Genomic DNA, 288,358 nt, shown 5'->3' on the forward strand with positions numbered 1-288,358 from the left:
CGGCCATCGTTTTCCCAACAGAATTAGCAGGTATGTAGGAGAAATCCACTAACTTATCCCACCTAGCCCTTGAGGCGACAGAAGCTCTCAACAAAACACCTGCGAAGGATAACAGTGATTTAAACCAGTCTGATAGTGACAAGCAAGCAGAGACGGCTGTCCCCGGGGAACTCTCACTCCTAGGCAATGGATCCCAAGCAAATGTAAGATGCTCCCCAGGATCAGTCATGGAGAAAGATCGGGCAATGTCTAGCTCTATGTTGACTTTGAGACTATCGCACGATATTGCTCTTATTCAAACCTCCTTAAACAACTAAGCCCATTGGAAACTAAATAACCACACCATGCAGGTCTCGAACTTATTGACAGAGCTTGCCTCCCGCACTGACCAAAAGAGACAATCTGCAGTCGTCGGGGGGGTGAGGAGGTGGGAGATTTTGGCGGGCGAAAGAAAACCGTATGTGAGACCCTGCAAGGCGGTGGCCACGGCGGAGGCAGAGCATTCCTTGGCTGCTATTTCATCCCCAGTTGTGCCATTAAGGGGTACTAACAACTTGACAGATGCCCAGAGACGGCCTCCTTTGCCCTCGGCAATTCCACCGAACACAACACTGACTTCACCTGCGTCGAGTCTCAACGACACATTCTTTTCCCCACACATGCCTGTTCGTGATTCTCAGGGAGGTGGCGCATTGTCATCTCAAATCTGAAGCATGATTAGGTTGGCGCTGACAATCCGACTATCTCCTTTTATGAAATTGTACGCAGCAATCAATGAGGACTTTAAAGATCAAGCTACCCTTCTGGCAATGGTGCACTCTGAATTGATTTACCTGGAGGCATTTACATCAACACTCCAGACGAGACTGACCTATGAAGCTGAGCAATGAAGCAAATAGCAAAATCGGCTATACGATATAGCAAGAGCAGACCAAACCGGCAAAACGGCAATGATGGAAGCTATACTTGAATCACAGAAATGGATCAGAGTAAGGACTGACTGGGGAAAGCAACAGGGGCAAACAAGAAGTCAGTAAAAGAGGAAGTAGGAAGTAAACTGAATCCATAGCCTGCAAAGGATCTAAGGCAGAGACCCCAAAAAATTTCAAGACGAACGCTGTCCGGGACCCTGATCTTTTTATTATTAACATGGAGGAGACCAGACAGAGAGGCATAATCCAGCAGAAACCTGAAGGGGTTAACCATGAGTCTTCTATGGCTACCTCTGATGGAGAGATTAACGATTCAACTTACACACTGCCAACACAGAAGCCGGCCCTCGAAGGACGGAAGGACTCCAGCATGGAGCAGCTAAGGTAGCCCCACCTGCGGGCACCGGATTAAAAAATGGAAACTCCAAATGTCCGGACACAATTTTTACTATCTTTTAGAAAAAGGCAAACTTAACTCGCTTGGAACCACCCATCCAGCAAATAAAATCTAAAAACGTGCTCCTTAGTAGAAGGCCTAAATCCAATGCCTCTAGAACCTTCATACGGAATTTGAAGACTCCCCCACCACCGGGTGGATCGTTGAACAAGCCAGGGCAGCCTGGCAGTACAATGAGGATCGATCCATGACCGGTGTAAACAGGGGCAATAAACTGACCTGAAATCCTCCTGCCGAGGGAGGAAAGGACGTCAAGTCCCGAAAGAGTGTAATGAAACGGTGTCCTCCTTGAATTCTCAGTTTATTCAATCGAATCGTCCAATGAGGAGCTAGAAAGGAACCTGGAGCAGGTGGATGGAGGTACGCAAAGGAACAAAGAGGAGCCGCCTCTGGCTAAAAGTCGGATTGGATTGGCTCTATACTGAACCCGCGTGAGGAGAGGTTTCAAAGTTTGATGCAATAAATAATGGTGGCAGAAAACAAAATGCACCATAAGGACCCCCCGATTTTTCAGCCAGTGCTGGCTAACAAAGCAATATGCAAAAAAGAAGTCAGCAAAGTAAAAAGAAATAAAACAGAGTGAATAACCATATCTTTGGAGCGCCGATCCTGGGCGAATGATGGCCTGATACTGAACAGGAGGAATGTAATGATCTTATTAGCTCACATACCCCCACTGCGCTCAATGACCTCGGATGATATCTCAGTAGTGGAGTTTGTCAAGGAAACGAGAACGGATTCGGTATTGTTACATGTAAGATCAGACATAATTAAAAAAACCTGTGGGAGGATGCCTCAATGTTTTGATCATTGGGGTTTGAATTAACACAGGAACTAAATGGTCTAGGGACCCTTTGGAAGCCTGCCCCCAAGCTAAGAGACGTGCAGAGGGAGGAGCAATCAATATATTCCAAAGGTTTAAAGCGTGCGGAATCACAGTAGGCCTGACCAACCAAGTTAATGTGACCGAAGCGAGTGCTCGAAATTATCTGGCCAAAAACGCTACCCCTTGAAAATCCTCTTCTCCAGGCTGAGAAGAGATGACAGAATGGTGGAATATGCCAACTCCCACAGCTCGGATAAACCAAGTGGTGAAGATTGGGCATGGATCCAGAAAGCCTTAGCACCTCCAAAAGATCATTCTCGTAAGGCTACAATGTGAAGACCGTGCTTCAAATAGGTTCCTACAACACAAGGGGATTTACCCACCTCCTCAATAAGGAGGATTTGGATTGGTCAATATTTGATATTAGATGTCTTCAAAAAATTTGGTTGAGAGAGATACCAGTGTGTAATGGATATACCCCATTCCTAAACCCAGTGGAAAAGGGCCACAGTGGTAGACCTTTTTCGGGCCTGCTGACGCTTATAGAAATGAGTCTGGGAATGAAAATCCTGATAAATTGCACTCGTATGCCTTGGACTCAAATGCAGATGATGGAAAGCGTTTAATGAAGAAACATTGTTGGCCAAAACTATTGTGCTCCTTAATTTGTATTGGAATCCGGCAAAAGTAGTCCAGGATGAATTTATGGGTTGCGTGCTGGATGGGATAGATCAGGCCAGAGTTCACTCCGTAGACCCCTACATTATACTCTGTGGGTACCTGAATATCAGGTGCATTGGCTTAGAAGAGTCCCTGATAAAAATCTAGGCGAGTCGCACACTACTAAGGGGTTGAGAGCCAATGTATGGTTGCAAGAGATGGGAGCTAGGGAATTATATGTGCTTAACAACAACACCAAAGGGGATATCCCAGCAAAGGTTACGTGGAAAGGTGGTCAATCTAAGGCCACACTAGATTATTTTTTAGTTTCAGGTAATATTCAGCGGGAGTCAAGGCACTGGTGGGTGTGGATACGGAACCCAGTGATCACTCGCTCCTGAAGTTCTGCTGGGTCTGTCTGTTAAGGGAAAAGCGGGAGGGGAAACCGCTTGAAAGTTCAGGTCTCACCAGGCAGAACTAGGCTGCGTATGAATGCCCAGGATGTCCAAGAGGAATTTAAAAGCTTGACGGGAGATTAATGACACAAATCTAAACTATACACCCTTGCTTATAAAATACCAACAAGTAGAACATAGAGGGGGTAATCAAGAGTGTATACAGAAACACAGGTTTAGCACAAAGCTAGTGGAAGAGAGCAAGAGGTACAGAGCAGACATGAAAGCCTTAAATTATACTCCTCATGTCAACCAAGCTCAAATAAGAAAAAGCACAGGCAGCAATACAAAAACTGGCTGCGGGGCTTTAGAGCGGAGCGCATGCAAGAAAAAGGAGAGGGTATGCTCAAAGTGCTCTGTAAGAAGAACTCGAATCTAACGTTCAAATAGCTTAATAAGGTGCGTACCCCACAGGAAGCCCTACACATCTCAGTGGTTGATGAGCAGCAATGGGTTGACCATTTTGGATCTCTCATTTTTGTTCAGGGGTGTCATGAATCTGAACAACTACCAACCGATCCCAGCCGCTGGGCCCGGGACCTGGATAAACAGGATATCCTCGATCTAATCTTGAGCCTGAGTACTTCTAGAGCCGAGGCTCAGGCACCCTTTCTAATAGTATTTTAAAACAAGCTTAGAGAGGTTGGACAGAATTAGCATACACACTATTCTGGAAAATCATAAAAGAAAAATAAGTTCCCCCCCTCCTGGAAAAAGGCTATAATCATACCTATTTTTAAAAAGGGCGTAAGAAACGGACCCCAAAGCTTTCGTGAGATAGCCTTACTGGATACCCTTTGAAAAATGTTGGCCTATATTATACTAAAACATCTGTCATATTGAGCAATCGAATCAGGCCACTAAGACCCCCGCCAAATGGGATTCATTAAGGGTATTGGTATCTCTTTGATTATTTTCCTGTTGAACCTGGTCAAACTCCAGACCACCAAGGAAAAGAGAAAATTGTATATAGCGTTTGTGGATCTGGAGCAAGCGTTTGACAGTGTGAACAGGGAAAAACTATGGAGCAAATTGAGGGAATGGAAAGATCCATTCCAGCTTATTAAGGCGATGAGAGAACTTTACACAGGGACTACGATGCAAGTCGATTGCATCAACAGGGGCTTTTGTCTGAATCAATTCAGATCAATCGGGGTCTAAAGCAAGGCTACTCTTTGGCCCCCATCATCTTTAATTTGTATATCTCGGATTTGACATTGAGCCAAAATCTGGCAAGGGTGTTCCCTCCTAAGATCAATGGGAGCCTGATACCATGGATCATATACGCAGACAACCTGATCTTGATAGATGAAACCCCTATAGGCTTGCAACAGCGATTAGAGACCCTCCAAAACGTACATGAACCAGAACGATATGCGAGTTAATGTTAACAAATCTAAAATCATGGTTTTGAATAATAATAGGTGAAAGCAAAATCCAAAATTTAAGTGGATTTTGACAAAAGAACCCTTGGAATGCATTAGCTCTATTGTATATCTGGGAGTGCGTGTCAACCAGAGCTTGGCTGAAGCCCCTTGGGGTAACCTATTAAGATCAAAGGTTAAAAATCAGTCTGCGCAAGGAACGATCCTGTATCAGAGGTTTGGAAAATTCTCCATGATCCCCCTGCTACCTTTTTACAATCAGAAAGGCAGTCCTATTCTCTCTTATGGGGCGGAGGCCGGTTTAAATTTGCTGCGGCAAATATGGGACATTTTGGAGGGCGCTTTCTGGAAGCAAGGCCTGTATTAGATTTGATTTAGGACAACAATCCCTTTATTCTGTATCGTTATGGAAGTCTCTGACCTTGTTTAGGAAATGCCTTATGGCCCATAATTCCCCCCAACTGAACATCTTGGGAGATTAATTTGATAGTGGCAACAGCGGGTCCCTTTAGCTATAGGCTGTTTGACAGAAACAGACACCTCTGCAGAACTTTTGATATCCAATCCCATGGCTGTGAAAAAAAAGCTGCAGCAACAGGATTGGATACTGACCCAAGAGAAAGGGATCAAGCTATGCTTGATGAAAGACTATTCGGCTGAATGTTATGCGTCAAAAGTGATCCCTAAGTATTTGAGGAAGTTTCCGTGCCCTTTATTTAGAGGACGTTTTATGAGAATGCGCCTGAATCTCTATCATACCAAAGAGGTGCTGGCAGCACGGAAACAAATTGCAAAGTGTGCACATATATGCGGGTTTTGTCTAAAACCAGAGGAATCAGAAACGCTGAAACATCTGATAACATCGTGTGTAGGTCTCTCAGCACGCAGAGCCTACTATTTGGGTCCTCCATAACAAAAGGCCGGGCATTATGGACCGGTCACTTCTAGTCTAGTAGCCCTCTCAATGAACTCTTCAATAATGAGGACTTCTCCAGTTATTTCAATGCTAGGGAGTCACCAGTTAAGTCACAGGGACAGCAGCACCTCTGGGAGGGGATCATTCTACTAGAATTCTAAGAATCTCTTCCCAGCCTCCCTCTCTGCAGCAGCCCCTCCTCTGGAGAGAGGGACATCACCTCATGAGTCTTCCACAATGAGGGACGCTTGCGTAGGCTACTTGCTAACCAATGCAAAGGGAGTGCACTTGAGATGAGCATGCTTTCTTGCACTGTGCACTGAACTGACCCTAGGCCATTGGGTGAGACCAATTTAAGAAACCCAAATCTGCAGGGAACAAGGTTCACACGTGAACAGAGAGGTCAACTCAATGCAGGTTTCTTCACTGTGATTTATTTGCACATTTACATTAGAAACCAATGGATAACAAGTATGTGTAGACACACAGCAGGGCATCAGGATGGGGTGCATTTAAAAGCGTGAGTTTTTGATCTTTTTGAAGCCCCGCGGGCATTACCCAACCGGTAATGCCCCTGTTCTGAGGATTATATTGCCATTAGTACCCCGGCACGTTATACCGGGGTACTAAGAGCAATTTTTCTCAAGCCGAGAAACAGCACTGCAACCGTTTCTCTACCTGAGAAAAGAAAAAAAATGGCTGCCAGGAATCACAGAGAAGGGACTACATGTAGTCCCTTTTCCCATGTAGTCCCTTTTCCCTTTCCATGGAGGCAAATTTTCAGAAAGAACTCCGGCGACGCTCGGCCCCTTCTCAGGCAGGTCAGGCCCAGGCGAGGGCCAACGAGCTTGCTTGCTACACGCTCATTGACCCTTGCCGGGTGCTTATTGTAGATGTGTTTTTGTATTTGTCATTCCTATGGTGCCTAAATGATGACTTTAAGTCACATCTTTATATTTTTTTTTCATTTTGCTAAGTCATCCCCAGAGAGGAATCTTACATTTTGAATGCACCATGTAATGTCTAGTGATAAATATGGTACAAACACATACACACAAATACACTCAAGCAATGAAATAAAACAGACATTTGCATATTACTCCTGCCCCCACCCAAGTCTCCCTGATAAGAAATGTTGAGTAAAAACAGGCTTTTATGTTGCACTGTCGTCCTGCAACAGTGCCGGGAATTTGCTTTCTGGGTAACAAGTGAGTGGACTCAAGGGACGTGAGAGTGACATGGCATGCGTCCACTGGTTGAAGTGTACAAAAAGAAGGAGTGGAACTATGTTCCCTGCTCGTCTACCCACGCTCTCCACAAACCCCATCACCACGCCCCCCCCACACGCATTCCAAACCCCCAAACACACCTGCTGTTTAAGGGAATGTTGAACGGCAAGTTTCAACTTCTTCCTACACTTTTATTTTAAAATAAAACCATTGTGGAACAGTTTCTTTTTCAAATAAAAGTATGGGAACAGTCAAAGGTAAAAAATAAAAGTAGACGAGCACCGCTCTCAACCGCTCCCGCCCACTTCGATCACTGCAAGCGTCGTCTATATACCTCTGGTTTCAAACATCTCTCGCTTCCATGAAGGAAGGCAGCCACGCCAGGCAATGACCTTAATGTGACACAGAAGTTAAAACCCATCGTGGTAAACGCTAGGGAAAGGATCTAAGACCTTAATATGAAAGGTTATTCTAGGTGACACAAATTGTGTACTGCAAATATGGGGAGTAGGTGGTGTCACAAGAGGAGAGGATCTGGAGAACAGGAATAGGGGTTTTAAGTTGTGGCTAAAAGATTTTGGAATCCAAAGGGGGCCGGAGTTGGACATTAGCGCCCAGCACTATGCCATGGCAAGCATTCACAGGGCCCAAAAACACAGTAGTGACATAGTTCAGCATCATAATAATAAACAAATATATAATATTAGACATAAAAAAAAGACTTCACTGCTCCCCTTCAGCTCTTCTGTACGTGACCTTGCTTGGCCGTAAGGGCCCTGCCACCACGTAATTTTCTGTTGAATGTAAATGGGTGGAATCCTCCCCCAGCCACACATGCACAAATTCTGTTCACCACCCTTAATGTTTGAGAGGGTGGGGATTTGGGGATGGGGGGCGGGGGTGGATTTATTATACTTCACAACTGGTAACAGTCAGTTTCTCCAGCTTACATGGCATCGTGTAGAATCCAGCAACAAAAAATATTTTTTTTAGAGTCTCTGAACGCATCAGTCCTTTAAAGCAAAAAGTGATGGTGGCCCTCCAATGGGTCATGGGTGCTTGGGTTGCCCTTAGTGGGGAACAGGGATGTTGTAGCAAAGTACCATGTGGGAGAAATGGCATACATCCTCAGTACCAACATGATGGCTATGGTGCAGGCTTGCATTCGCGTGCTAAGCAACTTCAAGTAAATAGTTCTGTTCCACAAGCTCTATGTAGTTTATGCCTCTGATGCATGCACCACCCTGCGCTACAATCCTTCGATGCTCAACATGCCTCAGTTTATACAATTCTTTAAAAGCGCAGTTTGCATAGCTGGGTATGCATCCAAGGGCTGTGTCACTCTTCCCAGGGGTAGTAAGCACATACCACCGCTTTTGGGTAGTATATTAAAAAGCTGAAGTCACATCAGGGCACATGCATTGCTCTTTCAACAAGAGTGGTTCTCTTAATTGATGTTTCACCAAGAGTGGCTCCCTTAATTAATGTTTCACCAAGAGTGGCTCTCTTAATTGCCCTTTCAACAAGAGTGGCTCTCTTAATTGATGTTTCACCAAGAGTGGCTCTCTTAATTAATGTTTCACCAAGAGTGGCTCTCTTAATTGCCCTTTCAACAAGAGTGGCTCTCTTAATTGATGTTTCACCAAGAGTGGCTCTCTTAATTGATCTTTCAACAAGAGTGGTTCTCTTAGCTGATGTTTCACCAAGAGTGGCTCTCTTAATTGATCTTTCAACAAGAGTGGTTCTCTTAATTGATGTTTCACCAAGAGTGGCTTCCTTAATTAATGTTTCACCAAGAGTGGCTCTCTTAATTGCCCTTTCAACAAGAGTGGCTCTCTTAATTGATGTTTCACCACGAGTGGCTCTCTTAATTGATCTTTCAACAAGAGTGGTTCTCTTAACTGATGTTTCACCAAGAGTGGCTCTCTTAATTGATGTTTCACCAAGAGTAGCTCTCTTAATTGCTGTTTCAAGAGTGGCTCTCTTAATTTATGTTTCACCAAGAGTGGCTCTCTTAATTGCTGTTTCGACAGGAGTGGCTCTCTTAATTGTTAGCATGGACTTAAAGGGCATTATTTCATGGATCATCGCTATGTTCAATTTAAACACCAAACGTCACCCCAACCCACAATCGCGACATTACAAGCCAGAGCAAAGTATGAAATTAAGGACTCGCCAGAACATTGCATGGTGAAAGTCAAGCCAATGGACTTGGGTTGTAAATGATGGATGGCTTCTCTTGGTGGCGGCAGGTATTAAGGTGTCATTAAGGGGATGTAACCCCTGAAAAGGATTGGATTACATTTGTGTAATGTATATTTGATTTTTTTGTTTTTTATAAAGTCATTCTACACTGTCGATGACACACCAGTGCAGGTATTACCCTTCCATCTGGACACATCTGCATTTCTGGATATCTGTTTAAGGAAACTAGAACACATTATGGAACTGTGGACAATACCTATTAGACAACTGGCAGTGGTTGGGACCAGCTAGGTCGATGCGACTGGGGTTCAATCTCTTAGTAAAACCTGCATCGAGGAATGTCCGCAGTGAAGGACAAAAGGAAGAGGCCCCCACCACTCCGAGGTGAGGACTTTCTCCCAGTGGTAGCACCTTGTTCACAAAGCAGGGAGCGGCCCGATCAAAAGCGCATAGGGCTTATTTTGAAGATCAGAGGTAAACCCATTGAGAAACTGACCAGCTACTCCCAACACAAGATGAACCTTGCCCTTGAACAGGCAAGTTCTTGTTTCGGAGAGTCAGGCCTCCTTCCAAGAACTGGGCATCTACTCCCAAAATTAGATGCATCTTGTTTGTGGGCCTGAGTGGTCAATGTTTCCAAAATGTTGAAGCACGTCGACTCGGAGAAGCATCCAGTCCGCAGAGTGCATTTCAATTTTAGCTGATGGAGAACCCTTCGAGGCGATGAAGGGATTACCCTCAGAGGACAAAAAGCTTTTCTGCCTGATGGACAACTCCCTAACTCATAAAGACCCTTTCAGTGAATATTAAATTACCCAATGGTGTGATGGGTATACAGTTCACTTAAAACAAAGTCACCATGCGCCCACGTGGCCGTTAACATACTAAAACTTGTGAAGTGTCTTTTCAAAGCTTGGGAGTGCCTGTTCCAGCAGGTCAAAGGTTATACAAATACGGCGGTCAACACCTTTGGTTTGGCGGACTACCAAAGCTAGTCTCTGTCTCCAAGGAGGTGCGGCTGTACCAGGACGTCGTCCTCCAGGTCAGACAGGCTGTGCCGCCCGGTGTCCAGGCGGTGGGGCGTGGTGCTGGACGAGACCCGCCGCTTGAATTCATTGTGCATGCGCACCTCGGCTTCTTCGTCGCTGGTCTCCAGCGACTGGCAATGCTCGGGGTCCTCATCCTCTGTCGAGGTGCCGTCTGCAGAAAGACACAAGTAAGAATATATAATTATCCATTCACATAGCATATATTGTATCTAAAAATGTTCTTTAAAAATCTCATCACACAAATTAAAGTACACATTTTTACCTAAGCTGAAAAGAGTACAAATGAAGCCACTTCCACAAGAATTCTAACCTATGGTTTTTGCATTAGCATCAAAATCTATGTTGTGTCCACATTATCCCACTGAGGTTTTACGTCATTTGGTTTCAAAACTGTAATCTGCAGCAAACACATTAATATCTCCACACCAGCGTTCATCCTGCTAGATTTACTAGCAGCTTATGCAAAGATGTCTGCTGCACAGTCAACCTACTGAGCCGTTTCCATAGCCTATGATTGCGAGAGTGGTTCGGTCATTTCGGGCCACATCGCACCAAGGCGCAATTCATCGAGCCCAACGGTCTTCCAACCGTAGCCCTTATTTTGCACAACATAGAGAGTCTGTTGCAGGACTCAACTTCCCGTATCATTTGAGCAACCGCTTAATACCCCTGCTTAAATCTAATACAAAAATGATTATTTTAGGTGATTTTAACCTCTTGTTAGGCAGTGACCAGGATGCCACAGCAGGTTCCCTGGAGTCCACATTGCACACTCTAGGATTTCAACAGCAGTCAGTCAGAACACCCACGCCCTGACACCCTCGGGTCTGGCGCGCGCTACAAATAAACCAACAAACGAAACATAAAAGGGCATACCTTGGATCGGGTAGCTTCTCAGAACGTGACTATATCCAACGTCACAATCCTGCCCTGCCCCTGGTCTGACCATTCTTGTATCTATTGTCAGACCAGCACTGAATGCTTCTCTAAAAAAAACAGAGCGTTATAAAGTCCCAATGCTAATAGGAAATTGTAAGAAACTAACTATACAGAACCTGAAACCATGGCCCACCACACTCTCCGCGGAGATTCTTAAATCAGAAACGTTACAAGCGACGTCCAGCTCGCTTCTTGGATCCCTTGAGGAAATCACTGAAACAATGGCTCCGCTAAAAGAAAAACGTGGCCAGGTGGGACAAAAACGTACCAATTGGTTTAACGCAACCCTCTTAGAGCTTAAAGCAAAAGAAAATGGAATACTTCTACGCCTGGAGGAAAAATCGGGATCCCGTCAGTTTAGAAAAATACAAAAAAGCAGCAAGGCACTATAAAACTGCCATCTTGTCAGCCAAGAAAGAATCCTTCAATGACAGAATCAAAAGCTCAGGCTCAGGCAGCAGGGAACATTTTCAAATAATAAAAGAACAATTACCTCCTAAAGGGCAAAATACTGAACCCTTGCTGAAAGATGGGGGATGGAGCGCGGCTCTCCAGGCAGCCATGATGGGAACGCTAGTGAAAATCAATGAAAGCATTGAGGCCAAGAAACTCATTCTAAACACAGATCGAAAGCCAGAGCATCCTGCGACCGCAGTTAACGCTGGCACTCAGCTGTCCTTTCACTTCTCGCCCATCTCCGAACTGGAACTGACCAGGGTCATCACGCAAACTTAAAGCAACTAGTTTCAAGGGTGATCTCTGCTCCTCTGTCATTATCAAAGACTGTTCCTCCGGGTTAATCCCGGCACTTAGCAAATTTGCTAACCAGTCATTTGCACAATACTATGGGCATAACACAGACAGCCACAAACAGACTGCAGGTCATTCAAAAATGGAGTAGTCTTGGGCATAACACAGACAGCAACAAACAGACTGCAGGTCATTCAAAATGGAGTAGTCATGGGCATAACACAGACAGCAACAAACAGAATGCAGGTTATTAAAAATGGAGTAGTCAGGGTGGTGAAGGGTCTAAAATGGAGGGATCCTGTGTCAGAGGCCAGGCGGAGCTTACATTGGCTCCCTATTAAATCAAAAATCACTTTTAGAGTGTTGCATATCACGCAAAAATGTATTCTAGGCCGTATGCCCGTTTACTGCTGGAGGCTCTAACTGAGAGACAGTGCAGGAGATCGCTCAGATCCAACAACATGAGCCTCTTGAAAATACCACGATGTAAATCTAATAAAGCCCTTATGGGAGCTTTTAACAAAGCGGCTCCTATCGCCTGGATTAACCTCCCACTGGATTTCAGGGACTATAAATCGACTGAAATGTTTTATTAAAAACGAAAAACCCTGCTATTCTGTTAGGCTTTATGGCTTTATGGCTCCCCTTGCGATTCCTGGGCGTCTCTTTTGAGCACAGATTCAATCTTCCACTAATATATTAGTTTGTTCATGTCTGTTACTTTTATGTTGGCGCCCTTAAGCCCACGGGTACCTGGTGCGCGGTAGAAATATTAAAGTAAAGTAACAGCATCCCTCCAATAGACTTCCTTATAGCGTCCTATATACTTCATTAGAGCATCCCTTCTTTCGGCAAAATAAACTGCCACAGAGACTGCATCAGGCTGGAGCTCACCCCGTCACTGGCCACCTTGTTTCAAAGACCTCCCTAGACCCTGTTTTAGAACCTCGGCCTCAGGAACGTAAATGTAGATACGCTGCCGATCGCCGGCTCAGGGGGGATGTGCCACCTTTAGCGAAGATCGCTAGGTGGCCATCGATACCGTGGACCACACAAATACCAGGAAAGGGAGCCTGGTCATAAGAGGCAGTGCTTCAGCTGGAGCCCTTTCTGGAGAACCAATGCCAATGCCTTCTGGGGTACCACAAAGGCATAGCGACTCTATCACTTACACAGTACTACGCAGTGGCCTGACCCGCCACACAAATGTAACCATACACCAATATGAAGATGGTACTCCACTGTCTCGCAAGGTGTCAATTGAACGAAATATTGCTCATCATTGACCCTCCGTTACACATTTCGACAGCTGCATCCTGGTAGATTCTAGTCCTGGGTGTAACCACCCTGTATCAATCCGGTGTTAGCAAGGGTACATCTTTGGGGATTTAATTAATGGTGTGTTATTTTCTCCGCCCATGATATGATATGGCATTTATAACACGCCTATACACAAGTGTTTCAAGGCACGACAAGGCAAGGGGGCGGGGGAGGGGACAAAGGGACGACAGACAATGATCCTACTAGGCCAGGTGTCATGCAGATTGCGCAAGTGCATGGGTTGGGGGAAGGGACAGTGCAGTACATGGGAGTAGATAATAACAAGTAAAGTAACGGCCAGCAAGTGCAAGGGTAAGTGCAGACATCAGGTTTCAAGTGCTGGTATGGGAACTGTAGGGATACAGAAAACAGTCCCCAAGTGTGGAGGTTGCCAGGCAGGCAGTGCAGGTGTGTGTGAGACTGGTGGGGGAGGGACCTGAACCCGCACTCAGAGGGTGTCCAGGTACCAGTACATCATCCTACTCCTTAGCATTACAGCTCCCCATCTCACCCAAGACCCCAGAAAGCACGCTATTTTATTAATCATGGCCTCATAGGTACACAGCCTCCTTTTCTTCCCTGTCTCCCTCCTCTTCTCCTCTAAACTGCCTCCTCTTCTGCTCTACATTTGCTCCTCTTCCTCTCCATTTCCCTCCACTTCTCCTCTAAAATGTCTCTTCTGCGCTACACTCACTGCTCTTCCTCTCCATCTCCCTCCTCATATAAAGTGCTTCCTCTTCTGCTCCACACGTGCTCCTCTTCCTCTCCATCCCTCTCTTCTTCTCCATCCTCTTCCTCTTGATCTCCCTCCTCTTCTGCTCTAAACCGCTTCCTCTTCTGCTCTACACTTGCTCCTCTTCCTCTCCACTTCCTCTTCTTCTCCCTCCTCTTCTCCTCTACACTTGCCCCTCTTCCTCTTGATCTCCCTCCTCTTCTGCTCTACACTGCTACCTCGTGTGCTCTACACATGCTCCTCTTCCTCTCCATCCCTCTCCTCTTCTCCTCCCTCCTCTTCTGCTCTACAAGTGCTCCTCTTCCTCTCCACCTCTCTCCTCTTCTCCACTGAACTGCCTCCTCTTCTGTTCTACACTTGTTCCTTTTCTGCTCCATCTCCCTCACTTCTCTTCTAAACGTCCTCCTCTTCTGCTCTACACTTGCCCCCCCGTCCCACCAGGTCTCATTGTCTCGGGTAAAAACCTTTTTTTTAAATCTGAGACAGTCTGGGGGCCTGAGAGGGTTGCAATGTCTGGAGCAGTAATCACATGGATGTGTCAGTTACAACATATATTCTGCTCCAACAAAACGGGTTTCCGTCCCCCACGCACCAGTGCATATGTATTCCCGCTAATGCTGCCTCCTCTGTCCTAACCTGTCCCGCACCCACATAAACGTGTAGAGCAGGATGCGACATCTTCCCTCGACTTAAAAGGAAGCCTTTGGTTTCTCCAATCGCCCGTGCTGGACGTCTAATCACCTTCCAAGAGTAACCAGGTCTCAAATCTGCGATATCCTCGCTAGGAGCAGAGAGCGTCTCCGGGCTGCACTCATGCCCCAAAACATTGCCGTGCTTCGAGGACACCCGGTCATCTGTGAATCCTAGATAGTATGAGGGCTCTAGCGAATGTGATGCAGCCGTCGGTGGATAGGAATGGCCTGCGTGCATTGATCAATTTCACAATGTATGCTGCTGCTGATGCAATGGCGTTTACTTGTCTGGCCGGGTGGAATGTCATTGAGTTCATCTAGTTTTCTGAAATGCCCTTGAGCGACACATTCCCTTTCCTATCTCTTTGTGCCGTGACCCTGGAGCCGTTTACTTCAGCGACAGCTAATGGACGGGGGTCAAATGCCGACATGGCCTCCGCCCAGATAAGGGGTGTATCAGCCACGTTTACTACCTAATAATAGGCGAATACTCCCAAAAATAAAAATAGGGAGTAAAAATACCCCCAACAATAAATAGGAAACCGGCCCATATGGTGCCATTCCTCCTGCTTGCACGCACACAGCTGCGTGGATATGTGTGCGTCAATAGTACTCGTAGTGCCACAGGAAGAAACTAGCATTATTACTGCCTGGTCACAAGAGATAAAAATGTATCTTTTAATGTGCATGAATAACGAAGTGCAAAGAAATATTCAGCACAAAACATTTCTGTTTTTACAGTTAAAACATTTTTACTCGCTTATCAAATACTCCAATTAGGAATGGAACTTACTTCTTTACTCCCTGAAAAAATCATTGTAATCCCAACTTTAAAACATTGGGAGTAAAATACTCCCAGGTCAAAATCTTATCTGCAGCACTGCATGGTTGCCTTGGGCTCCGCGTTTTCTTTGCGTGACACTATATCGCTACTTTGGAAGCGGGGCTCTTTGGCGACGATCAGAATACTTCTTCATGTCGCTCTTCTGCCCGGGATCTTTCTTCATGAGACTTGCATCGCTTTTGAAATTCTAGAGCCCGGGCAGATTCTCCCGTACATTAAGTCTGACGGGCACCCCTCTGCTGTAGTATGGGGGATGTTTTTTGGTAATCTGAGTCGCTGGCGCTGCTATCCCCTATTAGTGCGACATATTTGGGGGTTCTCTTAACACGTTCCACAGATCCATTTTTCTGAGGCCAACTGGAAGTCTTGTCCGTTGAACGGTGGCCCATTGTTTTAATGGTACAAGGAATTCCTTGGGGTGAAAAATATCGTCTAGCACAGGAATAATAGAAGCTGTCGCCGTCGATGGAATAACTTTTAATTGTGGATATCTGGAAAACATGTTCAAAAGTACCAAGATATAATGGCTTTATGGTATAATATCCCAGGAATAAAAAAAGAAGTGGTTACAATGTAGAGGACAAAATAATGTTTACATTAAAAGTAATGCAAACAGTCAAAATAAAAACATTTTAAATGTAAAATAACGAATGGCAGTGTATGATTGCAGAGGATCTGGGCAGCAACGTTTACCATTTTACTAATAGGAGTAGTGGGTGAGGGACCCAAGAAATCCAGCTTTTTAAATTAAGAGTTTTGGTGGCGTGAAACTGACGCGGGCTGCGGATACTGCAGACGTTGCCTGGCAACAGCGGCCCTTCAAGTGAAAAACACACGGAATTTGAGGTCACTGTTGCAGTCGACACAGGCTGCGGGCCACTTGGGGTCTTAATGCATATGGCATTTTGATTGCCGCCAGGCCGCTCTAGACTAGTATAGGGGATGTGGCGGGGAGATTGGAGAGCACGTATTTATAGGTGAGGGCGAGCGGGGTTGAGTGGGGGAGATGGAAGGCAAGGAGTCAGCAGGGGAATGCGAGAGAATCGTTCTGGGAGGGAAGGAGGACACACCGAGCCTCGTTGGCATTAAGAGGACAGGGAAACGGAAGGAGGAACGGGGTCTGACAAGAGAGGAGATGTCAGAGCCGAGAGAAAGGAACCAGTCCTTAGGGGGACGCCTGCCAGGGGACGTGACAGCGGCCGAAGGTGTACTGGGGGTCCAGAAAATGGCCAAGTTGCGGTCTGCCAGGAAGGAGGATGTGGCAAAATGGTTAAGCTGGTAATCCAGCGTCCCCCACTGACCCGGGTGACGGGATCCTGGGAAGAGGACAGTTCCTTTTAACACCTCATTTCCCCCCTCTGCAAACACTGGAAAGGGTTTGAAGTAGGTTAAAACGCCACACAGCAATCGGACATGAAATGCATCGGATGTGTGGCAGAGGAGGGAATGCAATGGGGTTTATGGAGAAATCAAATATCGATCTAGAAAAACATTAAACATGTATCCATCTGCCTCAATGCTGTGTCAACACTCCTAACATTTCCACCATGGTCATTTGCTGAAAAGTGACCATTCGGTGTGTTATCTTGCTAAAAAATAAAAGTTGTAAAGAAAAGCAAAACCTAACGCATCCACACATAGATAGCCGTGCTTCTGAGAAAGACCACACGATGGCAGTATTGGACAAGAAAAGGAACTAAACGAGAAGCAAGATCTGTACACCCTCTTTTGGCGCCGCGGGCCGATTCGGCGCGCCAATTTTGGCGCAGGAGCCTTTCTGGCGCGGGCGATTTGTCACGAGGGACGTTTGGATAAAAAGCGTAATTCTTTGCAAATGCAGCACGTTGATAGGCACTGTCCCTGTTAACGTGTTGCATTTTCAAAGAATTATCCTCTGCTCCAGGGACGTGTATAGCAATGGGCGGCATGGCTAGCTGCTAAATGCTGCCATTTAGCAGATGGCCGTAAATACAAAAGGCGCAATTCTTTGCACATGCAGCACGTTGATAGGTACTGTCCCTGTTAACGTGTTGCATTTGCAAAGAATGATCCGGTGGATGGATACCCCCATAAAGTGGCAGGGAGGGTAGTGGGTTAAAGGTCACCCAGGCCTGGGACCAATCTGCGGACTCTGGTGGGGTGTTGGAGGAGGGGAGAGCGGGGGTTTATGGAAGGGCACACAAAGATAGTCCCGAAGTGACCCTGGAGACTGATCCTGCCTGTATATTTATTTTTTTGAGGTTTTCATATAGCACGAACAAGACACGAGTGTGTCTGAGTAGGGACATACATAGAATGCAATAAATCATTTAAAGGACGTGTTTAAAGGGTATAGTGATGTTGTATGGATGCTTCTAAGCGCTCCACGTAGGAGAATAATTCAAACGCGTTTTATATTTTCTTACTGTCATTCATGGGACATCAAGGCGCTGTTGCAACAACGTTAATGATTGGCCGCATCAATCAACCAAACTAATACTATAAATCCCGCAAGGAAGGTAGGCTAAGAAAGCCTTAATGAGTTTGAACCTGTGCTAAACAACCGGTTATACACCAATCTCAGCAGCAGGTGTCATAACCCACTGCGCTACCTACTTAGGTCCCATAATAGAATACTGACTTTATAGAAGAAGGTCAGGTGGCGGGAGGATAGCTCAGCGGCAAGGTGCTCACCTTGGAAACAAGAGGACACGAAGTAACACAGGTTCGATTCCAGCGTGCGCGCTTAGAAACCTCCGGGTATTAAGCGAGTTATAAATACGCAACTAAGAGACATATTCCTATAACAGTGCCTCGAAGCCCCCGGGCTGTGGGAGCGCATTAAAAAAAAATGGTAGCAAAACAGAAAAAGCTACAAAAATACTCACAGCCCACCGACGCCCCATGCAGACATTGCGATAATCCCTGATGCAACACTGAGGGCCGCTGAGGCTGTGGCAGAGTCAGCCCGCCTGTCAGCTGAGTTGGACGGAGGCGGCACATTGGCTCAGACACCAAAGAAAAAGTGGCCCACGGTCCAAAATTCCCTGTGCGACCGTTTGAGTGGTACCCAAAGGGGAGGTTCAGTAGCACTGTTGAAATAGACCACGTGAACAGGGAACTACCTCACCAAACAGGCCCATTTTGGCCCAAAAACTGTCCATTGTGTCCCAAAAAAAGGGACCTCACTAGCATGTTATAGTTGCCTTACTGTCTTATGGGCCAGTACGTGCCCGCCTGTCCATTTTCGGCATTCCTCGCGCAAAAACATACCGGTGGTGAAACGTTCCTGTGCCAAAATGTCTGCTGCGCCAAAGCGGTCGCGCCAATACATCCTGCTCCGTAGCAAGAATACTTGATCTCAAAGATACTGGGAATACGTGGACTGAGGTTTTGGCTCGAACGTGTAGCTTCACCGACATGTAGTAGAGTAAACCTTATCGATATAGAAAGTGGTAGATGGCCAATGTGGAGTAATATACATCTGCCTCACGATGTGTCACGATGTGTCACTACTACCCGTGTTTTCACATTTCCACCATGGTTATTTTATGAAAGGTAACCAAATCATTTGGGCGCGTGCCTCCTTTGCAATTGGTTGTTTCTACTGTCAATGTGTCTGAGGTGTGACAGAACAGCAGTTTCTGATCTACTTCTTGCAATGGTGTGAACTCTGTTATGGGGTCTCTATACCGTGCACTGCTGCTATTTGGATCTGAAAGACAGGGGATGGGTTAGGTTAGTGGAGATAGAGGGGACATGAAAGATATCTTTGCTATTGTGTTGATAGGTGTAGACCGGAAGGACCCTGAACTCCACGTGTGGGTCTGTCACTAGGTATTCTGTGCCGAGTGCTTGGCGGCATGCGTGCCCAGAGGGAAGCAGTGCGTGCCCATTGGCGCCAGGACGTAACTGTGGTGTGCAAGATGGTTGTATGGGTGTTGAACTTTGTAGTTTAATGTCTGCTGGGGGGATAATGAATTGCAGTGTATGAATGGCTTGGATGCTCTGCGTATAGTGTGTCTGAGCGTAGAAGCGGATGTCATTGCGTGGGGGTGATTGGAGGGCCCAGTGGACAACATAAAAAGTCTATCCGATGCGTCAGTGGCAACATATAGGTAGTGTTGCCACTCGGGTAAGGTACTAATGAGGAAAAGTATGAGGCATCCTGTTGTGGATTGGTACCTCTGGCAGTGGGCAGCCTTGCAGCGCACAGGTGTTGCTAGGTCTGGAAAAGATCCGGGGCTATGCCTTTAGCTTGTAGCCCCTGAGCTTCTATCGGGGGCTAAAACCAAAAGAGCAGGGCTATAGACCCCCCCTCCCCCAACCACGCCTCTGCAGCGGCTGGCCTGCATGCAGTATTACTGCAGTCGTTTACCCATGACAAAGAGTATTGAGTGCATTTCAGGCTGCGCGTCACATGCAGCAGCCAAAAGCGAATCCTTGCTCGCGAGAGACAAGGCACAGCTGCGTATCGGTCTTAGAAGTGAAATAGCCACAAGGCTGCAGGCCAGGGCTGAAGTGCACTGGCAGAGCTGTGGGTTGGTGCAGGTCAGTATTCAATGTATTAGCCCCGTGATTGCCATTGTCAGCCAATCAGCAAGCTCGGAAGGCGGGCAGTATCCGTCTATAGTACACCCTTGTTCAAGCTGACTGGCGGCCCCTTTCTATGCCCCATCCACCTCTGCCACCCCTCGTTGGTGTCCACCGTCACCTCTCATGGTCCTCTCAGGACCCCCTGACAACTAATACGGAATGTTAACTTGCAGGAGTCCCTCCATGCTCCCCGAAGCCTGGCTGCGCCCCTTATCATTCGCGTTGCCGCCACTGATCCAGAATTGAGACTTTTCCCATTCCGAACGAGATCCCTTTTCAGTTTACACATCAGCCATCTGTATTGCATTTCTTTCTTTTTTGGGAAATAAGTTAGCTCACCTTTGTGCAAATAAAACACGTAGCACACGTTGCTACAGGCAATATTGCGTGCCTTGATGGCATGTGCCAGGGAGTAAAGATTCGCCCACCTTCGTTAAAGGTCCTTGCTTCGGTCTGGCCTGTTTATTCAGGTGGTGGGCTGTACCACTGCCAGTATTACTGCAAATTACCACCTGGAGTGGAACATTGTAATCCTGATAGCCAATCAGGATCCAAGGTTTCCGGGCAATTAACAGTAAAGTCACGGACCTTGGTAGCGGTCAGGATTCAAGTGCTCCGCCGTGTGTCCTGCACTTCTTCCCCCCACCGCTGCACTCTCCTTTTTCGTGTGAGGCGGCCCCCTATCTTGGCTCGTGTTCCTCACCGACTATTGTCACCCAGCTCTTTATCACACTTGCTGGGTGACAAGACTGAAGAGACTTTGAAATGGTGGCCATAGAGTGTCAGTTGCGTGGCAGCCATATTTGAATGTCTGCTTTCTGTTTTTGCTGATTTTACCCTCATTTTTCCCCTTTATTTATTTTGACATTTCTAAAGCGCACTGAACCCAGGGGCATCTGGGGGCTGGTTGACATGAAGGCAGTAGTTGCACGGGTTGCAGACATAGGTAGTAGATTAGTTACAGGTAATGGTTAAGAGGTTATAGTCATAATTGATACGTGCAAGCTATCTAGGGCTACATTTCTGAACAGTGTTGGTGTCACGAGTTGGGGAGGTTCCGTTTAAACTTGGGGGTCTTTTGAGGCCTTTGCGGAAGGACCGGGAGGAGTCATTAGATCTAAGGGCTGGAGGGAGGGCGTTCCAGAGTTCCAGATCACCGGGAAGCTGCCCCCCCTGCTTTCTGGCACCTGTATCCAGGAATATCAAGTAAGAGCGAGTAGGCAGCCCGGGTAGGTCTGGGGGAGTAGGCCTTGGAGATTTTTCTGGACAGGTACGTAGGGGCAGTGTTTGAGATACTTGTGTGGGTCAGTGCTAGCGTTATGAGCATGGTGCGTTCTAGGACTGGGAGCCAGTGGATGTTTCGTCTGGCTGTGGAGATGTGTTCTTTTTTTTAGAGATGTTCAGCACTGCTCTTACAGTGTTCTTCTGAATGAACTGAAGTTGTTTTCTATATTGCAGGCATTGGTGCCTGCAAATAGGGAGTTTCAGTACTCGATCCTACATACCATGAGGGCTCTAGCGAATGGGATGCAGCTGCCAGTGGTTGCAGGCATCGATCAATTTTACAATGTGTGCTGCTGGTGCTACAGCGTTTACTTGTCTGGTTAGTGATAGCGTGGAGTCTAGGTGTACAACGAGGGTCTTTACCTCTTTGGCAACAGTGATGATGTTCCCATCGATGGAAAGGGATTCGTACAAGTCATTGAGTGTGTTTAGCTGATATTGTGTGCCAATAAGTAGTAGTTTGGTTTCCTCATCGTGTAGGCATTGTCCGTGTTGTGCCACCCAGGTCTGGATGGTTTGGTATAGTTTGCCTAGTGCGTTGGAATCAGTGTCGTAGTTGCCAGAGATGGGTAGGAGGATTTGAGTGTCATCTGCGTAGTTAGTGTAGGTGACACCCAGGACATCAAAGAGGGGTTTTGTGAAGATTTTATACAGGGTAGGTGAGACGCATGAGCCTTGAGGCACTCCACAGGTGACTGGGCGGGGGGGGGGGGTGCCAATGTGTGGAAAACACTCTCATTGTGCGGTTAGATAGGAAGGACTGTATCCAGGTCTATCCAGGCTATGGCTTTGGCTGAGAAATGAGCAGCTGAGGAGAGCTGTTGGCAGAGGATTTGGTGATTGACCAAGTCAAAGGCTGCAAAGAGGTTGAGGAGGAGGAGGATGGCTATGTTGCCATTGTCTTTGATTTCGTCCATTTGAATTTTTAAGTCCAGGAGGACAGATTCCTTCCGTGACTGGGGCGGAAGCCTGTTTGGGGGAGGCCAAGGAGATTGTGGGTTTCCAGATAGTTTTGGATTCGCAAGCAGGCTGCTCTATCGAGTATTTTGAGAAGGAAGGGTACGGCTGTGATGGGGCGGTAGTTGGTGGGAATGTTGGCGTCTAAGGTGTGCTTCTTGAGGAGGGGGGAGAACCCAGGCTTCTTTTAGATTCTCTGGGACATTACTAGTTGAGAAGGAGTTGTTGATCAGCACCGTGATGAAAGGGGCAAGCTCTTCAGCGCAAACCTTTATGAAGGTTGCCGGGCAAATGTCTCCTTGGTATTTTGATGGTTTCAGCCCTTTAATAATCTTGGTAGTTTCAGCGATGGTGACTGTGGTGAATTCGAACCTAGGAATGGAGAGAGGGGTGGGGGTCACTGGACTGGGGGCTGGTCTGTTGTTGGGAGTTTGGTTTCTTGCAGCGATTTTAGTTTGGACTAGAGAGATTTTGTCAAGGAGAGCATTTTAGATGATCTCGCACCAGCTGAGGTGTTTGGTGGAGTTGTCAGGTGGAGGAGTAGTTTTTTTCAAGCTCGCGTAGGATAGCGAAGAGCTCTCTTGTGCCGGGACTTGCTTCTTCAATTCTCCTGTTGTATGTGGTGCTTTTAGTTAGCAGAATGTCTTGTTTGTATTTGGAAAGGGCAGTGAAATGCTGTTTGTTCTCGTCTGAAGGTGTTTTTATCCAGGCAGACTCCGCTGCTCTTTATGAGGAGCGTAGGGTTTTTAGACTTGGGGTGTACCACGAATTGAGGCGGGCACTTGGTTTGGGTTTGCGGATGCTCAGAGGGGCTACTATATTGATGGCTTTGAGGAAGGTTTGGTTATATAGCTCGACCATGGCGGTGGGGTCAGTGTTTGTGTGTGGATGAGCAGTTAGCAGTAGCAACAGGGGGAGTAGATTGGCTGGTGATATGTTCCACAAGTTTCTCGAGTAGGAAGCCCGTGCTGGTTGGGATGAGTGTGAGCGGTCTTGGTAATGTTGAAGGTGATGATATTGTGGTCTGACCATGGGCCAGGATTGCTGGTTAGACTGTTGTTGTTACAATTGAGGTCTGCTATCCAATCTAGTGTACAGCCTTTATCATGGGTGAGGCTTGAGATCAGGTGGGAGGAGCCAAAGCATTCAATGGTGTTGGCTAGGGGGTGTGCATGTTGATCAGCTGGTCATTGAGGCCTAAGTTGACATCTCCCATGAAAATGATTTTGTAAGAGGGCTATGTGCTGGTAGAGAGGAGTTGCGCAATGACTTCCACAAAGGTAAGCAGTGACCCTGGGGGTCTGTGAACGCAATGTGCACTTAAAAGAAAAAAAGGTTACAATCTCAGTACCCAAAAGGATGCCAATGGATTTAAATCCCACTGCAGGGCAATACCAGTTATTAAGTATCATTAGAAGCCCTTATAGGACCCTGTCTTTAGGCACCATACCAACGTTGCTTTTTACCTACCTGTACTTGCATACCTGATGTAGCCCCCTGCACCATGAGGTGAGGCTTTACCAGACTGTGCACTCATACCAACGTTGCGTTTTACCTACCTTTACTTGCATCCCTGATGTAGCCCCCTGCACCATGAGGTGAGGCTTTGCCAGACTGTGCACTCATACCAACATTGTGTTTTACCTACCTTTACTTGCATCCCTGATGTAGCCCCCTGCACCATGAGGTGAGGCTTTGCCAGACTGTGCACTCATACCAACATTGCGTTTTACCTACTTGTACTTACATACCTGATGTAGCCTCCTTCACCATGAGGTGAGGCTTTGCCAGACTGTGCACTCATACCAACGTTGCGTTTTACCTACCTTTACTTGCATCCCTGATGTAGCCCCCTGCACCATGAGGTGAGGCTTTGCCAGACTGTGCACCCATACTAACGTTGCTTTTTACCTACCTGTATCTGCATATCTGATGTAGCCCCCTGCACCACGAGGTGAGGCTTTGCCAGACTGTGCACCCATACCAACGTTGCGTTTTACCTACCTTTACTTGCATCCCTGATGTAGCCCCCTGCACCATGAGGTGAGGCTTTGCCAGACTGTGCACTCATACCAACATTGTGTTTTACCTACCTTTACTTGCATCCCTGATGTAGCCCCCTGCACCATGAGGTGAGGCTTTGCCAGACTGTGCACTCATACCAACATTGCGTTTTACCTACCTGTATCTGCATATCTGATGTAGCCCCCTGCACCACGAGGTGAGGCTTTGCCAGACTGTGCACCCATACCAACGTTGCGTTTTACCTACCTTTACTTGCATCCCTGATGTAGCCCCCTGCACCATGAGGTGAGGCTTTGCCAGACTGTGCACCATTACCAACGTTGCGTTTTACCTACCTTTACTTGCATCCCTGATGTAGTGCCCTGCACCATGAGGTGAGGCTTTGCCAGACTGTGCACCCATACCAACGTTGCGTTTTACCTACCTTTACTTGCATCCCTGATGTAGTGCCCTGCACCATGAGGTGAGGCTTTGCCAGACTGTGCACTCATACCAACGTTGCGTTTTACCTACCTTTACTTGCATCCCTGATGTAGCCCCCTGCACCATGAGGTGAGGCTTTGCCAGACTGTGCACTCATACCAACATTGCGTTTTACCTACTTGTACTTACATACCTGATGTAGCCTCCTTCACCATGAGGTGAGGCTTTGCCAGACTGTGCACTCATACCAACGTTGCGTTTTACCTACCTTTACTTGCATCCCTGATGTAGCCCCCTGCACCATGAGGTGAGGCTTTGCCAGACTGTGCACCCATACTAACGTTGCTTTTTACCTACCTGTATCTGCATATCTGATGTAGCCCCCTGCACCACGAGGTGAGGCTTTGCCAGACTGTGCACCCATACCAACGTTGCGTTTTACCTACCTTTACTTGCATCCCTGATGTAGCCCCCTGCACCATGAGGTGAGGCTTTGCCAGACTGTGCAGTCATACCAACGTTGCGTTTTACCTACCTTTACTTGCATCCTTGATGTAGCCCCCTGCACCATGAGGTGAGGCTTTGCCAGACTGTGCACTCATACCAACATTGCGTTTTACCTACCTTTACTTGCATCCCTGATGTAGCCCCCTGCACCATGAGGTGAGGCTTTGCCAGACTGTGCACTCATACCAACATTGCGTTTTACCTACCTTTACTTGCATCCCTGATGTAGCCCCCTGCACCATGAGGTGAGGCTTTGCCAGACTGTGCACTCATACCAACATTGCGTTTTACCTACTTGTACTTACATACCTGATGTAGCCTCCTGCACCATGAGGTGAGGCTTTGCCAGACTGTGCACTCATACCAACGTTGCGTTTTACCTACCTTTACTTGCATCCCTGATGTAGCCCCCTGCACCATGAGGTGAGGCTTTGCCAGACTGTGCACCCAAACCAACGTTGCTTTTTACCTACCTGTATCTGCATATCTGATGTAGCCCCCTGCACCACGAGGTGAGGCTTTGCCAGACTGTGCACCCATACCAACGTTGCGTTTTACCTACCTTTACTTGCATCCCTGATGTAGCCCCCTGCACCATGAGGTGAGGCTTTGCCAGACTGTGCACTCATACCAACGTTGCGTTTTACCTACCTTTACTTGCATCCCTGATGTAGCCCCCTGCACCATGAGGTGAGGCTTTGTCAGACTGTGCACCCATACCAACGTTGCGTTTTACCTACCTTTACTTGCATCCCTGATGTAGTGCCCTGCACCATGAGGTGAGGCTTTGCCAGACTGTGCACTCATACCAACGTTGCGTTTTACCTACCTTTACTTGCATCCCTGATGTAGCCCCCTGCACCATGAGGTGAGGCTTTGCCAGACTGTGCACTCATACCAACGTTGCGTTTTACCTACCTTTACTTGCATCCCTGATGTAGCCCCCTGCACTATGAGGTGAGGCTTTGCCAGACTGTGCACTCATACCAACATTGCGTTTTACCTACTTGTACTTACATACCTGATGTAGCCTCCTGCACCATGAGGTGAGGCTTTGCCAGACTGTGCACTCATACCAACGTTGCATTTTACCTACCTTTACTTGCATCCCTGATGTAGTGCCCTGCACCATGAGGTGAGGCTTTGCCAGACTGTGCACCCATACCAACGTTGCTTTTTACCTACCTGTATCTGCATATCTGATGTAGCCCCCTGCACCACGAGGTGAGGCTTTGCCAGACTGTGCACTCATACCAACGTTGCGTTTTACCTACCTTTACTTGCATCCCTGATGTAGCCCCCTGCACCATGAGGTGAGGCTTTGCCAGACTGTGCACCCATACCAACGTTGCGTTTTACCTACCTTTACTTGCATCCCTGATGTAGCCCCCTGCACCATGAGGTGAGGCTTTGCCAGACTGTGCACTCATACCAACATTGCGTTTTACCTACTTGTACTTACATACCTGATGTAGCCTCCTGCACCATGAGGTGAGGCTTTGCCAGACTGTGCACTCATACCAACGTTGCGTTTTACCTACCTTTACTTGCATCCCTGATGTAGTGCCCTGCACCATGAGGTGAGGCTTTGCCAGACTGTGCACTCATACCAACGTTGCGTTTTACCTACCTTTACTTGCATCCCTGATGTAGCCCCCTGCACCATGAGGTTAGGCTTTGCCAGACTGTGCAGTCATACCAACGTTGCGTTTTACCTACCTTTACTTGCATCCTTGATGTAGCCCCCTGCACCATGAGGTGAGGCTTTGCCAGACTGTGCACCCATACCAATGTTGTTTTTTACCTACCCTGCACCACGAGGTGAGGCTTTGCCAGACTGTGCACCCATACCAACGTTGCTTTTTACCTACCTGTATCTGCATATCTGATGTAGCCCCCTGCACCACGAGGTGAGGCTTTGCCAGACTGTGCACCCATACCAATGTTGTTTTTTACCTACCTGTACTTGCATACATGATTGCCTACATGATGTAGCCCCTGCACCATGAGGTGAGGCTTTGCCAGACTGTGCACTCATACCAACGTTGCGTTTTACCTACCTTTACTTGCATCCCTGATGTAGTGCCCTGCACCATGAGGTGAGGCTTTGCCAGACTGTGCACTCATACCAACGTTGCGTTTTACCTACATTTACTTGCATCCCTGATGTAGCACCCTGCACCATGAGGTGAGGATTTGCCAGACTGTGCACCCATACCAATGTTACTTTTTACCTACCTGTATCTGCATATCTGATGTAGCCCCCTGCACCATGAGGTGAGGCTTTGCCAGACTGTGCACCCATACCAACGTTGCTTTTTACCTAATTGTATCTGCATATCTGATGTAGCCCCCTGCACCACGAGGTGAGGCTTTGCCAGACTGTGCACCCATACCAACGTTGCGTTTTACCTACCTTTACTTGCATCCTTGATGTAGCCGCCTGCACCATGAGGTGAGGCTTTGCCAGACTGTGCACCCATACCAACGTTGCTTTTTACCTACCTGTATCTGCATATCTGATGTAGCCCCCTGCACCACGAGGTGAGGATTTGCCAGACTGTGCACCCATACCAACGTTGCGTTTTACCTACCTTTACTTGCATCCCTGATGTAGTGCCCTGCACCATGAGGTGAGGCTTTGCCAGACTGTGCACTCATACCAACGTTGCGTTTTACCTACATTTACTTGCATCCCTGATGTAGCACCCTGCACCATGAGGTGAGGATTTGCCAGACTGTGCACCCATACCAATGTTACTTTTTACCTACCTGTATCTGCATATCTGATGTAGCCCCCTGCACCATGAGGTGAGGCTTTGCCAGACTGTGCACCCATACCAACGTTGCTTTTTACCTACCTTTACTTGCATCCCTGATGTAGCCCCCTGCACCATGAGGTGAGGCTTTGCCAGACTGTGCACCCATACCAACGTTGCGTTTTACCTACCTTTACTTGCATCCCTGATGTAGCCCCCTGCACCATGAGGTGAGGCTTTGCCAGACTGTGCACCCATACCAACGTTGCTTTTTACCTACCTGTATCTGCATCCCTGATGTAGCACCCTGCACCACGAGGTGAGGCTTTGCCAGACTGTGCACCCATACCAATGTTGCGTTTTACCTACCTTTACTTGCATCCCTGATGTAGCCCCCTGCACCATGAGGTGAGGCTTTGCCAGACTGTGCACCCATACCAATGTTGCGTTTTACCTACCTGTACTTGCATACATGATTGCCTACATGATGTAGCCCCTGCACCATGAGGTGAGGCTTTGCCAGACTGTGCACCCATACCAACGTTGCTTTTTACCTACCTGTATCTGCATCCCTGATGTAGCCCCCTGCACCACGAGGTGAGGCTTTGCCAGACTGTGCACCCATACCAATGTTGCGTTTTACCTACCTGTATCTGCATCCCTGATGTAGCCCCCTGCACCACGAGGTGAGGCTTTGCCAGACTGTGCACCCATACCAATGTTGCGTTTTACCTACCTTTACTTGCATCCCTGATGTAGCCCCCTGCACCATGAGGTGAGGCTTTGCCAGACTGTGCACCCATACCAACGTTGTTTTTTACATACCTGTACTTGCCTACATGATGTAGCCCCTGCACCACGAGGTGAGGCTTTGCCAGACTGCGCACTCATGTTGTAGCTTTCATGCTCGGCCCTACACACTGTGCCTCTATTAGTGCACTCATATTGTAACTAGCGTCTAGATGCCTCAGGGTTTTGTGCGCTGCTATAAATAAATAAAAATAATATCAGTGGGGTTCCAGACCTAACTCCCAGTATTGTTCATGCCGGTCGATTTGTATAGCTTAATTAGCACCCGCGGACTGGCACACAGCCAATCATGATGCTTAGATTACATTGCGTCATGAGCTACCTTCTCACTGCTTTTGCGCTCACCCTCTGCCCTGGACCACTCACCTTCCACTGTCTGCCATCCCTAACCCTCCCTCGTCAAAGTGTACGCCCCCTAGACCCTGCTCCCGCTCATCAGCTGCCGTCATCTCCTCGGCCGACATCCATGGCAGCCACTGTAGCTTTTTGGGGGTGAGAAAAAACAAGACGCACATCCTACGAAGACTGTTTTTTCTTCCCCAACAGGGCCCATGGCACCCATAGCTGTAATGGTTTCATGGGGTTCTAAATGCTGTATATGGTGGGCCGTGACTATTCATAGCAGCCTACCTAACAAGGCATTATGTTCTAATGAAGAGCTCCAAGATTGGCAACAGCCAATTGGGATGCTAGGAACACAGTTCCCCAGTTAAAGCCCACTTTGCATTCTGATTGTTGTCACTTCCGCACATGGTCCTCCATATTTTCTGGCAATGTCCGCCTAGCCCCCAAGCCACCGGACCCCAAACAACCTCCACGAGACTCCATTCACCTCCTGCCCCCCCTCACCATACCCCAGTCACTTGTGTGAGGCCTGCACCGCGGCCTCAACCTCGCCCTCACCTTCAGCCATGGAAATAGTGGAGGGGCGTGCTACTGATCGGGCATGTTAGCTGGGGCAGTGGACTGTTACCTTCCACTACAGCCAGCTCGCCGAACTTGGAACTATTGCTTAATTATAACAATGGAATGTTGGCAGGTGCTTGTAAACAATGGGGCAGGTGATTGCCCTTAACCACTGTTCCAAGGACTCCACATGCTTCCCTGCCAACATTCTGAACGAATGCCCAGGGCCTCCCCAAGCCAATGGTCAACCTTCAGAATGCTTGCTTTCAATACACCTTTTCCAACTGCTATCATTTAAGCAATAACCCCCAAGGTGAGGGTCTTTACCACCTAGCAATGGCCAGGTCCCAAGTTGCAAGGGCCTTAACGCAGGCCATGGCATCATTAGTGGGTGGTTAAGCCCACCACCTCGGGGGTTATATGTATTGTACTGCACCAGCATGTTTTCTAGAATGCCAATAGCTTTTTTTTTTAAAGTTGTTAAACAGTGTGACAGACGTTTCACATGATTTTTAAAAAACTACAAATTAAAATGGCTGCCATGGAAAGGTAGAAGGCACTATTCCTAGTCCCTTCTCCATTTCCATGGCGGCCATCTGTCACAAACAAAATGAGTGGTGGCATCAGCGATTGCTGTGGCAGCAAGAAGTGAGCCACCCAGCCAAAGTGAAGGGTGAATGAGGGAGTAGGTGCGGGGAAGTGCAGTGGGGGCCGGGGCAAAGAAAGGAGAAAACCAGAAGAGAAAATGACATCATCGCTCTCATCAGATGGCTCAGATCGCGGGACAATAACGCGAGGTAGAGTCTGTCCTCCAAATATCCTGATTGTATGGAAGGCCGGTGCATATCACTCCCCGGATGCTAATTTACAATTCTGCTATATTGTGATGGAGTTATAGCTGGGGGTGACGGGCTTTGAGAAGAGCTTGCCCTCATTATGAATCCTCGGTTTTGCCTCCGGACCATAACTCAGTAGCGAGTCAGCAACAGGTATTACAGCCAGGGCTTTAAGTAGGCTGGGGCCAGCCAGGGCCGAGCCCCAGCAGGCTCTGAAATCTCGTTTTGAGGTGGGGCCCTGCCGGGGCTCACTAATATCCCGTGGCAGCCCAGGCCACTACATGACAAGGATTTTTTTCTAAAGCCTGAAGCTCTCGCTTGTTTGCGAACACTTCATGCTTCAGTAAAAATGCCTTTCATCCATAATGGTGGCGCATAATGACCTGCGAGCCATCCCTTCAAGCAAGAGATGGCCGTGGACCGGCGCCACCATTATGGAGAGAAACGTGAGGCCGCTGGAAGCAGAGGCCTTGTTTTCTAAATTCCCAGTGAGAGAGAGAGAGAGAGAGAACACACTCCATTTCAAAGGCGCAGACCATACATGAAACACTGCCACAGAGCAGAGAACAAACAAATGAATAAACAAACAAACATGGGTGGAAAGGAGAATATGCTGCCTGGTTGCGCTACAGATATAGCTTACCTCGAGTCCCTCTGCCCTGGAGCGTTCGGCCCTCTCTCCGCTGCTGCGACTGCATCTTGCTCTCCTCGCCCTCTTCAGGGATGGCATCGTGGTCCCCATATGCGCCCTGCCAGTCACTGAAGGCCCTCTCGAAGGACTTGGCTAGGCAGGCCGTGATGGCTTTGGCTTTCTCCGCCTTGTTGCAGAGGAAGACGCGGCACTGCAGCTGGCCCCGGTGCTTGCAGATGTACAGGAAGATGTTGGGTATGGCCGGGTCGGCTGTGCAACACGCAATGTCATGCAGGTAGGTCTTGGTGATCTGACGCCCACTGGCGATCTCCTTCACCTCAAGGTAGCGGGGTCGCACTACCAGCGCGTGGTCCTTCTCCTGCGGCTTGCCCTGGCAGGCGCTTAGAAGCTGCGCCACCACCTCGTGTGTCTGCTCCACCTGCAGAGAGTAGATTTTCTCCATGCCGAGATAGTGCACCTTAAAGAGCGGGTCCCCGTGCGACAGCCGCTTCACCTTGTCCTTGCTGAATTTTTGACGCAGAACCGCAGGCGACTTCCTGATGGTCTTCACCAAATGGGAGTTACTGAAAGACATTTTCAGCTCACACCGGTTTTCTGTAAACCAAGAGATATTCAGGTTTGCTTCATGTGTTTCTTGGAAACCAGTGGTATTTCTGTTCTGCTTCCTGTGTTACTTTGGGCACCAATTGGTATTTCAGTTCAGCGTCCTGTGTTTCTTTGGGCACCAATCAGTTCAGCTTCCTGTGTTTCTTTGGGCACCAATGGTATTTCAGTTCAGGTTCCTGTGTTTCTTTGGGCACCAATTGTATTTCAGTTCAGCTTCCTGTGTTTCTTTGGGCACCAATGATATTTCAGTTCAGCTTCCTGTGTTTCTTTGGGCACCAATGATATTTTAGTTCAGCTTCCTGTGTTTCTTTGGGCACCAATGATATTTCAGTTCTACTTTCTGTGTTACTTTGGCACCAATAGTATTACAGTTTAGCTTCCTGTATTTCTTTGGGCACCAGTAGTATTTCAGTTCAGCTTCCTCAGTTTCTTTGGGAACCAATGGTAGGTCAGTCCTGCTTCCTTGATTACTTTGGCAGCAATAGTATTACAGTTCAGCTTACTGTGTTTCTTTGGGCACCAATGATATTTCAGTTAAGCTTTCTGTGTTTCTTTGGGCACCTATAGTATTTTAGTTCAGCTTCCGGTGTTTCTTTGCTCGCCAATGGTATTTCATTTGAGCTTCCTGTGTTTCTTTGCTCACCAATGGTATTTCAGTTCTGCTTATTGTTTTTCTTTGGGCACCAATAGTATCTCAATTCTGCTTCCTGCGTTTCTTTGGGCACCAATAGCATTTCAGTTCGGCTTCCTGTGTTTCATTGGACACAGTCAGTAGTAGCAGCGTCAACTCTGCTTCCTATCTCCCGTAATGAGTGTGCCTCTTGTGTTTTGGGGCCTCTCTCCTGTCTTCACGTATCCATGCGGCAGCTTTTCTCGGGTCCGAGAAGTCTCCAGATTTCTATAGGGGAGAGAAGGATACATTTAGGTCAGGGTTCGGACAGTACATTGACAAGCATACAGCACACTTCCCAGTCTGCCGGGCTTCAAGACTCCTTGAAATGGCCACCTCACGAGAAGGTTGGCACCTGGCCCCTTCCTCCCACTCCACACCACCCTTCCAAGGCGAGCAGACGAACCAGCAGGGGCAAACACCTCCACTTCCCCCCTCCCCCATCCAAGTGCTACCGGGTGGAGGAAAAGCGCCTGGAAGTCTGCATAACAAACTATACAAAGAACTATACACACACTAGCGGGAGGGAGGGTAGGCTTCAATTTTAAGAATTTAGCTCATAGCTACTGGTGTAATTGCAATTGGTTATTTATAACACGCTTAATGCCCAGAGGTTTCTAAGCGTGGACCCGGGGATCGAACCTGTGTTGTTCTGTGTCGTCTTTTTTCCAAGGCGAGCGCGTTGCCCCTGAGCTATCCTCCCGAGACCACTGGTTAATGGCAGAGGACAAACATGTCCGAGTACACATCCGCCTTGGTGATGGGTCTTTATTCTCAGCTGTTTGCTTCTGGCATTGTGGTTTGCTGAAAGGTGAACGCTCTGTGTGTGCCTTGGTTGCAACTGATGGACTTGGTTGGAAGAGTTCCAGATGCTTGAGGCTTGCAAACTGTTTGTTTGGCTCTAGACGCCTTGTTTGAAGCATATGGAGGTTGTGTGTGAAATACTTCAATGTTCGCTATCACTTCAACTTTAGTGCTGTCCGTTAGGCGCTGCGTGGAGTTTATAGGGGGCCTCTGAAGGGGCACTTGACGCGTGGCATTGATAACTTACTTTCATCGTCCCCTCCCTTCAAACCTGAAACCGCCCCAACCCTGCAGAGTGCCTTGTGACGAGCAGGCCCGCCTGCTATTTGGGTCTAGTCTTGGGCCTGTAAAGATCTCAGTGCAGAGAGGGGGCAAGTGCACCCCCTGAATATGTCGTGAGGGAGGCAGGAACCACACGTTACCCCCCGTAGAGATGTTTACACTTTTCAGCTGTCGACTGTGCGCATGGGCAATGCTGCAGGCGCTGAAACACCATTGGCTTTTAAGCGATGCACACGAACTGCACTGCTGCTAATGCAGCGACGTTGAGCAGTATCAAGGACCCACCTGCAATGGTGCAGTCATTAAACTGGTGTGTCAGCCCCAAAGCAGAAAGCTGCAAGGTAGCACAGCAGGTTACGGTGACTGTTGCTGAGAAAGTATGCGTTGAGATCAGCGTGTAAAACCTTTAGGATATTTCGAACTACTCCTGTGAAATTGCTCTAGAAGTGCATCGGTTCCACCTGGGAAGAGGGTAGAGCGTGGTTACTTTCTCATATTACAGGGGGCGAGGGGAATGTTGCCCCTGTAGTGAAAATCAAAGTAAGCACCCACGCTTGCCTGTGTTAAACCTGCTGCCCCCTTCCAGTTCAATGAGCCAAATGGATGTCATGCAGATCATTCTGAGAAAAGCCAGCGAACCCCAAAAAAAGACTGCCAGTGTGGGAGTGAGGTGGGCGCTGAAGGGAAGGAGCAAAGCACTGAACTCAGTTGGGAACTTGCTGCAAATGAAAGTCCACCCTTCCTTGACTGTGCTCTTGAGTGGGTAGTCAGTGGCGTAGCCCAACGCATCCTCTGTGGGCAGGAGTAAGGAGGGAGGAGTGGCATCGCAGAGATAGATGGAAGGGGTGTCTTTGGAGAGGTCTCATCATGGGTGCTACAGGGGGTGCAGGAAGGGCCTGGCACGTGAAGGCGTGCACAGGTCAACAGAACTCACGTGCCACGTGGCATTAGTGGCTGCTGCCCTGAGCGTAGTGGCACCTTTCGAATTGCAAAACCTGAGCTGTTGGGGGGAGGAGCTGCTTTGTGAAGTGCCTTATTTTAATTTCAGGAGAAACCTTAATATTTGGCAAGTGTGTGGTTGGGAACATGACGTTCTGGCTTCTGGAACTCTCGCTTATGGCAGTGCCGCAAGATTTCTGGGACGGTTGCGCGTGCGCATGCATCACGCAGACTCTCGAAAGGAACGATTGGGCAGGTAGCCAGGGATTGCCTGGTCCCAAATCCAGAACTCTTTTGGGTTCCAGAACCGAATGATTCCAGAAAAACTCGTAGGTTTCAGTAAGATCACTTGTGGGGAAAGCCAGACAGTTTTTGTAGGGGGGGTAGGGGGGTCAATTGCCGGTGTACCTGGTTCTGGAATCCCGATTGCTGGGCATGCCTGGGATGGGAGAAGAACCAGTATTGTTGGGGGTAACAATCGCAGAAGATCCACATTCTGGTTCAGGGACCCTTACTTTCTGGGACCGTCTACTGGGGGAGTGCCGGGTCTTGATTCTGGAACCCTTAATGTTACGCATGTCTGGGCTGGAATCCCCCCACTTTGATCCCAGAGAAATGTCTTCTTGTGACAGTCCTTCTCGGCAGAGGGATGTGTTTTGTTGGCAGCCCTTCACACAACAGGGAAAGCGAGAAATGTTACTTTGCTGGTAGTCGTTCGTAGAGCTGGATTTTTTTTTCAAAGACTCACTTTCCATGCCCTCAAACTCCTACGGTGGGGACTTGGCGCCGTGTAGGAGTAGTAAAATAGCACTTGAAAGTGCATTAAGCTCTGCGAGCTAAGACCGAGCTGGAGACTAAGGTGTCCTCTATGCGACCTCTGCAGGAATGGGTGAAGGAGACATCAATCGACTTGAGTTCAGTAGAGACTTGGAGATAGGTTTGACTGAATTGTATGTAGCTGTCAAGCAGGGGTCGTCAGCCAGCTTTTCCCCAGGAACCCATGCGGGCTACTTTTCTTTGTGCCCCGCACAGGAAACGGATGGGTCGTTACCCGCCTTTACTAAATGACACCATCACGCCTGCAAAGCTGAACGCCCAATCCCACAGCAAGACGCCTCTTGGGCTGGAGAGCAGGACGCGTGTCCTTGGACTCTGTGCATTGCCGCTGGTCCTCGGCAGCGGGCAGGACAGACCTCCGAGGGTTGAATTTCTTACCCTCATCCGATTCTCTGTCTTTATTCCTATGGAAAGAGGCTTTGAGTTATCCCTAGCAGTGAAATAAGTGGGCGGATGCCATCCACCCGCGTGGACCCCTGAGTTGTGCCCCAGCAGAGGCGTGGCTAGGATTGTCTAGCTGGGGCCTGAAGCTAATGTAGTTGGGTCCACCGCAGTGACATTAACATCTGTAAATGCCCACACAGCGCTGGGTGAGCCTTGCCCGGTCAGGCCCTACCCGGTCTACGCCTCTGGCACTGCTGGAGAGACGCTGGCTCGGGTCCATGCTGGACTTGTGGGATGCAGTGGGATTTCTATGTACAGGTCCGTTTGAGGCTCAAAGGGTATCAAGGGGTATAAGAGTTCAGAGGTCATCGGAAGCAGCGATGGCCCATAGACAGGTGTCATTTCCCTGCCCTCACCTGTGCCCCTCCCTAGCCATGTCACTGCAGGCTACTCATGTGACCCCCCTGTTGTGCATCGCTCTGCACCATATACAACCCAACACGTTCATACATGCCATAGACATCTCCCCTACAGTGGAAGCAAACCCCTCCATGTATAACCCCCCCCCTGCACCTTCCAATCGAGGTACCTACTACTGACCTGTCAACCACCACCACCAGTAGAAGCACCTACTGACCCCCCACCCTTGAAATCAAGGCTCCTACTATTGCACAAGCCGCCCTCCAATCAAAGCACCACCTAATGGCCCAGGCCTGACCCCCCACCCTTGAAATCAAGGCTCCTACTATTGCACAAGCCGCCCTCCAATCAAAGCACCACCTAATGACCCAGGCCTGACCCCCCACACTTGAAATCAAGGCACCTACTATTGCACAAGCCGCCCTCCAATCAAATCACCTCCTAATGACCCAGGACTGACCCCCCACCCTTGAAATCAAGGCGCCTACTACCAACCCGTCACCCACCTCCAATAGTAGTAGCTAATGACCAACATTAGCTTCCAGTGGCAGCATCTACTATTGCACAAGCCCCTCCCCTCCCCCACCAATCAAAACACATCCCAATGCCTCACTACAACCCTCCTTACAATCAAAGCGCCTACTACCAACCCGTCACCAACCACCGTTAGAAGCAGCAAATTAACAACCTTTGCTTATAGTGGCAGCATGTCCTATTGCAACCCCCTCCAATCAAAGAACCTCCCAATGCCCCATTAGCGACCCCCTTCCATTTCAAGTACAGGCTACAACCAACTCTTATAATCAAGTCACCGATTAATGATGCCCATTGCCAACCTCCTACCATTTAAAGCATCCACTACCACCCTACCAGCAACCACCCCTTCCAATCAAAGCACTAATCCATACCCCATTACCTCTTCCATTTAAAGCATCCAGTGCCACCCTACCAGCAACCACCCCTTCAAATCATAGCACCAATCAATATACCATTACCTCTTCCATTTAAAGCATCCAGTACCACCCTACCAGCAACCACCCCTTCCAATCAAAGCACCAATCAATACCCCATTACCTCTTCCATTTAAAGCATCCAGTACCACCCTACCGGCAACCACCCCTTCCAATCATAGCACCAATCAATATACCATTACCTCTTCCATTTAAAGCATCCAGTACCACCCTACCAGCAACCACCCCTTCCAATCAAAGCACCAATCAATATGCCATTACCTCTTCCATTTAAAGCATCCAGTGCCACCCTACCAGCAACCACCCCTTCCAATCAAAGCACCAATCAATACCCCATTACCTCTTCCATTTAAAGCATCCAGTACCACCCTACCAGCAACCACCCCTTCCAATCAAAGCACAGATCAATGCCCCATTACCTCTTCCATTTAAAGCATCCAGTGCCACCCTACCAGCAACCACCCCTTCCAATCAAAGCACCAATCAATACCCCATTACCTCTTCCATTTAAAGCATCCAGTACCACCCTACCGGCAACCACCCCTTCCAATCATAGCACCAATCAATATACCATTACCTCTTCCATTTAAAGCATCCAGTACCACCCTACCAGCAACCACCCCTTCCAATCATAGCACCAATCAATATGCCATTACCTATACCATTTAAAGCATCCAGTGCCACCCTACCAGCAACCACCCCTTCCAATCATAGCACCAATCAATATACCATTACCTCTTCCATTTAAAGCATCCAGTACCACCCTACCAGCAACCACCCCTTCCAATAAAAGCACCAATCAATACCCCATTACCTCTTCCATTTAAAGCATCCAGGGCCACCAAACCAGCAACCACCCCTTCCAATCAAAGCACCAATCAATACCCCATTACCTCTTCCAATTAAAGTATCCACTACCACCCTACCAGCAACCACCCCTTCCAATCAAAGCACCAATCAATACCCCATTACCTCTTCCAATTAAAGTATCCACTACCACCCTACCAGCAACCACCCCTTCCAATCATAGCAACTGCAGCGGTTCCATTATGAAACCCTGTTCAATGCACGCACATTGCGCCGTCCCAGCCGCAGCATGCAGATGGGCACGAGCTCATGATCGTCACTGCTCCCAGAAAACACGTGTGGCAAGGTTGCACACTAGTATTAACAATTTCCCTGAAAGATCGTGCCCAATGGGTAAGCATAGAGGACTTCAAGTCTCCATTGTGCCCATGCCCATAGAGGGCCATGGGGCTGGCATAAGGCAGATGTGAGCCCTCCCTGATGCCATCGTAAAACTGTTCGCCGACTACAGCTTCAGCACCACTCCGCGTCATCCTACCATGGCAGTGCCAACATACAGCAGCATGGAGAGCTTCAGCTGCCTTTGCATCACTCTATCTGCATACCATGCAAAAGCATGGAGAGCTATCTCTGCAGCACCCCACAGCAGCATGGAGAGCTTCAGTTGCCTCTGCATCACTCTATCTGCATACCATGCAACAGCATGGAGAGCTACCTCTGCAGCACCCCACAGCAGCATGGAGAGCTTCAGCTACCTCTGCATCACTCTATCTGCATACCATGCAACAGCATGGAGAGCTGCCTTTGCAGCACCCCACGGCAGCATGGAGAGCTTCAGCTGCCTCTGCATCACTCTGTGCCTGCGTACCATGCAACAGCATGGAGAGCTGCCTCTGCAGCACCCCACAGCAGCATGGAGAGCTTCAGCTGCTTCTGCATCACTCTATCTGCATACCATGCAACAGAATGGAGAGCTACCTCTGCAGCACCCTACAGCAGCACGGAGAGCTTCAGCTGCCTCTGCATCACTTTGTGCCTGCATACCATGCAACAGCATGGAGAGCTGCCTCTGCAGCACCCTACAGCAGCATGGAGACCTTCAGCTGCCGCTACATCACTCTATCTGCATACCATGCAACAGCATGGAGGGCTGCCTCTGCAGCACCCTACAGCAGCATGGAGAGCTTCAGCTGCCTCTGCATCACTCTGTGTCTGCGTACCATGCAACAGCATGCACAGCTGCCTCTGCAGCACCCTACAGCAGCATGAAGAGCTTCAGCTGCCGCTGCATCACTCTATCTGCATACCATGCAACAGCATGGAGGCCTGCCTCTGCACCACCCTAGAGCAGCATGGAGAGCTTCAGCTGCCTCTACATACCATGCAACAGCATGGAGAGCTGCCTCTGCAGCACCCTACAGCAGCATGGAGAGCTTCCTTTGCCTCTTCATCACTCTGTGCCTGCACGGAGAGCTGCTGCTGCACCACTATGCCAGCACACCACGGAATCACCTTCAGCAGAATGGAGAGCTTCCATTGCCTCTGCATCACTCTGTCTGCATACCATGCAACAGCATGGAGAGCTGCCTCTGCAGCACCCTAAAGCAGCATGAAGAGCTGCAGTTTCCTCTGCGTCACTCTGTGACAGCACGCCAGAGCGTAGACATCGAGCAGCAGGGAGAGCTTCAGTTGCCACTGCATTACTCCACGCCAGCAACGCTTCAGCATAGCCATGCAGCAGCATGGAGAGCTGCAGCGGCCTCTGCATCACTCCACGCCGGCATAGCCATGCAGCAGCATGGAGAGCAGCAGCGGTCTCTCCCTCACTCCACACCTGCATCACTCCATGCCAGCATACCACAGCAAAGCCATGCAGCAGCATGGAGAGCTGTAGTGGTCTCTGCATCACTCCATGCCTGCATGCCACAGCATAGCCATGCAGTAGCATGGAGAGCTGTAGCAGTCTCTGCATCACTCCGTGCTAGCATGCCACAGCATAGCCACGCAGCAGCATGGAGAGCTGCAGTTGTCTTTGCATCACTCCACGCCAGCCTAGCCATGCAGCAGCATGGAGAGCTGCAGCGGTCTCTGCATCACTCCACACCAGCATGCCATAGCATAGCCATGCAGCAGCATGGAGAGCTGCATCGGTCTCTGCATCACTATATGCCAGCATGTTTCAGTATCGCCATACAGCAGCAAGGAGACCTGCAGCGGTCTCTGCATCACTCCACACCAGCATGCCACAGCATAGCCATGCAGTAGCATGGAGCTGCAGGTGTCTTTGCATCACTCCACGCCAGCTTAGCCCAGTAGCAGTCTCTGCGTCACTCCAGGCCAGCATGCCACAGCATAGCCACGCAGCGGCATGGAGAGCTGCAGTTGTCTCTGCATAACTCCACACCAGCATGCCACAGCATAGCCATGCAGCACCATGGAGAGCTGCAGTTGTCTTTGCATCACTCCACACCAGCATAGCCATGCAGCAGCATGGGGAGCTGCATCGGTCTCTGCATTACTATATGCCAGCATGTTGCCGTATTGCCATACAGCAGCATGGAGACATGCAGCGGTCTCTGCATCACTCCACACCAGCATGCCACAGCATAGCCATGCAGTAGCATGGAGAGCTGCAGGTGTCTTTGCATCACTCCGCACCAGCATAGCCATGCAGCAGCATGGAGAGCTGCAGCGGTCTCTGCATCTCTCCAGACCAGCATGCCACAGCATAGCCACGCAGCGTCATGGAGAGCTGCAGCAGTCTCTGCACCACTCCATGCCAGCATGCCATAGCATAGCCATGCAGCAGCATGGAGAGCTGCAGTTGTCTTTGCATCACTCCACACCAGCATAGCCATGCAGCAGCATGGGGAGCTGCATCGGTCTCTGCATTACTATATGCCGGCATGTTGCCGTATCGCCATACAGCAGCATGGAGACATGCAGCGGTCTCTGCATCACTCCACACCAGCATGCCACAGCATAGCCATGCAGTAGCATGGAGAGCTGCAGGTGTCTTTGCATCACTCCGCACCAGCATAGCCATGCAGCAGCATAGAGAGCTGCAGCGGTCTCTGCATCTCTCCAGGCCAGCATGCCACAGCATAGCCACGCAGCGGCATGGAGAGCTGCAGCAGTCTCTGCATCACTCCACGCCAGCATGCCATAGCATAGCCATGCAGCAGCATGGAGAGCTGCAGTTATCTTTGCATCACTCCACACCAGCATAGCCATGCAGCAACATGGGGAGCTGCATCGGTCTCTGCATTACTATATGCCAGCGTGTTGCCGTATCGCCATACAGCAGCATGGAGACATGCAGAAGTCTCTGCATCACTCCACACCAGCATGCCACAGCATAGCCATGCAGTAGCATGGAGAGCTGCAGGTGTCTTTGCATCACTCCACACCAGCATAGCCATGCAGCAGCATGGAGAGCTGCAGCGGTCTCTGCATCACTCCAGGCCAGCATGCCACAGCATAGCCACGCAGCGGCATGGAGAGCTGCAGCAGTCTCTGCATCACTCCACGCCAGCATGCCATAGCATAGCCATGCAGCAGCATGGAGAGCTGCAGTTGTCTTTGCATCTCTCCACACCAGCATAGCCATGCAGCAGCATGGGGAGCTGCATCGGTCTCTGCATTACTATATGCCAGCATGTTGCTGTATCGCCATACAGCAGCATGGAGACATGCAGCGGTCTCTGCATCACTCCACACCAGCATGCCACAGCATAGCCATGCAGTAGCATGGAGAGCTGCAGGTGTCTTTGCATCACTTCACACCAGCATAGCCATGCAGCAGCATGGAGAGCTGCAGCGGTCTCTGCATCACTCCAGGCCAGCATGCCACAGCATAGCCACGCAGCGGCATGGAGAGCTGCAGCAGTCTCTGCCTCACTCCACGCCAGCATGCCATAGCATAGCCATGCAGCAGCATGGAAAGCTGCAGGTGTCTTTGCATCACTCCACACCAGCATAGCCATGCAGCAGCATGGAGAGCTGCAGCGGTCTCTGCATCACTCCAGGCCAGCATGCCACAGCATAGCCATGCAGCAGCATGGAGAGCTGCAGGTGTCTTTGCATCACTCCACACCAGCATAGCCATGCAGCAGCATGGAGAGCTGCAGCGGTCTCTGCATCACTCCAGGCCAGCATGCCATGCAGCAGCATGGGGAGCTGCATTGGTCTCTGCATTACTATATGCCAGCATGTTGCCGTATTGCCATACAGCAGCATGGAGACATGCAGCGGTCTCGTCATCACTCCACACCAGCATGCCACAGCATAGCCATGCAGTAGCATGGAGAGCTGTAGGTGTCTTTGCATCACTCCACGCCAGCCTAGCCCAGTAGCGGTCTCTGCATCACTCCAGGCCAGCATGCCACAGCATAGCCACGCAGCGGCATGGAGAGCTGCAGCAGTCTCTGCATCACTCCACGCCAGCATGCCAAGGCATGCCCATTTAGCACGCTGGAGATCTTCAGTCGCCTCTGCATTCCTCTATGACAGCACACCCTGGCATAGCCCTACAGCAGCAGTTATCTCTTTCTAAGAGTAAGTCCTAATTGAATGCTTATAAACAGTGGTTGAGTTAAGAAGCCCTTTTAGAAGTTCTTAAGTACAGAAAACCCCAGAGAAAAGTCGAAGAAATCGTCGCCAGAAAGTCAAAGACTTCTGTAGTCTGCGCTGTGTTTAAAATAGGACTTCCAGTTGTGGAGTGTCAAAAGTATCCTTACACCAGTCGTGGGGCTTTCATGTTTCTTGAAAGTGTGGCCCCTTCCATTCCTTGTAGCCAGATTTGAAGACTACTTAATGTGTCGTCCTCAGGCTGGAACTGATGACCTGTCTTCTTACTCAAACATGGTCCCCCGTCTTAGTCCCTGTACCCCTTTCCTCCAAGCACGTTAAGCTTGTTAGGAGTGTTAAGCAGAACAGTAAACAGAAAGTTAAGGTTCACTTCCGACACAATGGACTGACCCTCGAAAATGTGGGCGTGGCATGGCACGGCTACCTCCTCTTTCAGAGATGTAACTGAAGCTGTTCCTAAAAGGCGGAAGCAGCTCCATCCGTATGGAAGACTGGAACATCCATGCTGGAAAAGCCTGGACTAGATCACTTCTGTGAGAGAGAAATGGCAGCCAGCGATTGGTAGGAAGGAGGCCCGATTCTCTATGCCTGAGAAAAGAAAGGAAAGAAGAGGTCAATGGGCTGCAAAATCCCAATACGGCCTCACTGAGGAAAGAGCGAGGCCCGGGGCGGACCAAGAGAAATAGCATGTCAGAATATCCTACATGCTTTATACATTCCATTCGGAGCCAACAGAAGTCCAGCCCTGCATTCTGGGATTTGTAATCCTGAGTTTATGAACGCAGGATAGCACAGGGGCAACGCACTGGTCTTTGAAGCAAGAACACGCAAAGCAAAAGAGGTTTGAATGCCGGATCTGCGCGGTACCGTATTAGTCACATTATAAAAAAAACAATTAAATAAATGTATGGGGTCAATCCAGGACTACATGTCCCAGAATGCTTAGTTAAAATCATGACTGGACTACAGTCTTCCCAATGGAATGGATAATGCTGACATGTATGGAAGAGGCTTCGAATCGCAACTGAAAGTCCTATTTTCAGCTCTGTGCACGTGGGCCACATCCTCGCTCCTATTTTGGGAACTTTTCAGAAAGGGCTTATGTGGAGCCCCGCCCCCATGTACCTACCTGAAGCTGTGTGTGTGTAAAAAATCCACGCATACCTTGCGGCCTTCGAGCCGCACCCAGCACACATCCATCCCTACCTGGCAACCAGCTCCATCTTAACCCCCACTGGAGTTACAAAGCCATCAAGCCAGAGGTGGCGCTGCGCGTACACCGCCAGCCTCGGGCTGTGCACACAAATGTGTGACTGTCCTTCCCAAGCCCCCCCCCCCCCCCCCGTCGCTTCACCTTGGCGAAACATCTGGAAACACACCCAACACAATGGTTTCCGTCACGTTCGGCTCCAAGCGTCCCTCCCCCGACACGGCGACACCTCCCCTTGACCTGTGAGCCGGAGGTTAAATACGGACTCCTGAAACCGGCGCGTTCCCCTTTTCTCTGCGCTCTCCCCTATACCCGTTCCTCCCCGTTCAGTCAACTTTAGCTCTCCCTGCGTCTCCAAGCCCATTTCCCTCCCTGTCTTTTCTCTCTACAGTTCTCCCCCCTCTATCCTTCCATTTCTCCGTCTTTCTTCTCCTCTCACCCTTGCGCCCCCCTTGGGCGTGTATCTGTTCCTGGCTGTCTCCTTGCTCCCTACACATCTCGCATATCTTTGTCCCTCTGTGCTCATCCCTCCTCTCTCTACCTCGCTCTGTTTCTTTCTTTCTGCCGAGCCCTCCCTCCGTGCCTTCTTCCCGCCCCGCCCGATCTCTTTCTGCCTTGATCCCCTCTCTCTCTCCTTCTGTCTGCTCTCCTTTCCCACTCTCTTTGCCTTGTTCCCCCTCTTTCTGTCTGGCCTTCTATCTCGCTCTCTCTATGCCTTGTTCCCTTCTCTCTCCCTTTCTATCTGGCCTCTCTTTCTGTCTGGCCTCCTTTCTCACTCTCTCTCCATGCCTTGTTTCCTTCTCTCTCCCTTTCTGTCTGGCCTCTCTTTCTGTCTGGCCTCCTTTCTCGCTCTCTCCCCATGCCTTGTTCCCTTCTCTCTCCCTTTCTGTCTGGCCTCCTTTCTCGCTCTCTCTCCATCCCTTGTTCCCTTCTATCTCCCTTTCTGTCTGGCCTCTCTTTCTGTCTGGTCTCCTTTCTCGCTGTCACTATGCCTTCTTCCCCTCTCTCTCTTTCTGTCTGACCCTCTTTTCTCTCTCTATCTCTCACTCCATGCCTTGTCCCCCGGCTCTCTTTCGTTCTGGCCTCCTTTCTCGCTCGCTCTCTCCATGCATTGTCCCCCCGCCCTCTTTCTGTCTGGGCTCCTTTCTCAACTCTACATGCCTTGTTTCCCTTTCCCACTCTCTATGCCTTGTTCCCCTCTCTCTTTCTGTCTGGCCTCTCTTTCTGTCTGGCACCCTTTCTCACTCAATCTCTCCATGCGTTGTCCCCCTGCTCTCTTTGTGTCTTGACTCCTGTCTCGATCTATCCATGCCTTGTTCCCCCTCTCTCTCTTTCTGTCTGACCTCTCTTTCTGTCTGGCCCCCATTTCTCTCTCTCTCTCTCCATGCCTTGTCCACCCACTCTCTTTCTGTCTGGACTCCTTTCTCGCGCTCTCTATGCCTTATTCCCCCCTCTCTCTCTTTCCGTCCGGCCTCCTTTCTCGCAGTCTCTATGCCTTGTTCCCCCCCTCTCTCTCTCTCTTTCTATCTGACCCCCTTTCTCACTCTCTCTCTCCATGTGTTGTCCCCTGCTCTCTTTGTGTCTGGACTCCTGTCTCGATCTATCCATGCCTTGTCCCACTCTCTCTCACTTCCTCTCTGGCCTTCTTTCTCGCTCTCTCTATGCCTTGTTCCCCTCTCCCTCTCTCTGCTTGGCCTCCTTTCTCACTCTCCATGCGGAACGTCTCTCTGTTACGTTTTCTTCTCCTGGCCCGCATCTTTCCGCCCCTTTCCATCGCTCCACGATCTCTCTTGGTGTCTGTCTGGCCCTACATGTTTCCCGGGACTCTTTCTCAGGTGCCCTTGCTCTGTCTGTCTCTCTCTCCCACTCTCCCGCGGACTGGTTCTCCCTGTTTCTCACTACAGTAGCATTCAATGCTTCTCTGTTGGCATACCAGCGTTGCCACAGCTGTGTTACACACACATATTTCTCATCAGATATCTGCATAGGTGTGTTGCATATGGCCTATGTAATTTGGTTGTCTCTTTCCCTCCACCTCCCTGCCCTGACTCATTCACTCTCTCTCTCTCTTACACACAGGTAGATATGTTGGACAGGTGCTGTTAATGTGTGCGGGGGAGGATCTTCGAGGGGGTGGCTCGCTTTCTTCTTCTTCTTGCTGACAGATGTTATCTAACAGCAGTGAATACTGGATACCGAGGCTTTAGCCTCAATACTCCATCCTCTACGGTTGAGTGTGAATTTGTGGGTTGGATTCTTCTTGGTCTGTGTGGACCAGTCACAGTAGGGCTTCTTTCACAGGGTCTTCACCGTGACGGGCCGCGGGTAGCAGTCAAAGGTGTTTGCAGTGGTGGCAGTGAGTCTCCTGATAAAAGAGTTCACGTTCTGATCCAGTGCTTGGCAGAGGTTCTTACTCAGCTTCGCTAGATGTTCGTCCAACATCTCGATGTCCAGGTCTCTGTGAAGGTCAGCTATCCTTGTGAAGAGTGGAGCTCCAGACGCTATTCGCAGGACTTTCTGAAGACTCATCCGGTGTCGCTCCTGGATGATCATCCATGCTGGTGAGGCATTCGTCAGGGTAGGTCTGCTGATCGCCTTGTAGACGTTGATCTTTGTTCGGAGGGGCATGGACAGAACGAGGTAGCGGCTGCTGCTCTCCCACCTGATGGTCTCCCCGTTGAGGCTGATGTGCACCATGGTCTTCTGTCTCATGAACAGTGTGGCAGTTGTCTTGCTGCTGTTGAGTTCCCTCCACCATTCGCTGTGCCATGTTGAGATGGCGTCCAACGCAGCTTGCAGGTTCTTAGCCACTTCCTTTTCGCAGAACGACTGGGAGATGACTGCAACATCATCCGCATACAGTGCCAGGTTGGTCTTGTGGCGATGTCGGGATGGCATTTGTGGAGATGTTGCATAGGAAGGGTCAGAGGTTCGATCCCTGTAGCACGCCTGCTCGGATGAGACGTGATGAGGACATCTCAGATCGCATGACGACATGTAAAGAGCGATCACCCAGGTAGCTTGCAATCGTCTTCACCGGGTAGTTCGGAATTCGCAGGCCGATCATCCTGCGCAGCAGGCCATTGTGCCAGACTCTGCCGAATCCTTTGGTGACATCAAAGAAGGCGATTCCCGCTGACTTGATGTTGAATCTGTGGGTGATGGTGTCCACATCTCTCAGCAGCTGATGGGTCGTTGCATGCTCCTTTCGAAATCCAAATGGTTCGTTTGCTAGTAGATTTCTCTCGGAAGCGAAGTCGCTGAGGCGCTCGAGGAGAACCTTCTATAACCCAGAGAGCAGGTTGATGGGAGACGGGCGCAACATCCTTCAGTGGTTTGCCGGCCTTTGGGAATACAATGACCCTTGCTTCTTTCCAGGATCTCGGGAAGTGCCAAGGGGGTGGAAAGAGTAGTGCCCCTATTAAAGGGGCTTGGGGAAGGGGTGTCTATTCACCACACACATAAAATATGTTGGGTGATGGATGGGGGGGGCTGCAATTCAGGACACATGTCTACTAGGGATCTGTAGGTTAAATAGCGCAGTGCGAGACTGCACCTACTGCAATCCCAAATGAGGACCACTGAGCCTGGAGGCGAAAGGTCCTATTGAGGATGCGGTGTGTGATTATTACCTGGTAAAATAGCTCAGCGGATTGAGCGCTCGCTGCTGCGATCTGCAGGTCGCAGGTTCGAATCCTGGCAAGACCAACTCAGCCTTTCATCCTTCCGAGGTCGATAAATGAGTACCAATTTTGGTTGGGTGATGAGCGCTTTGTATAAAGGCGCTATATAAATTACACATCATTATTATGCTATTAGGACTTGCTCCAATGTTTGTGTGGCTCCTCCATCCTTCCTTCCTTCCCCCGCCCCCTACAGCACACTTTCCATCAGTCGGGAGCTGCCACCTGCCTCTTTACGACCCAAAACGACCTTCGAACTAATGTAAGAGCCACGTTTGGGGACCAGCCCTTGTCCCATTGGTGGTCGGTGGACTCGTCTTCCTCGCAATGCCTACCTCCGCCTCAGCTTTCAGTGCGGGGCCGCGCCCTGCCTACAGACCGCCTCTACTCCTGTTCTCTCTGCTGAACACCCCTCCCCAAGTTGTCCCCCGTCCCCCTCGTTAGAGACCCCAGGCTGGGGGTGGAAGAGAGCGCAGTTACAGGTATTGTAGGGCGAGAAGTAGTGTTGCGGTGGTAAGAATGTGAAACGGCAACGTGTGCGCCTCTTACCTTGGCCGTGGGCTCCTGTGGGCAGCTGCATGTGAACTTGACACGGGGACCCTCGCGGAAGGCAGCCGCGCCATCAGCCCGGCGCCGGGCCTTATCCCCTCACAGATGCCCGACTCTTTCCCTCACCTCCGCGGCCGGGCAGGGAGCGGCTGGTAAGCCGCAGAGGCAGCCCACCCTGACCCACCCGAAGGGCGCTCCGAAGCCACTCCAGAATGTGTGCCCAGGCGCTCTAGGTGTGATGTGAGTGGCGCGAGAGAGGGGAGGGCGCTACAGTGGGGGAGGTGCAGGGGGGCTCTCACTAAACCAGACCTACTGGTCTGGGCTGCACTCTATGGCCAGGTCAAAGGAGCACGCCCCCCTTCTCCCGCGGGTTGGTTGCTCTGTTCTAATGCAATCCCCAGGCCGGGAGCACAGGAGTTTAGGCCACGGGGAGGAGTCCTTGTTTATCACACCTCATTATGTACTAGGATAATTACCCCCACTGCGGAAAAAGAACACCCCCGCCCCACCCCAAAATGCCAATATGCACGAGTTAATCCTTGGTGGAGGGCGGGGTCCTCCTTCTCTACTGTAGATGCCCCCCCCATGCGCCCAGAACCGCCCAATCACCACCCGGGGCACGTGAACAGCGGGGAAGCATTCATCGCTTACACAATGGGCTAGTGCCCAGAAGCTCCTCCGCACGACCCCCCCCTCCCCCCTCAGCTGCTCCAGGAATCCCGGCCCCAGAGCAGTGAACGCAGGAATATGGGAGTTTGGGCCTAACTATTTAATTACGAACCCGTATGTCCAACTTCAGCCGACTTCCGGTCCCGGTGCTGTGTCTCATCTGCCCTTGTCACGTGTCCTCCAGCACATGAGGGGTCACTCCGTGGGAGGCCTGTAGGAAGAACTCCAGGCGAGGCCTCCAGTGCAGGATGCAGACCTCCAGGTGCGGCCTCAAGAACTGGGCACCCCTCCAGATGAGGCCCCCGAGAACTGGGCACACTGATCCAGGTGAGGCCCCCAGAACTGGGCACACTGATCCAGGTGAGGCCTCCAGAACTGGGCACACTGATCCAGGTGAGGCCTCCAGAACTAGGCACACTGATCCAGTTGAGGCCTCCAGAACTGGGCACACTGATCCAGGTGAGGCCTCCAGAACTGGGCACAATGCGCCAGGTGAGGCCTCCAGAACTGGGCACACTGATCCAGGCGAGGCCTCCAGAACTAGGCACACTGATCCAGGTGAGGCCTCCAGAACTGGGCACACTGATCCAGGTGAGGCCTCCAGAACTGGGCACACTGATCCAGGTGAGGCCTCCAGAACTGGGCACACTGATCCAGGTGAGGCCTCCAGAACTGGGCACACTGATCCAGGCGAGGCCTCGAGAACTGGGCACACTGTCCCAGGTGAGGCCTCCAGAACTGGGCACACCAAACCAAGGCGAGTCCTCGAGAACCGGGCACACTGATCCAGTTGAGGCCTCCAGAACTGGGCACACTGATCCAGATGAGGCCCCCAGAACTAGGCACACTGATCCAGGCGAGGCCTCGAGAACTGGGCACACTGATCCAGGCAAGGCCTCGAGAACTGGGCACACTGTCCCAGGTGAAGCCTCTAGAACTGGGCACACTGCTCCAGGTGAGGCCTCCAGAACTGCAAACAAAACTTAAGGTGAGGCCTTTCTGGGCACAATTCTCCAGGTGAGGTGTCCAGAATAAGGCGCCAGACGTCATATGCTGATGAGGCCTCCCGAACCCCAAGAGAGGCCTCCAGAGATGTTAATGTTAATGTTAAAGGACATTTGTACCGCGCACTATCACCACCGGAGTGGTCCCCTGGCGCTCGGGCGGCTCTGAAAGAGGAGGGGAGGTTGAGTTAGTGGGAGGAAGCAGAAAAAGTGCAAGAGAGCAGTGATGTGCTGTTGGCGGCCTCAGCCCGGTGGGTCCGTTGGCTGGGCCTGGGGTGTTTGCGGCCCTTAGTCGTTGTGTACTGTTGTGCAAGGCTATGTGTGTTTTTTGTTTTGTTGTTGTAATGTAGTGAAGTTTGTGCGGTTTGTTGTGCTGTAGGTTTCGGTTCTGTTTTGGTTTGGAATTTGAGAGGTGTATGCAGAAAGTGAAATTGTTAGTAGGGTTGGTTAGTTTGCGTCTCTATCCTGAATTGATGCGCTCGGCTTGCGTAGTCTCGCCTGATGCGGTTCTGTCCTGATCTGGGTCCGATTGGCATACAAGGTTCCTTACTCCTCTAGCCCCCGCCTCTAACATGCTCTCTCATAGCTCCCCTTATCCTCCCTTCATACTCCTGTGGCCAGTGCACCTGCCAGTGACAACCTCTCAGGTAGTGGGGTGATTGCCAATATCTTGATAATTCCACACCTGTGTGGTACCTGGCGGTGAGTAAGGGCGTTCGAGAGTGTTGGTGGGATTGTCTGGGGTAGTTGACTCAGTCTCCGTGCGTGTCGCCTGTGTTCCAGTCTATCCGGTGTCACCCGTCCAGGTGCTGTGGGCGTTACTCTCTCGGGTCAGGGATGTCCGTGTCTTTTCGGTTTAATCATCCTTTTTTTTCCAGTTTCGGTTTCTTGGTTTAGTCTGTGGTGTTGTAGAGCCAGGTTTTTAGTGATTTCCTGAAATGTAGGTGATCTTCAGTGCTTCTTATTTCTTTTGGGATGTTGTTCCAGGTTTTTGCTGCTAAGTGGTAGAAGGAGGTGCCTCCAAGTTTTTTCTTATGGTATGGTTTGAGTTCCAGGCAGATTTTGTTGCTTGATCGGAGGGGTCTCGCTGGTTTGTAGACTGTTATTTTCTTTTGAAGGAATTCTGCTCCTTGACCGCTGATTGCTCTGTGAGTTATGCACATTGTTTTGAAGGTGATGCAATGTTTTACTGGGAGCCAGTGTAGTGTTTTTAGGGCTGGAGTCATGTGGTCTCTTCTGGATAGTTTGAGGATGGCCACAAACTTGCAGGCGAGGTTTCTAGAATTGGACACAAAACTTTAGATGAGGCCTTCAGAACTCGACACAGGGCTCCAGACAAGGCCTCCAGAACTGGACACTGGACTGCAAGCGAGGCACCAAGGCTAGACGTAGCACTCCAGATGAGGCCCACAGAATTAGACCCAGCACTCCAGGCACAGCCTCTACAGTGGGGTCCTGACAATGGATACTGCACCGCAAGTGGGATCTCTAGAACTATACAAAGCACTCCAGGCATAGCCACCAGAACTGGACACAACAATCCAAGTAGGCACCTGACAACTGTATGCAGCACCCCAAGTGGGATCTCGAGAATTATATACAGCGCTCTAGCCAGTGAGTCCAGAAGTGGACCCGGCCTCTGCATGATGTCCCCAGAACTGGACTCAGCACTCCAGACGGTGCTTCCAGCAGTGGACCCAGCCTCTGCATGATGTCCCCAGAACTGGACTCAGCGCTACAGGCGGGGCTTCCAGAAGTGGACCCAGTCTTTGCATGATGTCCCCAGAACTGGAATCAGCACTCCAGGCGCTGCTTCCAGAAGTGGACACGGTCTCTGCATGATGTGCCCAGGACTGGAATCAGCACTCCAGGCGCTGCTTCCAGAAGTGGCCCCAGTCTCTGCATGATGTCCCCAGAACTGGACTCTGCACTCCATGCGGGGCTTCCAGAAGTGGAACCTGTCTCTGCATGATGTCCCCAGAACTGTGCTCAGCAATCTAGGCGCTGCTTCCAGAAGTGGAACCTGTCTCTGCATGATGTCCCCAGAACTGGACTCAGCAATCCAGACGCTGCTTCCAGAAGTGGAACCTGTCTCTGCATGATGTCCCCAGAACTGGACTCAGCACCCCAGGCGCTGCTTCCAGAAGTGGAACCTGTCTCTGCATGATGTCCCCAGAACTGGACTCAGCACCCCAGGTGCTGCTTCCAGAACTGGAACGTGTCTCTGCATGATGTCCCCAGAACTGGACTCAGCACCCAGGGCGCTGCTTCCAGAAGTGGAACCTGTCTCTGCATGATGTCCCCAGAACTGGACTCAGCACCCCAGGCGCTGATTCCAGAAGTGGAACCTGTCTCTGCATGATGTCCCCAGAACTGGACTCAGCAATCCAGACGCTGCTTCCAGAAGTGGAACCTGTCTCTGCATGATGTCCCCAGAACTGGACTCAGCACCCCAGGCGCTGCTTCCAGAAGTGGAACCTGTCTCTGCATGATGTCCCCAGAACTGGACTCAGCAATCCAGACGCTGCTTCCAGAAGTGGAACCTGTCTCTGCATGATGTCCCCAGAACTGGACTCAGCACCCCAGGTGCTGCTTCCAGAAGTGGAACGTGTCTCTGCATGATGTCCCCAGAACTGGACTCAGCACCCCAGGCGTTGCTTCCAGAAGTGCAACCGGTCTCTGCATAATGTCCCCAGGACTGGACAAAGTACTCCAGGCGCTGCTTCCAGAAGTGGATCCTGTCTCTGCATGATGTCCCCAGAACTGCACTCAGCACTCCAGCCGGTGCTTCCAGAAGTGGACCCAGTCTCTGCATGCTGTCCCCGGAACTGGACTCAGCACTCCATTAAGTGATAAGATATGGCATTTATAACGTGCCTATACACAAGTATTTCAAGGTGCGACAAGGCAAGGGAGAGGAAATAGAGGGAGGATAGAGACACCGATCCTACTAGGCCAGGTGGCATTGAGATCGCGCAAGTGCAGGGGAGGGGGAAGGGGAAATGCGCAGGGGTAAAAAGGACGGACAGTGCAGTACAAAGGATAACAGTAAGATAAATAAGGACAATAAATACGAGTTAGGCCAACTGGTGGCAAGTGCAAGGGTAAGTGCAGACATCAGGTGTCAAGTGATAGTAGGGGCTGTAGGGATAAGGAACAGTCCCTGAGTGCAAGGGTAGCCAGGGGGGCAGTGCAGGTGTGCAACTGGCGGGGAGGGGACCTGGGCCCGAGATCAGAGGGTAGCCAGGTGACCAGTGCAGTTTCAGATTCAGACAGGAGATCCGCAGGGGAGAGGAGGAGAGAAGGCAGAAGCAAAAAGGAAGGTCTTGAGATGCTTTCGGAACCGGAGATGGTCCTCATCAAGTTGAAGGGAGGCAGGGAGGCTGTTCCAGAGGGAGGCCCCAGCCGAAGAAAGCGATCTACCACCAACTCGCTGTTTGGAGAAGCGACTGACCCTGAGGGAGTTGTAGGTGGATAAGTGAAGAGCTCGAGAGGGGAAATATTTAGGAAGAGGGAGTTTGAGTTATTGAGGTCCCAGGCCCCAGAAGGCCTCTTGGACAATGCAGAGGGTTTTGAACTTAATCCTCGCCGCCACTGGGAGCCAGTGCAGAGATTTCAGTCCTGGAGAGATCCGATCCCTGGGCTTGAGGCCAAGGACAAGTCTTGCTGTCCTGTTCTGGATGAGTAGCAGAGGGCGGAGAGTAGAGGCAGGTAGATTTAGAAAGAGGCTATTGCAGTAGTCCAGCCTAGAGAGAACCAGAGCTCTGGAGACAGTGAGCTTCTGGGGGAAGGAGAGGAAAGGGAGAATACCTCTGAGGAGGTGCAGCTGGTAGTGTGACTTCTTAGAGACGTCAGAGATGTGAGGAGAGAAATAAAGTGTGGAGTCGAAGATGACTCCAAGGTTTTTTGCCTCCCAGGTGGGAGTAGGAAGAGGGCCAAGAGAGGCCGGCCAGAGAGTAACAGGAAAGGAGGGTGCAGGTGTGCCGATAAGGAGAATCTCGGTCTTACTGGCATTAAGGCAGAGATCATTGGCAATGCACCACTCCTGGATGGTGGACAGAGAGTCAGAGATGAGAGGAGAAGAGGTGGCGGAAGGGAGCCTGAAGATGAGTTGAGTGTCATCTGCATAGCACTGAAAGTTGGGGCAGAGAGCGGCAATGCAGTGGGCAAGAAGTGGCAAGTATTGGTTGAACAGTTAGGGAGAGAGGTTAGACCCCTGGGGAACACCACAGGTAGAGAAAGAGATGGAGGAGAGGAAGGACCCAAGGTGGACTCTAGTGACGAAGGAGTGGTTGTAGAAATCAGCCAGTGCGGGAGCTAGGGTGTCAATGTGGTCTTTGATGGTTTTGGAGGAACAGGCATAAACCTGTTTTGACAAAACTTTCATAGATCGGACGTGTCTAGAAACCTCGCCTGAGGAGAACAGGGGAAACAGGGGAAAGGCAGAGAAGGAGGGAGGAGAGGTGGCCGCAGAAGGACTAGGTGAAGAGCAGGAAGTAGAGGGAGGAGGGGGGAGGAAGAGAGAGACGACAGGATGTCCTGAGTTTTAGAGATGAAGTGAGAAGCCTGTGCCATGCGGAGGGCCTGGGAGGGGACAGGAGAGGTAAAGACTACAGCAGGATTGGCCAGTTCCTTGCAGATTTTAAAGAGTTCGACCGAGTTGTTGGATGCCGCAGAGATGCAGGCTTGGATATGAGCTCTCTTCTTGGTAAGTACAGAGAGCCGGTATTGCCTTTAGAGCAGGCAGCAGGCCAGTTTGTCAGAGGATGTCTCAGAAGCACGTCATTTCCACTCAGCCACCCTGCACATGCATTTAAGGTTGACAAGGTCTGAGTCGTACCACTTGGCTTTGGTCTTCAGGCGGATCCTCATGACAGGGGGAGAACATTGAGAGTATCAGATATAGCAGAGTGAAGCATGGACAGGGCTGTGTCAGGGTGTGAGTCAGCCAAGGGGGAGGGGGGAGGAGAGAAAGTGGCAGCGAAAGCCTCAACTGACACACGCTTCATGGGTCTGATAACCAAGAAGGTAGGTGCTTCCAGAAGTGGACCCGGTCTCTGCATGATGTCCCCATTACTGGACTCAGTGCTCCCAGCCTCTGCATGATGTCCCCCGAACTGGACTCAGCACCTCGGGTGCTGCTTCCAGAAGTGGAACCTGTCTCGGCATGATGCCCCCAGAACTGGACACTGGACTCTAGAAGAAGTTTCCAGAACTGGACACTGGACTCCAGAAAAGACCTACAGAACTGGACCCAGAATTACATCTGAGGCCTTCATATACAAATGGGGTCCGGCCGAGTACTCCCGTCACCTGGGAACTTATTACAGTCAAAACACAGCACCTAACTGGAAGTAGTGGCAACACTTGGTAACTCCTACCCTACCCTTCTTATTGGTGAATATGCATACACCCCGCCCTGACGCATACACATCATGTTCCAAAAATATACCATTTTATTTATTTTGCTATAGAAAAATATGTTCAATTTGGCAACCTCCACATCAGTGAAAAACCTCAGATGCACACTGGACATGTATGTATCCCTCTCGCAACACATCAACTCTGTATCCAGAACATGTCTCTTCCATTTATGCATCCTCAGGCGTATCTTCCCGTACCTCACTTATCCTCACCGTTTCTCCGCCATCATCTCCATCGCCCGCTCCTGCTTAGACTATGTAAACTGCCCCCAGGTGCACCAGCGTTTCAGCTAAGGAAACTGCAAAGAATCGAATACGCTGCAGCCTGCCTGCTCATTGATGTACAGCCCAGAGAACACATCAGCCCTACACAAAGAGTCCTCCATTGGCCCCCTATTGGTCGACACACTACCTTTAAAACCATGTGCATCACCCACCGGCCCGTCCACAACCCCGGCCCGAAATTCCTTCAAGACAAAGTCACTCGCTACCAGCCCTCAAGGACTCTCAGATCGCGCACAGCATCTCTCCAACTTGTTCCACATTACAACTCCTCCAGACTGGGCGGGTCCTCTTTCTCAGTCCAAGCATTGATCATCTGGAACTCCCTACCCCTGCACCTTCACAATATTGACAATCACCATTCAGAGAGGCACTTAAAACTTGGGTTTTCCCTCACTCCTCTTAAAACCCTCTTTCTAACTCAACTCTCGATGGGCGCACAGAAACACTGACCAAACACACCAACCCTCCTGTCCACCAATACCCCACAGATGCTGGCAGCATATGCAGCGGCACACTGACACACTATTGACCTCCCCTCAACCCCCGGCCCCGTATCCCTCCAGGCCTCTCTCCCACTACTCACACTTTCATTCCAGGGAGGCCACGAATAGAGAAACCAGCCAATCACAATGGACCAAGAAAAAGAACACTGCAGTCGAACACCAGACAAGCCTACGGTACGTATACCTTACATCACGTCTGTGGACACAGGCCGCAGGCACGGCCCCCCATCCAGGCATCCTAGAATGCAGCTATGGCTATGCCATTCCAGTCTAGCAGCTCACATAGCCGTCCACACTGAAACCCCTGGCGTACATCGACACCTCTGCCATTAGTATACAGCGATAACAAGCGAAAATATAATGTGGTCTAGCTGGGCACACATAGAGTCTTCAGCACTAGCACCCTACACTTGCACCAACAGCACCCACCCACGTGCCTGACCTCCGGGCTGCTTACTGGAGCCTAACCAGTCCACCTAGGTCCTAACCCGGAACGAAAGTACACATGCATCTTTTAATTTAAACTCCTAGAACCGAACTGCGGTCACCAAGGGTGTTCCAACCACAAAGCGAATTGAGGCCGCACAAATGGGGATAAAGGGCGCTAGATAAATGTCCAATACAATACAACTCTCATTAAAAAACATACGACTGACAATAGTGCAGGGGTTAGTGCGCGAGTCAATTTAATGCTCTTGCTCAGTACAAAAACATTTCCGGAGCAACCTGTCATAAGAATGGACTGGTTTAGGTCAACCGTAGACAATTTACAGAGAGAGGTCATGAATGGACCATAGGTTTCAGAGGTTCACAAGAGCACCCCACGAGGCTAAGTGGTGCTTCAGCCTTTCCGTAGAAGTCAAACTCTGGAGCATTTTGGATTGCACAGGCTGTCCTTGGGAACAACAGTTTTTGATCCATGTAAATTGTCTGCGGTTGATCTAAACCACTACAATGTTAAACTAGAATGCTCAGGAAAGGTTTTGCACCGAGCAAGAGCATTACATTGACTCACATACTAACCCCTACACTATTGCCACTCGTTGTATGTTTTTTAAAGAGTGTTGCCAAATTGAACATATTTTCCGATTGTGAAATAAATAAAATTGTATATTTTTGAACATGGCATCTATGCATAGTCACCAATAATAAGGATAGAGCAGGAGCTACGGGCGATATCAATACTTCCAATTCAGTGCTGAATTTTGAGGCCTCCATAACTGTACCTAGCACACCAGGTTGGGATTCCCAAAGTGGGCACAGCACTCCAGGCACACCAGGCACACGTCCAGAACTGGCCACAGCACTTCAGGAGAGGCCTACAGAACTGGACACAGGACTCCAGGAGATGCCCCCAGGACTGGACCCATCACCCAAGGCAGGGACACCATAACTGGAGGAACCAGCACTCCAGGCAGGCCCTCCAGAACTGGAACCAGCACTCTGGGCAGGGCTTCCGGAACTGGGCACAGCACACCAGACACATCCCCAGGACTGGGCACAGCACTCCAGGCACACCCCAAGAACTAGACACAGCACTCCAGGAGAAGCCTCCAGGACCGAACCCATCAAAGGCGTTCAGGACTGGGCCCAGCACTCAAGGCAGGGATTCCAGAACTGGAACTAGCACCCCAGGCCGGACCTCCAGAACTGGGACCAGAGCTGCAGGCAGGGCCTCCTGAACTGGGACCAGCACTCCAGGCAGGGTCTCCTGAACTGGGGCCAGCACTCCAGGCAGGGCCTCCAGAACTGGGACCAGCAATCCAGAGGAAGCCTTCAGAAATGAACACTGGCCACTTGACTCCAACCAAGGTCTCCAGCACTCCAGGCGAGAACTCCAGAACTGGGAACATCACTCCAGATGGGCCTTGAGAACTGGACACTGGACTTCAGAAGAGGTCTACACTGGAGTCCAGGAGATGCCTACATAAATGGACACTGGGCTCCAACCGAGGACTCCTGGATTGGACCCAGCACTCCTGTAGATTACTTCAGAACTGGATCCAGCACTCCAGGAAGAGCCTAGAGAACTGGAACCAGCACTCCAGCAGGGCTTCTAGAACTGGGGGGACAAGCACCCCAGGCAGGGCCTCCAGTACTGGGAACAGCACCCCAGGCAGGGCCTTCAGAACTGGGACCAGCACTCCAGACACAGCCTCCAGAACTGGGACCAGCACTCCAGGCACGGCCTCCAAAACGAGGACCAGCACTTCAGGCAGGGCCACCAAAACTGGGACCAGCACTCCAGGCAGGGCCCCCACAACTGGGACCAGCACTCCAGGCAGGGCCTCCACAACTGAGAACTGGGACCAGCACTCCAGGCAGGGCCTCCAAAACGAGGAAAAGCACTTCAGGCAGGTCTGCCAAAACTGGGACCAGCCCTCCAGGCAGGGCCTCCATAACTGGGACCAGCACTCCAGGCAGGGCCTCCACAACTGGGACCAGCACTCCAGGCAGGGCCTCCAGAAATGGGGCCAGCACTCCAGGCAGGGCCTCCAGAAATGGGACCAGCACTCCAGGCAGGGCCTCCACAACTGGGACCAGCACTCCAGGCAGGGCCTCCACAACTGGGACCAGCACTCCAGGCAGGGCCCCAACAACTGGGACCAGCACTCCAGGCAGGGCCCCCACAACTGGGACCAGCACTCCAGGCAGGGCCTCCAGAACACATCTCAGCACTCCAGGAGAAGCCTACAGAAATGTTCATTATACTCCAGTAGAGGCCTACAGGGCTGGGCAATGGACTCCAGAAGAGGACTAAACAACTGGCACAGGCCTCCAAGACTGGACTTAGCACTCCAGGCAGCGCCCCCAGAACAGGGTCCAACACTCCAGACAGGGCTGCCAGAACTGCACAACACACTCCAGGTAAGGCCTCAAGAACTAGACATAGGACTCAAAGAGAGGCCTCCAGAACAGGACACAGGGTTCTAGGTGAAGCCTCCAGAACTGGGCACAGCACTCCAGGAGAGGCATCCAGAACTGGACTCCCTGCTCCAGGTCAACCATCCAGAACGAACACAGCACTACAGGTGAATTATACAGAACTGGATACGGATATCCAGGTGAAGCACAACCTAGGTGAAACCTCCAGAACTGTACACTCCAGAAGATGTAGCGACAAGAACTGCAGCCCTCCAAGGGACCCCCCCTCCCCCGCAGAAGAAGATAATACTCCAAGTGACGCCTCTCTCCAGAACTGGACAATAATACCCCAGAGGAAGCATCCAGAACTGGACAATAATACCCAGGAGAAAGCATCCAGAACTGGACAATAATACCCCAGAGGAAGCATCCAGAACTGGACAATAATACCCCAGAGGAAGCATCCAGAACTGGACAATAATACCCAGGAGAAAGCATCCAGAACTGGACAATAATACCCCAGAGGAAGCATCCAGAACTGGACAATAATACCCAGGAGAAAGCATCCAGAACTGGACAATAATACCCCAGAGGAAGCATCCAGAACTGGACAATAATACCCCAGAGGAAGCATCCAGAACTGGACAATAATACCCCAGAGGAAGCATCCAGAACTGTACAATAATACCCAGGAGAAAGCATCCAGAACTGGACAATAATACCCCAGAGGAAGCATCCAGAACTGGACAATAATACCCAGGAGAAAGCATCCAGAACTGGACAATAATACCCCAGAGGAAGCATCCAGAACTGGACAATAATACCCCAGAGGAAGCATCCAGAACTGGACGCACCGCTCCATATTAAGCCTCTTCACTCGAGAATGAAAGAATAACATGGTTGGGGGTCTATCGGGGTTAGACAACACTGCAGATGTGGCCTCCGGATCTGAACACAACACTCCAGATAAACCCAGGCCCACCCAACGGACCTTCAGATGCGGGGCAGGGAGCAGACGTCCCACAGAAGGTTGAGTGAGTTCTGGGTGGTTTTAGGTGTGGGGCCTTAACAGATGGCAAGGTATAAAGCCGGTGACCATGCCCAAGCTGTCGTTAAAGAGCATGCAAAGGGGCGGGACTGGGGCAGTCCCCCCGTGGGCTACTGTACAGCATCGTTGAGTCTTATTTGGGGAGCGCAGGGTGGGGTGGTTGATCACTCATTGAACGCCGTGTAAAAGACATCCTCTCGGTTTTGAATTTCACAAACAACAAATGGGGTCCTTGGAAGCCCCTCCCTTTACGCGCCCTTATGAACTGTACCCAGGCCCACAAACGGGCACGCGAGGCCTGCACATGGCTGATAAGCGCATCAAAACAAGGGCAGGGCGTCCTGGCACCAGCCGTTGGCTACCCATCTCTGCCTGCGTGCGTGCATGCGTGTGGCGCGTGGGGCTCCTGTGTGGGGTGTAAACACGGGACAGTATGTACTGTAAACGCGAGGACTAGGGAGGGAGGACTAACGAGACCCCCAGAACAGGCAAGCATCGGGTCCCTGGGGGCGAACAGTCTATGCTCAAGCCTGGCCTGCTGGAATGTTTAGGACCTTCCCCCCCACCCCCCAGGATAAACTTTACCCTGCTCCCACAATCCGGCAGAGTACCCACCCACCCATAAAAGGAAAACAAGTGGGATTTTGGGGACAATACTCAGAAATTTATAAGAAAGTATATGACACTCTAATGAGTTCTTATAAAGTCTAATAAGACACAAAATAGGATTTTTGTAGGATCTCACACGTTTCTTAAGGAACTCGGTATGAAATGTTTGGGTTCTGATCCTCGGGGCAGAATCAAAGAGCTGCAGCACGTCAGTGAGCAGAGGAAGCAGTAAGGGGCAGACAGGCAGGGGCCCCAAACATGGCAGGCAGCTGTCAACATAGGAGTGCAGTCACATCCGGAGGTGGGGAGGCCCCCGGGGTATCAGGCCGAGCGATATATCAGAGAGGCAGTGGCAAGGATATATCACAGTGCACAACAGGAACAGGCTGGGCGGGCAGGCACGTACCTGGGAGCAGTGAGGAGGGTAGCACCTGACAGGAGAAGGCATATACACGAGAGCAGGCAGGGGGAGCTATGCAACAGAGCAGGCAAGGGCAGCTGTGCAACTGAGAAAGCAGGAGGGACCAATGCAGCAGAGCAGGAAGGAGGAGAAATGCAACACAGCAGGCCGGAGGAGCGATGCAACAGTCTGCACAATAAGCTATACAACAGAGAAAGTGTGGGGACCAATGCAGCAGGGAAGGAAGGGGGAGCAATGCAACAGAGCATGCAGAGTGAGCGAAACAGCTCAGCAGGCCGGAGGAGGGATGCAACAGTTTGCACAATAAGCTATACAACAGAGAAAGCAGGGGGAGAAATGCAACAGAACTGGCAGAGGGAGCAATGCAACAGAGCAGGCAGAGGCAGCAATGCGACAGACCAGGTAGGTGAAGTATTGCAACAGAGAAGGCGGGGAGAAATGCTACAGAGCAGGCAGGTGGTGCGATACAATAGGGCAGGCAGGGGGAGCAATGCAGCATAGAAAGCACGGGGAGCAATTCAGCAGAGAAGGCAGGGGAGCAATGCAACAGAGCATGCAGTGTGAGCAACACAACACAGCAGGCTGGAGGAGCGATGCAACAGTCTGCACAATAAGCTATACAACAGAGAAAGTGTGGGGAGCAATGCAACAGAGAAGGCAGGGGGAGAAATGCAACCGAGAAAGCAGGAGGAGAAATGCAACAGAGCAGGAAGGAGGAGAAATGCAACACAGCAGGCCGGAAGAACGATGCAACCATCTGGACAATAAACTATACAACAGAAAAATAACGAAAATCTAAAGAAATGAAGAAATGGGAACTCTAAAAAATAAACAAATGCACTATACATCAATAAAAGAAATGATGTATATATATAGACTGTTAAAAGGAATATGAAGAAATGTTAGACAAACGTCACGAGGGCAGAAAAAAAATATCTCCCTCCCAAAACAAACGATTCTCAAATCACCTCCTTGAAATGAGAAGAAAAGGCAGGGACTGAAGCTCTCAGATAAAAACGACTGCCACACTCACCGAAGAGGCCTTACACCTGGCACTGCCGGAGTAGAAAAGGCCTTCTAACATGAACACAACAGCCTAATTCCAAGTCTACCGTAACCTCGTCCAACCCAGTTCTGCCAACCACAGCCCCCTCCACCCCAAATGCAAGACTTCTTCACCCCATGATCCAGATCCCCAAACTAAGGACCCCCTCTTCTAAACTCTCCAGTTTCCCCATATTACCTCCCCCCACTCAATCCAAACCAATGACATTTCAAAGGCTACCAGGATCTCTGGCCACTCTAGCTCTCACAAGGACACCTGCCCAGCTTCCGTTCTCGCCCACCATGCTGAACGCATGCCCTCTCTCTCATCGCCAATGAGTCCAAGAGAGCTCCTTTCCACTAAAATGCGCCATTGTGGTCCCCCCCACCTTCTCAGACACCTCCACTGGACCTCTCTTCATCAGTCAAATGCAGCACTATTCCCAAACTAGCAAAAGTGGAAAACATCATGGACAAACTAGTCATTCAATCAAGCTTCCTCCCCCCCCAGTGAACAGAGATGAATCAAGCAGTCATCCTCCTCCTCCTCCACTAGTCGAAGCTTTCCACACCGTAGATCCTGCTACCCTCCTCCTGTGCCCACAAGACTGGTTCAAGATCAGGGACACAGCATTTGCATGGCTACAACCTTTCCTCTCTGCAGATCTCCGCAAGTCAAACTTGAACCCTACTTATCCCATCACTCCAACTTCCATTGAAGAGTCCCCCAAGGGTCCTCACTCGCTCCCTTCCTCTTCAATGCTCATAAGAAGCCACTGACAGAGATCATCTGATCCTATATCCTCGATTTTCAGATGTATGCAGATGACACCCAAATCGTACTAAGAGCAAGTCGATAGCATGACCACAACCTCACACCCAAACACCATCTTTTTAGATCCCTTTGAGGCCGTCGCAAAGCGATTCATGGATGGATGAACTTCAGCAAACTTACCGTCATTGAAGACAAATATGAAATCCTAATCACCTGCCCCTCACATCCCTCAGCACTGTCGCTCACGTGGTGTTCTCAGTTCCACTCTATGTCCTCTCCCTCCAAGTGAGTTTGATACTTAGAATTTCACTTTAATGTCAAGTCAGAAGTTACTAACCAGGCATAAAAAGTCACTTGCGCCCTCAGTTCTGCCCATACACACAGCACAGCACTTCAAACCAAGAGTCAATCACCACTGGCCAATGGCGAGGGCACGTTTTGAGACCTGATCATACTACGCATGCTCTCGCCCAACTCTATTGACTTCTCGACGCCTCTAGATGGGAGTGCCTATAGATGGCCTCGACTACCGCCTACACTGCTAAACTTATTACACCTAGCTGCCAATTTTTCACCCCTCAAAACTGCCTCACCCTAGTTTGAGCACTAATTCTATCGAAACTGGACTATTATAACATCCTTTTACTAGGAACCACAAAGACTAACCTCAACAAAATGCAATTGTTACAAAACAATGCCCTAAGGGCTGCCTTTGGTCTAAAAAGAAATTAGCATATTTCCCACATCAGGAGAGATGTGCACTGGCTTCCCATTAAAGCCAGAAACCTATTTAAGACTCTCATTACCACTCATAAATGCATCATCAATCTAGCCCCATTATAACTGAACAACACAGCTTCTAAAAAAAAAAGAAAAGACCACTAGAGCCCTCAGATCAGGCTCTAGTGCCCACCTCTACATCCCGAGATTCAAGCGCATCAGAGCAGGGGGGATTAGCTTTCCAGTAGCTGCACCCAAAGTGTGGAACTCCCTCCCCATGCAGATCAGAGGCGAGCCCTGCCATCAGCGCTTCAAGAGCCTCATCAAAACATGGCTCTTCAACAAGTTCTAACCATGAGTCTGCCCTGGCCACCGCGCTCCTCACTCCCCTGTCTCATCCTGATTCCCGCTTTGTCTGAGCTGCGCTTCCTATTATTCTTTTTTTTGTACAATAACCATGTTATGCCTCGAGCTGAAACATCTCAGCTCTCGTACCGTAATCACATACTGTAATGATGTACTTCTCTTTGTAACCAGCTAAGCATGTCTTGTGTAACTTACACCCAGGATACCTCCGGGTTTGGGCGTGTAACAAATGCAATAAATAAATCAATATGAATAAATAGAAGGAAATTCAAGCTGTTCCATCCGACACACCGAGCCATCCACAGCCAAGCACCGGAATACCTCAAGGAACTCATCAAGGCCCATTGGCCAACAAGATCCCTGCCATCGTCCTACGCTGCCCCACTGCACATAGCTAGATTCGCCAAACACTATATTGCTATCAAAGGCCCATCCGAATCAAACTCACTACCCTCGCACCTCCGTCACAATAATAACTACGTTCCCTTCACTCCGTCCTTCAAGACTCCTCTTCTCAGAGGCATTTTAAGCAATGGTGCCTCTTGGATCTCACGCTTTGATGCAATCAGATTGTATGGGCGTGCTACAAGAATCCTAAACAAATTAGCAAAGGTGTCCTTTTCCCCTCTCCAGAGAGCGACCAACCACAGGAGACTCCTACTCCCCTTCCCACCACACCACACCACTGGCAACAGTCAACTGCCAGAGTCACTGGGCCGGTGCAAACCTAGACAAAGATGCCATTTTGCCACTCAAGCTCCCAGTGCCGCTTGTAGTGTGTATAGGGCACCCCCTGCTGGTGGAGCCCGAAACAGGACGTTCGGATTAACCCCATGTAGATCTTGCCCCAACGCTCAATTGGAACTTTTGTGCCCCACCGCAAGTGACTGCCAATGGCCGAAAACCACTTGCCCCACATCCTGGGCCGTGTGGAACTTACTGGACATACTGGACAAGGGGAATCGACACTGCATGGCTGCGGCTTGGTGGCTCGCCCTGGGTTTACTCAAAAAAGTGACTTTGCCACATCTTTCCTAACACACTTCAACTCAAAGTTCATGTGTTGCGGCTTCAGCGACCCACATTGCACCACTTAGAGACTGGGGCCTCTGCAGCTTCACTCATTGTTACATTCCAAATGTTTGATGAAAGCAACTTATATGCAGCCAATGACAGAGAGCAACACATCAGAAAACAAACAGGTGAAGCGTTTCTCCAGAATGCAGTGCGAGCGAGGTGAGAGCGCAACACAACAGCATGAAGGAGGGGAGCACTGAGTAGTTAGGGGGCAGCAATCATTTGTGCTCTTATGTAGCACGGCCTGCCAGACTCCTCACACTTCCAAGCACTGTAATAACAGGTGTTGTAATTATTTCCCCATTTGAATGATACTCGATTAATTGACCTCTGTGTTCTTATGTAGCACTTCATGCCAGGCTCCTCCCGCTTCTAAGCGCTGTAATAACAGGTGTTATTATCACCCCGCACGATTAATTGACTTCAAAAGGATGAAAATGCCAACAAAGAAAAGTTGTCCCCTTTCCCATTGAAAAGATTTAAAGTAAAGCCCCTCCTCGCATGCGTGGGGGTGCAAACCTGTCCCTGCCTTGTCCTTGCTTGATTAGTCGCAAAATGTTAGACAAGGGGACTAATGAGGAACTCATCACATTTCTTTGTGTTGGTCAAAATCTGTATCTGCATCTTGGCGCAGCTTTGGCCAAACCTCTAGTAATATGAGCTCTATGTGTGCCAAACAGAAAGGTTAAAGGAATGACAAAAATCCATACGTAACAAAAGGATGAAAGGCTAAGTCAGCGGTGGCGTGAGGTTTCGATCTTGGGCAGTGCAGGCTGCCCTGGTGTCAGAGAGCAGCTCCGCACTCGTGAACTATCCATCCTGAAATACCCCAGAGCACAGGCAGGGGGCAGTAAAAGATCCAGGGATTCATCACCCAAGTGTGTCTAGGCTTACCCTCAAGTAAATTTGGGGATCACGTTTGAGTGAGTCTGAGATTATATCTGGGTAAATCTGAAATTAGGGCTGGTGTAGGATAGTCTATTTTTATTTGTACGTTAGAAGGTTTTTCTATATCTAGAGAACACAATGGTGCATGCAATCCCTTCACAGCGCTTTGTGTTCAAGGGAGAAAATGGGAGATGGGGTCCACATGAGCGGCGAAGATGAGATGCCTTGACAGGGAGTTAAAGGGTTACAGTTGGATTCCATGGCTTCTAATGCTGCATTAACCATTATGCAGCAAGGCAGAAACATTCGTTAGAGGAGAATGACCTGGCATGTCGGTGCTGCCTATCTTTGGTGGTGGGGCTAGACCGAAGTGCAAATGGTTATTTCTCCTCTAGCAAGCCACAGAGAGCTAAAGATGGTTCCCTGTCTAATGGACCTCACCGCAACAGGTCACTTGGCCTCGTTCATTCTGTGAGGGGCTCTAAAACCTGCATATCTGATAGCAGCAGAAATATTAAACAAAACCAAAAATTACCAATAGCCCCATTGGAAAGACAGAACCAATCACAGTCCACAGTTTGTGGCACATCGATGCTTCCCTGTAACGCCACTTACCATTTCCTTCCCACCATCTCATAGGCAAATCTCTGTTAACCTTATGTCCTATGATTTTAGCTGGTTTGTACAGTTATTTTTTGTTTTGTGCAAAATTAAAATTTTGGCAAAATTGTGCAAAATTCACATTTTATACTTCAACAAATGGAAAAAGTAATAATTTATGTTCCATTTATCCCTGTGCTGAAATTGCTGAACATTTCTTTGCAAAAAACGAATTTGCTGGATTTTTCTTCAGCAAAATAAGTGTGCACCCCATTTAAAGAGCATTAACTTAGTTTGATGAGAAACTCTCCAGCAAAGTTATTTTGCAGATTTTGTTTCTTCAGCAATTTTTCTGGTTTCGAAACACGTAAAACCGGTTTGTGCCAGTTTTCTTTCAAGTTTACACAGGAGTGTAGTGCTGGAGGGCACAGTTTGGGGAGCACTGCCAGAGAGTGTGCAAGTAGGAGAGGAGGGCTGAAGAGCAAATGAGAGAAGTGATGGAGAGGGTAGGTGGGGAGGATTGCCAGATAGCACAGTTAGGAAAGCAGTGCCAGAGTATGCAGGTATGACAGCAGTGCCAGACAACACATTAGGGGATAAGAGTAGAGCAGTGACAGAAAGCACAGGTAGGAAAGCAGTGCCAGAGTGTGCAAGTAAGAGAGGGTGGCTGAAGACCACACAGGAGAAGTCCTTGAGAGCATAGAAGAGCCGGGGTGCCAGGGAGCAAAGGTATGAGAGCAGTGCCAGACAGCACACGAGAGGCTCAAACAGAGTAGAGCATTGCTATGAAGCTCAGGCTGGGGTGCAGTGCCAGAGAGTGTAAAAGAAGGGGCAGAGTACTGGGGTAAGGTGCTGTGGCGGTTAGATGGGCTGGGGTGCCAGGGAGCGCAGGTATAACATCAGTGCCAGACAGCACATGAGGGGATACAACATAGGAACGCAGACAGTCGAGGGTTCAAACAAAAGAGCAGGAGAGCAGTGCCAGAGAGGTCAGCGGGGCACTACCCAGGCGGTCAGTGCTAGAGAGAACTGTAAAGGGAACTGTGATGCCAGAGAGCATATACACGTGAGTAGCGATCACAGGACAGAGGGGCCAGACTGCACAGGACGCGAATCGAGCTACAGGACACAGAATGCAGAAAGATGATGTTGTACAGTGAGGCAGCCTGACAACACAGGGACACAGCACTAGAGAGCACAGGCACGGGAGAAGTGCTAGAGAGCACACGCACAGTGCAAAGCGGGCACAGTAGCAGTGCCAAAGAGCACAGGCACGGGAACAGTGCTAGAGAGCACAGGCACAGGAGCAGTGCTAGAAAGCACAGGCACAGGGGTGGTGATAGAGAGCACATGCACAGGAGCCGAGCTAGAAAGCAGTCTCAGGGGTGGTGCTAGAGAGCAGATGCACAGGAGCCGTGCTAGAGAGCACAGTCACAGTGCTAAACCCGGGCAAGGTTGCTAGTTATCACTCCACTGAAACAATTTCTGAGCAATGGGGTGCTCTCACGCAGGAGATAAATGATTAATCGAAATCGATAGCTCAGTGGGTTGATGTGCCTTCTGTAGAAGTATGTATGTAACCTATACATCACTAGTCCTGATATCAGCAACTGCAACTCAATAAGAGGACATGCCTCTTGCAGAAAGTTCAGCATAGCATTAAAATCACAGGTCACAATCCCAATAAGATGGCTAAATTGGCTAATGTGTCTGTTGCAGGGCCCTGGGGTACCTACTGTTAAAGTTACCAGGAGGAGTCGAACCTTAAGGTGTAACTGTTGACCCAACTGATGTCATTGGATGCGACATTGAATGGAATGACAACACAGGAAGTGACATCACAAGTGTATTCTTGCGGAAAACACGCTGGTGGCTAAACCTCTTTTTTATGCCACTCTCCTTTCCACCAAACGTAAAGTGGGTAAAAAGAGCTAATCCCATGTCATTGTTTTGGGGTCGATAAAAAGGGGTGCTCTGAGTTGGGGACCACTGGCTTCACCTGTTAAAGCGCTACGAGTACTGTTCTGCCTGTGGCATTGAACTCTGAATTACTATCATTGTGAATCGGATTTTGGGCCCAATTCCAAGACATATCGTGATGAACCCCAAAATACTTCTGACCAGACACCGATGAGGTCACGTACTCTTGTTCATGGCTCGCCTCCAAATCTTTCACAGTTTGCAGAACTTCATTTTGACCTCTGTGCCTCATGCACAGCCAACTTCCTTCTACTGTCCAGAGTAGGCCGGGACCAGGGTGAGGTCACCCTGTGGCCGTGGGGGATGGGGCGCGTGGGTGGCTGGGGGCGAGGGGAAGGAGTGCTGTGACTATAAGATCACGGTGGTGACCTGTAAAGTTATAGGCGTCTAACCACGTTGCCTAAACCGAAAACTTGACAGGTTTTCTATATCCTGAAAACCTCAGCAGATAGACTGAACAGAGACAACCATTAACTGACATAGAAGAAGGACCACACAAACATAGAAGAAGGACTTCACAACGTGCACAAACCGTTGGAAAGCCGAAACCGACAGTCAAAAGCAAAAGACTAGGAGGTCGGGGAACCCTGGAGTTTAGTGTAGTTGTCTTGTCTACCGATTTCACGTTGGCTTGGGCAGTATTAAAGTATTTTTTAGTTTATTGGCGTTTCCATTACAGCAGCGTTTTTATGTTTGAAAGGTTTTGGGGGTTATGGTATCTGCTTGCCTGGATTGTTGGCCTGGGCTACAGCGAGCTGCCCCCGGATTCTGTACTGGGCACTGGAGTTTTAATGGACCCCTATAGATTCATGACACGGTTTTCCTCCATTATGGACGTGCAAAAAATAAAAAATAAATATGTACTGCTGCTCTGTAGTGCTGGGCTCAAGTACTGTGGGTGAAGCGAAATGGGTGCGGGGGTTGAGACAGAGTTTCCCAGATCCAGGAACCAGCAGGCAAGTTCTCCTGGGACCCAGGAAAACCCCAAGCTCTTGTCCCAGTGAACACTGCACTCTTCTCTGAAGTCCAAACTTTGGAGCTCTTCAAATGTTTTGGACTTCAGCTCCCATCAGCCTTTCCAATCATACTCAATGTTGAGGAATCATGGGAGTCATTGTTCAAAACATCTCGAGAGACACAGGTTGCAGATCTGTGAGCCGGGGTGTGGGCAGGAAGCAGCTCCTCCTTGATAGCTTTGCGGGTCAGTTGAGGCAATTAGGAGGTGATGGGTTTGCTCAATGCACGTGGGAGGGTTCACATTTTTCTGAAAACGAAAGGCGACCTTGTTTCTCCCTCAATGTTATCACTGATTCTACATACCCTTCAATGATTGTGGACAACATAGTAACACCGCACTTCCAACAACAGCATACAGTGACACAGTATGGTGTGCGTATGCAGCATATTGTTCGTGTTAGCAAGTGAAATATTTTATTAAAATGGCTGCACATTAAGTTCATTTAGGCCAATGTAAGGCAGACATGAATGTATAACCACCATTGCCCAGTGTCCCCTTCAGCAAGGGGCCAAAATGGCCATTATGAGCTCACCACTTGCTGGGAAGTTTGAAGGTGCAGAAGAACCTGGCTGCAAGTCAGCAGGAGGTGAACACCCGGCACCTACACTGATAGTAATGGGTTGAGGTGCCACAACAGCACAGGGACCAAGGGAGACACTTTTCGGAAAACATGGGATGTAATGGCATTGCGTCCTAATATCTTAGGTTAGCACCCAGGGTGGGGGAGCCAACCAATCAGGTTGCTCGGATTGCCGGTTGAATCCTACGATCCAAGCTCGCGTTCCAAGCAACCTGATCGCTGCATCCCCTCACTTCCCCTCGTGCCTCAGGTCCACACCCACCCCCACTTACCTGAATGTCTTTCGGCAGTAGCTGCACTACCAGTATCTGAGGCCACCATGGAAATAGAAGAGGGGGTCTGTATGGAGCCCTGCCTTCCATATCCGTGGCGGCCATCTTAAGTAAATATTTTGTTTGAATGAATGGGACGCTGTGAGGCATCCCGTTCATTGAAACAGAAAAAAACATTGCTCTTAGCATCCCGGATTTCCGGATTTAATAGCAATAACACTGGAACTGGTGGGCCGGATTGGGTGGTAACGGCACCAGGGCCGATCCGGCTGTTATCGCTTAGTTACCCTGTTGAGTGCTAGGTTTCCTCACATTCTTTTTTCACCACTTTGCTTCTTTACAATTGTTCCCTCTCACATGCATGTCGTTCTTCACCACTCATAAGGTCTCACTTGATCCTCTCATACCTTCTGTCATTCTTCTCCCCTTAAACAGTCAACTTCGTTCTTCTCTTACCTTGTCATGCTTCACCCATTATACAGTCTTCTTTGTTCCTCGTACCCCTGTCCTTCTTCTCCCCTTGCATCCTCTTTTAATCCTTTCATACCTCCTGTCATTCTTCTCCCCTCGTACAGTCTCCTTCATTCCTTTTTTACCTCTGTCATTCTTCTGCCATCATACAGTCTCCTTCATTCCCTTTTTACCTGTCATTTTTCTCCCCTTATACACGTTCCTTCATTCCTCTTATCTTTGACATTCTTCACTCCTCATAAAGTCTCTTGAATTATTCATACCTCCTGTCATTCTTCTCCCTCAAACAGTCGACTTCATTCCTTTCTAACCTCTGTCATTCTTCACCCATCATAGCCTATTGCGTTCCTCTCTTACTCCTGCCATTCTCCACCCCTCATACAATCTCCTATGATCATCCTGCACCATGTCAGTCTTATTCCCTCACAGCCTCCTTCATTCCTCTCATACCTTCTGTCATTCTTCACTCGTACTGTCTCATTTGTTGCTGGCATACCTTTTGTCATTCTTTTACCCTCATGGTCTTTTTGGTTTCTTTTCTATCGTCTATGCCCACCCTCTCTCCATATTGTCAGCTTCGTTCCACATATACTCGGTCATTCTTCTCCCCGTGCTATCACCTGCATTTCTCTTGCCTTCTATGCCATTCTTCTCCCCTCCTGGAGTCTAATTTGTTCCTCTCGTATATGCCATCATTCCTGTCCCCTCATGCAGTCTCCTTCCTTTCCTTTATTTCTGACATGCTTCTCCCCTCAAACAGTCTCCTCCATTCCCCTCTTACCTTCTATGTCATTCTTCTCCCCTCATACAGACTCCCTCATTCCCTGCTTACCTTCTATGTCATTCCTCTCCCCTCATACAGTCTCCCTCATTCCCTGTTTACCTTCTATGTCATTCCTCTCCTCTCATACAGTCTCCCTCATTAACTGCTTACCTTCTATGTCATTCCTCTCCCCTCATACAGTCTCCCTCATTCCCTGCTTACCTTCTATGTCATTCTTCTCCTCTCATACAGTCTCCCTCATTCCCTGCTTACCTTCTATGTCATTCCTCTCCCCTCATACAGTCTCCCTCATTCCCTGCTTACCTTCTATGTCATTCCTCTCCTCTCATACAGTCTCCCTCATTCCCTGCTTACCTTCTGTCATTCCTCTCCCCTCATACAGTCTCCCTCATTCCCTGCTTACCTTCTATGTCATTCCTCTCCTCTCATACAGTCTCCCTCATCCCCTGCTTACCTTCTATGTCATTCCTCTCCCCTCATACAGTCTCCCTCATCCCCTGCTTACCTTCTATGTCATTCCTCTCCTCTCATACAGTCTCCCTCATTCCCTGCTTACCTTCTATGTCATTCCTCTCCCCTCATACAGTCTCCCTCATTCCCTGCTTACCTTCTATGTCATTCCTCTCCTCTCATACAGTCTCCCCCATTCCCTGCTTACCTTCTATGTCATTCCTCTCCCCTCATACAGTCTCCCTCATTCCCTGCTTACCTTCTATGTCATTCCTCTCCTCTCATACAGTCTCCCTCATTCCCTGCTTACCTTCTATGGCATTCCTCTCCCCTCATACAGTCTCCCTCATTCCTTGCTTACCTTCTATGTCATTCCTCTCCTCTCATACAGTCTCCCTCATTCCCTGCTTACCTTCTATGTCATTCCTCTCCCCTCATACAGTCTCCCTCATTCCCTGCTTACCTTCTATGTCATTCCTCTCCTCTCATACAGTCTCCCTCATTCCCTGCTTACCTTCTATGTCATTCCTCTCCCCTCATACAGTCTCCCTCATTCCCTGCTTACCTTTAATGTCATTCATTCCTCTCCTCTCATACAGTCTCCCTCATTCCCTGCTTACCTTCTATGTCATTCCTCTTCCCTCATACAGTCTCCCTCATTCCCTGCTTACCTTCTATGTCATTCTTCTCCTCTCATACAGTCTCCCTCATTCCCTGCTTACCTTCTATGTCATTCCTCTCCCCTCATACAGTCTCCCTCATTCCCTGCTTACCTTCAATGTCATTCATTCCTCTACTCTCATACAGTCTCCCTCATTCCCTGCTTACCTTCTATGTCATTCCTCTCCCCTCATACAGTCTCCCTCATTCCCTGCTTACCTTCTATGTCATTCCTCTCCTCTCATACAGTCTCCCTCATTCCCTGCTTACCTTCTATGTCATTCCTCTCCCCTCATACAGTCTCCCTCATTCCCTGCTTACCTTCTATGTCATTCCTCTCCCCTCATACAGTCTCCCTCATTCCCTGCTTACCTTCTATGTCATTCCTCTCCTCTCATACAGTCTCCCTCATTCCCTGCTTACCTTCTATGTCATTCCTCTCCCCTCATACAGTCTCCCTCATTCCCTGCTTACCTTCTATGTCATTCTTCTCCCCTCATACAGACTCCCTCATTCCCTGCTTACCTTCTATGTCATTCCTCTCCCCCCATACAGTCTCCCTCATTCCCTGCTTACCTTCTATGTCATTCCTCTCCCCTCATACAGTCTCCCTCATTCCCTGCTTACCTTCTATGTCATTTTTCTCCCCTCATACAGACTCCCTCATTCCCTGCTTACCTTCTATGTCATTCCTCTCCCCTCATACAGTCTCCCTCATTCCCTGCTTACCTTCTATGTCACTCCTCTCCCCTCATACAGTCTCCCTCATTCCCTGCTTACCTTCTATGTCATTCCTCTCCTTTCATACAGTCTCCCTCATTCCCTGCTTACCTTCTATGTCATTCCTCTCCTCTCATACAGTCTCCCTCATTCCCTGCTTACCTTCTATGTCATTCCTCTCCCCTCATACAGTCTCCCTCATTCCCTGCTTACCTTCTATGTCATTCTTCTCCCCTCATACAGAGTCCCTCATTCCCTGCTTACCTTCTATGTCATTCCTCTCCCCTCATACAGTCTCCCTCATTCCCTGCTTACCTTCTATGTCATTCCTCTCCCCTCATACAGTCTCCCTCATTCCCTGCTTACCTTCTATGTCATTCCTCTCCTCTCATAGTCTCCCCCATTCCCTGCTTACCTTCTATGTCATTCCTCTCCCCTCATACAGTCTCCTTCCTTTCGTTTGTATCAGCTATTCTTCTCCCCTCATGCTTACCCCTTCATTCCCCTCTGACCTTCTATGTCATTCCTCTCCCCTCATACAGTCTCCCTCATTCCCTGCTTACCTTCTATGTCATTCCTCTCTCCTCATACAGTCTCCTTCCTTTCGTTTGTATCAGCTATTCTTCTCCCCTCATGCTTAACCCTTCATTCCCCTCTGACCTTCTATGTCATTCTTCTCCCCTCATACAGTCTCCCTCATTCCCTGCTTACCTTCTATGTCATTCCTCTCCCCTCATACAGTCTCCCTCATTCCCTGCTTACCTTCTATGTCATTCCTCTCCCCTCATACAGTCTCCCTCATTCCCTGCTTACCTTCTATGTCATTCCTCTCCTCTCATACAGTCTCCCTCATTCCCTGCTTACCTTCTATGTCATTCCTCTCCCCTCCTACAGTCTCCCTCATTCCCTGCTTACCTTCTATGTCATTCTTCTCCTCTCATACAGTCTCCCTCATTCCCTGCTTACCTTCTATGTCATTCCTCTCACCTCATACAGTCTCCCTCATTCCCTGCTTACCTTCTATGTCATTCCTCTCCTCTCATACAGTCTCCTTCATTCCCTGCTTACCTTCTATGTCATTCCTCTCCCCTCATACAGTCTCCCTCATTCCCTGCTTACCTTCTGTCATTCCTCTCCTCTCATACAGTCTCCCTCATTCCCTGCTTACCTTCTATGTCATTCCTCTCCCCTCATACAGTCTCCCTCATTCCCTGCTTACCTTCTATGTCATTCCTCTCCTCTCATACAGTCTCCCTCATTCCCCTCTGACCTTCTATGTCATTCCTCTCCCCTCATACAGTCTCCCTCATTCCCTGCTTACCTTCTATGTCATTCCTCTCCTCTCATACAGTCTCCCTCATTCCCTGCTTACCTTCTATGTCATTCCTCTCCCCTCATACAGTCTCCCTCATTCCCTGCTTACCTTTAATGTCATTCATTCCTCTCCTCTCATACAGTCTCCCTCATTCCCTGCTTACCTTCTATGTCATTCCTCTTCCCTCATACAGTCTCCCTCATTCCCTGCTTACCTTCTATGTCATTCTTCTCCTCTCATACAGTCTCCCTCATTCCCTGCTTACCTTCTATGTCATTCCTCTCCCCTCATACAGTCTCCCTCATTCCCTGCTTACCTTCAATGTCATTCATTCCTCTACTCTCATACAGTCTCCCTCATTCCCTGCTTACCTTCTATGTCATTCCTCTCCCCTCATACAGTCTCCCTCATTCCCTGCTTACCTTCTATGTCATTCCTCTCCTCTCATACAGTCTCCCTCATTCCCTGCTTACCTTCTATGTCATTCCTCTCCCCTCATACAGTCTCCCTCATTCCCTGCTTACCTTCTATGTCATTCCTCTCCCCTCATACAGTCTCCCTCATTCCCTGCTTACCTTCTATGTCATTCCTCTCCTCTCATACAGTCTCCCTCATTCCCTGCTTACCTTCTATGTCATTCCTCTCCCCTCATACAGTCTCCCTCATTCCCTGCTTACCTTCTATGTCATTCTTCTCCCCTCATACAGACTCCCTCATTCCCTGCTTACCTTCTATGTCATTCCTCTCCCCCCATACAGTCTCCCTCATTCCCTGCTTACCTTCTATGTCATTCCTCTCCCCTCATACAGTCTCCCTCATTCCCTGCTTACCTTCTATGTCATTTTTCTCCCCTCATACAGACTCCCTCATTCCCTGCTTACCTTCTATGTCATTCCTCTCCCCTCATACAGTCTCCCTCATTCCCTGCTTACCTTCTATGTCACTCCTCTCCCCTCATACAGTCTCCCTCATTCCCTGCTTACCTTCTATGTCATTCCTCTCCTTTCATACAGTCTCCCTCATTCCCTGCTTACCTTCTATGTCATTCCTCTCCTCTCATACAGTCTCCCTCATTCCCTGCTTACCTTCTATGTCATTCCTCTCCCCTCATACAGTCTCCCTCATTCCCTGCTTACCTTCTATGTCATTCTTCTCCCCTCATACAGAGTCCCTCATTCCCTGCTTACCTTCTATGTCATTCCTCTCCCCTCATACAGTCTCCCTCATTCCCTGCTTACCTTCTATGTCATTCCTCTCCCCTCATACAGTCTCCCTCATTCCCTGCTTACCTTCTATGTCATTCCTCTCCTCTCATAGTCTCCCCCATTCCCTGCTTACCTTCTATGTCATTCCTCTCCCCTCATACAGTCTCCTTCCTTTCGTTTGTATCAGCTATTCTTCTCCCCTCATGCTTACCCCTTCATTCCCCTCTGACCTTCTATGTCATTCCTCTCCCCTCATACAGTCTCCCTCATTCCCTGCTTACCTTCTATGTCATTCCTCTCTCCTCATACAGTCTCCTTCCTTTCGTTTGTATCAGCTATTCTTCTCCCCTCATGCTTAACCCTTCATTCCCCTCTGACCTTCTATGTCATTCTTCTCCCCTCATACAGTCTCCCTCATTCCCTGCTTACCTTCTATGTCATTCCTCTCCCCTCATACAGTCTCCCTCATTCCCTGCTTACCTTCTATGTCATTCCTCTCCCCTCATACAGTCTCCCTCATTCCCTGCTTACCTTCTATGTCATTCCTCTCCTCTCATACAGTCTCCCTCATTCCCTGCTTACCTTCTATGTCATTCCTCTCCCCTCCTACAGTCTCCCTCATTCCCTGCTTACCTTCTATGTCATTCTTCTCCTCTCATACAGTCTCCCTCATTCCCTGCTTACCTTCTATGTCATTCCTCTCACCTCATACAGTCTCCCTCATTCCCTGCTTACCTTCTATGTCATTCCTCTCCTCTCATACAGTCTCCTTCATTCCCTGCTTACCTTCTATGTCATTCCTCTCCCCTCATACAGTCTCCCTCATTCCCTGCTTACCTTCTGTCATTCCTCTCCTCTCATACAGTCTCCCTCATTCCCTGCTTACCTTCTATGTCATTCCTCTCCCCTCATACAGTCTCCCTCATTCCCTGCTTACCTTCTATGTCATTCCTCTCCTCTCATACAGTCTCCCTCATTCCCCTCTGACCTTCTATGTCATTCCTCTCCCCTCATACAGTCTCCCTCATTCCCTGCTTACCTTCTATGTCATTCCTCTCCCCTCATACAGTCTCCTTCCTTTCGTTTGTATCAGCTATTCTTCTCCCCTCATGCTTACCCCTTCATTCCCCTCTGACCTTCTATGTCATTCTTTTCTTCTCCCCTCATACAGTCTCCCTCATTCCCTGCTTACCTTCTATGTCATTCCTCTCCCCTCATACAGTCTCCCTCATTCCCTGCTTACCTTCTATGTCATTCCTCTCCCCTCATACAGTCTCCCTCATTCCCTGCTTACCTTCTATGTCATTCCTCTCCTCTCATACAGTCTTCCTCATTGCCTGCTTACCATCTATGTCATTCCTCTCCCCTCATACAGTCTCCCTCATTCCCTGCTTACCTTCTATGTCATTCTTCTCCTCTCATACAGTCTCCCTCATTCCCTGCTTACCTTCTATGTCATTCCTCTCCTCTCATACAGTCTCCCTCATTCCCTGCTTACCTTCTATGTCATTCCTCTCCCCTCATACAGTCTCCCTCATTCCCTGCTTACCTTCTATGTCATTCCTCTCCTCTCATACAGTCTCCCTCATTCCCTGCTTACCTTCTATGTCATTCCTCTCCTCTCATACAGTCTCCCTCATTCCCTGCTTACCTTCTATGTCATTCCTCTCCCCCCATACAGTCTCCCTCATTCCCTGCTTACCTTCTATGTCATTCCTCTCCTCTCATACAGTCTCCCTCATTCCCCTCTGACCATCTATGTCATTCCTCTCCCCTCATACAGTCTCCCTCATTCCCTGCTTACCTTCTATGTCATTCCTCTCCCCTCATACAGTCTCCTTCCTTTCGTTTGTATCAGCTATTCTTCTCCCCTCATGCTTACCCCTTCATTCCCCTCTGACCTTCTATGTCATTCTTCTCCCCTCATACAGTCATACAGTCTCCCTCATTCCCCGCTTACCTTCTATGTCATTCTTCTCCCCTCATACAGACTCCCTCATTCCCTGCTTACCTTCTATGTCATTCCTCTCCCCTCATACAGTCTCCCTCATTCCCTGCTTACCTTCTATGTCATTCCTCTCCCCTCATACAGTCTCCCTCATTCCCTGCTTACCTTCTATGTCATTCCTCTCCTCTCATACAGTCTCCCTCATTCCCTGCTTACCTTCTATGTCATTCCTCTCCCCTCATACAGTCTCCCTCATTCCCTGCTTACCTTCTATGTCATTCCTCTCCCCTCATACAGTCTCCCTCATTCCCTGCTTACCTTCTATGTCATTCCTCTCCCCTCATACAGTCTCCTTCCTTTCGTTTGTATCAGCTATTCTTCGCCCCTCATGCTTACCCCTTCATTCCCCTCTGACCTTCTATGTCATTCTTCTCCCCTCATACAGACTCCCTCATTCCCTGCTTACCTTCTGTCATTCCTCTCCCCTCATACAGTCTCCCTCATTCCCTGCTTACCTTCTATGTCATTCCTCTCCCCTCATACAGTCTCCTTCCTTTCGTTTGTATCAGCTATTCTTCTCCCCTCATGCTTACCCCTTCATTCCCCTCTGACCTTCTATGTCATTCTTCTCCCCTCATACAGTCATACAGTCTCCCTCATTCCCCGCTTACCTTCTATGTCATTCTTCTCCCCTCATACAGACTCCCTCATTCCCTGCTTACCTTCTATGTCATTCCTCTCCCCTCATACAGTCTCCCTCATTCCCTGCCTACCTTCTATGTCATTCCTCTCCCCTCATACAGTCTCCCTCATTCCCTGCTTACCTTCTATGTCATTCCTCTCCTCTCATACAGTCTCCCTCATTCCCTGCTTACCTTCTATGTCATTCCTCTCCCCTCATACAGTCTCCTTCCTTTCGTTTGTATCAGCTATTCTTCACCCCTCATGCTTACCCCTTCATTCCCCTCTGACCTTCTATGTCATTCTTCTCCCCTCATACAGTCATACAGTCTCCCTCATTCCCTGCTTACCTTCTATGTCATTCCTCTCCTCTCATACAGTCTCCCTCATTCCCCTCTGACCTTCTATGTCATTCCTCTCCCCTCATACAGTCTCCCTCATTCCCTGCTTACCTTCTATGTCATTCCTCTCCCCTCATACAGTCTCCTTCCTTTCGTTTGTATCAGCTATTCTTCTCCCCTCATGCTTACCCCTTCATTCCCCTCTGACCTTCTATGTCATTCTTCTCCCCTCATACAGTCATACAGTCTCCCTCATTCCCTGCTTACCTTCTATGTCATTCCTCTCCTCTCATACAGTCTCCCTCATTCCCCTCTGACCTTCTATGTCATTCCTCTCCCCTCATACAGTCTCCCTCATTCCCTGCTTACCTTCTATGTCATTCCTCTCCCCTCATACAGTCTCCTTCCTTTCGTTTGTATCAGCTATTCTTCTCCCCTCATGCTTACCCCTTCATTCCCCTCTGACCTTCTATGTCATTCTTCTCCCCTCATACAGTCATACAGTCTCCCTCATTCCCTGCTTACCTTCTATGTCATTCCTCTCCTCTCATACAGTCTCCCTCATTCCCTGCTTACCTTCTATGTCATTCCTCTCCCCTCATACAGTCTCCTTCCTTTCGTTTGTATCAGCTATTCTTCTCCCCTCATGCTTACCCCTTCATTCCCCTCTGACCTTCTATGTCATTCTTCTCCCCTCATACAGTCATACAGTCTCCCTCATTCCCTGCTTACCTTCTATGTCATTCCTCTCCTCTCATACAGTCTCCCTCATTCCCCTCTGACCTTCTATGTCATTCCTCTCCCCTCATACAGTCTCCCTCATTCCCTGCTTACCTTCTATGTCATTCCTCTCCCCTCATACAGTCTCCTTCCTTTCGTTTGTATCAGCTATTCTTCTCCCCTCATGCTTACCCCTTCATTCCCCTCTGACCTTCTATGTCATTCTTCTCCCCTCATACAGTCATACAGTCTCCCTCATTCCCTGCTTACCTTCTATGTCATTCCTCTCCTCTCATACAGTCTCCCTCATTCCCTGCTTACCTTCTATGTCATTCCTCTCCCCTCATACAGTCTCCCTCATTCCCTGCTTACCTTCTATGTCATTTCTCTCCTCTCATACAGTCTCCCTCATTCCCTGCTTACCTTCTATGTCATTCCTCTCCCCTCATACAGTCTCCCTCATTCCCTGCTTACCTTCTATGTCATTCCTCTCCCCTCATACAGTCTCCCTCATTCCCTGCTTACCTTCTATGTCATTCCTCTCCCCTCATACAGTCTCCCTCATTCCCTGCTTACCTTCTATGTCATTCCTCTCCCCTCATACAGTCTCCCTCATTCCCTGCTTACCTTCTATGTCATTCCTCTCCCCTCATACAGTCTCCTTCCTTTCGTTTGTATCAGCTATTCTTCTCCCCTCATGCTTACCCCTTCATTCCCCTCTGACCTTCTATGTCATTCTTCTCCCCTCATACAGTCATACAGTCTCCCTCATTCCCTGCTTACCTTCTATGTCATTCCTCTCCTCTCATACAGTCTCCCTCATTCCCTGCTTACCTTCTATGTCATTCCTCTCCCCTCATACAGTCTCCCTCATTCCCTGCTTACCTTCTATGTCATTTCTCTCCTCTCATACAGTCTCCCTCATTCCCTGCTTACCTTCTATGTCATTCCTCTCCCCTCATACAGTCTCCCTCATTCCCTGCTTACCTTCTATGTCATTCCTCTCCCCTCATACAGTCTCCCTCATTCCCTGCTTACCTTCTATGTCATTCCTCTCCCCTCATACAGTCTCCCTCATTCCCTGCTTACCTTCTATGTCATTCCTCTCCCCTCATACAGTCTCCCTCATTCCCTGCTTACCTTCTATGTCATTCCTCTCCCCTCATACAGTCTCCCTCATTCCCTGCTTACCTTCTATGCCATTCTTCTCCCCTCCTGGAGTCTAATTTGTTCCTCTCGTATATGCCATCATTCCTGTCCCCTCATGCAGTCTCCTTCCTTTCCTTTATTTCTGCCATGCTTCTCCCCTCAAACAGTCTCCTCCATTCCCCTCTTACCTTCTATGTCATTCTTCGCCCCTCATACAGACTCCCTCATTCCCTGCTTACCTTCTATGTCATTCCTCTCCCCTCATACAGTCTCCCTCATTCCCTGCTTACCTTCTATGTCATTCCTCTCCTCTCATACAGTCTCCCTCATTCCCTGCTTACCTTCTATGTCATTCCTCTCCCCTCATACAGTCTCCTTCCTTTCGTTTGTATCAGCTATTCTTCTCCCCTCATGCTTACCCCTTCATTCCCCTCTTCCCTTCTATGTCATTCTTCTCCCCTCATACAGACTCCCTCATTCCCTGCTTACCTTCTATGTCATTCCTCTCCCCTCATACAGTCTCCCTCATTCCCTGCTTACCTTCTATGTCATTCCTCTCCCCTCATACAGTCTCCCTCATTCCCTGCTTACCTTCTATGTCATTCCTCTCCTCTCATACAGTCATACAGTCTCCCTCATTCCCTGCTTACCTTCTATGTCATTCCTCTCCCCTCATACAGTCTCCCTCATTCCCTGCTTACCTTCTATGTCATTCCTCTCCCCTCATACAGTCTCCCTCATTCCCTGCTTACCTTCTATGTCATTCTTCTCCCCTCATACAGTCATACAGTCTCCCTCATTCCCCGCTGACCTTCTATGTCATTCTTCTCCCCTCATACAGTCATACAGTCTCCCTCATTCCCCGCTGACCTTCTATGTCATTCTTCTCCCCTCATACAGTCATACAGTCTCCCTCATTCCCCGCTTACCTTCTATGTCATTCTTCTCCCCTCATACAGTCATACAGTCTCCCTCATTCCCTGCTTACCTTCTATGTCATTCTTCTCCCCTCATACAGTCATACAGTCTCCCTCATTCCCTGCTTACCTTCTATGTCATTCTTCTCCCCTCATACAGTCATACAGTCTCCCTCATTCCCTGCTTACCTTCTATGTCATTCTTCTCCCCTCATACAGTCATACAGTCTCCCTCATTCCCTGCTTACCTTCTATGTCATTCTTCTCCCCTCATACAGTCATACAGTCTCCCTCATTCCCTGCTTACCTTCTATGTCATTCCTCTCCCCTCATACAGTCTCCTTCCTCTCGTTTGTATCAGCTATTCTTCTCCCCTCATGCTTACCCCTTCATTCCCCTCTGACCTTCTATGTCATTCTTCTCCCCTCATACAGTCATACAGTCTCCCTCATTCCCCGCTTACCTTCTATGTCATTCTTCTCCCCTCATACAGTCATACAGTCTCCCTCATTCCCTGCTTACCTTCTATGTCATTCCTCTCCCCTCATACAGTCTCCCTCATTCCCCTCTGACCTTCTATGTCATTCTTCTCCCCTCATACAGTCTCCCTCATTCCCTGCTTACCTTCTATGTCATTCCTCTCCCCTCATACAGTCATACAGTCGACCTCCGATACCGTAGATTTAACCAAATGCAATTTTACCTAAGGTGACCAAATTTATTTGACCGAAAATGGTAGGTAATGTGGTAAATGTGTTGCGCATAATAGGTGGGGTGTGGGGTAAGGGTAAAAGTTAGCATAGGGAAGTGTAAAGGTCGTTTCGGGGGGTCTCCCCCCGCATTAAAAAAAAAGAAGTAAACAAAGTAAAAAGTTAATTTCGTTTTTCGGTAAAAATAGATTTGGTCACATTAGGTAAAATATTTTCGATCAAATCTACCCTATCCGCCCACTTTATCGTCTCTCATTACTACTATCCCTTCCCATGGCTGGCAGTGCTCTGATCATCCTATTCCTTCCCTCTTGGTCCCTTTTTCTCTCTGCTCGTTCCTGGCTGCCCTCTAGTCCACCCTCTCCCTTCTAGTGCCCCTGTGTGCTGTCTATCCCTTCCCATGGCTGGCAGTGTACCTCTCATCCTATTCCATCCCTCTTGGTCCCCCTTTCTCTCTGCTCGTTCCTGGCTGCCCTCTAGTCCACCCTCTCGCTTCTAGTGCCCCTGTGTGCTGTCTATCCCTTCCCATGGCTGGCAGTGCTCTGATCATCCTATTCCATCCCTCTTGGTCCCCTTTTCTCTCTACTCGTTCCTGGTTGCCCTCTAGTCCACCCTCTCGCTTCTAGTGCCCCTGTGTGCTGTCTATCCCTTCCCATGGCTGGCAGTGCTCTGATCATCCTATTCCATCCCTCTTGGTCCCCTTTTCTCTCTACTCGTTCCTGGCTGCCCTCTAGTCCACCCTCTCGCTTCTAGTGCCCCTGTGTGCTGTCTATCCCTTCCCATGGCTGGCAGTGTACCTCTCATCCTATTCCATCCCTCTTGGTCCCCTTTTCTCTCTGCTCGTTCCTGGTTGCCCTCTAGTCCACCCTCTCGCTTCTAGTGCCCCTGTTTGCTGTCTATCCCTTTCCATGGCTGGCAGTGCTCTGATCATCCTATTCCATCCCTCTTGGTCCCCTTTTCTCTCTACTCGTTCCTGGCTGCCCTCTAGTCCACCCTCTCGCTTCTAGTGCCCCTGTGTGCTGTCTATCCCTTCCCATGGCTGGCAGTGCTCTGATCATCCTATTCCATCCCTCTTGGTCCCCTTTTCTCTCTGCTCGTTCCTGGTTGCCCTCTAGTCCACCCTCTCGCTTCTAGTGCCCCTGTGTGCTGTCTATCCCTTCCCATGGCTGGCAGTGCTCTGATCATCCTATTCCATCCCTCTTGGTCCCCTTTTCTCTCTGCTCGTTCCTGGTTGCCCTCTAGTCCACCCTCTCGCTTCTAGTGCCCCTGCGTGCTGTCTATCCCTTCAATGGCTCGCAGTACTCTGATCATCCTATTCCTTCCCTCTTGGTCCCCTTTTCTCTCTGCTCGTTCCTGGTTGCCCTCTAGTCCACCCTCTCCCTTCTAGTGCCCGTGTTCTGTCGGTTCCTTCTTCTTTTATCTCTTATTTTCCTCTTTATTCTCTCTCGTGTCTTTTCTCCTTTAGTTTCTCCCTGTCTACTCTTCCTCTTCCTTTTCTTCTGTTCCCTCTTTTCTACCCCCCCCCCCAACCCCTTCCGCCTAATAATCTTTCTGATTTCATACCATCCCGGTCCTTTTATTCCACCCTCTTTCCTTTACTTCGTTGTGGGCCCCTTTCGAGCCTGCCTGTTTCCTTCAGCCCACCCGAGCCTTCTATTCATTTTCAATCCCATCATTCCTTCTCGGCTCCTGTGTCAGGCTGCAGGCATGTGGGGCGCCACCTTGTGGACCAGGGGATGCACATACACATTGGCTCAGAGATTGGTAGTCCGCTTTTGTAGATCCTTAGCGTGCAATTGGAGAGTGAATGGGCCTGTCTCTGAGGTAACTCGACGCCCCATTGGTCGGCGTGAACGTCCACTAAAAGGGCTGAACGAATGATAAACTGATGGGCAGTAGTCGACATGAGAGGCAAAGGGGGTTGTCCTTGACGACCCACCTTCATGACCAACTAGGAGACCCACCTTGAGTACTCCTGGCGAGGTCCTAGTTAGGTCTGCACTAGTGTAGGACATGGTGAAGGTGACGCTGGCTCCATGAGCTTGAAGGCTGGTATTTGCCTGGAGCAGTGCTTCAGGCCGAAGGAGAGGCACCAGTGCATTAAGTGGGCAGGGACGTGCCAGTACTCAGTACCTGCACTTCTTTTATTTGAAAGGCATAGGACCAGGGCTACTTATCAGAAAGCCAAAACGTTTAATGGGAGAGTACCAGCACTTCTCACAGTAACCAGGTACTCTAGGATAGTAAGTACCAGCACCTCTGATTTCCCTGTCAAGCACTCAGAGGCACTGCCCTTTACCTGGGGCAGGGGAATATGCAGACGTGTCTGGTGTGGACGCGGCACCCCACATGTTTCGAAACTGCAAGTGCGCTGTGGGGTTGGGCCACCAGTGTACCCAGTAGCTTTCATGATCTTTCATGATCTTGTGGGCTGCCATACCTTGGACAGTGCCCACTTCCTGGTCCCAAGGCTAACTGTAATGGGGGGCCAGTCGTTGCCCTCTAGTCTTGGTAGCACAGCTGAAACTCTGTTTAACTGCACATTGACCCGAGAGAGGAGCAAGTGGGTGGAGTAAAGAGACGTCCGGGCAGTTTTTCATGAAGGCCATTCAGGTAGAACCTTTGTTCGCCCTGCCCGTGATGGAGGGGCGGCTTGCTGGCATTCTCCAGGCTCACCTACCCCTGCACTAAAGCGTCACCCGCTGTGCCCTGCCCCTGCCATAGAGTGATTCATAATAACAGTGCTAGCAGTTAACAGCAGAATTAGAGAAAATGGGCTCCAATGTTATGTTAATATGCTTTTATATAGTGCTAAACATGCCACTAATCGGCTAGTGTGCCAGAAGCAGGCCCATCTTGGTAAAGGACTTGCACTATTTTCTGAGACATCTATGGCTCGTGCATTCAAGGCGGGGCATGTGGCCTGTGCCACCTTGGCAAAGGTTTTCTATTATTCTCTCATACACCCCTAGCCAGTGCAATTCTGGTAAAAGTTTTTGACTGTTCCCGAGAACATTTGAAGGCAGAACCATCTTGGTTAAGGACTGCCAGTATACCCTGGGATGCCCACGGCTAGTGCCATTTTGGTAAAGGGTCCCCAGTATTGTCTGGAATGTCTTCACCTAGTCCATTCTGGTAAAGGATTCTAAGGATTCTGATTGTTCCATAGTACATTTGGAGCCAGAGCCATCTTGGTAAAGGACTGCCAGTATTCTCCTGGACACCCGTGGCTAGTGCCATCTTGGGAAAGGGTCCCCAGTATTCTCTGTAATGACTTCAAGAAGTCCCATTCTGGTAAAGGATTCTGATTGTTCCATAGTACATTTGAAGCCAGAGCCATCTTGGTAAAGGACTGCCAGTATTCTCTTGGACACCCGCGGCGAGTGCCATCTTGGTAAAGGGTCCCCAGTATTCTCTGGAATGCCTTCACGCAGTCCCATTCTGGTAAAGGATTCTGATTGTTCCCTAGTACATTTGTCGCCAGAGCCATCTTGGTAAAGGACTGCCAGTATTCTCCTGGACACCCGTGGCTAGTGCCATCTTGGTAAAGGGTTCCCAGTATTCTCTGTAATGACTTCAAGAAGTCCCATTCTAGTAAAGGATTCTGATTGTTCCATAGTACATTTGAAGCCAGCGCCATCTTGGTAAAGGACTGCCAGTATTCTCATGTACACCCACAGCGAGTGCCATCTTGGTAAAGGGTCCCCAGTATTCTCTGGAATTCCTTCACGCAGTCCCATTCTGGTAAAGGATTTTGAGCACTGCTTAGTAAGCATTTGGCACCAGTGCCATCCTGGTAAAGAATGCCCAGTTTCCCCTGGCACAACTGATGCATGTGAATACACCACCTGCTCTTGCATATCAGCAGGCATGTAGCCTGTGCAGAATGTTGGCATCATGCTGGTGGACTCAGTCAGGGAGAGGTGTTGTTATGGTATTTACTGAGCAAGAGTTCTAGGATGAGGCAATACTTGGCATGCTCCTGGGTGCCAGCAGCAAACGGGTGGGCACCAGCTTGGCCGCAAAAGCAGCAACGGATGTTCTTACACAGACAAATATTGAACTTCACCTAGGGTGCCATACAGCTCTGTAGTGCCACGAGACGAAGGGTAGCATGGCAAGTGAATGCAAAGAGGGTAGGAGGCCACAGAGCGTGGCAGACGCAGGGTGGCACAACAATGGAGTGAAAAGAGGACGGCACCCCAGGAATACCCCAAACACAGCAAAACACTGAGAATTATAAGGTCAGGTAAAGTACTCTTGTATGGCACACATTCTGCCTTTTGGCAGCCCCTAGGCAATAGATTATTAGATGGGGGGGTCACTGGGGGAGAGGCAACATTCAGAACCAGAAGTGTTGATTAGTGCTAATCTTAAAAAGCCTGTTCTCTGTTATGCTATCGGGCGTTTGTATAGCACCTTTCGCCATTGGTATGATCTCAAGGCGCTGCTCTGTGCACTAGATAATTGTGGAGAGAGCACTGGGGATATGTGTTTTCAGAAGGAGGGCCCAGATATAGGTATCCCACTTCATTTGGTACCAGGGACTTTCCTGAGAGCCAGGATGGGTCAAAGGTTGCTGAGGGATATGTGTGGCAAGCTGCTTGAAGAGGGTTACAGTTCGTTTGGTGTTGGTGTGTGGACGGGAGAGGGCACTAACAGGCGTTCACCTGCAGTGCACAAGCGGCTAGTGAATGAGTGTAGCATAAGGTGGGAAGTAGAATTGTGAACAGATTCGTGAGGTAGTGAGGGGCGCAAACATTTAGAAACCCACATGAAGCAAGGCTGGCATGCATGGCACGTCATGAAAAGGCATGATGAGCAATAAAAGCCATAGACAGCGAGGCTTAACGAGGCAAAACAGAGCCTCCTCCCCACACACCTTCCACTGGCCTCGGCGACAGCTCCCATGCTAATTTAACGCCTTCTATAAGCCACAACTACTACCTTGGCGTACAGACAGGAGAAAGATGGCCAGTGCCAAACTGCCAGAATTCGCTCCATGGAATACATTGGTATATTCTAGGAAAAATGCATGATTGCCAATTTGAGCCATTTTCCTGAAAAGGTGTTTTCTTGCCTGGAATTTCTGATTGGTTGTAGAAAACGCCATTTGAACCAAGTCACATATGCATGACCCCACCCAGATGCCATCAATGATATGAGATTTATAACGCGCCTATACACAAGTGCTTCAAGGCGCGACGCGGCAAGGGAGGGAGAACAGAGGGAAGATAGAGACAACGATCTTACTAGGAAAGGTGTCATTCAGATCGCGCAAGTGCAATGGGAGTTCCCTTCAAGTTCGGAGCTGCACGAGCAAAGCATTATGGGTATGCAAATTAGCCCACGTGCCAGCTTTCAGCTCCAGAAAATTGAATTTGTCACACAGGGCAGGGCTACTTTATACATAGCTTCTTCAACCCAACACAGACAGTTCCCAAGGCTGCAGGCACCGACAACTGCATACTGGCCTCACACTTATTAGGGATCCTCTGTGCGAAATAGTCTCATAGGCTAATGGTTGAAGCATTAGGTATATGGTAGCAAACGCCAGCAAAAGTATGGTAGATTTAAAAGCGCCCAAAAGAGACCCTTCTGCCTGAAATATGAAAGTAGAAATAAGCCATTAGAGCCCAGTCACACATGACAAAGCACCATCCAGCAGCCATCACTGGAAGTTCATTTCCAGGTCGGAGCACAATGAGCATAGCATTGTGGGTATGCAAATTAGCCTGCCTCTCCCTGCCTACAACTCGGTCTCCTGGAATCCATGAGCCAGATCTGCTATGCAGTAACATCACACTGAGTGCTGTATAGGACCTACCATTGATATTTCTAAGTAGTCTCCGAGAGGTAATAGCTTAACTGCCACTGTAAATCAGCTGGTGGTGTAATACAAATATCTTAACCAAGTTTGCCTTCATCCAATCGATTTATACACAATATGTGTCTCCTCGTGTCTATTTCTTGCACTGAAGTCCTATTAAACCATGCATTGGCAAAGCTAACAGTTTTGGCTTCTATATAGGTATCAGATGGGCATTTGCCAGGTAGTGACATTAGATGCCGAGGTGCTCATACAATTTGTCCAGCTGTTGTCCTTGTATAGCCAATTAGTACCATTATAGCAGTGCCTGGCAAATGCCTATCCCATACTTAGACAAAATGTAATACTGTTGGCTTTGCCAATGCTTGTTACTATCTTACTTTACCACTGTCAATCCCTGCCACACCCTCTCTCTCTATCTCTGTCACTCTGATACATTGTACACCTTCTGCAACAATGATCAGGGAATTGGCAGATGAGTGGGAGAGGCACTCTGGGGACGCCACTCATGTTAAGTGTAGTGCAATGAGTTCTGGGAGGCATCAACCTATTGGTTCAGAAAATGGCCAGAGCAGCATGGGAAGTGAGAGAGCATGATAGTAGCATGTGAAGAGTGGGGAAAGATGGCGGCACCCAAGCAGCATGCTGGAACTATAGCAGCATGGGAAGTGAGAGAGCACAAAAGAAGCATGTGACGTGTGGGGAAAGATGGCAGCTCCCAAGGAAGATGCTGGAACCAGAGCAGCAAGGGAAGCGAGAGAGCATGATATTAGCATGTGAGTTGTGGGGAAAGGCAGAGGCACCCAAGGAAGATGCTGGAAACAGAGCAGCATGGGAAGTGAGAGAGCACGATAGAATCATGTGACGTGTGGGGAAAGATGGCAGCTCCCAAGGAAGATGCTGGACCCAGAGCAGTGTGGGAAGTGAGAGAGCAGGATAGAAGCATGTGACATGTGGGGAAAGACGGCGGCACCCAAGGAACATACTGGTACCAGAGCAGTGTGGGAAGTGAGAGAGCAGGATAGAAGCATGTGACATGTGGGGAAAGGTGGCGGCACCCAAGGAACATACTGGTACCAGAGCGGCATGGGAAGTGAGAGAGCACGATAGAAGCAAGTGACGTGTGGGGAAAGATGGCGGCACCCAAGGAACATACTGGAACCAGAGCGGCATGGGAAGTGAGAAAGCACGAAAGAAGCATGTCACGTGTGGGGAAAGATGGCGGCACCCAAGGAACATACTGGAACCAGAGCGGCATGGGAAGTGAGAGAGCATGAAAGAAGCATGTGATGTGTGGGGAAAAATGGCGGCACCCAAGGAACAATATGGAACCAGAGTAGCAGGGAAAGTGAGAGAACGATAGAATCATGTGACGTGTGGGGAAAGATGGCGGCACCCAAGGAACATACTGGAACCAGAGCGGCATGGGAAGTGAGAAAGCACGAAAGAAGCATGTAACGTGTGGGGAAAGATGGCGGCACCCAAGGAACATACTGGAACCAGAGCGGCATGGGAAGTGAGAGAGCATGAAAGAAGCATGTGATGTGTGGGGAAAAATGGCGGCACCCAAGGAACATACTGGAACCAGAGTAGCAGGGAAAGTGAGAGAACGATAGAATCATGTGACGTGTGGGGAAAGATGGCGGCACCCAAGGAACATACTGGAACCAGAGCGGCATGGGAAGTGAGAGAGCATGATAGAAGCATGTGATGTGTGGGGAAAAATGGCGGCACCCAAGCAACATACTGGAACCAGAGCAGCATGGGAAGTGAGAAAGCACAAAAGAAGCATGTGACGTGTGGGGAAAGATGGCAGCTCCCAAGGAAGATGCTGGACCCAGAGCAGTGTGGGAAGTGAGAGAGCAGGATAGAAGCATGTGACATGTGGGGAAAGACGGCGGCACCCAAGGAACATACTGGTACCAGAGCAGTGTGGGAAGTGAGAGAGCAGGATAGAAGCATGTGACATGTGGGAAAAGGTGGCGGCACCCAAGGAACATACTGGTACCAGAGCGGCATGGGAAGTGAGAGAGCACGATAGAAGCATGTGACGTGTGGGGAAAGATGGCGGCACCCAAGGAACATACTGGAACCAGAGCGGCATGGGAAGTGAGAGAGCACGATAGAAGCATGTGATGTGTGGGGAAAAATGGCGGCACCCAAGAAACATACTGGAACCAGAGTAGCAGGGAAAGTGAGAGAGCACGATAGAAGCATGTGATGTGTGGGGAAAGATGGCAGCACCCAAGGAACATACTGGAACCAGAGCGGTATCGGAAGTGAGAGAGCACGAAAGAAGCATGTGATGTGTGGGGAAAAATGGCGGCACCCAAGGAACATACTGGAACCAGAGCGGCATGGGAAGTGAGAGAGCACGATAGAAGCATGTGATGTGTGGGGAAAAATGGCGGCACCCGAGCAACATACTGGAACCAGAGCAGCAGGGAAAGTGAGAAAGCACAAAAGAAGCATGTGACGTGTGGGGAAAGATGGCAGCTCCCAAGGAAGATGCTGGACCCAGAGCAGTGTGGGAAGTGAGAGAGCAGGATAGAAGCATGTGATGTGGGGAAAGATGGCGGCCCCCAACAAGGAAGATGCTGGACCCAGAGCAGTGTGGGAAGTGAGAGAGCACGAAAGAAGCATGTGACGTGTGGGGAAAGATGGCAGCCCCCAAGCAAGATGCTCGACATATAGTAGCATGGGAAGTGTGGCGTAATATGGTATCTGCCAAGAAACATGCTTGTCCAGGGCAGCATGGGAAGTGAGAGAGCACCATAAAACCATGGCAGCCTGTGTGGTGTGTGGAAAGATTGTGGCACCCAAGGAACATGGTGGAACCAGGGGATCATTGGAACCGAGAGTGCACAAGATGGCGGCCCCCAAGGATAATGTGGGCCCAAGTAAACATGGGAAATGAAGAGAAAGACTGCAGAACCAATGCTAGCGTGAGGTATGGGGGAAAGATGGAGACACTCAAGGATCATGCTGGACCCAGGACAGCATGAGAAGTGAGAGGGCACTACAGACCCATGGTAGCATGAAAGGCCTGGGGAAAGGTGGCTGCGCCCAAGGAACATTATGGACAAATGGCATTATGAGAAGGGGGCTCAATAGACACATGGTAGCACGTGATACATGCTGGACACAGCCAAAGCCTCACATACCGTGTTGCAGCTGTCCAAACTGGGGCCAGTATTGTGACCAATGAAAACAGCAGATTTCAACTTCCGTGATTCACGTGCCGAATCACTATAAGACATGTTTCAAATGTAAAATTGTAGCCATTCTTATGTTTCCATAATTCTCTTTGTTTTTATGCAAAACGCCAGGATTGGGTTCTATGAAAAGATACTGTGTTGCGTGACCTGGTCTGGGACCACGGCCCTCTGCCCCACCCCTCCTTCCCACGGCCCCGCCCTTCCAAGCAGGAGAGGGTTCCCCCAGTAATTGTTTTCCATTTCCAGCACTGTCGCAGAGCCGTTGTGGCATGTGGAGTGTGGGGAAAGATGGCAGCACCCAGGAAACATATTGGACCGAAGGCAGTATGAGAATTGACGAGGAAGATGGTGGTGGTCCTTCCTATGTGTCTTTCATCAGCACAAAATGGCACAGCTGCCCCAGGCAGCATGGGAAGTGAGGGCAAATATGACCATCCATGGAGCAAAGCAGCCCCAGGTAGCATGGGATGCGAGAGGAAAGAATGCAATCCATGGAGCACCGGAGCCAGAGGTAGCATGGGAAGTGAGGGGAAAGTGGTCAATCCATGGAGCACAGCAGCCGCGGGCAGCATGGGAAGTGAGGGCAAATATGACCATCCATGGAGCAAAGCAGCCCCAGGTAGCATGGGATGCGAGAGGAAAGAATGCAATCCATGGAGCACCGGAGCCAGAGGTAGCATGGGAAGTGAGGGGAAAGTGGTCAATCCATGGAGCACAGCAGCTGCGGGCAGCATGGGAAGCAAGAGGAAAGAAGGTAATCCATGGAGCACAGCAGTCCCAGGCAGCATGGGAAGCAAGAGGAAAGAAGGTAATCCATGGAGCACAGCAGTCCCAGGCAGCATGGGAAGCGAGTGGGAAGAGGGCAATCCATGGAGCACAGCAGCCCCAAGCAGCATGGGAAGCAAGAGGAAAGAAGGTAATCCATGGAGCACAGCAGCTGTAGGCAGTAAGCAAAGGAGGGGAAAGATGGCAATCCATGGAGCACAGCAGCCCCAGGTAGCATGGGAAGCGAGAGGACAGAATGTAATCCATGGAGCACAGCAGCCGCAGGCAGCATGGGAAGCAAGAGGAAAGAAGGTAATCCATGGAGCACAGCAGTCCCAGGTAGCATGGGATGCGAGAGGAAAGAATGCAATCCATGGAGCACCGGAGCCAGAGGTAGCATGGGAAGTGAGGGGAAAGTGGTCAATCCATGGAGCACAGCAGCTGCGGGCACATGGGAAGTGAGGGGAAAGTGGTCAATCCATGGAGCACAGCAGCCGCAGGCAGAATGGGAAGCAAGAGGAAAGAAGGTAATCCATGGAGCACAGCAGTCCCAGGCAGCATGGGAAGCGAGTGGGAAGAGGGCATTCCATGGAGCACAGCAGCCCCAGGCAGCATGGGAAGCGAGTGGGAAGAGGGCATTCCATGGAGCACAGCAGCCCCAGGCAGCATGTGAAGCAAGTGGGAAGAGGGCAATCCATGGAGCACAGCAGGTGCTGAATGCTGCGAGAACCTGGTTATAGAATAGCAGTGCCTGGCAAATGCCTAATACGTATACACAAGCCAAAACTGTTGGCTTTGCCGATGCTTGTTTTTAACTGGACTTCAGTGAAGTACTCGCATAGCGCTTGTTTTGGGCAGGAAAGAGCTGGAAGTGAGTAAGAATGGCCATAGGGATTAGCATGGAAATAGGCAGTCAATGGGTGGGTAAATAACCAAACAACGCCTACAAGCTGTGTGTCCCTCTTCGTATGCCATTTCTCCCCATCTGTACTCTAATGCAATAGTTTTGTCCTATACGTGGCACCGCCTCCTAATAGCCCAAACTAAAAATGTCAATCCATGGAGCACAGCAGCCGCACGCAGCATGGGAAGGGAGGGCAAATATGGCACTCCGTGGAGCATAGAAGCCCCAGTCAGCCTGGGACGCAGGGGAAAAGTTGTCAATCCATGGAGCACAGAAGCTGTAGGCAGTAAGCAAAGGAGGGGAAAGATGGCAATCCATGGAGCACAGCAGCCCCAGGTAGCATGGGAAGCGAGAGGACAGAATGTAATCCATGGAGCACAGGAGCCAGAGGTAGCATGGGAAGTGAGGGGAAAGTTGTCAATCCATGGAGCACAGCAGCCGCAGGCGCATAGGAAGTGAAGGGAAAGTGGTCAATCCATGGAGCACAGCGGCCGCAGACAGCATGGGAAGCAAGAGGAAAGAAGGTCATCCATGCAGCACAGCTGCCCCAGGCAGCATGGGAAGTGAGGGCAAATATGGCACTCCATGGAGCACAGAAGCCCCAGTCAGCCTGGGACGGAGGGGAAAATGTGTCAATCCATGGAGCACAGCAGTTGTAGGCAGTAAGGAAGGGAGCAGGAAAGATGGCAATCCATGGAGCACAGCAGCCCCAGGTAGCATGGGAAGCGAGAGGAAAGAATGTAATCCATGGAGCACCGGAGCCAGAGGTAGCATGGTAAGTGAGGGGAAAGAAGTCAATCCATGGAGCACAGCAGCCGCGGGCAGCATGGGAAGTGAGGGCAAATATGGCACTCCATGGAGCACAGAAGCCCCAGTCAGCCTGGGATGGAGGGGAGGGGAAAATGTGTCAATCCATGGAGCACAGCAGTTGTAGGCAGTAAGGAAGGGAGCAGGAAAGATGGCCGTCCATGGAGCACAGCAGCCCCAGGTGGCATGGGAAACGAGAGGAAAGAATGTAATCCATGGAGCACCGGAGCCAGAGGTAGCATGGTAAGTGAGGGGAAAGAAGTCAATCCATGGAGCACAGCAGCCGCGGGCGCATAGGAGGTGAGGGGAAAGTGGTCAATCCATGGAGCACAGCAGTCCCAGGCAGCATGGGGAAGCGAGTGGGAAGAGGGCAATCCATGGAGCACAGCAGCCCCAAGCAGCATGGGAAGCGAGTGGGAAGAGGGCATTCCATGTAGCACAGCAGCCCCAGGCAGCATGTGAAGCAAGTGGAAAGAAGGTAATCCATGGAGCACAGCAGCTTCAGGCAGCATGGGAAGCAAGAGGAAAGGTAATTCATGCAACACAGCAGCCCCAGGCAGCATGGGAAGCAAGAGGAAAGAAGGAACCCATGGAGCACATCAGTCCCAGGCAGCATGGAAAGTGAGAGGAAAGAAGGCAATCCATGGAGCACAGGAACCACAGACAGCATGGAAAGCGAGTCGAAGATCGGACCCCATGGAGAACAGCCGCCCCGGGCAGCATGGAAAGCGAGGGGAAAGATGGGAACCCATGGAGCACAGCACCCTCAGGCTGCATTGGAAGTGAGTGGAAAGAAGGCAATCCATGGAGCACGGGAGCCACAGACAGTATGGGAAACGAGAGGAAGGAGGGCAATCCATGGAGCACAGGAGCCACAGACAGCATCGGTAGTAAGGGGAAAGAAGGTAACCCATGGAGCACAGCAACCTTAGGCTGCATAGGAAGTGAGTGGGAAGAAGACAATCCATGGAGCACAGGTTGCACATACAGCATGGGTAGTAAGGGGAAATAAGGTAACCCATGGAGCACAGGAGCCACAGACCGCATGGGAAGCGAGAGGAAAGAAGGTAATCCATGGAGCACTGCAGCTACAGGCAGCATGGAAAGCAAGAGGAAAGATGGGAACCCATGAAGCATAGGAAGTGAGTGGGAAGAAGGCAATCCATGGAGCACAGGTGCCACATACAGCATGAGTAGTAAGGGGAACGAAGGCAATCCATGGAGCATAACAGTCGGAGCTAGCATGGGAAGTGAGGGGAAAGTTGTCAATCCATGGAGCACAGAAGCAACAGACAGCATGGGAAGCTAGAGACTAGAGGAACAAAGGCAATCCATGGAGCACATCAGCCCCAGGCAGCATGGGAACCTAGGGGAACGGAGGCAATCCATGGAACACAGGAGCAACAGACAGCATTGGAAGAAAGTGGAACAAGGGCAATCCATGGAGCACAGGAGCAACAGACAGCATGGAAAGCTAGGGGAACGAAGGCAATCCATGGAACACAGCAGCCGGAGGTAGCATGGCAAATTGCACTTGAGGGTAAATATGGGGACCTGTCTGAGTGCAAAGATAGTGATGGACCAATGGTTGCATCCCTGATCCAGGCTTCATGGGAAGCGTGAGCAGGCATAGCAGCAGGTGTGTCACTGCAGTACGGGTCCTGCAAGGAAAGGAAGTTCACGTGGAGCACTGCAGAACCAGGGCAGCATGGAAATACGGACAATTATGGAGGCAGTCATGGAATATGGCAAGCCCTGGGCAGCCCGGAAGCGACAGCAAACATGATACCACCACCGTAGCAGAGAGAACCCGTGGGAAAAATGACTTACCGCCAGCTGCCTGTCCCTCAGCCCAGCACCATCTCTCGATCGGGTTCCCAAGCTCTGTGCTGGCCTCCCTGCTGAGCCCTCCCGCCCACCTGGGCCTGATTCCCCGCCCTCCTCCTCAGCTCCTCCCCTTCTAAAAGTAAACATGTAGTAATCAACCCCTCCCAAAGTCGGGTCTCTCCAGCGACTGCCTTGTAACCCCCCCCCCCCACCCTCCGGGAATTTATTGTAACCATGCCAGCAGCGGGGAGAGCTCTGCCAAGCCAACAGGGTCCTGTGCTGCCAGGCGTTCTTCCGGGAGCACACTGCATTTAGCCTCCCGAAAGCAACTCCCACCAGGTCAAACGGTGAAATATTCTTCATGAAAACGGCGAGTGTGTCCTGCCAGAGGGCGCACGCACAGAGAGGCGTCCTTCCTCGCCAGGGGGGAGTACACGCTTGCGGAAAAACACAACCTTGTATCAGTTATTCGGTACACATGGTGCTCTGATGTCAGGAGGCCTCCCTGCCCAGGGCGAGAAGTATAAAGCCACTAACATGCATATTTTATTTCTCAAAGAATCGACAGCCTCATTTTAAAGGTGGCGGAGCGGTAAAGGCGATGGGCAATGCTACTGCGCCTTCTTTGATCTCTTCGCAGCTCTTGAATCAGTGACAAGGTGGCGGAGTGGCGCTGAGGAGAGATAAGATGGCTGCCCTGTTTACAACAAATGGATTCTATGGAATCCGCCTCAGTTTTTCACCTGATCAAGACCAATGGATTTCATAGGAATCCATTAGCAAACTCTGTAAAGTGTTTGCAGGTGGTGTTTACACTTTTCATGAGACGGAGGGGAAAATGAAAGAGTAAATGTGAGTTTGCCAGGTTTAAAATTGCCTGCAAGGGATCCCACAGCAGGTAAGTGCTAATGTTGGTGGTCCCCTACAGAGCCGGCCTTGGGGGGGGCGCGCCGGACGACTGTCCAGGGCACCACGCCCCCCGGAGCGCCATTAGCCCCCACCACGCCAGTTCGGGGGTTTATTTCAAGGGCTCCCCCGAGCTGCTGTTGTGGGAGAAGGTGCGGCAGGCGGCCTTTTGCTGTTAAATGCGCCCGCCGCCACGGGTGCCTTTAATGACAAAAGGCGCCATTAGCCCCCCACCACGCCAGCTCGAGGGAGTCTTTCAAGGACTCCCCCCAGCTGGCACAGTGGCAGAAGGCGTGGCAGGCGCCTCATTGTCCATAAATAAATGCACCCGGGGCAGCAGGCTCATTTAATGACAATAGGGTGCTGACGCGCGTTATTCATATCATTACCTCCTCGCCAGAGCGAGGAGGTTAAAAAAAGAAAAAAAGAAAAGTGGCCCATCCTAGCCCCGCCCCCCTTCTACCACCCCTCCGTTAACCAGGGGCGTGCAAGGGGGCAAGTGGAGTGCCAATTCGCCCAGGGCGTTGCTGCCCTTAAGGCCGGCCCTGGTCCCCTACCTGCAATCTAGATTTTTTTTCAAAATAAAATGACACAGGAATCCCTGGTTACACCTGAGAGAAGAGCAAAATACTTGAATGGAGCAGGCTCATTTTAAATGGGGGCAGCGTGTTAAATGGAGGAGGAAAGGCAAGGGGCAATGCTTTTCTGTCTCCATTCAAAACGCTGCTTTATTTTGATGTGTTGAGGAGGTGGGGGAGGGGCAGGGAGCAGAGATAAGATCTCTGCTGTGTTCAGCTCCTCGTCTTCTCTCGTCATTGCGTTGCATTGTACGCCTACATGAGCTTTTCGTGCAAGTGTACAAATAATGGATTCCAATGAAATTAGTCTCTATTTTGCACCTGGTCGAAACCAAGATGAACTGGAAAAGTGAAAGAGTAAGGCCCTCATTATGAATGAGCTGGTCTGAAAATAAGGTACTGGTAACAACGTTACCGGCACCTTTTCCGGACCGGCTCACTCCTAGTCTGCCAGTAGTGGCTGTGAACTACCGGAAGGCCTGCCCTGCTGGTAGTTTGGGCCCCTACCAGCAGATAATTCACTGAAACACTGGCACTGTTAACAACGGTGCCGGTGCTTCAGCGTTCCCAATCCAATGGAGTGGAACTCCATGCGGGAAACTTACCGTTCTGCTGCCACCCATAATATCCTGGTATTACTGGGATATCGGTTGGTGGAAATGGTAAACTGAGGTTGCTTGTAGGGTACTACCGGCAGCCTACCGGCAACCTCATAATGAGAGTCGAAAAGTCAGTTTACCTTTCCTCTTTCCTTCTTTTAACTTCCTCCTCGTGAATGTGTAAAATTGCGTGCCGGACACCCCACAGCATGTACGTCCTCAGGGAAATCGATCATAGTTCCCTTACTTTAGCTACTTAAAAAAAATAATGATAAAGAGCAGTTCCCTGCTGGGGATTTGAACCTTTTCAGTGCGTAACACAAAATGTGGGGGCCCCCCTGCGAGCAATGCTGAGGGGGCCCCCCCAAATCATCAACAAATCACGGGTCGTGCCACACTCTGGGCCGGCCTAGGTTATCACGCTTGTGCAATATGCACACATGTGCTGTTGAAGGGGTATGCCACACACTGCACTAGGAGAAAGATATAAATATGTGTTTTTATGCAATATACAGCACACTTTCTGAGAAAAATTGGCTAAAAAGCCAGAGTGTTTGCAATGGTTCTGTAGGGTAACACCAATCCAATACATGCAAGTCACCAACAGTGCACAGGAACATTAATGCTTTGCTATTAAAAATGCCATGCCACAATGAAAACATGTCAAACTGGCTGCACAATGTAGACCAGTGTAACAACATTACAGTAAAGCATGCCAGGCCACATTTAGACATACCTAGACTGGTTGCACTGAAATGGCAGTCGAAGCAATAACTCTCATCAAGAAGAGAACACACATTCAAGCCTGCGTCTCTGTGTCCTCTAACAACACGGACAAACTCTTTCAAATCTGTAAGTAACTGGTCAATCCTGTTGTGGCCTTTACCTCTCCTGTTCCCTCTCAGGCCCTCTGCATGGCTCTGTTCTCTCACATCTGTGCTAAAACTCAGGACATCCAGTCCCCCATCTCCTCTTCCTCTCCCTCTTCCTCTCTTGGCCCCCCATTGGCCAGCTCTACTTCCCTTCTTTCTTTCTCCTCTTTCTCTCTGACAATACCTGATGAGGTTTATAGACAAGTCCGATCTTTGAAAGTGTTGTCCAGATAGGTGGTCCCTTGCTCCTCTAGAACCATCAAGGACCATATTGACACCCTCACTCGAGCCTTGACCGATTTCTGTAATCACTCTTTCACCACTGGAATGTTCCCCTCTCCCCTTAAGCACTCCCTTGTGCACCTACTCCTCAAGAAGCCGTCTGCCTTTCCTGCCTGCCTGGCAAACTATCGCCCAATATCTATCACACCTTACCTGGGCAATCTGTTGGAAAAAACTGGCCATCTTCCAGCTTATTCTCCACATTGAATCTGTTGGTTGTCTCCATGACTGCCAGTCTGGCTGTAGAGCTGCCAGAGGCATGGAAACTGGTCTACTGAACACCTGTGAAGATCCGCTCTCTAACCTTGATTACAGAATTCCTTCTGTCCTCATCCTCCTTGATATTTCCTCTGCTTTCGACACGGTCAACCACGCCATCCTGATTAATCGAGTCCATGAGAACCTGGGCATCACAGATCAGGCCATTGAGTGGCTGACCTCCTCCCTCTTGGACTTCCTTCCCAGGTGCAACTTGGTCCCTTTCTCTCCGCCACATCTCTCCATACCTGTGGCGTTCCCCAGGGCTCCATCCTCTCACCCTGGTTTTTCAACCTCTTGGCCCCTTTTGCCCATCTGATCTCTACCTTCCCCTCTTATGCAGATGACACTCAGCTTTCCTTCAGGCTCCCATCAGACTCCTCTCCTCTCTCTCTCATTCCTGACTGTCTATCCGCGATTCAGGTTTGGTGCGCATCCACTGATCTCTCCCTTAATGCCAGTAAGGTGGAGTTCCTTCTCATTGGGACCTCTGCCCCTGCTTTCCCTCTCTGCCCACCTTGGGCCCTCTTCCTTCGTCTTCCTGTGAGGCAAAAAACTTGGTTGTCATCTTTGACTCCACTCTCTCTTTCTCTCCTCACATCTCGGACATCGCCAAGAAGCCCCACTACCAGCTGCTCCTCCTCAAAGGGACTCTTCCCTTTCTCACTTTCCCCCAGAAGCTCACTGTCTCTAGAGCCCTGGTTCTCTTTAGGCTGGACTACTGCAACAGCCTCTTTCTCAACCTGCCTTCCTCTACTCTCTGCCCTCTGCAACTAATCCAGAACAGGACTGCAAGACTTATCCTTGGCCTCAAGCCCAGGCATCATATCTCCCCAGCACTGAAATCTCTCCACTGGCTCCTGGTTGCTGCAAGGATCAAGTTCAAGACCCTTTGCATTGTCCACAAAGCTTTCTGGGCCCGGGCCCACACTACATCTATCGCGCTCTTCCAAAATACCTTCCTTCTCAAGCCCTTCGCTCAGGGAGAGGGGAGGGAAAACAGGGCAGCAATTCTCTGAGTAAGTGCAGCCAGGGCAGTGCAGCTCTGGGTAGTGCAAGGAGAAAAAGGGACTTTAGGGTTACAGTTACAGCTTCTAAGTGTGTGGTAGGCCCGAAGGCAGTGCAAGGGTGACTGATCAAGAAAGAGTCTAGACATAGTGAGACTCTGAGCGTAGCCCAGCAACCAGTCGGTACAGCAGACAGGTAGGTCAGGTACACCAGGAGGGGAGGGAGATAGAGAAAGCAGAGGAGAAGAGGAAAGTTTTGAGCTGCTTCCCGATCTTCAGGTGGTCCGGCTCAAGGTTGAGAGGGGCAGGGAGGCCTTTCCAGAGGGAATCACCTGCATAGGAGAGAGATCTACCCCACTCCCCATCACTCTCTGCCAGGGGAATTGTCTAACCCTTAGAGAGGAAACAGGAGACCACTCAATTCTCGCAGCAGTCCATAAGTGGGAGCTTTAAACCTTAAAGGAGAGAGTTAACTGCTTGTAAAATTGAAGCTGCACTAGAATAGTCTCATTAAAATGCGTAAAGAAATTGGATTCCCCCACACAAATAAGTTTGCCCCCCCACCTCCCATGAAGTTAGCGCCTCTCCCAACATTTGAAGGGTTAGCCCCCCCTGGAATGTAGGTTTTGTTGCACCCCTGAACAAAAGCACACACCATTCACCATATATACACACATGCACACCCAGCCAACCATACATTTAAGTGTGCACTCTTTCACCATACAGGCACACCTAGGCAGCCACCCGTATATTTAGGTGTGCACCCTTTCACCATACACTCAAACAGGCAGCCACCTATACATTTAAGTGTGCACCCTTTCACCATGCAGGCACACCCAGGCAGTCACCCGTACATTTAAGTGTGCACCCTTTCACCATACACTCACACACGCACCTGTCATGGGGTTAAGGGGAGCCCTATTACTTCAAAAAGAAATCGGGCCTTATTACAAGTCAGCCGGTACGGAAACAATGGTGGCGGTTAATCCGCTGCCACCGTTGTTTCCGGACCGGCTGATTCCGAGTCCTGCAGGCGGGAGGTATCACTCCCTCCAGGTCTGACCTGGCGGAAGTAACACCACACACTTGCAGGGGGACATGGAAACACCGGCTCTCTCATAGACGGAACCAGTGTTTCCATGATCCCCATCCCCACGGAGTCCTATGGGACTCCATGGGAATGGGGCTTAACAGAATTCCGCCTCCATAATTACCAGGTCACCGGGGTTTTAATGCCCCAGTGATTCCAGCAATCACGGAGGCGGAATGGAATTACCGGTCCGGCGGCAGCCTGCCAGTTATTCCGGTACGGCTACCGCCGGACTCGTAATGAGGCCCAATGTTTCTTTTTAGAGTCACGTTGACTTCATAAAAAAATGATTTCCTTTAAGGACTGAACCATAATGGAAATAATTTCTTTATGAATGCATAGTGACTTCAAAAAGATACTTGGGGTTATTATGACCCTAGAACATGGGTGCACAACATACGGCCCGCGGGCCAGTTGCGGCCCGCCATGCTCTTTTGTCCGGCCCGCGAGGCACAAAGACTTTCCTAATGGAGGGCGGCCCGCCGCCATCCATTAGGAAAGTCTTTGTTGTCTTCCGGGCCGGACAAAACACTGGCCCTCATTGGCTCAGCACACACACGCACCACGTCGCTCCTACGAGCCGCGTAATGCGTGTGTGCTGCACTAATGGATGGCCAGCACTACGGCTGGCGTGGTCCATAAGGCTTGATGCCGGAAGGCATTTCAGCCTTGGACCACGCCAGTCGTAGTACGATTCCAGCGACTTTCAGTTTACCTGCCTTCCAGCACGTCTCCGGTAAATGCCCTGTTTGTGTTTGTGTGTCGGGTTTGTTTTGCTTTATGTTTGTGTGTGTATGTTGAGATGCGGGGGTGGGGGGGTGTGTCGGATGTGTATGAATGTTTGTATTTGAATGTATTTTGTGTGTATGTTGAGATGCGGGGGTGGGGGGCGTGTATCGGATATGTATGAATGTTTGTATTTGAATGTATTTTGTGTGTATGTTGAGATGCGGGGGAGGGGGGGTGTCAGATGTGTATGAATGTTTGTATTTGTATGTATTTTGTGTGTATGTTGAGATGCGGGGGTGGGGGGGTGTCGGATGTGTATGAATGTTTGTATTTGAATGGATTTTGTGTGTATGTTGAGATGCGGGGGTGAGGGGGTGTATCGGATGTGTATGAATGTTTGTATTTGAATGTATTTTGTGTGTATGTTGAGATGCGGGGGTGGGGGGTGTGTCGGATGTGTATGAATGTTTGGATTTGAATGTATTTTGTGTGTATGTTGAGATGCGGGGTGGGGGGTGTGTCGGATGTGTATGAATGTTTGGATTTGAATGTTTTTTGTGTGTATGTTGAGATGCGGGGGTGGAGGGGGTGTCGGATGTGTATGAATGTTTGTATTTGAATGTATTTTGTGTGTATGTTGAGATGCGGGGGTGGGAGGTGTGTCGGATGTGTATGAATGTTTGGATTTTAATGTTTTTTGTGTGCTGAGTTGGGGGGTTTGGAGTTGGGGGGGTTCGGGTCTTTATGGGTGCATGTTTGTGTGTGTGCTGAGTTGGGGGTGGGGTTTTGGGTCTGTATGGGTGCTTGTTTGAGAGTGCTGATTTGGGGGGGTGGGGGGTTCGGGTCTGTATGGGTGCATGTTTGTGTGTGTGCTGAGTTGGGGGTGGGGGGTTCGGGTCTGTATGGGTGCATGCTTGAGAGTGTGTGTGATGAGTTGGGGGGTGGGGGGTTCGGGTCTGTATGGGTGCATGTTTGTGTGTGTGCTGAGGTGGGGGGTTCGGGTCTGTATGGGTGCATGCTTGAGAGTGTGTGCTGAGTTGGGGGGTTTGGAGCTGGGGGGGGTTCGGGTCTTTATGGGTGCATGTTTGTGTGTGTGCTGAGTTGGGGGGTGGGGGTTTGGGTCTGTATGGGTGCTTGTTTGAGAGTGTGCTGATTTGGGGGGGTGGCGGGTTCGGGTCTGTATGGGTGCATGTTTGTGTGTGTGCTGAGTTGGGGGTGGGGGGTTTGGAGTTGGGGGGGATGGGGGGTTCGGGTCTTTATGGGTGCATGTTTGTGTGTGTGCTGAGTTGGGGGGTGGGGGTTCGGGTCTGTATTGGTGCTGTTTTGTGTGTGCTGATTTGGGGGGTGGGGGTTTGGTTGGGGGTGAGGGGGCCATGGGGTGGGGGGGTTTGGTTGGGGGTGAGGAGGCCATGGGGCATAGTGTTTGGTTGGGGGTGAGGGGGCCATGGGGTGGGGGGTTTGGTTGGGGGTGAGGAGGCCATGGGGCATAGTGTTTGGTTGGGGGTGAGGGACATGGGGCATTGTGTTTGGTTGGGTGTAAGGGGGCCATGGGGCATAGTGTTTGGTTGGGGGTGAGGGACATGGGGCATAGTGTTTGGTTGGGGGTGAGGGACATGGGGCATAGTGTTTGGTTGGGGGTGACGGGGACATGGGGCATAGTGTTTGGTTGGGGGTGAGGGGGACATGGGGCATAGTGTTTGGTTGGGGGTAAGGGGGACATGGGGCATAGTGTTTGGTTGGGGGTGAGTGACATGGGGCATAGTGTTTGGTTGGGGGTGAGTGACATGGGGCATAGTGTTTGGTTGAGGGTGAGGGGGACATGGGGCATATTGTTTGGTTGGGGGTGAGTGACATGGGGCATAGTGTTTGGTTGGGGGTAAGGAGGCTCTGGGGCATAGTGTTTGGTTGGGGGTGAGGGGGCCATGGGGCATAGTGTTGCACTCCAAGAGTGAACCCAATAATAAAGCTAAAACAGGCACAGTTAAGAGATGTTCATCTTTGGCTTTTTGAGGAAACCTGACTCAACGAAGGCCATACTCCTCTTGGGCAACCCAAATAGCAAACTGTAGCAGTCCAAAATAACGGCATGTCCAATCTAGGGTCAATAAAATATATATGTTAATTAAACAGGCGAGATACAATAACTAAATAGAAATAAATTATAACAATGGAAAATGTGTAGTACAAAATGTAAGTTTGAAATGCAAATAAAAATCGTTACCCCTCAAAAACATTCTTTTTCCATGTGTTTAGTATAACTTGGGGGTTTAAAAAGCCTCCTGCCACGCCCGGCCTACTGCCCCGCCCACATTTACTTTTCGGCCTACTATAGCCCTCATGTAAGGTACTTTCGGCCCTCTGTCAAAATCAGTTGTGCACCCCTGCCCTAGAAGTAGCCATGCCAGAAAATACTGGCACGCTGCCGGCGGAGTAATGAATTTTCTGGTGCCCGCAAATGGGCACTTACCGGTTCATTACAGCCCCGGCAGACCCAGTAATTGCCCATTCCCGGACGCCGGAAAATATTACTCCCCATTCCCATTTGAGTGGGAATGGGGAGGCTGGATGCAGCAGCACCATTCATGAATTGTGCCGGTGCACCCGTCGAGTTCTGTGCGCCGGGGACGTTCTGCCCACCAGGTCAGACCTGGTGGGCTGAAAGGCACCCCCTTGCAGAACTCGTAGGTCCGGAAAAAACGGTACTGGCAAGCTTACCGGTACCGTTGTTTCCGGACCAGCAAATTCATAATGAGGCCCACTGTTTCTTTTTGAAGTCATAGGGCTTCCCCATCCCATGACATGGAGGGCTCCAGCCTAGGGTCTTGCATTGCATGGGGTGGGAGGGATCCCTCGGAATTCAAAAAGAAAGTTTCTTTTTGTATCACTTTGCCTTCAGAAAGACATTATTTCTGTACAGAAATAATTTCTTTATGAATGTACAGTGAAACCAAAAAGAAAAGAAAATATAAAAAAAAAAAAAAAAAAAATCTTTTTTTTTCTCCAAGTGGGGCCCCCTCCTAGGACATGTGCTGGTGGGGCCCCCCGCACCGCAGGCGCTGTGGGGTCCCTGTTACGCCAGTGCCTTTGCTCTGCGTTAACAATCCTGTGTCTAACCACACTGTGCTATCTCGCAGTTCTGGCTAACCCTTGTTTATTTCAATGGACTGCTTGCGAATGTAGCCTATTCCCAGGCAGTCGCGCAGTAATCTGAGAATTGCGGTAGGCACAGGGTTGCTTGTGTGGGTACTGAGGTGTTTGGGGTAATGGGAGGGGCGTATCAGTGGCTATAGTCATGGGCATAGCCCTTCAGGGGTGCGAATGGTGGGTGAAGGAGAGGCTATGTCGGGGGGGGAAATTCTGCCGGGGTTGGCCGGGCCGTCCGCAGACCTCCGGGCAGGGAGGCCCCAACTCCTCCCGTATATCCCAGAAGAGATAGAGTATGAGACACACGCAAGAAGCAAGGTGACTCTGCTGTTTATTAGACAAAAACGGCAGGGATGGGTCAAGGATCGTACGCGTCCGTCCTGACACACACACAATCATGGGGCTCGCAGGCCCTTTTTACCTTAGTATGACGCGCTACTTGCGTCACCTTGGAAAGTTAGCAAAAAACCTATCGCCACTCTTAATTGGTTGCTCGAGTGGTAGGGTTAGTATAGCATACGTATAGAGAACAATATTAGTGGACAAGGGTTAGTCAGGTGATATATCTGGGTTGTCCCTACAATTAGATACATGACAATTGTTACATGAAGACCCCTGATGATTGGTTAATGTTAATGGCGTCAGTGATAGGAGCCCCATGATCTGAATGGTGCCCCCGAGCTTCCCAGTCTGGGACCATCGCTGTTCCCAGCTCTCGGTGTACCTGTCATTTGCAACAATGTTTCACTATGAGTACGTGCAGACAATGTGAGGACTTATTCATAAGCTGGAAGGCCGACTACTCCCACTGTCGCAGATGTCCATTGAGCCTTTTAATTGTATCTGCCTGTGTCTTGTAACGAGGGATCCAGACGCCTTCTTCCTCCTGGGCTTGGCATCCTGTCAGGTTCGGCTTGGTCACCTGAGGTGAGACCGTGTTTGAGGCAGAATTCTGCACAATTAATATTGTTTTTCCACTGTGTGCTTGGTTTAATTTGCAGGTGTGACTTTAACGTTGGTGTGCGGCGTGCGAGGTTGCAACATCGTGCCCTTGATGGTCTGCTTTCGGAATGTGGGTTTGCAACATTGCGACCTTGGCTGTTTGCTTTCGCCGGGCTCATTCTGCAGGATCAGCAACCTGACTCTTGTTCTTTTAACGTCCATGGAAGCTCTTGCTTGCGGCCTACTTAGGCCTGGTGTATAGGTGGAACCGTTTGGTGCACAGGCGCTTTAGGTTATAGTATCATATTGTCTTATGACCAGTATCGTGTCTTCATTATATTTCTCATTATGGCACCTGGTTTTAGGAGAAGCGTAAGCAAGCTCTTTAGATGGGTTCATGATGCGTCTTGCGTTTCTGCATTTTGAGAGCCTATGTGGAAAATAATAAAGATGCACGTCCGTGAGTATGTCTGTCGCCTACGTCATAGCACTGAGTATATTCTTCGTGTAGATTGGTGCGGGAGTGTCCAGTGTGTATATTTGTACAGGTGTGCTGACCGTTGGCTAGGTCGTCATGGCATCTCTAACGACGTGTAGGTTTTAGTCTAGTTGATCCGTGCCACAGGTGTCGGCATGGCCAGGGCGGGCTGCTGGGCAGGCAGATGGACACATCCGTATGTTCCTGTACCAGGGTATTTGGTCGTCTGGTAGATGGGCAAACTCTTCTCGTGGCGGGTGCCTGGGCCGTGATCCTTTAGGCCAGGCGCGAGAGGGGAAGGACGGGAGCCTGGTCTTCCATTCTCCCACTTCAGTCCCCCCTCTGGTCGACTTGTCGACCACAAACATATCTTTTTCGTTATCTCCTCTTACTCTCCATATCTTAGTTATTCCTCCTAAATGTCCATAGTGGTTCACATGATCTTCAAATGACCAATACATATATTCACAGGTTCCTCCAGGAGTACAGTATACCCATTTCCCTATGTAACTCCTGGGGTTTCTTGGGATCTCAATCTTCACAGATGGTGGGTCCAGCTGGTTGGTGATGATCTGGTTGCGCAACTTCTCTCTCTCTTGTATTATTATGCCTGTGTGTTGGCCGTCATCTGCTGGCATCAAGGGGTGCATACCGACCATTTCAAGCAACTCGTCAGTGGTGCGTGCCTTCCGGGCCTTCCAAAATCTTATTATGATCAGTGTAGCTCCAGCCAAAATAGTACAACCAACTATAATTTTCAGTTCATCTGACAGCCAAGATGGCATCCATGACCATAATAGTGAAAACCAGCTCTCATCCTTTTTCACACGTTTACTTTCATCCATCATTTTGGAGTGCATCTGGGCCAATTGTGAAACTGCTTCTGTCAGTGTACCGTTGTCAGCATCGTTGGCAGGAATGAACGTGCAGCATGATTGTCCTATCTTTGCGCAGACTCCTCCTTCCATGGCTGTGAGGAGGTCCAATACATATCTGTTCTGAAGTGCTACCATCCTTATAGCTCGCAGCTCCTCTTTTATTGCGTTGAATCCATTTACTGTAGAATTGATGGTCATCATTAGTTCCCATCTAGTTATCTGGAGCCATTTTGCGTTTGCGTAAGCCTGCAGTCCCGGATGGATTATTGAGGAGAAGAACATTGCAGCTCTGCTGAATAGTCTGTGTTCTGGCGGAATTGAAGTGAGTGCCGTTTCCGACCTTCCCCATAGGTAATTTCCTGTCAGAGGTTCTCCTTGTCTTTTCCTTCTATTTAGGACAGTATCATTGCTGTTGTTCCTGTTCCCTGGCCCCTCCTGAGGTGGTGCAGATCTCTTCTTCCTCTTGTCCCCTTCATCCATTTTGGGAAAGTTCGCCACATTCACATGCTTCTGGGGTACCACTAGTGATGGTACATTGACGTGCACCATCGTGCATACACCATTCCACAGAGGGGGCAGTGTGTGGTATGCCTTTTCTCCACAGGCCCAGTAATGGTCCATTATCACTGCTGTTCCTGCTCCTCCCTCAGGTAACTCCATCACGCTTGCACAGTTGGTGTTGTATCCTACGTCCACCTCTCCTTTATGTTGGTAGCATACCTTAGGCGCAGTCAGCGGCAGTATTGTTATTGGGTCTTCATCCGTCTCTATCCACGTGAGCATGGGTACGTACTTGATCCAAGTTGTCCAGCATCTGTGGTTGTGTGCATCGATAGTTGAAATAGTTTCTTTTGTTACCATGTTGCTGCCAATCACTCCTATCTCCCATTTGTTGTCCAGGTACACCTTCCCCGTTATCGTCACCAGTGGCCTCTCCCAACATCCTGGTTTACCAGGAACTTCAGTGGCGTACCAATCACATGGTAAACACTGCAGTGTTACTTTCTTTGTTTCCCCTTTTGCAGGACCACTTGTTATGTATCTGAATGCTTCAGCATGTAGACTGCTCTTGTGGTAACTCAAATAAGTCTTGAGGAAGTTGTTTTCGTATGGGTATGAGTCTCGTGTTTTCCACACCATATGCACCACTGTCCCTTGAAATCTTCCTTTCGTTTGGAACAGTGCCAAGTATGTTATGCATCGTGCTGTCTTTTCATCTATTTCTGTGGCAACGAATGTTCGAGAAGCGCTCATGGCGTATGGTATTAATGAGCAAACGTAGCAGCTGTCTTCTGTTGTCTGCTTACCAATGCGGGTCATGTGTTGGTACCATATGTTGTTTGAGACGTGTGCTGAATCTTGTATATAATTGTCAATACCTTTATTATCTGAGTATGTGCTGCGTTGAACTCTATTTTGCTTGTGTGCAATTTTACTAGTATCACCTGACGTAACACCTGTTGCAGCTGGGGATGGGGGTGGATTAGGTTTGGGTACAGCAATAATATTGATAGCATAGCTGTACTGCCATACAGAGGCAGCCAAGAACCCGGTGATCATCAAAATCCCTATTATTTTTATTACAAATGCTAATTTCACCGGCATTTTGCTCTTACCTTGCTGCAGTCCGGCAGCGTATTCTTGCGACGTTAAAGTTGCCCGCCTGAAAATTCTCAATATGCTGGTTATTAAATGTTAGTTGTTTTTTAAGCTCTCCCTATCAAATAGTCATTCAGTGCCCAGGCGAAGAGCTGTTCCCACGCTATTCTAAGCGATCTATCTCTTAGGACAGGCAAGTATGGGTGGAGGTGGGGCATTGAATATTCTATGGCCAAGAGGAATGCTGTGTAGTAGACACGTACCCTTCTCCTTTTCAGGTACGTTGGCCTTTTTATTTCATATACAAATTGGTGTGACAATTCTTCTGGGTAGTTATCGTCTGAGGGTACCATCTACTCCTGGGCAGTGAATTTGTTAGTTATCTATTTTCTTAGCAGTACAATAATACGCAGTTCCTGCATGTGCGAGAGAAAAGAAAAGAGAGCATTCACGTGTTTACATGTGTACCTGTGCGAGACAATGTCCTTCAGTTCAGTTATTACTGCAGTGGGGGTAGGGGTCAATGGGCAGGGGGTTTGGGGCTCAACTGGCGGAAGTATCTTTACTCTTTGAGCGTGTGACCATGGGGTGGGCAGTATGGGGTTCACCCCTTTCTTCTTCAGTTATTGTCTCTGGGGAATCTGGGGAGTGACAGGGTATGGGAACACTTGGGCCGTTGGCTGTGGTAGAACTTTCTTCCTCCGTTGGTGATGTTGTTGCTGTTCTCCCAATGGACCTGTCGGTGGCGCTGGGGCGGGTCTGGAGTTTGTAGATCTTTACATCGTGTAGGTGGTTCCAGGCACGCTTGTCCTGTAGCTTTACTGCTCTCGTTGATACCTCCTCTACCAGATGGGGGCCAGTGAATCGTGGACTATTCCATTTCCTGTTGAAATTGCGAAGTAGTACATGGTCACCTTTAGCAATTTTACACAGTCTTTCCTTTTCCAATTCTTTATCCGCGACTTCTTTTTGATTGCTGTTAGACCCGCCCCGTGTGCGCTCGAGCTGTTGAGACACAAACACTACACTAGTAATCAAAGAAGACACATATTGGTACATTTCATCACCAAGAACACTCGCTGTACTTTCGTGGTCGGTAAATGCTCTTGACGTTGGCGTTAGGGGAAGGCGCATTTGATGTCCGGTAACCACCTCGTGAGGGGTGAGGTGGTGGTCGGACCCTGGTCTATTCCTTAGCTCAAATAGGGCTAATGGAAGGCAATATAACCAACTCTTCTTTGTTGTTTGCTGTATCTTTGCAATTGCCTCCTTTAATAGGCCATTCAGGCGTTCACATACACCGTTGGCCTGTGGGTGGTATGCACATGCAAATTTTTGCTTGATGTTCAGCAAGGATGTGATGTGCTGGAACATTTTGTTTGCGAAATGTGGGCCATTGTCTGACCTTAACACCTCGCACACTCCCCACCTGGGGAAGACCTCCCTCACTAGGAATTTAGCTGCTCTAAATGCATCTGGGTGTGAACAGGGCCCTGCTTCAATCCACCTAGAGAATGGGCATACTACTACAATCATATACCTATTTCCTTGACATATGTTGATCATGTCAACATAGTCAATATGGAGATGCCGGAAAGGCCCCTCTGGCCGGGGTATAGTACCTCTTATCACCTTTAGAGTATGGCCGGCCGTAAACTGTTGACATGTGAGACAATTACTGATAAAATTTGACACATGAGAATTTAACTCGGGGCAGAACCAATCTTCCCTAATTCGTGCTGCAATTACTTCCTTGCCTGTGTGGGCTGGATGATGTAGTTGGCTCAGGGCGGTGTTCAAAAGTGCCAATGGTATTACAACCTTTCCAGTGCCACCCTGGCGCCATAGTGCGTCGGTTGGTGACATTGTGCATCCTCTTTTTACCCATATTTCTTTTTCGGCCATTGGTGCAGCCGCTTGTAGCTCCATAATCTGTGTGGCTGGGAGATGGGTGTACCCTTCTCTTATCAACATCTCCTTAGCCATTCCCCTCCCTCTCCCTCTCTGTGACTCTGGGGGGTTCCATATCTCACCAAAGTATGCAGCATACTTCGCATGTGCGTCTGCTGCTGCATTCCCCTTCGAGACGTGGTCTTCACCATTGGTGTGTGCGGTGCATTTTACTAAAGCTAATTCTTGGGGGTCATTTATTACTTCAATTAGTTCAGCCAATAAGAGGGCATGTTGCACTGGAGTGCCATCAGCTCTCCTAAACCCTCTTCTTCTCCATTTCGACAGCCCTGAGTGGACAGTGGATGTAACATATGCGCTGTCGGAGTATATGGTCACCCGTTTGTCAAAGCTTTCCTTCAACGCCAAGATCAGTGCAACTAATTCCGCTGCTTGAGCGGAGTAATGCTGTGGTAATTGTACACATTTCATTGCCACACACACCGGTACCTCCATCATTTTTACCACTGCTGCCCCAGTCCTCCTTATACCATCCCTTTGATCGATAGTTGATGACCCATCAATAAACAAGAGCTCACCTCCCTCTAGTGCGTTTTCTTCAACCTTTCTAGTACATGAGTACATTTCAGTTATTTGCGTACAGTCATGGGCATAATCTCCCTCCTCAATTACTTCTGCTAGGAATCTTGCAGGGTTGACCGTGCTACATCTAACAATTGATAGTTCAGCTCTGGATAAAATGATCTCATAACCTGATGCCCTCTGCGTGGTTAGGGTGGACTTAGGTTTATTCAATATCGCAAATAGTGCATGTTCCACAAACAGTGTAGTTGGGCACCCCATGGTTATTGCTGATGCTTTTTCCACCGCAAAAGCAGCTGCGGCGAGACCTTGTTCGCAAGGGAAGTGACCTAACATCACAGGATCTAAGTGGCCGCTGTAGAATGCTACTGGTTTGTAGCCCATGCTTGTTTTTTGAGCCAACACTGCTTTCATTACTGCTGAGTCGCAATGTGAAAATATAAAAAATTGTCGCTCATAGTCTGGGGATGCTAGTACCGGAGCAGTTGATATCGCATCTTTTAATTCATCAAAAGCCTCTTTCATTTCCATCATCCACCCCAACTTTTTCTCCCCTTTATTAGCTTCCCTTAACGCCTCAAGCAGGGGTCCTATGTACGAACTGTAATCAAATACCCATGCTCTACAGTAGTTGCACAGCCCCAGGAACTGCTGCAGTTCCCTCACAGTTTGTGGCATTGGAGTGTTTGAAATGGCCTGTGCTCTTTGTGGTGCAATCTTTCTTCCATGTTGGGATATAAGTTGACCAATGTAAAGTACCTGTTCTTGACAGTACTGTATCTTTTCCATGTCTACCTTGTAACCTTTTTCAGCCAATATTGTCAACATCTTTAAGGAGTCCTCTCTGCATGTTCTTTCGTTTGTACTGCAAATTATTATGTCATCCACATACTGCAACACTGTGCTTTCCACTTCAATGTTACCCAAATCCATCTGTATTACTCTGTTGAAAATTGAGGGTGATTCGCAATACCCTTGTGGCAATCTGGTGTGCTTCCACTTTGTGTTTCTGTAAGTGAAGCTCGTCAGATCTTGTGAGTCTGGGTGCAATGGTATTGAGAAAAAAGCATTTTTAAGGTCGATCACTGTAAATCGTGATGCTTCTGCTGGAATGCCACACAATATTGTGGCCGGGTTTGCTGCTATGGGATATTCTGCTTCTACTATGTTGTTCAAGGGCCTGAGATCCTGTATGAAGCGCCAAGACCCCCCTTTAGCCTTGCGCACTGGGTATACAGCCGTGTTACATGGTGATTCTGAGGGGACCAATATGCCATTATTTATAAGGGCCGTTATGGTTTCATATATGCCCTCGTCTGCCTCTTTTGATAGTGGGTACTGTTTCACTCTGGGGAGTATTTCACCTTTTTTCAATTTTATCCTTACTCCCCCTATACTTTTTATGCACCCCACGTCATAGGGGCTAGTAGTCCACAATGATTTGGGTACCTTTGACATATCCTCCTTAAAGAAGGGGACTGGGGTGCATGCGGGTGCCTCAAGTGCCATTGCAATTTTCTGTGCTACTTGTTTGTAAGCCACTCTTAGCCATATTTCCACACTCATCATAAACACCATTTCACCTTCCTCCTTTTCATCTGAGAACAGCTCCTCATCTGACACCTGGGTGAGCCTACATCCTTCTGCTAATGCTATCACGGCCCTCCATGCTCTTCCTTCTCTGTCTTGGGCATGTACAGCAATGTAATCAGCTGTTGCAATAATGCTCTCAATGTCCATTAGAACCACCTTTCCTTCTGGTTCATTAACAGGTGTTTCTGGTCTGAACAGATAGGCTGCTGGCCTCCTCCATATTTTCCCTTCTATCCCTGGCATCCATGCAAATGCCATATCTGTTCCATACTGGAATACTTTGCCATCTACTGGCTTCGCCCTAATCGCTGTCTGTCCGCAGTATGCTTGCATAATCTGTCGTGCTGTGAGCATGTTAATCCCTGGAGTAGAGCAAATTATGCCGTCCTCAGTAAAGGAGATCGTCATATTCAACCTGTTCATTATGTCTCTCCCCAGTATATTTACTGGTGAGGCACTATAATATAGAAGTGGAACTGACAGATCATAATCTCCAATAGATAAGGGAATGTTATCAGTAAAGGGAACCAACCCTCTAGCCCCAGAGAATCCTTGGGTGTTCATGGCTTCGCCTGACATCTTAAATTTACCTTCCCTTATGCAAGACCGGGTCGCCCCGGTGTCAACAAGGAATGATAATTTTTTGTCACCTATCGTTACCTCTATGCGTGGTTCCTCCGCACTATTAGGTGTTACTGACAGGATGGGACACACCAAGGCCGTCTGTGGGCTGTCCTATTGAGGGTACAACGACTGGCCATTTCCTGTGTAAGGGTTGTGTCCCAAAACCGTCACCCTACCCAGTTGTGTTTGTTGTGCTTGGGGTTGTTGTGTCATCGCTACCTGTTGTTGTGGCAGTGAATATGTCTGTGGCTGTTGTTGTGTTATTTGTTTTGTTGTTCATTTCCCTGTTGCAACGTCTGCTGTTGTTGTAGGCCCTGCTGTTCCTGTGAGGGCCTTGGTTGTCCCTGTTCACTCCATGATGGTGTTCCTGGTCTAACTCTACACGTGCGTGACATGTGCCCTAATAGTCCACAACTCCAACACACCGGTGGTTCCCTACTCTGCCATGGGAAGCTCCCTGTGTTGTCCTGGTATACTGGTTGCCCTGTGGGGTAGGAATTTCTAAGTCCTCCCACCTGCTGTTGGGTGTTATATCCGTATCCTCTCCCTCTCATAATTCCTCCTCTCCCCCTGTTATAATTATAATACCCAGCTCCTGCCATTGGATGTCCTCCTCCCATGTTGGTCGTGTATGGTTGGATTGGCGGCGCCTGTTGTGTTATAGTCTGTGAAGGTGGTATTTGGGAGGAATCTTGTGCAGCCACTACTTGTGTGGGGCTTTGGGTCATTGTTGTAGGCGTAGCTATAAGTGCCCCTTCCATTGTGTATTTAGTAAGCTTTTTCTGTACTAGTTTAGCCTCTTCCGTTTTCCTGTCCTCTTCCTTTTGTTTCATTTTTCCTTGCCATGTCCTGCAATGATGTACTATAGTCAGTTGTATTTCTGGCCATGGTTTTGCTTCCATTCCCACTACTTTCTTCAGTTGTTTCTGAACTCCTTCTGGGAGCCCTTGTACTAGTATATGGTAAAATATTGCTGGTGTTTTATCCCATTGTTCTCTAGTTTCCATGCGCCACTTCTCTTGGATTTCCTGGATATAATCAACAGGATCTTCGTTCTCACGCATCTTGCGGGAGGTAATTGCTCCTATGTCTGATGTGTCTGGGTACTGTACCCTCAGTGCCTGCCATAGTGCATGTCTGCAGTTTGCGAATGGTGCCCCATCATGCGATGTGTTTGTTATTGTTACCCCATGGAATCCCGCTCTCTTCCAAATGTCATCCGCTCTATCCCCTAATATTGATATTAAAAGGCCCTTTACATCTCCTACTGCCAGTTTCTGTCCTGCGGTGTGTTTTTCCATTTCATATATCCACTTACCCGCACCTCCACTTAATGATGGGAGCCTGCATTTTATATTTTCTTTATCGGTATGCTTCCAAGGGACATACTGTGGTCTAACCCCTCCTCTCTCCAAAAGTGGCATTAAGTTATGCCTCGTTTCACCCTTTGTGTTCCATAATATCGAGTCCTCACACCCTTCCTCCTCTTCCCTTTCTTCTACATCTTCAATTTCCTCCGTATTTCCCCTGCTCGTAACTCTTTCTTCTCCATCTGTTCCCCTTCTTCCATGATTTCCTGTATTTAATGTGGGCATGTGTATTCGTCTTTCCTGCCTGCGACTAGGGAGGTCTCTAAGCCGACATGCATAGGGTGTCAGTTCGTCTGTGAAGGGCGCGAGTTTTATTTTGCGTAACGAGCGTGAGGTGGTTGAGCATGTAGGGTGCGATGGGGGAGGGCGTGATGGGGATGGGGATGGGGATGGTGCGGCCTCATGTGTCTGTCTTTCCGCTATTCCTTGCTCTCCCTCCTCACTTCTCTCCAGCTCATCCTTTCTCCTACTGATCCATGGTGAGTCTGTGTTGGTCCGGGTGATGTATAGTTTATCTAAGCTTTCCCTTTCACTGTTTCTTCCTTCCTTCTCCACTCCTTCTTCTTCCTCACTACAAAAGTCAGTCATAAACGGCACCCCCCACTCAGTCTTTTTCCCCTTGATCGTTACTGTTTGTAAGTCTATTAGGTCCAGTTCTCCTTTTTCTCCTTTATCAACCGCTCCCCTTTGTGCTGATGTTGTTGCTACTTCTGTGTTTGTATATACATCCCCCCATGCTTCACTCTCCCTTCTCCTATCTTCTCTTTCTCCTTCATTTCTCTCCTCCATCTCCCTACTATTTTCCTCCCTTTTCCTTTTTAATTCCTCCATCACTTCACTGCTCATCTGTTCCAAAATTCTTTCATCCTCTTTCTTCCTTTCCCATTTCACCCTTTCTCTTTCTACTATACTCTCTATCACCCTCCCTTCTTCGTATTTCTTAGTTGTTTCTGATAGTAACCTCCTCTTCCACATTGCCATTTCTTTTTCTTTTTCTTCTTCTTCCCTTTTCTTTTCTCGCAGCACTACTCTTGATACCCTTTCTGCTGCTGCTTTTACCCTTTCAGCTTCTCTCCTTTGCTCCTCATTTCGTTCCCTTATTTTTTCCAATTCGTTCTTACCTTCTTTCCTTTTCCTCGCTCTCTCTCTCTCCTCCCTCTCGAGCTACTTGATCAATTCATTCTGCTCATCCCTTAATTTTGCTAGTCGTTCCTCCAAAATCTCTTCCTTTTGTCGTAACAGCTCTTCCCCCCTCATTTCACTCTCCCTGGCATTATCCTCGTCTGTTTTCTTTACTACCTCCTTCTCTTCTCCTGTTAATGAACCTCGTAATTTTAATAATATCTGTGCAGCTACCCACTCATCATTTCCTATTTCCACAGTTTGGTCTTCTCCAGTCCTCCCCTCCCCTGCTGGCATCTTCCTATGAGCCACATATGGTGGAGGGCTGTATGCCGGGTTCGAGTATCCCTCAGCCGCCCTTAACTGTCCTCTTTCTATTTCTCCTAATTCTCTTGAAGGGTACAACCCCCCTCCCTCCGTTTTCACTCCCTTTGCTATGGGTATATCGTTGCTCGGTTCCTTTTTTATGTCATCTGATGCATTATTCTTTTCTCCTCCCTCTCCTCCGTTCCCTGTGTTCTTTGGGTCTGCACTCCCCTTTTTCCCCTCCTCTCCTTCCCCCTTAATCTCTTTTTCTTCCGGTATTTCCCCCATAGTGAACATTCCATTTGGTCCTGGTCGGGACCCTTGGAACATCCTCCATAAGTTAAACACCTCCACGTGGTTTGCCAACTTCTTCCCTTTATATGTATTGTGCAGATGGTTTAATAGTGAATGTTGGGCATATGGATCGAAGCTACCATTAGGCGGCCACGGTGTTAGCATTTTGTTATCCGTCCCCTGGGTCCATTCTATGCTATACTTAATCAGTTTCTCCCTATGGGGTGGCAGTGTTGTGCATATGTGTTGTAGTGGGGTAGTGAGGGTGTTCCCCCACCCTCCCGATCCTGTCCCGTATGACATAGTAGCGCTCCACTTGTTACCCTTCCCCTATCTGGTAGCAGTTTATCTCACTAGTAGTTTACAATATACAACCTTATATCGTTACCTGACCCCGTAAGTTTGGGGACTTACGATAGTCCGCTAAGGAAAATTATAAAAAATATAGAGGCCGATTCATGGAATAATTAGCGCGGCGCAAGTGGGCAAAAACGTGCGAATCGCAGTGGAATAGCGAAAATCGCAGTGCAAGTGCGAAAATCGCACGAAAAGCAGCGCACGTCGATTCATGGAAGTCCGTGCGCGAGAAAACCAGCGGATGTGCGATAAAAAAGTGCGCGGCGCACGTTGGCGCACAGGCCATCTAACAGCGTGCGCCAGGTCACAGCGAAAATCGCACAGGCCACAGCGAAATTCGCACATAGCGCGGCGCACGCAACAAAAGTAGGCGGAACACGGGCGTAACACTCGGAATAGGGAACAACTTGCCAAAACGTGGGCGTCACGGGGGAAGTACAGGGCACAAGTGCGCGGAACGCCCACACGCTCGCCTACAACACGTATTCATGGAATAGAATAGGGCAAAAAAGCGCACGCTCAAACCAGCGCACAGGCACAAACACGACCGCCACAAGAAAGCTGGCGGTAGCATCTCTGCGGCTGTAAGAAATGTGCGCCAAAAGGTGCGCCAACAAATAGCACCTATATACTGCCATGATGAATGTCCTATACTGTGGCCCTCCAGGACAAATGACGTGCAAAGGGGTACCCACAAACACGGACACCCGCTGACAAAAAATACGTGTGCGTGTATACCGGGGTGCGCGGGAAGTCTCACACGCGATTTCAGCAGGGTACATGTATTTCAGGGGTGCGCTGGAAGTTCCACACGCGATTGGCCCAGTGCGAGCAGGGTACGTGTATTTCAGGGGTGCGCGGGAATTTCCACACGCGATTTCAGCAGGGTACGTGTATTTCAGGGGTGCGCGGGAAGTTCCACACGCAATTTCAGCAGGGTACGTGTATTTCAGGGGTGCGCGGGAAGTTCCACACGCGATTGGCCCAGTGCGAGCAGGGTACGTGTATTTCAGGGGTGCGCAGGAATTTCCACACGCGATTTCAGCAGGATACGTGTATTTCAGGGGTGCGCGGGAAGTTCCACACGCAATTTCATCAGGGTACGTGTATTTCAGGGGTGCGCGGGAAGTTCCACACGCGATTGGCCCAGTGCGAGCAGGGTACGTCTATTTCAGGGGTGCGCGGGAATTTCCACACGCGATTTCAGCAGGATACGTGTATTTCAGGGGTGCGCGGGAAGTTCCACACGCGATTTCAGCAGGGTACGTGTATTTCCGGGGTGCGCGGGAAGTTCCACACGCGATTTCAGCAGGGTACGTGTATTTCAGGGGTGCGCAGGAAGTTCCACACGCGATTGGCCCAGTGCGAGCAGGGTACGTGTATTTCAGGGGTGCGCGGGAATTTCCACACGCGATTTCAGCAGGGTACGTGTATTTCAGGGGTGCGCGGGAAGTTCCACACGCGATTTCATCAGGGTACGTGTATTTCAGGGGTGCGCGGGAAGTTCCACACGCGAATGGCCCAGTGCGAGCAGGGTACGTGTATTTCAGGGGTGCGCGGGAATTTCCACACGCGATTTCAGCAGGGTACATGTATTTCAGGGGTGCGCGGGAAGTTCCACACGTGATTTCAGCAGGGTACGTGTATTTCAGGGGTGCGCGGGAAGTTCCACACGTGATTTCAGCAGGGTACGTGTATTTCAGGGGTGCGCGGGAAGTTCAACACGCGATTGGCCCAGTGCGAGCAGGGTACGTGTATTTCAGGGGTGCGCGGGAATTTCCACACGCGATTTCAGCAGGGTACGTGTATTTCAGGGGTGCGCGGGAAGTTCCACACGCGATTTCATCAGGGTACGTGTATTTCAGGGGTGCGCGGGAAGTTCCACACGCGATTGGCCCAGTGCGAGCAGGGTACGTGTATTTCAGGGGTGCACGGGAATTTCCACACGCGATTTCAGCAGGGTACGTGTATATCAGGGGTGCGCGGGAAGTTCCACACGCGATTTCAGCAGGGTACGTGTATTTCAGGGGTGCGCGGGAAGTTCCACACGCGATTGGCCCAGTGCGAGCAGAGTACGTGTATTTCAGGGGTGCGCGGGAAGTTCCACACGCGATTTCAGCAGGGTACGTGTATTTCAGGGGTGCGCGGGAAGTTCCACACGCGATTTCAGCAGGGTACGTGTATTTCAGGGGTGCGCGGGAAGTTCCACACGCGATTTCATCAGGGTACGTGTATTTCAGGGGTTCTGGGGAGTACCACACGTGAATTGGCCGTGTGGGCCCTCCCAGGTGTACGCTCCACAACCTCCACGGACCCTGCAGGCAGCCCACACCACGGGGGACTACCCTGCACCCCTGCTCATGTCCCGCAGGCAGCCCATCCACCATGGGCATGCCCCCCAGCCAACCCACATGTCACCTTGCACTACTGATCAACAATGCATGTCTCCCACCACCCCCACCCCCCTGCCACCATGGGCAGCCTCCACCAGGCCCCCACTCATGTCTCCCACCACCCCCACCCCCCAGCCACCAGGGGCAGCCTCCACCAGGCCCCCACTCATGTCTCCCACCACCCCCACCACCCAGCATCCAGGGTCACCCTCCACCAGGCCCCCACTCATGTCTCCCACCACCCCCACCCCCCAGCAGTGCAGGGGCAGCCTCCACCAGGCCCCCACTCATGTCTACCACCCCCCCACCCCCCAGCATCCAGGGTCACCCTCCCCCAGGCCCCCACTCATGTCTACCATCACCCCCACCCCCCAGCAGTGCAGGGGCAGCCTCCACCAGGCCCCCACTCATGTCTCCCACCACCCCCACCCCCCAGCATCCAGGGTCACCCTCCACCAGGCCCCCACTCATGTCTACCACCACCCCCACCCCCCAGCAGTGCAGGGGCAGCCTCCACCAGGCCCCCACTCATGTCTCCCACCACCCCCACCCCCCAGCATCCAGGGTCACCCTCCACCAGGCCCCCAGTCATGTCTACCACCACCCCCACCCCCCAGCAGTGCAGGGGCAGCCTCCACCAGGCCCCCACTCATGTCTACCACCACCCCCACCCCCCAGCATCCAGGGTCACCCTCCCCCAGGCCCCCACTCATGTCTACCACCACCCCCACCCCCCTGCCACCATGGAAAGCCTCCACCAGGCCCCCACTCATGTCTCCCACCACCCCCACACCCCAGCAGTGCAGGGGCAGCCTCCACCAGGCCCCCACTCATGTCTACCACCACCACCACCCCCCTGCCACCATGGGCAGCCTCCACCAGGCCCCCACTCATGTCTCCCACCATGGGCAGCCTCCACCAGGCCCCCACTCATGTCTCCCACCACCCCCACACCCCAGCAGTGCAGGGGCAGCCTCCACCAGGCCCCCACTCATGTCTACCACCACCCCCACCCCCCAGCATCCAGGGTCACCCTCCACCAGGCCCCCACTCATGTCTACCACAACCCCCACCCCCTGCCACCATGGGCAGCCTCCACCAGGCCCCCACTCATGTCTCCCACCACCCCCACACCCCAGCAGTGCAGGGGCAGCCTCCACCAGGCCCCCACTCATGTCTCCCACCACCCCACCACCCAGCATCCAGGGTCACCCTCCACCAGGCCCCCACTCATGTCTACCACCACCCCCACCCCCCTGCCACCATGGGCAGCCTCCACCAGGCCCCCACTCATGTCTCCCACCACCCCCACACCCCAGCAGTGCAGGGGCAGCCTCCACCAGGCCCCCACTCATGTCTCCCACCACCCCCACCCCCCAGCATCCAGGGTCACCCTCCACCAGGCCCCCACTCATGTCTACCACCACCCCCACCCCCCAGCAGTGCAGGGGCAGCCTCCACCAGGCCCCCACTCATGTCTCCCACCACCCCCACCCCCCAGCATCCAGGGTCACCCTCCACCAGGCCCCCACTCATGTCTACCACCACCCCCACCCCCCAGCAGTGCAGGGGCAGCCTCCACCAGGCCCCCATTCATGTCTCCCACCACCCCCACACCCCAGCAGTGCAGGGGCAGCCTCCACCAGGCCCCCACTCATGTCTCCCACCACCCCCACCCCCCTGCCACCGTGGGCAGCCTCCACCAGGCCCCCACTCATGTCTCCCACCACCCCCACACCCCAGCAGTGCAGGGGCAGCCTCCACCAGGCCCCCACTCATGTCTACCACCACCCCCACCCCCCAGCATCCAGGGTCACCCTCCACCAGGCCCCCACTCATGTCTCCCACCACCCCCACCCCCCAGCAGTGCAGGGGCAGCCTCCACCAGGCCCCCACTCATGTCTACCACCACCCCCACCCCCCAGCCACCAGGGTCACCCTCCACCAGGCCCCCACTCATGTCTACCACCACCCCCACCCCCCAGCATCCAGGGTCACCCTCCCCCAGTCCCCCACTCATGTCTACCACCACCCCCACCCCCCTGCCACCATGGGAAGCCTCCACCAGGCCCCCACTCATGTCTCCCACCACCCCCACCCCCCAGCAGTGCAGGGGCAGCCTCCACCAGGCCCCCACTCATGTCTACCACCACCACCACCCCCCTGCCACCATGGGCAGCCTCCACCAGGCCCCCACTCATGTCTCCCACCACCCCCACCCCCCTGCCACCATGGGCAGCCTCCACCAGGCCCCCACTCATGTCTCCCACCACCCCCACACCCCAGCAGTGCAGGGGCAGCCTCCACCAGGCCCCCACTCATGTCTACCACCACCCCCACCCCCCTGCCACCATGGGCAGCCTCCACCAGGCCCCCACTCATGTCTCCCACCCCCCCACACCCCAGCAGAGCAGGGGCAGCCTCCACCAGGCCCCCACTCATGTCTCCCACCACCCCCACCCCCCAGCATCCAGGGTCACCCTCCACCAGGCCCCCACTCATGTCTCCCACCACCCCCACCCCCCTGCCACCATGGGCAGCCTCCACCAGGCCCCCACTCATGTCTCCCACCGCCCCCACACCCCAGCAGTGCAGGGGCAGCCTCCACCAGGCCCCCACTCATGTCTCCCACCCCCCCACACCCCAGCAGAGCAGGGGCAGCCTCCACCAGGCCCCCACTCATGTCTCCCACCACCCCCACCCCCCAGCATCCAGGGTCACCCTCCACCAGGCCCCCACTCATGTCTCCCACCACCCCCACCCCCCTGCCACCATGGGCAGCCTCCACCAGGCCCCCACTCATGTCTCCCACCGCCCCCACACCCCAGCAGTGCAGGGGCAGCCTCCACCAGGCCCCCACTCATGTCTACCACCACCCCCACCCCCCAGCATCCAGGGTCACCCTCCACCAGGCCCCCACTCATGTCTCCCACCACCCCCACCCCCCAGCAGTGCAGGGGCAGCCTCCACCAGGCCCCCACTCATGTCTACCACCACCCCCACCCCCCAGCCACCAGGGTCACCCTCCACCAGGCCCCCACTCATGTCTACCACCACCCCCACCCCCCAGCCACCATGGGCAGCCCCCACCAGGTCCTCACAATCCCCAATCATGTGCGTAATGGACAGCCTCCACAGCCAAAAAGCCCTACCAAGTAACCCATTTACCCACATGGAAATGGAAATCACATGTTACACCCCCAATGTTCATTAAGCTAATGAACCCATGTCCGTCACACACAATGGTTGCAATTGAATGGGAAAACACACAACATGACATGCATGAAACCAATGAGATGATACCACACAGTGAAGTATGGAAACAAAATTGTATTGAATAAAATAAAGAATGCTAAAGAAAGAAAACAAACTACAATGTGAATGAGAAAAAAAAAGCTGCATGTCCGTATAAAAACACAAAACTGCAAATCAGAATCCAAAAAATATTTGCCCAAAGTCAAAAGTTAAAAAATCTCCATGCAATAAAGAACTATGTAAAAAACTACCAAGGGTCCATGAGCCCAACTGAACAAAGGAAACCTACTAAAAAACCTACCTAAAAATCAACTATATACAAAAAGTGGAGCAGTGTCCGTCGACTCCAAATCATAATAAGAAAGAAAGGAAACCTAAAACTAAAGAACTATATACAAAGGCGGCAGGCAAGTCCAGCGGCTCACTCCGTGGTGTCCCGGGCCAGGGCATCATCGAACTCATGTTCGATTTCCCGGAGGCGGTCCAGTTCCATGGCCCCGAGGGTCCGCAGGGACGACGCTGTGTCCTCCTCCAAACCCCTGCGGATTGCCTCGAGGCACTCGGCCCGCCTAAGGGCCCTCCGCATGGAGTTCTCCGCCCTGACCATTGTGAGCCGCGCCTCTTCCGCCCGCCACCGCTCCGCACCTAAGGCGTGGCCCAACCGCTGCCACACGGAAGACACTCTCTGTCCTGGGTCCCCCTGCCCTCCGGCCGATGCCTGCCCCTCCGATGTCAAAAGCCCCGAGCCTTCCTGTCTCCCACCATGTTGCTGCTGCTGCTTCTCTGCCTCTGCCCGTGCACTGCCTCCTGCTGCCTGCACATCCTCCGCCGGCTGGGGTGCAGTTGTTGATGTGGCCACCCCTGCTGGACCTCCGACTCCCGACTGTGGCAGGGATGCCTCCTCCACCAGCCTGGCCGCACCGTCAGAGGCAGCTCCACAGGGCACCCAGGTGACTGATGGGTGGGAAGATGGCACAGAGGATGACTGGCGCGTAGGGGGTCCAGTTGAGGAGGGGGTCGGAGCAAGCCCCATCAGACGGAGGAATCCGGCCTGGGTGACCTGTCCCAGCAGGCTGACGTGGTCAACGAGCCATTCGAGATGACGTGCAGTCTCTCCATGAAAAGACTGCAGGTCACCTCGCATGGCCCGTTGACGCAACGCCACACCAGCCAGGACAGGCTCAACCCGGACCTGGATGGCCACGTCCGCAGGCAGAGGAAGGCCAGTTGACGTCAGCTCATCCCCTGCCTGAAAACGGGTCTGGACGTAGGCATCCCTGCTGGTGCAAGATGATGCAGGGACAGGATCGGGGACAGGATTGCACACAGGCACCTCCGCGGCCGCCTGTGCTGCCTCCTGTCCCTGGTCCTGCACTGCACCACTAGCACCAGTGGGATCCCCACCTCCAGACCCCGTCTCTGGTCCTTGCACGGCCCCCTCCTCCACCAAACCCCCCCACCAACCTGGATGACTCCGTGCCATCTTCCCCTGTTGGGCCCTGTGGGGTCCCAGCTGCCCCTTCTGCTGCCGAGGAGTCCAACTGCAACCTCCGCCTCTTGGACCTCCTCCCGGCAGCTGCGGCCTGGGACGCGGCACCGGACTCCTCACTCCCCGACGAGATGACAACACGGGAGGGGAGCCGGGCCTTGCGTCTCCGGCTGGCGGTCGGATCCCCGCCACTGTGCTCCACAGCACCTTCTCCGCCCTCTTCATCAGTTGACGCTGCAGACAGGGAGAAACAAAACACAGGCATCAGGGCACTGTACAATGGACACATACACGCATGACAGTTGCACATGAGTGGCATTGGCAAACCTCAGACATGTCATCACAATCCCCAACACACATGTCATTGCAACTCACACACATGAGCCATACCACAGCCATATCGCAACTGCCACCACCATCCCTACACATACAACAGCATCAGCAGCCAAAGGGGAGCCAGACATCACATGCAACACAGGAAGTGCACCACACATGTACACACAGCACCACACTTGCATGCATGTCTACACCTCTGCCAAGTGTTGCACTGCTCAGACGGGCATCCATGTCACATCTGCCAATCAGGCTTCCACATACCGCTGTCACATGCATCCATGTTGCATCACTGTTGCACCCTTGACAAATACACACACATGCACATGTACACAGTGCTCATACATGCAGCCGAAAACAACATACATGCCTGACATCACGGACATGTCTACTTACATACACATTCATCCAAACATGTGTGCACGCACAACTGCATTTGCCATGCAAGTCCACACACACAAGCACCATCCATGTCTCACACATTACAGCCCTCGCATGTGTCAGACCCACGGCCCTGTACACCCCCACCCATACTCGACCCCATACAAACAGATGTACAACCGGCACAATGCCGAATAATCACCACACGCACTGCTCACAATCAGGATGCATGTACACTCACCGCTCGACTCCAGACGGGTCTGCTTCTCTAGGACCTGGACGTGGAGCGCTGGGGATATGCGTTCCAGGACCCCCATCTGTTCTTCCGACAAGTGGCCCCGGCGCCCCTTGGCATCCGCTGCCTTCAAGAGGCGCCGGGCCTTGTTCAGGGTCCTGGACCTGAAGTCCTCCCAGCGCTTCCTGACATGTTGTAAGTCCCGGAATGCCACCCCCTCCGCGTTGATGGCAGTCACGATGTCAGTCCAGATCCGAGTCCGTCCTTCCTTGTCGGCGCGGGAACTTCCGAAGAGGGCATCATACTGCCCCAGGACTTGCTCCACCAGGACACCAACTTCGGTGGCACTGAAGCTGGTGCCCCTCTGCCTCTCTGGCCGGGGGTTGTCAGTGGTCACAGATGGTGTTTGCCCCGACATGACAACCCCAGAGGCAGGAGTGGGTGGGCAACTGGGTCCTGGGGCTGGGCTGTGGATCGATGTAATTCCAGTCGGGAGTCTTCGGTTCCAGCAGGGGTGGTCACAGCAACAGCACCCCTGGCTGATGTGCAGGCAGCAAATGGCAGTGCACGTGGGCAGCAGGCAGTCAGGCAGCAGCAGATGGCAGGTGGGAGCGTGCTCGGGGCTCTGGGGGGCAGTAGTTCGGCCTTCTGGGCAGGAGCGTGGTCTTCCGTGTGCTTACGCGTGGCCAGCTTGGTACGGAGTGATTTGGCACGTGAAAATCCTGCACGTCAGCGTGAAAACCGAGGAAAGGCCCTTAGCGCGTAAGCGCGTCAGCACGCATACGCGAATCTATTGGACCAAAGGCCCTCAGCGCGTAAGCGCGTCTGTGACGTGACCCGCACGGGTGTTTCCCACACAGCACGTGATGACAGAGCACACGTGGAAAGACTGCACGTCAGAGTGTCATCGCGTGTAATTGGACAGCACGTCAGAGTCTCATCGCGTGTAATTGGACAGCACGGCAGAGTCTCATTGCGTGTAATTGGACAGCACGTCAGGGTGTCATCGCGTGTAATTGGACAAAAGTGCGCGTGAAATCATCATGGATGAAGCCTGGTGCACAGGCATCCAGGCTGCCCTCCTCAATAAAGTTAAAACTCTCCAAGACAAAATAGCCTCACAACGCAAAGCCCTCAACACCCCCACCTGCTCACCCACACTCTCCACCAATAACTCTCTCTCACAAACACCCCTCTTTGCCTTTAGAGAAGTCTCAGAAACGGAAGTTAAAGACCTCCTCAAAAAAATTAAACCTTCCACCTGCAAAGGGGATATCTGCCCACCTTCATTAATCAAAGAGTGCTCAGAATCCCTCACCCCCATCATTACAGCCTTCATCAATGCCTCCTTCGCATCTGGAACTGTACCACAATGCCTAAAAGAAGCTTGGGTCCGCCCGCTCCTGAAAAAACCCTCTCTCGATCCTTCCTCCCCTAACAACTATCGCCCCATCACCACCGTCCCCTTTCTCCTCAAAATCCTAGACAAAGCCGCACACAATCAAATCCAACACTACCTGGAAACCAACTCCATCCTAGGCAAAAGACAATCAGGCTTCCGCAAAGGCCATGGGACGGAAACTGCCCTTCTAGATTTAAAAAATCAAATTACCAAAATAATGGACACAGGCAAACCTGCTCTCCTCCTTCTGCTCGACCTCTCTGCAGCATTTGACTAGGTCGACCACAGCATTCTCACATCTCACCTCCTCAATGCTGCACACTTCTCTCACAAGGCTACCACTTGGATCACATCCTTCCTTGAAGGTAGGGCCATGAAAGTGTACTCAGACCAGGACAGCGCCCCCCCCACCACTATAAACTGTGGTGTCCCACAAGGATCCTGTACTGCTCCGACCCTCTACAACCTATTCACCAAACCCCTCTTTGACTTACTGGACTCCCTCAATATAGCGTACACAAACTACGCAGATGACACGCAAGTTCTCGTCCCCCTCTCCGGAGACTACGACCTAGACTCAGAAGCCCTCCTCAAAATCTACTCGACCATCCAAAACTGGATGGCTATCAATGGTCTCTGCCTAAACGGAGACAAAACCGAAATCATCATCCTAGCCCCCAACGAAACACTAACCAAACTTAGCCCCAACTATTCTCACATGTTCATCGACAATATTAGCATACCTGTCTCCTCCGCCGTCAAGACCCTAGGAGTCTACATTGACGCCACACTCTCAATGACAAGACAAACCAGCACCATCGCCTCAGCTTCTGCTCTGACTACCAAACTCATCTACGCCATAAAACCCTACCTCACCACGCCTAACTGCCTCTCCATAGCCAGAGCTACTATAGGAGCCAGATTGGACTACTGCAACGCCCTCCTGGCAGGCACATCGTCAAAGAACCTAAGCAGACTCCAAATAGTGCAAAACAATGCCCTCCGCGCTGCACTACACATTCCCAAAACTGAACATATTTCACAGGCCAGAAGACTTGTCCACTGGCTCCCAGTTAAGGAAAGAATCAACTTTAAAATCCTCACTCTCACACACAAGTGCATCAATCATACAGCACCCCCCTACCTATCTGAAACTATAACTAAAAACTCTTCCACCCGTCCCAGAAGAAGCCACCATGCCAACCAACTCCGAGTACCCACTGTAAAAAGAGCCAAAGCCGGCGGCATTGGCTTCCCACACATAGCTCCTAAGCTCTGGAATGCCCTCCCTAACGCACTCAGAGCAGAACCCTCTCTGTACTCCTTTCGCAAATCTCTCAAAACCACTCTATTCAACTAACTCCATCCTTCCTTCACCCACACCAGCTCGCACACGTCTGTTTCGAAATATGTCTGATACGTAACGTGCCTTGTAATGAAAACTGCTTTGTTGTAACCACCTTCCTTCTACGGTAACCAGACTATGTATGCCCTCATGTAACAGCGCCACGATGCCCCCGGGCTGATGTGCGCTCTAAATAAATCCGAATAAATAAATAAATAAATAAGTACACGCGATTGGCCTATGTACGTGTATATCAGGTGTGTGCGGACACTTACACACGCAAGTACGTCAGCGCACCTGTATCCCGGTGTGCGCGGGAATTTCCACACGCTATTGGACTGGGTACTGGATTTCAGGGGTGCGCGGGTCACACGCTTGCCTACAACACGCGCAACGCATTAATTTGCGCGCTAAAAAAATAACAAGCTCAGACCCAGGATGAACATACCGTTCCTAGCAGCAGTGGGCGTGGCCTACCAAAGGAGGAGGAGGAGGAGGATAGTCAGGGCCAGAATATTCACACCCAGAACCAGCCTTTTCGGGATGCCTGATGACCAGGTGCATGGGAGGTACAGGTTTCCATCACACATCATACTGGACCTGGTGAGTGAGTGGGAGGATGACCTCACATCACCCACCTTGTGCTCCCAAGCACTCAGCCCCCTGGAGAAGGTCCTCAATGTACTGCACTTCTTAGCCACTGGATCATTTCAGTGGACAAGTGCCATTGTGGGTGGTGTATCACAGGCCACCCAGTCACGCTGCCTACACCAGGTCTTGAACATCATCACTGCACGCCCATCAGTCCGCAGGCACATATACCTGCCCAGAACCCCTGCAGAAAGGCATGCTGCCGCCCTGGATTTCTACGCTGTGGCACGATTCCCCAAAGTGCTAGGTGCCATCGACTGCACCCATGTGGCTCTACGTCCCCCCAGGGCATCTGAGCACATCTATAGGAACCGCAAGCACTGGCATTCCATCAACGTGCAGGTAGTATGTAATGCCAAGGGAATCATCACCTCAGTATATGCCAACTATCCCGGGTCCACCCACGACAGCTTCATTTACCGAATGTCCACCCTAAGCCGGGACCTAGAAGCTGGGCGGCATGGCGATACATGGCTGCTTGGTGAGTATGAATGCCACTGCACATGCATGCATGTCAGATACTGAGCAAGGTCACAACCCCACCAATGATACCAATCACCACCTCCACAGGGGACAGTGCCTACCCTCTCAGCCCCCACATGATGACGCCAATTCGGAACCCCACCACGCCACCCCAGGTAAGATATAACGCAGGCCACATTACAACCCGGGGCATAGTGGAGCGCACATTCGGAGTGCTGAAGTCACGCTTATGCTCCCTTGACCGTTCTGGCGGGCAGCTGTTGTACGCTCCCCCAGTAGTGTGCAGGATCATAGTGGCAGCATGTGTCCTGCACAACGTTGCAACACGCCGGGGCCTGGCCGTGGACATGGTGGTGCCCCCCCATCCCCAACCACATGCACAGCCGCTGCGCATGGGAGGGGAAAGGGCACGGGGGGAGGCAGCCCGTACACAGCTAGTGGCTAATTACTTCACATAGAAATCACACCCCTGTGGAGTGCACACTGCCCTGGCACATTCCATCTGACAATCAATGATGACTCAACCTGACACTGACCCTGAATGTCTGGAGAAAGAACCGTGAAAACCATATCAGCCTGAGATTGTTCACCTGGAAGTGTCACAATGTGTGCATCCCTACCCACACAGACACCACCAATGCAGTTTTGTGAAGTTACACATTCAAGCAGCTAAAATGAATACCCACTTGCAAAATGCAACAAGAGGACAGTGCCATGTCAGCCAACCCAACCCCAGCACCGCCACACCACACACCGTGCCATGTCATGCTATTTGCAGGTAAACAAAGTAATCCCCACAACATGACACTAGTGTCAGAATGTACAGTGTCCCTATTAGAAACTTGCAACACCTGAAATGCTCACAGTAATGCCGGACCAACAACAAACTTGAGCACGTACTACCATTAACATGACATCACTAATGTTAAATATTAGTAGTCTCACCACCTGGAAATGCCTGCACTCCCACCACTACCAACTGTGCAGTGTTGGCGCAATGTAGAGTTGTAGGTGCACTGCTGCCAACATGGACCACATCTCCAGACTAGAGGTCCTTGTGTAGACATGAGGAAGGGACCTGCAAATTGGGAGGTAGACACAGAAGATGAGTTACACATCAATGCAACATGCAGTGTACAACACAACAGCAATATGCACTAGGAATGTATACACAGTATTGACTACAGACTGCCCACACAGCTCATGGGAGTCCAACGTCACTGTGTAATTCACTGTCACTTGGGCACACCCTTTGCAAGCCCATGGAAACGGGAAGCAGGAGGGGTGTGTGTGACTCAAACCCAAGCATCTGAACCAAATACATTACAAGCCTGCATGTGCCCAGCCACAATGCAGCGTATGCCCACAGGAACCACGGAAGCCAACAAATCGTCCCAAAAAAATTGGGAATAAAATAAATAAAAATGAAAATAAAAATAAAAATAAAAAAAAATCAAAAATGGCCATCGAAGGGCCCGGGGGGGTTGGGGAGGCCACCCAGGAGGTCCGAGGACAGGATGCACACCAGAACCCACCTGCGTGGATCCTGGGAAAAAAAAACACCTCCATGGGCTCATGGCCCACACGGCTACCCTATTGTGGGAGTATCACTGCTGTCGCTATTATCACCCTGTGCAGCTGCATCGGAGGTGGTTGCACTATGGGAGGCAGCCCACGCAAGGCCCTAGTCTGCTCCTCCATGGCTGCAAGCATGCGGGTGTGGTAGGTCTGGTTCTGGAGGATGAGTGTGCGGAGGTCCCCATGCAACAACTCACGGGATGCCCGGACCTCCGCCCTCGTTGCCTGCATCTCAGCTGAGAGCGTACGGGTGAGACGCTCCAGCTGCTGTTCTGTCCTTTGGTGTGTTGAAGCCTCAAGCTCAACAAGAGTCGTCCTGAGGTGAAGGAGCTCCTGCCTCAGGGCTTCCCTGTGGCCCTGGGACTCAATGGAGATGGCCTCCTGCAGAGTCGCCAGTGCCGCCCGCCTGTCCCTGTTGGACCCCAACATGTCCTCCCTGTGTGACTGGCAGATGGAGTCGGTTGCCTGCTCTAGTCGCTCCATCAGCCTTTCAGGGGGGACAATGGAAGTGGCCACCCTATCCATGGCCTGAACCATCATCTCGGATGATGCTGCCTGTTGGGTTGCCATACCGTAAATGGATTGCTCCCATGCGGTATTGCCAGGTGGCGTACGGCCACCACGTCGGCGGGCACCACACCTGTCTGGGGCAAGGCGAACTGCGCCTTGCTGTGCCGGCACTGCCTGAGGCTGCAGGACTGCATTCCCCCTCTGATCTGCTGGCCCAGGTACAGGATCAGATGTCGCGGAGTGTGACCCTGCATCCGTAACCACCAAAGGCGTAGCTGCCAACACTGACATCCCCATTGAGGGTTCTGACCCTGGTGCAGGTGGGTGAGACAGAACAGAATCCCTCCCTGGAACACTCACCTGCGACGGCACGTAGGTCTCATCCGAATCAACACCTGAGTACAGCTCGGGGGAGGTGCAGCCAGAGACACCCCTTGAGAGCAGGACCTGCAGCACTTGTGGGTTCTCACCCACTACCACACCACGTCCCTCACTGGTGGTTGGTCGGCCCTCGGACCCCTCCTGGGTCTGCACCATCTCCACAACCCCAGCAGTATCAGGTGCGTCTTCCCCTGCAAAGACATAAAAACAAAGAAATGGAAACAGGCATTAGCACCATGGCACACAATGAGGGCTGAGAAGCAAGAGAACCAGTACTTGTTTGACACATGTCCCACATGACTAAAACCCTCCCATGCATGCACCCTCACTGCGTATGAAGGGCAGGCAAATGGCACACACTGATGACACCAAGATGGAAGATGAACACATTTTCTGCATGCTGCCTGGCAGTGGCATCACACATTGGCCTGTGATTGGCAGGTGAAACACACATGCCATCACACAGATGGCATGTACCATTGCTATTGAGTGAAGATGGAGAGGAGGGCAGCACCTATTCATTCAGTCCAGTTCCCGCATGTAATAGCTTTTCTAATTCAAACAGGTCAGATTCTTCACCTGGAGCTGCCTGTCCGAAATGGTGCAATTGCACAGGGACATGTTTGAACAAATGATATCCAGGTAACAAAGTCACTCCACTTTACCATAGCCATGTCAGACATGTGACTAGAGGACTGCGACATGCCTAGTAATAGTGGTGGAATGCAAACAATCTGACTAAATGAACAGAGAAAAATCAAGCAACAATGTTGTGGCAAGGTGACACTTCAAGGGCAACTGGCGTGCAGTTGGGCTAGATGTCTACTGTTGGCAGAAGGGATACTGCTATGGCCAAATGCAGCTGCGCAGGATGTATTGCATGAAGCACATGGCTGACCCATACGACTCAGGCGCACACACTCTCACCTGTCACACAAACAGAAGCCCTCACACACACCATGCACATGGATGACACAAACATGCATGTGCACTCACCGGACAATGCCTTGTAATCAGCCAAATCTCCCACGCCTTGGATCTGTTCCTCCGTGACGTAGGTCCCAGCGACTGACTCATGTGGAGTGAGTTCCATGTCTACTACTGGAGACCCACCTCCAGTCACTAGAGTTGCGGCATGACTTGAGGCCAGCTTACTCTTTGCCCTGCGCTTTAGGTCATTCCAGCGCTTATAGCAATCATTGGCTGTGCGCCCCACGATTCCAAGGGCACTTACGATGTCCGCAACGGTCTGCCAGTGTGCCTGGCGTTGTGCAGGTGTGGTCTTGGATCCTGCAACAATGACCATCTCGTTGTCATGTGCGGACACATACTCGACAAGTGCATTCAGTTCGTCATCCGTGAAGCTGGGCTTCCTGGATGGGCCGGACTGTGTAGCCGTGTCTGGGGCATCAGCCTGTGCCGGACGAGCACTCTTCCTCTTCCGCTTGGAAGGTGGTGGTGATCCTGAGTGTCCTGCGCCGCTCTGGACACTAGGGGCAGGAGCCCTGGTGGACTCTGTATCAGGAGTGTGGGATTGCACACTCAGCATGGGAGTTGGTGCAGGCATTGGCTCTAGTGTGATGGTGTCAGGGGGAATGTCAGCAGCATGGACTAGGACCGACACTGTCCGGGCTGGGTGTGTGAGGGCTGGGGTGGATGGAGCCGCAGCTGCCCCTGCAGCCTCTCCGCCCTGCCTACTTGGTGCAGCAGATGACCTTGCTGCCCCAGATGCACGTGGCATGGTGACATCAACGTGCACCAGCGCACGTGTCATAGGCCTGCTGACCTGGAAGTCAGCCATGGAGTCAGCCAGGTCTGGTGCCACAATGGGCTGGTCCAACAAGGGCTGAGCATGGATGGTGTCAGCCACATCAGCCTCAACGGGAGGGGCGGGGGGATTATGGGTGCCCTTGACTGGTCCTCCACACATGGGGGGACAGGCTCACCCTGCAAGTAACGACCACGTCCCCTACCGGATCCACCACGGCCACCACTTGTGGCTCTTCCACCTTTGCCACCCTTACGGAATCCTCGCCTCCCAGCCATGGCACTGATGTTAATGTGCGTATGGGAGTGGCTGTAAAATATTGTCCTGGGCAATTGGGGGTCAAAGGGGTTGGGTACCAGATGGTAATTGTACCCTAGTGCTCTTGCAAGGCTGATTGTAACCCCTGGGGAAAGATGACGGGTCACGCTACGCACAGGAGCCCCAAAAAAGGGAGATGACGTGCACGCAACCCCTCCTAGACCACGTGTGCAGAAAGAAAAACCTGCACTACGCTGTGGCACCCAGTAACACAAGAATGAACGTATGCGTGTCACACGCAGCCTAGAATGACCTCTGAAGGGGTAGGCTACACACGGGGCAAGCACAGATGTTAGATACGTGTGTGACTCACCGTCTGCCAGGTAAAAGAGCGTGAAAAAGGAGCGCGTTTGGTTGGCAACACCCCCGCCAAAAGAAGATTTGTACGCTGTCTGAGGAGACAGGACAACAGTAGAAGGGAACACTGTTTGAGGGAACAGGCCCAGGTAAACCAGTAAAAGAGAAAAAAGAGAAAAAGCTGTCAGAGGTAACAGGGAATACGAACTTGAAACGCTGTGAAGTAAATCGCGTGTGAAACGACAAGAAGTACAGAATTCACCCACTCGCTCTCCACGAAAAGCACGTACAAGGAAATGGTGTTCTACGCGTACCTTTTATACAGGCCCACACGTCCAGCGTCACTTACGCGGCGTGTACGCGCTAGGGCCATTTCCACCAATTACACGCTTTGTCACTTATGCGTGTAGGGCCATTTCCTCCAATTACACGCTTTGTCACTTCTGCGTGTAGGGCCATTTCCACCAATTACACGCTTTGTCACTTCTGCGTGTAGGGCCATTTCCACCAATCACACGCGATTACACTCTGACGTGCAGTCTTTCCACGTGTGCTCTCTCATCACGTGCTGTGTGGGAAACACCCGTGCGGGTCACGTCTCAGACGCGCTTACGCGCTGAGGGCCTTTGGTCCAATAGAATCGCGTATGCGTGCTGACGCGCTTACGCGCTAAGGGCCTTTCCTCGGTTTTCACGCTGACGTGCAGGATTTTCACGTGCCAAATCACTCCGTACCAAGCTGGCCACGCGTAAGCACACGGAAGACCACGCTCCTGCCCGGAAGGCCGAACTACTGCCCCCCAGAGCCCCGAGCACGCTCCCACCTGCCATCTGCTGCTGCCTGACTGCCTGCTGCCCCTGCACTGCTGGGGGGTGGGGGTGGTGGGAGACATGAGTGGGGGCCTGGTGGAGGCTGCCCCTGCACTGCTGGGGGGTGGGGGTGGTGGGAGACATGGGTGGGGGCCTGGTGGAGGCTGCCCCTGCACTGCTGGGGGGTGGGGGTGGTGGGAGACATGAGTGGGGGCCTGGTGGACGGTGACCCTGGATGCTGGGGGGTGGGGGTGGTGGGAGACATGAGTGGGGGCCTGGTGGAGGGTGACCCTGGATGCTGGGGGGTGGGGGTGGTGGGAGACATGAGTGGGTGCCTGGTGGAGGCTGCCCCTGCACTGCTGGGGGTGGTGGGAGACATGAGTGGGGGCCTGGTGGAGGCTGCCCCTGCACTGCTGGGGGGTGGGGGTGGTGGGAGACATGCATTGTTGATCAGTAGTGCAAGGTGACATGTGGGTTGGCTGGGGGGCATGCCCATGGTGGATGGGCTGCCTGCGGGACATGAGCAGGGGTGCAGGGTAGTCCCCCGTGGTGTGGGCTGCCTGCAGGGGCCGTGGAGGTTGTGGAGCGTACACCTGGGAGGACCCACACGGCCAATTCACGTGTAGTACTCCCCAGAACCCCTGAAATACACATTCCCTGCTGGTATCGCGTGTGCAACTTCCCGCGCACCCCTGATATTCACGTACCCTGCTCGCACTGGGCCAATCGCGTGTGGAACTTCCCGCGCACCCCTGAAATACACGTACCCTGATGAAATCGCGTGTGGAACTTCCCACGCACCCATGGAATACACGTACCCTGCTCGCACTGGCCCATTCGCGTGTGTGACTTCCCGCGCACCCCTGAAATACACGTACCCTGATGAAATCGTGTGTGGAACTTCCCGCGCACCCATGTAATACACGTACGATGCTCGCACTGGCCCATTCGCGTGTGGAACTTCCCGCGCACCCCTGAAATGCACCTACCCTGCAGAAATCGCGTGTGGAACTTGCCGCGCACCCCTGAAATACACGTACCCTGCTGAAATCACGTGTGCAACTTCCCGCGCACCCCTGAAATTCACGTACCCTGCTCGCACTGGGCCAATCGCGTGTGGAACTTCCCGCGCACCCCTGAAATACACGTACCCTGATGAAATCGCGTGTGGAACTTCCCGCGCACCCATGGAATACACGTACCCTGCTCGCACTGGCCCATTCGCGTGTGTGACTTCCCGCGCACCCCTGGAATACACGTACCCTGATGAAATCGCGTGTGGAACTTCCCGCGCACCCATGCGATACACGTACCATGCTCGCACTGGCCCATTCGCGTGTGGAACTTCCCGCGCACCCCTGAAATGCACGTACCCTGCAGAAATCGCGTGTGGAACTTGCCGCGCATCCCTGAAATACACGTACCCTGCTGAAATCGCGTGTGCAACTTCCCGCGCACCCCTGAAATTCACGTACCCTGCTCGCACTGGGCCAATCGCGTGTGGAACTTCCCGCGCACCCCTGAAATACACGTACCCTGATGAAATCACGTGTGGAACTTCCCGCGCACCCATGGAATACACGTACCCTGCTCGCACTGGCCCATTCGCGTGTGTGACTTCCCGCGCACCCCTGAAATACACGTACCCTGATGAAATCGCGTGTGGAACTTCCCGCGCACCCATGGAATACACGTACCCTGCTCGCACTGGCCCATTCGCGTGTGTGACTTCCCGCGCACCCCTGAAATACACGTACCCTGATGAAATCGCGTGTGGAACTTCCCGCGCACCCATGTAATACACGTACCATGCTCGCACTGGCCCATTCGCGTGCGGAACTTCCCGCGCACCCCTGAAATGCACGTACCCTGCAGAAATCGCGTGTGGAACTTGCCGCGCACCCCTGAAATACACATACCCTGCTGAAATCGCGTGTGCAACTTCCCGCGCACCCCTGAAATTCACGTACCCTGCTTGCACGGGGCCAGTCGCGTGTGGAACTTCCCGCGCACCCCTCCAATACACGTTCCCCGCTTGGCGTTTGCTGTTTGCCAGCCCGGTGAACGGTCCAGGGTTAGCGCAGCCCTTTGCGATGATTTAGCGATTTTGATGGCTTTTCCTTGCGCGAGGGCGTTCTTGGGGGCGTTACTGGCGCTGCTGCAGGGTCGCTGCGATTCTCTGCGCCACGGCTGGTTTGGAAGCCTGAAATCCATGAATACGCTGTGCGCGGAAATCGGTTTAAGCGCACGTGCCTGGCGCAGTCAATCGCACGCGGACACTCTGCGCCAGCCGCTTGCGACACTTTTCTGCGAAATTCTATGAATTACCCTGATAGTATTTTACATTTGTATATTTTCTTCTGTCTTTCTTTCTTTATACAACACCCTTACGGCCCCCTGCAGCCGAGGCGCACGTAGCCCCCTGCGGCTGCGTACCCCTTATGACGTTCTTATACAGTCGTCCTATTTTCACGTGCTCCTCCCCCTTCTACACTTGCTGTGGCCGGCGTTCTCCGTGCGCAGCCACGTTCCCCGTTTCGCCTTTCCCCGATCAACTCATTTACCGTTTATTTCCGTTTCCACTCCCTTACCACACTTCTCTTCCCCACCACTCTCAAAACGAAGATGCCTTGTGCTCGCGATATCCTATGAAAGCCCTACTGGTGACGTCACCGATCTCTTCGAGCTACTGGTAAGTTCTTCATATATTCTTTAAGTTTAAAATACACTTGCAATCTACCCCCGTTAACCTTACAGCTGTCTTCCTGTCACTCCTGGAACAAGGTAATCAAATCAATAATATAATCGGACTGCGCACACTGCGTCGCCTCGCGTGTGATACGCCCCTCGACAGGAGGGCTTAACCAGCCAATTATCTTCCGTATTGGGCAACTAACTAGCTACCGCCTACAGGGAAATGTCATCTACCTATCGAGTGTCTTGCTCGAACAATAGGGATCCTCATCTACTCATTGATCAATAAATGCCAAATCGTAGGAAACCACACACACCCACCCTTGCACGTAGTCGCGACCTAGGCCAATCAGTTTCTACGAGCGGCCGCAGGTGATGTTTTCGTGCTCCGCTCCCCTCTCTCGCATAATGTAGCCGACTGCTCTCGCACTTGTTCGGCTACCATTCATTCCATTGCCAACATTAAATCGTCAAACCTTCGCTGCGCACCTGTACAACACCTCCCACCTCCCGTATTTAATTCCTCCCCCCTCCCTCACAATTTCACATTGCTTGTTGTGCGTGGCATGCTCACCAAGTTCTCTTGATGCAGGGCCGCTCGACTGCGTGCACCCCTCCAAGCGGCTCGTCACCTCCCCTCGTCTGGACCACGTCTGGACACTCGCCAACCGCGGGCGGGATACTTCTCAACCGGCTCCCGAGGGCCAATATCCGGATTGCGCTGTCCGGTCTTCTCGCAGCTCCGCGATGGTCCTGTAGTCCTCAGAAGGGGGCAACGGCAGAGGGGGCCGCGCCGCCGGGCCTCCTCGCAACGGGAGTGCCTGGAAAAAGTAAAAATAAAAAGGCGGATCTTAAACAGATCTCAGGATCTCAGCAGTGCCTCCAACTTGTCGGGGGGAAATTCTGCCGGGGTCGGCCGGGCCGTCCGCAGACCTCCGGGCAGGGAGGCCCCAACTCCTCCCGTATATCCCAGAAGAGATAGAGTATGAGACACACGCAAGAAGCAAGGTGACTCTGCTGTTTATTAGACAAAAACGGCAGGGATGGGTCAAGGATCGTACGCGTCCGTCCTGACACACACACAATCGTGGGGCTCGCAGGCCCTTTTTACCTTAGTATGACGCGCTACTTGCGTCACCTTGGAAAGTTAGCAAAAAACCTATCGCCACTCTTAATTGGTTGCTCGAGTGGTAGGGTTAGTATAGCATACGTATAGAGAACAATATTAGTGGACAAGGGTTAGTCAGGTGATATATCTGGGTTGTCCCTACAATTAGATACATGAGAATTGTTACATGAAGACCCCTGATGATTGGTTAATGTTAATGGCGTCAGTGATAGGAGCCCCATGTTCTGATTGGTGCGCCCGCGAGCTTCCCAGTCTGGGACCATCGCTGTTCCCAGCTCTCGGTGTACCTGTCATTTGCAACAATGTTTCACTATGAGTACGTGCAGACAATGTGAGGACTTATTCATAAGCTGGAAGGCCGACTACTCCCACTGTCGCAGATGTCCATTGAGCCTTTTAATTGTATCTGCCTGTGTCTTGTAACGAGGGATCCAGACGCCTTCTTCCTCCTGGGCTTGGCATCCTGTCAGGTTCGGCTTGGTCACGTGAGGTGGGACCGTGTTTGAGGCAGAATTCTGCACAATTAATATTGTTTTTCCACTGTGTGCTTGGTTTAATTTGCAGGTGTGACTTTAACGTTGGTGTGCGGCGTGCGAGGTTGCAACATCGTGCCCTTGATGGTCTGCTTTCGGAATGTGGGTTTGCAACATTGCGACCTTGGCTGTTTGCTTTCGCCGGGCTCATTCTGCAGGATCAGCAACCTGACTCTTGTTCTTTTAACGTCCATGGAAGCTCTTGCTTGCGGCCTACTTAGGCCTGGTGTATAGGTGGAACCGTTTGGTGCACAGGCGCTTTAGGTTATAGTATCATATTGTCTTATGACCAGTATCGTGTCTTCATTATATTTCTCATTATGGCACCTGGTTTTAGGAGAAGCGTAAGCAAGCTCTTTAGATGGGTTCATGATGCGTCTTGCGTTTCTGCATTTTGAGAGCCTATGTGGAAAATAATAAAGATGCACGTCCGTGAGTATGTCTGTCGCCTACGTCATAGCACTGAGTATATTCTTCGTGTAGATTGGTGCGGGAGTGTCCAGTGTGTATATTTGTACAGGTGTGCTGACCGTTGGCTAGGTCGTCATGGCATCTCTAACGACGTGTAGGTTTTAGTCTAGTTGATCCGTGCCGCAGGTGTCGGCATGGCCAGGGCGGGCTGCTGGGCAGGCAGATGGACACATCCGTATGTTCCTGTACCAGGGTATTTGGTCGTCTGGTAGATGGGCAAACTCTTCTTGTGGCGGGTGCCTGGGCCGTGATCCTTTAGGCCAGGTGCGAGAGGGGAAGGAAGGGAGCCTGGTCTTCCATTCTCCCACTTCAGCTACATAAAGCTGCGTGCTGAGGGGGTAATGACACACTAATGGTGAAGGAGAGGCTACATAAAGCCGCGTGCTGAGGGGGCAATGACACACTAATGGTGAAGGAGAGGCTACATAAAGCCACGCGCTGAGGGGGCAATGACACACTAATGGTGAAGGAGAGGCTACATAAAGCTGCGTGCTGAGGGGGCAATGACACACTAATGGTGAAGGAGAGGCTACATAAAGCTGTACGCTGCGGGGGCAATGTCACACTAATGATGAAGGAGAGGCTACATAAAGCTGCATGCTGAGGGCCAATGGCACACTAATGGTGAAGGAGAGGCTACATAAAGCTGCATGGTGAGGGGGAAATGACACACTAATGGTGAAGGAGAGGCTACATAAAGCTGCACGCTGAGGGGGCAATAACAAACTAATTGTGAAGGAGAGGCTACATAAAGCTGCATGCTGAGGGGCAATGACACAATTATGGTTAAGGAGAGGCTGCAGAAAGCTGCATGCTTAAGGGGCAATGACACACTAATGGTGAAGGAGAGGCTACATAAAGCTGACTGCTGAGGGGCAATACAGAAGAAGAATGCCAAGAAGAATACAAACCCACGACTACATACTCAACCCGAAAAGATGGAGTAATGAGGCTCAAGCCTCGGTATCCAAAAATCACCGCTGATGGATAAAAATCTATCAGCAAGAAGAAGAACAAGCGGCAATGCCACACTAATGGTGAAGGAGATGCTACATAAAGCTGCATGCTGGGGGCAATGATACACTAATGGTGAAGGAGAGGCTACATAAAGCTGCATGCTGGAGGCAATGATACACTAATGGTGAAGGAGATGCTACATAAAGCTGCATGCTGGAGGCAATGCCACACTAATGGTGAAGGAGATGCTACATAAAGCTGCATGCTGAGGGGGCAATGATACACTAATGGTGGTCCTTTAAATGTATATTCTTTCACCACGTTTTCTTTAGATTTGCGAGAACTTTTGTGAATCACAACTTTTTGGGGTGAAAGGAAGGACCCAGGTAGAGGGGTTGAATTGGGGATTGGGATTGACTGAGTATGGGAGATGGAAGGGAGCAAGAAAAGGGGTGGCGCATAAAAGGGGGAGGGGTAGAGGAACATCGTCCTACTGTTTTTTTTGTGCTCTTCGACCACTGTGTAAAACCACACACACTGATAACACAGAGGAGGTCAGCATGGCAGGGACCTCATCTCCACTCCATACCCATCCTCTGCATGGCCACAGCAGGAAAATAAGGCAGAGTGAGAAAAGGAGGCGTAAAAGCATTGTGTCTATTTCCTGCCACGCCCCGTTCATCGCAATCTTTGTTTCTGAAAGAATGTGTAAGGTTACCTGTACAATGTCCTCTCAAAGAAACCAACCACAGAGATCATTTCTGGGGAGAATTAAGATCTCTCTAGAAGTCTGTAGCTGTTCCCTAAGGTTTAACTGGCGATTACTCCAACGTTTAACATGCATGTGCCTGTCCTTCTAACGTTTTAAAGGCCCTGAATGATGCACAGTGTATGTGGGGGGGGGAGGGGAGCAGGAAGTGCTCTGGGTGACACATGCCAGAGAAATGTCTGGTCAAACCAGTGCAGACAGCCCAGACCCCCTGATTCTCCAGCAGCCATGGTGTTGGCCCTGCACCTCACTTGCATGGATAGGATTACACCAGGTTCCCCTGGAAAACATGAACACCCACAATGCTATAGAAAGAGCTACACGGAAGTCTCGCGAGGACACACGAAGACATTTCCAGATGATCTGCGGAAACTGGCGAGGAGGAAATGGGATTTCAGATGGCGAGCCGGAACTGACGAACGGAGCGTCAGAGGTTCAGACGGATGGAAAAACACAGAGGGCCTCAAATGCCCAGGGGAGAGACCCGGTCAGAAATGGATCCAGAAAGAAGGCCAGAAATCAAGGCGAAAAAAGAAACATGTGAGGGAGGAGAAAGTGGCGAGAAAGGGTAGATACACTCGTGGCAAACAAAAGGACTTTCAGGGGAGAGCCAGATGCAGCATAAGTAGGGACGGGTAAGAAGGTGCGCAATGCAGGCCTGCGCGCAATGCAGGCCTGCGCGCAATGCAGGCCTGCGGAGAAACAGGGACAGAAGGTGTTGTTAATTGCCTGCCACCCGCGCGTTATGAGGACGGGGCACGCCATCACATTTTTCATGTTGAAGCGAAACACATTATCATGCCGCAATTAAAACAAAATTGCCTGACCCACATATGAACTAGTCACCTTCCATACTCGCAGAGCTCTTGGAAATGGTCATTCTGGCGCGTCTCAGCGAGTTGGCCTCTGAAAGAAATCTTCCGAATGAACCTTATGGATTTTGAAAAGAGCATGCAACGAACCTCCAGCTACTGAGAGCGCAGGACGCAATATGCCACGGATTCAACGTCCACACACATGAATTGTGTTCTTGGATGTGGCCAAAGCCTTCAATACAATATGGCATCCAGGACAGCTGCACAAGACGACGAACCTTGGTTTTTCAAGCGATCTGGGGAACTGGAACGCAAGTCACTTGAGCGATCGCACCTTCCACATTCTGTATCTATAATAAAAGTTGTGGCTCTTTGCAGCCTTGTTTCTTCCACAAACATGACTGGTCTAAGTTTGCGGGCATCAGGCGTGAAAAGCGAGCGCAATTATGATAAAATTGTACAGGTGGGACGTCCGGTGCCCGACTGCCTATGTTAATGTAAAACACAGCACCATGAACTGGGGAGACAGACAGGGGATACACAGAGAGAGCAGGAGCTGTTGAGGGGGAGGGAGCGAAAAGTGGGGGAGCAGAAACGTGGATTTATGTTGGCGAGAGACTGAGGCGGAAGACAGAAACATGACTGCTGAGGAGCCGGCTGAGAGGGGAAACGCCAAACACATGAAATATCGAAAGGGCAGACAGGTGCACAGGAACCAGAAACTGTGGAGGGGAGACATGGCTGGCAGAGAGAGTAAAACAGAGAGAATGAACGGCTTGGGGTGAGCGAGAGGGCAGCCGAGAACAGTAAACACGAACTGCTGTGGGGAGGAGGAAAGGCCCAAAACATGTACTGCTGAAAGGTCAGACAGGAGAAACGCAGAGAGGCCAGAAACTGCTCCTAGAGCAGAAACTGCGCAGGAGACAAGAGAGGGAGACGGCACGGGAACATTTGAACTTCCGGGGTGGGAGGAAATGCAGGCAGAGCGTAGAGCAGACACTGCGCAGGAGAGAAACAGGATGTATTAACTGGAACCTTCCACTGCTGCTCAGCTGAGGGGGACACGCGTGAAAGGCAACGATGTGAAACGCAGGCAGGGCAGGTGACACACTGGCAAGTGATAGGAACGGCGCTGAAGTGGGGTGGAGGTAAAGGGCCTGAGGCAGAGGGGCAGAAACGGGGGCCGCAAGGAGAGGAGGAAAAACAGCCAGGGAAGGGCTTGCCCAGGCCTCAGGCACAGCACATACCGATGAATGGGGGGAGGGAAAAAGCCAAACTGCCTGCAAATGAAACACATTCCTGCGTGTTTATGAGAGTGTGGGGGGAGCTGCTGCTGGGGGAGCCTGGCCCCTGCACTCGGATGCTTTCGCTATGGGCCCATTGCACACACCAGCTGTTAGCCAGTAGCCCTGACAGTAGTTCTGGGTCTCTGTGTACAAGAACAAGTCCGCGGGGGAGGGAACGCGGCAGCCAGATTTTAATTTAACGTGACCTTTCCCAGTAACCCACACTGCCATAACAGCTGTGAGCAGAGCTGGCCCGCAGAGGCCGCTTCCTGGCCCGCAACTGTGGCAATGGCTCCAGTTCAGGTACACGGGAAGGGGGGGTGGGGCTCAGCAGGTCTGAATGCGGAAACAGCAAGCCTCACATAGCAGCTGTCCACATTGGTATATAGCTTGCAATTAATAGGCATTTTCTGTTAGGGCGAGTATTGTGACCAATGAAAGCAGAAGAGTCCAACTTCTATTACTCACACAAAAGGGTTTCTTCCCGAATCACTACCACAGACACTTTTTTAAAATATGAAATTGGGGGCATTCTTATGTTCCCAAAATGCTCTTTGCTTTTATGCAAATCGCCAGGCTTGGGTTCCATGATGAGATACTGTGTTGCTTGACTATGGGACTCCATGGGAATGGGGATTTACAGAATTCCGCCTCCGGAATTACTGGGTCACCGAAGTTGTAATGCCCCGGTGATTCCAGCAATCACGGAGGCGGAATGGTATTATGGGCCGGCAGCAGCCTGACGTTTTTTTCGGCACGGCTACCGCCGGACTCGTAATGAGTCCCATTTTGTTTCTAAACTAAACATGTTCACCGGGAAGGGAAACAAAAATGTTTGCCGCATCAGGTGAAATTACTTTTCCAGAGTAATTTTGCGAGATGGTGCCTGCCGAGGAAGACGTAAACCATGTTCACCTGGAAGGGAAACAAAAAATGGTACTCGTTTCAAGGCCCTAGGATGCACAGTTTCCGAGATATTTGCATCGCAATGAAATGCACCACGCGAGGGTGAGGCAGAACAGCGGCCTACAGGATCATTTATTTTCAACAACTGATGAGAGTGTTATCATGTCTGTCTGCAGAACCCGCTCGGAGAACGGGTACTTCTGCTCGTGAATACACGAATAAGGAATTCCAGGGGTGAATGCTTAAGCGGTGTGGTTTTTCCAAGAGCCTCCTTCTTCCTGTTCCTGTTGAAGTGATCTGAAGATTATGAAAGCTGGCAAATAAATGTCTTTGTGTCAAGCTATTGGGCCTCATTACAACCCAGGCGTTAAGGGGTTAACAGCGCCGTAAAAGTGTCGGCGCCGTTAAACCCTTAACGTCTGATTACGAGGTCCCTTTGCGGGTTGCACTTTAACGCCTGCTTCTAGCAGGCGTTAAAAAACCAACCCGCAAAGGGACCTAGGAGCTAATTACGGCACCGAAATTTACGGTGCCGTAATTAGCGCCTTCCCCATTCCCATTGAGCCCTATGGGCCAAAAATGGGAATGGGGAAGGGGCCATGGTGAATGGGGAATTACTGCCCGCCAACCTTGGAATGGGGCGGTAATTCCGCCATTCACCGTGGCGGATTTCGGCATGGACCATGGTGCTAAAAGCACCATGGTCCACCGCCTGGGTTGTAATGAGGCCCCTTGTCTCTTTTGTTTCAGCATTTTTTATATACCTATTAGGGCACACTAATGAAACCTTTAGGCCTGCAGAGCACTTATGGGTGCGTCGAGGGGCTATCTTGAATAGTTTTAAGGCGTGTTACTATTTACTGGGTGCTGCACAATCTTGCGACTTCATCAGGGTCGGACTGGGACAAGAAATAGGCCGGTCACCCAAACAAAAGTAGCCCATCCCTCGCCTTAAAAAAGTGGGCCACCCCTCGCCTCACGACCCTTGACCTCTGATGACATCAGCGGAAGTGATGTCATGTGACCCCCACCCCAAAGTGACATCCCGAGAAGCGATGAAACATGACCTTTCACCCCTGGACAAAACAGGAAGTGGCATCAAATAGCATTGTTCGTAAGTACACTAAATTACTGTGAATCCAAGCAGACGTCCAAGGCCAAATGATGATATGTTATTGTATAGCACTTACGCTTAAGCTCTTTTTTTATAGAATAAATATGCATACAATATCACCCAACCTGTGTTGGTACTCATTTATTGACCTAAGAAGGATGAAATAGTTTTTGAAAGAAAAAAAAGAAGACTTTTTTTTCCATTTATTTTTTTTTCAAACCGGCCCAGGCATGGCCAGAAACCGGCCCCTACTCCCCAGGGACGATTTCGGCCCAGCCACGGGCTGAAAGGCCGAGGGCCCAATCCGATTCTGGTCTTCATATCCAACTAGATGAACCAGACACAGGAACTCAATAGTGTGGTTAGGATCGTCAGATTGTGTGAAAGGCACTGGAATATAGCATCAAAGATTCACCAGCAAATAAAGAAGGGGCTCCCCTCCCGCTCCCCTACTTGTATCCAACAGAAATCAGGGCAGGGCACTACCAAGGCACAAACCAATATTTGGGTGCAGGGCCTAAGAAGTGCCCGGGATGGCATAAGAATAGTAGGTATCTTGAGGAGCAGGCTTTCGGCAGAATCTCGCTTGTGGCGGGCACCTCACCACCTATGGCCAACCACAGGGATCTTTAAATACTCACCGATATTTCATGACTTTTTGAAGTTGTGGAAATCCATCATGAAGACAAGACTGGTGCTCTTGTCGACATATGAAGCAAGCTTTGGCAAAGCCAACAATTTTGGATTTTGTCTAGGCATGGGATTAGTATACTTTTTCCAGGCACTAACTTAAGGGTACCTCCTGTGCATAGGATGGCAACACCAGGAAAATGGTTAGACTACCTGGGCATATGACAGCAGTGCCTGGCAAATGGCTGTTTAATACTATACACTAGCCAAAAGGGCTAGCTTTCTCGACGCTTGTTTTTAACTGGACTTCAGTCGATCAAACAGATGTGAGGACACGCCTTCTGTTTATCAATGAATTTTATGAAGGCACATTTGTTAAGACATTTTAATAACACCAGTAGCACATTTAAAGCTGGAATTAGGCCATGTCTTCTCAGACGACTTAGCAGAAACAACACTGGCAGACCATGTACTGGTCAAACTTTGATATTACTGCTTGATGCAGCTAGCTCAAAGAGATCATATAGAAACATGTGTTTTAGGCCTGGATGAGCAAGTAGTAGGTGGGAAAGGCCAAGGGGACGAACATGGTCCATGCTAACAAAATAAAACACCACAAGTTGTATGCCCCTCTTCACATCACACCCCTCTTCTAGATGTACACCCATGCAATAGTTTTGGCGTATAGGTGGTGCTTCAGCGTCATAACTGAACATGGCGTATAGTAGGCGGGGTAGTCTCGATGACTACGAGGAGCTTTGGGTGCAGTATATGTTTAGATACTGAGGGCCCCTCTTGATATAGTGAGTGCCTGTTATGTGCTCTAAGGCAATGCTTGTTGTCTTGTTTTATCTTCCTCGGGTATCGACCTTTGTCTGTGCTCGTCTGGTTCGGGACGGAGGGTTCAGACGCATGTAGTAGGCAGTGGAAAGCCTTTTTATGAACTGCATATTGGGTAAGTTTCTACTAAAGGGTGTTGCTAGGTTTGTAAAAGATCTGGGGCTACGCTAATGTCAGGACTGTCGGGACTCGGTGCTAGCTATAGCCTTTCGGTTGTAGCCCCTGAGCTTCTGTCCAGGGTTACAACCAAAAAACCCGGGGTTATAGCCCTCCATGGTCCCCCTAGCAATGTCTCTGTTTCTACTGTAGGGCAACTGTTCATGCCCTGTGGCTATTTGCTTCGGGTCGTGTCCCCTATAAAACTATTCACGATAAATACCATTAAAAATAGATTTCCCAGTAGCTGTAAAAGACATCTGTCCTATGTCACCAGAAGGTGTGGCCTAGCAAATCTGGTCGAGCTGCTTGGCATGAAATCTGGTCGAAATCTATATAAAAAGGTGTGTTACCTATGATATAATCAGTCACATAATCAACAAAAATTAAAATATCCCAACATAAAAATGAAATGAAGTCAAAGTAGGTCAATGCTGGTTCCAGCCCCTCAATTCCTTTTAAAGAAATAAATTAATCTTATGTATTTGTTAGGAAAATTCACTCGTCGTCATGGCAAGACTTAAATATAATATCCTGCTGCTAAAATCAAAACATGTATTAGACATGTTACAGTTTCCTTTAAGAGTATTACACAACAAATAATGTAACTCCAAATCTATCAACTGATGATGTCGTCTTAAAGAAGGAGTGACAGTGACCTCTACTGGATAAGAGCAGCATTGTCACTCATCTTGTAATAACTTTTAGAAGCCATTTAGGGGGAACAGTTTTGGGGCCACTGATAGAGCCATGGCTTCAGAGCAGTTGTTAGACCCTTCTGGAGCAGTGTCCCAGAGAGCCCCGGCCAACTTCAGGGCCTTCTACTGCCTGTCAACCTCTGTATCCCCTTTCTCCATGTCCTTTAAAGTGCACCCTCTCTAGTTCACCCTACTAACTCCATCCAGATTACTGTAATCCCTTTTTGTACATTGCTGCTTCATAGCTAAGTATGCGCTATATAAAACCCAGCACATACTAACTGCACACACTGGATTTTAGAGTCTGCCAAATGTGGCTGATTCGGACCACAGAGCTGTAGAATGCACACAGGCTCCTACAGCAGGGGTATTAACCCATTAAGCTAGCTCGCTCAGCTAGGACTCACGAGAGGCATTTCTCCAATGAGCTATCTCACCGGGATGCACACCGGTGCAATGAAGGATGCACACTGACCGCTGCAGCTGGGACATTAACCTGGCCTTTCCCTGGCCTACATCTTCAACACCTGGTGCTCCTCCACTGGGCAACATAGGTGGTCCTGCGTTGGGCTCATTCTTCAAGTAGTCTCATTCCTCCTCACTTTAGCACTTCTTCAACTCCTCGCCCACTTGTCTGGCTCGCGCTTCAATTCAGTAAAGACTTCACAGACATCCAGCGTCAGAGACCAGCCCTTAACACCTCATCTGACTCCCTCCACCCCTAGTTTCCCGCTTGGACGCACTTCCGTCCACAGACAGCGTCTATCTTCACTGATGCGCATTACTTCAGGGTCCAGCCTAGTGTAGAGGAGCAGCTGCTGGCCTCTAGAGGAAACCCTGCCCCCTTCCTCCTATATGTTGGAGACCTGAGATCATGCCATGTCTGACGCTAGCAGTTGTGCCAATACCGCTACGTGTGTTCAAATGAAGGTACCCTTTGAGACTACCCTACCGAATGTATGACAACCTACGGGTGGAACTCCCTGAAGGAATATGAGAAGAGCTGAGAAAAGAAGCCGGTGGCATCATACAAAGTATGCACAACGTCCCGAGTTACTGACTAAAGAGAATGTATAGACTTTAAAGAAACTAATGATGAAGTAAAGAATTAAGTGAACTTTTAAATACAAAGAAGAAGATTACACTGGCACGATTATTATTATTAACCATTCAATAAATGTACAGACGCTGAAACGTAAGGTAGACTAAGTCATCATAGAAGCCGGCAATACGTAGTGAATACAACGCAGGTGAAGCCGCCATTGTATAGAAGCTGGACATCGGTATAATGAATTCAGTAAGCCAGGACCCATGAAGCAGGAAGGAAAAGCTGTGTCACAGCAAGAATAAGCTGGATCATGGAGCTGCAAGACGAGGATGTCTGGCCTGGAGTCAAGACTGATGCAGCCAAGGTCAGCTATCTATTCTGGAAATTAGCTAACGTGCCAAGGAGGAATCATCCCTTGTGAAGGTGCATGGAAAGAACACCAAGAATGCCAAGTTGAATTCATTTAAAGCATTTAAAGGTGGCAAAAGGAACCAAATCGTGGTCTCCTGTTATGTGAGCCAAGGATGAAAATAGAGTTCGAACCTGGAGTCCCAGAACACGATAGTGAGTGCTCTCACTCCCATGTATTCTAAAAGACAAGGATACTTTGCAAGGCCAAGTTCAAAGATAATCCTCATGGCAGAAGGCATGGGCGATGAGAGATGCTGGGCTAATTGGGAGGTGGGATAGCGTCATGCCCCACCTCTTGCACCTGGGTCTGGGCTTACGTGTTGCTAAGTGAACTGAATGTTCCAGATCTGGCACAAGCGTGCCAACCAATTGTATTAGTCCATATAACGAAGGACCTCATAGTTTGAAGACCAATGAGAAACTGTGTATCTAATGTTTCTGAAGATTACATGTTTGAGAGGTAGGCATATGTTGTCCACCTGATAGTGGACAGCCAATCAAAACCGTAGTCCTTATAGAAAAGTATTTTTCGATGTTACACTCAACCAATCCCGACCCTTGATAGTTTTTCCATTATTGCCACATACTATGACATAATCTCTGATGTATTTTTCAATATAGAAGCTATGATTTGTGTAAAGATCGCTGAGAGAGAAACTGAGTGTACGCCCATTGATGTTTGTTGTAAACTCCCTGTTTTAGATAATTGCTAATACAACAGTACTTTGCCATCTTCCTGAGTTGGTTTGGTTATTTATACTCAGAATTAATCTGTGTGATCCCATCCATTACATATGCATGTTCGTAAAGGGCCCTACGCTCACTAAACGCAGTCACCCCTCGTCACGTCTCTTTCCCAAATATCAATTATCAAGCCTAACAACTACAGAGTCCCCCTTTATCCAGTGCCTTTGTTTCATGACCGTTTTTATAGGAAACCCCCCTCAATGGGGATTTATCTTTCAGGTAAGGAGCTCAGCCCCACTGTGTTTCTGATACCATTTGTGACCTCACTTCTCAGTTCGTCCACTTGTGAGTGTACTGCGAGATCACGCCCCACTGTGATCTTACTCCTAGTTTGTGCCCCTCTTTGATCCTTCCTCTAGGATGTGCCTCACTGTGTTTCTACTGTTAGGTTGCACTCTCCTGTATTTGTCCTAGATTGGGACTCACTGCGATGATACCACTATTTTGTGCCCCACTGCAAACTTACTTGTTGTTCTACTGTTTTTGGATCTTGCACCTAGCTTGTACCCCCCTGGGTTTCTACTCCTAGGTTGTACTCCACTGTGTTTCTGTTGGACACAACTGCAATCTTACCACCAGGTTGTGTCCCACTGTAAACTTACTTTTAAATAGTGACCCTGTGATCTTACTGTAATTTTTACCCCTAGGTTTTGCCCATTTGTGATTTTACTCATAGATTGTCAAGCTTTGTATTTATCAGTCATTTTACTCTTAAGCTGGGCCTCGCTGTGATCTTACTGCAGGTTGTACAGCACCTTTATTTTTACTCCTAGATTTTGCCCTATTGTGGTTTTACTCCTAGGTTGTCAGGCCTTGTATTTATCAGTCATTTTACTCTTAAACTGGGCCTCGCTGTGATCTTACTGCAGGTTGTTCCACACCTTTATTTTTACTCCTAGGCTGTGGCCCTTCATATTTCTGCTCTCCCCAGTGACTTTACTCCTATGTTTTGCCCCATTGTGATTTTACTCCTAGGTTGTCAGGCCTTGTATTTATTATTGTCATTTTACTCTTAAGCTGGGCCTCGCTGTGATCTTACTGTAGGTTGTTCCGCACCTTTATTTTTACACCTACACAGTGGCACATTATATTTCTGCTCTCCCCTGTGATTTTACTCCTAGGATTTGCCCCGTTGTGATTTTACTCCTAGGTTTTGCCCCATTGTGATTTTACTCCTAGGTTTTCAACCCTTGTATTTATCAGTCATTTTACTCCTAAACTGGGCCTCGCTGTTATCTTACTGCAGGTTGTTCCGCACCTTTATTTTTACTCCTAGGCTGTCGCCCATCTTATTTCGTCTCTCCCCGGTGACTTTACACCTAGGTTTTACCCTGCTGATATCTTTCTTGCACATCATACAGTCTCCCTGCTCCCCATTGTGATTTTGCCACTCCAGAAAGCCTCCTAGCGTGTGCCCTATTGTGATTTTACTTTTGGTTGTACCCCATTGTATTTTCTGCTCACTATTGTCTTTTTACTTCTTGTTTGTGCCCTATTGTGATTTTACTTTTGGTTGTACCCCATTGTATTTTCTGCTCACTATTGTCTTTTTACTTTTTGTTTGTGCCCTATTGTGATTTTACTTTTGGTTGTGCACCTCTGGATTTCGGTTATCCAATGAAACTGGACTACTAGGTTGTACCCTAGCCAATTTTATAGCTGACTCTCCAGGCTCTTGACGACACATTACCCTTGCTGCACACCGCGTGGCCAAGATGTGGCTTCCCCCATCGTTACCCGTTCCTCTTTCACTGTGTACCTCCTTTCCCCCCTTTTCACAGCAGATGATTGGCTGCCCCATAGGAAAGCCACTTGGCAGTGCCTTCTTCCTCTCCTCCACAGGCAACCCCTCGCCAGACACGCCATGGTGCTCTATGTGCACTAGGGTGGCGATTGGCACATTACAAAAGCTAATTTAGCAGCATAACATAAACCCACTGAGTTGCAACCCTGATTTATTTAGGCCTACTGTTGATCTAGCTATGCCAGTCATGCACAGCAAGCACATGCGTGTGCTTACCCTGAGAAAGTTGGTCACACCAATGGCAAACAATGTGGATACAATGGACTTTTTGTATTCATTTTTTAACCTTATGTGACACAATCTCTAAAGAGCACTAGGTGCTTGTACAGGCAAGAGAGGAGGACGGCTTGGTAAGGGAAAGAAGGGTTATATTTGTTCAGGAGAATGGATGTAAAATGAAAAAACAATGGCTGCCACCATAATGGTCACTGTAGGCGAGCTCTGCCAGTCACTATTAACTTTCCATGTTTGTAACATGTGTATGCAGTGTTTCCTAGCAGCCCCAGACAACTCAATAAAATGTATTCAACTAAAATAAAAAGGATAGTTCTTCAAGGAGTTTCACTTTAACATGGGCTGAGTTAGGGGGGCACAGATAAGGAGTTGGGACATTTGTTTCTACGTTGGACCCCAAACTATGGGAGCCAACGTAGTAAAAATGCTCCTTCTCCTGGTTCAGCCTCGACTCGTGTCTGCTGCGACCAAAAGGTGCAGCCCTCTATGTTAGGGCTGCGATGATGCTGCACCCAAAAATGGAGGCGTCAAAATGGCGGTCCATGTTGAGCTTCGTGCGTGTAAGTCTGTCTCTTTTTGCATGCACGCACAACTATGCCAAATACCTAGACTGAGGCAGAGAGGTAAAATGGTGTGCCCGAGATCACACGATGTGTGAGGTGAACTAGCCGGGTTTGGTTTCCTAGTTTCTAATTCTACATCTTCTGCAACCTTTCCAGGGTCAGAAAAATACAGATGAGTTTGTTAGGAGGTAAATCATGAGTGATGGAGGGAGGAGGTGGGCGGTCAGAGCAGTCAGTTGCCGCTGAAATATAACACAAAAAAACAATGCCAGTGAAGAAGCACTCTCTGCATGAGGGGATTCTTTGCACGTACAATAAAAACGGACTGATTTTTGGTGTTCTCCAACACAAATCCAGCGCTGCTGCAGGAAAAGAAAGAATTCAACACATGATATGTAAAGTAGTAAAAGTAAAATAATTAACATGAACACAGTATGAAGGGAACGTTGAAAATAATTCCATCGTCTCGAGAAGCTGGCTGTAGGCGCTGTGTAGGGCTTTGCCTGTCAGGCGTTCCACTTAAACTTTAAAGCACTGCATAGGAGCACTTATTATAAAACACGTGTATTTCAGCCGTCTACTGTTCTCCTGCCCTCGCTGAACTTCCGGCCTGTAGGGAATTCCCTGATAGTCCAGTCCCTGGTGACGTGCCCAGTCCTTCTGTGGGAACATCTCTCTTGCGCCGTGGCTTATCATTACACCGGAAGTGCACTTCCTAGACGACCGCCTGCTGGCCAGTCTACACCACACGATAGCCTGAGTCACAGATACCGTCTAAGAGTCCTCGGCGTGACCTGCAGGACTTGTGTATTGACTAATTTTATCCCGTTCCTGCTCCAAACACCTCCTTCAGTGACGTGCCGTGTGTTTTGGTGACCCAGCACCAGTTTCTGTTCCTCGACCTCCTACACTACTGACGTTAATCATAGACTTCTCTCCACACCAAGGAACATCAAAATTAAACGCAGCTGAACCAATTTCCTTGAAGCGTCTCCAGAAAAAAACAGTAATTCCCAAAATGTGAGGCAACGGGAAACGCACTGTTGTGGCCTCAACGGACGACAGGACGCCCAAGGTAGTTACAACTGCTTTTATTCAATAACAGAACGCGGGTAGCAATAGTCCAGGAGATGGGACAGGGTGAGTACTCACAGTCTTGGCTGGGCTTCCCAGTTAACCTCACTGGAAGCGGGTGTGCAGTAGACTGCACGCAGTGTACTTTCAGGGCCCCCAGGAGGCCTCCTATGGCATTGGCCATACGCCCTGGAAGTGAGCTAGCATTGGCTTGGGCCTTCAGTCACATTGGCCCCTCATAAGGAGCAGCGCTGTCCAAACCGACCTGTCTGGCGCTCCACCAGCCTCCTACTGGCGCCAAGAGTTCCCGCTCGCGAAGCACGGGTCCGCAAGATCACGTTGGCCGAGATCTCACGAGACCGCGCTCCCGCGATCACGTGATGTCCCCACACACTTCCTTTGCTGGGAAAAAGGACAGAGAGTCATCCCATGACAAAGTCTGAAAACCTGCTGGTTTTCTTTTCTCCCTTTGCGGTCTGCCCTGGTCTAGGCATGGAGCAGGGTTGTGGGGGTACTACTGGGGAGGTGCAGCTGATTCGGATCCTCCTTGTCTTACTTTCCGCTGCATCTCTCTGAGTGGAGCGGGGGAGCTGCTGCTTGAGGACTCACTGCTGTAGGGTGGCATCCCTTTCTGGCTGGCAGGGACTTTCAGGTGGCTCTGGAGGGTCTTGGTCTTCTTCGGTTTCCCAAGGTGGCTGTACGCAAGGTTCTTTGCGGCGGCACATGGCCACCCTTTCTAGGTTTCATTTTCTTCTGTCGCTAGTGCAGATGTGGTTTGGCCCTTTGGTTGCGACCTCTATGGGACTGCTGTACCTGGAGCCTGTCACCATGTCCTTGTGGGGAAGCCGTATCTTGACATGGTCGCCTTTGTTAACTGATGTGCGACGGGCAGCCCGCCGCAAGTCTCCTTGCGTCCTCATGGCTTCCTTGCTCCGCTGTATGCGGAAGACTACGTCTTCCATGTCCACTTCTTCGTCAGCTCTCACTTGCTGGATCCACGGTGGTACCAGTGTGGATGCTGCCCTTCTCCCTCTCAGCAGTTGGAAAGGTGAGACGCCGGTGACGGCGTTTGGAGTGATGCGGTGGGCTGCGACGGCCTTTTTGACCGTCTTGTGTGGGTCCAAGCCCGAGGCATTCGCGAGTTGAAGCGCCCCTTTGATGAAGCGGTTTGCCCGCTCGACCAGGCCGTTGGCCTGAGGATGGTAGAGACTTGCTCTCTGCTGTTGAATATTGTTGTGGTTGAGACATTTTTCCATTTCACGAGAGGTAAACTGGACCCCATTGTCCGTCACAATTTCGTCGGGTAGGCCCTCGCGCTGGAATATGGCGGTGAGTGTTTCAATGACGGTTTTGGTGGTGATGTCCGAAGTGAAATCGACTTCGACCCACTTAGAGAAGTAGTTAACCGTGACTATGCCGTATTTGTGTCCTGGGGGCATGCTATCCAGCGGTCCGATGAAGTCCAATCCCAGTTTTCACCACACACGTTTGGGGACCTCGGTGGGTAGCATGGGGGCTTGCCTTATGGACAAGCGCTTGTCACTGTTGGCGCACTCATGGCACCTCTCAACCATTTGCTGTATGTCCTGATCCATGCCTGGCCACCAGTAGGCATCGGGTATTCTGCGCCTGGTCATGTTGCACCCCAAATGGCGTGAGTGCGCTCTGCACCATATCACTTTGCGAATTCCGTTGGGCAGGATCACTCGGTTACCTCTCAAGATGAGGCCGTTCCTGACAGTGATTTCTTCGTTCACCTTCCAGTAGGGGTGTAGGCCTTCGCGAATCGCCCTTTCGTCAGGCCATCCTCCGCGGACCCAGGCTGTTACGCACCTTAGGGCATCGTCCTGATCACTCTCCTCCTGCCAGTGGTGCTCACTCATGTCCATATACTCGCCGTTCCCTAGGTCGCTTATTGAGGCTACGACACATTCGTCTTCTAGGAATGTGGTCCCTGGGGCATCTTGTTTAAGGAGCCTGGACATGCAGTCCGCTTGCGCGTTTCTCCATCCCGCAATGTGGGCTATTTCATACGTGTATTCTTGGAGTTTTGTGGCAATTCTGGCCAGTCTCGGGGTGGCAGTCTTAGTGCCACCTGGGCTCAACATGTGGATGAGGGGCTTGTGGTCGGGGACCAGCCTAAACTTCGTGCCCCAAACGTACGACCTGAAGTAGTCGATGGCCCAGGCACACGCCAACATTTCTTTCTCCACGGGGGAGTAATTCTTCTCCGCTGGCGACAGAGCCTTGGATGCAAAAGCCACGATGTTTTCAGTGTCGCCCTTTCTCTGGGTCAGGTTGGCCCCCAATCCGTATGCGCTGGCATCTGTGGTGATGCAGGTGTCCCATTCGGGGTTGAAGGGCTTTAGGCACGGTGCGTGAAGAATTCTGCGTTTGATTTCAGAGAAGGCCCCGTCTTGCTCTGGGCCCCAAGAGTAGGTTGCCCCTTTCTTCAAGAGTTCCCTCGTGGGGGAAGTGGTTTCAGAGAACCTAGGGACGAACTTCGCGTAGTACTCCGCTAAGCCCAGGAATGAGCAGAGTTCCTCTCTGGACCTCGGAGCTGGGGCATCTGCTATGGCCTCTATCAGGTTTTTCTTGGGGCTCACTCCTTCGCTCGAGATGCAGTACCCTAGGTATTCTACTTTCCTGACTCGGAAAATGCATTTCTCGTGGCGAAGATGAACTCCTGCTTCCTGAAGCCTGCTTAGGACTGCCTTGAGGGCCTGGTCTCGTCTCGTCTCGTTGTCTCTGGCATATATGAGGATGTCGTCCTGAAAGAATGAGACGTTTGTGAGGTCCTTGAGGAGGGCATTCATCATCCTTTGGTATGCTGACGCTGCCGAGGACAGCCCAAACGGCATGCGGGTGTATTGAAAGGTGCCGAAAGGAGTGATGAAAGCCGTTAGGGGGCGCGAAGACTTGTGCAACGGAATCTGGTGATAAGCGTCACGCATGTCAAGCTTGGAAAAAATTGTTGCTTCCTTCCTCATCAAGACAATTTCGCTGATGCTGGGGAACGGGAAGCTATCGGTAATGACCTCTAGGTTTAGACTCCGCAAGTCGATGCATATTCTGAGGTCGATGCTGGACTTCTTTTTGACTAGAACCACTGGACTCAGCCACTCTGAGGATTCCACGGTCTCAATGGTCCCTTCTTCGACCATCTTTCGGAGATGGGCCTCTAGTGCCGGTCTTGCTGTGGCGGGCACCGGTCTGACCTTGTGTTTCACAGGTAAAGCATTTGGTTTCAGCCGAATCTTGTGGACGAAGTCTTTCACTTTCCCCGGTTTCTCGGAAAACAGGCTTGGGAACATCTCCTTGAAGTTTAGCACTGCTCCTGAGGAGACCATGAGTACCTGTTACGGAGTGCTGGGGTCTAGTTTGATGCTGAGTTTGTGTTGATCGTCCCACCCGAGCATGGCTGGCCCGCTGGTCGAGAAGTACACTTTGGAGTTGGTAGACCTCCCTTTAAATTCAATTTGGGCCCTGATGTAGCCCAGTAGGTCGACGGTTGCGCCACCGAACACCGTCGGTTTTTGTTGGTTCGATCTGATCTCCACTTTGTCCTTCCCCATCATCTCCTTGTATGTGTCTATTGGAAGGATGGTGAGGTCCGAACCGGAGTCTCCCATGACACGTGTTTCCATCCCGTCGACTTTAATGGTGCAGTGGGGCTTTTCCCTCCTGGCGTGAAGAGCGTTGACCATGACGACCATCGGTCTGTCCTGTGACTCGTCCTCATCGCTTGAAGCACGGTCGCCATTGACGCAGGAAATGGTCTTTTCCCGTCACGTGCATGCAGGAGCCACGTGACCAATGCGCCCACACTTCGAGCATTCCTTGTTTCTGGCGGGGCAGTCGCGATCGTTCGCCATGTGTTTGGTACTGGCACACCTGTAGCATTTGGGAAAGTCCCTTGGCTTGGGGCTGTCGCAGGACTGCTTGTCTCTGCGCCCTCTCCATTGCAGCGCCATCAACTCGGGTGCGGTCGAATGGCTTCCCGCCTCCTTGCGCCTGCTGGAGGTTTCTTCTTCCGCCCTGGCGATTTGGACAGCCTTGTCGAGGGTTACCTCCTTTTCTTGTATGAGCTTGTCTTGTACTTTTCTAGAGTTTGTGTGGACGACCAGCATGTCGCAGATGACCTGTTCCGTGTTTTCACCGAAAGCACATAAGGACGCCAGCTCCATCATCTGGGTGATGTAGTCGTCCACGGGTTCGCTGCCTTCTTGCTTGCGGGTGTAGACCTCAGCCTGTGTAAGGCTATGTTCTCCTTGTTGGTGAACCGCTTTACAATGCGACGGATCGCCTCTTCGTAGACGTTGTCGTCGTCATCGTCCACTGGTATGGCTGACTAACTGGCAAAAATTCACTACCCTTCAACTCCCATTGCGTTCAGCAACATCGCCTTCTTCCTGGCGGGGGCGTATCCTGTGCCGCCTACAGCCTCAAGGTACGTGGAGAAAAGTGGCTCCCACTGCATCCACGGAATTGCCGGGGTCCCGGGCGAGGGGAGAAATGCTGGGGGCAGCGTGGTGCCTTGCATGGTGGGACGTGGGTATTCAGGTATCCTCTTCGCCAGTTATGTTGTGGCCTCAAAGGACGACAGGACGCCCAAGGTAGTTACAACTTCTTTTATTCAATAACAGAACGCGGGTAGCAATAGTCCAGGAGATGGGACAGGGTGAGTACTCACAGTCTTGGCTGGGCTTCCCAGTTAACCTCACTGGAAGCGGGTGTGCAGTACACTGCACGCAGTGTACTTCCAGGGCCCCCAGGAGGCCTCCTATGACATTGGACTTAAGCCCTGGAAGTGAGCTGGTATTGGCTTGGGCCTTCAGTCACATTGGCCCCTCATAAGGAGCAGCGCTGTCCAGACCGACCTGTCTGGCGCTCCACTAGCCTCCTACTGGCGCCAAGATTTCCCGCTCGCGGAGCGCAGGTCCGTGAGATCACGTTGGCCGAGATCTCGCGAGACCGCGCTCCCGCGATCACGTGATGTCCCCACACGCACTCCACTAAAAATCTTCCACAAATAAAATCCCGAAATGTTACCCCTGAAACAGAGATCCAACGGTTTTCAGAAGGGCACTGACCCCTCGAAGTGCTGGAGATGCGGCTGCAGTGGAGGGCAGAGGCGTAGACAGGGTAGGGCCTGAGCGGGCAAGGCCCAACCAAAATGTGTAAGTGCCCACTCTGCAGCGCTGTGTGGGCATTTACAGATGCTAATGCCACTGTGGTGAGGCCAACTACATTAGCTTCAGGGCCACTTGGACAATCCTGGCTACGCCTCTGGTGGAGGGGATGTGGCCAAGGGAGGAAACGGAACGAGTAAGACAGAGCTGGCTCCGGCAATGTTTGTCTAGCCAGAGCACTGTTCTGCCCCTCGTCCCCCGCTCCTAAAGCCCAAACCTCCCAGGTTTTGCTAGCCCAGGAAACTCCAAAATCTGTTTGTGATAACTGCCAAGCTCTCACCGGGGACGCCATTTCACCAAAATTCCAGGGGTAACGGAAGTGACATCACACGACCCTTGACCAAGGAGTTCACAGGGGTAACAAGGGAGACCCCGGCTACCCCTAAATGACGTCCCTGGCTCTTACCAAGTAGCCAGGCTTCAGTAGACTCAAGCACACAAAGCTGAATGCAGCTATCCAAATTGGTATCTATGTCTTGCAATTTGTAAGACTGCTTTCGATAGGGTGAGTATAGTAACAACACAAAAGCGCATAGATTCCAACTTCCCTTACTTGCTCAAAGGGGTTTCTTGCTGAATCATTACCACAGACCTATTTAAAATATAACTTTGTGGACATTTGTTGCGTCATGGGATAAAAGCCACAGAGTCGAGGTAATGACGAGAGACTCCAACGTAGGTTCGTACAGTGCCTTTATGGGTGCAACCTTATAGTGTGCCTCGCAGGGCACAGGATTGTAATTAGGCAAGAGCCGGCAATCCGCCACCCAGGCTGTAGCTCTCACACTGGCTGTTCAACTGCCAACCGTCAAGTAGAGAATGCAGCCCCTCACGCGACCACATTCTAATGTCGATGTCACACAGCATAACACTAAGGCTCCCAAGGAAACCAAGACAGCGCTGCGCACACCAGAGACCACGCACACACCTGATACTTCAAGTGACTACTACACACTTCTTATGTGCCCAAAATGCAATTTGCTGCTATGTAAATCGCCAGGCTTGAGTTCCTTGAAGAGATAGGTTGGTGCGTGTCCTGGCTGAGGCCACGCCCCTCTGCTCCGCCAACATGCTCCACCCACATACAACCCCCTCGCCCCATAAATGTTTTTCCATTCCCAGCATTGCGTGCAACTTAGTGGAGAAGATGCAAGCCAGTGGAGGGGATGCGGCCTCGTGGTGGAGGAGATGGAGTTTAGTGAGTACGATTCAGCCTACTGAGGAGATGTGGCATAGTGGAGAGGAGGGGAAGCGGCCTAGGGGAGGGAAGAGGAGTAGTGGAGGACTTGCAGACTCATAAATGATATGAAGCATAATGAGGTAGTTGCAGCATAGTGAAGGAGTTTCAGCCAAGTGGCGGGAGAACAGCTCACTGGAGCGGATGGAGGTAAGTGAAGTGAGATGCAGCAAAGTAAAGACGATATGGTATAGTGGAGGAGTTCCGTGTTAGTTGAGGAGATGTGGCCAACTGGATAGGATACCGCCTACTGGAGAGGATGTATTCCACTGGAGGGGATGAAGTCTAGTGGTGGAGATGCAGCCTACTGAAGGAGATGCAGCCTACCGAAGGGTATGGGGGAATAGGCCTACTGGAAAGTATACTGCATATTGGTGGGATGCAGTTCCGTAGTCAGAGATGCAGTCTGTTGGGGTGGAGGCAACCTACTGGTTGAGATGTAGCATACTGGAGGAGATGAGTTCATATATGGGGATGCAGCATAGTGCGTGAGATATGGCTGAGTGGCAGGGAAGCACACCCGTGCAGGGGAATCAACCTAATGGGGGGATCTGGCTTAGTTGAAGAGATGTGGCCAACTGTATATGATTCAGCCTATGGAGGGCATACAATCTACTGGAGATGAGGTCTAGTGCCAGGGTTCGAGCCTACTGCCTGGGGATGGAGACGCAACCCGTTTCATTGGCAGTGGTCTACTGGTTGATCGTAGCATACTGGAGGGGATGGGTTCATAGTAGAGGGAACGCAGTCTACTGGAGAAGGAGACGTCTAGTTTCGGAGATGCAGCCTACTGAATGAAATGCAGCCTGTTGAGAGAGATGCAGCATGGTGGAGGGGTACCTGTCTACTGGTTGAGATCCAGGCTACTGGATAGGATACAGTTTGAGATGCAGCCTACTGGATAATATGAGGTCTAGCGTTGGAGATGCAGACTACTGGATAAGATGAGGTCTAGCGTCGGAGACGCAGCCTACTGAAGGAGATGCCGCCTGGTGGAGTGGAAGCAGTCTACTGGTTAAGATGAAATGTACTGGATAGGTTACAGCATACTGAGGGGGATGGAGAAGATGTGTTCATAGTGGAGGGCATGCAGCCTAATAAAGGAGATGTGGCTTAGTACATTTACATCAGCCTAGTTGAGGAGAAGGCGCAAGGTAAGGACTTCTGGCCTAGTGAAGGAGATGAAGCCTAGTGGAGGGCATATGAACTAGCAGAGGAACAATCTACTGGGGAGATGGAGAGGAATGGATGAGATGCAGTGTAATAAATGAAATGCAGCCCAGTAGGGGAGATGTGGCATAGTGGAGAAGATGAGGCTTAGGGAAGGAGTTGTTGAGTATGCTCAAGAGTGCAATCGCAGGATAATCAAGTTGCTTTATCGAAGTTGGAGTTCAGATACTTCATCCCAGCCTGCATGAGCATATTAACGGGGACATAATTGGCATGGTAGCAAAATACAATTGTAGAGAAGTGGTGGATGATGTGGAAGAAATTGTAGTCGGTTAGGGTAGGATGGCGAAAGTTGCGTGTTAGTGTTGGATTAAGAAAAGTATCAGAGGCAAGCAGCGCACTGATGTGTTGCAGTTCTTAATATTGTGCCTGAAAAGACTTCTAGCAGAGGAAGGGGAGGAGTTACTTAGTTGACCCATTGAAGGAAGATGTGGATTGTTAATGCAGGATACACCAATATATGCCAATATTATCATAAAAGAACATACTCCTTCTGGCATTGCCAGTAAAAAATGCAATGTCACAGTAAGAAAATATGTTCTGACTGGCCGCACAAAAGCCACGCCAAATTAAGAAAATATATCCAGACTGGCTCCACCAATGTAGGCCAGTATAGCCATGTAATAACAGATATCGCCTCCTGTATGACATAGGGGCTCCTCTTCTACTCATTGCTTGTTATTAGCTCTAGCTCACTGCTGAATACCCCTGCAGACCCACTTAAGCTGAGACCTAGCGTGCCAGTCCCCAGATTCATCTCTGGCTCTTCAGTGTGCTCCTGCCTCCAGCCTCTGACTCACGTGGCAGCCCCTGACACAGTGGGCATCTGCCACGGCAGATTGGGCACTCCCTTAGCACACCAGGACGCTCCCTGGAGAACAGGGGCACGGTGGGCATAATCTGGGCATGTAATGCCAATGAGTGATTGAAGGGTCGAATTATGGCTTATTCTCAAAATTACACTGCAATGCACCACTTTCAGCAATGCTTGTGGAATACTGCAGGATGGCGCCATGCTGATAATGTACTGAATAAATATTACGGATATACTGTAAATAATTGATTTTTTAAAAGTATGAACATTCTTAGCTGAATCAATATGATTTTTGTGATGCACACATGAACTGTGCATCGCTGATATTTGGGGGACATGAGAACATTTTAGGGGTACCGAGGTAATCTGTGCACTGCACATATAGCCAGCTACTCTGGGGCTGGCGTTTAGTCGATGATCCTAGTGGACAATTCATCTTTCAGTCAATGGGGTTGAAGTTCTCAAACTGATCGCTTGGAGTTAGCACACACATGCAGATTCCCACATAGCGTGGTAATGATATGTATCAGTACGTTTTTAATCCACATGTGCAGGAATGAATGCGGTCACAATCTACCTAAGGGATAATGGTATCATGTAGATTTGACAACTGACTTTGCAAAAACTAGCCTAAGATGGCTGCCGCTGGAGACGGAGCGCATCAGTCCTGATTTGATGTTCATTCTATCCTTATGTGCAATCATTTACTGATTAGTCCTGGTAAAATGTGCTCCTATAAAATATGAATCACACATAGCTTACTGTTTTTTGCGCATGGGACAAAAAGTTTGACCGGGTGGGGCCCCAACAAAGAGAGCAAAGGGAGACCTGAGTTCTGACCATGCTTCCCACAAATTACCAATGTAATGGCATGCTTGGAAACCACCGTTGTTCGTTTGCTTTCCTTATTTCCTCAAAAGGGGGACTGCTATGAAACATGACAACTCCTAGAATTCAGAGTTATACAAATAGAGACAATTGGACGAAGGAGAGAGCCCGGTTGTTCACGTTAAGATAATTGGAAAACCCAGATCTGGCCCACTGCATTCTTCCTACCCCAGAAATCAATTTTAGGGACCTAGGTTGGAGAACTACACTTGCCTCTGGAGAGGACACACCACCTCTTTAGATCCGCCAGTGCACCGGGAGACCATGCCAAGGGCAGCGATTCTCAGTATAAACCCGGTTACATAACATGACACCAATGTCGCTCGACGCCGCTGATGTCGTCTTTTTTCCTTACCTTGTTTGCAGAAGTCAAACTACCCTTAGGAATAGCAAACCCAGTAAGAACTGTGATTACTTGTAGACGGCACAAGTATTGTAGATCATTTTTGAGTTTCCCAAATTATTTCTGGAATGTGACTGCTCACCTCCCCAGCCAATGGGTGAGGACCAGCTAAACATGTTATCAGTAAATATTCATGCTTCTCTTTCGTTGTGAAGTGCACAACAAGTAACAGGTTACTTGCAGTGCCACATGTTTCGCATAATTCAAAAAGTAGCGTCCAATCCACAGTCTTACTGCGGAGTGGGCCGGCCGGGGGTGCAGGGGTGTGGGGGGAGGGAGGGTAGGAATGAAAATGAACCAATTTTGAAAGTGGAGATCAGAATATGCAAATGCTGTTCTATTTGATAAACTGGGCCACTGGAACCTGTGTCCAGTGGTGAGTTTTTAATGGGAGGGGCACAAATGTTTTCCCCAAATATGTGAGAGCGACTAAGCATAGTAAGGGAATCCAAACTAACCAAGGGGGTATCGGAGTGAGAGGGGAGTATTCTCTACTGGGAACATTACTTAATAATGACTCAAAATGGTGCATTTTACAGCACACATTCTGTGAAAAGTTTGAAAGGCCAAAGAGATTGCAATGGGTTGCACAGGAATACATCAGACACATGCAAGTCACCAACAGTGCACAGGAATGTTTTTTCCAACTCATTTTCATGGTGCCTTTGCCCGCAATATATGCCAGTATAAAAATCAATGTTTATGCTGACTGTGCCCATGCATGTCCTTGCAGGATGCACAATCAATACTGGCCCTATCATATACGAATATACAACATTTGGCTTTGCCAGCGAAAATGCCATGCCACAGTAGGAAAATGTGCCATGACTGGCTGCAGCAGTGTAGATCAGCCTAGGCACGTAATAACACTTATCATGTTTGCTTTACCCCTAATGCCAAGTAAAAAATACCATGCCACTGTAAGAAAACATAACCAGACCGGCTGCACCGATGTAGGCCAGTCTGGCCATGTAATAACAGTCATCATGCTGGCTTTACCCTTGATACCAGTAAATCATGCCATGCCAAATATAATCAGCTGGGCTTCCGTTACACAAATATAAACCCCTGTATCCCTCCAATCAGAGGACTGCTCCCAAGCACACATGCAAGCAAAGAAGTGCACGCCTTCATACAGCATCATTCATACACATTCGCGAGCACAACCATACCTCATTTACACACTCTCGGGACTCTTGCACCCAAACAACATCCATTCTCTCATGCATGCGCTCATCCCTACGACATACACTCTTTTATTCACATCCACACCGTTACAGCATATATTCTTACCATTCCCGCCTGGACCAAAACAATTTACACACATTTCATATGTCTGCATGCAGCCACGCATGCATACACACTTACATACTGTTGTTTTCCTTACCTACAGAATCGGCTCTGCTTCAAGCTCCCACAAGAGCCCTCTGACTTTCGTGCAGCACAAACAGAAACCAGGAAGCAAGTAGAGCTTCCTGGTTCCTGAACTTGCGCAGTGGAGCCACAGCAGTTCCAGCACTATGGCCCAGGCCTTCTGAATGCAAATTCAAGCCCACAGTCATCCAGCCTGCATCCCCAATGGACAATGCAAAGCTTGGGAAGCAAAATGCCTCAGGCCTTGCGTGACCCATAGGACATGCATGCTGGCTTGCTAGAACGGGCATGGCTTCGACAGAAAACAGGGCCAGGGATTATCAAAAGTTCAGATTTGAAGGTCCTTCGTTGAGTGGCGCTAGACAACTGGTTTTCCCAGAAGAACATGGATTGTGTCCTTGTGGGATGCAGGTCTAGTTATCTGCCCTGCTTTTTGAGTGTGTGTCAATCATGCCCCAAGGGAACCTTATCTTTAAGACCAGCAGTTGATTGAAGGAGGACTAATAGTATTTTCCCATTGTTTGAATTGTTTTAGATGTATTTGAAAATGTTGGCTGTCTTTTTGATTACTTACTGTTTACATCCCTATACCCTGAACTCCTGATTTTGCCAATGGTCGAATTGTAGTTATTTGTTTTTTGTTGTCTGTTTTGTCAAGGGCTATTATACCTACGGGCCTCTTGTCTAGTGCTATACAAAATAAAATAAATAAATAAACTGTCAAAGGGAAACCATGTTTCCATTTGACCGCTAAAGACAGACCACGGGCACGCCCTCTGATGCTTGCTGCAGCTGAAGGAGCGCTCAGTGTTGTCACTGGCTTGGTTAGACCACACGGGTTGGAAGGCGCTACTCCATCGCCCCTCAGGGATGAGCCGCTCATGCATTTTCATTTACCCAGATTTGGAATTCTGCTGCAGAATTCCTAATGTCCCGGAGTCAGGAGTGTATTCCAGAATTCCACTGATCACCCCCCACCAGTCTGATCGTCAGATCGGACTTCCTGTGGCCCATAGACCTTTTCTAGTACTTGGCTTTCATTTTGCCCACCAGGATCTGCTATGCTCGCCATGATCTTGCAATGTACCACTCAGTTTAATGGCCCATTTGGAATGTAGGTTCTGGATGATTTGTGACAGTAATATGTCCAGCGTTCACCAGTGAGCGCGGCGCCGGGACCTCTCCTCAACCAGTTAGTTATGCTCTTTGATCATTGCAACATGGCGCAGTATTTGGGCACTCCGATGCCTGGGACATGCGCTGTGCATGCCCGAGGACGGCTCTGCACAGGTGGGAAGGCCTTGATTGGTGGGTAGCCGGCCTGCTATGTGCACTTCTTTACTCTGACTTAGCTTTCCTATGATATTGGCTCGGAAGTACTCGAGTACTGCTGCATATTAGGTCAGATATTGATGCTAAATGACCCCAGTGTACTCTGTGTGAATGTGTGTGTTCATCACTTGCACACGAGAGAAAAAACACTCCTCCATTGGAGCATATCGCCTCAAGAATAAATGTGATATTGTTGTGCACTTACTCCTAATGTTGATACAGTCTTACTCCCATCATACCTTGGTGTCTTGTATACTTACTCACGTGATGGTGTAGATTTAGTCACACATTCCGGAAAGGGCATCTAGATATTGGTATGGTTGAACCCCTATTGCATGGTGGTGCATAATTCCTCCCGTGGTGCAATGTACTTGTGTTTCATCTATTATTAGGACACGCGCACTCCTACTTCGGTGCATGGTGGCTCTTATTAGTACACATGGGACCTCATTACGAGTGCGGCCGTCCGGAATTAAGTGTGCGGCCGTCCGGAATTAAGTGTGCCGGTAGCAACGTATCGGCACCCATTCCGGCCTGCCACACTACAAGTCTGCCTGCAGGGGCCGTAGCCCCCGGCGGGACTGACCTGCGGGGCGCAACGGCCCCAGCAGGCAGTCTTGTCATAGAAGCACCGGGACCGTTATGAACGGCGCTGGTGCTTCCGTCTCCCCATTCCCATGGAGTCCTATGGGGCTCCATGGGAATGGGGAACAACATTTTCCAGCGCCGGAACTTGTCCCGGTGGCGCCGGGATATCAGGCAGCGGAAACAGTGTTACAGTTCAGTGGCAACCCGCGGTAGCATCAGCGGTTTTCCCGCCGGACTTGTAATGGCCCCCATGGTTGCTTACTTGCTGCATATTTACTTTACTATTGGCTATGTGTATTCCTGTCTTGCTGCATATTTACTTTACTATTGGCACATGTGTATTCCTGTCTTGCTGCATATTTACTTTACTATTGGCACATGTGTATTCCTGTCTTGCTGCATATTTACTTTACTATTGGCTATGTGTATTCCTGTCTTGCTGCATATTTACTTTACTATTGGCACATGTGTATTCCTGTCTTGCTGCATATTTACTTTACTATTGGCACATGTGTATTCCTGTCTTGCTGCATATTTACTTTACTATTGGCACATGTGTATTCCTGTCTTGCTGCATATTTACTTTACTATTGGCACATGTGTATTCCTGTCTTGCTGCATATTTACTTTACTATTGGCACATGTGTATTCCTGTCTTGCTGCATATTTACTTTACTATTGGCAATGTGTATTCCTGTCTTGCTGCATATTTACTTTACTATTGGCACATGTGTATTCCTGTCTTGCTGCATATTTACTTTACTATTGGCACATGTGTATTCCTGTCTTGCTGCATATTTACTTTACTATTGGCAATGTGTATTCCTGTCTTGCTGCATATTTACTTTACTATTGGCACATGTGTATTCCTGTCTTGCTGCATATTTACTTTACTATTGGCACATGTGTATTCCTGTCTTGCTGCATATTTACTTTACTATTGGCACATGTGTATTCCTGTCTTGCTGCATATTTACTTTACTATTGGCACATGTGTATTCCTGTCTTGCTGCATATTTACTTTACTATTGGCAATGTGTATTCCTGTCTTGCTGCATATTTACTTTACTATTGGCACATGTGTATTCCTGTCTTGCTGCATATTTACTTTACTATTGGCACATGTGTATTCCTGTCTTGCTGCATATTTACTTTACTATTGGCACATGTGTATTCCTGTCTTGCTGCATATTTACTTTACTATTGGCACATGTGTATTCCTGTCTTGCTGCATATTTACTTTACTATTGGCACATGTGTATTCCTGTCTTGCTGCATATTTACTTTACTATTGGCTATGTGTATTCCTGTCTTGCTGCATATTTACTTTACTATTGGCACATGTGTATTCCTGTCTTGCTGCATATTTACTTTACTATTGGCACATGTGTATTCCTGTCTTGCTGCATATTTACTTTACTATTGGCACATGTGTATTCCTGTCTTTCTGCATATTTACTTTACTATTGGCTATGTGTATTCCTGTCTTGCTGCATATTTACTTTACTATTGGCACATGTGTATTCCTGTCTTGCTGCATATTTACTTTACTATTGGCACATGTGTATTCCTGTCTTGCTGCATATTTACTTTACTATTGGCACATGTGTATTCCTGTCTTGCTGCATATTTACTTTACTATTGGCACATGTGTATTCCTGTCTTGCTGCATATTTACTTTACTATTGGCACATGTGTATTCCTGTCTTGCTGCATATTTACTTTACTATTGGCACATGTGTATTCCTGTCTTGCTGCATATTTACTTTACTATTGGCTATGTGTATTCCTGTCTTGCTGCATATTTACTTTACTATTGGCACATGTGTATTCCTGTCTTGCTGCATATTTACTTTACTATTGGCACATGTGTATTCCTGTCTTGCTGCATATTTACTTTACTATTGGCACATGTGTATTCCTGTCTTGCTGCATATTTACTTTACTATTGGCACATGTGTATTCCTGTCTTGCTGCATATTTACTTTACTATTGGCACATGTGTATTCCTGTCTTGCTGCATATTTACTTTACTATTGGCTATGTGTATTCCTGTCTTGCTGCATATTTACTTTACTATTGGCACATGTGTATTCCTGTCTTGCTGCATATTTACTTTACTATTGGCACATGTGTATTCCTGTCTTGCTGCATATTTACTTTACTATTGGCACATGTGTATTCCTGTCTTGCTGCATATTTACTTTACTATTGGCAATGTGTATTCCTGTCTTGCTGCATATTTACTTTACTATTGGCACATGTGTATTCCTGTCTTGCTGCATATTTACTTTACTATTGGCACATGTGTATTCCTGTCTTGCTGCATATTTACTTTACTATTGGCACATGTGTATTCCTGTCTTGCTGCATATTTACTTTACTATTGGCACATGTGTATTCCTGTCTTGCTGCATATTTACTTTACTATTGGCAATGTGTATTCCTGTCTTGCTGCATATTTACTTTACTATTGGCACATGTGTATTCCTGTCTTGCTGCATATTTACTTTACTATTGGCACATGTGTATTCCTGTCTTGCTGCATATTTACTTTACTATTGGCAATGTGTATTCCTGTCTTGCTGCATATTTACTTTACTATTGGCAATGTGTATTCCTGTCTTGCTGCATATTTACTTTACTATTGGCACATGTGTATTCCTGTCTTGCTGCATATTTACTTTACTATTGGCACATGTGTATTCCTGTCTTGCTGCATATTTACTTTACTATTGGCACATGTGTATTCCTGTCTTGCTGCATATTTACTTTACTATTGGCACATGTGTATTCCTGTCTTGCTGCATATTTATATGCTGTTGTTATAAATGTGCTCCTATTTTGGTACATATTTCCTTTGTTATTAGTGTAAATGCACTCTGACATTGGTACATTTACTTTGGTGCGGGTGCACTTTAATATGAGTGCGAATGTACTCTTACTTTGGTGCATTCTTACTTTAACATTGGTACACAAATACTCCTTCTTTGGTACCTTTTGCTTTTTTGCTTTAATACTTGTATACATGTGGTCCCAATTTGTTTTTCTTTAATGCTAATAGACATGTACTCCACCTTAGGTATCTTTTACTTTGTATTATTATAAATACTTTGGTGCAGATTTACTTTAATAAGGGTGCAAATGTACTCCTACTTAGGTACCATTTATTTTTATTTATTTTTTATTTTTAAAGCGCTCACACAGCCCAGGGGCATCAAGGAGCTGTTACAGGACCATGTCTTAGTTGCGTATTTATAACGCGCTTAGTACCCGGAAGTTCCTAAGCACGGACCCGGGGATTGAACCTGTGTTGCTACGTGTCGTCTTGTTTCCAAGGCGTTGCCGCTGAGCTATCCTCCCGGGACACATTTAGTACAATATTGGTATAAAAACGACTAACTTGGTCCATATTCACTTTAACATTTCTATAAATGTGCTCATTCCTGGGCGAATATTTGCTTTACTATTGGTACAGAACTATCTCCTTTGGTGCATTGGTACACATGTACTCCTAGTTGGGTGCCTTTTATTTTAACATGGGTGCATGGTGCATTGTTTGCAGTGTATAAGGCCCTTCTTCTCGTGTCCCAGTTAATTCCTAACCAGGAACCTTGGGCCTGTGCTCCGGGGTCACCTGAATTCCCGCCCAGGTCACTGATTAACCCCGGGGAATTTCTCTATTAGCGCCGAGATTCCTGCCCGCTGGCTTCATGGCTCGGGAAATGAGTGGACTGCCCCTTTGGCCACTTTCCAATCAGGACCTCAGGACCAAGACTGGAAACGGACCCGCGTGCAATGACATTGCAAAACTTATACCGCGCAACACCGTACACATGGGCAATTTGGCAGGTCTGCTCACCAGAGCGAATGGCAGTGGCGCAGCCACAGAAAGGTGGTGGTGATTGATATTTCTTGTGTGAAAAAACATTTAGGGATCATTATAATATGCTTAGAAAATGGAGCTGGCTGTTTTTTCTTTATTTGAATATGTATTTGATTATTTATTTGTATACAAAGAGGAACAAAACCTCTTTTGAAAATAATACCACGTACAAAAGATAAGACATCAATGAAATTAATATAATATGCCATATGTTATATGCTATGTCTGGATATGTCATGTCTTGATAAATGTCACGATATGTCACAGATATGACAGGTCATATTAAGCCATTCAATGTCATGATATATCTTGGCAAGGAGCGGCATGACATGGCATTCCCAGTAAGCTCCCTGTTTGACATTCCCAAGTAACCTATTGTTTGTCAAGCCCAGTAACCTTAACATTCCCTTATAACCTCTTAGCAAGCTTACCATTCTGAGTAAGTGCCCAGGTAGCCCCCAGTTTGACAGGCGCAGTACATTCCTAGTTTTACACTTCCAGTAGGCTCTCAATCCAACATTCATGAAAAGCTCAGAGTTTTGCATTCACAGCAAGCTTGATATTTGCAGTAAGATTCCAGTTTGAGATTACCAGTAACATCCCAGTTTGACATGCACAGTAAGCTTGACAATCACAGTAAGCTTCCAGTTTGACATTCACAGTAAGCTCCCAGTTTGATATTCATAGTAAACTTGACATTCCCAGTAAAGTTCTGGCTTGACATTTTGGGTACAATCCCAGTTTGACGGTCATGGTACGCTTCCAGTTTGACAGTCACAATTAGCTTGACATTCTCAGTATGGTTCCAGTTTCATATTCCCAGTGAGCTCCCAGTTTGATATTAATTATATGCTTCCAGTTTGAGATTCACCATAAGCTTCTAGTTTGGGATCCCCGGTAAGTTCCCAGTTCGCACATGTCCATGATACTGAAATGAAGAATCCCAAATAAACCCCAGGCTCTTCAGGGCATGCCAACAATCCCATAAAGTGGTGGCTTGCCATTCCCCATATTCTCCCAGTTTCACATTCCCAATATGCTTTCAGTTTGACATTCACAGTAATCTTGACATTCCTAGTAAGCTCCCAGATTGGCCTTCCTAGTAAGCTTGACAGCCAAAGTAAACTCCCCACTAGACATTTGCAGAAATATCTGGGTTTAACTTCCCCAGTAATCTCCCAGGTTGGCAAATCCAGTAGACTCTAACTTTGGCATTGTTGGGGGGCTTAATAATGAGCTCACAGTGTAACATTCACAGTATTACCAGATATTCCCAGTAAACTCTCTTTTTGGGATTGCCAGCACTCTCCCAGTTTGAAAATCTTCAAATCGTTAAGCAATCTTGACATTCCCAGATCCAAGTCTGACCTCCACGGTAAACTCCCAAATTGAATCCTGATGAGGCCCATCACAAAATGAGAATTTACGATCCCATAAGGAAGGGGTCCGAACCTTTGGCTCTCCAGATGTTTTGGACTACTACTCCTTAGTCATGGTCAGCATAGTCAATGGTAAGGGATCATGGGTGTCATAGTCCAAAATAATCGCAGAGCGACATGCTGCAGTCCCCTTCCAGGAAGTGACAACTGCTGTGGTGTCAGTGGAGGGACTACCTGGCTTAGACACAGCATAACAATGTCACAGGAAGTGAAACCACAGCAAGGGAATGCACATTTGCCAGCTCCCTTTAGTGAATACATTTGCTGTAGCTTTGCAGAACATGTGTTCTCTGTTATTGGACCAGAATAGGAAAGGCTGCATCTAGAAAAAAGACTAGAATGACAAGAATATCAAGGATTGTCTCGATAACTGCGAGATCTAGGATGTTTTCAGGCCCCCTTCTGTGACAATATATTAACCCTTTCACTGCCGGGTCTGCAATGATTTCATATGGGAATTAGGAAGCATGTATATATCCTAAGGGCAATGAACGGGTTAACGTTTTTCAGGGAGATTTGGGTTATGTTTCTGCAGATAAATGGAAGCACTGAGCAGGCTGAAGTAATTATAGTGTATTCTGTAGGTAGCACGCTAGGGGCACTGCGTGTACAGGAGTGTTCACCAGGGCCTTCCTCTAGCCTATCATATAATTTTTCTTATCTTCTTTTCTATGCCTTCAGTCTCTTATTTGCTTGTTTCCCCCCCCCTCTGACAGAATGCCATCTGAAAGTGTGGACAAGCAGGAGCTTTTTTAATTTTTCATAGAAATGACAGAGTTAATTATATCCCTGAAATGGAGATCTGCTAATCAGATCTCTCTTTCAGAATTCTCCAGGCTGAGAAGTATTGTACCAACGTGCAGCTCTGCTGAGCCTGTCTACTGGCACCTCTCAGCAGCTGCCCTGTTATTATTATTATAGTTAAATTCCATGTATACAAGATAAAATAGCATATATAAAAATTCCAATACAAAAATGACAATTCCTGAAAACAAATAATATTCATATTTTCATTTAAATGTTCCTTGTTAATTCGTTATGAACTTAATTAAACCAAATTTCATTACACTTCACTCAATTTCATCCAGTAAACCCAATGAGTTGACAAAGCCCTCAGTGGCAATTGCTAAGGAAGTTGGTGTACCCTTCAAAACACCTTTCTGAAATACTGGTTTATTAAAAAACGGTGTCTTGTTCTTAGATTTGGAAAAGTTAAAGTTTTGTTTGTGTGACAGTTCCGAACAGTACATAATAAGGTGCTCAAATGTTTCAACCGATACAGAGACCTGACAAAAGCGACAACGTGTCTCTTTATGGTCCGTAAGCTTTTGTCTCACAAGAATTTCTCTGGTTTTATGTAAATTTCAGCGGAACCTGGTAAATTCTCGCCTCAACCTTTGGCTTGGGAAGATATCCAAATGATGTCCTAATTCCCCCCTATACTTGTGTTTGTGAGACACATACTTAAGACTTCTCTGCTTATGACATATCTCTGTCAGTATACACCAATCAGATAATTTAAGAACTTTCTTCACCTTATTTGGGTTACCCACCAGATCTAAACTTTTCATACCCAAGCCACTTAGTATCAGATCACACAACATGCTAAAACCATTCAGAGTCTTATGTTCCCTCGTGTTCAACACTTGACCTAGTACTAAATATACTGTGTTCAATCACAGGGTCTATAAACAACATTTTCCACCTTATCACACCAATATATTAGAGAGACCTAGATCATACACAATTGCCACAGTAGGGACTGAATTCGTGATTTCCAACACCTTTTGCCAAAGCCTACTTTCTGTTTTACCCAGAAATATCCTGCACCCAACATGGACCCATTTCGATTCCATAGATCATTTTTGGTATTACAGTACCGATGTAGAACTCTACTAGAATAATAGTATCGACTGTACTTTTATGTAAAACATCTGGGGAATAAACAAAACAATCTTTTGTCTGAAATATCTCTTCTCTTTTCACATTTTGGGGGATCATAAAATGTAAAACCCTAGGGAATTCATTTCAGTTACTTTTTCAAATTGCCCTCTACCCAGAGACCATTCCCCCTTGACTGTCACTCCTCTTCCAGAGAAATTCAATATTTTGGACTTAGAAACATACATTTTCAGAAAACGTTTGTCAACACATTTTTCGAATGCGGTTAACAATCTCTGAAGACCTACGACTGCGCAGTCCATAACTAGGAAGTCATCCGCATAGGCTGGCCATGAGGCTCGCATCTGCCCTATTTTCAGTGCAATAACGGAGCACGGTCCCAGTGTCTCCTACCCATCTGACACATAAAGATTAAGATTAAATAGGCAGGGGGCAAGTTAACCCATTATTCACAGAGATATCTTCGGGCATATCCCCTGTTTTTTTAATTCTTACCTGGATCACAGTTGATTCTGTAACCGGTAAAATAGCTCAGCGGGTTGAGCGCTCGCTACTGCGATCTGAGCGTGATCTGCAGGACGCAAAGGCCAACTTAGCCTTTCATCCTTCTGAGGTCAATAGATGAGTACCAATTTCGGTTGGGTGATATTGTATGTAAATATGTGCCCTGTAAATCGCTTTGGTTAAAGGCGCTATATAAATAACACAACATTATCATCATTATAATAATAAGCTTTAATAAACCCTGCAGGATCCCCCACCTGTTTAGTTTTGCCCAAAGCAATGTTCGACTGACTAAATCGAAGGCTAAACTAAGATCTATAGATGCCACATTGATAGCCTTAGAGTGGCCTTCATGTGCCATGACTTGACGGATTTAAGAATGAACACTTTCAACTCTGTTCCATGGAACTTCCTAAAGCATGTTTGCCGCTGACTTAGGTGCCCCATGCTTTTTGCCCACTGCTCTAGATGTTTTAGAAGCACTGCAGCATAGATCTTACTATCAGCATCTGATAATGAAATTGGGCCCTAGTTCTTTGGATTGGAGCGAAGACCGTGCTTATACAGGGGTAACATGTGGGAGATCCTCCATGATGTTGGATAGCAGTCCTTTTTTTGAACGTCTAGAAAAAAAAGTGATAAAATGAATGCCCAACATAGTGGGTTCTCTTTAAACAATTTATTTGAGAGTTTGTTGGGCCCAGAGGCCCTGGAATCACTCACACCCTTAATACTTTCCAGGATTCTCTGTGGCGACAAGTCAAGGCTGTTCTGTGTATGTCTTCTCACCTCTACTCATAGGGTCCAATGTGCATCCCTAAACCATGTCCTTAGGATACAAGGGTTCAAAATAGTTCACCCAATCCATTTCTGAAACGGCGTTTATTTGGACTGCCTTATTGAAATTCCTAAAAAGTTCACTAATGACCAAAAGTGAGCCGGTTTATTCCTTTTGAGGCGATCCAACATCTGAATTGAATCTTTACACTGTAATCTTTCTCTTTGACCTTTGGGCTTATTTTTATATTCTAAGACGATTTTAGTAATCATCTTACGTTTCTTCACCTCTGAAATACAATACACAAATTCTTTACAGACTTGACGGTTACTCTCATTTCCAGATTCTTATGTTCTACCAGTTTATCATATAAGAGTGAGTGTTCACTTTTCCATGTCTAGAATGTATCTGTTTCTGATGGCATGTGCGCAATAGGTATCCAAATTGGAAGTAATTGTTTCTTCCAAACAATTTACCGAAAACAGCCCTATTTTGAACTGCAAATCGGCGGTATCCATGATTTGCTCAATCTTAGCATTACATTTTTTAATGGATCTGTTGTTCCATGTGACCCTATTGCCCCCCATGTTAACTACCAAATCAGGTACATATACATTCATTTGGGAAGCAACAAGAAAATGGAGTGTACAACTCAATAAACAACGGTCACTCCAGGGGGTTTCTCTCACACGAAGATCCAGACAACTATTGAACAAATAATTACTGCCCATGAAAATATAATCCAAGGTAGATTTCGAGTCCCCATGGAACCATGTGTATTTTTCCCCTTCATCTCCTTTAATTGAACCATTTACTTTCATTAGTCCCTCTGTTGGCATAAAAGTAGCCCATTTCTCACCATTACAGAACTTCTTCCTGTAATGACCATTGGGCAAAAGAAATAATTCATTTACACTGTCACAGTCGAGTGACCTACAGGTACAATTCAGATCCCCTAAGATGATGACATGCCCCGATATCCTACTGACCCTCCACTTGCCGACCCGAAATCTCAGTTAATCTAATAATTTGTCCAATGACCTAACTTTCTCATGCCAATAGATATTAATCAGCAATATCCAAACGATCACTCTGCAAATCCCCAACCCAAGTTCAATCGGCAAGACTCTAGTAATTGAGGCCAACTCCTCAGCTTCAGTCATTTCACACCCTGATTTTAACTGGGTAATCAGACCTCCCTAGGGTCTTCCCACAGAGCCTTACTGGCTGCATGAAAAATAGAACTATATCCATCTACATTTGGGGCAATTATAAGCCAATGTTCCTGGAGACATACAATTTGATGGGCCAAGATTTTTAAATAGCGCCCTATGAGCTCTCTTGTTCCAAGACAGTAAACTGTAGAAATTCTTTATGGCTATTGAGGATAATTCACAGCTTACTCATACCCTTCAATTGTAATTGCTGAAGCGAGCCAAGACCAATCACGTTCATCCCCCTCCTTTGTTTGTCCATTCTTCGTGAAATGAACTCTTCTCTGGTTTCCACTCTTATTTTCCAAAGCAACTATAAGGTCATTACTCTTTGGTATATTATTTCAAAGTACTGAACCCACCTTTCCAGTATCTTTAACCTGGAATGTCTCCCTCAATTCAAACCCAAGATTTCTAAAAAATGGGCTGCTTCACGAAGAATGGCTTCTGCAACCAAGTTAGATCTCACGTGAATGGTCATGCCGTTGGTACTTGAGCGGTGGCAAAACTCAACTCAACCAATAGCTCTAGTACTCCGACCATATACCTTCGGTATTTCTGAAAGCACCATAAGGATGGCTGACCTATTTAGAATTAAACGCGAGTCATCCCTGTAGACACTTTCTATCAAAATCATACGATTCTGTTGTACGTTTGTCCTGCTACGAGTGTCTAACTTCGGCACTGCTCTGGGACAAGACTGAGGCCCATTTAAAATAATCCATTCTCTCCCCCTTTAGTCCCTCCCACTCGCACCCTTTAAGATACTGAAAACCTTGGGTTCCTTCCCCACTTCCTTCTGTTTAACCACTGTCACCAAAGATTTACATAATGCGCATATTTTATCATGTAATGCGTCTGCAGCCCCACGTAACCCATAGTTGGCACTGGGTTGTGACGCATTCAAATGGTGTTTTGGGGATAAGTTTATTGACATACCGGCCAACTGGACCCTCTGAAAAACCCTTGTTTCTGTACATATTTCCATATCCGGGTCAATCCTTCTCCCCTGGCTTTGATGAAATAGGCCAGTGGGCTTATTAAATGTCTGTGAATTTTTCCCTAGATCATTTATTATAAGGACCTTCCTCTGTGCATCGCTACATTGTTTAGATCTCATTGAAACATTTTCACCATTCTCCCATTCTCTAGGTGGGCGGCCCATCCCTAAACACTGTCCCCAATGTCTTTCCTATCCATGGAGAACTATGGGCCCAAATCAGTAGTGTCTGTTGGAGCCGACAGTAGACTAGGTTTACCAGTGTGGACTCTCGCATAGGACTTTGCATCCCACCCGTGGACTGGGGTCACCTATCCGGTTCTAGGGTTTTCCTCTGATTAGGGTTCCCTTCGTGGATCACTGCTGGGCCAGTCTCTGATAAGTCCTTCGCTTCGGAAAAGTTATCCATCATAACTTTGAACTGGGAATTCTCACCCTCCACTATAATCTTTTGCGGAGCTGGTTTTAGATTGGCAAAAGCATCTTTTATAATCACATTTCGCAGGAATTTCCCCGATAGTTTCTGGTTATTATTTGGCATTTTACATTTTTTGGGCTTTTAACCATTCTTGGCCAAAATATTTTTACCTTTTTGCACTGCTTTTTTTGTGTCAAAATCTCAGGTATAAGATTCCCTGGAACCGAGACTAAAATTGGGCAGCTTCATTCGCCACCGATGAGGGCTCAAGTCAGGGGAGTTGCTAGGTCTGGAAAATACCCGGGGCTAAGCTGATGTCGGAACTGTTGGGACTGGGGGCTAGCTAGTCTTTTGGCTGTAGCTCCTGAGATTCTATCCGGGGCTACAACCAAAAGATCAGGGGCTATAGCCCCCTTAGCCCCCCCCCTAGCAACGCCCCTGGCTCAAGTTGCTCCTGCGCTGTGACTTCCGGGTTCTGCAACATTTGTATTGCCTGAGATAAGTCAGACGTGCCTCCTTGTTGCGATTGGACGTTGGGCACGAAGTGTGCTTTCGGGTCAGCTTCACTCGCAGCAGCGTCAAGTGACTTCTGGATTGCTGCCGAAACTAAGGAGTGGACTAGAAGCTCCTGCTTAATACCTTCACACAGAGACACAAGGACGAAAGGACATAGATTAAAGCAAAGAGCGCTTTCTCTGCGCTCAGAGTTGAGCCATCTCTTACACTTATGGAATTAGCCACAGAACACTCTTGCGGCTCGCGTCCAGGAGTAGCGGCATTAGAGGTGGTAGTAGTATCTGCAGGGGCGTTGCTAGGGGGGGGCTAAGGGGGCTATAGCCCCTGATCTTTTGGTTGTAGCCCCGGATAGAATCTCAGGAGCTACAGCCAAAAGACTAGCTAGCCCCCAGTCCCAAAAGTTCTGACATCAGCTTAGCCCCGGGTCGTTTCCAGACCTAGCAACTCCCCTGAGTATCTGTAAAATAATCGTTTCCTTCCGGATCCAGAAAAATAGGTGAGTGCAGTGCCATAAGGTTTTGCTGATTAAGTACTGGCTCTGCTCCAACCTGTATGTCCATAAGATCTGCCAACTCGTCAGTTAGTACGAGTGCGTTCGAAATCACCTTGTTATTCCTTAAGTAAGTCTGTTTTGAAGTGCCTTGCTGTGCGGGGCCCAGTTGCGCCACATTTCTCCCCTTTCTACTGAGTTTGAGTTTATTTATTTGCAGAGCGCAAAAAAGACCCAGCCCTCAGGCATCTGGGCGCTGTTCATACATGGTAAAGTAATACATACAGGCATTTAAAACATGATATATATATATATATATATATATATATATATATATATACATAAAGGCAATAATAGAGACATATCTAAGGCATACCGAATTTACAGTGTGCAGACCATATTGAGTACTTACAACAATGGGATAAGTCTGTCGGTGCATCATACTGAGGGCCAGTACCATGCAAACACTTATCCCTTTGGGGAGCGGGAGTGGCAACAGCACATTTCTCTCCATTTCGACCACTTGTTCAGCAACGGTAGCGTCTATGTGTAGAGCCTTTGGAGCTCCTTGTGTTCCAATCCGTTAGGTTTATGAGCCGAACGCCCAAAACACTGAACGCACCCAAACACACAGCGACCCACACCGTGCACGCTCCGTTCCGGTGTTAAAATGTTATGATGTCGGCTCCTCCTCGTAGTAATGTCCACTGTAGTCAGACTCCACAATAGTGTTCAGCCAGCAAATCCGTGCTGCACACCTAAACACACAGCTATGCACACCGCGTCTGCCCTGTAGTTTGGCAACATGGCATTTTCAGATTAACATGTACATTCCTTCCAACAGCTTTATAGAATCCAAAGTTCCAATAGCCAGGGACTATCTTCAACCCTGGTCAGCCCTGATCGAAATTATATAATTGTGTGCTCCCAGGGACTGGTGGCAGATTCATATCTAAATATAAGCCATGCCTAGTTTTCACGCAGTGGCCTCTTTTAATATACAATAATACTGGACAAAGGCTTTTGATGTCATGTCTATTGCTAGATTGGTTTCTAGTGACCCTCCTTTCAGGGCTGTCTGTGTATTCACTTTCTGGGACTGAGTTCTACACAAAACAAGCAAATTTGGGAGCAGCCCCAGCAAAAACCCTTGTTCTCTGTGGGAAAGGCTTGTCTCCTTCGAGGAGGACAATCTTCTCCAAGGGGACAGGAAGAGGACCAGTGCTGCAAAGGAAGGTCTCCTCCAGCAAGAGGGAAATCACGCCCGGGTGGTCCTTACTAGAGACTCTTTGATGCAGCACAGACAGGAGAGAGGGCAGAGAGCAGAGTTAGATTCGTCTGGGGAGTACTAACAGTCCAGCAAAGGGTCCCACCATCTTTGACTCTCCCAGGACTCCCACAATTCCTGTGCCCCCTCCGCACTCTGGCACTGGCATCACTAGGATAAGATCAAGATCAGAGCAGTCAGGATTCGAGTCTAAAAGGAGGCTTGAAATGGTCCGATCTGCTGTGACAGATGGATTATATAAAGGGGTGAGGTCACCCTATTAATTGAATCATCTTTGAACTTCAGAAGAAGAAGGATTTCGCCTGGACCTCCATCTGGCATTGTCTACCCAAAGTCCTTTTCCATAGAGGTGAATTTAAGGACTCCAAGTATGGAGAGAGGTCCTTCCCTCGGCCATCCCAAAGGAACATTTGTGGTGAACAGCTGTGTGCGCAAGGTCTACCTAGATCCCAGAACCCTTCGCCCTGCACACTGGAGGCGATAGCCCCAGCATGTGCTCTGTGCAATCGCTCCTGGCAGGGAAATGCGACAATGACTCACCTTGCCCACGGAGACCCAGGACTGGGCCCACAGCAACCAGACATCAAGAAACATCTCAGCGCAGTATTTTACAGCTTTGATCTGCTTTTGAATAGACTAAACTGCAACCATGATTTTCTATACATGTAACTGCTACCTTTAAGAAATGCACCCAGATGCCCTTGGGCTTGGAGCGCTATACAAATAAATAAATAAATAAACAAACTTTTTTTAATTTGCATCCGTCATTAGAACGGATGTGTGCGTAGAACGGATGTGTGCGTGGAGCGGACAAGCGCGTGGAGTGGACGAGCGCGTGGAGCAGACGAGTGCGTGGAACCAACGAGTGCGTGGAGTGGATGAGTGCGTAGAGCAGATGAGTGCGTAGAGCGGATGAGTGCGTAGAGCGGATGAGTGCGCAAAATGAATGAGGGCATAGAGTGGACGAGAGTGTGGAACAGATAAGAGCGTGGTGCAGATGTAGGATGTGGTGCGAAGGTACGTTGTGTGAGTGGTTAATAGAGTGGAGCGGATGTATGCTGTCGAACAGATTTAGTGTGCTGAAAGGATGTAGGGCGTGATGGTCTCGAACAGACGTAGGGTGTTGAGCGGATGTAGTGTGCGGTGGTGTTCAGGCATTGTGGGTGTTGAGCGGATGTAGAGTATGGTGTGGGTGCAGAGCGGATGTAGAGTGCAGAGCGGGTGTAGAGTGCGGAGCGGGGAGCGGATGCTGAGTGCGGAGCAGGTCGAGAGCGCGGAGTGGGTGTCGAGCGTGCATTAAACAGGTGATGTATGTGGATGAACGGGTGAAGTGGTTGGAAGTAGTGAATATAATAAAGGAAGGAAACGGGTAGTGGGTGGCAGGAACGGAAGATGGATCTGGAAGAACGGGCGATGTATATAGATGAGACGGGTAAAGTATGAGGAAGGAACGGGTGAAGTATGTGGACAAAATGGGTCAATTGTATTGAATAGAACGATTGAAGCATGTGGATGGAATGGGTGAAGTTGATCGATTAAATGAAAAATGTAATTAGAACGAAGGAAGTATGGAAGTATGGGGTTGGAACAAGTGCAGTATGGGAGTGGAACAAATAAACTGGGTGGAAGCGATGAACCGGGTGAAACGGATGACCCAGGAGAAACGAGAACGAATGGAGTACATGGAACTATCGGAGTGGGCCCGATCTCAAACACTTAATGTAAACCACCATATCACATCTCCATGCTTACTCTCTTCTTTACACCACCACTCAACTAGAACACAGTGATACTATGACACCATTCGGTATAGCTGTTCTCATACCATCATCTGCCTCATACTCCCCATCACTCTAACTAAACACTGCTGGTTACACACTCTCCAGACTAGGCGTTCTCTTCAGGCCTAACGCCGCCAGAATCGGTCTGGATAAAAACCTGCCAGAACGAACACATACTCCTGATCTCTCAACCACCACACCTACCGCTAAGAAGCAGCTATCACACGAATGCCACACCAGCTGCACACATATCCGGTGCTCACACGCACCTTTTACTCTCTCTACTCTCTCTACTGACTTGAACTTCGGTTACCGAGAGTATTCAACCTACCAGGGCCTTGAGACCATACCAATGGTACATAAGGCGCTATATAAATGCAAAGTAACATAACATAACATAACATTAGGTGCAGATAAGTATCGATTACAAAAAGCTATCTGTTCTGGAGTTCAAATATATTTTTACTTGCCTAACAAAAACCTCCATTTGGAATGAGAATCGCGTTTTTACTATCTAAAAATCATTTCACTCCCATCTTCAAAGAATAGCTAGTAAAATAATTTGACACTTGAAATGGTTAGGATGGGTCAGAGAGTGGCACTCAAGTTGCAGCTTTTGTGGACGAGCTGGAGGGTTCCAGTTCTCCCACAGCCACCCTTACTCATCTCTCATTTTTGCATATCACTTCTTAGAGTGGTCCACAGCGCACAGCACACATATATCGTATCCACAAACACCCTCATCTCTTTAGCAAAATCATTTCCCATCCTAATCTTCTGCGGCTCTCTGGCCATTTGGGTCCACCCTCCAGAGGCCTGGGCTTTCTGCATCCTTGCACTCCCCCGAGCGCTCTCCCCGAGCGCTCTTGGTGGTGATGCTGCGCAGTTTAAACTGAATTCACTAACGCATAGGAAGCCAGTGGAGGTGAATGGAATGTGGTGATGTGGTTAGACATGTGAGTGCCCATCACCACCCAGGCTGCCGAAAGGAGGACGGCTTTAAGCAGTGCTTGGGAAGGAAAGAACACTCAAAACAGCGTTTCAATCACCCAGTCTGGAAATGTCCCCCATCTGGAGGGTGGATCTACAACCACATACAGAGAGGAGAGGTTTCGTTCCCTTAATCATGGGTCTGCAACCTGCGGCTGTACAGAAAGTTTGGACTACAGCTTCCATGATCCATCACATTTGACTATGCTGGCTAGGGCTGATGGGAGTTGTAGTCCAAAACATCTGGACATCCAATGGTTGCAGACACCTACACTTAATGATGATAATTGGAAGGAGGCAGGATTTAATTCATTTGGAGCTCTAGTGGCTAGAGTGTAAAATACAATACATTTTGAAGCCAAAGGAATGAACCAATGGTCTGAGAGCTGGGCGATGCCCAACAAAGATACTGATGAGAGTTAGGATTTAACAGGTGTGCTGCAAATGGAGGTCAAACTGAGAAAACCTTGGTTTACGTAGGGTTCAATTTAAGCAGCCTCGAACCTTGGACACACCGAGGTGGCCCCTCACGTGCGGATGCCACTCAATAATGACACATTTACATAGTGTTGGGTGTAAATGGTATTATGAGGGCCAGGGGCAGCCTCCCCTGAACAGCGGCAACTCAAAATGTATAAGCTACGAAGCCTTGGCCACAGGACAGACCCATGGGGCACCGCCACATCATAAAAGAAAGGTGCCCCGCCCAGAGAACCCTCTAAGCCTGAGTTCCATCCCAGCCACCAGCACCTTCATCAAAGGCTGTCATCTGTTTTACTGATATGTTCAAGCCCCAGGATTCCCCCATTGCTCCCAGAATTCTGTACCCGTCGCCCACTGCCCCAATGACTACTTACCTGCCCTGCTATGCTCTGCTGCTATTCTCCCCATGTGGCACACGCAACACTCAACAGAAATAGCAAAGGGACTTAGCTTGAGCACATGTTACTATTTCCCGCGGCCATCTTAGTTTGTAATGTATTGCCTTCAGGAAATCAACACACGTGGTATGCTGAAAGCCGATTTCCCTTAAACAAATGGTCATTACCTCCACGTCCACTCTTCCTCGTCACAGTACTTACTTCATGAGGCACCCGCCTCCGACACAGGACCTTCTTCTATTTCTTTAAATCCCTATAACTCCTCCCCCACATCCATGTCACTCAGTTTAAATTTTTCCTGCCTCCGGCAGGTTGGACTTTTTCTTCACGGTGCGGGGCACTGGGGAGCACCGATTGCTGGCCCCCTGGGGGGGGCTGTGTGGCGGGGCCCTCGGCTCCCTCAGGTGCGGCACTGCTCCTGGGCCCCCTGCGGGGCTTGGGGTCACAGTTGAGCTGGATTGCCTCGCTCGGTTCTTTGCTGGGCTCCGGACCGCAGCGTGAGCATTGTGTCCCGGGTCCTGCACGGCCCGGGGGAAGGTAAGGAGAGGGGAGGACTGGGCTTGATGTTTTTCCCCTCTCCTCCTGTTTTGGCCATCTTGATTCGACTTGGCAGTATGGGCTAGCCTTCCCTTTTGTTGTGAGGCCTCTCTGCTTCTTGTCGTGGGGTGACAGTGGCAGAGAGTCTTTGGGAGTGCGGGGGCTCTGTTCTGTCGCAGGCATGTCACATACCACCCGCTCCTCAGACACACACAGCACAGGATGCACCGGATGTTAGCTGCATTATCTGGGGGAAGGTAAGGAGAGGGGAGGACTGTGCTTGATATTTTTCCCCTCTCCTGCTGGTGTGGCCATCTTGACTCCTTCAACATGCCGTTTTCCTCGTGCTTTGTGTGCACATCTTTATTGGAAATGATGGCAAGCACTTAGCAGTATGGGCTAAGCCTTCCCTTTTGTTGTGAGGCCTCTCTGCTTCTTGTCGTGGGGTGACTGTGACAGAGTATTTGAAAGTGTGGGGGCTCTGTTCTGTCGCAGGCATGCCACATACCACCCGCTCCTCAGAGACACACGGCCCAGGATGCACCGGATGTCAGCTGCATTCTCTGGGGGAAGGTAAGGAGAGGGGAGGACTGTGCTTGATGTTTTCCCCTCTCTTGCTGGTATGGCCATCTTGACTCCTTTGAAAGGCCGTTACCTCGTGCTCTGTGTACACATCTTGATTGGAAATGATGGCAAGCACTTGGCAGTATGGGCTAGCCTTCCTTTTTTGCTGTGAGGACTCTCTGCTTCTTGTCGTGGGGTGACTGTGACAGAGTATTTGAAAGTGCGGGGCTCTGTTCTGTCACAGACATGTCACATACCACCAGCTCCTCAGACACACACAGCCCAGTATGCACCGGATTTGGCTGCATTCCTTGCGTGCTGCCTGTGAATACGGCGCAGATTTTGGACACATCTGCAAGCGGCCGGAAGGGTACCGGCCTGGCATAGTCTACACTTTGGGTTCGAGTCTCAGCGGTGCTGACTCGGTCCTTCATCCTTCCTAGACCGATGCATTGGAACGATTTAGAGCATGGGGCTACCAGCTACTGGATACAGGGCTCAAGCCACCTCTCAGTCATGTGGTGTGTTAGTGGTGTGTTTGGGTCTGTGCTAGCTATGGACGCAGACTCCTTGTCCTGTCCTCTTCCTCTAAACTGCGCAAGGGAAAGTCAAAGGAGTTGATTTGCTTTTCCCTTGTCCGGCATGGGATTATGGAAAATGATCATGGAAGTAACGGCCATGCAGGGGGTTCCCAGTGTCTCTTCTTTTAGGCCCTAGGTCCTCCGGTGCTGACGTGTTGCTTTCACGCCTCCTCTCAGACTTGTGGGAAGTGATAGGGCACATGGTGGCACATGTCTGTGCTTAGAGGGGTTCTCAGAGCCCCTGGTGCCGGTGGAGGGGGATGTCACTTCAGTGGGTTTTCCAGTATAGGCATACCTCAGGTAGGGGGTTGCCTTTGATGTCGGCTATCCGGGATGGATTGCTTTGCCCCGCTTTGTGACAGTACTCTGCCCTTTTGACACCAGCCTGGTGGCTCCTCTGTCGGCTGAGGGGGCCATAGTCTGCTGGACTTCTGGGCTGTCCAGTATCTTCCTTTTGATAGGTCAAATCTTTTTGTGGGCTGACAAGCATGCTGTTATATTGTGGCGCAGGCCTGTTTCAACGTCCTGTGATTTCCCTCTGGTGCAAGTGCAGTGACTGGCGGTTTTCCCTGGCTCCTCGTCTCTATCTTCTCGGAGGTGTATGGGACCGGTGGGGTTCGGCTTCCTGGGTAATGGGATCCTTCTGGAGGGGGTATCAGTTGCCGTTCCTGTCTCCTCCTGTCCAGGTTTGCATGGTTAGGACTTTGGTACCCAGCTCACGGTCCAAGTAGTTGGCCATGGGATCCGTTCTCTCCGAACGGTTGTTGTGGGTTACCGTCTTGCCCGTTCCTCTCCCTGTTCAGGGTCAAGTTTTCTACTTGCGGGTGTTCCTGGTCCCAATGCCTTCTAGGATGTGTCACCTGCTTATGGGTCTCAAGACCCTGCACTGCTTGTCCGGACGTCTGGGGAGAGCGTACTCTGGATGTTGTGCAGGGGGGGCGCTTGCTGGCTGTTCTGGGCTGGGTTCTCAGAAGGCAGTATGTCTCGACTCACCTGTTGCTGAAGTTACGGGGCACGTGGCGTCTTGCATGTTTTCCAGTTCCTTGAGCCTGTCTTCGGTTACGTCTCCTGGTGTCTTATACTCTCTCCCACTGGCTCCCGACATCTCGGCTTTCGTAGTTTTGTTTTCAGTGTCCCCAGCGCTGCGAGTGTCCCTGCTATGGTGGCGGGGGGTTTCAGGTCTACAGGCTGAGGTGTGCTTGGTCCTTCCTCCTGTGACCTCTCCTACTACCAACACCAGCAGAAAGGGTATACATTGGGGGTCCTCTCAGCTCAAGGGTTGTGAGATCTGGGGAGAGCCGGTGATCATCCAATTGGCAAGAGTTGTGCCATTGTGCAAGCTCTGCTGTACTTTGAGGAGTTGCTGGACGGTCGGCGGTTTTTGGTCCGATCGGACAATACGACGGCCTTGGCATATGTGAACTGCAAAAGGGGTTCCGGCTGTTCCTTGAATGCTCTGGCAGCGCTGATAGGCACCTGGGAGGAATCTCATCTGGTGTATCTGCTGGCCTCACGGATCAGAAGGGTGGACAATGTTCAAGCGGATCTTCTCAGACGCCGGTTTTCACTCCTCTGCAGAACTGGTCCTGTTGGACCAGGTCTTTGCGGTGACCTGTGTCAGATTAGGGTCCTTGGTTCTAGACCTGTTTGCATCCCCGGCCTCAGCAGAAGTTCCCCTCTTCTGCTCTCGGTTTCAGGTTGAGGGGATTGGGGGATGGACGCCCTCTCTGTACAGTGGCCTTGGGGTTTTCCTTTATGCCTTTCCGCCTATTCCCCTTCTGCCCCGGGTGGTTTGGCGCATCTGAGTGTCCAGGGTGACTGTGTTGTTGTTAGCTCTGTTCTGGTGCCGCCGGAGTTGGCTCCCCTCTCTGTTGGAGCTTCGTTCCTAGGAACCTTGGCTGGTTCCGAGGTGGCCGTGTGCCCTTCAAGGGGATCTGCGGTTAGAATTCCAACTGATGCAATGGGCGGTGTGGCTATTGCTCAGTCTAGGTTGATATCTCAGGGGTTCTCAGATCCTGTTGTTGAGTCCAAATGGATGCTCTTAGACCCTCCACTCTGAAGGTGTTAGGCAGACATTGGGGCCATTTCCGAGACTGGTATGGGCAGTCTGGGATCCCTCCCCTGCGTTCTGGCCTCTGCTATCCTTCGGTTCCTCCAGGAGGGGTTTTGACAGGGGCCTGGCAGTTTTTCCAGGCTTCGCTCTCAGCGGGCCTCCATGAAATTCCTTTTGGGGGACTCTGACGGTCACTTGGATGGGGAGGTGTTGGTGGGGAAGTTGATCCAGGGTTTTTCTTCTTCCCTTCCTTGTGCTGATAAAGGGCTTTCCTTTTGGGATCTCCCTCTTGTATTACGGTTCCTTCATGGGCCTCCTTTTGAGCCCATTTCCGAGATTGATATCAAACATCTTACACTGAAATCTGCTTTTCTTATTGCCCTCACTTCTGCCTGTAGGCTTGGGGAGATTGGGGCTCTCTCATGTCACGCTCCTTTCCTGAGGGTGCTGCCAGACTCGGTGGTGCCGGGGTGTGGTCCGAAGTTTCTCCCTTCAGTTGTCTCTCGGGTTTCACACCTCTCAGGGTCTGGTTCTCCCTGACTTCTTTCATGATCCAAGAACGCCTGAGGAGGTGGCTCAGCTTAACATTGATGTCCGGCGGGACGCGTTGGAGTATTTGGCTTGGTTTGCCTTTTCCACCAATCTGATAGTCTTCTGATTGCTTGTGGTCTGGCTGGGGCTGGGCATAACGCATCTGTGGTTTCCATTTTCCGGTGGTTCCGGGTTGTGATCTCTAGGGCCTATGTGGCTTCTGGCCTGCCTGTGCCTGCGCACAATCAGGGGCGGTCTACCAGGGGTTTCGCGGCTTCCTGGCCCGATGTAAGGAGGGTTTTTCTCTGCAAGAGATTTGTATGGCTGCCGCCTTGGCTAGTCTAGGCATTTTCATCAACCGCTATGGGTTGAGTTTCTCCCACTCGGGGGTTGGTTCCTTCATGGTTGGAGTTTTTGTCTGTGGGGATGTGATTTAAGAGTTATTGTGGGTGTGTTTTGCTGCACTGTTTTTGGCTCTGTCTCATTGGGACCTTTTCCCCGTTGATGCTTTGGTATACCTCATGAAGTAAGTACTGGGACGAGGAAGAGTGGACGTGGAGGTAATGCTCTGATTACTTACTGGTAATCTTCATTACTCCTAGTCCTACTCTTCCTCGTCACAGTACTGACGACCCTCCTCACCCTCCCTGCGGGGAAGGTCCCATGCTCCGGCTTGGTAATATGAAACTGAGTGACATGGATGTGGGGGAGGAGTTATAGGGATTTAAAGAAATAGAAGAAGGTCCTGTGTCGGAGGCAGGTGCCTCATGAAGTAAGTACTGTGACGAGGAAGAGTAGGACTAGGAGTAATGAAGATTACCAGTAAGTAATCAGAGCATTAGCAGCCAGGTTTCTACCCGGGATGCCAGGCGCGTTAATAGATGTAGGGTCGGCTTACCATATTGGTTATGACCATAAGGGCCTGGCATAAGTAAACAGCATACCAGAGGTATTACCACTCCACCCCATGTAGAGTTTCAGTCCGGAGACTCATTTCTGTGCCTGCTTTTGGGTAGTTAATTACTGCCACACAAAAGCCTGACCATATACAATAAATACAGCATGCAGTAACTACTCATCCCCATGGAAACCTATGGGGATGCAAAATGGGGAATAACTCGAGGGTCTGCATGACTTGGTATCGTGTGGACCCTTCCGGCAACTGGATTACTATTGCATGTGGTAACAGTACTTGAGTTTGGCTGCATTAACAGAGGTAATTAAGTTTGGCGGTATTACCATAGGTGATACTGCGCTTTTATGTGATTTCATCGAGGAGATCTGGTCGAAGCCAAATCCATCAAATTTTTTTTTCCTTTTAAGCAGTTTGGCCGCAGATATATGCGGGCGAGACCCCCCCCCCGCACCACCTAATTTATTACACTTACCAAACCCCCTACCCACACCCCAAATATATTTGCAGCCAAACTTGGCTGAAAAAAATTAAACTAATTTGTCTTCGACCAAATCTCCTGCGTTGAAACCTCCCTATCCTGGATACTCATTACCAGGGCCTACGCATGCCATTTGAAGAAATAGGCCTTCTCTGTTGGAAGTCGAAGTCCTGGACGTTAGGAGTCGACAAGTCCAGTTAATGTAGTAAAGTGCTTTCAGTGCACGCAGAGACACTGCTCAAGCCCCGCAAGCCCAGAGGGGGACTAGCCTACTGGTGGACCTCCGTACTATGGGCCTCTTCTGTGTGGGTACCCCGCCGGGTTCCATTTGTTACATAATCCCTCCTTCAATGGTTCCCTGATTCTGCACATTGCTTTGAAGTCAAGAATGTGTTAAAAAGGTTCCATGTAGTAATGTCCCCACAAAAATGTCACCTGACAGAAAAGTAGCTTTTTTTTCAGGAGACATTATTACATTGAACATGCGGGGGACACCCGTGCAACCCCTGTTTTTTTTTTTTTTTAAATGGGAGCAGGGGACCTCCCTGCAACCCGTCCCCATACGGTCCCGACATTACCGTAGCCCCGGATCTTTTCCAGACCTAGCAACACAGCTGCTGCTGAGCCTTGAGAAATCCATTCCAATTGTTTGAATCTAGACAGTCCTTGATTGCTGCAAAGCCCTGTCACAACCAGTGGCTTTTATGACTTCCTGAGTGGCTGCGCAGGGGGCGAAAGTGATTCGCTTTCACCATTTTGATGTGGCTCTCAGGGTGGGCTGAGGTCCGGCCTGGGTACTGGGAGAGAAAACCTGTTGGACTTCTAGATCTAGGCCGGTATTCAAGGGTCAAGTCAAACTCCTGCAGTGGCAAAGTTCACTTTTCAATGCGTGTTGGTGGGCGAGGGGATTTGACCTTGAAGACTCGAATTAGCACATCATGTTCCATCAGTATTTTAAATGGTCGCCCATGGAGGTACAGATTTAAATGCTTTTCCATGTTCGCATATGTCATTGGGCAACGTCTGTTGGATGAGAACAGCACCAAGCCAATGAGGGCCGGCGTCCATGACCAATTTGGTAGTTAGGGCGGGGGCTTTGTGTCCTTGGCCAGTGCTTTCTCTGAGTTATCAAATGTTGCAGGTTGGAGATCTCCCCTTTCCCACGGTTCTCTTGTGTTGGAGAGGCCTCTCAAGGGTTCTCTTATGCTGGCGAGGTGGGGGATTAATCTGCTGCAGTAATTGGTGATGCCCACGACACTCCTTCCTTCTGGAATACGAAGCTGAAGAATTACAGCTTTTCTCTGTTAAATTCGCACTCGCTCCTGTTTGGTGAAAGACCATGATTATTTCACCTGGGATCCCGGTGATGACACGCTGATGGTGTTTTAGAACACGTCTGCACTGATGATACGCCTAAGCTCAGGCACTTGTAGCGGTGCAGGCCGACAAGGCATAATATGATAGTAAAATGTCTTGAGTCCTTATGCAGTGGGATTCCGTTGTCAGGTCGAGTTTGAAGACGTACTTAGCGCCTTGGATGTCTGCAAGGAGTGTTAGAACGGGCTGTTGATCCCTTTTGATGGCACTGTGGGGAGAAACACATATCTACACAAATGTGTACTTAGTCCAGTTGTTTTGGCTTCCTGGCCATGACTATGGAGGATACCCATGGAGTAGGGCAGCTCACCCTTTTGATGGTCCGGCATCCTCCATCTTTTTAAGCTCTTCTTCCACTTGAGCACAGAGATGGAAGGGCACTCTCATGTGCTTCAGAGTGGCAGGTTGGGCAGTGTTATTGATAGGAAAGTGTACTTCGTAGGAGCAAAGACAGCCGATCCCATGAAGTGAAGAAAGCCGATCCCATGAAGTTTCACGCTCATATGCCAGCTCACACTGCTCCTCGCATTCACAGATGCACCCGTGTCTATTAGGGCAGGCATGATTCGGCACCTGGGCTGGTGTCTTCTGCTGGCACTCTGGCACTCTGTCGGAGGGACGCAATAAGGGAGACAGCATGGTCATCGTCTGAGTCGTCAGGATCATATTCCTGCAGGGTATCAATTTGGCACACTCCTTGTCTCAACGTCGGCAGTCTGGATGGCAGGGCATGTGTGCCAGCCTGGAAGACATTTGCAAAGTGGTTCAGTCTCCCACATTTTGCCCACTCTGTCCCTCTTGTGGGACAATGGACTACGTGTGGCAGCCTACCCCTGCAGTAGTCACTGTCTTGCGAGGGGTGAGTGGGCTCGTTCAGGCTGTTCATGGCCTGTACGTCGCTTCTCTCTGCGGATTTCTAGATTAGGCCTTTCACTATCGCTTGAACTTGTGAGACTTCCACGTGCTTAAAGGTGGCCTCCATCTTGCCCTCTCTGCTTTCCATTAGCTCATGGGGCAACCAAGTTCCAGAAAACGCTGAAGTGGTAGGCCGGATTCCCGAAGGATTTGACCCTGTCAATTTTTTGAGTAACACCCCTGGATGAGCTGTGCTCCGACCTCATGCATTTTGTCAATGAGGGTGCAGGTTGACCCAAGTTGCCAGAGGTGTGCTTGGTTTGCGTCAATTGGCTCTTGCGCAGCTTCGCAGGCTTGACACAGCTGGAAGTCTGCGTTGGCCTTTGGGTTGATGTAATCGGCCAAAGCTGCCTTCGCAGCTGTCTAAGAGCTGTTAACTGAGGCCAGCATCTTGAATATTTTGTTTAAGCCTAGGCCAGCATTGAAGAGCATGGTAGACTTTATTGCTTTTTCGTCGTTTGATTTTTGCTGTGGCAAAGTATAATTCAAGACCCTTCACCCAGGTTGCCCACTTGGTCCCTAGGGCTGAGGGTGCGTCAAGTATCCACGATTCAGGGCTTGGTGTGGCCTGGGCCAATCCAGGGTGGCTGGCGGCTTTGAGTGTGAGCGGGAGTACGAGGGGCATGCCCACATCATTGGACTAATCCCCATCCCTCCTTCATCGCCAGTTGTTGTGTCCTCACCTGGGGGAAGCAGTTGCCCAAGGATGCTTTGTGACAGCTGCTAGAGCGGAAGCCAGGCAGAGTGCTGGGATGGGAACCAGACAGGTTCAGTATGTGTAGGATGTGAGGATGAAGAGGGTACCATCAGCCCAGGCTTCATGGTGAGTTGCTGGGCCTGCTGGTAGAGGCCGCAACGATGGAGCAACACAACCAGGCTCACGCGTAGTGCTCATTGGGTCGCGCCGCTGAGCTAGTGCGCTCAGGCCATGCGCATGTATTGATGCAATGATTGTTCCGCGTCACGGCATGATTGCGTGCTGGTGAGTGGGTAGACGCACAGCGACGCCACAGTACCGACGGATAGTGGGCCCTGGACACCGTGCTATGCAGTGACGGCAGACAGGACTGTTATTTTCATCTATACATGCCCGCTACCGTTACATTCATCCGGAGAAATACTTCTCCAGGCCACCCTGCTTCGGGGACATGTTGTGGTGTCATGGAGCTACCTCTGTTAAAATAACAATAATGTAAAACAACAGAGCCTTATTTTCAACTATATCTTTTCTTTTACCTTGCAGAGGGAGGCCTGTGTCACCCCAAATTCCAGAGGTGTTGAAATTCTGAGAGCATTAAAGTAGGCCCGCAGCTCGTTCCAGGAAACAAATGGTCTGCTACTTTTGAATACAGTCAAAGCTATTTTCGCCCCACTAGGAAGCAGTGCTCCTTTAGCGGGTCAGACATCAGTGCATATACGTTATATATGCACTGATGTCTGACAAAGACACTTTCTGGCTCGCAAAGGGGTTCCTTTGACTAGCAGTCAATTGGCAATTCGCTTAGTTTGCTGAGTCTCTTCTTTATCTTCCCATGCGTCTGCCAACTCTTTTTCTCTGTTTCCCCAAGCAACTGGCCTCGATGCCTCCGGGTTGTTTGTGCGCTTTATACATGAAATAAATGAAATAAATACATACATTTATTCTGCCCTATGCAGGCACACCAAGGGATTAGATGAGCACACTATTGTTGTATAAAAGTGCACCTTAAAATGCCACAGCAACACCAAAAAAGACTTTTCCAAAGTGTGCTGCAGCCAAAAATCGAAGACTTAGCTGGAACCTCACGTAATGAAATGGTACAGCTGTGCCTGTGAGAGGGGCACACATCAGGCTGAGGAGGGAAACAGCGCGAGCCTTCTAGAACACAGGCAGGGCTTGTGGGAAGTCTACTCCTGAGGATACTGGAGGCTTGCTACTACGGTAGAGCTCCCTTGTTTCTTTAGGACGGGGACATGGAAGTTAGACAGTCATCTTAGTGCAGAGGTTCTGGAGTGTGGGCACCTGAACAGCTCTTGCTGTTTCAAAGCCATGCGATTCACCACTGGGTCCCAAGTCTTCAACAGAACCTTCTATCCAAACCGGGTTGAAACTATCCACCATGCCAAGTGGTGTTGGCCAAAAGGCTAGGAACAGGGAAAGGTGACCTAATGAGATGCATCCGTTTGGACATTTTGCAATAGACTTGCATTGTCCTCAGAAAAGAGCCTGCCGCATGGACCTTGCGCAAAAATCTATAGACCTGGCTCTTCAACTAACCCAGCACCTTCTAAGACGCGCTACTCATCCTCATGCAAAGAATCACCAAAGACCACTGCCAATCGGTATCCCTCCACACTTGACACCCACCCCGTTTTCCTCTGATCTGACCTATACCCCCTCCTTTTTTTGTCCTCCCCCTTGTTTCCTCAACGTAACTAGCGCCTAGATACCCAAGGATTTTGTGCACGGCAATAAATACAAAAATAAATAAATATTGTACTTGTCATTTGTATAGTGCCTTTAAACGATATGATAGTTTAAATGCGGTAGACCGAAGTCCAGAGTGTTGGAGGTCATCGAGTAAGATTATAATGCGTGTGTGCACTTGGCCAAGAAAGGCATGGCGGGGCTGGCCAGGCTCCAATAGAGAAGCAACCCATGCGGGCAGGCATGTGGATGGGTGCTGAGAGGAGTTGGGGTAGCGTCAGTTCTAGAGACTCGCTATGTGTTCAGCATGTCCGAATTTGTCACAGGCCCGTGCTGCATTCTGCTGTCAGAGGTGTTGAGGCGAAGTCTGGTGTATGCAGGCGCAGAATTATGTGAACAGCGCAATCGAATGCTGTCATAGCCCTTGCTGTATACTGATGTGTGTGGATAGCCATGCCTGCGGCCGTCGGTGTATTATACGCACCTTGCAGCCATGGATGGCGCTTTGTTGCTTGGGTGCCCGCTCAGGTACTTGGATTCTTCTGCTCATTCGGTGGTGTGTTTGGTTGAACCATGGTTCTTACACTGCAATCCACCAGTTTCCTTTCCTTTGAACTGTGTTTAGTCTTTTGTCAGACTACCCCCACAAATACCCTATGACAGGGGTGTTGCTAGGTCTGGAAAAGACCCGGGGCTATGCTAATGTCGGGACTGGCGGGACTCTGGGCTAGCTAGCATTTTGGTTGTAGCCCCGGAGATTCTATCTGGGGCTACAATCAAAAGACCCGGGGCTATAGCCCCATCAGTGCCCCCTAGCAACGCCTCTGCCCTATGATGTTTGCTTCCCTTGCTTTCTGTTTTATCACAGGGTATAGTACTGAATATGTTTTACCTGTCAAAATACTCACTAGAAAATAAATGCTTCTATTGTGCTGACAGTAAATGTTGGGGCACGGATCAGTGAGTTCATGCGTGTCAACTGTTGATTTTCATCACTGGGCGGAAATTGCCCCACCCCGGGCCCGGAATATAAGCAAGCCATCAGCACAACCCACCCCCTTAACTGAGCATTTTACAGCAACTATTTTGCACCAGGAATTTCAAAAACCTGTATGATTTACAGACACCTTTAAACAGAATATCTCAGCAACTACCACCCAACCCGCGGAGCAAGCTCGGTAGCTTTCTACTTTAGGGCGTGTCACTCTACCTTCAAATAATTCAACATCGGATATGGGTTCCTTACTGTGCTCTAAATTGCTGCAGTAGCTACAGCCCAGCTCATGTACACGACGTTAAAGCCCAAAGTGTTTCATCCCCAACCACTCTGGCACTGCGCACAGTGTCATTTAGGGTGCTACACCGAGAAACTAAAAACCGCCCCACGTCTATGGGGGCAACGTGATGTTCTTGCCGCCAAAGCTAAATAACTAAGGGGGCTTTACTTGGCACCAAAAGGGTCATAACCCATGTGTTAAACAGATACTCTTTGACTACCTATCATTTGAAACTGAGCTATGAGTGATATATTTTCTGTTTAACCACGTTTTTGATTGAATATTATTTTAAGCTGAGTCATGCCTGTTCTGCCAAATACCCTCTCTAACTAATTATTATTTGAAGATGAGCAGGTGGGGGGATGATGTCTGTTTTAGTTGAAAGCATGCAGTCATTTGCGTAGGGAATGCTATTGGATGGTTGAACTAGGAGTGAAGCCTTCTCATTAAAGCTATGCCATCTCTTGTCTGCATTAAACGACTACTAAGAGCAGGTGACCATGACTAAGAGCAGGTGACCATGACTAAGATCAGGTGACTATGACCAGGTGACCATGACTAAGACCAGGTGACCATGACCAGGTGACCATGACTAAAAGCAGGTGACCATTACTAAGAGCAGGTGACCATGACCAGGTGACCATGACTAAGAGCAGGTGACCATGACCAGGTGACCATTACTAAGAGCAGGTGACCATGACCAGGTGACCATGACTAAGAGCAGGTCACCATGACTAAGAGCAGGTGACCATTACTAAGAGCAGGTGACCATGACCAGGTGACCATGACTAAGAGCAGGTGACCATGACCAGGTGACCATGACTAAGAGTAGGTCACCATGACTAAGAGCAGGTGACCATGACTAAGAGCAGGTGGCCATGACCAGGTGACCATGACTAAGAGCAGGTGACCATGACTAGGAGCAGGTGACCATGACCAGGTGACCATGACTAAGAGCAGGTGACCATGACTAAGAGCAGGTGACCATGCCCAGGTGACCATGACTAAGAGCAGGTGACCATGACCAGGTGACCATGACTAAGACCAGGTGACCATGACTAAGACCAGGTGACCATGACTAGGACCAGGTGACCATGACCAGGTGACCATGACTAAGAGCAGGTGACCATGACTAAGAGCAGGTGACCATGACATGTATAACCCAGCAGGACATTAAAGACATCCCAAAGAAGCGCATGCGAGGATTGTGATGCTAAACCAGTTCTGACCATCTCATTGCATTCTTGGACTTAAAAACCTGGCTTTGTAGTTCGAAACTAGAACTACAATGGTCAAGAATATCGAATGAAGTGCTATGATATGACAGGTTATTTATAATGTGCTTAATACCCAGAGGTTTCTAAGCGCGGACCCGGGGATCGAACCTGTGGTGCTCCGTGTCGTCGTGCTTCCGAGGCGAGCACGTTGCGCCTGAGCTATCCTCCCGAGACTAAGTGTGCTGAAAGTAAGTAATTGAGCATCTGAGTTCTTACAGGGCACCACTCAACAGCTTTCTTTCTGCATGTTATTAGTAGAGATCATATCAAATGCAGCAGGGAGTTAGTCCCGTACTCCCATAGCCATTCCGCGACACTAGGATATTTTCAGGAATAAAAAGGGGCTGGGAAAGGTGTCTCAGTGACTTGTAGTTCTCCCTAGGTATGTGTTCAGCGCCGGAGTGCATGACGTGGTATTCCAGAGAAGGCCATATGATGATGGTCATGGTTTGACCGAAACATATACATGTTGTGGCGGCTACAAAGGATGTTGCCACATTAACATGGCCTAAAATAAAAAACTTTAAAAATATTAATTTGAAGGAGTTTATTAAAGAATCTATAAAAATAAAAGATATTTGTTAATGCCACAGACATTGAGGGTGGAGAACACGTTGGATATTAGTCTCATCGATCGCTGGTCGAAGAGGGTTTAATTGTAATTGTGAACATTGCTTAGCATGCGCACATGGCAAGCAGCGCTAACAATTTAAAGTAGACACTGCCTGGGATGCGAGCATGCCAGCCATCGTTTACCCACTTTGTATGACAGAGTGCAAAAGGCGGCGTACACACGTGAGCTCTGTTGTACAATGTTGGTAAAAAAAAAAAAAAATATATATATATATATATATATATATGCAGCTACCCAATGGTGAAGACCGGTCGCACATTGGAAATCTCACAAATACACACACACACAAAATAATTCCAAGGGATACACACAAACTTGTAAGGAGATTTGCTGCAACAGGCTTGACATTCCCAGTAAACTCCTAGTTGAAATTCCCAGTAAGTGTTGCATTCTCAATAAGTACCCAGTTGCACATGCCCAGTAAAGTCCCAGTAAGTTTCCTCTTTGATATTCCAGTAAGCCTGGAATTCCCAGATAGCTCCCAATGTTACATTCCTAGTAAGCGTGCATTGCCAATAAACACCCGGTTTGACTTTAATAGAACACTCCAAGCTCAGCAAACTTACATTCCCAAGAAGCTCCCATTAAAATATTCACTGTAAAATTCCAGTTGGATATTTCCAGTTAGCTCCTAGTGTGACTTTTCAAGTAAGCTCCCGGGTTGAAATTCCCTGTAAGCTCCCAGTTTGACTTTACCAATAAGCTTGGCATTGACAGTAAGCTCCCAGTTTTACATTCACAGTAATCTCCCGATAGGCTTTCTGTTTCACAGTCCAGTAAGCTTGATATTACCAGTCAGCTACCATTCTGACATTCCTAGCAATCTTACATTCCAAGCAAGCCCCCAGTGTGATAGTCCCAGTAACCTTGACATTCCCAGTAAGCTCCCATTCTGACTTTTCCAGTAAGCTCCCAGATTGAAAGCCATAGCCCAGCAAATTCACATTTCCAGTAAGCTCCCAGTATAATATTCACAGTACAACCCAAGTTTGGCACTCTCAGTAACTCCCATTTTGACTCTCCAATTAAGCGAGGTGTCAAAGTCCATGTAAGCTCTCAGTTTCTCATTATCGACAATCCTGGCATTTGCAGTAAGCTCCCATGTTCATGATCTGCCCACAATCACACACTAAAGGCAAGTTGCAAAGCCGAGAACTCCCGGAACCCAAGATGGCAAATTAACTACTATACCATAACTCCTCCCCTAGACACACAGTAAACCGAGTGTACTGGGCTGCAATCCAGTTGTATAGACAAAAGAAAACTGTGCAGTGCTGGGCAAACTGATGGCTTTCACACAATATCAGTTTAACACAAGGCGATGATGATGTGGTCAAAGATACAATGAAATAGTCTGGCAGTTCATAGAAAGTAAAGACAGACACAAACAAAACACTCATACACCCATACATGCAAACGGATTGGTACACAAGCATGTACAGAAAGAAAGGCATGCCTATGCACACGAAATGTCACAAAAAACACTGCTACACAACCATGTACACAGTGACACATAAAACACACCAAGATATAAAATAAGCAGCGTTGCATAGCAATTTGCTATGCAATTATATAGATTTTCTAATTAAATTGACATTTGTGTAGCAAAGCTAGTTATTTAAGTTACCCTATTCAATAAAAGCACAGCTCACTCTTCATTCCTCCTGACATCAGGGTTCTCCCCACCCTCTTTTCTCTGTTCACTGCAAGTTCAAAGGGCCTAGTGGAGAGAAAGTGCAGCAGCAATCATCTCTTCCACTTTTAAGAGCCAAAGGCCTGTTTGAGAATGTCAGGCAAGATTTTTTGTTTTCTTTTTCAAATAACTGAACACCAGAAGTAATCAGGATGTTACTTTTACTAGGCAAACTATATTCTGCCTGGCAAAGACCAGCGTGTGTTAACTTTCTTTTTTATAAAGACAGTCATGCAATTCCACTTCAACAAATGTACGTTGTTTTATAATGCATAGTTACAGTATTTTTATATTTATTTATTTATTTCCAAATTTAAAACACAGCATTGTCTCCATTCTTTACAGCAATGTTTAGGTTAGTGTATTTAAATCTCAGTGTCAACTATTTCATTTTGTTGGGGAAGATGCATCACACTGACGACTGAACACTTTTGAAAATGTACATGATCACACATCCAAATGCTTGTGATGGCAACCCTAGTTCTGTGACCTGCTATCTGCATGAATCTGTGCTACTGGTGCTCAACCCATGAGCTGATACCATATTCTACCTGGGCCATCCAGTTCTGTGGCTGCTACCCCATCTACTCAGTCTCTTACTTTCGTTCCTCTCACAAGAAGAATATACAAAGCTAACTAGATGTTTACGCACAGTAGTGATCAATAGTTCCATCCAGACTGAACATCTGCATATCTAATGCAATAGCATACACTGTAGTTACTGAGCTCGCGTTGCTCCATGATTATGATTGCATTATTTGTTAGCACCTGCAGGAGACAGCTGGCCAAACTATTTTCAGAGCCTTTTTTATCATATCTATTTATCTCCATTCATGCAGCTAACCTTTTACATTTTACAGACACTTCCAGGGCTTGCAAAATCTACTCGCCCACACACATAGTCGAGGAGATTTTCTCACGAGTACCATTTGCAGGGGATGTTTGAACCATTTAAGTAACATTGACTTTATTTGCAGTAAATGTCAAATAAAAGTTTCACTGTGCATGGCGGACCTGTGGGTGGCAGTAGAGTTCCAGACAGAGTGGGTTTGTGGCGACAGGTACCATTTTACAGAAAGTACATTTACATTTTTTGTTATCCGTTGCCTTTGGTTGCGTGCATTTCTCTTAGGTCGAGTAAAACCAAGTTACTCGACCTGCAGTTTTAGTGAACTTTAAATCATTTGCAAAGCTGACTCCTCACACTAATGTCTTACTTCACTGGTACACAACAAAGTTGTATTGATGCTCATTTTTATGTCTTGCTTACAAATAACTTCTGGTGACATTAAAAATATTAGCACAACATTGCTAATCAAATGGGGTTGTTTGCTAATCAAACATATTTTAATTAGCAAACTCAGTTAATCAATACCTGAAAACGAATTGATGTATAGGCGCATTATAAATGCCATATCATATCATATCATATCAAAACTAATGGATGCCTTGCACACAGTCATGAAACAAACTTTTATAAATACACCCCCCAAAGTTAGATACAATAGAATAGCAGACGTAGACGTAAATACACACACACACACAACCCTAGTAAATATAATCCTGCACACTCACTGAAGCGGAAGAAGGTTGCAGGACCAGGCTTCACGTAAGGCGCTCTCGCTATTGAGGAACTATCAAACAAAACATTATTAACAGAGACTGCCATCAGTGCCCATATGTGGGCTGAACAGGGGGGCATCATCCACGGGCAAAAAACCAAGAAGACTATCTTGGCCACATTTATTAACAGCACACCCCACAAATGTGACCCAGGTCAGCCAAGTAGCAGCAACCATGAAATGCATCAATGCTGGCATGAACTCCTTTTTATGACAGGTGGTCCCTTCCGCCCCATGGACAGTACATGATGGTGAGGCACCACCCTGGCCTACCCGCAATGCCCTTTTGGTGGCAGTACCAGGAGGCCCCATAACCCATACCTATACCGACAGCCTCCTGATCCCACCCCCCAGGGCCCCGTAACCACTACCAGGCAAAATCCCCAGTGAGAGGCAGCCGACACCACTGGCTGACACTGGGGGCAAATCACGGTCCTCTCGGATCTCCACCACCTGAAACCCCTGCCCCAATGCCCCCACACCCCGCACCAGATACTGAAAATGTGCAGGGATGGTGGGATGGAAAAGAAGTTGAACAGAGTATGTGATGCGGCATGAAGCAGGGACTGGCAGCAGCACTGAGGGGGAGGAAGGGGAAGCCGCTGGCGTTTTTTGTGCTGCCGGCTCCACTCCTCTGGCAAGCCTGCAATTCTGACGCTCTGCTCAAACCCCGCCCTACACCCTCCACCCCGGAACACCCAGCCGCTTCCAGCCTGGCATGGTGCGTCATCACTGGGCGCGAACGGTGTGGGGAGGAGCTGAGGGAAGGGTTTTACCTCCGGTCTCCGAATGGCAGACAATGCACTTTGATATAAAACACATATCTAAAGGCATACACATTCAATACAAATACACCAACACAAAAACTCTGGTGAACACACATCAATACTACCTATGCATATGAACAGACACCAACAAAACATAGGGATGCAAATACACACAGAAACATACACATGCTGGTGTGTTTAGGGTTCATAAAGTACTGTGTTCCTCCCCCTATATATAATTGTAAAATACTGTGTGGCTTCCAGCTAGGTCCGTGCACAATAAATACCATCCCCTTGCACTTGCGTCATCTCAATGTCACCTGGCCTAGTAAGATCATAGTCTGTCTTCCCTCTGTACCCCCTCCCTTGCCACGCCGCGCCTTGAAACACTTGTGTATAGGCGCGTTATAAATGCCATTTCATATCATATCATAATAATAATCATAATTTTGCTCAGGTGTTAAGTGCTTGTTTTAATATGTGTTGCACAGTGTTAGGTACAATTTCACTTACTGCTATTTTACCTCTATATTTGTGGACCCCTAAACTTTCTGCATTTGTTTCACACTCCTGTCCTGACTTTCTGCCAGTGAAGCACAGCCTTCAGCTGCGCTCCAATGGACGTTCGCTCATCGTTAGGGGGAAACTGACTTGTCCTTCAGACAGTCAGTGCTGAGAATCTTTGCTTCTCTTAGTTTTATGACTTTGTTGCCACTTTTGGCAAATGTATTTCAGTGCGCAAAGTACATTACTGGACCGCACACTGGGGTCCTTGCATTTTCAGGCCCTGGTCATTTCTTTATGATTTTTTGGTAACTGGACAATATGCCTAGGAGTAGACTGGTGGCAGCAGAAGCTTTTTCATGTGTTTTTACATTTCTTTACTGAGCCATACTGCGCTTATCGTGTTTGGCTCATGACTGTAGCTAGTGTCCATAATGGCCATGACAGAAGTTCTTTTTGCTTCTCCTTTGGCCATTTTGTCCGTTGGCCCTCCTCCTGGGCCTTGTGACCTGGAGAGTCCTTATTTGGGCATGCATTCACCAGTGAAAGCCGTCACTTTCCGCGGGCTAATGCAAGTCACGTGTGCAGGTATCCAGGAAGTGGGCTGGGACTGTCTGGTCTCAATCCATACTACTGGTGCCAGATGTCTGATGTGCAGGAGAGTATGAGAGCCGCAGTGGTCCCTGATTGGACCACTGCTGGCGTGCATGACTCGGGCAGATCTCCTCATTGGCCAGCTGGGTGCGAGCACTCACTGGACTTTGGGATATGAGGAGGGGATCTGAGTGCAGACCCGCAGATCACCAATAGGTCCAAATCGACCTATACATGGAGCCAAGTATCCAGAGAAGTGAAGCAGATCCAAGGACTGTCCAGAACCGCGCAGAGATTATTTGGCACCCTGATCTCGCTAGAGCCCTGCTTTGCACTCGATCTCCGGAGACCTGCAAAGGTGCTTCAATGTCATAGAGTGGTGGGACCAATCACTATCAATGCCTCCTTGCTGCTGTGCAAACGAGCCTGCTCGGAAGTGCCCCTGGTCCCTCCAGTGGACTGACCAGCTTGAACCTTGGCACCTGCGTTGGAGCGTTGCTTTGTCGAGAATTGTCTCGAGCTTTGGGGAAATCCTAGTTTGCAGTGCATAGCATCTCCTTGCCAAATATCCCACTGGCTTTGGGCCACGAGAGAGAGACGTGCATCAGACCGCGAGACTTGCATCCCCTTGCGTCACTGTGCAACAATGACGATCGCTGCTGGTGACTTTCCCACCTCTCTTCTAGTGTTCTGAGACTAGCTGCATCAGTGCTTTCTTTGTCCTGCATTCATGATAAGAGATTCAGCTCCAGTTGTAAACCGGACCCGCATCTGTACCCGCAACGCCTGTGCACTTTGAAGCTTAACCAAGGAGGGGATTTCGTACTCCAGGCGACTATCTCTAAGCCTGCCAAATTTGGACCCAGAGTGAGCTAAGGGCAGTGAGTAATCATACCACTTACCGGTGGCCCCTAATTCATCCAACTAGTTTCTACGCACAAAGTATCCGTTGTGGTCCTTCCCTTGGCTTTGGTGGCTCCTGCTTCCTAAAGCCGTCCAAATGTCGGGGACAGCTTTGTTCTCCACAGCAGACTCTCCTCTGTCTCTCAGAATCGAATTTCCACACTCCCGAATCCTCCCTCTAACTTTTCCTTCCCATTGAATATTGTACTTTCTAGCTTTACGCATCAACAAGCACATTCACACACACACTTGACGCTGAGCACAAGGCTCCAAACTTCGTAGGGTTGGACTTAATAAATCAGGGTTTTCCACTTCTGGAGTTGGCCAATGTATTAAAGTTTGTTTGCTTTCCCTACCCCAACAGGTTTTGGCAGGTAACCGCACTTTATCGCAACTACCGAAAAGGGACTGTATATATACTTTACATAGTGTGTGTTTAAGTTGTGATACGACTGTTTTTGCCATTATTCACCGGTGTTCATTCTGGGCCTAATAAATTGTGTAAGTTTGAAATACTACTGTCAAAGAGTAATTCTTGTTGTCATACTGTGTGTGCTCATCCAAGACCTCAGATCACCCCACTACTCTTGAGACTTGGCCTTGACTGCTCTCAAAGCTACCATGACTTCCCTGGCTAACTTCGCTGTGGTGTTCCCTGTTTCACTAACCAGGCTGGCCCGCTCAACATCTGTTCAAGAAATCCATTCCGACATACATACAGCCACAGGTTAACATCCCTACAAGTCCAACTCACACCCCCTAAATTGGACAATCGAATGCTAATAACCCACAGTGAACTGATTTACAAAGCGTTTTTCAATGGGATTTTCCCTTTGAAAACGTATTTTAAATCAGGCCCAATTTCTTGTCATCTCTCTTCTGATGTCATATTGCGATAGATATTGTGTCGTATAATGTCATCCCAGGGTTGCATAAAGTCGTTTTTAACACTCGCATTGTCCATCCATCTGTGTGCTCATGGGCCAAACTTGGCGCATTCCAAAACAAACAAAGAAAAACACAGTACATATACAAAGGACAGCGCTTAGAAGCCGGAGAAATGCAGCACGAACCACTACACAAAAAGCAGGGTCACGCTTTTGTGGATACAGAGCACACACAGGCACAACTGCACGTGTAGCAAAACGCGTGTGTGGCATACACAAAGACAGAGAGTACACAATTTAAGAAATGCGTTGTCATGACACGTCCGCACCACGTGTTAGCCTACACAGTGTGGCTGCCAAGTGCCACCGACCGTGCCCGCTGCCCTATGGCGGTTGCAATCAGAGGCGGCGCTCAGGGGGGTTGCACTGGGGGGTTGCACCGAGCAGTGAGATACTCTCGACCATTACACAAACATGCCCGTAGCCACGCACACGTGTGTGCGGCTTTGGTGTACCTGCCACTCACCTCCAGGGGCTCCGGGTGCAACTGCTCCCGCTCCCGTGCAAGCAGACTGTGTTTGTCCTTGGCGCAACGCTCAGCCTGCCACCGCCCACAGACTCCACCCTCACCCCACCGCTGCCAACCGTGCCCACTGCGCCACCGGACCGAAGAAATTTGTTTCCAAATTTGGGGTCCGAGTTATACTTTCTCTATTCCTGCCTCACCGGAACTCGGGTCCCCCTGGCCCCTCCCGATCTCCAGATGTCAGGGCGCTGCTGGACACTAAAGTTCTCTGTTTCAGGGCTTTTCTGAACACGAGCTGCCCCACGCCCCCTGCAGGGCGTTGGAGCGCTTTACACTCTTAGCTTGGAGATAACTGACTATCATTACAGAAGGACCACTTTTAAAATGACCATGCACACACTACACACAACGGCATAGGGCTGGGACACGCCCTGCCACCTGGGCCCTCTGCACCAGAGTGGCACAGCACCGCAAAACTCCTCACACCGCCATTCAGCTTGTGCGCACCAGAGTGGCATAGCGCAGGGAAGCGCCATACCCTGCCCGGTCCTCCTCATGAGACGGTTTATGGCGCATTGGCAACAGGGATGAGGGTGCTGGGCATAGACCACCTTGCTGTAGGGCGGGGCCGCTAGGAACAGCATGATCCTGATGGCACAGACTGGGGTTGCCAGCACCCTGTAGTGCGGGGCACTGTGTGGCGAGCCCTCTGTTTCCAAAGTGGCGCGCGGCGCGCGGCGCGCCACAGTCGATGGCTGCAATGACAGTCTGGAGGCAGGAGTCGGTGGTCGGACTGCAGAGTGGCCTCCTTCTGTATCTTGCTGACAGTTTTGATCTGTCAGTGGGGGATGTTGGATACCGAAACTGACCCTGATTACTCCAATTTCTCTGGTTGAGAGTGTAGTCGCGGTGTGAAATGCTTCTAGATCTGTTTCTTCTTGTCACAGTAGAGATGGTTTCACTACTCTACTACACTACAGTGTAGCGGGTAGCGGTCAAAAGGATTTGTAGTCATCGTAGAAAGTTTCTTGATCAGGGGGTTTGAGTTCTGATCCAGTCCTTGGCCGTCCTTCCTGTTTAGCTTTGCTGGCTGTTTCTCGATTCCCAGATCCCTGTGCAGGTCTACTGTTCTTGTAAAAAGTGGGGCTCCAGCCACTATCATCAGGGCTTTGGCCTGCACCTTTTGAAGAGTCCTCCGGTATGTTTCTGTACAGGCGCTCCCAGGGACGTCATTTCACCAAAATGCCAGGGGTAGTGGAAGAGATATCACTCGACCCTTGACCTCTGATGACATCACAGGAAGTGTTGTCATCTGACCCTAGCCCAAAGTGACATCACAGGAAGCAATAGAACACGACCTTTCACCCCTTTGCAAGACAGGAAGTGGCATCACATAGCATTGTTTCTAAGAACATTATGAAAAATATGGTTACGGTATCACTATAAAATGATATACACTGTGCACAAGAGTGGATCACCATATGTATCGTTAATATCAGTGCGTATAGGCCCATATTTTCCAAATTACTGTGAATGCAAGCAGACGTCCAAGGCCAAACGATAATGATGTGTTATTGTATAGCAGTTATTCTTAAGCGCGTCATATAGAACAAATATGCATACACTATCACCCAACCTGTGTTGGTACTCATTTATCAACCTCAGCAGGATGAAAGGCTGAGCTGACCTTGCCGGGAGTCGAACCTGCAACCTGCAGAACACTCACACACATTAAAGCAGCCACCGCTCAACCCACTGAGCTATCTTACTGGCTATAGCTACCAGAACACCAGCCACTCCAGAACCAAAGAGCCACATGCTGCTGACCGCAGCCCAGGAGCCTCAATAAACATTCATTTTGACAAATGTTTTCAAAAAATATATTTTTTTAGGGGTAGCAAGGGAGACCACAGAGGTAGCAAGGGAAACGCCAGGGATCGTAGTTGCAACCCCTGGCGACCCCTACATGACGTCCCTGGGCGTTCCATGCCAAAGAGGCATAAGTCAGGGTGGGTCTATTAATCATCTTGTAGATGTTGACTTTACTCCGGCTAGGCATGGACCTTGACTTCAAGAGTGGGTAAGTGCTGCAATCTTGCCGAGAGCTTTCTGTTGGGTGTTTTCAATGTGGCTCCTCCAGGTGAGCTTCCTGTCCAGGGTCACTCCCAGGTAACAGCTGCTGCACTCCCACTCGATGTTCTCTCTGTTGAGGCTAATATGCGGGTGCTCCCATATGATCTTTTTCATGAACAGCGTAGCTGTCGTCTTGCTGGTGTTCAGTGCAGTCTGCCAGTTGCTGTACCATGCTGACATCTTGTCAAAGGATTTTTGTAGATTCTTCGATACCTTCTTTTCCCTGAAAGACTGTCAGATGACTGCAACGTCCTCTGCATACAAATCCAGGTCTGTTTTGTGAAGATCTGTAGGAGTGTCGTTGCTGAAGATGTTGAACAGGAATGGTCCAAGGATAGATCCTTGTCTCATGCCTGCTCGGATAGGGCGTGTTGTTGAGAACTGTGGCCGCATGGTCACGTGGAAGGAGCGATCGTCTTAGTAACTTGCAATCACGTTCCACAAATAGTTTGAAAATCTGAGGTGAATCATCTTGTGCAGATGATTCTTTGTGCCATACTCGATCAAAGGCTTTGGCCACATCCAAGAAGAAAGTTCCGGTGCATTTGTGGATGTTAAATCGATGGGTAATTTTGTCCACCACTGTCAGTAGCTGATGGTCCATCGCATGCTCTTCACGAAATCCAAATTTTTTGTTAAGGAGACGATTCCTTTCAGAGGCAAAATTGCTGAGGCGGGTGACAAGGGTTGTTTCCAACAGCTTACACAGTCCCGAGAGTAGGCTGACAGGGCGGTAGTTTGCAGTATCTCTCAATGGTTTCCCAGGCTTTGGAAACACAATGACTCTGGCTTCTTTCCAGGATTTGGGGAAGTGTTGAAGTCGCATGCATTGAAGATTTCCGCAAGGCGTTCCATTGCTGCATTCGGGAGCATCTTGATGGTCAGGTTGGTTAATCCGTCGCTCCCTGGTGCTTTGCCATTTGTCAGCTTCTGAGCAAGTCCTGTTACTTCAGACCATGTGCATTCCTCATTGCTCTCAACTTCCATCTCGGCTGAACGCTTCGAGAGATATTTGGCAATTTCTTTTTCCACTTGGTCCGTTATCTTGCTGGCTTTGTTTAGCATAAACTAAGCCTCAGGTGTATCCACTACCACTTCTGCCTTGTCTTTGTTACTGCATGTAAGGTGGATAAGCCTTGTATAGGGGGGTTTGGTTCCTTCTTCCCTGTGAAGCGACGAGTCATCTTCCAAATTGAGTTGTCCATTTCTTTCAAGTTGGCTCTAGCTGCTTCCCAATTTTTGCCCTGTGCTACCTGGTTTGCTCTCGTAGAAGCCTTGTGAGCAGGTTGTATTTCTGTAGTAGTTCAGCCATTGCCGCCGAACTTGATTTTTCTCAGCTCTTGCTTGCTTGATGCCTCTTGGTAAGTGGTAGATGGAGCAGCGTCTCAGTTTCTGCTTCAGGACACTGTTCAATTGCCTCTTGAACCGTAGCTGTAAAGGCATCCAATGCCCTGTCGATATCTCCCTTCGTGCACAAGGGGGCTGGTGTTGTGAGGTTGCTTAGCTCTTCCTTGTAGCAGCTCCAGTCTTCCCTACGAAAGTCGTACTTCACAGTAAAATGTTAGGCCCTTTTAAATAAGGTAGCACGTCATTAGATGGATGGGGATGAAGAATAACTCTTACACCAATAATAAGACTGACTCAGGAAGTTGGCAAAGGTAATCTGTTTTATTCTCAATTGTCTAAAACAGGGAGTACAATGGACATCAACAGACGTCTCACAGCATATTCTCAACACATCACATAAAAAAAGAACACTTTTATAGCGAAAACCTGTCATACGTGATGTCATACTATGTGGCAAACTAAGAAAACTTATTTAGGATTGTGGTTGGTCTATGGGGAACATCTAAGTATACTTTCTGTAGGGGATTGGATTGTGATTGGGTCTCTATAGACAGGTGGCCAACTTATGCCCACCCCTTGTGCAAGTCATCCCCAACATTTGTTAGATACACGACACACCATTGGCTCTCAAACTATAGAGCTCCTTAATACATTGCCCTCTATAATTGATTGGCACGCTTGTACCCTTCTGGAATATTCAACTTGCTAGCAGGACGCAAGCTGGTAACCCAGGTGCTGGTGGGTGGACTTGACCATGCCTCTCCAACCAATTAGCTCCATCATCCCTCATGCCTTCTGCCATTTGAATTGTCTTTGGACTTGGCCTTGCAAAGTATCATTGCTCCTGAGAATAGAAGAGAGTGGAAGCACGTTCTTATCGGCAAGTCTCGGTGCTGCTTGCCCATGTTTCATTTCATCTACCCCATGTGACAGGAGACCGCGTTTAGCTCCTCTTCACATTTAATGATATTAAATTAATAAAAATTGGCACTCATACTGTCTTGTCATTGCACCTTAACAAGAGTTTGCCTCGCTTCTCACGTTCTTTGTATCTCCTTGAATAGATGACTAGTTCCTGGCTGCCCCAACCCTTGACACTGGGCCAGACAGCCTTCTCGATCCTCCCTCGATTTTCAGCTGTTTTCTCTGCTGCGCCACACTTTCAGCCCTTCTCTTTCACGTGTCCTGGCTTACTAAAATTGCGTCATCGAATATCCAGATTCTATACATGTATATATATATATATTGGCAGCACCGCCTGTAGTCCATTCACTACATATAGCCAGTCTTCATGATTACCTAGTCTACTTGTGTTGCAGCATCTGTACGGTTATAAAACGGTTTATATTTTCTTCAGTGCTCTTCGCACGTGCAATCTTCAATCCGCACATGTAAGGTTACTCTATTCTTTATTTCGTCATCAGATTCCATAAGATCTATACATTCTCTTCTTTGGTCATCGTCACTCATCTCTTGTGATGTCACCAGCCTCTGTTGTTCAAATCGTCACACTTCTTCAGGGCTCTCTCTCAAGAGACTGTCATCTCCACACGGGTACATCTTATAGAGCTTTCTTAATGGATTTCTTGTTTCGAAGATCTTTCGTAGTATAGGTATAATTACTGGCGTGGTGCATGTCACAATTTCCGGCTTCCAACATATAGGCAGAACAGGGGCGGGACTTCTGGGAGAGGCATTTGGCTCCTCCTCTACACCAATCTGCTGGTAGGTTTCCATCTCAGCTCCCAAAGTAATCAATACCGGGTTATGGTTCGAGGTCTGCTCAGCCAGAGCTTCCAGTTCAAACGATTGTCACAAGTTCTTCAGCAGTGCAATGTCCAGCACGTCCCAGTTGTGGCTGGGTAGTGTGTGGGGTCTGTAGGACCTGCTACACAAAACCATTGTCCCTGGAGTATGCCAGCAGCTTGTGTACCCTGGAGAGGGCATTCCTCGTGTTCCAGCTTCGGTGCTTAGCATTCAGGTCCCCTCCAATAATGGTTGGCACAGTTGAGTCGAGCAAGACGTCCAGGTCTTCTGAACCCAGCTTTGCTCTAGGAGGGCAGTACGTTGCAATCAATCAAAGTGGTCCTGCTGCAGTCATGACCAGTACATGAGGGGTGGTAGCACCAGCTCATGATGGTTTATCCTTGTGCTCACTATCACAACAGTTCCTCCTCCTTTGATTGCTGTGTATCGGTCCGTCCAATACACCATGTGATTTGCCATCTTCAGCTTGTGGTATCCTTACAGATGGGTCTTAGAAAGAAGAGCTACACACACTTTCCCCGATTCCCTGTGGTGAAGAAGTTCATGTGTTTTATTTTGTATACCATTGGCCTTCCACATCACGATGGAGCAACCGTGTTTAGACACTGCAATGTTGGTTGGTGTTTGCTCCTTGGAGTAAGGTCGGGATGAGCCTTGCCATCACTGTGACTACGGAGTGAATATCCATCCCTGCAACTGCATTTAATCTTCACGATGATTTCCATCCAGTTGATGGGACTGCTCTTTTCACCTGGGGGTGCCGGGTTGGTTGCCAGTAGGGCATCTATGATTGGTGATCTACAGCCCTTAATTCGCACTGTGACGCGGTTGACCCCGTGTCACCAAGCATGTGACAAGCCACGAGCCCTGTGGCTGTGCCTACGTCACAACATCCAGTGCCAAGGTTGTAAAGTAAAATGATGACAAATATAACATTGCACACAGTGCATTATGTACGTTGGCCATATACAAAATGTACAATCTCCCACTCCACTAATTTACATATTTACATGGAGGTGGACAATGACATTCATTTTCTCTGAGTCCAGTTTAAGCCCACTAGACGGGTGGGAGCACAACATCGAAGTACATCACTGTCCATTGGGGCATTGGGAGACGCACAGAAAAAGGGTAATATCTTTATCAGTCCTTGAGCAAAATGTCAACAGGCTGCATGTAGACAAAGCCGCACCTGTGTTACCGGGGGCCACATCTGCTCTGCGGGAACAGTCCTCGGACAGTGACAGTCCCTGATAAAAAGTGCCAGTGCAATGTTGGGGCTGACTGCTGGCGGCACATAGGCTGTGCCAATGTTGTGGTAACAAACAGGCAATGACGGACTCCAGCAGGACACACCACAGGGAAAACATAGTGCTGATCGCAGGAATCCGCTCTCCCACCATCCAGGTTACAGGAATTCTTTACTTCTTCCCCTTCCAGGCACAAACAAAGCAGGACCTGCTCCTGGCCCACGCTGTGCAGTGGGCCGCAAAGATCGGCAAGGTCCCAAAGGTGAGTGTGGCATAGAATGTCCAGCTCCTGGTCCGTGCTGCGCAGCGGGGGTCACAAGGGTAGGCAGGCTGGTGCAGAACAAATGCTCTGGATAGGCACGTCTGAACTTATGGTCCTTACAGTAGCACGTCAAGCAATGGATGGGATGCAGAATAACTCTTACATCAAATAATAAGACCGACTCAGGAAGTTGGCAAAATTGCATTCAACTGTTTTATTATCAATTTTCTAAAACGGGGAGTTACAACGGACATCAACGGATGTTTGCTCGTGTTCTCTCAGCACAAATCACATAAACATAATCCTTTTTACTAAATATTAATCATACGTGATGTCATACTACCTGGCAAATAAGAAAAACCTACAAAGGGTTGGGTTGTGATATGACATCTATCAGGTGGACAACGTAATCCTGCCTCTAGTGCAAGTCAACCTCAACACTTAAGTACACCGAATACTATTGGTTCTTAAACTATAAAGCTCTTCGTTAAATGCCCCTCTATAATTGGTTCACACTCTCATACCCTGTCTGGAATATCCGGATCACTAGCAGCACGTAAGCTCAGACCCAGGTGCCAGGGAGTGAACTTGACTTCACCTCCCCACCCAATTAGTCCTGCATCTGTCATCGCCCATGCCTTCTGCCATGCAGACCTGTCTTTGAACTCGTCCTTGTAGTAGTTTCTCTTCTCTGAGAATATAAGGGAGTCTGGGTACATGCTTATCACAGTTCTTGTTCCGCATTCCCACCTCCTATTTTCATCCTCGACTCACGTGACAGGAGACCACGATTTGGCCCATTTCATAGCCTTTAATTGTCTTGAATTATTAAACTTGGCACTCATGGTGTTCTTTCCTCATGCCTTAATCAAGGGATGATCCAGCCTCTAACGTTTGCCGCCTTTGAGAACAGATAACCAGTTCTGGGCTGCTTCCAGTCTTGACATCAGACCAAGCAGCCTTTCTCGCTTCTTCTTAGCTAATTCTTTGTTGCAACACAATTTCCGATCCATTTTCTCCATGGGTATGAGTTGACAAAAATTGTGACACCGATGTCCAGTTCCTTTATATATATAATTGCGGCTTCGCCTGCAGTCTATTCACTACGTATAGCCAGCTTCTATGATCGCTTAATCTATTTGCTTTACAGCATTTGTACAGTTATTAAAGGGTATGCATTGTCTTCCGTGCGTCACATATACGCATCCAATCTTCTTTCCTGCACAGGTTCCTTATTTCGTCATCATATTCCATAGAGTCCATACATCTTCTTCTTCAACCACTTTTCTCAGTGTGTCATGCTTATCTTTTTGAGGTCAACAGCTTCTCCTTTTCTTGTTTTCATATTCCTTCGGGGACCTTTTCCAAGAGATTATCATCTCTTCGGGCATACATCTGGTATGGCTTTCTTAACAGATACCTTTTTTCGAACATTTGTCGCGGTATGGTTACAATTACTGGTGTCAAACATGGTGCAGGTTCAGGCTTCCAACATAAAGGTGTAGGGAGGCGTCCTGCCACTTGTTTTTAGATCTCTTTACCTATACATTTTGGTAAAGGGTGATTATTTAGCATGCAAAAATAGGATTTGACATCAGCTTTGTTACTTAGCTAACTGTCAAAGGATATTCTAAAAAGATGAGCAAAAGAGGCCCTTGGATTGCCACATTTTTTAATTTTCTTTTTAGGAAAAAAGAATTACTTAGTGCTAGTAGCTGCACAACATCATCTATGCAATTAATTTTACAAGAAGATGTATAGGTGTTTTTTAAGGTACATCGTTCGTCAAAATACATTCATTTTCTCATTTTTAGAAGTGCATTTGAGAAAGGAACTACGTCTGGAGACAGATCAACTTATGGACGGGATTGGAGGAAATAAAGCCTTCAAACTTATTTAGTCCCGTGACGTTTCGGCTTAGAGCCTTCTTCTTGGGCCTTGACTCTATAAAGGGATGAGTCTAGTGCTAGTGTGGCCTGCATGCATTAAAATAATTAAAGACCAAGTGGGGGTAATTATTTTAATGCATGCAGGCCACACTAGCACTAGACTCATCCCTTTATAGAGATGCACCTAATAGCAAGTTTGCCCCGCATTTTTATGTATTTTACCACACACAGGGGTGACCAAGTCAAGGCCCAAGAAGAAGGCTCTAAGCCGAAACGTCACGGGACTAAATAAGTTTGAAGGCTTTATTTCCTCCAATCCCGTCCATAAGTTGATCTGTCTCCAGACGTAGTTCCTTTCTCAAATGCACTTCTAAAAATGAGAAAATGAATGTATTTTGACGAACGATGTACCTTAAAAAACACCTATACATCTTCTTGTAAAATTAATTGCATAGATGATGTTGTGCAGCTACTAGCACTAAGTAATTCTTTTTTCCTAAAAAGAAAATTAAAAAATGTGGCAATCCAAGGGCCTCTTTTGCTCATCTTTTTAGAATATCCTTTGACAGTTAGCTAAGTAACAAAGCTGATGTCAAATCCTATTTTTGCATGCTAAATAATCACCCTTTACCAAAATGTATAGGTAAAGAGATCTAAAAACAAGTGGCAGGACGCCTCCCTACTCGTTTCATGTACTATTAGCTCTCAAGTCCTTCCACTTATTCATGAGCTTACCCTTCAGTTACACACATTCCAACATAAAGGTAGCAGGGGCGCTGGACCTCCTGCAGAGGTATTCGGCTGCTCCTCTACATGTCAGTGCAGATCAAATGCTCCAGACTCTCCGGCAGCATCGGCCCACCTATGGGCGGGACCTCGTTGACACGGACAACAGTCATCAGGCATGGCCTAACAGATGGGGAACACAACATTAAACACGGCCCTAGGCCCCTCCAGCTCGCTCTGGGGACTCTGGAGACAGCAGCCTTTGTGTGTTATGGGCCTTGCCTGCACCATCCAGCGGCCCTTGGGCAGGCACGACCAGCAGCAGGGAGCACCGTGGGCAAGCGCTTCCTCAGACCTGCCCGGGGGCGACTAGCATCACGCCTGGATTCTTTACTCCTCATTCTCAATTGTTCGGTTGCTGGGGCACCGGCAACAGGGATGATGGTGCTGGGTATGGCCCAGCACAGGACACACTTCGGGCCCGCCCTGCTGCACGGCAGGGTCACAAGGACCACCGTGATCCTGAAGGCAGGCACGGGGGTTGCCGGCATACTGTAGTGCAGGACCTTGTGAGGCAGGCCGTCTGCCTCCAAAGTGGCGCGTCACAGCCAATGGTTGCAATGACAGTCTGCAGGCACGAGTCGGACTTCTGAGCGGGAAGTGCTCAGCCCTTTTTGCACGCTGTGACGCAGGTGACCATGGTAGGCACCAAACATGTGAGCAGCCACGAGCCCTATAGCTGGGCCTACATCACAACAAACAGGAAAGCTCCACACCCAGCCATTCAGGTCCTCTGCACGAAACTAGCAAAGCATAGAGAAGCGACCCAACCCACCAGCAGACGGGAGCCCCCTTCCCACTCAGGCCCTCCTAAACAGACTAGCATAGCGAAGGAAAGCCCCAAACTCTGCCATCCAGGTTCTCTGCACCAGGCTGGCTTAACCCAGCGAAGCGACGCACCCAACCCGCCAGTGCAGGGGAGATCTCACCTCCATCCAGGCACTCTACATAAGACTGACACAGTGCAGGGAAATGCCCCAGATCGCAATCCAGGCCCAACACCCGAGAGTGGCAAAGCACAGGAAAACTCTACACCCGCCATCCAGCTCCTCCGCACCAGAGTGGTAAAGCACAGGGAAGCACCAACCCCTGCCCGGTCCTCCGCATGAGACTGGCATAGAACAGGTAAGCTCCGCGCAGAGCCATCCTGGTGCTCCACAGCAAACTGGCATAACCCAGGAAAGTGACCCACCGCACCAGCACAGGCGAGCACCCCACGATACCCAGGCCCTCTGCAACAGACTAACATAGCACAGGAAAGCGTCACACCCTGCCATCCAGTTTCTCTGCACCAGACTGGCATAGCCCAGCGAAGCAACCCACCCCACCAGCGTAGGGGAGCGCACCAGCCAGGCTTCCCGTATTAGCCTGGCATAGTGCAGGGAAATGCCCCACTCTGCAATCCAGGCTCTCCCTACCAGATTGGCATAGTGCAGGGAAGCGCCTCACCGTGCCACTCAGGCCTTCCACACCAGACTGGCAAACCAAAAAAAAGCCCCACTCCCCACCACTGAGATCCTCCACACCAGACTGGCATAGCACAAGGAAGCGTTCCACCCCACCATCCAGGTCCTCCGCACCAGCTCAATGGCACTCCATTTTCTTTCACTTGTTAACCTACAACAGAAATTATCAGCGAATTGAGACACAAAATATAAGCACAGGTAATCTGTCTCCCACTCTGTTTCCTTCTTGAGAAGTGCCAATACTGTCCCATTTGTGCCTGTGACAAAATGACTACTGCTCTGAAGGAGTACAGGCATGAGTAGTGGCTAAACTGCCTACTCAGCCCCAGATTACAACTTAACCATCAATCATAATGACTACTGCTATGCAGGAGTACGGGGATGAGTAGTGACTAAACTGCCTACTCAGCCCCAAACTACAACTAAACCATCAATTATAATGACTACTGCTATGCAGGAGTACAGGGTTAAGTAGTGACTAAATTGCCTACTCAGCCCCAGACTACAACTGAACCATCAATCATAATGACTACTGCTATGCAGGAGTACGGGGATGAGTAGTGACTAAACTGCCTACTCACCCCCAAACTACAACTAAACCATCAATTATAATGACTACTGCAATGCAGGAGTACAGGGTTAAGTAGTGACTAAATTGCCTACTCAGCCCCAGACTACAACTGAACCATCAATCATAATGACTACTGCTATGCAGGAGTATGGGGATGAGTAGTGGCTAAACTGCCTACTCAGCCCCAGACTACAACTAAACCATCAATTATAATGACTACTGCAATGCAGGAGTACAGGGTTAAGTAGTGACTAAATTGCCTACTCAGCCCCAGACTACAACTGAACCATCAATCATAATGACTACTGCCATGCAGGAGTATGGGGATGAGTAGTGGCTAAACTGCCTACTCAGCCCCACACGACTACTAAACCATAGTCTCCCCAAATCAAAGGGGCGAAACAGGCACAGCCAGACAGGTATTCCTCCGTCGCCTCTTTTGGTAACGTGGACATAATATGCTCTCCAGGAGTACGGCGGTAGCAAAATAAAAGAATGTCCTAACAAGGTGATATAAAAATAACAACTTTATTAAACTAACAATGCATACAATTAATTAAAAACAGACAGGGAAGCTTACGTCCACAGACCCAACCTGCTGAGATCAATCATGAACTAAGGCTCTGGACCAAGAGGAAACATGAGGAAGCCCACACCTCCAGCCAACATACGCGGCCAAGGCCCGGACTGTAACAAAACTGCTTAACGGTTGACGGAAGCGGAACGATCCCAGCTCTATTGTTGTTGAATTTGTTTTTGTGTTTGTTTTTCTTTTAGGGGGGAGGCAGGAGCGAAAGGGGAAACATACCAGAATCCGAAGGAAGAGGGAGCAGGGGAGTTATAAAAGTTAAAACTCATGGACGTACTACAAACTTGAAAATGGACGGGGGGGGGGGAGAGGGATGAGAACAATACTGAGATTTAAGTATACTGTTCCTTACCTGAATGTTTGTAACTAAGTCTCCATGAGAAGAAAATAAAGTTGTTAAAAAAAAACAATTAATTAAAAACACTTAAAGACCCACTCCTGTAAAGAAAACACAGAGGATGTAGACTTTGAGAGCAAAGAAGTCACACCAGTTGTTTGAAGACAAAGGTGTAGACAATGTATTTGAGCCGCAAGTGTCAAAAGTACTTAAAAAGTCAAAAAGTGGGGTCTTATCAGTCACTAGGGCCCTTTAAGACTGTAAATAAATGTCTTGCAGGACTTGGGGGTGCAACAACATCAAGCCAGGCTTCTTGGTGCTTTTCTGTAGTCGAGCCATTGTCGAGACGGTCTAGTCGCACTGTTCCAGTGGCAAGTTGGCATCAAGGCAGCTTTAAAACAGGGCTCTCTGCGGATAAAGTCGGCATTCGAGATGATTTGAGCCGATGGCTCCAAACAATTTAAGTCGGTCGAGCATGGGCGTAATTTTAGAGGGGCATGGGGGTGTTTGTCCCCCCCCCAACTTTCATGGCACACCATTTTGTCCCCATTCATTTGGCTGGGGCACCTTTTCTTCAAATATCATGTCCCCCTCAACATTTTCAGCAAAGTTACTCCACTGCGGTCGAGACAATGGGCCTCATTCCGAGATTGGTGGTAGTCATGGCACTGTTTGCGCCATGACTGCCACCAATAACGGGACTGAGTCCGGTGTGGTGCAATGGGGACTTACCGGTCTAGTCCGACTCTGGCGGGACCGGTAAGTCCCCATTGCACCAACCATTCCCCATTCACATTTGAGCCCTCATAGGGCTCAATGTCAATGGGGAAGGCGCTATTTACGGGCCTGCTAATGGCAGGCCCGTAATTAGCGGCCTGGTCCCCTAACAGGACCCGTAAGGGACGTGTGGTCCAACCACACGTCCCTAGTGGTTCCCGTTAAGGGACCTCGGAATCGGGCGGTAGGGGATTACCGTCACCGGTCTCCTTACCGGTTCCCACTATCCCCTACCGGCCGACTCGTAATGAGGCCCAATGTTTCCGTTGAGTTGGGTCAGAGTTCAAGACGGATGAGTCAATGGTTAAGTCAGCTTTTGAGTTGGGTCGAAACAATGTTTTTGTTGGGTCGAGTCTGCACTCGGAATGCCATGAGTAGGGTGCTTCTCCAGCAGCCAGTCAACGGTCCAGTCACAGTGACGATTCGTTTCACTGGATGGAGTCGGAATCTAGAAGCAGGAGAGCATTTTGAAAAACATAAGTGCCAAAAGCAGCAGGTCTTGTAGCAGCTTTAAGTGAGTTGAGCATGTTCAAGCCATCTCGAAGATGTCCCAACACAGTAAATAGTGCCATCACTGCTCCATCCATTATAGTGCTCCAGACTTGCTGAGCAGTGCCAGTACTGTCCTACAAGTGTGAAGTGCCATCACTGCTCAATCCATTACAGTGTTGCAGCCCTGCTGAGAAGTGCCAGTACTGTCCTACGAAAGTATAGTGCCATCACTGTTCCATCCATTACAGTGTCGCAGCCCTGCTGATAAGTGTCAGTGCTGTCCTATGAAAGTATAGTACCATCACTGCTCCATCCATCACAGTGTTGCAGCCCTGCTGAGAAGTGCCAGTACTGTCATATGAAAGTGTACTGTCATCACTGCTCCATCCATTATAGTGTTGCAGCCCTGCTGAGAAGTGTCAGTGCTGTCCTATGAAAGTAGAGTGCCATCACTGCTCCATCCATTACAGTGTTGCAGCCCTGCTGAGAAGTGCCAGTACTGTCATATGAAAGTGTACTGTCATCACTGCTCCATCCATTATAGTGTTGCAGATCTGTCGAGAAGTGCCAGTGCTGTCCTATGAAAGTATAGTGCCATCACAGCTCCATCCATTATAGTGTTGCAGCCCTGCTGAGAAGTGCCAGTACTCTCCTATGAGAATATAGTGCCATCACTGCTCCATCCATTACTGTGTTGCAGCCGTGCTGATAAGTGCCAGTACTGTCCTATGAAAGTCTACTGCCATCAAGGCTCCATCCATTATAGTATTGCAGCCCTGCTGAGAAGTGCCAGTACTCTCCTATGAGAATATAGTGCCATCACAGCTCCATCCATTGTAGTGTTGCAGCCCTGCTGAGAAGTGCCAGTACTCTCCTATGAGAATATAGTGCCATCATTGCTCCATCCATTATAGTGTTGCAGCCCTGCCGAGAAGTGCCAGTACTCTCATATGAGAATATAGTGCCATCATTGCTCCATCCATTATAGTGCTCCAGACTTGCTGAGCAGTGCCAGTACTGTCATACAAAAGTCTACTGCCATCACATTTCTATCCATTACAGTGTTACAGCCCTGCTGAGAAGTGCCAATGCTGTCCCATGAAAGTATAGTGCCATCACGGCTCCATCCATTATAGTATTGCAACCCTGCTGGGAAGTGCCAGTACTGTCATATGAAAGTGTACTGTCATCACTGCTCCATCCATTATAGTGTTGCAGCCCTGCTGAGAAGTGCCAGTACTCTCCTATGAGAACATAGTGCCATCACTGTTCCATCCATTACAGTGTTGCAGCCCTGCTGAGAAATGCCAGTGATGTCCTATGAAAGTATAGTGCTATCACTGTTCCATCCATTATAGTGTTGCAGACCTGCTGAGAAGTGTCAGTACTGTCATATGAAAGTCTACTGCCATCACTGCTCCATCCATCATAGTATTGCAGCCTTGCTGAGAAGTGCCAGTACTGTCATATGAAAGTCTACTGTCATCACTGCTCCATCCATTACAGTGTTGCAGACCTGTTTAGAAGTGCCAGTGCTGTCCTACGAAAGTATAGTGCCATCACTGCTCCATCCATTACAGTGTTGCAGACCTGCTGAGAAGTGCCAGTACTGTCATATGAAAGTGTACTGTCATCACTGCTCCATTATAGTGTTGCAGACCTGTTTAGAAGTGCCAGTACTGTCATATGAAAGTGTACTGTCATCACTGCTCCATCCATTATAGTGTTGCAGACCTGTTGAGAAGTGCCTGCACTGTCATTCATACATGTGGCAGTCTTGTTCAGTCCTGTTTAGAAATTCAAGTATCCCACCCCCCATTAAAATGAGAACACCCCTGCTGAGACGCACAGGTACTATCCCTTCCAATCAAAGCTTCCCCAATGAGAAATGCTAGCACCATGTCCCATGGAATGAGTTGCAGCTCATCTAAGATGGTAAGGCGCATTCTCAACAAAACCTATTACATTAGTGCTGCACTGAGGGGCTGTTCCTGCCCCTTGACGCAGCAGACTTTTCCAGAGAAGATCAGATACTGATCGAATCCATTTTCAAAGTGTTTCTGAAAGGTGCTAGTCTTTTTTCGCTACCCATTGAATGGAGGAGGCTAAAATCACCAGCAAGGCGTGGAGCGCTACAGAGTCTGCGCAGTTTTACAGGAGTTTTCAGCAGTTTGTGGCAGAAGGTAGCCGCTCCTCTCTTGCCGAACCGATCCACTTTGGCAACTTTGGACCGCTAGGATGGACCAAGAGGGAGAAACAGCGCGAGGCCGGACGAGGCGGCAGACGCGCATCCAATGTGACATTGCTCCCCAGCCCACTCTTTCACAAAGCAGGGATTTTGCCTCCCCACTGTTCGGGATAGTGTGGGTAAATTCCTTCATCTGCTCCCTTCCCTTCATGACTCCCTTGCCCCTAGGAAAGCTACAAGGTCCGCTTTGCAGACATTTGCCAGAAGGTCCTTGGCCTCCAGATTGGATATCACTGACGAGTAAATGTTGGGAGCGGAGGGTGGGAGCTCTCCTTCCAATCACTTACCTAACATAGAGGAAAAGATTGGTGCAGGCAATACAGCTATAAAAGCATCTGCTCCGCTTGGACTGAACGTGCTTAATCACTCTAACGTTCTAGCCCGATCCCGCTGGGAACTCTAGATAACCTGAATTGCTTGAATAACTTGACTAATTTGAATAGCTCGCCGAGCAAGGGGGGCAATAACAGTGGATCTGTGGCATTTCCGGAAGAACCTCGTTAACCATTGGACAAAGCTACTTTAATCTTGAGGAGCCCACCGAAGGTTAAAATAGGGGAGAAGGCCGGGCAGAGACCCCAATGGTATTATCGTCCTCTATGTTAGCCCTACACTTGTCGCAGGACATAGCCCTCATCCAGGCTTGGTTAAATAATAAAGCTAACTTGGAAAGGAGCAAACAACCAGCGCAGGTGACTGATCTATTAAATGGCCTTGCCTCTCCCATCACTCTTAGGAGAGCTAATACCGTGAGTCATATACTTCAAAACGCCAAGACTTTTTCCACTCAGAAAAGTCTCACGTCTGTCAATGATAGCCTGGGTGTAAGGACCACAGAGGAGACCCTAATAGCCAATTCTTCACCTATGTAGACAGTGATTTCGCCAACAATCACTGCCAGGCACTCAATTTCACCTGAAGCTACGTCGGATTCGGAAGTGTCTACTCTGAATGACTCCGTTTTCTCCCCGAATACCCAGACTCAAAAGTAGCAAGCTGGTGGACCATCGATGCAGCAAATCCAGTCCCTGGTCATGTCAGCACTATCAATCTCCTTGACACCCTTCATCACATTGTATGAAGAAATAACTTAGGATTTTAAGGACCAAGCCACTCTTTTGGCAATGGTCCACTCTAAATTGATTTATTTAGAAGCTTTCTCTAATAAACTACAAGCCAGGCTAGATAATGAAGCTGAACAATCTAGCAAATGTCAAAATATGCTATGTGATCTGGCCACTGTAGAACAGATCGATAAAATGGCCATGATGGAAACTATTCTGGACTCCCACAAATGGATCATAAGATCTGTGGATCTGAGAGACACATGGGACTAAAGCAGGGATGGCAAGGGGGTGAAAGCCACTCGGAATGAAAAGGTTGAGGGTAACAACGGTCCTCACCCGAATTCGTGTACACATATATCAGAAAAGGCGGGAGCCCAAAACCGGACCAAGGAAACCATCACTACAAAAAACATAGAGGCTACAATTCCCACTGGTGTCTCTCCTCTGATGATGGACGGGTGTGCTCAGGCCCCCGGGCCAATAACATCCAATATCGAGGCCCTCGACTCAGTTCAGAATCTAGTAATGGAAGATGGTGCGTCAAAGTAAGCCCAACAAGACTCCTCAGGAGCTAAGCCATCAAAGGAATTAGCTAAGCCGTCAAAGGAATTTGGTCTACTGTCAAGAATCTCAGAAGACGCTGAGTCTACTTACTCCATCTTCAGCAAAAAACGGAAATCCAAGCACACAGGCATGTTAATGCAAAGGAAAAAAACTAAAAACATGCCTCCAAGGAAAAAAACAAAGTCTAACTCCTCAATAGTTTTTAATATGGAACTCGAATCCTCTACAAGATCCTTCTCTTAATATCACTAACACAAGTAGGATGGGCGAAGTGATTGTTGATTAACCTACTACCTCGGTCACAGGGCCTAGGGCCTCACCCCATGGCTCTCAATTCGAAAGAGGTGAGACATCAAAATATCGAGGTGAATGAATTAGTCTCATCTATGGAATTTTCCACTTACTCGATTAAATCATCGGAAGAGAACCTCCAAGGGAATGAAGGCCAGTTGGTGGATCTAACCCAGAAGAATACTGGGAAGCAACTTCATACTCCCCCCACTGGCTCGGTATCCCAAACAGAACAATTTGTCTTTGGATTGAGAGGAGAAGTTTGACTGAGTGAAGGATAATGGTGGGAAAAACACAGGCTAATCCACTTTTACCACCGTTCATTAAAGCCAACAATAATAAACGAGAAACTAGAACAGAGACCACTGATGTGAAAAGAAAAATAGCAGAAGCCATAACCATATCCTTAGAACGCCGAACTCAAGTGCATGATGGCCTCATATTAAACAGAATCAACGTTATTATCCTGTTACAGCATATACCGGCTCTTCGCTCATTATCTTCAAAGGATATCCTTGTGGTGGAGCTCATATAAGAAGCTAGAACCGATTGGGTCCGATTGCATGTTAGATCAGAGCTGATTAAGAATGCGCTGTGGGGTCCTACTTCAACATTTCGGACACTGGTATTTGAACTGGCACAAGACTCAACCTATGAAGCTTCTCGTTTAGAACCGAGGCATTAACACAAGGCTAATTCAAGGAGGGAACAGAAAGCAAACTGGATTCATGCTAAAGTACAGAAACAGGAGAAAGCAAATGGTATGTGTCCTGACAGATTTGAGACCAAAGCAGCCATGCCACCTATTGGGCAGGACCCCTCATTAAAAATGACCTTTCCAGGTTTTCGAAGGATGTAAGATCAGTTGAGTATGGAAACCCTAGGGTCATGTCCTTTCCTAAGGATGAAGATTGGTCCTGGATTCATGCTGCTCTGGCTCCCTCCAAGGAGCATTAATGCCCAAGAAATTATGCGGGGACTTCATTGCTAATTGGATCTTGGCATACCAGGGGATTTTCACACCACATGAATGAAAACATCATAGACTGGTCTCAGTATGACGTTTTGTTTTTCCAGGAAACATGGCTGCGAGAGTCTCCAGTGTGTGATGGATATACTTCCTTTTTTAATCCAGTTTCAAAGGGGCAGAGGGGTAGACCTTACTCAGGCTTGCTGACGCTCATTAAAAGGGATATCTCACTAAACATCTTGAAACATAGTACTCCCAATCCATGGGTCCAAACAGTAACAGCTCAATGGACTCCCTTGAACCAAAAGTGTCCGTTTTGATTAACCTGTATTGGAACCCCTGTAAGGTGGACTGTGATCTATTTATATGTACGGTGATGGAGGCGATTGATGAGGCCAGGCTGGTTACAGTAGATCCATGCATTATACTGTTCAGTGATTTAAATATCAGGTGTGTCAAGGTCGAAATGTCTACGCCCATGAGGGATGGGTGAAACATTGCTAGTGGACTAAGAACGAAGGCGTGGCTCCAGGAAATTAGAGCCAGTGATCTATTGATGCTAAATAACAACACAGCAGGTGATATCCCTGCCAAACATACGTGGGGCCTGTTTTGCGTTTGCTTGGCCTCGTGGGGAGAGCCTTAGACTTACCTTTCTGCGGCCCATGGCAAAACAAGTGATTGAACTCAGACAGGCAAGAAATCACACTTAGACCATTAGATATGGTGGAAAATATAAATGACTCGTTATAGGCCAACACCATATATATATATATATATATATATATGTATATGTATATATATATATATATATATATATATATATATATATATATATATATATATATTACATGGCCACGTTAGTGTCCGTGTAGTTATGGTTAAGTTTCTGTTTCCATAGGAAGAGCTCTTTTTGGGCGGCTTATAACTCTGCTCTGCCTGGACGAATCCTCACCAAACTTTGCAAAAAAGGTATATGGCCCACTCTGAATTATTTTGCAAAGTTTGGAGATGTTTGGTCCAGGGGGGGAAAAGTTATAGGGGGGGTCCCAAAACATCTTTTTTTCCCATAGACAGAATGGGTGAAAAACTTCGCTACAGGTCAAACCGCTGGATGGATTTTGACGAAATCTGTGGCAGGTACAGGGGCTTTGTCCAGAAAGCGTGCTTTTGTAAATTTGGTCACCATCCGTGTAGTATTTTTCTTTATAATTATCAAAAAGTAGGTCTGAAAAAATGTGTGATATCTATGTTCGCTCCGCGGTCACACTTCCCTGTTCGGTCCACGAACAAGATACTGGGCCTCATTACGAGGTATGCCGGTAGCCATGCCGTTATTGGCGGCATGGCTGCCAGCAAAACCGCATCCGTGTCCGTGTCCTCGGAATGAGGAATTACCGGACCATTCCGAGTTCGGATGGCCCAGTAATTCCTCACTCGAGGACACGGACACGGTTCATCCCCATTCCCATTTCAGCCCCCATAGAGCAGAATGGGAATGGGAGAGGGAGTAAACAACGGGCCATTACGAGATGGCCCGTTGTTTGCTCCCTCTTCCCCTCACGGGACCTGGTATGCACGCCTGGTTTTCCCAGCCGTGCTTAACGTGTCCCGCGAGGGGACCTCGTAATGTGGCGGAACGGGTTGAACGGCGCCGCAGCCTTTTACGGCGCCCTTTAACCCGTTCCGCCAGGGTCGTAATGAGGCCCACTGATTGGCTAAGGGGCTGGCGTCATGACCGCGGACACGCAACATCTCTGCCCATTGGCTGCTGCGAGATGTGTTCTGCGTCAGATTATTTGGATGCGCCCGACATCTTGGATCCGCCGAAAGCAGAGCAACAACCAGCGTACACATGCTCTTTTCATGAAACTCTTTTGCTGTGTCACAGAGCATTGGGAAAGGTTCAGACAGTAAGACATGGGTGATCAATGCATTTGTTCTGGGGGTCGGTCTTCATGATGTAATTTCTATGGACACCTTGTACGCACAGTAAATGTGGGATGTAATAACGATAGCACTTCAGTCCATGCAGAGGACAGGAAATTTGTAACCGTTGAAAGCACACGCGTATTGGTAGGCAACTTTGAAATTGACAACATGCCGTGAATGCATTATTTTTTCCGATGGCTATTATTATATTCATTAGTACGCCGCCATGGGTGTCAAATGCTACAGTGGTTGTGGCCAGGGCCTAGAGTCTTGGATGCATGGCCGTCGGCCGAAGGCCGAAGGCCTTACTTCCAAGACTGTAGGCCCTGGCCACAACCATCGCCGCATGTGCCACCCATGCATACACCCGTTGTGTTGCGTTTTGATTGGCAAGTTGTGGGGAGTGCGTGCAGTCTTGGGTGCATGGCACCCAAGAACAAAGTGGTAAGTACTAGACGTGGAAGACACTGCACACCCATCCCATGTAAGATCCACAGACATAAACCGTGGAGTGAAGCCTCTGGGCAGAAGCACTGAAGGATAACACCCCTATAGAATAACCCCCACTACCACACATCACTGAGTTGGTTGTGGGGAGACCCTGCACTCTTGGGTGCAGGGCCGAAGGCCATGCACCCAATAATACACTTATACCTACTTAATGACGTATGTTCTATGGCCTCTTTGTACGCACAGAAAATGAGGGGTCCAATAAGGCCAGTATTTCAGCCCGTGCAGTGCACGGGGGAGTTGATACAGTTGTAAGGACACGTGTGGTGTTAGGGAACATTGAAATTGACAGCATGCCGTAATTGCTGTACTTTCTCCTAAGGGTATTGAATTCATAAGCACGCCGCCATGGGTGGCACATGCTACGGTGGTTGTGTCCAGGACCTAGAGTCTTGGATGCATGGCCGTCGGCCAAAGGCTGAAGGCCTTACGTCCAAAATTCTAGGCCCTGGACACAACCACTGTAGCATCTGCCACCCATGCATACACCCGTAGTATTGCGTTTCGATTGGCAAGCAGCGATGGTTGTGGATAGGAACTATACTCCTTGTACCTTGGTTGTAAGACGTAGGTGGTAGGTTACTTACCGAAGATGGAATGGCAGCCTACAGGCACTGCAGCATATTAGTACCATAGATTAGACGTGTAAATTCCCATGTGTAGAAAATGCCTGCCAATATACTTACTCCTTACTTTGTTCAGAATCCAAATACATTTTTTTAATTGGCTATCGTACTTGGCGGAAGTATCACTTTTTCCATTTCTGTGATGAAAGAAAAAGGTGTGTTAGTGTTTGCATTTTTTAAAAATGTACTACATTGCATAATAGACAGTTAACCTTTTTTTTTACCCTCATATTTAGTTTACAAACCAGTGTACTGTGCATTGCGCTCAGTTTCTGTGTTTGCTTTTCTAATCCTTGGGTCTGGGGAAAATAAATCCTTGTCGGATTAAAAAAAAACTTTGTTTCCTATGGTACTAACTACTTCCTTTTTTCCTTTGAGTGTTACCTTCATCTTTCTGATCAATGTTATCTTTGTCGCCTTCCTGCCCATTTTTAACAACAGTTAGATACCTATAGGCATATTCTACCTGTGCATTTCTTCCCAACGATCTGTGATAATCATTTATGTGTGTCATTCTTCCATCCTGTTGGGTAGTTAGATCCCTGTGGGCGTATTCTAACTGTTTGTAGTTTTTCACATAATTTGTTGACAAACTTGAAGTAAATTTTGGCTTCAAGAACATTAAATACGCATTTGTTAGGTTAGCTGGCAACCTCTGCTTTAGAGTAATGGTGCTATCATTACATTCAAACCATCCAGAATTCTTTTTAATGTATGCAGTGTAGTGACCTGCATTGGTTGTAGTTCCTGCATGGTAGATTATTCCTACTGTTGTAAAGGTTTTCTTTCCAAGTGACACTTGACCGTGTGTGAATCCAGTCAGTTTGCAGTTGTTTTTGGTGCCATCTGCATTATAACGTAGAAGCATATAAGTATTATGTAGGCACTATGATTGTATCAGTAAGGTGGAGTGATTGTCTGAATTCCAAATAGTACATAATCTGCCATGGTTTGAATTTTGTACAAGTTGCTGAAATGGAATGCTCTCACAATTTGGTATGGAAACATACACAAATCGCTCATTTGGAATTTCTTCCTGTATCACTTTGCTACAGAGAGTGCATGTATGTTTCCACATGTACGAAATTTGGAAGATTTCATTTACAGGTATGCTTTTGTTTTTCTATACTAATAGTATGTACATAAGAAATTCTTGTGGATCTTCTTGTGAGTTCATAGTGAATCTCACCATTCCAGCACAGTCGTCCAATTGTTGCCTTACTCCATAAACACTGTATATGTTGTCAGGATTGCTTGTTGCATTTCTATGCAGCACTAACATTTGCAAACACAATTGGTCTGTACTGTGCAGGTAAATATTGTTAACAAATGGTGGCAATTGAAATAGAATATTCATTGCCACATTTGCATAGCAATTTACCCCACTTTCATTTGCAAATTTGAATGGGCCAGCAAGTTCTGTATCTGAGTGCAGTTTTCGGTTTTTCTGTTGCTTCTTTGCCGACGTCCCTGGTTTACATTCCCTAATAGGTTGTTCTATGTTTGCGGCAATTGATGAAACTTTAGCTTCTTTTCTTTTCTTTGAGCAATTTGCTGTTGCATTCTGTTGCATTTCTGTTTAATTTACTTTTCTTTTACCACATTTCACTGTATCTGGAACAGGGTATTGTTTCAGATGAGGGGTGTACAGTGAACACAATCTATTGTATTTTAGAATTCAAGGAATATCAGCTTTGACTTTACTTGAATCAAAGTTTATTAGCAATAGACAGTCAAGTGTACGGAAGCGTGATAATGCTACGTAGCTCATGCCTTCCTTAAACACTGTGTTTCCTATATCTATCAATGGTTTGTCTAGGGTAAGACCTTGGGATTTATGAATGGTAACAGCATATGCAAGAGTTAGAGAAAATTGCTCTCTACGTGCATACATGTCTTTGAAGAGAAGGAATCGAGCAATTGTGCGCCCTATCCTTTTCACTTCTGAAACTTTATCAAAGCGAATATTTGCAAACTGAATGTTGCTATCACGTGGGTATGATTGAAAGCCAACAACATTGCCCAGTGCTCTATTAACTAGCCCTTGCTCTACGTCAAGGTTACGTTTAAGCATTACTCTACACTTTAAGGATAAGTTCAATATTTTTTCCAACCCAGCTGTGTTGGAGATTGAATTTTCTAAACTATTTAGTCTTGTTGTGGCTTGCTCACACATGGGTACTGTCATACCATGTACGTCTAGTTTGTCTGGGGCGCTAATTTCTATTATTGGTTGCATTTCTTTCTTTAACATTGTTTCATTGAATTTGAAACAGCTTGCAAGAGTTGACATTAAGGCCATTCAATTGACATTTTTGTGCGCTGTTTGTTCCATAACATCAGTTGCACATGCATTATCGCCATAAAGTGCATGTATATGCCGGTTTTTCAATACAACTTGTGCTTCTTGCGATAATACACCAACTCTAATACTTTTTAAGATGTTGGCATAAGTGAGATCTGCAGATTGCTGCATGTTCTCAGTTAATTCTCTGTATTGGAAATGTTGCCAAATGTTAACATTACCTATGCTACCAACAGTTTTCCGGCAGAGTTTGTGGCCTTAGCTTTTAAAAATTGGTTCACCTTTCACTGGTGTCAATTGTAGAAGATCTCCGAAAATGATAATGTGTTTTTTCGTTTGTTTCAATACTCTACGTAATTCCATTGCAGCTTCTGCAGAAAGTTTGTAGTAGTCTAATTTATTTTGATGCTCTACTGGAAGCAGTAGTAATCGGTGTAAAGGCACACTGCCTATGTTGTAGGCAGCTAAACCTGTGGGGGCCATTACAACAGCTGACAGTTTGTTGTTTGTCAATTGTTTAAGGAACTTGCTGATGATTTTGATAAAGAATGTTTTCCCTGATCCAGCTTCACCACTGACGTACAGCAGTATAGGTTTGTAATTTTGGCAAGTACATTCTTTATTTTCGTGTTGTACACCATGTACAATTTGTTTTGTTACGTCTTCAAAAATGGTGCGCTGATCGTTGTTAAGTTTTGCTTGTTGTACAGTTAAGTCTTCTGTATCTTCTTGATACTGATACATGGTGTTTTCTACTTCTGCCATAGCTACTTCAACCTCATTTGCTATTAGTGGTTGTCCTAATGGTTCTTGACTTCCTGTTACAGAAGGTTGACTACTGTCGGAAGAGTCCTTATCTAGTTGGGCCTGAAGTTCTTCTTCCTGTTGCGTCTCATTATGTAACATTGTTTTGTACTGCGTAAAGTTCAAATTGGTGATAGTGCTTTCATTTGCTTTGAAAGCATCTTCATAGCACTCATTATTATCTAGTATGTCTTCCTCTTTTCTCCATGGTTTGAAAAGTTGTAACAGAGACAAGTAATATAGTTCTTTCTGTTGAGGAGTTTTTAATGACAATTTTACATGATTAATTAAGCTTCGTTTGGTAAGTTTCACTAAGCTCCATTCACAATCGGTCACTCTATATCTACGTTTGCTTTCATCGGGTTTTACATTATGTTTATATGCAAAGTTTTGAGCTATGTGGTAAAGACACATGCTTTCCAGAGTGGTACTCCTGTTCGGATAGTATGTGTCCAGTAAATTGTTTTTTAGAATGTCTTGTCTGTTGGGATCATTTCTGGCAATTGTTTCTATGTCCTCATATGACTTTAGCACTCTTTTTCTAAATTTTGCAGGACCAATACTGAGCCATACTATGTTGTCTGATTTTCCATACAAAGCAGTGCCGGTTAAACGATCTGCTGCTTCATAGGCCCCACATTATCTATGAGAGAGCATGTTTATGCCTAGGCTGTACAATTTCTGTGATAATGTTTTGTCTGATGCTAGGTCATCCCAGAGGTCTTGAAGCTCTGTTTTTTCTGCTTTTGTTAAGTAGGCTGTAACATATCGTGCAACAGCAGTTGAATTGTCTGCAATGTACTGCACATCTATGTTTGCATTCCATAACAGGGCAATGATTGCATTGTAATCATTGATATATTTAGATTCTTCCCTTCTTTTTATGTAATACGTGTTTTTAGGTGATTTACATTTAACACTATGTCGAACTGAAGACATGAAGTTGTTTACTTCACCTGTTTCTGTACCTGGTCTAGGGAAACCAAAGCGGCATTTGGTGTAGTATTTACCTTTGTTTTTGTATTTGCGGCGACAATATTTGCCACATTTGTGTCTTTGAAATTGTAAAATCTGCCCATGCAGCTCACTTTCAGGGTAATTCATAGAAATTCGCACAAAAGTGGCGCACGCGGCTGGCGCACAGCGTGCCCGTGCGAATGTCTGCGCCAGCCGCGTGCGCTAAAATCGATTTCCACGCACAGCGTATTCATGGATTTTCACATCCAAAACCAGCCGTGGCGCAGCGTGGCGCAGCGACCCTGCAGCAGCGCCAGTTACGCCCCCAAGAACGCCCTCGCGCAAGGAAAAGCCTTCAAAATCCCCAAATAATCGCAAAGGGCTGCGCCAACCCTGGACCAGTTCACAGGGCTGGCAAACAGCAAACGCCAAGTGGGGAACGTGTATTTCAGTGGTTCGCGGGAAGTTCCACACGCGATTGTCCTGTGTACGTGTGCATCAGGGCTGCGTGGGAAGTAACACACGCAAAAGCAGCAGGGTACGTGTATTCCAGGGGTGCGCGGGAAGTATCACACGCAAAAGCAGCAGGGTATGTGTATTTCAGGGGTGCGCGGGAAGTATCACACGCAAAAGCAGCAGGGTACGTGTATTTCAGGGGTGCGCGGGAAGTATCACACGCAAAAGCAGCTGGGTACTTGTATCTCAGGGGCGCGCGGGAAGTATCACATGCGATTCCATCAGGGTATGTGTATTCCAGGGGTGCGCGGAAAGTATCACACGCAAAAACAGCAGGGTACGTGTATTCCAGGGGTCCACGGGAAGTATCACATGCAAAAGCAGCAGGGTACGTGTATCTCAGGGGTGCGCGGGAAGTATCACACGCGATTCCTTCAGGGTGCGTGTATTCCAGGGGTGCGCGGGAAGCATCACACGCAAAAACAGCAGGGTACGTGTATTTCAGGGGTGCGCGGGAAGTATCACACGCAAAAAAAGCAGGGTACGTGTATTTCAGGGATGCGCGGGAAGTATCACACGCGATCCCATCAGGGTACGTGTATTCCAGGGGTGCGCGGGAAGTATCACATGCAAAAACAGCAGGGTATGTGTATTCCAGGGGTGCATGGGAAGTATCACACGCGATTCCATCAGGGTACGTGTATTACAGGGGTGCGCGGGGAGCACCACACGTGAATTGCATGTGTGGGTCCTCCCAGGTGTTCCCTCTACACCCTCCACGGCCCCTGCAGGTGGCCCACACCACAGGGGCCTACCCTGTACATGTCCTGCAGGCACCCCATCCACCATGGCCATGCCCCCCAGCAAACCCACATGTCACCTTGCACTACTGCCCACCAACGCATGTCCCCCTGCACCCCCAGCCACCAGGGGCAGCCTCCACCAGGCTCCCACACATGTCCCCCTGCACCCCCACCCCTCAGCAGTGCAGGAGCAGCCTCCACTAGGCTCCCACCCATGTCTCCCATCACCCCCACCCCCTTGCCACCAGGGACAGCCTCCACCAGGCCCCCACTCATGTCTACCACCACCGCCACCCCCCAGCAGTGCAGGGGCAGCCTCCACCAGGCTCCCACACATGTCCCCCTGCACCCCCACCTCCCAGCAGTGCAGGGGCAGCCTCCACCAGGCCCCCACCCATGTCTCCTACCACGCCAACCCCCCAGCCACCAGGGGCAGCCTCCACCAGGCCCCCACTCATGTCCCCTATCACCCCCAGCCCCCAGCAGTGTAGGGGCAGCCTCCACCAGGCCCCCACTCATGTCCCCTATCACCCCCACCCCCAGCAGTGCAGGGGCAGCCTCCACCAGGCTCCCACACATGTCCCCCTGCACCCTCACCCCCCAGCAGTGCAGGGGCAGCCTCCACCAGGCCCCCACACATGTCCCCCTGCACCCCCACCCCCAGCCACCAGGGGCAGCCTCCACCAGGCCCCCACTCATGTCTCCCATCACCCCCACCCCCGGCAGTGCAGGGGCAGCCTCCACCAGGCCCCCACCCATGTCTACCACCACCCCACCCCCCAGCCACCAGGGGCAGCCTCCACCAGGCTCCCACACATGTCCCCCTGCACCCCCACCCCCCAGCCACCAGGGGCAGCCTCCACCAGGCCCCCACTCATGTCTCCCATCACCCCCACCCCCCAGCAGTGCAGGGGCACCCTCCACCAGGCCCCCACACATGTCTACCACCACCCCCACCCCCCAGCAGTGCAGGGGCACCCTCCACCAGGCCCCCACTCATGTCTACCACCACCCCCACCCCCCAGCAGTGCAGGGGCAGCCTCCACCAGGCCCCCACCCATGTCTCCCATCACCCCCACCCCCCAGCAGTGCAGGGGCAGCCTCCACCAGGCCCCCACTCATGTCTCCCATCACCCCCACCCCCCAGCCACCAGGGGCAGCCTCCACCAGGCCCCCACTCATGTCTCCCATCACCCCCACCCCCCAGCAGTGCAGGAGCAGCCTCCACCAGGCCCCCACTCATGTCTCCCATCACCCCCATCCCCCAGCAGTGCAGGGGCACCCTCCACCAGGCCCCAACTCATGTCTACCACCACCCCCACCCCCCAGCAGTGCAGAGGCACCCTCCACCAGGCCCCCACTCATGTCTACCACCACCCCCACCCCCCAGCAGTGCAGGGGCAGCCTCCACCAGGCCCCCACCCATGTCTCCCATCACCCCACCCCCCAGCAGTGCAGGGGCAGCCTCCACCAGGCCCCCACTCATGTCTCCCATCACCCCACCCCCAGCCACCAGGGGCAGCCTCCACCAGGCCCCCACTCATGTCTTCCATCACCCCCACCCCCCAGCAGTGCAGGGGCAGCCTCCACCAGGCCCCCACCCATGTCTCCCATCACCCCCAGCCCCCAGCAGTGCAGGGGCAGCCTCCACCAGGCCCCCACCCATGTCCCCTATCACCCCCACCCCCCAGCAGTGCAGGGGCAGCCTCCGCCAGGCCCCCACTCATTTCCCCTATCATCCCCACCCCCCAGCAGTGCAGGGGCAGCCTCCACCAGGCCCCCGCCCATGTCTCCTACCACGCCAACCCCCAGCCACCAGGGGCAGCCTCCACCAGGCCCCCACTCATGTCCCCTATCACCCCCAGCCCCCAGCAGTGCAGGGGCAGCCTCCACCAGGCTCCCACACATGTCCCCCTGCACCCCCACCCCCCAGCAGTGCAGGGGCAGCCTCCACCAGGCCCCCACACATGTCCCCCTGCACCCCTACCCCCCAGCCACCAGGGGCAGCCTCCACCAGGCCCCCACTCATGTCTCCCATCACCCCCACCCCCGGCAGTGCAGGGGCAGCCTCCACCAGGCCCCCACCCATGTCTACCACCACCCCCACCCCCCAGCCACCAGGGGCAGCCTCCACCAGGCTCCCACACATGTCCCCCTGCACCCCCACCCCCAGCCACCAGGGGCAGCCTCCACCAGGCCCCCACTCATGTCTCCCATCACCCCCACCCCCCAGCAGTGCAGGGGCACCCTCCACCAGGCCCCCACACATGTCTACCACCACCCCCACCCCCCAGCAGTGCAGGGGCACCCTCCACCAGGCCCCCACTCATGTCTACCACCACCCCCACCCCCCAGCAGTGCAGGGGCAGCCTCCACCAGGCCCCCACCCATGTCTCCCATCACCGCCACCCCCCAGCAGTGCAGGGGCAGCCTCCACCAGGCCCCCACTCATGTCTCCCATCACCCCCACCCCCCCAGCCACCAGGGCAGCCTCCACCAGGCCCCCACTCATGTCTCCCATCACCCCCACCCCCAGCAGTGCAGGGGCAGCCTCCACCAGGCCCCCACTCATGTCTCCCATCACCCCCATCCCCCAGCAGTGCAGGGGCACCCTCCACCAGGCCCCACTCATGTCTACCACCACCCCCACCCCCCAGCAGTGCAGAGGCACCCTCCACCAGGCCCCCACTCATGTCTACCACCACCCCCACCCCCCAGCAGTGCAGGGGCAGCCTCCACCAGGCCCCCACCCATGTCTCCCATCACCCCACCCCCCAGCAGTGCAGGGGCAGCCTCCACCAGGCCCCCACTCATGTCTCCCATCACCCCCACCCCCCAGTAGTGCAGGGGCAGCCTCCACCAGGCCCCCACCCATGTCTCCCATCACCCCCATCCCCCAGCAGTGCAGGGGCACCCTCCACCAGGCCCCACTCATGTCTACCACCACCCCCACCCCCCAGCAGTGCAGAGGCACCCTCCACCAGGCCCCCACTCATGTCTACCACCACCCCCACCCCCCAGCAGTGCAGGGGCAGCCTCCACCAGGCCCCCACCCATGTCTCCCATCACCCCACCCCCCAGCAGTGCAGGGGCAGCCTCCACCAGGCCCCCACCCATGTCTCCCATCACCCCCTCCCCCCAGCAGTGCAGGGGCAGCCTCCACCAGGCCCCCACCCATGTCTCCCATCACCCCACCCCCCAGCAGTGCAGGGGCAGCCTCCAACAGGCCCCCACTCATGTCTCCCATCACCCCCACCCCCAGCCACCAGGGGCAGCCTCCACCAGGCCCCCACTCATGTCTCCCATCACCCCCACCCCCCAGCAGTGCAGGGGCAGCCTCCACCAGGCCCCCACCCATGTCTCCCATCACCCCCACCCCCCAGCAGTGCAGGGGCAACCTCCACCAGGCCCCCACCCATGTCCCCTATCACCCCCACCCCCCAGCAGTGCAGGGGCAGCCTCCGCCAGGCCCCCACTCATGTCCCCTATCATCCCCACCCCCCAGCAGTGCAGGGGCAGCCTCCGCCAGGCCTCCACTCATGTCTCCCATCACCCCCACCCCCCACCAGTGCAGGGGCAGCCTCCACCAGGCCCCCACTCATGTCTCCCATCACCCCCACCCCCCAGCAGTGCAGGGGCACCCTCCACCAGGCCCCCACTCATGTCCACCACCACTCCCATCCCCCAGCAGTGCAGGGGCACCCTCCACCAGGCCCCCACTCATGTCTACCACCACCCCCACCCCCCAGCAGTGCAGGGGCAGCCTCCACCAGGCCCCCATCCATGTCTCCCATCACCCCCACCCCCCAGCAGTGCAGGGGCCGCCTCCACCAGGCCCCCACTCATGTCTCCGATCACCCCCACCCCCCAGCAGTGCAGGGGCAGCCTCCACCAGGCCCCCACACATGTCTCCCATCACCCCCACCCCCAGCAGTGCAGGGGCAGCCTCCTCCAGGCCCCCACTCATGTCTCCCATCACCCCCACCCCCCAGCAGTGCAGGGGCACCCTCCACCAGGCCCCCACTCATGTCTGCCACCCCCCCATCCCCCAGCAGTGCAGGGGCAGCCTCCACCAGGCCCCCACCCATGTCTCCCATCACCCCACCCCCCAGAAGTTCAGGGGCAGCCTCCACCAGGCCCCCACTCATGTCCCCCATCACCCCACCCCCCAGGGGCAGCCTTCACCAGGCCCCCACTCATGTCTCCCATCACCCCCACCCCCCAGCAGTGCAGGGGCAGCCTCCACCAGGCCCCCACCCATGTCTCCCATCACCCCCACCCCCCAGCAGTGCAGGGGCAGCCTCCACCAGGCCCCCACTCATGTCCCCTATCACCCCCACCCATAGCAGTGCAGGGGCAGCCTCCACCAGGCCCCCACTCATGTCCCCTATCATCCCCACCCCCCAGCCACCAGGGGCAGTCGCCACCAGGCCCCCACCCATGTCTCCCATCACCCCCACCCCCAGCAGTGCAGGGGCAGCCTCCACCAGGCCCCCACTCATGTCTCCCATCACCCACACCCCCCAGCAGTGCAGGGGCAGCCTCCACCAGGCCCCCACTCATGTCCCCTATCACCCCCACCCCACAGCCACCAGGATCAGCCTCCACCAGGCCCCCACCCATGTCTCCCATCACCCCCATCCCCCAGCAGTGCAGGGGCAGCCTCCACCAGGCTCCCACACATGTCCCCCTGCACCCCCACCCCCCAGCAGTGCAGGGGCAGCCTCCACCAGGCCCCCACTCATGTCCAACTCATGTCTCCCTGCACCTCCACCCCCCAGCCACCAGGGGCAGCCTCTACCAGGCCCCCACTCATGTCCAACTCATGTCTCCCTGCACCTCCACCCCCAGCCACCAGGGGCAGTCTCCACCAGGCCCCCACTCATGTCTCCCATCACCCCCACGCCCCAGCAGTGCAGGGGTAGCCTCCACCAGGCCCCCACTCATGTCTCCCATCACCCCCACACCCCAGCAGCGCAGGGGCAGCCTCCACCAGGCCCCCACTCATGTCTACCACCACCCCCACCCCCCAGCAGTGCAGGGGCAGCCTCCACCAGGCCCCCACTCATGTCTACCACCACCCCCACCCCCCAGCAGTGCAGCGACAGCCTCCACCAGGCCCCCACCCATGTCTACCACCACCCCCAGCCACCAGGGGCAGCCTCCACCAGGCTCCCACACATGTCCCCCTGCACCCCCACCCCCCAGAAGTGCAGGGGCAGCCTGCACCAGGCTCCCACCCATGTCTCCCATCACCCCCACTCCCCTGCCACCAGGGGCAGCCCCCACCAGGCCCCCACTCATGTCTCCCATCACCCCCACCCCCCAGCAGTGCAGGGGCAGCCTCCACCAGGCCCCCACCCATGTCTACCACCACCCCCACCCCCCAGCCACCAGGGGCAGCCTCCACCAGGCCCCCACCCATGTCTACCACCACCCCCACCCCCCAGCAGTGCAGGGGCAGCCTCCACCAGGCTCCCACACATGTCCCCCTGCACCCCCACCCCCCAGCAGTGCAGGGGCAGCCTCCACCAGGCCCCCACACATGTCTCCCTGCACCCCCACCCCCCAGCCACCAGGGGCAGCCTCCACCAGGCCCCCACTCATGTCTCCCATCGCCCCGACCCCCCAGCAGTGCAGGGGCAGCCTCCACCAGGCCCGCACCCATGTCTCCCATCACCCCCACCCCCCAGCCACCAGGGGCAGCCTCCACCAGGCCCCCACCCATGTCTACCACCACCGCCACCCCCCAGCAGTGCAGGGGCAGCCTCCACCAGGACCCCACTCATGTCTCCCCTCACCCCACCCCCCAGCCACCAGGGGCAGCCTCCACCAGGCCCCCACTCATGTCCCCTATCACCCCCACCCCCCAGCAGTGCAGGGGCAGCCTCCACCAGGCTCCCACACATGTCCCCCTGCACCCCCACCCCCCAGCAGTGCAGGGGCAGCCTCCACCAGGCCCCCACTCATGTCCAACTCATGTCTCCCTGCACCTCCACCCCCCAGCCACCAGGGGCAGCCTCCACCAGGCCCCCACTCATGTCTCCCATCACCCCCACCCCCCAGCAGTGCAGGGGCAGCCTCCACCAGGCCCCCACTCATGTCTACCACCACCCCCACCCCCCAGCAGTGCAGGGGCAGCCTCCACTAGCCCCCACACATGTCTACCACCACCCCCACCCCCCAGCAGTGCAGGGGCAGCCTCCACCAGGCCCCCACCATGTCTACCACCACCCCCACCCCCCAGCCACCAGGGGCAGCCTCCACCAGGCTCCCACACATGTCCCCCTGCACCCCCACCGCCCAGCAGTGCAGGGGCAGCCTCCACCAGGCGCCCACCCATGTCTCCCATCACCCCCACCCCCCAGCCACCAGGGGCAGCCTCCACCAGGCCCCCACCCATGTCTACCACCACCGCATCCCCAGCAGTGCAGGGGCAACCTCCACCAGGACCCCACTCATGTCTCCCATCACCCCCAACCCCCAGCCACCAGGGGCAGCCTCCACCAGGCCCCCACTCATGTCCCCTATCACCCCCATCCCCCAGCAGTGCAGGGGCAGCCTCCACCAGGCCCCCACCCATGTCTACCACCACCCCCACTCCCCAGCCACAAGGGGCAGCCTCCACCAGGCCCCCACTCTTGTCCCCCATCACCCTCACCCCCAGCAGTGCAGGGGGAGCCTCCACCAGGCCCCCACCCATGTCTCCCATCACCCCCATCCCCCAGCAGTGCAGGGGCAGCCTCCACCAGGCTCCCACACATGTCCCCCTGCACCCCCACCCCCCAGCAGTGCAGGGGCAGCCTCCACCAGGCCCCCACTCATGTCCAACTCATGTCTCCCTGCACCTCCACCCCCCAGCCACCAGGGGCAGCCTCTACCAGGCCCCCACTCATGTCCAACTCATGTCTCCCTGCACCTCCACCCCCCAGCCACCAGGGGCAGCCTCCACCAGGCCCCCACTCATGTCTCCCATCACCCCCACGCCCCAGCAGTGCAGGGGCAGCCTCCACCAGGCCCCCACTCATGTCTCCCATCACCCCCACACCCCAGCAGCGCAGGGGCAGCCTCCACCAGGCCCCCACCCATGTCTACCACCACCCCCACGCCCCAGCAGTGCAGGGGCAGCCTCCACCAGGTCCCCACTCATGTCTACCACCACCCCCACCCCCCAGCAGTGCAGCGGCAGCCTCCACCAGGCCCCCACCCATGTCTACCACCACCCCCACCCCCCAGCCACCAGGGGCAGCCTCCACCAGGCTCCCACACATGTCCCCCTGCACCCCCACCCCCCAGCAGTGCAGGGGCAGCCTGCACCAGGCTCCCACCCATGTCTCCCATCACCCCCACTCCCCTGCCACCAGGGGCAGCCCCCACCAGGCCCCCACTCATGTCTCCCATCACCCCCACCCCCCAGCAGTGCAGGGGCAGCCTCCACCAGGCCCCCACCCATGTCTACCACCACCCCCACCCCCCAGCCACCAGGGGCAGCCTCCACCAGGCCCCCACCCATGTCTACCACCACCCCCACCCCCCAGCAGTGCAGGGGCAGCCTCCACCAGGCTCCCACACATGTCCCCCTGCACCCCCACCCCCCAGCAGTGCAGGGGCAGCCTCCACCAGGCCCCCACACATGTCTCCCTGCACCCCCACCCCCCAGCCACCAGGGGCAGCCTCCACCAGGCCCCCACTCATGTCTCCCATCGCCCCGACCCCCCAGCAGTGCAGGGGCAGCCTCCACCAGGCCCGCACCCATGTCTCCCATCACCACCCACCCCCCAGCCACCAGGGGCAGCCTCCACCAGGCCCCCACCCATGTCTACCACCACCGCCACCCCCCAGCAGTGCAGGGGCAGCCTCCACCAGGACCCCACTCATGTCTCCCATCACCCCACCCCCCAGCCACCAGGGGCAGCCTCCACCAGGCCCCCACTCATGTCCCCTATCACCCCCACCCCCCAGCAGTGCAGGGGCAGCCTCCACCAGGCTCCCACACATGTCCCCCTGCACCCCCACCCCCCAGCAGTGCAGGGGCAGCCTCCACCAGGCCCCCACTCATGTCCAACTCATCACTCCCTGCACCTCCACCCCCCAGCCACCAGGGGCAGCCTCCACCAGGCCCCCACTCATGTCTCCCATCACCCCCACCCCCCAGCAGTGCAGGGGCAGCCTCCACCAGGCCCCCACTCATGTCTACCACCACCCCCACCCCCCAGCAGTGCAGGGGCAGCCTCCACTAGCCCCCACACATGTCTACCACCACCCCCACCCCCCAGCAGTGCAGGGGCAGCCTCCACCAGGCCCCCACCATGTCTACCACCACCCCCACCCCCCAGCCACCAGGGGCAGCCTCCACCAGGCTCCCACACATGTCCCCCTGCACCCCCACCGCCCAGCAGTGCAGGGGCAGCCTCCACCAGGCGCCCACCCATGTCTCCCATCACCCCCACCCCCCAGCCACCAGGGGCAGCCTCCACCAGGCCCCCACCCATGTCTACCACCACCGCATCCCCAGCAGTGCAGGGGCAGCCTCCACCAGGACCCCACTCATGTCTCCCATCACCCCCAACCCCCAGCCACCAGGGGCAGCCTCCACCAGGCCCCCACTCATGTCCCCTATCACCCCCATCCCCCAGCAGTGCAGGGGCAGCCTCCACCAGGCTCCCACACATGTCCCCTTGCACCCCCACCCCCAAGCCACCAGGGGCAGCCTCCACCAGGCCCCCACCCATGTCTACCACCACCCCCACTCCCCAGCCACAAGGGTCAGCCTCCACCAGGCCCCCACTCATGTCCCCCATCACCCTCACCCCCAGCAGTGCAGGGGGAGCCTCCACCAGGCCCCCACTCATGTCTACCACCACCGCCACCCCCTAGCAGTGCAGTGGCAGCCTCCACCAGGCCCCCACTCACGTCTCCCAGCCAACATGTCACCCCAATGTAGATCCCTGGCCCTTATGGTCAGCCTCCAAATGGCAAACACCCACCCGAATATTGCATCCACCCACTTAGAAATTGCAAAAACATGACAGAAGCCCAATTGCAAGTTTTGAAATGAACACATGTCCCTCACATACACCCAATGGGTGTCAATGAATGTCAAAACCTGTTAGGCGGAAGCCTGTGCAGTTCCCTCTGGGACCACTGCAAAAGATTTAGGACTACAGGTGTTTGGCGGTGAACCCACTTGGTAGCAGTCTGTACCACACAGATTCACTTGGTAGCTGTGGCTGAGCAGTCAGACTTCCCTCCAGAAGAGTTGAGCAATATGTGGAGTATACAAGATAGGGCAATTCTTCCCAGCAAAGCAAACACGCAACGAGGCTTAGTGTAAAGATATTAAGGTATTTATTTATAACAGAACATCTATGAAAAACACTACGGCAAGTTCACGGCAAAACAAATCAAACACAATTACTCTACGAAGAAGAAACAATCAATCCCCCTAACAATATTTCAACAAGTCTAGGTTCTACCGGTACCACTTATTTTCAGACAGAGGTGTATACCTCAACCTAGATGGCACTCTAATATTTGTTAGGACGGGAGAGAAAAAGATAGGCAGATTATGAAATCAACACAGTTCAATCCTACGCGGATAAAATGCAAGGCAGGAAGGCAAGAATCACAATAGATCGTAAAGTTCAGAGGCCAGGCCCACTCGGAGAGAGGCAAGGCGCGATGTCCCAAAAAGTCTCTAGTGGAGATGCATTCAAGTCTTTGTAGCAAATTGTTATCGGCAGATTGAACCAGTTCAGAACAATGAATGAGAAAAGCTTGGAGGCGACCCAACGGAACGGAGAGGATTAAGACACCTCACTCGAACCGATTGAAAGGGAAGCCAGGCGGACACGGTACCTTGTTGTGGAGGGCAGCTCCGGCGGGGGCAGTTGTTCCTGGTGGTGGATGCACGTCGGGTCTTTGCCAAGAGTAGAAATGATCTTGTCGTCGAAGAAAAGTGAAGTCCGGTGCACCACCAGGGAAGAGACCAGCCGCGGAGTGCTCCGTCACAAGGCACCACCTTTTGGTCGCGGTACAGGGGTAGCGGCTATCCGGTTGCCGAGGTGCTCTGCACGTGCAATTCGACCACTGCGTCCTGAGGCGAATAAAAAGCAAAGGGGACTGGTTGTTCCCACCAGTCAGGGGGAAGAGACTCTCCGGCAGGGAGATCTCCTCTGTCGTCGGGAAGTGGTGAGTCGGTTCTGCAGGGCTCCACCAGAGGTGTCGTCGTGCAGGTCGGCTCAGCGTTACCCTCGTCGGATTCTTTAGGTCATGTGGCGACATCTGAAGATGCAGTCCCAAAAGCCCTGCTTTTATGCAGAAAACCCCCATTCATTCAGCCTAGCTGTCAATCAATACATGCTAAGTGGTCAGCGGGGAGGCTCACCACTTGGGCCAATCACTCCAGAGTGCGACCGGAGTTGGCAAGGCAACTCGGTCCAGGGTGCCTAAACCCCCTCCCACACCCCTGTGGTAACCCAGACAGAATGGCACCACTTTGGAGGGTCTCTGTACAGAGCCCGCCAAAAGTGGAACAAAGGGCTCAACCTTTGGTTTAGGAGTCACAGAGATGAACACAGACGCCATTTTAAAAACCGAGTTCTGGCAGAAAATACCATCCGATAAACTTATTTAAGATAAGTAGACCGGTGGTACGTTAGAGATTAACGAGAAAAAGTATCAATCTCCAACAATGGGACGAATCCCATAGCGTTAGGTTCGGGGTCGAACATAACAAGTAGTTTCCACTGCCACCAGCCAAAACTCGACGAGGGGGGACGGGACAGTGCCCCCTCGAGTAACAGATCCAGGAATAATCGAATTACCCCTACTAGTACGTCCACAATAAGATGGTTTGTACTAGTTCTGTTAGTAAATTTAGGTCTAGTAAAGCCAATGGTGACTTTACATGCCCGGGGAGACAGTAGTCAGTCCCCGGGTATGGAGTCTATGGTGGGGGTCCGCTAGGACGCCCCAGTGCTACGGCACGTAGGGTGCGGTGTAACACACATAGAAAAACATATGAGACCCTATGGAGTAAAAGACCCCATAGCCCATAGAACACATTGACATTCAAAGGAATTACACACATACATGTCCAAGAGTGGGAGAAAAAGAGTCTCACTCTTGGCAGGATGGAAAAAAACAAACTCCCGAAATCCAGCAAAGCTGCTGGGGGACTCACTAGGTTAGGAAATTCAGCCTAAACAGAGAATTCTCCCTAACAAAACCCATATCATGATATGCATGAAACCAATGAGATGATACTACACTTTGAACTTTGAAGAAAAAATATGTATTAAAAGCAACATAAATTGAATCAAAAATAAACAAACAATAATAGAAATTTCACAAAAAAAAAACAGCAGGTCCGTGAAAAAATGCTAAACCACAAATCATAATGCAAAGGAAAGGTGTCCAAAGTCACAAATTAAAATCGAAAACCATTGCTCCATGGCGAAATCATAATAAAAATTGAAATTCCAAAAGTCAACTATGTACAGATAACTATCCAGTGTCCATGATCCCAAACAAAGAAATGAAACCTATCTAATAACACTACCTAAAAAAAATAACTATATACAAAAATGTGGCCCATTGTCCAAAAGGTCCAGAAATAAAGCCAAACCAAAGGAAACCTAACACTAACTATATAACTATTTACAAGGGCAGCGGGCTAGTCCAATGGCTCACTTCGGGATGTTCCGGGCCAGGGCATCATCGAACTCCTGCTCAATGTCCCGGAGGCGCTCCTCCTCCATGGCCCGAGGGTCCGCAGGGCCGTCCACATGTTCCCCCGAAACTCCCTGCGGATTGCCTCGAGGCACTCGGCACGCCTCAGGGCCCTCTGCATGTAGTTCTCCGCCCTGACCACCGTGAGCCGTGCCTCTTCCGCCCGCTGCCGCTCCGCATCTATGGCGTGGCCCAACCGCTGCCACACGGAAGACACTTCCCGTCCTGGGTCCTCCTGCCCTCCTGCCGATGCCTGCCCCTCCGATGTGGAAGGCCCCGAGCCATCATGGCTACCACCACGTTGCTGCTGCTGCGCCTCTGCCCGTGCACTGCCTCCTGCTGCCTGCACATCCTCCGCTGTCTGGGGTGCAGTCGTGTATGTGGCCACCCCTGCTGGACGTCCGACTCCCGACTGTGGCAGGGATGCCTCCTCCACCAGCCTGGCCGCACCGTCAGAGGCAGCTCCACAGGGCACCCAGGTGACTGATGGGTGGGAAGATGGCACGGAGGACGACTGGCGCATAGGGGGTTCAGTTGAGGAGGGGGTCTGAGCAAGCCCCATCAAACGGAGGAATCCAGCCTGGGTGACCTGTCCCAGTAGGCCAACGTGGTCAACGAGCCATTCGAGATGACGTGCAGTCTCCTCATGAAAATAACTATATACAAAAATGTGGCCCATTGTCCAAAAGGTCCAAAAATAAAGCCAAACCAAAGGAAACCTAACACTAACTATATAACTATTTACAAGGGCAGCGGGCTAGTCCAATGGCTCACTTCGGGATGTTCCAGGCCAGGGCATCATCGAACTCCTGCTCAATGTCCCGGAGGGCTCCTCCTCCATGGCCCGAGGGTCCGCAGGGCCGTCCACATGTTCCCCCGAAACTCCCTGCGGATTGCCTCGAGGCACTCGGCACGCCTCAGGGCCCTCTGCATGTAGTTCTCCGCCCTGACCACCGTGAGCCATGCCTCTTCCGCCTGCTGCCGCTCCACATCTATGGCGTGGCCCAACCGCTGCCACACGGAAGACACTTCCCGTCCTGGGTCCTCCTGCCCTCCTGCCGATGCCTGCCCCTCCGATGTGGAAGGCCCCGAGCCATCATGGCTACCACCACGTTGCTGCTGCTGCTGCTGCGCCTCTGCCCGTGCACTGCCTCCTGCTGCCTGCACATCCTCCGCTGGCTGGGGTGCAGTCGTTGATGTGGCCACCCCTGCTGGACGTCCGACTCCCGACTGTGGCAGGGATGCCTCCTCCACCAGCCTGGCCGCACCGTCAGAGGCAGCTCCACAGGGCACCCAGGTGACTGATGGGTGGGAAGATGGCACGGAGGACGAATGGCGCATAGGGGGTTCAGTTGAGGAGGGGGTCTGAGCAAGCCCCATCAAACGGAGGAATCCAGCCTGGGTGACCTGTCCCAGTAGGCCAACGTGGTCAACAAGCCATTCGAGATGACGTGCAGTCTCCTCATGAAAAGACTGCAGGTCACCTCGCATGGCCCGTTGACGCAACGCCACACCAGTCAGGACAGGCTAAACCCGGACCCGGATAGCCACGTCCGCAGGCAGAGGAAGGCCAGTTGTCGTGAGCTCATCCCCTGCCTGAAAACGGGTCTGGACGTAAGCATCCCTGCTGGTGCAAGATGATGCAGTGACAGGATCAGGGACAGGATTGCACACAGGCACCTCCGCGGCGACCTGTGCTGCCTCCTGTCCCTGGTCCTGCACTGTACCACTAGCACCAGTGGAATCCCCACCTCCAGACCCCATCTCTGTTGCTTGCATGGCCTCCTCCTCCACCAAACCCCCCACCAACCTGGATGACTCCGTGCCATCTTCCCCCGTTGGGCCCTGTGGGGTCCCAGCTGCCCCTTCTGCTGCCGAGGAGTCCAACTCCGACCTCCGCCTCTTGGACATCCCCCCGGCAGCTGCGGCCTGGGACGCGGCACCAGACTCCTCACTCCCCGACGAGATCACAACATGGGAGGGGAGCCGGGCCTTGCGTCTCCGGCTGGCGGTGCGATCCCCGCCGCTGTGCTCCACAGCACCTTCTCCGCCCTCTTCATCAGTTGACGCTGCAGACAGGGAGAAATTAAACACAGGCATCAGGGCACTGTACAATGGACACATACACACATGACAGTTGCACATGAGTGGCATTGTCAAACCTCAGACATGGCATCACAATCGGCAACACACGTCATTTCAACTTGCACACATGAGCCATACCACAGCCACATCCCAACTGCCAGCACCATCCATACACATACAACAGCATGTACAACAGCATGAGCAGGCAAAGGTGAGCCAGACATCACATGCAACACAGGGAGTGCACTACACATGCACGCACACCACCACACTTGCATGCATGTGTACACCTCAGCCAACTGTCGCAGTGTTCCGATGGGCATCCATGTCACATCTGCCAATCAGGCTTCCACATCCCACTGTCACATGCATCCATGTTGCATCACTGCTGCACCCTTGTCAAATACACACACATGCACATGTACACAGTGCTGATACATGCAGCTGAAAACAACATACATGCGTGACATCACGAACATGCCCACTTACATACACATTCATCCAAACATGTGTGCCCACACAACTGCATTTGGCATGCAAGCCTACACAAACAAGCACCATCCATGTCTCACACATGACAGCCCTCGCATGTGTTAGCCTCACAGCCCTGTACACACCCACCCATACTCGGCCCCATACAAACAGATGTGCAACCGGCACACTACTGGCACATCACCATACGCACAGTTTACAATCATGATGTATGTACACTTACCGCTCGACTCCAGACGGGTCTGCCTCTCAAGGACCTGGACGTGGAGCGCTGGGGATATGCGTTCCAGGACCCTCATCTGATCTTCCGACAAGTGGCCCCGGCGCCCCTTAGCATCCGCTGCCTTCAAGAGGCGCCGGGCCTTGTTCAGGGTCCTGGACCTGAAGTCCTCCCAGCGCTTCTTGACATGTTGGAAGTTGCGCCTGCCACCCCCTCCGCGTTGATGGCAGTCACGATGTCCGTCCAGATCCGAGTCCGTCCTTCCTTGTCGGCGCGCACACTTCCGTAGAGGGCATCATACTGCCCCAGGACTTGCTCCACCAGGACACCAACTTCCGTGGCACTGAAGCTGGTGCCCCTCTGCCTCTCTGGCCGGGGGTTGTCAGTGGTGCCAGATGTTGCAGTGCCCGACATGACAACCCCAGAGGCAGGAGTGGGTGGGCAACTGGGACTGGGCTGTGGACCGATGGAATCCCAGTCAGGAGTCTTCGGTTCCAGCAGGGGTGGTCACAGCAACAGCACCCCTGGCTGATGTGCAGGCAGCAAATGGCAGGGCACGTGGGCAGCAGGCAGTCAGGCAGCAGCATACGGCAGGTGGGAGCATGCTCGGGGATCTGGGGGGCAGAAATTCGGCCTTCTGGGCAGGAGCGTGGTCTTCCGTGTGCTTACGCGTGGCCAGCTTGATACGGAGTGATTTGGCACGTGAAAATCCTGCACGTCTGCATGTGAATCGAGGAAAGGGCCTTAGCGCGTATGCACGTCAGCACGCATATGCGATTTCATTGGACCAAAGGCCCTTAGAAACTCACTTTACGTAGATTTACATGAAATGATTAAATTGGAAACAATACCTGTTCTGCGTAAATTTGTAAGGAAAATGGAGACAATCTTGGACGAGTCGAATATTTCAAAGGAAGATTTAATTTTGTGTCTGGCACGTAATAAGTGAAAATTCCAGCGATTGAACTGGTGTTTGCAATCTGATCGCATTGGCAGATATAAAGCATTTAAGGAATATGGTATGTTTAGAAGAAAAATGGGGGAATTGCCTAGATACCTTATACAATTTCCTTGTCAGGCTGCAAGAAAATTTTTTGGATCGAATAGGTAGATGGGGTTGGAAATCAGAAAATTTTGAGAACATGAGCTTAGAATGTAGATTCTGTAAGAATGACGGATCTGTGGAGTCCCTCAAACATTTAGTGCAGAATTGTGTTTATTTTAATAATATCAGAATGGTCCATTTGGGAAAACATTGGAAATCTGGGATGGAATGTTCGAGCCTCTTTTTTTGGTCCAAGTGTATGTGGGGGAATAGCATTAATCTTTTAATTGGTTTAACTATTTTTCTTGAAGTTGTAATGCAAAAGATTACCAGGTTAAATGAATTGGATTGATACCCAAGGTGGTTATAAGAATGTCTTATCCGGAATTGAATTTTAGTGATGAATGCTGTATAACTGTGACTATTGTGGAATGAAATGAAATGTTTTAACAAAGATGATTTTTTAAATTTTGTAATATTGTAAAGGTTCCTAATGAATCAAACACAATAAAATAAAAAAATTTAAAAAAAGGCCCTTAGCGCGTAAGCACGTCTGTGACGTGACGCGCGCGGGTGTTTCCCTCATTACACGTGATGACAGAGCACACGTGGATTTCCACCAATCGCTTGTGGAACTTCCTGCGCACCCCAGAAATACACGTACCCAGGCCAATCGCGTGTACGCTCACTTCCCTCCGATTACACGCGATGACACTCGGACGTGCAGTTTTACCACGTGTGCTCGCATATGCGATTTCATTGGCCCAAAGGCCACCATGCGCAGCTGTGACGTCACGCGCATGGCCGTAGAGAATGGCACGTGTAAAAATGAAGAGATACATGTCCGAGTGTCAAAGCGCGTAATTGGTGGAAATGGCCTCATCGCGTATGCGCGTCTTGACGTGTGTATAAAAGGTACGTGTAGAACGCCATTTCCTGGTACGTACTTTTCGTGGAGAGCGAGTGGGTGAAATCTGTACTTCTTGTCGGTTCACACGCGATTTACTTCACAGCGTTTCCAGTTCGTACTCCCTGTTACCTCTGACAGCTTTTTCTCTTTTCCTCTTTTTCCTGGGCCTGTTTCCTCAAACAGCATTCCCTTCTACTGTTGTCCTGTCTCCTCAGACAGCGTACAATTCTTCTTTTGGCGGGGTGTTGCCAACGCGCACACGCGCATATTTTTCACGCTTTTGTTCCTGGCAGACGGTGAGTCGCGCACGTATTTAACATCTGTGCTTGCCCCGTGTGTCGCGTACCCCTTCAGAGGTCATTCTAGGCTGCGTGTGACACGCATACGTTAATTCTTGTGTTTCTGGGTGCCACAGCGTAGTGCAGGTTTATTTTTCCACGCACGTGGTCTAGGAGGGGTTGCGTGCACCTTACTTCGCTTTTTTGGGGTGCCTGTGCGTTGCGTGACCCGTCATCTTTCCCCAGGGGTGACATACAGCCTTGCTAGAGCACTAGGGTACGATTACCATCTGGTACCCAACCCCTTTGACCCCCAATTGCCCAGGACAATAGTTCACATCGACTCCCATACGCACAATAACATCAGTGCCATGGCTGGGAGGCGACCAAGCCGTAAGGGTGGCAAAGGTGGCCGAGCCCCAAGTGTGGGCCGTGGTGGATCCAGTAGGGGACGTGGCCGTGACTTGCAGGGTGCCCCTAGCCCCCCATGTGTGGAGGAGCAGTCAGGGACACCCATGCCCCCCCCCCTGGTTGAGGTTACCATGGCTGACACCATCCATGCTCAGCCCTTGTTGGACCAGCCCACTGTGGAACCAGACCTGGCACAGGGTGACTCCATGGCTGACTTCCAGGTCAGCAGGTCTAGGCCACGTGCGCCGGTGAACGTTGGTGTCATCAGGCCACGCGGATCAGGGGCAGCTAGGTCATCTGCTGCCCCGCGTAGGCAGGCTGTGGAGGCTACAGGGGCAGCTGCGGCTCCATCCACCCCACCTCTCACACACCCATCCAGGACAGTGTCGGTCCAAGTCCATCATGCTGACATTCCCCCTGACACCATCACACTTGAGGTAATGCCTGCACCAACTCCCATGCTGAGTGTGCAATCCCACGCTCCTGCCCCTAGTGTCCAGAGCGGCGTAGGACACTCAGGATCCCCACCACCTTCCAAGCGGAAGAGGAAGAGTGCTCGTCCAGTAGAGGCTGATGCCCCAGACACGGCTAAACAGTCCGGCCCGTCAAGGAAGCCCAGCTTCAATGAGGCCGAACTGAATGCACTTGTAGAGTATGTGTCCGCACATGACCGCGAAATGGTGATTGTCGCAGGATCCAAGACCACACCTGCACAACGTCAGGCACACTGGCAGACCATTGCGGACATCATAAGTGCCCTTGGAATCATGAGGCGCACAGCTAATGAATGCTACAAGCGCTGGAATGACCTGAAGCGCAGGGCAAAGAATAAGCTGGCCTCAAGTCATGCCGCAACTCTAGTGACTGGAGGTGGGTCTCCAGCAGACGACATAGAACTCACTCCACATGAGCAGGTTGCTGGGACCTACGTCACGGAGGAACAGATCCAAGGCGTGGGAGAAATGGCAGATTACGAGGCATTGTCCGGTTAGTGCACATGCATGTGTGTGTCATCCATGTGCATGGTGTGTGTGGGAGGGCTTCTGTTTGGGTGCCAGGGGAGGGTGTGTGTGCCTGAGTGGTTCGGCTCACCCATGTGCCTCTTCCTATACATTCTTGGCACCAGCATTTGGGTATAGCAGCATCCCTTCGGCCAACATTAGACATCCAGCCCAACACCACGCCAGTTGCCCTTGGAGTGTCATCTTGCCACAACACTGTTGCTTATTTACCTCTGTTTATTCAGGCAGATTGTTTGTATACCACCACTTTTACTCGGGATTTCTCAGTCCTATTGTCACATGTCTGACATGGCTATGGTACAGTGGATTGGCTCAGTTTCGTGGACATGATTAGTTTAGACATGTCCCTGTGCTATAGGACCATTTTTGACTGGCAGCTGCAGGTTAAAGGATAGTTCCGGGACTTTTTTTTTATTGTCCCTACGGGTCGGCCATGTGTTTGTAAGCATAAATCGGTAGATCGTAGGAAACTTTCCTATGGACCTTACCCGACTTTTCGCCCATTATCGCACTCGAAATCAGCCTCCATTTTGTGATAATCCTATCATTCCGCCGCATCGACCTGGCTCACCTGCCTTTGCGGCACTAAATCAAATCCCCCGCCCCTGAAACAGACTTTATCAAAACATTCATATTCCCCGCCTCTATCCGTGACGTGACTGTGCTGCGTAGGCAAACGCGCCCAGGCGTCTTCTACGCGACTCCACACAGACCCCGGAAATCAACACAGATCAGCTCACAATACAGCGCACCACAATTCGGAATATGAAACTGTACTTTGAAATCAAACCGCAAGATTGTAAATGTGGTAAAGTACATTTATTTGACATCAAATGTTTAGAGAATATTCAGCGATTTGCATTTTTATTTGCTCATGTTCCAAAAAGTTCGTATTGAGGAACGCGATGGTCCTTTGCTGTACACAGGGTCTTAGAGCATCTCACAATACAGCACCACAATTCGGAATGTGAAACCGTGGTTTAAAAGCAAACGGCAAGATTGTACATTTGGCAAAGTACGTTTATTGGACATCAAATGTTTAGAGAATATTCAGCGATTTGCATTTTTATTTGCTCTCGATCCAAATTAGTTCATCTTGAGGGAAGCGATGTTCGTGTGCAGTACACAGGGTGTTGGTTTACGATAAAAATAAGCTCTTCTGTCGCACTGATAATCGCATGGCTGTTCCAACAACGAGGCACTAGGCCACCACAACGGTAGGTATGTTGCATCTAACCGTTAGTACCACGTAAGGGCATACTTGTACTTGGCGATCGTCCCATAAAATGGTCAGGGTGGTAACGTTGTTCACGCGGAGAAGCAACTGGCGGCTGTAGAAGCCGTCCGCCGGTGTCTGGTACTCGTGACACAGACAGTAGTGAATGATGTACCTAAAAACATAAAAAATGAAATTAGTCTCACCATCAGATCCTTATTAAAATTATTCATTTCATAGCGAGGACAGCGCTACTGGGTGTACACAAGTGTTTAAAGGCGTGGCGAGGCATGGAGGGGGGGGAGTGGAGTACAAGGTAAGTAGCATAAAATAATAAATAAATAGGGCCAGCTGGTGGCAAGTGCAAGGTAAGTGCAGAACAAGTGCTGGGAAGGGGGGGCTGTAGGATACTGAGACAGTCCCCCAGTGCAGGGGTTGACAGGGAGGCAGTGCAGGTGGAGAGTGGAAGGGCCCAGGACCGAGGTCGCAGACAGTGGACCAGTTGTAGCAGGGGAGAGGGAGAGAGAAAGCAGAAGCAAAGAGGAAGGTTTTGAGGTGCTTCAGTAAAAGAAGATGGTTCTCCTCCAGATAGTGCGCGGTAGAAAACACTATGCCACATAGAACGAACAAGTACAACTGAACCCGTCTTTAAAGCCACTGTATAGTAATGAAATTGCGGTATAAACTCATCAAAAGTTACTTACATTATATTTGCATTTTCCATTGTGTCTCTGTGTAGGGCAGACCCGAAACACCACTCCTTCTTTGCCGACGTTACTTCTTCTAATGAACGTGGCTCATCGTTTCGTTTCTGAAATTTTATTCATTATCTTTTCTTAGTCTTTCAGGATGGTCCCGGCCTGTCAAGGTCAAATCACAATAGAACCTTATATTGGGTCGTGGGCCGTTCCGCCACCCGAGCAAAACATCAAAGCAGCTGACCTTCACTTTGAGCGAGCACACATTTCTAGTTAGCTCCAGTTAGTGTAAGGGCATCTTGTCTGCGTGCCTTTTTTTTTATTGTCCCTATGGGTCGGCCATGTGTTTGTAATACGGAAACATTCTATAATTTTTGTAAAAATGATTTATATTACTGTTTGGTTTAATTGCAATGGGCCTGCAACATGAGGAGACTCGAGAGAAAAGACAATCGAATTACAATCATTTAAACCGTGATGTGTATTTCTCAATGAGCTCTGCTTTAGGTGGACATGGAACAGAGGCAATGTTGGGTGGCAATGCAGTTGTCCCCTGCATAGGTTCGTTCACCACTCCATGTATGTGCCTATCGAGGACATCTACGATAAGTCTCTCAATAAACTCATATTGCATATCCTCAAACACTGGTTTGATCACCCATTGTTTACTTCTTTTAGTGAAGGCCTTATTGTAGCGAAGCGTCCCTAAAGTTCCGGTCGTCCTACTTTGTTGACGGCCAACATTATGGTTATGTGCCAAGACCGCTAGAAGAGTCCGATTTATCATGCCTTCCATGCCAAAATGCAATCTTTTGGGCCTGTACTTTAGGCACATATTGTGGAACACCTCCAAATCTCCTGTGTGGCAGAATTCCGTGAGTCCCCTCAAATCTCTTGTTATAGTTTTATCAAATACAATCTTTTCAATGGCCTTGTGAGTGGGTGATGAAGGAATCAACCACTTCTTCTTCCGTGCCTCCTCTGTGGACAAATGGCCATGTTCACATTTGTGGAAATGCTCATTTGTCGACCATTGATGTACGTTGCTACAGTGCAACATTACTGACCGCCATTTTTCCAGTAGAATTTCCAACGACCCTTCACATGTTTTTGAGCTCCACCAAAGATGGTTGCTGATTGACTTGGACCACTGTGAAATACCTTGCATATCTTTTTTTTTTCCTGCAGCCGACAATTTTTTATTGATTGTTTTTGCAAGATGCCATACGTCAAATTGGTGATTTATATTTTTGTACTGTTCTCTCATTGTCTTGGCAATTGAAACGTGTCTGTCCGTGGCTATCAGGTCGATCACCATTCCCCGCGATTGTAGTTCTTGCAATGATGCTACAAAGCCAACTTTCTCCATGGCCACTGAGGATGTACTTTGTGACACCTGCACGACCACCGAACTCACAATTTTCTTACTTTCCATGTCCTGAAAGTGGTAGGTGCAGTACTTGGCTGAAAATCCTGGACTGTCGCATTGTCCATCACCGGCTAGCCTGAAGCGTTTGCCCGCGAATGTACTTTCCATTGACATTTTTTCCATTCTCCAAGCTTCGCTGATGGCTGGAAATAGATAATCGGTTTGGTATTTGTAGAACTGACTTTTCGCAATGAAATGGATTCCCACAAACTGAAAGAAATACTGTAACTTTTTAAAACTTGAACCACTAAAAAGTGCGGCCGCTGCACAAAGTAGATTGCCTGCTGGCAGTTGCCCCAGCATGGGTTGTGCAGACCATGCGAACGGATGATATTGTGTACAGGTGGCATGTATTTTAAGGTTAGTGCCTCGAATTGCACGAGTCACATTAATCAATGGCTCCCCACATACTTCCCCACCAACCCAATGCCCACATTTCATCATCATAATAATATCCATCAAACAGCTATCGAATACAATGAATTTGGCCTCTTTCCTTATACTGTCACTCTGCATCCCAGCTGGTTCGGCCTGTAACGTTGAGGACATGTCACTCGCATGAAAGGTACAATCTCTGATATCGTCTTCCGCTATGCTGAGTGATATTGATGGTGTTTCATTGTCGTCCACTTCATTCTCTTCCATTGCAACATCTGTTCCTTGTCCGGAGATGGGAGAAAAAAACAATGTCTTCAACTTTCGCGTGCTCTTATTTTTTGCGGGTGTGGATTCTGTGAATTGATCTACGACTGCATCCAAACTACCAGGAGGACATTCACTATCAATGGCTGGTGGTGGTATAGCTCCGTTGTCAATCACTTCATATTCTTCCCATTGGCACGATGCATCTCCAGTCTCAAGTCCCTGCCAAAAGGTTTGACAAGCAACATCTCTCGTTCGCTTCACTGTCTGTGTAGATCTAGTTCTTACACCCACTCCAACTAGAGGACAGATTAGAAAAGGGATGTTCAGTTTAAACACAACTTACAGTATTGAACTATTGACAGTGAAAGACAACATAATATAGTGAACAGGACACTAACCTTCTTTTGCTTTCTTTTCTTTGAAACTTTCTTTCCTCGAACTTCAACATCTGGACGCTGTTGCTCCGACTCGTGTGTGCATGTCTCCACTTCCTCTCGCGCTGCAACGACTATACTTTCATGATAAGCACATCCATCACTCACTGAGGCTCCATCGACTCGCTGAAACATAGAACTTTCATTAGTATGTATAATAATATTGAAAACACAAAATGTACTTGGGGACCAATACCCATACGTACATCTCAATAGCAAAACACGAATGAACGCATTGTGTAGAACATTCAAACGACAATAGTTCACGCATTGTTGATCTAGTTAGATTGAACTGTCAAGATCCATACCTCGGGCTCCGCATAGACTTCCATTGATGATATTATTGAAGATGACGCTTCAGCAACTCCCTGAAACACAGTAATTGCATTAGTATGGTTTTCTATTTTGTTTAAAAGAACATAAACTTTCTGCAGGCGTCAACGGCTCATCTAAATAGACCTGCACAAATGATCAGTTGTCTAAAATAAATAATGGATATCTAAATATGATTCGATTTGCTCCATCGTTGGAAGTGTCACCACCCAGAGATCTGCATCAACTACTAGGGGTGATGTTCTTGTTGAAGAAGCTCCGTCAGCTCCCTGAAACATAGTACTTGCGTTAATAAAGAAGGAAGTATAGCGGATGTAATCACGTCATTTGATCTCGCATGATTGATCTGTCAGTATCCATACCTCGAAATGCATAAGAACATCAAGGGACGCTGTAACTGCGGTGCACACTTCTGCAAGCTGTTGCGCCGACCCGTAACTGCATGCTCCCCCTTCCTCTTGGACTAATGCTCCATCGACTCCCTGAAACATAGGACTTTCATTAGTAATGAACACAATATTGAAAAAAGAAGACACATAGGAGGGCGACGACAGAAGGACATACCAATGGCTAAAAACGAAAGAAACATTGTGTGTAACAATCACGCTACAAGAATGCAAGATCTGATGATCTCCATCGATGGAACTGTCCGGAAACGTACCTCGAGCATCTGAGTGACATCTACGGTTGTCGTCAATGCGTTGGACTCCTCAGCATCTCCCTGAAAGACAGTACTTGCATTATTTTGGATAACAATAATTATAACTGAAAACAAAGACTAGAGGACGAGTACTGTGGTGTACCATTAGGTAAAATAATTACACGATCAATTAAAACTATTGATTTACATGCCTAAAACAAGTCAGTGTCAGAATAGCTAAGTAAGATTACCCGATAGGCGCTTGAAGTGGCTGATGACTGCAATAACGACACGGATGGAGAATCTTCAGCCTTCATATTGAGTGGATACATAAATGGGGAAATTATTGTTAGCTAATGCTACACACTACCGCAATGCCGAGAGATAAATACGTAAACTTGACTCACCAGTGGAGGGATGTGGACGAATAGAGTGGGAATAGCGGTTGAGAGCAATTTTCGCCTCGCTCGCGGTGTTTTCGTCCTTATTAGCAATGATGTGGAGTACATGTCTGGGCTAAAGTGCCTGCTGCAGATGCGGTATCGATCACCCCTCTTGTCCGCAAAGACTTCTAGGACTCTACTTTCTATCTCAGAGGCTGGATATCCGCAATATCGGACCCATTCTCTTATCTGATCTATTGTCTTAGGGAAAACATGCATTATAGTACCTTCAGATTTGTTATGGGTCTTCGAAGGGCAACCGCCAATGGAACAGGCAGGCATTATGGAAAGTTCTGAAAAGTAAAGATCAACAATTCTCTATGAATACCAATGTGTTAAAACATTAAATGACACATAAAAGGTTCAATGCAAGGTCCGTTTTGGTTCTTGGAACTATACATGTTATTCACATGCGGATAAGTATTTCAATAACTTTCAAAAAATAGAAAAAGTAATTTGACTAAACTCAGAACATGTGACTAGTTCCTTGCATGTACTGTCGTGAACGAAAAGAAAACATGGATGCAATTTGATGACTACTAGCAAATAGATATAAATTAAAAAATTGGACGCAAAATGATTATGGTACATGGACTTACCTTGACGAACAAACAGTTAGATGCAGGGATCAGAGTAGTTTCTTGTCGTAGAACAGGGAGCAGTTCACAGGTTGCAAACTGACGAGTTTGCTCAAAGTGGTCACGGAAGTTCACAGAGACGAAGAGCAGATAACCAGCACCTTCACGGGTTGACTAGCAAAGCGCAAAGAAGTTCTCATTAGAAATATGAAGTGGGTTATAAAGAATTCGAAACAGGGGTGTGTTTGTGAATGAATGACGTGTATATGTCGTGGCATTATGCGGTCTGCAGGGGGCCGTCCAGCGTGAGGGGGGATGCTTGGCAGGAGACACGGGGTCTGGAGGTAGACATGGGAACAACAACCCATGCTCTATAGACCACTTTGAAGTGTACATGGTCTTTGGCACCTCTTGGCCTTTATCGCTCCCTGACAGCTCCACTTGCCAGCACAAGTACCCCGGTGCGAACTGCCTTTGATAGGGCGGGGGGTGGATCGGGGCGGTGGTCGTGCAGACAAGACACAGGAAGACTCGTGAATGGAGACACACTTATGTGGATTGCAGGGGGCCGTCCAGCGTGAGGGGGGATGCTTGGCAGGAGACACGGGGTCTGGAGGTAGACATGGGAACAACAACCCATGCTCTATAGACCACTTTGAAGTGTACATGGTCTTTGGCACCTCTTGGCCTTTATCGCTCCCTGACAGCTCCACTTGCCAGCACAAGTACCCCAGTGCGAACTGCCTTTGATAGGGCGGGGGGTGGATCGGGGCGGTGGTCGTGCAGACAAGACACAGGAAGACTCGTGAATGGAGACACACTTATGTGGATTGCAGGGGGCCGTCCAGCGTGAGGGGGGATGCTTGGCAGGAGACACGGGGTCTGGAGGTAGACATGGGAACAACAACCCATGCTCTATAGACCACTTTGAAGTGTACATGGTCTTTGGCACCTCTTGGCCTTTATCGCTCCCTGACAGCTCCACTTGCCAGCACAAGTACCCCGGTGCGAACTGCCTTTGATAGGGCGGGGGGTGGATCGGGGCGGTGGTCGTGCAGACAAGACCCGTTTGCCGCAGGGCCTCACCAAGGAGAGGCCATCTAACTGAATGTAAGAGGATGGCTGCAGGATCTACTACATGGAATGCAGGGGGGTGAGTTTATAAATACCTCACCCTCCCAGGAGAATATACACTAGATTCATTTAAAAAATCAAAACAACCATTGTTAAAATATATGTTGGGCTTTATTTTAGATTTTAATTAAACATAAATAATAAACATTACACATTGTAAAGTTGAGGTTGCAGCACATCGAGGGAAAATCCGCGGTATTGTCCACTGTCACTGGGGAAATGTTGTCTAATGGCAAGTACCGCACAGGCAGGTATTACTCTCCGAACGCGGTGTCCGAGCCTCCCGTGAAGCCACCAAGTGAAGCAACGATAGGCCACCAGCCTGTACCACCTGTGAAAAAAAAAGATGCAAACTGTATTAAACTGACCAAACTTTCTTATCAATGTCGATTCAGGTAACACATGTCATTTTTCTTAGAAAAAAATTATATCTAGAAAATGCACTATATGGAACAAATTTACATGCGTTCGAATGATATGTAAATGTAATTTTATATGTGGGAGACGACCATGAAATAGTGGTGGCATCACTGACATCACAAACAGAGTATACTTACTCGTTACTCGGATTACGCGGACGAACAGTGCCGCGAAGTTCGTGCATAAGCACCATCATCATCCTCAACACGGTCCGTGAGAGGCAGGCTTCCCTGAACTCTGGCAGCTCGGTGATGCATTGCGGACTTTGCTCGCCTTCCTGCAGACTTTGCTCGCTTTCCGAAATGTAGGCCAAGCACCCGGAATTTTCACGGCAGCAGCAGTTCTCCTCCTCAGTTGGCATTAGCTCGCACCGATTGCACGTGCACCAGGTGGAGACGCCGTCCATGCGACATGGTCCAGGCTCTTCATCCGTTGACTGGTCCTCCCAACTGCCGTCCGAATCCCCATCGTTTTCGCGTGCTTGACTTTCCAGTAGTTCTTCCTCGGTGTACTCGGGCTCGTACATATACGGCATTATTGTGGCCATTGTGCGGTAAAGATAGTAAAATAATTTACAGAGATGGTACAGGTGTTCACACGGGCTACAAGCGGCGAAGGTAGCTGACCAGAGCACTGAAACGAGTCACAGAATACTCAAAGTAACACAGAGAGAGGAATGGAATCGAAAATCTGCTGCTGTGTGTTGTGAAACGGTCTGTTTATACTTATTGGGGAAAGAGGCGTCCTGCCATTTCCATGGCAACACGTCAATAGCTGAGGCGCAGCGATTGTTGACACGAGACGTGCTTGAAATGGGCAGTACGCGTCTGCTGATGTCAGGCTCAGGGGCGGGGGATTTGATTTAGTGCCGCAAAGGCAGGTGAGCCAGGTCGATGCGGCGGAATGATAGGATTATCACAAAATGGAGGCTGATTTCGAGTGCGATAATGGGCGAAAAGTCGGGTAAGGTCCATAGGAAAGTTTCCTACGATCTACCGATTTATGCTTACAAACACATGGCCGACCCGTAGGGACAATAAAAAAAAAGTCCCGGAACTATCCTTTAAACATTTGAACCATTACAATGAAAATAATCAATTATATGAGCAAACTGGACTGAATGAACAATTGGTGACCTCCTCTCCCTCTTCAATTCATGGCTAGGGTACATGCCATCTGTGTGATGGCATGTGTATTTGACCTGCCAATCACTGGCCAATGTGTGATGCCACTGCTAGGCAGCATGCAGCAAATGTGTTCATCTTCCATCTTGGTGTCATCAATGTGTGCCATCTGCCTCCCCATCACACGCAGTGACGGTGCATGCATGGGAGTGTTTTAGTCATGTGGGACATAAGTCAATCAAGTACTGTTTCTGTAGCCTCTCAGCCCTAATTGTGTGCCATAGTGCTAATGTCTGTTTCCATTTGTTTTCTTTTATGTCTTTGTAGGGGAAGACGCACTTGATACTGCTGGGGTTGTGGAGATGGTGCAGACCCAGGAGGGGTCTGAGGGCCGACCGACCACCAGTGAGGGACGTGGTGTGGTGGTGGGTGAGAACCCACAACTGCTGCAGGTCGTGCTCTCAAGGGGTGTCTCTGGCTGCACCTCCCTCGAGCTGTATTCAGGTGTCGATTCGGATGATGAGACCTACGTGCCGTCGCAGGTGAGTGTTCCTGGGAGGGATTCTGTTCTGTCTGACCCACCTGCACCAGGGTTAGAACCCTCAATGGGGATGTCAGTGTTGGCAGGTACGCCTTTGGTGGTTACGGATGCAGGGTCACACTCCGCGACATCTGATCCTGTTCCTGGGCCAGCAGATCAGAGGGGGAATGCAGTCCTGCAGCCTCAGGCAGTGCCGGCACAGCAAGGCGCAGTTCGCCTTGCCCCAGACAGATGTGGTGCCCGTCGACATGGTGGCCGTACGCCACCTGGCAATACCGCATGGGAGCAATCCAATTACGGTATGGCAACCCAACAGGCAGCATCATCAGAGATGATGGCTCAGGCCATGGATAGGGTGGCGACTTCCATGTCCCCCCCGAAAGGCTGATGGAGCGACTACAGCAGGCAACCGACTCCATCTGCCAGTCACACAGGGAGGACATGTTGGCGTCCGACAGGGACAGGCGGGCGGCACTGGCGACTCTGCAGGAAGCCATCTCCATAGAGTCCCAGGGCTACAGGGAAGCCCTGAGGCTGGAACTCCTTCACCTCAGGACGACTCTTGTTGAGCTTGAGGCTTCAACAAACTGAAGGACAGAACAGCAGCTGGAGCGTCTCACCCGTACGCTCTCAGCTGAGATGCAGGCAACTAGGGCGGAGGTCCGGGCATCCCGTGAGTTGTTGCATGGGGACCTCCGCACACTTATCCTCCAGAACGAGACCTACCACACCCGCATGCTTGCAGCCATGGAGGAACAGACTAGGGCTTTGCATGGGCTGCCTCCCATAGTGCCACCACCTCCTGATGCAGCTGCAGAGGGTGAGGATAGCGACAGCAGTGATACTCCCACAATAGGGTAGCCGTGTAGGCCATGAGCCCATGAGCCCATGGAGGTGTTTTTTTTCCGCAAGATCCACACAGGTGGGTTTTGGTGTGCACCCTGTCCTCGGACCTCCTGGGTGGCACCCCCACCCGCCCCCGGGCCCATTAATGGCCTTTTTTTAAAAAAAAAAAATTTTTGGGACAGTGTGTTGCCTTGTGTGGCTCCCGTGGGCATACGCTGCATTGTGGCTGGGCACATGCAGGCTTGTCATGGATTTGGTTCAGATGCTTGGGTTTTTGTCACACACACCCCTCCTGCTTTCCGTTTCCATGGGCTTGCAAAGGGTGTGCCCAAGTGACATTGACATACATGGTGACATTGGACTCCCATGAGCTGTGTGGGCAGTCTGTAGTCAATACTGTGTATACATTCATAGTGCATATTGTTGTTGTATTGTACACTGCATGGTGTATTGATATGTGCCTCTGCATCCATCTCATCCTCCATATTTGCAAGTCCATTCCTCATGTCTTCACAATGCGGTCCACCTTGGAACTGGAGTCCATGTTGTAAGCAGTGCACCTACACTCTTGCGTGGCGCTAACACTGTATACTTGGAAGTGTTCGGAGGGCTGTCATCATCAGGTGGTGAGGCTAGCTAATTTTTAAGTCTGTAATGTCATGTTTAAGGTAGGTTGGAGGTTGTGTAGGTGATTGGTATTCTTGGTAAGTATTTGGTAATGTGGGTTGTAGGTCCTGCATTACTGTGAGCATTTCATGTGTGGACATGTTTCCATTAGGGACACTGTAGCTGCTGACACTTGGGGCATGTTGTGGTGATTAATTTCTTTCCTCTCACATTGCATGACATGCCATGGTGTGTTGTGTGGCCGTGCCGGGGAGGGGGTGGGTGACATGGCACTGTTTTCATGTAGTATTTTGCAAGTGGGTATTCATTTCTGCAGCATGGAAGTGTCTTTTGATGACACTGCATTGGTGGTGTTTGTGTAGGTAGGGATGCATACATTGTGACACTTCCACATGAACAATCTCAGGCTGCTATGGTTCTGACAGTTGACAGTCCCTTTGTTCGTCTTAATTGTCAGGTCGAGTCATCATTGCTTATCAGATGGTATGTGCCAGGCCTGTGTGCACTCCACTGGGGTGTGATTTCTATGTGAAGTAATTGGCCACCAGCTGCGTACGGGCTGCCTCACCCCGTGCCCTCTCCCTTCCCATGCGCAACGGCTGTGCATGTGGTTGGGGATGTGGGGGCACCACCATATCCACAGCCAGGCCCCGGCGTGTTGCAACATTGTGCAGGACACATGCTGCCACTATGATCCTGCACACTACTGGGGGCGCATATAACAGCTGCCCGCCAGAACGGTCAAGGGAGCGAAAGCGTGACTTGAGCACTCCGAATGTGCGCTCCACTATGCCCCGGGTTGCAATATGGGCTGTGTTGTATCTTACCTCTGGAGGCGTGATGGGGTTCCGAATTGGCGTCATCATGTGGGTGCTCAGAGGGTAGGCACTGTCCCCTGGTGAGGAGGTGATGGGTATCATTAGTGGGGTAGTGACATAACTCTGCATCTGACATGCATGCATGTGCAGTGGCATTCATACTCACCAAGCAGCCATGTATCGCCATGCCGCCCAGCTTCTAGATCCCGGCTTAGGGTAGACATTAGGTAAATGAAGCTGTCGTGGGTGGACCCTGGATAGTTGGCATATACTGAGGTGATGATTCCCTTAGCATTACATACTAAATGCACGTTGATGGAATGCCAGGGCTTGCGGTTCCTATAGATGTGCTCAGATGCCCTAGGGGGACGTAGTGCCACATGGGTGCAGTCAATGGCACCTAGCACTTTTGGGAATTGTGCCACACCGTAGAAATCGAGGGTGGCAGCCTGCCTTTCTGCAGGTGTCCTGGGCAGGTATATGTGCCTACGGACTGATGGGTGTGCAGTGATGATGTTCAAGACCTGGGTTAGGCAGCGTGACTTTGTGGCCTGTGACACCCCACCCACTATGGCACTTGTCCGCTGAAATGATCCTGTGGCCAAGACGTGGAGTACATTGAGGACCTTCTCCAGGGGGCTGAGTGCTTGGGAGCACAGGGTGGGTGATGTGAGGTCATCCTCCCACTCACTGACCAGGTCCAGTATTATGTGTGGGGGAAACCTGTACCTCCCATACACCTGGTCATCAGGCATCCCAAAAAGGCTGGTTCTGGGAGTGAAAATTCGGGCCCTCACTATCCTCCTCCTCCTCCTTTGGTAACCCACGGCCACTGCTGCTAGGAATGGTATATTCATCCTGGCGTATGAGCTTGTTTGTTGTTTGCGCGCGCTTTTATGCTGCGCGGGTCGACGTACGCCTGCTTCATGCTGGCGTACGTGTCTCAGGATTGGACCATTTATTTTTCGGCACGTCGTAGGCAAACGTGTGAATCTTCCCGCCCACCCCAGGAATACACGTAGCACGCTCTCCCAGGCCCAGTCGCGGGTAAATATTCCCGCCCACCCCTGGAATACATGTACCCCACTCTCACAGGCCCAGTCGCATGTGGAAGTTCACACGCACCCCGTAGTACACGTACCCAGGCCAATCGCGTGTGGAAGTTCACGCGCACCCCGAAGTACACGTACCCAGGCCAATCGCGTGTGGGACTTCCCGCGCACCCCGAAGTACACGTACCCAGGCTAATCGCGTGTGGAACTTCCCGTGCACCCCGAAGTACACGTACCCAGGCCAATCGCGTGTGGAACTTCCCGCGCACCCCGAAGTACACGTACCCAGGCCAATCACGTGTGGAACTTCCTGCGCACCCCCACCTACCCAGGCCAATCGCATGTGGAACTTCCCGCGCACCCCGTAGTACACGTACCCAGGCCAATCGCGTGTGGAACTTCCCGCGCACCCCGAAGTACACGTACCCAGGAAAATCGCACGGCTGGGGGGTGGGGGTGCAGGGGGACATGAGTGGGGGCCTGGTGGAGGCTGCCCCTGCACTGCTGGGGGTGGGGGTGATGGGAGACATGAGTGGGGGCCTGGTGGTGGCTGCCCCTGCACTGCTGGGGGGTGGGGGTGATGGGAGACATGAGTGGGAACCTGGTGGAGGCTGCCCCTGCACTGCTGGGGGGTGTGGGTGGTGGTAGACATGGGTGGGGGCCTGGTGGAGGCTGCCCCTGCACTGCTGGGGGGTGGGGGTGCAGGGAGACATGAGTGGGAGCCTGGTGGAGGCTGCCCCTGCACTGCTGGGGTGTGGGGGTGATGGGAGACATGAGTGGGGGCCTGGTGGAGGCTGCCCCTGCACTGCTGGGGGTGGGGGTAATAGGGGACATGAGTGGGGGCCTGGTGGAGGCTGCCCCTGCACTGCTGGGGGGTGGGGGTGGTGGTAGACATGGGTGGGGGCCTGGTGGAGGCTGCCCCTGCACTGCTAGGGGGTGGGCGTGCAGGGAGACATGAGTGGGAGCCTGGTGGAGGCTGCCCCTGCACTGCTGGGGGGTGGGGGTGATGGGAGACATGAGTGGGGGCCTGGTGGAGGCTGCCCCTGCACTGATGGGGGGTGGGGGTAATAGGGGACATGAGTGGGGGCCTGGTGGAGGCTGCCACTGGTGGCCGGGGGGTGGGGGTGATGGGAGACATGAGTGGGGGCCTGGTGGAGGCTGCCCCTGCACTGCTGGGGGTGGGGGTGATGGGAGACATGAGTTGGACATGAGTGGGGGCCTGGTGGAGGCTGCCCCTGCACTGCTGGGGGGTGGGGGTGATGGGAGACATGAGTGGGGGCCTGGTGGAGGCTGCCCCTGGTGGCTGGGGGATGGGGGTGGTGGGAGACATAAGTGGGGGCCTGGTGGAGGCTGCCCCTGCACTGCTGGGGGGTGGGGGTGCAGGGAGACATGAGTGGGGGCCTGGTGGAGGCTGCCCCTGGTGGCTGGGGGGTGGGGGTGGTGGGAGACATGAGTGGGGGCCTGGTGGAGGCTGCCCCTGCACTGCTGGGGGGTGGGGGTGCAGGGAGACATGAGTGGGGGCCTGGTGGAGGCTGCCCCTGGTGGCTGGGGGGTGGGGGTGATGGGAGACATGAGTGGGGGCCTGGTGGAGGCTGCCCCTGCACTGCTGGGGGTGGGGGTGATGGGAGACATGAGTTGGACATGAGTGGGGGCCTGGTGGAGGCTGCCCCTGCACTGCTGGGGGGTGGGGGTGCAGGGAGACATGGGTGGGGGCCTGGTGGAGGCTGCCCCTGCACTGCTGGGGGGTGGGGGTGCAGGGAGACATGAGTGGGGGCCTGGTGGAGGCTGCCCAAGGTGGCTGGGGGGTTGGGGTGGTGGGAGACATGAGTGGGGGCCTGGTGGAGGCTGCCCCTGCACTGCTGGGGGGTGGGGGTGCAGGGAGACATGAGTGGGGGCCTGGTGGAGGCTGCCCCTGGTAGCTGGGGGGTGGGGGTGATGGGAGACATGAGTGGGGGCCTGGTGGAGGCTGCCCCTGCACTGCTGGGGGTGGGGGTGATGGGAGACATGAGTTGGACATGAGTGGGGGCCTGGTGGAGGCTGCCCCTGCACTGCTGGGGGGTGGGGGTGCAGGGAGACATGAGTGGGGGCCTGGTGGAGGCTGCCCCTGCACTGCTGGGGGTGGGGGTGATGGGAGCATGAGTTGGACATGAGTGGGGGCCTGGTGGAGGCTGCCCCTGCACTGCTGGGGGGTGGGGGTGCAGGGAGACATGAGTGGGGGCCTGGTGGAGGCTGCCCCTGCACTGCTGGGGGGTGGGGGTGCAGGGAGACATGAGTGGGAGCCTGGTGAAGGCTGCCCCTGCACTGCTGCTGGGGGTGGGGGTGGTGGTAGACATGGGTGGGGGCCTGGTGGAGGCTGCCCCAGCACTGCTGGGGGGTGGGGGTGCAGGGAGACATGAGTGGGGGCCTGGTGGAGGCTGCCCCTGCACTGCTGGGGGGTGGGGGTGCAGGGAGACATGAGTGGGGGCCTGGTGGAGGCTGCCCCTGCACTGCTGGGGGTGGGGGTGATGGGAGACATGAGTTGGACATGAGTGGGGGCCTGGTGGAGGCTGCCCCTGCACTGCTGGGGGGTGGGGGTGATGGGAGACATGAGTGGGGGCCTGGTGGAGGCTGCCCCTGGTGGCTGGGGGATGGGGGTGGTGGGAGACATAAGTGGGGGCCTGGTGGAGGCTGCCCCTGCACTGCTGGGGGGTGGGGGTGCAGGGAGACATGAGTGGGGGCCTGGTGGAGGCTGCCCCTGGTGGCTGGGGGGTGGGGGTGGTGGGAGACATGAGTGGGGGCCTGGTGGAGGCTGCCCCTGCACTGCTGGGGGGTGGGGGTGCAGGGAGACATGAGTGGGGGCCTGGTGGAGGCTGCCCCTGGTGGCTGGGGGGTGGGGGTGATGGGAGACATGAGTGGGGGCCTGGTGGAGGCTGCCCCTGCACTGCTGGGGGTGGGGGTGATGGGAGACATGAGTTGGACATGAGTGGGGCCTGGTGGAGGCTGCCCCTGCACTGCTGGGGGGTGGGGGTGCAGGGAGACATGGGTGGGGGCCTGGTGGAGGCTGCCCCTGCACTGCTGGGGGGTGGGGGTGCAGGGAGACATGAGTGGGGGCCTGGTGGAGGCTGCCCAAGGTGGCTGGGGGGTTGGGGTGGTGGGAGACATGAGTGGGGGCCTGGTGGAGGCTGCCCCTGCACTGCTGGGGGGTGGGGGTGCAGGGAGACATGAGTGGGGGCCTGGTGGAGGCTGCCCCTGGTAGCTGGGGGGTGGGGGTGATGGGAGACATGAGTGGGGGCCTGGTGGAGGCTGCCCCTGCACTGCTGGGGGTGGGGGTGATGGGAGACATGAGTTGGACATGAGTGGGGGCCTGGTGGAGGCTGCCCCTGCACTGCTGGGGGGTGGGGGTGCAGGGAGACATGAGTGGGGGCCTGGTGGAGGCTGCCCCTGCACTGCTGGGGGTGGGGGTGATGGGAGCATGAGTTGGACATGAGTGGGGGCCTGGTGGAGGCTGCCCCTGCACTGCTGGGGGGTGGGGGTGCAGGGAGACATGAGTGGGGGCCTGGTGGAGGCTGCCCCTGCACTGCTGGGGGGTGGGGGTGCAGGGAGACATGAGTGGGAGCCTGGTGAAGGCTGCCCCTGCACTGCTGCTGGGGGTGGGGGTGGTGGTAGACATGGGTGGGGGCCTGGTGGAGGCTGCCCCAGCACTGCTGGGGGGTGGGGGTGCAGGGAGACATGAGTGGGGGCCTGGTGGAGGCTGCCCCTGCACTGCTGGGGGGTGGGGGTGCAGGGAGACATGAGTGGGAGCCTGGTGAAGGCTGCCCCTGCGCTGCTGGGGGTGGGGGTGGTGGTAGACATGGGTGGGGGCCTGGTGGAGGCTGCCCCTGCACTGCTGGGGCGTGGGGGTGATGGGAGACATGAGTGGGGGCCTGGTGGAGGCTGCCCCTGCACTGCTGGGGGGTGGAGGTGCAGGGAGACATGAGTGGGGGCCTGGTGGAGGCTGCCCCTGGTGGCTGGGGGGTGGGGGTGGTGGGAGACATGAGTGGGGGCTGGTGGAGGCTGCCCCTGCACTGCTGGGGGGTGGGGTGGTGGTGGACATGGGTGGGGGCCTGGTGGAGGCTGCCCCTGCACTGCTGGGGGGTGGGGGTGATGGGACACATGAGTGGGGGCCTGGTGGAGGCTGCCCCTGCACTGCTGGGGGGTGGGGGTGATGGGAGACATGAGTGGGGACCTGGTGGAGGCTGCCCCTGGTGGCTGGGGGGTGGGGGTGATGGGAGACATGAGTGGGGGCCTGGTGGAGGCTGCCCCTGCACTGCTGGGGGGTGGGGGTGCAGGGAGACATGAGTGGGGGCCTGGTGGAGGCTGCCCCTGCACTGCTGGTAGGTGGGGGTGATGGGAGACATGAGTGGGGACCTGGTGGAGGCTGCCCCGGGTGGCTGGGGGGTGGGGGTGGTGGGAGACATGAGTGGGGGCCTGGTGGAGGCTGCCCCTGCACTGCTGGGGGGTGGGGGTGCAGGGAGACATGAGTGGGGGCCTGGTGGAGGCTGCCCCTGGTGGCTGGGGGGTGGGGGTGATGGGAGACATGAGTGGGGGCCTGGTGGAGGCTGCCCCTGGTGGCTGGGGGGTGGGGGTGATGGGAGACATGAGTGGGGGCCTGGTGGAGGCTGCCCCTGTGCTGCTGGGGGGTGGGGGTGGTGGTAGACATGGGCGGGGGCCTGGTGGAGGCTGCCCCTGCACTGCTGGGGGGTGGGGGTGATGGGAGACTGTTAGGGAGAATTCCCTGTTTAGGCTGAATTTCCTAACCTAGTGAGTCCCCCAGCAGCTTTGCTGGATTTCTGGAATTTGTTTTTTTTCCATCCTGCCAAGAGTGAGGCTCTTTTCTCCCACTCTTGGACATGTATGTGTGTAATTCCTTTGAAATGTCAATGTGTTCGATGGGCTATGGGGTCTTTTACTCCATAGGGTCTCATATGTTTTTCTATGTGTGTTACACCGCACCCTACGTGCCGTAACACTGGGGCGTCCTAGCAGACCCCCACCATAGACTCCATACCCGGGGACTGACTACTGTCTCCCCGGGCATGTAAAGTCACCATTGGCTTTACTAGACCTAAATTTACTAACAGAGCTAGTACAAACCATCTTATTGTGGATGTACTAGTAGGGGTTATTCGATTACTCCTAGATTTGTTACTCGAGGGGGCACTGTCCCGTCCCCCCTTGTCGAGTTTTGGCTGGTGGCAGTGGAAACTACTTGTTATGTTCGACCCCGAGCATAACCCTATGGGATTCGTCCCATTGTTGGAGATTGATACTTTTTCTCGTTAATCTCTAACGTACCCCCGATCTACTTATCGTAAATAAGTTTATCGGATGGTATTTTCTGCCAGAACTCGGTTTGTATAATGGCGTCTGTGTTCGTCTCTGTGACTCCTAAACCAAAGGTTGAGCCCGTTGTTCCACTTTTGGCGGGCCTCTGTACAGAGACCCTCCAAAGTGGTGCCATTCTGTCTGGGTTACCTCAGGGGTGTGGGAGGGGGTTTAGGCACCCTGGACCGAGTTGCCTTGCCAACTCAGGTCGCACTCTGGAGTGATTGGCCCAAGTGGTGAGCGTTCCCGCTCACCACTTAGCATGTGTTGATTGACAGCTAGGCTGAATGAAGCAGGGCTTTTGGGACTGGATCTTCAGAAGTCGCCACAGGACCTAAGAATCCGACGAGGGTAACGCTGAGCAGACCTGCAACGACGACACCTCCGGTGGAGCCCTGCTGAGCCGACTCACCACTTCCCGACGACAGAGGAGATCTCCCTGTCGGAGAGTCTCTTCCCCTGACTGGTGGGAACAACCAGTCCCCTTTGCTTTTTATTCGCCTCAGGACGCAGTGGTCGAATTGCCCGCGCAGAGCACCTCGGCAACCGGATAGCCACTACCCCTGTACCGCAACCAAAAGGTGGTGCCTTGTGACGGAGCACTCCGCGGCTGGTCTCTTCCCTGGTGGTGCACCGGACTTCACTTTCCTTCGGCGACGAGATCATCTCTACTCTTGGAAAAGACCCGACGTGCATCCACCACCAGGAACAACTGCCCCCGCTGGAGCTGCCCTCCACAACAAGGTACCGTGTCCGCCTGGCTTCCCTTTCGTTCGGTTCGAGTGAGGTGTCTTAATCCTCTCCGTTCCGCTGGGTCGCCTCCAAGCTTTGCTCATTCTTTGTTCTGAACTGGTTCAATCTGCCGATAACAATTTGCTATAAAGACTTGAATGCATCTCCACTAGAGACTTTTTGGGACATCGCGCCTTGCCTCTCTCCGAGTGGGCCTGGCCTCTGAACTTTATAATCTATTGTAATTCTTGCCTTCCTGCCTTGCATTTTATCCGCGTAGGATTGAACTGTGTTGATTTCATAACCTGCCTATCTTTTTCTCTCCCGTCCTAACTAATATTCGAGTGTCATCTAGGTTGAGGTATACACCTCTGTCTGAAAATAAGTGGTACCGGTAGAACCTAGAGTTGTCGATATTTTGCTAGGGGGATTGATCGTTTTCTACTTCGTAGAGTAATTGTGTTTGATTTGTTTGCCGTGATTTGCTTTAGTGTTTTCCATAGATGTTGTGTTATAAATAAATACCTTGATATCTTTACACTAAGCCTCGTTGCGTGTTTGCTTGTCTTGCTGTGAAGAATTGCCCTATTTTGTATACTCCACATACTGCTCAACTTTTCTTGAGAGAAGTCTGACTGCTCAGCCACAGCTACCACGTGAATCTGTGTGGTGCAGACTGCTAACAAGTGGGTTCACCGCCAACGCCTGTAGTCCTAAATCTTTTGCAGTGGTCCCAGAGGGAACTGCACAGGTTTCCGCCAACACTGGCGTACAGCGGTGGGATTTGTATCGAGTATACAGTTTAGAGTGCTTTTTGACACTGTAGGATAACTAACCACAAAACTTTGCACAAAAAGCAACTTTCAAAAACATGTCTACGATGGAAACTTACAGTCAAGAGTCTTTGTCAGATGAAAATACTGATAGTTTGCGAGCTCTCTGTAGGCAAGCGAATCTTTCTGTAAGAGGCAAGAAGTTAGAATTAATTGAGAGATTGCTGGCGAACCAAAGTCTGGGTACTGGTTCAGAGGAACCAATCTCCCCAGCGAATGTAGACGACAGTAATGGTGTTGATCTGAATCGTAATTCTGACGATAGCGATGAAGAGGCTGATGAGGACGGAGAGGCTAACGAAACTGCCTATGGGGCCCATACCAGGTCCCACAAGTAACCCTGCTTATTTTGAACTTGAAAAAATGAAGCTCGAACTAGAATACAAACGGTTCTTGGCTCAGTCTGAACGAAACCAAGAACTCGAGTTCAGACGGATGAATGCCCAGGCTGAGCAGAAGCAAGCTGAGTTAAGACTCAGAGAAATAGAACTTAATCACGAATTAGAGATGAAAAAGTTGTCTATGGAAAATGCTTCTCTCTCCTCTGGTTCCTCTAGGAGCTCCAGTCCCAAAAGACCCCGGATGCCGAAGGAATTAGTGGGTATGTATGAACCGAGATTGGATGTGTTGGATTGACTGAAACTGTTTGAATACAATCATGGGCTCCAGGACATCACCAGGAATGCTTTGCTTCCCTGGTTGTTCTCTAGGCTCCCTCCTGTTGCGACTGATGTGGTAATGGATTTGGGGGAGGCGGATAAGACGGATTACGAAAGTGTGAAACTAGCTTTGATAGCTAGATTCGGGAAGACCCCTTCCCAGTATCTTAAGAGGTTTAGAACCCTCAAAAAGCATGATGGTACCCATTGGGCTACCTCGGTGAGTGAAGGGTTGAAAAACCTAGAGGGATGGATTAAGGGTTACAAAGTGAACACTTATGAGGGTATGAGAAATCTTTTTATGTTGGAGTCTATTTATGATGCCTGTTCTCCTGAGCTCAGACAGCACTTGGCTGATTCGAAGGAATTGGATTCCAGGGCGCTAGCTAAGGCTGCTGACTTGTGGGTTGCCAACAGGGCTACTCATAAGGATTCTGGGGCAACTCAGAAAAAGGATGAGGGAAAACAGCCTAAAAAAGACTCAAAAGAGAATTCGAATAACTCACCTTCCAAAGAGGGCCCCAAACAAAACCAGAAGGGTAAGCCACCGGGAAAACCACAGCAGAATAGTGTGTCTTCTGGTGCCAAACCGGAAGGAGATCAGAACAAGCCACCATTCCAGAAAGCATTCGGTAAATGCTTTGTTTGTGGCTCGACTGACCACGTGAAAGGAGATCCCAGATGTAAGGGTAAACCTTCAGGGGTCCAGCTTGTCTCCTTAGCTTTCGCTCCAGAGGAGGAAGTCCAAATGGCAAGTGGAAACTTTCTACTGCTAGCTGACAAACCCATTGGAGTCTCAGCCAGCGTTTCTTTAGTATCTCTGGGGTTGTGGGAACAACAGAATTTAGATGTCTATAATTCTATCCCCGATAAAACTAAAGAGTATTATAAGGACAGTGTCCAGGTGAAAGGTCAGGAGACTCCTGCCATTAGGGACACTGGGGCCAGCATGACTGTGGTGGATAAATCGTTTTTTCAGGCTGAGGATGTTGCTAAGGCACCCAAACGCCTCACCAAGTTAGCTGGAGGGCCTGTGCAGATGCTTCCCCAATTACCAGTTCTCATCCAGTGTAACGACATGACTGTGAAGATACCTGTCAGCATACAGAGTGAGGTACCAGGACGCGTACTGTTGGGTAACGATTTGAAAACTCTCGGAGTTGTATCGCATTACTCCAAGAGCTCCTATTAAACGGTTACAGGAGCTAACCAGACCCGCAAGAGAGAGGACCATGCGCAGTACTCTCCAGGAGAAGATGAAGAAAGAAATCACTCCTGCTCCACTGGAATTGTCGGCCGCTTTCTCCAAGAAATCAGAAGAGAAGGGGAAACCTAAGACTTCTATCCCGAAACCAGCCACCAGCATTCCAGTGCAGCCGACACGGACTTCCCCGCGGTTGTCCAACGTCACACCCGTAACTCCACATCCAGCCGAGGCTGAGAGGGAGGTACAACCCTGCGTGGTAGAATTAGACTCTGAGGAAGAGCTAATGGAAGGCCAGGAACTCATTGGAGATCTGGATCCTGTTGACCATCCTGAGCTGCAGTCTTTACTGGCAGAAGGTGGACCCAGCAGGGCAGACTTCAGTAAGGGACAGAGAGAATGTCCAACTCTGGAAGGTCTTCGCCATCAGGCAGAAGCTCAGGCTGAAGGGCAAGAGCCTGGGAAATACAGGTTGCACTGGGAAGATGGCCTCTTCTACAGTGAACCAACCGAGTCTGCACCTGGAGACTACAAACGACTTGTAGTACCCCAAGAGAACAGACCACAGTTCTTGCAGTTAGCACACGAGATTCATTTGGCTGGTCACTTGAGTTTCAAGAAGACTAAGGAAAGGCTCTCTCTCTATTTCTATTGGCCAAAGATGGGGGCCGAAGTAGAAAAACACTGCAGGAGCTGCCACACCTGCCAGACCTCTGGTAAGGTTGGCTCCAAGAATGTGGCACCTTTAGTGCCTCTCCCAGTCGTGGGAGTCCCATTTGAAAGAGTAGGGATTGACATCGTTGGTCCCCTTGATCCTCCAACCTCCTCAGGCAACAGGTTTATACTTGTTGTAGTAGACCATGCTACTAGGTATCCTGAGGCAATTCCTATGAGGACTGTTACAGCTCCGGCTGTGGCTAAGGCCCTCCTTGGTATTTTTACCAGGGTCGGGTTTCCTAAGGAAGTAATCTCTGACAGGGGGTCAAACTTTATGTCCCACTACATGAAAGCCATGTGGAAAACCTGCGGAGTAACTTACAAGTTCTCAACGGCTTACCACCCACAAACCAATGGGTTGGTAGAACGGTTCAACTGACCCATGAAGAGCATGATAGGTGCTTTAGAGGAACCCCTTAAGCGTAAGTGGGACCTTCTACTGCCATGCCTTCTCTTTGCTAATAGAGAAGTCCCTCAGGAGGGAGTAGGTTACTCTCCCTTCGAACTACTCTATGGTCATCCCGTCAGAGGTCCATTGGCCCTGATTAAGGAGGGGTTGGAGATTGCTCCTTCCCCCAAGCCAGTCAGAGTGACTGACTACGTGATAGGTCTCCGGAGGAGAATGTCGCACATGATGAAGGAAGCAAGCGATAACTTGAAGGCTGGACAAGCATTGGTCAAGCACTGGCACGATCAAAAAGCTAACATGGTTGAGTTCGCTCAAGACCAGCTCGTTCTTGTTATGATCCCAACAAAGCAGAGGGCCTTGCAAGATAAGTGGATGGGACCCTACCGAGTAGTGGGTAAACTCAGAGAGGTTAACTATCTGGTGGACTTGGGCAATCCCAAGGAGGCTCCGACAGTCTTTCACACCAACCGACTTAAAGCGTATGTCTTGCGACCTGATGTAGGAGCGTTGCTTCTAGCATCATCCGAGGAAGAAGAAGAGAGTGAAGCTCTTCCGGATCTCCTCAGAGGCTTACCTTTAGATGAAAAAATTGAAGGAGTGAATCTCTCCTCCAATCTGACACCCGAGCAACAAGAAGAGTGCAAATCTATGTTGAATCAGTTTGCCTCTCTGTTCTCGCTTTCACCAGGCTTGACCCCTTGGGGCCAGCACGACATACTCACTGGTGACTGTCTGCCTGTCAAAAGCAGAGGATACCGCATGTCAGAAAACGTACGAACCCACATTAAAGGTGAGGTCAGCAAGATGCTTTATCTCGGGGTAATAGAGCCCTCTACTAGTCCATGGTCTAGCCCAGTTGTGTTAGTACCAAAGGCCGGATCTAAAGAACTTAGATTCTGCGTGGATTATCGAGCTCTTAATGCAGTCACCAAGACTGATGCCCACCCTTTGCCAAGAACAGATGAGTTGGTGGATAAACTTGGCGCCGCCAAGTTCCTCAGCACATTTGACTTGACGTCAGGCTATTGGCAAATAGCCCTGACAGACCATGCCAAGGAGAAAACTGCATTTTCTACCCCCGTTGGCTTATACCAGTTTAAGGTAATGCCTTTCGGATTGAAGAATGCACCTGCTACGTTTCAACGGATGGTAAACCAGGTTCTGAATGGGATGGAGGACATCTGCATGGCATACTTGGATGACATCGCAGTGTTCAGCAATTCCTGGGAAGAACATGTAACCCACCTGAGAGATGTTTTGCAGGCTCTTGGACGAGCCAATCTGACCATAAAGGCGAGTAAATGCCAAATTGGACAGAGTAAGGTAGTCTATCTTGGGCATGAGGTAGGCGGTGGAGAAATAAGGCCTTTGCTCAGTAAGATTGAAGCTGTGCAAAATTGGACAACACCGACTACTCAAACCCAGGTGAGAGCCTTCCTAGGCCTCACTGGGTATTACAGGAATTTCATAAAGAACTATGGGACCATAGCTTCTCCACTGAATGTCATCTCCTCGCCCAAATTTCCTAAAAAGGTTAAATGGAATGAGGAGTGCAATCAGGCTTTTGAAAACCTGAAAAAGGCTATTTGCCAAGCCCCAGTACTCAGAGCTCCTGATTACCGCCAACACTTCATTGTGCAGACAGATGCTTCCAATGTAGGGATAGGTGCCATACTCAGTCAACTGGATGGGAAAGGTAGGGAGCACCCCGTTTGCTTCATCAGCCGCAAGCTGAAGGATCCTGAAACAAGGTGGGCAACAATTGAAAGAGAGTGCTTTGCTATCGTGTGGGCTCTGAAGAAGTTTAGGCCGTACTTGTATGGTTCTACTTTTGTCATTCAGACTGACCACCAACCCTTGAGATGGTTAATGCAAATGAAAGGGGAAAACCCAAAACTATTGAGATGGTCCATCTGCCTACAAGGGTTTGATTTCACCATTGAGCACAGGTCAGGATGTCACCACCAAAATGCTGATGGTCTCTCTAGGATGTATGTCATCGACTAGAGGTATGAGATTCATGCAGGAGTGGATTAAATCCTCCTGTCCCTTAGTCTGGGGGGGCGAGTGTTGGGGAGAATTCTCTGTTTAGGCTGAATTTCCTAACCTAGTGAGTCCCCCAGCAGCTTTGCTGGATTTCTGGAGTTTGTTTTTTTTCCATCCTGCCAAGAGTGAGGCTCTTTTCTCCCACTCTTGGACATGTATGTGTGTAATTCCTTTGAAATGTCAATGTGTTCGATGGGCTATGGGGTCTTTTGCTCCATAGGGTCTCATATGTTTTTCTATGTGTGTTACACCGCACCCTATGTGCCGTAACACTGGGGCGTCCTAGCGGACCCCCACCATAGACTCCATACCCGGGGACTGACTACTGTCTCCCCGGGCATGTAAAGTCACCATTGGCTTTACTAGACCTAAATTTACTAACAGAGCTAGTACAAACCATCTTATTGTGGACGTACTAGTAGGGGTAATTCGATTACTCCTAGATCTGTTACTCGAGGGGGCACTGTCCAGTCCCCCCTCGTCGAGTTTTGGCTGGTGGCAGTGGAAACTACTTGTTATGTTCGACCCCGAGCATAACCCTATGGGATTCGTCCCATTGTTGGAGATTGATACTTTTTCCCGTTAATCTCTAACGTACCCCCGATTTACTTATCGTAAATAAGTTTATCGGATGGTATTTTCTGCCAGAACTCGGTTTGTATAATGGCGTCTGTGTTCGTCTCTGTGACTCCTAAACCAAAGGTTGAGCCCGTTGTTCCACTTTTGGCGGGCCTCTGTACAGAGACCCTCCAAAGTGGTGCCATTCTGTCTGGGTTACCTCAGGGGTGTGGGAGGGGGTTTAGGCACCCTGGACCGAGTTGCCTTGCCAACTCAGGTCGCACTCTGGAGTGATTGGCCCAAGTGGTGAGCGTTCCCGCTCACCACTTAGCATGTGTTGATTGACAGCTAGGCTGAATGAAGCAGGGCTTTTGGGACTGGATCTTCAGAAGTGGCCACAGGACCTAAGAATCCGACGAGGGTAACGCTGAGCCGACCTGCAACGACGACACCACCGGTGGAGCCCTGCTGAGCCGACTTACCACTTCCCGACGACAGAGGAGATCTCCCTGCCTGAGAGTCTCTTCCCCTGACTGGTGGGAACAACCAGTCCCCTTTGCTTTTTATTCGCCTCAGGACGCAGTGGTCGAATTGCCCGTGCAGAGCACCTCGGCAACCGGATAGCCACTACCCCTGTACCGCGACCAAAAGGTGGTGCCTTGTGACAGAGAACTCCGCGGCTGGTCTCTTCCCTGGTGGTGCACCGGACTTCACTTTCCTTCGGCGACGAGATCATCTCTACTCTTGGCAAAGACCCGACGTGCATCCACCACCAGGAACAACTGCCCCTGCCGGAGCTGCCCTCCACAACAAGGTACCGTGTCCGCCTGGCTTCCCTTTCGTTCGGTTCGAGTGAGGTGTCTTAATCCTCTCCGTTCCGCTGGGCGCCTCCAAGCTTTGCTCATTCTTTGTTCTGAACTGGTTCAATCTGCCGATAACAATTTGCTATAAAGACTTGAATGCATCTCCACTAGAGACTTTTTGGGACATCGCGCCTTGCCTCTCTCTGAGTGGGCCTGGCCTCTGAACTTTATGATCTATTGTATTTCTTGCCTTCCTGCCTTGCATTTTATCCGCATAGGATTGAACTGTGTTGATTTCATAACCTGCCTATCTTTTTCTCTCCCATCCTAACTAATATTCGAGTGTCATCTAGGTTGAGGTATACACCTCTGTCTGAAAATAAGTGGTACCGGTAGAACCTAGAGTTGTCGATATTTTGCTAGGGGGATTGATCGTTTTCTACTTCGTAGAGTAATTGTGTTTGATTTGTTTGCCGTGATTTGCTTTAGTGTTTTCCATAGATGTTGTGTTATAAATAAATACCTTGATATCTTTACACTAAGCCTCGTTGCGTGTTTGCTTGTCTTGCTGTGAAGAATTGCCCTATTTTGTATACTCCACATACTGCTCAACTTTTCTTGAGAGAAGTCTGACTGCTCAGCCACAGCTACCACGTGAATCTGTGTGGTGCAGACTGCTACCAAGTGGGTTCACCGCCAACGCCTGTAGTCCTAAATCTTTTGCAGTGGTCCCAGAGGGAACTGCACAGGTTTCCGCCTAACAGAGACATGAGTGGGGGCCTAGTGGAGGCTGCCCCTGCACTGCTGGGGGGTGGGGGTGCAGGGAGACATGAGTGGGGGCCTGGTGGAGGCTGCCCCTGCACTGCTGGGGGGTGGGGGTGGTGGTAGACATGGGTGGGGGCCTGGTGGAGGCTGCCCCTGCACTGCTGGGGGGTGGGGGTGCAGGGAGACATGAGTGGGGGCCTGGTGGAGGCTGCCCCTGGTGGCTGGGGGATGGGGTGGTGGGAGACATGAGTGGGGGCCTGGTGGAGGCTGCCCCTGCACTGCTGGGGGGTGGGGGTGCAGGGAGACATGAGTGGGGGCCTGGTGGAGGCTGCCCCTGGTGGCTGGGGGGTGGGGGTGGTGGGAGACATGAGTGGGGGCCTGGTGGAGGCTGCCCCTGCACTGCTGGGGGGTGGGGTGGTGATAGACATGGGTGGGGGCCTGGTGGAGGCTGCCCCTGCACTGCTGGGGGGTGGGGGTGATGGGAGACATGAGGGGGGGCCTGGTGGAGGCTGCCCCTGCACTGCTGGGGGGTGGGGGTGATGGGAGACATGAGTGGGGACCTGGTGGAGGCTGCCTCTGGTGGCTGGGGGGTGGGGGTGATGGGAGACTTGAGTGGGGGCCTGGTGGAGGCTGCCCCTGCACTGCTGGGGGGTGGGGGTGCAGGGAGACATGAGTGGGGGCCTGGTGGAGGCTGCCCCTGCACTGCTGGGGGGTGGGGGTGATGGGAGACATGAGTGGGGACCTGGTGGAGGCTGCCCCTGGGGGGTGGGGGTGGTAGGAGACATGAGTGGGGGCCTGGTGGAGGCTGCCCCTGCACTGCTGGGGGGTGGGGGTGCGGGGAGACATGAGTGGGGGCCTGGTGGAGGCTGCCCCTGGTGGCTGGGGGGTGGGGGTTATGGGAGACATGAGTGGGGGCCTGGTGGAGGCTGCCCCTGCACTGCTGGGGGGTGGGGGTGCAGGGAGACATGAGTGGGGGCCTGGTGGAGGCTGCCCCTGCGCTGCTGGGGGGTGGGGTGGTGGTAGACATGGGTGGGGGCCTGGTGGAGGCTGCCCCTGCACTGCTGGGGGGTGGGGGTGATGGGAGACATGAGTGGGGGCCTGGTAGAGGCTGCCCCTGCACTGCTGGGGGGTGGGGGTGCAGGGAGACATTAGTGGGGGCCTGATGGAGGCTGTCCCTGGTGGCTGGGGGTGGTGGGAGACATGAGTGGGGGCCTGGTGGAGGCTGCCCCTGCACTGCTGGGGGGTGGGGGTGGTGGTAGACATAGGTGGGGGCCTGGTGGAGGCTGCCCCTGCACTGCTGGGGGGTGGGGGTGATGGGAGACATGAGTGGGGGCCTGGTGGAGGCTGCCGCTGCACTGCTGGGGGGTGGGGGTGGTGGTAGACATGGGTGGGGGCCTGGTGGAGGCTGCCCCTGCAATGCTGGGGGGTGGGGGTGCAGGGAGACATGAGTGGGGGCCTGGTGGAGACTGCCCCTGGGGGGTGGGGGTGGTGGGTGACATGAGTGGGGGCCTGGTGGATGCTGCCCCTGCACTGCTGGGGGGGTGGTGGTAGGCATGGGTGGGGGCCTGGTGGAGGCTGCCCCTGCACTGCTGGGGGGTGGGGGTGCAGGGAGACATGAGTGGGGGCCTGGTGGAGGCTGCCGCTGCACTGCTGGGGGGTGGGGGTGGTGGTAGACATGGGTGGGGGCCTGGTGGAGGCTGCCCCTGCAATGCTGGGGGGTGGGGGTGCAGGGAGACATGAGTGGGGGCCTGGTGGAGGCTGCCCCTGGGGGGTGGGGGTGGTGGGTGACATGAGTGGGGGCCTGGTGGATGCTGCCCCTGCACTGCTGGGGGGGTGGTGGTAGGCATGGGTGGGGGCCTGGTGGAGGCTGCCCCTGCACTGCTGGGGGGTGGGGGTGCAGGGAGACATGAGTGGGGGCCTGGTGGAGGCTGCCCCTGCGCTGCTGGGGGGTGGGGTGGTGGTAGACATGGGTGGGGGCCTGGTGGAGGCTGCCCCTGCACTGCTGGGGGGTGGGGGTGATGGGAGACATGAGTGGGGGCCTGGTAGAGGCTGCCCCTGCACTGCTGGGGGGTGGGGGTGCAGGGAGACATTAGTGGGGGCCTGATGGAGGCTGTCCCTGGTGGCTGGGGGTGGTGGGAGACATGAGTGGGGGCCTGGTGGAGGCTGCCCCTGCACTGCTGGGGGGTGGGGGTGGTGGTAGACATAGGTGGGGGCCTGGTGGAGGCTGCCCCTGCACTGCTGGGGGGTGGGGGTGATGGGAGACATGAGTGGGGGCCTGGTGGAGGCTGCCGCTGCACTGCTGGGGGGTGGGGGTGGTGGTAGACATGGGTGGGGGCCTGGTGGAGGCTGCCCCTGCAATGCTGGGGGGTGGGGGTGCAGGGAGACATGAGTGGGGGCCTGGTGGAGGCTGCCCCTGGGGGGTGGGGGTGGTGGGTGACATGAGTGGGGGCCTGGTGGATGCTGCCCCTGCACTGCTGGGGGGGTGGTGGTAGGCATGGGTGGGGGCCTGGTGGAGGCTGCCCCTGGGGGGTGGGGGTGGTGGGTGACATGAGTGGGGGCCTGGTGGATGCTGCCCCTGCACTGCTGGGGGGGTGGTGGTAGGCATGGGTGGGGGCCTGGTGGAGGCTGCCCCTGCACTGCTGGGGGGTGGGGGTGATGGGAGACATGAGTGGGGGCCTGGTGGAGGCTGCCCCTGCACTGCTGGGGGGTGGGGGTGGTGGTAGACATGAGTGGGGGCCTGGTGGAGGCTGCCCCTGCCCTGCTGGGGGGTGGGGGTAATAGGGGACATGAGTGGGGGCCTGGTGGAGGCTGCCCCTGGTGGCTGGGGGGTGGGGGTGATGGGAGACATGAGTGGGGGCCTGGTGGAGTCTGCCCCTGCACTGCTGGGGGTGGGGGTGATGGGAGACATGAGTTGGACATGAGTGGGGCCCTGGTGGAGGCTGCCCTGCACTGCTGGGGGGTGGGGGTGATGGGAGACATGAGTGGGGGCCTGGTGGAGGCTGCCCCTGGTGTCTGGGGGGTGGGGGTGGTGGGAGACATGAGTGTGGGCCTGGTGGAGGCTGCCCCTGCACTGCTGGGGGGTGGGGGTGCAGGGAGACATGAGTGGGGGCCTGGTGGAGGCTACCCCTGGTGGCTGGGGGTGGTGGGAGACATGAGTGGGGGCCTGGTGGAGGCTGCCCCTGCACTGCTGGGGGGTGGGGGTGCAGGGAGACATGAGTTGAGGCCTGGTGGAGGCTGCCCCTGCTGGCTGGGGGGTGGGGGTGATGGGAGACATGAGTGGGGGCCTGCTGGAGGCTGCCCCTGGGGGCTGGGGGGTGGGGGTGATGGGAAACATGAGTGGGGGCCTGGTGGAGGCTGCCCCTGAACTGCTGGGGGGTGGGGGTGCAGGGAGACATGAGTGGGGGCCTGGTGGAGGCTGCCCCTGCGCTGCTGGGGGGTGGGGGTGGTGGTAGACATGGGTGGGGGCCTGGTGGAGGCTGCCCCTGCACTGCTGGGAGGTGGGGGTGATGGGAGACATGAGTGGGGGCCTGGAGGAGGCGGCCCCTGCACTGCTGGGGGGTGGGGGTGCAGGGAGACATGAGTGGGGGCCTGGTGGAGGCTGCCCCTGGTGGCTGGGGGGTGGGAGACATGAGTGGGGGCCTGGTGGAGGCTGCCCCTGCACTGCTGGGGGGTGGGGTGATGGGAGACATGAGTGGGGGCCTGGTGGAGGCTGCCCCTGCACTGCTGGGGAGGGGGTGCAAGGAGACATGAGTGGGGGCCTGGTGGAGGCTGCCCCTGCGCTGCTGGGGGGTGGGGGTGGTGGTAGACATGGGTGGGGGCCTGGTGGAGGCTGCCCCTGCACTGCTGGGGGGTGGGGGTGATGGGAGACATGAGTGGGGGCCTGGTGGAGGCTGCCCCTGCACTGCTGGGGGTGGGGGTGCAGGGAGACATGAGTGGGGGCCTGGTGGAGGCTGCCCCTGGTGGCTGGGGGGTGGGGGTGGTGGGAGACATGAGTGGGGGCCTGGTGGAGGCTGCCCCTGCACTGCTGGGGGGTGGGGGTGGTGGTAGACATGGGTGGGGGCCTGGTGGAGGCTGTCCCTGCACTGCTGGGGGGTAGGGGTGATGGGAGACATGAGTGGGGGCCTGGTGGAGGCTGCCCCTGCACTGCTGGGGGGTGGGGGTGATGGGAGACATGAGTGGGGACCTGGTGGAGGCTGCCCCTGGTGGCTGGGGGGTGGGGGTGGTGGGAGACATGAGTGGGGGCCTGGTGGAGGCTGCCCCTGCACTGCTGGGGGGTGGGGGTGATGGGAGACATGTGTTGGTGATCAGTAGTGCAAGGTGACATGTGGGTTGGCTGGTCGGCATGGCCATGGTGGATGGGTTGCCTGTGGGACATGAACAGGGGTGCAGGGTCGTACCCTGTGGTGTGGGCTGCCTGCAGGGGCCGTGGAGGGTGTAGAGGGAACACCTGGGAGGACCCACATGGCCAAATCACGTGTATCATTCCCCGGCACCACCGAAATACACGTACCCTGCAGAAATCGCGTGTGAATCTTCTGCGCACCTCGGAATACACGTACCCAGGCCAATCGCGTGTGGAACTTCCCGTGCACCCCATAGTACACGTACCCAGGCCAATCGCGTGTGGAACCTCCCGCGCACCCCAAAGTACACGTACCCAGGCCAATCGCATGTGGAAGTTCCCGCGCACCCCCACCTACCCAGGCCAATCGCGTGTGGAACTTCCCGCGCACCCCGAAGTACACGTACCCAGGCCAATCGCGTGTGGGACTTCCCGCACACCCCCACCTACCCAGGCATTTCGTGTGTGGAACTTCCCACGCACCCCTTAGTACACGTACCCAGGCTAATCGCGTGTGGAACTTCCCACGCAACCCCAAAGTACACGTACCCAGGCCAATCGCGTGTGGAACTTCCCCCGCACCCCGAAGTACACGTACCCAGGCCAATCGCGTGTGGAACTTCCCGCGCACCCCCACCTACCCGGGCCAATCGCGTGTGGAACTTCCCGCGCACCCCGTAGTACACGTACCCAGGCTAATCGCATGTGGAACTTCCCACGCACCCCGAAGTACACGTACCCAGGCTAATCGCGTGTGGAACTTCCCGCGCACCCAGGAACACACGCACGCGCTATTTTTCACACATTGGGTGTCCGTGTTTGTCGGTGCCCCTTTGCACCTCATTTGTCCTAGAGGGCCACTGTATGGCCCATTCATCATGGCTGTATATGGGTGCTTTTTGTTAGCGCACATTTTGGGGCACATTTTTTTCAGTCGCAGGGGCGCTACCGCCTGCTTTCTTGTGGCGTACTTGTTTGGCCCTGTGCGCGTCTTTGACCGTGCGCTGGTTTGCCTTATTCGATTCCATGAATACGGGTTGTAGGCGAGTGTGTGGGCGTTCCGCGCACTTGCCTCCTGTACTTCCCCCGTGATGCCCATATTTTCACGCGTTGTTCCCCATTCCGAGTGTTACGCCTCGTATTCCGCCTACTTTTGTGATGTGCGCCGCGCTATGTGCGATTTCGCAGTGGCCGTGGCGCACGCTGTTGGATGACCTGTGCGCCGGCGTGCACGGCGCACATTTTTAGCGCACATCCAATGTTTTTCTCACGCACGGACTTCCATGAATCGCTGTGCGCTGGTTTCCCTGCGATTTTCGCACTTGCACTGCGATTTTCACACTTTCCTGTGATTCGCACGTTTTGGCACCTCTGAGCGGGAATTTTTGGCGCACATTATTTCCATGAATCGACCCCTATGTGTCTGTTGTGAAGGGATTTCACATGTGACATATTTTGGGATAAGCTGCAAAACAATGCTATCACTGTCATGCCCACATTTCGGTGCACCTTTGATCCATAACAGCATGTGAATATGTGGTGCTCCTCTCGCTTGATATTCTTGTCTCCAAAAGAAGTGTTGCACTTCTCCAAGGGGAGGAACAGTTTTATTGCAAATAAAGTGTAGCATTGCAATGAAACGATGTTGGAAATATCTTGAGACATTAACTGGATCTAGAGAGCAAAGTGCTCCAGGTGTTAATATAGCTATGTTGTTTTTGTTGCTGTTTGCTATGCGTAGGAACTCATGTAAATCATCCCATGCATATTCTGCACAACTTAGCGTAACAAACCAAGTCAGTGGTACAAGGTTTCTGATCATGCAACGCACGTCTCCATGCCGTCTGAACCAGTATTCCTTTGTACCATGCATGTTTTCAAACAAATTTTTATACTTGATTGTAAAACCTCATCCTTTTCCTGTACTTTTTCTATTAACTGCGTAGCCGACATATTTTGAAAGTGGGTTCCAGATTTAAGAATGTGTGCAACTCCATAACATAGTTATTGCTAATTCACTTTCATAGAGTAGGTGGAATATGTATTCCACATTTTTTAAAATAGCAGTGGAAAAGCACGTGCTTCTATACTTTTTTCCCAAATACTCATTGGTGACCCTTTGGTTTGTCGCATTTGGTAAGTTTCTTGTGCATCATCTATGCTTTCATTGGAATGCAATGGATGAATTGTGTAATGGTCCAAAAGAGTGGATACTGTTGCTGGATCCAGAAGTTCGAATTGTCCAGTTTCTGATGGCTCTTGAATTATTTCAGTTGTTTCCCTTAAGCTTTCATCAATATTTATTTCCTTGTAGTACTCATTATTGTCTTTTAGATATTGCATTGCTTGTCTAACTTTGTGTAAGTCCACTAATTGTTGCCACATTTTTTGTCCTTTGTTGGTACTCCATTTACCAAGACTATTAAAGAATGCTCTATTGAACGTTCCACTCCTAGAGTGTGTACATTTTTTTACGTTAGATCTAATGGCAAATAAACTACTTTGCCACGAATGCCTTTCATCAATTCAGAGGAAGGTAATTTTGCTGTTTTTGGATGAAGGCGTATAATTGCTTGAAATGGGGGAACTGTTTGAATTATCATGGTCTCATACAAATTGAGCTGTTGCAGGATTTTTGGTAATGGAAACAATTCCAAATTATTTGTAATAGCACGTGAAGGAGTGTGGTTGTTGTCTAATTTTGCAGTACAGTACCTGCAAAATATTAGGCGTTCAGTTAGTTCATATTTGTTTTCAGCTAAAAGGTACACAGGTAATTCAAACCATTCAGAGTCTTCATTGTCTTCTATTTTGTATACTATGTGCACATTTTTTGTGTTCCTTTTGTAAAACGTTCTGTGGCAACACACACACACATGGATTGGTACTTCAGCCGATGACCTTTTAAATTTTACTATTTCTTTTCTGAATGTGTGTAAAAGAAGGTTGCTATGTGCAGAATTGTTGCTACTATGTTATAAAACTGTTGCATTTTGTAAGTGGCTCTCACTTCCAAAATACTTTTTCTGAATACGGTCAATCTCTTCTTGTAAGTATTTGGGTGTACCATGCAGAAGAGTGGTATTTAAATTGCCTAATTCTGAAGCTGGATTTTTGCATAGTATATTTTATACACTAAATTTCCTACATTGGAATGATGTACTGATATTCTTTTGATATCATGGAAGGTACTTTTGCAAATAGGCCTAGAAATGCAGGCTAATGATTGTCCTTTTAGTCCTATGTCTTTCCGCACTGGACAAATATCCATATTTTGCAGCACTTTCATTTTACTTTTGTCTTTACATTTTACATATTGATTGAGGAACTGACGTAAAGATTTGAAAGCTTTGTTTGGAATGGCACACATTGATGTGCATGGCCACTTGTATACTGGACGGTGTGGTTCGGCTGAATTGAGAGATAATTCTGAGTTTTCAGGAGATAGTTTTGTAAGCAGTGTTTCTTGTTCCATGATGGTAGTATTGATTTTCTCATACCCTCGTCCACTGCTATGGATGGCAATTGTGTTTGTTTGATTTTGTTTGTATGCTTCTTCATTAAAATATGGCTCTGTGGTTGTTGTGTGACTCCATTCACCACCACAAACTTGCAAGAAATTATTTTTGTTCACATTCCGTTTATTGCTGAGTTTCTTTTGTAGTTTGGTACTTAGTTTGTTAGTGTTTTCAACTTATTTAACACTAATATGAACAACTTCCTTTTGAGAAGGATTGCACTGTCCACGAGAGCTTGTAGGATTAACTTTCTACGGTAGGTTTTAAGAGGTGAGGATGATTTCGGTCCTTTTCTTAGTAGATTCTGAAGGATTCTGTGACGAAACATTTTTGCTAAAATACTTTTTTTACTCTGGGTTCTTCTTACACTATCAGGATTATCAGGACCATTGTTAGCTGTACTGGCAGCCGTTTTTTTGACAACATTTTTGTGTTTTGTGACACTTTTTGATGGAGGAGGTACAGTTTCGGTAGTTGAGACTTCCTTTATTTTGTTACCGAACTGCATTAGCTGGTTTGTACCAAGATTCTCTACAAACTCTACAACAGGTGGATGCTTACATCGGGCACCTTTATTTTTATTTGCTCTAATTCTGCTTTCCTTTCTACAGAGTTGCTTTAACGTAGGCATTGTTTGGTGTCTGTTCAGAAAAAGAAAATACTTTGGTCTGTTGTCCAATGTATGTGTGCACTGTGCATGTGTGCATAAGTCTGATGGGGAAGCTCTTTGTCATGGTCTGTCAACGTGCAGTGAACTCTAGCAATGAATTGGTAAAGCTACTTTACTGTTTGTATACTACTACAATGTGCTTCAGATGAGAGTACAAAGTAGCCTACTTGTGACGAGAACCATTATTAATAACCAAAATGCCCAAAACTTGCTACAGCAACTTCTTTTCACAATCTAACCTTCTAAAGATTACGTATGTTATTTGAGTACCAAACACACAGGGATTTGTCAGCCATTCTGCCTGTTATTCTTTGTTCAATAAATGGATATTTGTAGGTAGAATGGTTTACAAATCAATGCTTGCTTTGGTGCCCAAAATAAACAAATAACCCACGCAGCCTCTTTGAGGAGTAGTTACAATATAAAGGTTGTACTGTACTTACTTTTTTGTGCAAGATGACCAGGTTTCTTCTGATATGTCGTCTGCAGTGTAGATGCTGTTGATTCTCAGGAGAGTAGTCTTCACTGCGAATAAAAAAAAAAATCAATTACTTTGTGTGTTTGCAGCAGTGATGATACTGCAGACATTAATTGTGCTTCTTTCGCCAGAGCATTCAACTTTCATATTTCAACCCAGTGCACGTGTACATTTCACTTCACTCTGTGCAGTCTTTGCATGGTACTTGCAATATGGTACTTGAAAGTCCTTAAAAATAGCTAAAACTTTTAAGGGTATGGAAATGCCTTGTTGTTTACAAAGTGTACTATGCATAGGAGAGAGGTTTGTAAGCGATAGGGCATAGTACTAGATGGGGAAATATTTTCTACTTGTAAATTAAAAGCACGATGTTGAAAAATCGGGAGACCCATAGAAGGAAATGTCACCACCACAATACCTAATCCCCCGCACTATCGCGAGTGGGGGTTTAGATTCTATTAAAGACAAGGAGGCGAGTATTATGCTTTCAATCTTTACTACTGACAAAATAGCAGCAAAGATAACATTTCATTTAAACAGCAACTTTTTTCGTTATTGAAAAGAAAAAAACATATAATGCATAGGCACACAGTACTGGAACCCAGTCCAAGATGGGGCTTGAGGCCATCAACCAATCAGGATGGACCCACTCCCTTAAATGTCCTTTACTCTAACAGCAACAACCTCTTCTGAAGCAACAAATGATGCTTTAAACAATAAAACACAAAAGTTCCATAGTCCAACTCAAGAACATTCCAGGCAACTCATCAAGGCGTCGACTCCGGAGACCTCCCGCTGATCCAGTTTCCCCAAGGTGATCAACCCGAAGCTGAAAAAGGAGACAGATGTTAGTACTGGGTTGGCAGGGCGGCATAATACTTGCCTCCTTGCCTTTAATAGAATCTAAACCCCCACTTACGATAGTGCGGGGGATTAGGTATTCTATGGCACGACAAGGAGGCTCATATTATGCAAGTTTAAAGCCCTTGCATCACATTGAACGCCACATGATCAATCCGTTTATGATAAAACGTCTTAAAAGTAGACTCCCTGGACCAATCAGCTGCTTTTAGGATCTGATCCAACCCTCCCCCAAGGAGAGCCACTTTCGATGCCATGGCACCCCGAACTGAATGAGCTCCAAAGGAAGAAATGTAAATACCAGCCTCCTCCATCACCCATTTAACCCATCTGGCCAAAGTCGCTGAGGACACTGCCTTATAAGGCTTACGGTATGAAATAAGCAGCTGAGAGGTACCTGGGGAACGAAAATCCACAGTTCTAGCTTCAAAACATTTCAAACACTGAAGCACACATAACTTATTATTTTCAGGAAATGCCGGATACGAAACAGAAGAAATCATACATTTAGTTCTTTTAGTCACAAAAAAGGTCACTCCCTGCGGGGAAAATATTTTGTTGTCCACATCAAGAGCTCTAATATCAGATACTCTCTTAATGGAGACAAGACATAACAGCATTGCCAACTTTGAAAAAAGTTGTTGAAGGGATAATTCTGGATTATGAGGCCACTCTATGAACAAATTCAGAACCTTATTAATATCCCACAAAACTGAATACCTGGGTTTAGGGGGAACCTTGACTCGAATTGATTTCGGAGCCTTCCTGACCAGGAAATGTTTACTCACTGGTTCTCCTTTAACCAGAACGTGACCAGCTGAGATCGCCGACCTAAACCCATTAATTGTTCGATAGGCTTTACCTTCCTTAAACAATTCAACCAAAAAGTTTACTATTTCTACTGGAGGAGCAAAAATGGTATTGAGGTGTGTAACCAAACACCAGCTAACCCAGCGGCCCCATGCTGATGAATACCCTGTCTTGGTGGAGGCTGCCCAGGAATCCTTGATGACACTAATAGAGTCCTGCGAAAGGCCTCTGTAGCACCAGGAAGAGCTGAAATCCTCCAAACCATAAGGGAAAGATGTCCTTGAAAGACCAGGCTGTGAGGGTGACCCGACTGGTCCGTCAGGAGCTGGGGACCAGCCTCTCCCTCCACCATATCCTGTAGTTTGGGATCAATGCGCCTAAGGAGCGCCTTGCGCCTCTCCTTAGAAATACTGGAGTTAGCATTGCCAAGCAGGCAAATGGAGCGCTGCATCCAGCCCCTGAGTGCTTCAACATCAATTTGCGACTCATGCATAGCCGCCTCCTCTGCCAATTCAAATATCTGGGTCAAGGGCCCCAACATGTCCAAAAGATTGTCCTGACAAATCTTAAGTGC

The 288,358-nt window shown here is 50.3% G+C and overlaps 1 protein-coding gene across 2 annotated transcripts; it reads right to left on the minus strand.

Moving 5' to 3' along the window:
* Positions 1-6,043: 6,043 nt before the first annotated feature.
* On the minus strand, positions 6,044-204,806 carry LOC138567737 (low density lipoprotein receptor adapter protein 1-B-like). 2 transcript variants are annotated; one of them, XM_069646219.1, is made up of 3 exons: positions 204,664-204,806; positions 31,118-32,630; positions 6,044-10,265 (listed from the first exon to the last, which is right to left on the minus strand). In XM_069646219.1, exons 2-3 carry the CDS (start codon positions 31,698-31,700, stop codon positions 10,057-10,059), a joined length of 792 nt encoding a protein of 263 aa, XP_069502320.1. In that variant the 5' UTR covers positions 31,701-32,630; positions 204,664-204,806; the 3' UTR covers positions 6,044-10,056. The 2 variants fall into 2 exon arrangements, with proteins under 2 accessions (XP_069502320.1, XP_069502318.1); XM_069646217.1 differs by lacking the exon at positions 204,664-204,806 and adding an exon at positions 95,451-95,541.
* Between the last annotated feature and the right edge of the window lie 83,552 nt (positions 204,807-288,358).

The sequence above is a fragment of the Ambystoma mexicanum genome, chromosome 1p (assembly GCF_040938575.1).
Source record: "Ambystoma mexicanum isolate Mex_15411 chromosome 1p, UKY_AmexF1_1, whole genome shotgun sequence".
Lineage (NCBI taxonomy): Eukaryota > Metazoa > Chordata > Amphibia > Caudata > Ambystomatidae > Ambystoma > Ambystoma mexicanum.

What these genes read in the sequence shown, in the direction of transcription:
- LOC138567737 (XM_069646219.1), bottom strand. Translation starts at nt 31,700, where the DNA reads ATGTCTTTCAGTAACTCCCATTTGGTGAAGACCATCAGGAAGTCGCCT. An exon ending in CCAGGGCAGAGGGACTCGAG is followed by an intron (nt 10,266 to 31,117) that starts GTAAGCTATATC and finishes GTCTTTCTGCAG; the next exon opens with ACGGCACCTCGACAGAGGAT.